This window comes from Pelodiscus sinensis, chromosome 1, assembly GCF_049634645.1.
Source record: "Pelodiscus sinensis isolate JC-2024 chromosome 1, ASM4963464v1, whole genome shotgun sequence".
NCBI classification, from domain to species: Eukaryota; Metazoa; Chordata; order Testudines; family Trionychidae; genus Pelodiscus; species Pelodiscus sinensis.
The window spans coordinates 15,424,238-15,712,595 of record NC_134711.1 but is presented as its reverse complement, the minus strand read 5'-3'; the positions used below and the strand labels follow the sequence as shown (position 1 = coordinate 15,712,595).

The following is a 288,358-nucleotide window of genomic DNA, read 5'->3' as shown; positions in this document are numbered from 1 at the left end:
TGCACCAGCACCCCATGGAGAGGGCACCGGCTTTGAAAAGAGCGCGCCCGGGTGGAGGAAAGGGGAGGTGATCCAGATGAGAGACGGAGGCGAGATGGACAAGGAGAGGAGCAGCACTGGTGAGGAAGAGAGGAGAGGAGGACCAACGGCAGGAGAAGAGCTCCGGCGGAGGTAATGAAACCAATCAGAAGGAAGGAAGCAGCCCAGGATACGGCAGAGTTGCAGCCCGTGGGCCGGTGAGTTCTGGTACGGACCCACCAGCCGAACAGGTGGTTATAGTTCCTGTTCTTAGGGTCCTGGGCTGAGACCTGGAGTGAGAGAGGGCCCAGGTCTCCCTTCCCTCTTGGCGCACGAGTGGCCTTGAACTAGCAGAAAGGACCATGAAAGGACTGTTGTCAAGCACAGGGAGGCTAAGGGTGCACGGGTTGAAGGGCATCACCCGGTGAGGAAGCCCTCCTCCTTGGGGTAAGACGGCAACAAACCATAACAGCAAGTTTCTAAAGTATACAGTTCTGTAGTTCACTTTCTTTTTCAGTTTCTTGATGTGTTCATGAATGATGCTGTCAGTGAGTGTCGGATGTACCGGATGTTTATTGTTCTCAATAGTTGTGTCTGGAGTTTCTGCTTGTCTTGATGGTGTTTCAGGTGGAATGTGAATGCCTGTATCCTACTAGGGTTGACACTTAGGAGCCATGTGTGATAGTGTTTTCCAAATACACTCAGGGAACCAGTTTAAGGGTGCATCTACACTGCACCGTAGCTCAAAATAAGATACGCAATTATGTACTGCAAATTGCGTATCTTATTTCGATCTTATTTTGAAATAACCTGCTATTCTGAAATGTCCCTTTCTCCTCGTGGAATGATATTTACAGGAATGTTGGAATAGTGAGCCTGTTATATTTCAAAATAACGGGCTTGCTGTGAAGATACGGGATAGCTATTTTGGGATATTCCAGTATTCTGAAATAGTGTTTCAGTGTAGACGTAGCCTGAACGAGCTCAGTTCCCTTTAAATCTTTTCAACTGTGTGGTGATGCAAAGAACATCTGCATAAATACATCTTTGGATTCTGGAAATTTCTGTTTGGTCATTAGTGTAACAAACACTAAACATCAAGGATGATGGCACTGAAATTTGGGGCAATATTGAGTATGCTATCAACTTTTCTGACCGTCTCGACAAAGAACTATTTTCAAGCAAGGAGGAGATACCTGTTTCATCTTGCTATTTCTAAAAATTCTTACCAGTTTCATTAGAAATGCACAATACTTCACAGTGTCCTAAGCAGCTGACAAGTCAATAATCACGACTTCTGTAATCTTGCATATTTTGAAGCCATCGTCAATGTACCAAGCTAGGTTTACAACTTGGCCACAGCATGAATATCCTGGTTTAAAACTGCCTTGGTCATAAGTCAACTGCCCTTGCACTGTTGGTACTATGCCTTCCATTACCATATGTCACGTGGAAGTCATATGTGGGTCCTGAAGCTTAGCAGGCCTAGGATGGAAGTTTCCATCCCTGCTGTACCCAGCTTAGCATAGCCTGGGACCCTGCAAACCCAAACAGCAGCTGGGCTTTATCAGCTCTAACCCATGCCTGGAGCTGGGAAACTTCTGAGCGGTAAACAAGTTTGACCTTGGTCTCAGCCCATAAGAGTGATAAGATTGGCGTTGAGCCAGGTATGTGCACACCCAGTAAACAACTGTAGTATAAGCTCACTGGGAGTCCCGCCCCTCTATGAGTCTCATCAGGGACCTAGAGCTTGAAGGGTGTCCTGAAACCCCCTAGCTGGAGCCACGTCCACTGCGGCCAGATGCGAGATGACCGGAACGGGACTTCCACAGACTAAACAGGCATAAGCATTTGCCTATGCTTATTTGTATTACTTTGCAGTAGCTGTGTAACCATCTGGCAGTATTAAGCCTGTGGGTATGTCTACACTACCCCCCTAGTTCGAACTAGGGGGGTAATGTATGCATACCGAACTTGCTAATGAAGCCCGGGATTTGAATTTCCCGGGCTTCATTAGCATAAAGCCGGCGCCGCCATTTTTAAAAGCCGGCTAGTGCGAACCCCGTGCCGCGCGGCTACACGCGGCACGGACAAGATAGTTCGGATTAGTTTTCCTAATCCGAACTATCTGTACGCCTCGTTAGCAAGTTCGGTATGCATACATTACCCCCCTAGTTCGAACTAGGGGGGTAGTGTAGACATACCCTGAAATAGTAGTGACATAGGGTATGTCTACACTGCAGAGTTAGTTCGAACTAACTTAGTTCGAATTAGTTAATTCGAACTAAGCTAATTCGAACTAACGCGTCTAAAACTAAAAACTAGTTCGAATTAGCGTTTTGCTAATTCGAACTAGCATGTCCACATTGAGTGGACCCTGAACAGGGCTTAAGGATGGCCAGAAGCAGTGCCGGCAGGGCATCAGAGGAGGACTTAGAGCGTGGAGATGCTGTCTCAGGCTAGCCGAGGGCTGCGCTTAAAGGGACCCGACCCCCACCCCGGACAGACAGTTCTCAGGGGTGCCCTGCTTGAAAACCAGTCCTGGCTTGGAGTGCCCGGAGTGCCCACACTGGGCACATCACAGCACTCGGCCATCAGCCCGGCTGCACTTGCCGCAGGCTGCCATCTGGGGAGAGGGGGCAATTGGGGGGCTGCAGGAGAGCTTCCACCCCCAGAAGCCCGCAGAGCCAGCTCAGTCCTCCCCATCGGGGGCTCGACCCCATTCCTCCCTCACCCCCTTCCACTTACCCCTCCCTAGCCCCCCTTCCTGATGTACAAAATAAAGATAACGTTTCTTCCAACATTGACTCTGTCTTTATTGAACAAAACTGGGGGAGACTGGGAAAAGGAGGTGGGAGAGGGGAAGAGAAAGGCTGGGAGAGGGGAGGGCAACTAACATGATCAGGGGTTGGGAACAGGTCCCAGATGAAGAGAGGCTACAGAGACTGGGACTGTTCAGCTTAGAAAAGAGGAGATGGAGCGGGGACAGGATAGAGGTCTCTAAAAGCAGGGGTTGGATGGAGAGGGTGCATTCATAAAAGTTCTTCATGAGTTCCCATAAAGAAGGACTAGAGGACACCAAAGGAAAGGAATGGGTAGCAGGCTTGAAACTAGTAAGAGAAAGTTGTTCTTGACAAAGCAAATAGTTAACCTGTGGAACTCCTTGCTGCAGGAGGCTGTAAAGGCTAGAACTAGAACAGAGTTTAAAGGGAAGTGAGATCAAGTCATGGAGGTTGGGTCCATGGAGTCGTCTTAGCCAGGGGGTAGGAGTGGTGTCCCTGCCCAAGGTTTGTGGAAGGCTGGAGAGGGATGGCACGAGACAAATGGCTTGGTCACTGTCTTTGGTCCATCCCCTCCAGGGTCCCTAGGTTTGGCCACTGTCGGCAGACAGGCTACTTGGCTAGATGGACCTTTGGTCTGACCCAGGACGGCCATTGTAAGCTCAGGGTCGGGGGTCTCAGTGGACCCCCTTGATTTTCATGCACACCTGCTCCTGGGTGGCCAGGCTGGCAGCTCTCCTGCCCTAGCCGGCCACTTTCCTGTGCCTAGTGCGGAGATCGTGGACGAGGTCCACGATGTCCGCACTAGCCCAGGAAGGTGCCCGCCTCTTGCGGTCCCGGGCAAGCTCCTGGGAGCCGCCAGCCTGGTCCCGGGAAGAGGGGGTGGGTTGGGGGACATCGGGTGGGTGGCTCTGTGCCGTGCCAGGTGCAGGGTCTGCTGACTGGGTGCTGGCAGGTTTGCACCTGGCACAGGCACCGTAGCCAGCCCGTGCCCCTTTAAGGGGTCCGGGGCCGGGAGGGGGGCATAGAGTTTCCCTGGTGTTGGCCAGAGTGGCCACCAGGGAAACCTGGGGAGGGCTGGCCTCCCACTAGCTCGAATTAAGGGGCTACACACCCCTTAATTCGAACTAGTAAGTTCGAACTAGGCTTAATCCTCGTAAAATGAGGTTTTCCTAGTTCGAACTAAGCGCTCCGCTAGTTCGATTCAAATTCGAACTAGCGGAGCGCTAGTGTAGCGCCTATGAATGTTAGTTCGAACTAATGTCCGTTAGTTCGAGCTAACATTGTAGTGTAGACATACCCATAGTGAGATTAATAAAAGCAACTATCTATTCCTAATCGACTCTTGTCTTGAAGCAAATCCATAACCCTGTTGGGCTCTGGCCCTGTGCCTTGACACCATATAGCTCATATAGCTTGTAAACAGAGCACTATAAGGATAGTAGGTGGTTACCCTTTGCAGGTTTTGTCTTTATGCAGTTTGAATAGTGCAATCACATTGGCCTTGCTCCATAGCATGGATATTTGCAGATTATTCAGGAAGGTGATTCATCATCTTTCCAGTCACTCTAATACAGAAATAATTATCCAAAACTTCTTACATTATCCAGAAACTACATAATTTATACACACTCTAATCGCTTCTATAATTGTATCACCAATATAATTCTGCTTCACAAGTTTCAATTAGAATATGCAAAATACCAATGCATTTTAAAAAAGCACTTCCATCCCTTTGTTAATCTTTGGGAGTTTTCAGATGAACACTTAGCAAGTGAGTGCTGCCACTTCTCGTTTAATAATTACTGCCTTTTATAACATTCGCCTTTCTTGCACTGCATCCTTCCCCTGTAATTTCTTCCATTTGCTAATAACAGGAGGGACAGGATGGTTTGGGGTATTATCAATGAGTTAGGAAGCCTTTCACTTCCAAGTAACTATTTAGAATTTGACCCAGGCTAGTAAAGATGGAAAATTGTTATTACCATCTGATGGCTGTTGAATACCCTGTGGCTGTGTCTAGACTGAATCCCTTTTCCGTAAAAGGGATGCAAATTAGACACATCGCAATTGCAAATGAAGTGGGAATTTAAATCTCCCCCGCTTCATTTGCATAAACATGGCTGCTGCTTTTTTCCGGCTTGGAGCTTTGCCGGAAAAAAGCGCCAGTCTAGATGGGGATCTTTCGGAAAATAAAGCCTTGTCCGAAAGATCCCTTATTCCTTTTTTTAAGAGGCTTCATTTTCCGAAAGAGCCCCATCTAGACTGGCGCTTTTTTCCGGCAAAGCTCTGAGCCGGAAAAAAGCGGCAGCCATGTTTATGCAAATGAAGCGTGGGGGGATTTAAATCTCCGCTTCATTTGCAATTGCGATGTGTCTAATTTGCATCCCTTTTACGGAAAAGGGATTCAGTCTAGACACAGCCAGGGTGAAAAATTGGTTATTTCAGTCTGTTTGCAACTGAAGAAGAAGAGATATTTACAAATGAGTAGATTTTGGCACAAAGAGATAAAAGCCAATATTTTCAGACTCAATTCAGTGAACTCCTGAAAAATCAGATCTTTTTTCGGATGGCTAAGTATGCCTCTCTGTGTCTGTCAAGGGGCACCTTGTATTTGACCCCTTATTCTTGGGGTAGTGTGGCTTAAAAATGAGGGTTAAGGGTTATTTTGAAAGAAGGTTTTTTTTTTTTCAAAATAATCCCATCTAGACTACTTTTTTTCTTTCAAAATAGGGTGTTTCAAAAAAGCACCTGGACACGATTATGTAAATGAAGCACGGGAAATTCAAATCTGTGCTTCATTTGCAGTTTCGCTCAGCTACATTTGCATTCCTCTCTCGAAAGAGGAATGCAGGGTAGACATACTCCCAGAGTCTAGTGCTATGCCTCACTCTTTCAGGGTAGTGTGGCCTAACAACCAGAGTCCAAGCTTCCCCCACCTCTCAGGGTTGCATGGCTTAACAGCCGAAGTCCAAGGCTATACCCCTCACTCTCAGGACAATGAGGCCTAATGGCCACAAAGTCAATGCAAGTCTCCCTGTGGTCAGGGAGTCAATATAATTCCCGCTGTGGTCTGGGATGTACAGTCTAGTGACAAAGATCCAATATACTTCCTCCTATGGTCAAGATAGTTCAGCCTAGTAGCTAGTGGCAGAACAATAGGCATAGATCCCCGTACGGGGTTGGTAAGGAGGGACTTCCTGGGAGGCTACAGTTCCCCTCACTGGGCTGTTTCCTGCCCGTCTCCTGGGGGTAGCTCTCTCTGTCCCTTCGCTCTTCTCCAGGGGCTTCCTCTACAGTCCCCTGCAGACTAGCTGTTGTGGCTTGGTCAGTCAGTGCTTCCTCACCTGGAGCTCCTGCAGCATGTCCTTCCCCTGCAACAGCCAGCCCTGACTGAGCAGCTCACAGGCCTTTATAGCTGGCCTCCAGCTGAAGCATGCCCAGCAGGGCTGTAGGGGCGGAGCTTCCTCAGCCAGGTAAGTCAGGTTCACCCCTTCAGGCCATCATAGTGCTAGTCTTTAGAAATCCAAGTTTGAAAATGTTGGCTAAGCAATTTACTCAAAGTCTCACATCAAGTCATTTGTACAGAAGGAAATAGCAACTGGGAATCCTGACTTCAAGTCCCTTTTTTCTAGTCCCTAGGCAGCGTACATAGCTCACAAATCATACCATGTAGTAAGAGAATTCTCAATATTTAAAGCATTGTTAAAGTCAGGAATACCATTATAAATCTTTTTGTTTGGTCAATTTTAACTTGCTGTTAGCTCTAGGGCTGTTGACAAGAATTCTTCCTATAGGAAGCCTTCAGCTGCATTGTAGTGAATATCGACTGTATAATCACTGTCTGGGGATTTTTATGTCTTAATTGCCATCTGTGGGGCATATCCTGATATCCTTATCTGGGTTGAATAATACCTCACTGCACAAAAGGCCCCATGGGACACTGCTTATTACACATCATTTATAATGCCAGATATCTTGTTAGCACCCAGCAGTTCAACAACTATGAATAACAGCATCTTACTATCTTCTATCTTTTCTAGAGTGCTATTTAGCAGTTTATTTAAGCTAATATATTACTTTATGGTCAGTGTCCTCCTTTTTGTCTTTAGGGGTATGGCTCCTTGATTCTCTTATGAGGACACCCTGATGTCACCACCCAAGGAAATCTATCCTAAGTCAGAGATCATAAAGGTCAAGTCCATTGGGAAAATAGCCCCTCCCCAGTCTCATACAGAGGAGTGTCACTCAGAGCACACAAAAATAAAATATTAGTTCCCAAAGCAGTGAAACAGTAGGTGGGATTTTATTAGGTATGGAAAACTCAGAAAAAGAGATAATGGAAAAAGAGATCTGGATAATAAAAGATAAAAACAACAGTACTCTAATCTACCCCTCCAAGCATTTATAGCCAATATAAACCACCTTTTGTTACCTCCCAGCTAACGACTAGGCAAATAGTGAGTTTAATCTCAGTCTTTTATGGGTGGTGCAATGCTGAAGTTGGTGGCCAGCTTAAAACACAGTATCAAACTAAAAAAATGGAGGTATTCTTGCAAAGTATCCACACCAAGGATACAAGAGGGTCTCCTGTTGTCTTTCCTTACATTTCTCGGGGAGGCAGAGTACACAACTTTATGGGAGAGTACTGTCCCTTCAATTTACCATGTCTTCATCAGACCTACTAAATCAATACTCGCTGCATCAATTGCAACAGTGCCAATCTACTGGCAAGTGAAGATAAACCTTCAGTGTAATATTTCAGGAATATTCCCCACCATCCTAGCCTAGAGGTAACATTATATATTCCAATATAAAAAAATTAAAAGAGAAAGTGAAACAAATGCTTCAACCAACCTGAAACATTTCAGCCAGTCAGTCATTTTGTTAGTATTTACTCTCTCAGAGAATTCATTGCAAAATGGAATCTCCAGCCTTCAGATGGCTCCAATTGTAAGTGACTTGCTTAAGCTTAAGTGGCGGCCCGTCAATACAGGTGACCTAGGCGGTCACCTAGGGCACCAAGATAAATGGCTGTTGAGGGCTTTGAAGGCGGGGGGTGCCGATCACGCGCCAATCGCAAGTTTCGCCTAGGGCGCCAGTTGCTGGCAGCTCGTCTAGGGCCGCTCCTGCTTAAGCTCATTCACACAGATTGTGACAAAGGTAGAAATAGAACTCAGATCATATCCTGTGCATTAACCACATAGTACCTCTGGCTTGGCTATCATTGGAAGCCATGACAAAATTCCCAGTGGTTAGAGGCTAAACCCCACAGGATGAAGTGTAGAGTAATCCTCTGAAAAACTAAAGGCTTTCAGTTAACAAGGGATTTGTAGTCATTAATTTTGAGTCATGCAGGTTTGTACTGCCTAGATTCATGTATGAAACCACACTCTTAACCCAGTTTGTGTCCTTTAACAAGCTCCAATTATGTACCAATTTGTCACCTTTTCCTGCTTCTCTCCTTTTACTCTCTCCACTCTCATTTTCATGGATAGCTCTGACATGTTCTTCCATGGTTATCTCTTTTTGTTGTACTGCTTTGCCAACAGCTGCTTTTCCAGCTGTCTTAACGGGTTGCATTGAAGAGTGTGCTGTACAATTTGACTGTTCAGCAGGAGGCTGTTGACATGTTACATAGGTGACTGCACAGCACAGAGGGAATTTACATGGAGGAGATAAATTCTTGATGGGACTGGAAATGTTCCAGCTACTCAGGTCTGCTGGCAGTTTGCACTTTATAGCCTTTCAGCAACAAAAAACTCAGAGGAACATATGATTAGGCCTTTCTAGCAGAAGTCATGTATTTCTCGGAAGCAGGAAAGGCTCACAAGAGGAGGCCGAGTCCAGGGATATCAGTCATCAAAGGCAGGGATGGATGGCAGCTTAGGGCCTGATCCAAAGCCCACTGAAGTCAGCAAAGAACCTCCTATTGACCTTAACAGGTTTTGGATCAAACTCTTAGTCAGAAAAAAAGCAGATGTTTTCATTGCTCACATTTGTGAACACAGTTCCTGAGAGTTCTAATTCCAAGCAAGATTGTGATGCATCCTGTATATCTATAGAGAGATGCAGCGGGACCAACAGCCATGTCAGGCCCGTGAGCAAGCTGAGGGGTCCCTGTTCTGCACCCCCAGAATGGATGGGCCCTCAGGAGAAAGAAGCAGGACTGAAGCAGCCAGCTTTCAGCACCACTTAGACTGCAGAACGCCATCCTCCCCCTACACCTCCCCAGCCCTCAGTGCTGCCCAGAATACACCACACAGCATTCCAGAAGCAATTTAAAGGGCCAGTGGCTCCAGCTGCCGCTGCTGAGAGAAGCAGCAGCGGCCAAGAGCTCTGGGTCCTTTGTATCACCAGGCACCGAGGCAATTGCCCTCTTTAACCTGCCTCTGGCCCATCAGTGGGCCTCGAAGAGTGTAAGACTTCTCCTTAGAAACCTGTAGGCTGCCAGCACTGTGTGTTGAAGGGCGAAAGCCTCAGAAGGGTGATGAGTGGGAAAACAGGGACTAGTGAGTGGACCTTAATTCTTCCCTCCCAATACTCCAAAGGCTGTGTCTAGACTGGCAAGTTTTTCCGCAAAAGCAACTGCTTTTGCGGAAAAACTTGCCAGCTGTCTACACTGGCCGCTTGAATTTCCACAAGAACACTGACTTCCTACTGTCTGAAATCAGTGCTTCTTGCGGAAATACTATGCTGCTCCCGTTCGGGCAAAAGTCCCTTTTGCGCAAAGCTTTTGCACAAAAAGGGCCAGTGTAGACAGCTCAGATTTGTTTTGCACAAAAAAGCCCTGAGTGTGAAAATGGTGATCAGGGCTTTTTTGCGGAAAAGTGCGTCTAGATTGGCACGGATGCTTTTCTGCAAAAAGTGCTTTTGCGGAAAAGCATCCGTGCCAATCTAGACGCTCTTTTCCGCAAATGCTTTTAATGGGAAACTTTTCCGTTAAAAGCATTTGCGGAAAATCATGCCAGTCTAGACGTAGCCCAGACAGTACAACCAGTAGTTAGTTATCTGTTCAGATAAAGGACTGGCAGATTGCTTCCCTTAGAACAACAGGGGTACCAGAAACTGAACTGTAGCTGTGAATGGCAATTTCATCTACATTCTGCTCCTGGGGTAGCACAGCTATACACTACCACTTACTCCTCAGATTTAGTGGTCAGCCCAGCCATCTAACCCTGAACAGTAATATTGTTTTGTCTGTTTGTTTACTCCTTCCCAACAGCCATTTTTGAGAAGAAACGGAATGTCCTTGGCTGCTTCCCACACAGAAGTAGAAAGTAGAAGTAAAAAGGTGGCACAAATGTGTTCCTCTGTTCTCCTAAAGAGTACATGAAAACTACAAACTACAGTATAAATGCTACATAATTCATAACTCACTTTTTGCTGCAAATAATACACACCACAAAATCTTATGCATGTGGTCTTCATAACCTTCACCCACAACCTTTTTTTTTTTATTTGTTTACTTAATTACACTGGGGAGTTATTTTAATTTATTTTATTTGTTGTGGAGGAAAATGCCTGCATAAAATATTTACATTACTTAGACATGAATATTGTCATGAATATTTAGTGTCAAACTTGTAAGATCTGCTCAAAAATATAGGAAAAAGCAGTGACAAAAAATAGGTTTGCTTTCCAGATTATCAAATTATTCTTAAGGGTTAATAAACAGCTCTCATGACAAGTGCATCCAATTTCATAATGTAGATAAATTTTTAAAACTAGCATTTTCAGCTGGGATCAGAAATTTCAAGTTCTAATTCATCAACTGTGACAACATGATAAATCCTTGCACATGAATTGCCTGCTCTTTAGAAGAGAAGATATTAAATACATCTGGTGGCAGTATAAATATAGACACAGTCTCTAACAATCCAGTCACTAAAGAAATAAATCAATTAGAATAGTTTGCTAATAGAACTGCATGGGACTCCATATTTTCTGTTTCATTTGTGGCCATATGGTGAAGGATTAATTCTGCTCTGCCGTCAGGAAATTTTTACAGAAGAAAAATTGGACTGACCTTTTACTTTTACACCAACTAATTTTGCCTGTAGGATAATTATTTATTAAATATGAAGTGTGATTAGATGTATTAAATTAGAAGAGGTTACCAAAGAAAGGATGAATTAGCTATTTTTAACATGGGTATTTAAAAACTATGTGGAGATAATTCTAGCATAGGAGTTGTTTTGCCATTGAAATTATGCAACATAGTATGGGAGTCAGGATGCTAATGCATGTGGTAAAATACTGAGCATTCCCACCAGAACCTAAATATTTCCAGAAGTCTTAGCAGAGTCAGACTGAGCTGAATTTTGTAGAGTGAAATTCTGATCCAAATCTTTGGTCCTTAATAAGGAATCTTAAGCCTCCCATCCTTATTAGTGACTTCCTCTACGTGCATTCTTGTCAGCACTGTTGCAATGTCCATGTAGCATGACCCCTCTTAGCACATCTTTTGTTTTGCAGCTTGTTGAAGAAATACCACCCAAAGCAGCAGAAAATCTGGTTTGTAGACATCATCTGAGGTGCATTAAATCATGTGTTCTTCTTTGCCGGTAGAGCAGGTCTTTCTTTATATGCCTCTATGATGGACAACATTATTGTCCCAAGAAGACTGGGAAACTCATAAAGATCTTATGGGTTTATACCAGTGGTTCTCATAGTGTGGTGCATGGACCACTAATGATTCACAACTGTTTTTTAGGTGGTAAATGAAGAACTAGACTGTCATTAATATCACTCTAATCTGTGCTGAGTAGGCCTCAGATGAAGTATTGTGTCTAGTTCCACTCCCTCTTCTTTCCCTGCCAGCTGGGGGAATTTCAACACAGGAAATTGCTCACCTGGAGGCTTTCCCCGCTGCTCCCATTGTCCAGAATGATTGCCAATGGTTGCAGAGGGGGGTTGTGCCGGAGAGCAGCGGGAGGCATGGAGCCATGTAAACATCTCCCTCATGCCCAGACCCTGCACCACCCTGCCTATGTCGCCTCCCACAGACACCGTGCCCAGGACATTGGGAGGATCCACGGTTCCTCACAGCTGCCCACACGTCTCTTATACTGACCCAACTCCTAACGTCCAACCTAAACTGCCCTTGCTGCAATTTAAGTCCATTGTCTCTTGTCTTATCTTCAGAGGCTAATGAGAACAGCTTTTCTTCTTTGTCCTTGTAACAACCTTATGCTCTTGAAAACTGCTATCATGTCCTTCTTCAGTCTTCTCCAGACCAAGCAAACCATTTTTTTTCAGTTTTCCCAAATATCTCCTGTTTTCTAGAACTTCAATAATTTGTATTGCTCTTCTCTGGACTTTCTCCAGTCTGTGCACATCTTTCCTGAAACATTGTACCCAGAACTAGACACAATACTTCATCTGAGGCCTACTCAGCACAGATTAGAGTGATATTAACGACAGCCTAGTTCTTCATTTACCAAAGCTGAGCAATGTTGCAGGCTTAATTCAGTGAGAAAAGCAAAGACATTTCTGAAAGAAAATGAGGGCCTGTATGAGATCTTGTCTGAAAACTGTGATTCTGTTGAAGTTGTTCTCTGTGAAATTCCTGCTACAACATGCACTGCTGAAGAAGCATTCAGCTGGCTTCATAGACTAAACAATTATTTATGAGCCACTGGGAACCAATAACATTTCCATCATTTGGCTGTTCTGCATCTTCACCAGAATGTTACTGATGAAATAGACATTCAGAATCTACTTACCAATTCATTTTGCGGACTGAGCAGTGACAAAGTGTATTTGCTCTTGACTAAGCTGTAAGTAAGTCATCTATGCACTAATCAGTAATTACTGCTATCTTTGTGTAAACATAAATTAACTATTATAAATGCTTGATTACACACCAATTTTGTAATTATTATTTTCTCCTAGCACAATGGCTTCATTAATGTGGTGCAGAAGTTCAGCGATATACCCCGTGCCTTTATGGCAGACACAATAACAACAGGATATGAAGCAGATGTGTTTCTAAAGTGTTTTCTCATACAACCAGTATACTCAACTGCAGAGGGTCAAAGAAAAGTAATATCTACTGTAGACACAAAAATGAAACATGGCAAGTACACAATGATAATAATTTTACACATGGCAGAGGATTTATCCAACAGATATTGGGTTTATTGAAAATGTTACATACTAATGTTTAAAAACGAGCTTTTAAATAAAATACTTTCAATTTTTTCTTCTACCGGGAAGGCTTCACTGCCCTGTCCCTGACACCCAAGTATAGAGGGCTCTGTCCTTTGCATACCTTCTGATCCTTGGGCCCCACCAAACATTTAACAAACCTGGTACCTATGACAATAACACAGCATGAGCACCAATAGAGCCACTATGAGCAGAATCATTTCTCACTAGCATCATCAAATGTGTATAGCACTTGCCTGAAGTTGCAACATAATGAGCATGGAGTGATTCTGTAGGTTAAGTAGCAGAGGGGTAGCCATGTTAGTCTGAATCTGCAAAAGCGACGAGGAGTCCTGTGGCACCTTATAGACTAACTGAAGTGTAGGAGCATAAGCTTTCGTGGGCAAAGACCCACTTCGTCAGATGCATGTCATCTGATGAAGTGGGTCTTTGCCCACGAAAGCTTATGCTCCTACACTTCAGTTAGTCTATAAGGTGCCACAGGACTCCTCATCGCTTCTGTGGGTTGAGAAAATGAGCTTGACATATCTTGGATTAAAATGGACAATAATTGGCCACCGTTCCGATTTTCAGCCCCTATTGATGCTGTTGAAATTGAGTGCGCTCAAATAATCTGAAAAATCAGACTTTTTACATGATTTTGAACCGTATTTTGAAATCTATTGTCCAATTTCTGTGTTGTGTTATGTTATTTCACAGTTAACTGTATTAAGGCCCCAGTTCAGCACAATGCTTGCAATTTAATATTTGGGACATGATTATGCTCAGATTTTGAATAAATCTTTGAGCAAGCCCAGGATAGAGACGTGCTGGCTGGGCAGCATGAAGGAAACTTGAACTCCTGCTATATTTTTTTTTTCAGGATAAATCAAAGACTTCAGTCTCCTTGCCTCTTTTCAAAATTCATTTATTTTAAACAAAATAAAGTAAATAAGAGATAAAGAAATGACCTTTCCTTATTTTACATGAATCTGTTTTGCTCCAGAACAAAAGGAATGTGAAAAAGGCAATGACCATGCTAGTAGGGTAACAAAAAGATCCCCACTTTGATTCAAATTGTGTTGGGAGTGGGGAATGTGGCGAGATTTCATGACGCCGCCTGGCACTAACTGGCAGAAGAATAAATGAAAACACTGCTTTAAGAACAGTGCTTTATTTACAGACAATCGCAAAGTGAACAAAACTGGAAGAAATTCAAGAGCACTGACTGGCTGATTGTCACGGCTGATTGTTTCCAACATCCCGATGCCCTAAACATCAGTCTGCGCAACCTGCAAAGCCACAGGCTATATCCGTCAGGGAGAGAAGGATCTGAAAAAGAACCATGCAGCCAGTGTTGTCGCTATGTGTAGCAATGAGGGCAGGTGTTTTTATCTAATATAAATTATTTTCCATAGCTGCTATTCTTCTATGCAGGTTTGCCAACTGACAAATAAAATTTTATTGTGCAATATACGCAGACAGTGCTAAATAACTGCTTTAATCAGTTATGCCAATAAATGTCACTGGAGGTTTGATGGGCACCAGTGGAACATGAAATCAGGGTTTGAGAACATGCTCCAAGGGGAGGCTCAGAAGGTAGCTTTAGTAATGAAGGAACATCTTGAAAGAATACTTATAAATCATCCAGTCCCTGCTAGCAATAGCACAAAGATGCCTGGAGTGGTGACAAGTTCAGGTTAACCTCTTTCACAAGTGGACATTAGGGGGGAGGGATAGCTCAGTGGTTTGAGCATTGGCCTGCTAAATCTAAGGTTATGAGTTCAATCCTTGTGGAGGCCATTTGGGGCAAAACATTTGTCAGGGGATGGTACTTGGTCCTGCTGTGAAGGCAGGGGACTGGACTTGATGACCTTTCAAGGCCCCTTCCAGTTCCAGGAGATAGGCAATCTCCATTATTAAAAAATTAACTGAGCCAAAGTCTGCCCTTAATTACACTAGTGTAAAGACTTAATTCCACTACTGACATCAGTGAGTTTCTCCAACCGTACACTGGTGTAACAGAGTGCCAAGTTTGGCCCTTTGTGTGCAAACATAGTTCTGCAGGCCCATGTTGAGGCCTCCTTTATAATTAGAGCTTAGGGCAATATTTTCAAAAAGTGATCAGCGTTTCTGAGTGCCTCAATTTTTGGACACCCACATGGAGATGCATTTCAGTGGTGTGATTTTCAGAGAGAAGAGGCTCATTCCTTTGTCTTAGAAATTTTTGAAACACCACATTTTTAAATAACTTTCTCTGAAAAACACCTGCTATATGCCAGCCAGCTCCAACTTTTTATGAAGCTTCACTCTGTGGGGCTTGGCAATTAGAAAAAAAATGTGTTTGCAAGTGCAATATGCAACACAGAACCCCTTTTAAATCTGCCCTTTCGTCCTATTTTCCTGGTGAAGAGAGCACCAATACAAATGCATCACAAAATGAAGCGATGCAATGCCTTTAGACAAACATGTCTCTGACATTAAGGCTATGGCTGCTCTAGAGAATGCAGCAGCTGCACCAGTGCCAAAGACAGAGCTCTCCTGTAAGATTAATTACTCCAGCCTCTACAAGAGGCAGTGACTAAATTGGTGGGAGAAGCAAGGGATGATGCAGCACCCCAAGACTCCTGGCCTAGGTGCCTGGGGTCCCTACCATCAGACTCACACACTGAGTTTTCAGCTGCAGCTCTGTGCGCCAGGGGCTCTCCTGCCCCCCAGCATGCAGGGTGGCAGCTGAGAACCCAGGGTCCTAGCTGCAGGTCCCATATTCTAGGGCTTTGCTCTCGGCCTCAACTGGGGGTGAGGGTGGACAGGGCAAGGAAGCCCAGCATCCCCACTTTTCAAAATCTTTCCACACCATTGATTGGCTCTTAGGTCACTGTAACTTGTGTCACTCAGTGGGGTGAACTTATTTACACCCCTGCATGACATAAGTGAAACAGGCATAAGTGGTGGTGTACATATAGTCTGAGTGTGATGTGTCATCACTGGTCACCACACCCATCTATGATCTCTTCATACAGATGCTGCAGTTTCACCATCCAGTTCGGGGAGGCTTTTATACAGAGAAACCGTTTGTCTAGTCAGACTTTTTTCATATATGTATTCGTCTGTTGACTGCATATGACTAGTAAGTAGACCCAACTCAGCAGCACAAATGCTGAACAATTAATTCATTCTAATGGCTGTAGTCACTGATGAGATGAAACTACTCTGGATGAATAAAATAGTCTGTGGTTTTCTACATTTCTGAGAGAATCATTGTGGGAGGAGGAGGAAAGCATTTTGGGTACGTTAGCTATCTATTTACCTACCTTCAAATTCAGCCTTAACAGTTAATTTCATGGTTTTAGTAACTATTTTAAAATATGACTACAAGGTTCTTGTAACAGTGTTTGCCCTAAAGCACCTGCTCTGTTCTCTCAAACTTAACTTCACCTTAAAATATTTTGTCTGGTTCTTCTTCCTTCCGGGAAAAATATTCTACATAAATATTCCCTTTCCTAATTTCATTCCTTGCCCCTACTTATAATTCATGTAACATCCTAAATAACTCTGTCCAGTCTCTGCCTTTGCAGCCTTCGGATATTTAAAGTCTGTGGTTACACAGTGAGCCAAGCTGTATACTGTACATATTTTGCTCTTTCAATCCCGGGCCAGCCTTAGCATGGGAAACTGCCTAAGATGCCATGGTCCAGGGGGCCCTGAGGTCAAGAGGCAAGCAGTGGAGCAGGGCTGAGGAGCGAGATCATTAATGAGAGCTTGGGGCAATGGGGTGGGAAACAGTAGGACAGAGTTAATGTGGGAAGCCCTGGGAGGCAGCAGAGGCCAGTGTGGGGGATAGAGGTGGCAAGGGAGGCCAGGCACAATGGAGGGAGATGGGGGTGACAACAGGGGTCAAAGGCAATGGGGGATGGGTGGAGAGCCCGGGGAGGCAGCAGGGATCAAAGGGTTGGGGGACAGATGAGGTGGTGGCCAGAGCCGGGCCAATGGGGGGATGGATGCATAACCAAGGAGCTGGGTTTTGACCAGAACACCAGAACAAAGGGGATCCTGACAGCTCCAGTCAGCACCACTGACCAGGCCATTAAAAGTCTGGTCAGCAGCACAGCAAGAGTCTGGGGTTAAGACAGGCTGATGCTCCCTACCTGCCCTAGCTCCGCGCATCTCCTAGGAAGCAGCTAGGCATAGCAGGGGGATAGTGGCTGTGCCTGCTGACCCTGCCCCAAGCACCAGCTCTATAACTCCCATTGGCCAGAACCCATTTCCCCCCTTGCCCTTATGTAGGAGCTGCAAGGACTTGCTGCCATTTCCTTAGGTGAGCACTAAATCCCTTCCCATGTCCCAACCCTTCTGTCCCAACTCTGAGTCCTTCCTGTACCCTAGAGCCCCTTCTGCACACTAAACCCCTGCCCCAGCCCTGAGCCCCCTCCTGCATCCCAAACCTCTCATTCCTGGCTCCTCTACAGAGCCCGCACACCCTGGTGTAGCCCTCCCCACCTCTCACACCCCAGCCCCCTGTGCCAGTCTGTGGAAAATGAGGGAGTGAGATGGGGGCCATAGAATGAGCAAGCAAGGCCTCATGAAAGGGGTGGGCAAGGGGACAAAGGTGTTTAGTTTTATGCAATTAGGAAGTTGGCAATTCTGCGCAGCCACAATTTCACCCAGGATGCCATTTTCCCTAAAGCCTTCTCGGTTTTACTCTGTCAAGGTATTTCAATCCTATGATTTTCTCTGCTCTTCTTAGAATTCCTGCCAATTTTTCAATATCTGTCTAGTTACGCAATACCCAGAAATTAATGTCATGTTGTGTCCAGAGTACAATATTCCAGGAGTGCCTGTGCCAGGATAGCACTCACCTACATTGCCTTGAGTGGCGTTTGTCTATCACAGACTCATGTCCAATACGCCATCTTGTCCATGGGTCTCTTTCAATCAAAGTGCTTCCCAGACTTCTTGCATCCCTTGAATACATGTCTTAGATGTTTTTCCCCTGGGCTGCACCACTGTCACCACTCCTTGCTTCCTATTATCTCTTCTGCACATTCTTCCCAATCTGTTGAGAAATCATTCCGTCTTTGCTTATCTCTGATGGTGCCTCAGTTTAGGTCTTGCCTTCAATTACAACACGTTTCTAATAAATCCCCCAGACTGAAACCTGTTCACCAGGATAATCTTGTTCAAAATTTTTGACGATCAAAGCCAAGGAAATACTCATCCTAGATATGTTCAATCCAGACCTCCTCTTGTAAATATATATATTGAGAGTAACCCACGTGCCTCGAAATTCTATCTAGACGGCTAGCACTATCTAGTAATGCCTAAATCTCCTCTCTATTTAAGAGGGAAAAAATGGCTAGGAGTAATCTAGATCAGCAAGATAAAAATTCATAGTGTCACTTAGGAACCAGTCGACTTCACTGATGAAGAGCATAGGTAACAAATGCCTCAGAATGTATTCATTAGCAGGTCTGCCTTTCACATTATTGCATCGAGGCAATTCTAAGTGACAATATAAAAACATTTAGAAAAGTAGATTCTTACCAAGATTTTCAAGCTTCGAGGAGACTTGAGCAGAGGCAGCATGTTTGTGCATGTTTGTATAATTTCTGGTAGTGCCCAGAGCAGGTCAAAGTTCTGCTCCCCTCACTCACCTGCCTTGTAAGATTGTGGGGGGTCTCTGGCTCTGCGGTGGGGTGGGGATGAGGGGTTTGGGGCGTGGGAGGGGCTCATGGATGGGGCAGAGGGTGGGGTGCAAGCTCTAGGTACAGATGAGGGATTTGGGGTGGGGTAATAGGTCAGGGCTGGGGCAGAAAGGTGAGTGTTGGCTTTGGGGTACAGATGATGGGGACTAATTTAGCTACAACTATTCAATAGAGAGATCTTGGAGTCATTGAGGATAGTTCTCTGAAAACATCCACTCAGTGTGCAGCAGCAGTCAAAAAAGCAAACATATTGTTAGGAATCATTAAAAAGGGTTAGAGAATAAGAAGCCTCTATATAAAACCATGGTAGGACACATCTTGAATACTGCATATAGACGTAGTCGCCTCATCTCAAAAAAGATATATTGGCATTGGAAAAGGTTCAGAGAAGGGCAACAAAATGATTAGGGGTTTGGAACGAGTCCCATATGAAGACAGATTAAAAAGACTTGGACTTTTCAGCTTAGAAAAGAGGAAACTAAGGAGGGGATATGATAGAGGTCTATAAAATCATGACTGATGTGGAAAAAGTGAATAAGAAAAAGTTATGTACTTGTTCCCATAATATAAGAAGTAGAGGTCACCAAATGAAATTAATGGGCAGCAGGTTTAAAACAAATAAAAGGAAGTTTTTTCATGCAGCGCACAGTCAACCTGTGGAACTCCTTGCCAGAGGATGTTGTGAAGACTAGGACTTTAACAGGGTTCAAAAAAGAGCTAGATAAATTCATGGAGGTTAGGTCTATCAATGGCTATTAGCCAGGATGCACAGGGAATGGTGTCCTTAGCCTCTGTTTGTCTCGAAATGGATGACAGGAGAGGGATCACTCAATGATTACCTGTTGTGTTCACTCCCTCTGGGGCATCTGGCATTGTCCACTGTCAGCAGACAGGATGCTAGGCTAGATGAACATTTGGTCTGACTCAATATGGCCGTTCTTATCTTCTTATGATGGGTTTGGAGTTGTGAGAGGGGCTCAGGGCTGGGGCACAGGTTTGGGGTGAAGGCTCTAGGTTAGGGATGATGGGTTTGGGGAGTTGGAGGGGTTCAGGGTTGGGGCAGAGGGTTGGGGTGCTGTCTTTAGGTTGAGGATGAGGGGTTTGAGGGATGGGAGGAGATGGGGCTAGAGCCAGTATCCACCCTTCCTCTTCTCCTCCCACTCTCTTCCCTGCCTCTTCTCCCCGCCCTTCTGTCACCACACACTGACACAAGCTCCAGGCAGGAAGGACTCCACTCAGAGCTGCCTGGAAGTGAGTGGAGGAATGAATGTGCCTCCTCCCCAATTCCTGTGGGAGACACGGCAGTCAGCTTGCTGTCAGGGCGTAGGTCAGGTTTCTGAGGGCAGGCAGCCAGCAGGGACACTTAGGGTGTGTCTAGACTACCTAGTTTTGTCGACAAAAGTCCACTTTTGTCGACAAAACTATACCAGCGTCTACACTACCGCTGAGTTCTGTCGACATAACGTCGACAGAACTCAGCAGTTTTGTCGACGCTGGTATACCTCATTTTACGAGGCATAACGTCTTTGTCGACAGAGTTCTGTCGACAAAAGGGTAGTCTGGACGCAGGGGTTTCTTTTGTCGACAGAAGGAGACCTCCAGGGAAGCCCCCTGCTGGAGAGTCCTTCTTTAGGAAAAACCTCTTCTTGGTCCTGTCTGTAGCCATGTTTTAAAGGCACAGACATCCCTGGCAGGCATTGTGGCAGGAAGCTGGCCACAGAGAGACCCTGTCAGCCCAGAGCTCTCCCAGCATCACCTGCACATAGCCATGTGCGCAGCTCCAGCGCCACGAGGCCCCCAAGGACCTTCGAGGGAGCCAGCCCTGGTGACCACAGGCGACAAAAGGAGAGCCCCAGCCTGGTCAGGGACAGAGGTCCTGACCCTGCTTGAACTGTGGGGGGAGGAAGAAGCGGTGCAGGCCCTGCACACCCGGCGCAGGAACGCCAGCATCTATGGCCGCATGGCTAAGGGGCTGGCCGATAAAGGGCACCACCCACGGACACTCCAGCAAGTCCGTGCAAAAGTTAAGGAACTTCGCCAGGGATATATGAAGGCGCGAGCGCAGAGCTCGGCATCAGGTGCAGCCCCGGTGCACTGCACCTACTTTCAAGAGCTGGACCGCATCCTGGGAGGCCAGGAACCAATGTCTGCATCGGTGCTTGTGCAGACAGGCTTGCACACACCGGTGCAGCATAGCCAGCAGGAGGTCCCCATGGAAGACGTGGAGGAGGAGGAGGAGGCACAGGATCAGACAGAGGACACCCTGACCCTGAGTCTGCAGCCTGTCCCAGATTCAGGGGAAGCCTCGCAGGCAGCGTCTGACGCAGAAGAAGGAACATCAGGTGAGTGCAGACACAGAACAGGGGAGGTGGGAGCAGAGAGGATGCAGAGCAGTGTTCACATCTTGGTCCTCCCTCCTGGACAGCTTGCATCTCTCTGTGCATGTACAAGCAGGCGGGACGGTGGTGGGTATGTGGGTGGGGGCATGGGAGACCCAAGGTGCAGCAGGCCCCTGTCCTACTGTGGCTGCACACTTATCTGGCCTGGACAGCCACAGTGGAGGGCGGGAGTTTCCAGGGGGTGGAGGTGGACATTGTCCTAGCCACAACGGGTCCCCTGTGCAGCCAAGGCGGCTGGCAAGGCCAGACGTGGCCTACCAGTAACAACATTCCCATCCCTTGTTGTATGGACTTGTGTGTGAATTGCTAACACTCATCGGTTCTCCCTCTTCTTCTCCACAGCCGGACCTGCTGCTGCTGTCCGCCGCTCAACCCCTGTGCCACCACCCACCCGGTCCCACAGCACCCGCAGGCACTGGAGGACGTACAATGACCTCCTCAAGCGGCATGTGGTGGCCATGGAAAAAATGGAAAGGACCATGGCCAACATGCAGGAAACCATGGCAGAAAGAGCAAGGGAGGAGGCTCGGTGGCATACTTCCCTGCTGCAGGACTTCCTCCCAGAGTGGCGGAGTATGTGTGCCACTGTCCGGGAGTCCTTGGCTGTGCCAGGTCCTCTCCCCCTGGGGACTCCTCCTGGCCATCCAGCTCCAGCCCCCTCTGACCCCTCGTCCTCCCTCCCTGCCCCCTCTGACCCCCCTTCTTCTCCCTCCGCCCCTGCCACCCCTTCCTCTCCCTCAGCCCCTGCCACCCCTTCCTCTCCCTCAGCCCCTGCCACCCCTCCAGCCCTGTCCCTCCCCCCCACTGCAAGGGAACAGTCATTATCAGCCCCCACTCGAGCCCGAGGACGGCTGGGTCCACGGACCAGGGGTGGCAAAGCCTTGCGACCCAGGCAAGGCCGCCATTAACCTGAAGGTGTCTGCCCTCCCTCCCTCCCTCCCTCCAGGTTGGAAATCCATCCTCCCTCTCTCCCTCCCTCCCTCACTCCAGGTTGGAAATCCATCCTCCCTCTCTCCCTCCCTCCCTCCCTCCAGGTTGGAAATCCATCCTCCCTCTCTCCCTCCCTCCCTCACTCCAGGTTGAAATCCCCCCTACTACCTCAGTAATAAACACATGGTATTAGTTAAACAAAGAACTTTATTTTTCACTGTTGTTGAAGATTTATATTTTGTATTACAGATATAATTTCTAACGTTACTTGTTTATAAACATATTTTTGAAGTTTAACATGGTGTGTGCGCCTTAACTTTTCAGAGGATGATGCAGGGATGGATTGTGGGAGGGAAGGTTTTGTGATGGGTGGGAAGGCCCACAGACCCCATTAGGGATACCTTGGGGAGTCATACGGCTCCAGGTGAGAAGTGCTCACGCAGAGCCTCCCGGATGCGAACCCCCGCCTGATGGGCTTGACGAACAGCAGCTGTCCGAGGCTGCGCAAACCGCCTGCCCTCCACTTCAGCCATTGGCCCCCAACCTGGGAGGAAGGCCTCCCCTTTGCTCTCCACCAGGTTGTGGAGGATGCAACATGCTGCCACCACCTCTGGGATATTGTGTTCCCCCATGTCAAGGCGAGTTAGCAGACACCTAAACCTTCCCTTCAAGCGGCCAAATGCGCATTCTACCTGTAAACGGGCGCATGTCAGGTGCGCATTAAACACTTCCTTGCTCAGGGTCAGATGCCCTGTGTATGGCTTCATAAGCCAGGGCATGAGGGGGTACGCCGCATCGGCCACAATGCAGACCGGCATCTCTACGTCCCCAATAGCAGAGGTTCGCTGGGGGAAGAAGGTTCCTGTCTGCAGCCTTTCGTACAGATGTGAATTGCGGAAGATCCGAGCATCATGTGCCCGGCCCGACCACCCCACACACAGGTCTGTAAATAGTCCACGGTGGTCAACCAGGGCCTGCAGCACAATGGAAAAGTACCCTTTCCTGTTGATAAACCGGGCGGCTTGATGGGGTGGTGCACGGATGGGAATGTGGGTTCCATCAAGCGCTCCTCCGCAGTTTGGGAATCCCAGCCCTGCAAAACCAGCCATGATCGTGTCTAGGTCTCCGAGGCAGACAATCCGATTCAGCAGCTCTGAGTTGATGGCCCTCACCACCTGCAAAAATAGACACATACAAACAAACACAGAGTATGAAGTAAGAGGGGTTGCCTAAGTCCTTTGCCGACCTCCCCCACCCCCAGTGATTGCTCCTAGTACTATGATGGTGTAAGGCACAGGAGCCCTCCACCACCTCCCCTCCATTGCCCCCCACCCACCCTTTTTTGGTTACAGTCCCCTTACGGACTGCCCTCCCCCCATCCCCAAGGGACTTACCTCCATCAACACAGCACCAACAGTTGATCTCCCCACACCAAACTGGTGTCCCACTGACCGGTAGCTATCAGGAGTGGCCAGCTTCCAGAGGGCAATAGCTACCCTCTTCTCCAGCGGGATGGCAGGGCGCAGGTGGGTGTCCTCTCGTTGCAGCGTGGGGGCAAGCCAGTTGCAAAGCTCCAGGAAGGTGGACTTCCGCATCCTAAAGTTTTGGAGCCAAGCCTGATCATCCCACTGCTCCATTACGAGCCGGTCCCACCAGTCCGTACTTGTTTCCCTCCTCCAACATCGCCTGTCCGGGAAAAAGTTCGGAGGCAGGAACAGTGCTGCTGCATCCTGAAGGAGCGGCTCCAGTCTGGGCTCAGGTTCCGGACCAGGCATTAACAGCATGATCATCTCATGCAGTTGCAGCAGCATTTGAAGCACCGTGGAGTGGGGCCAGCGCCTGGCCAGGGGAAGCTCTCGATCCATGGTAAAGGAAGCTTAGGAAAAACCTTCCAACAAAAAACACACACTGCTGTGCTGTGCCAGGAAGCAGGGCACTCCACACAGGCACTGCAGAACCTTTGCTATCCCTGCAGGCAGCTGCAGCAGCAGAGCAATGGCTAGTCGGGGGGGGTGCCCCTTTTAGCATGCGTCTCTGCAAAGTGCAGGCAGCTGCACCAGGAAATACATGCTGCCCCTGTGACCTGGCAAAGGAGTTCCGGGTACATTCTTCTGTCGACAGAGCGTCCTGCAGTCTGGACGCTCTCTGTCGACAAAGCAAAAACTTTTGTCTATAGTTTTATCTATAGCTTCCGTAGTCTGGACGCTCTTTGTCGACAGAAGTTTTGTCGACAGTATCTGTCGACAAAACTTCTGTCGACAAAGCGCGGTAGTCTAGACGTACCCTTAGGTGGAGGTGTGGGGGGTTGGCAGGCAGGGCCAGGCTCCCAGACTCCTCACACTGGGTGGAGCCCGGGACCCCACAGGTCCATACAACTCCCCACCTATGCACTTTGAATCTAATTCTAGCTCACAATAAGGCTGCTTTATGTCACTCCAGCAAATATGTCTTAGAATGAGGGTAACTAATTTAAGTCCAAATTCCGGTCCCTTTACATTGCCAGAGCAATGTAAAGAGGCCCTAGGGTACAACTACACTTCAAGTCGGAAGGTGTAGTTTCTAGCTTGAGGAAACCTATCTTCGCCAGCACACTAAAAATAGAAGTGTAGCTTTGGCAGCAAAACCTATGGGATGAATTTGTTGCTCTGCATATGATCCCATCAAAATGCTAGGAATGTATTTGGGTGGCCATTCCCTCTCACTGCCCATGCCACTGCAGCTACCCTTCTATTTGTAGAGTGCTAGCTCCATCAGAGATAATAGTTATGTGTCCTCCATCCAGAAATTACATTTCCCATGCAAAGCATAGACTCTCCTTTAGTGCAAAATGAGCATCCACACACACATTCAAGTGGAATTTGTCTACAAGTATAAACAATGTCTTAAAAACCACCTATAATTCCATAACTAAAAATCTTTTGATTTAACTTTAAGAGATGAATATTTAGAATAGTTATTGTTTATAGAGCACGCAAAAATTCCCACTGGACACTTCATAGAGCAAATAAAAATGTAAGGTAAAGTTTTGAAAAGCATCTAAGCAATGCAGGAGCCTACAGGTTTGTCAATGTGACTCAACTGCAGAACTACATCCAGGCAAAAAAAAAAGAGCCTTTTAGTTCATACCAGTGGGGTCTACCAGGGGAGTTAAAGTGCAACATGATAGATACTCTACAATTCACACACCATAGTCCAGACAGGAAAGTCATGTAGACAAGCCTTCAGTCCTATTTTAAGAGACTATGACAGGGCGCTTGCCCTGCACTGGCACTTTAAGGGCAAAATGCCAGCCCTGAGTGAGGGCTGAGGGGGAAGCCACAGCTGAGGCAGTTTTGGCTAATGAGAGCCCAGCTGAGGGCTATATAAAGAAGGACTCCTAGAGGGAGACGGGGAAGTTCACTCTTGCTCTGGTTAGAGAGTTGGAGGGACCTGGATGCCTGGGAAGCAGGAAGCTTCCTGGAAGTAAAGGAGCTCTGGCCAAGCCAGCTCCCAGACTGCAGGGCCTGAAGCAAGGCCTAAAGTTACTGGGGCTGTGACGGGCAGCCATGGCAGGCAGGGGCAGCAGGTCCACACTCCTCTGCTGGTGATGAGTGGCCGTTACAGACTGCAGTTTGCCCCTGAGCCAGGGGCTAGATGAAGACTGACAGTGGGTCACTGACGCAAAGTGGGTACAGAGGAACTGGGTGTTCCCTGGGGGGAGAACAGGGTGCCCCAAGCAAGGCTGGTTCTAACCAACTGATGGTTCCAGACAGCTGCTGAGGAAAACTTGTTGAGCAAAAAAAAATAAAATAAAAAGGTCAAGGGTCGGGCCAAAATGCGATCACAGCCCCTTTGATTGCCGCGTGGCTCAAGCAGGCTTCTGTCAGCGGCCCCTCGCAAAAGGCGGCCCTGGGCGACTGCCCGCTCTGGCTCCGGGGAGGTGAGGCCCCTGGAGTGCAAGCAAGATAAACACCAACCCCCAAAAGGGGGGCCTCAGACACTGGAGTGGGGACTGCCGGAGGGCAGTGTCCTGAAGAGGATTCCGTGGTCAAAGAGAACACCGGGAAAAAGCAGCTAGAGGGAGGCAGCCAGAAAGTCAACAAGTTAATTCCCAGAGCAACCAGCTGGAGGCACCCTCGTGATAAATCTGCCCCCTGACAGAGACTTAGCCAATTTGGAGCCTAAGACTCATTGACTTAAAATTATATTTAAGCTCCTAAGACATTTAGGTGACTAACTCCCAATCTGAAAATGCTTAGGCAGGTGCTTACATTTACACATGTGAGTAGTCCCATTGTCTTCTATGGAAGTCATTGGGATGTAAGCACATACTTAAGCAAGGGACTGAATTGGGGCCTTAGCAGCACAATCTCAATATAGCTTGAAGGCATTTGGTTCTATAACTACATTGGTAGAGCTAAACAAAAAATACTGTCTTGGTTTAGTTCAAAGAGAATGAGCATTTTATTTATATGTCATGAAAGATTTAGTGGCAAATAAAGACAATTTAATACTGCACTGCAGGATTTTCTGATTACGTGGTCCAGCAACAGAGACAAGGCTTTGGTTTTGTTTTTTTAAAAGTCAGTCACTCATCCAAACAGAAATCCAGAGGAGGGTTGGGTCTGAATCCCCAAGCCTGAGGGGCCATGAAGTTTATGGTTAATGGTTCCTATATTGTCCTATCTCTGTCCTCCATAGAGAAGATGGCCTCTTACCCATCTTGGCCCTAATCTTGAAATTAATATCTCAGAGAGGCAGCTGAGTTAGTTTGTAATTTTCATAGAATCATAGACTAATAGGACTGGAGGGGACCTCAAGATGTCATCGAGTCCAGCCCCCCACCCTCAAGGCAGGACCAAGCTCCGTCTACACCATCCCTGACAGATGTCTATCTAACCTGTTCTTAAATATCTCCAGAGAGGGAGATTCCACCACCTCCCTTGGCAATTTATTCCAATATTTGACCACCCTGACAGTTAGGAATTTTTTCCTAATGTCCAATCTAAACCTCCCCTGCTGTACTTTAAGCCCATTACTCCTTGTCCTGTCCTCAGAAACCAAGAGGAACAAATCTTCTCCTTCCTCCTTGTGACACCCTTTTAGATATTTGAAAATCGCTATCATGTCCCCCCTTAATCTTCTTTTTTCCAAACTAAACAAGCCCAGTTCATGAAGCCTGGCTTCATAGGTCATGTTCTCTAAACCTTTAATCATTCTTGTCGCTCTTCTCTGTACCCTTTCCAATTCTCCAAATCTTTCTTGAAATGTGGCGCCCAGAACTGGACACAGTACTCCAGCTGAGGCCTAACTAGTGCAGAGTAGAGCGGCAGAATGACTTCACGAGTTTTGCTTACAACACACCTGTTGATACAACCTAGAATCATATTTGCTTTTTTTGCAACAGCATCACACTGTTGACTCATATTCAACTTGTGGTCCACTATGACCCCTAGATCCCTTTCCGCCATGCTCCTTCCTAGACAGTCGCTTCCCATCTTGTATGTATGGAACTGATTGTTCCTTCCAAAGTGGAGCACTTTGCATTTCTCTTTATTAAACCTCATCCTGTTTACCTCTGACCATTTCTCTAACTTGCTAAGGTCATTTTGAATTATGTCCCTATCCTCCAAAGAAGTTGCAACCCCACCCAGTTTGGTATCATCTGCAAACTTAATAAGCGTACTCTCTATCCCAATATCTACATCATTGATGAAGATATTGAACAGTACGGGTCCCAAAACAGACCCTTGCGGAACTCCACTTGTTAACCCTTTCCAGCAGGATTTAGCACCATTAACAACAACTCTCTGACTATGGTTATCCAGCCAATTATGCACCCACCTTATCATGGCCCTATCTAAGTTATATTTGCCTAGTTTATCAATAAGAATATCATGCGAGACCATATCAAATGCCTTACTAAAGTCTAGGTATATGACATCCACCGCTTCTCCCTTAACCAAAAGGCTCGTTATCCTATCAAAGAAAGCTATCAGATTAGTTTGGCATGACTTGTTCTTCACAAACCCATGCTGGCTATTCCCTATCACTTTATTACCTTCCAAGTGTTTGCATATGATTTCCTTAATTACCTGCTCCATTATCTTCCCTGGGACAGACGTTAAACTGACCGGGCTGTAGTTTCCTGGGTTGTTCTTATTCCCCTTTTTATAGATGGGCACAATACAACCCTTTTCCAGTCTTCTGGAATCTCCCCTGTCTGCCATGATTTTTCAAAGATCATAGCTAAAGGCTCAGATACCTCCTCTATCAGCTCCTTGAGTATCCTGGGATGCATTTCATCAGGACCTGGTGACTTGCTGACATCTAACTTTCCTAAGTGATTTTTAACTTGTTCTTTGTGTATCCTATCTTCTAAACTTACCCTCTCTCTGCTTGTATTCACTACGTTAGGCACACCTCCAGACTTCTCGGTGAAGACCGAAACAAAGAAGTCATTGAGCATCTCCGCCATTTCCAAGTTTCCTGTTACTGCTTCTCCCTCCTCACTAACCAGTGGGCCTACCCTGTCCTTGGTCTTCCTCTTGCTTCTAATGTATTTATAAAAGGTCTTCTTGTTTCCCTTTATGCCTGTAGCTAGTTTGATCTCATTTTGTGCCTTTGCCTTTCTAATCTTGCCCCTGCATTCCCGTGTTGCTTGCCTATATTCATCCTTTGTTATTTGTCCTAGTTTCCATTTTTTATATGACTCCTTTTTTATTTTGAGATCATGCAAGATCTCCTTGTTAAGCCAAGCTGGTCTTTTGCCATATTTTCTATCTTTCCTACACAGCGGAATTGTTTGCTTTTGGGCCCTTAACAACGTCCCTTTGAAATACTTCCAACTCTCCTCAGTTAGCTTCTAAGAGTATGTCTAGACTACATGGCTCCGTCAACAGAGCCATGTAGATGAATTTACTCGGCAAAGGGAAATGCTTCATTTACATCAAAATGGCCGCCACAGCTGTTTGTCAGCACAGCGCGGCAGTCTAGATGGGGATCTGCCAACCCCAGAACCCTTTGTCAGCAGATCCTTTATGCCTTGTGAAATATGCCTTACAATTATTTAAATCGCTGCTTCATTTCCCTTTGCTGAGTAAACTCATCTACATGGCTCTGTCAATGGACCCATGTAGTCTAGACACACCCTAAGGTGCTACATCACCACTTTTTGCTTTTTAAGCTTTTTCTTGAAATTAATGGAATTTTTAGCTAGTCTATAGTATACAGCCTAATATGAGCTCTAAGTCACTGGCACAAGAGGGGACAGAAGAAGTTCAGGCTGGAGTTTATGGCCAATGTTTTCAATAGGCTAATGATATTGGATGACTCCACTTTTGTGTGTCCAAGCTTAGGGTACGTCTACACTTGCTCCCTACTTCGAGCTAGGGATGCAAATGTAGGCGACTGAAATTGCTAATGAAGCGGGGATTTTTTGAGGAGTAATGTTAGTTTGAACAAAGGGGTTTGGTTCAAACTAACGCGTCCCAGCATGCACTTCCTGGTTCGAATCAGCTGTTGAGTGGAGTAACGTGCTGGCGATATCATGCTAATAAAGCGCAGGATATTTAAATCCCCTCTTCATTAGCAATTTCAGTCACCTACATTTGCATCCCTAGTTCGAACTAGGAAGCAAGTGTAGACGTACCCTTAGATATTAAAGGATTTTTTTTCTGGAAAGGATGCCCAGAGTTTTCTGAAAATCAAATGCCTTTAATATCTGTCTAAACCAGTAGACACTTTGAAAACCTTTGCCAGACTCCATGTCTAAATCCGTGTCTAATTCTTTCACTGAATTGTGTGTCTTTTGTCTGGTTAAGCCAGACGTTTCTCATTAACATCCATCCTGCATGTGCAGATTTTCTAGGAAGTCGTTGAACAGAAAATCTCCCCAGCCTCTTCAGAAAGTTTAGCTGAGATGGAGAAAGGGCCACATGTGAGTTTTTTACATCAAGAGTGATAAAACATATGTAACCCTTCTGCCGGGTAGGCCTGGCAGTAACCATGGCTGGGTTCCACATCTTGGGGTCCATCTCACACAGAACCGACTCGAGCCCCCACCCAGTAATCTGGGATATTCACACACTCCTGGGTGCCTCTGAGAGGCAATGCTTCCCCACTCGCAAGCACTGAGTCTGAGTGTAGGAAAGAAACATTTAATGAGACAGAGAGAGAAGTCATACGGCATTAACTTGCAGAAAACACCACAGAGTTCATAACACAAACATGAGCTAAGCCCCCCACCCCAGCCAAGAATCACCTGAAGTCCAGAGTCCGACATCCCAAAAGTCTCTGTCCCTGGTCCGTGCCATGCAGAGTCCCAAAGTTCACCCTCAGGGTTTCACCTCACAACCTGGGTAGAAATGGGGGTGGGAAGATAGATAGGGGGCATCTTACGGCGCTCCGCCAACTGCCTCGTCCCATGCCACCAGATGCTCCGCTGGTTGCCTGCCTCCACTCCGTGCCACGCCACTGGTCACCACACCGCACCACACTGCTGGTCGCCACCCCTCACCTGCTGCCGCTCCACGCCACACCACTGGTCGTCGCTCCTCACCTGCCACCACTCCATGCCACGCCACTAGCCGCTGCTCCTCACTTGCCGCCGCTTCACTGGCTGCAATGGGTCTGGCTCTCAGCCAAACCAGTGATTTCAGCTCTCAGTGATTTCAACTCTTTAGCCACCAGCTGGACTGGCAAAGGAATCCAGCTTCCACTAGACTAGCAAAAGAAAAGACTCCTCAGGGACTGTATCTAGACTGGCCAGTTTTTCTGGAAAATCAGACGCTTTTCCGGAAAAACTTGCCAGCTGTCTACACTGGCCACTTGAATTTCCGCAAAAGCACTGACTTCCTACTGTAAGAAATCAGTGCTTCTTGTGGAAATACTATTCTGCTCTCGTTCAGGCAAAAGTCCCTTTTGCGCAAAGCTTTTCCGCAAAAGGGCCAGTGTAGACAGCTCAGATTTGTTTTCTGTAAAAAAGCCCCGATCGCAAAAATGGCGATCGGGGCTTTTTTGCGGAAAAGCGTGTCTAGATTGGCACGGACGCTTTTCCGCAAAAAGTGCTTTTGCGAAAAAGCATCCATGCCAATCTAGACGCTCTGTTCCAAAAATGCTTTTAACGGAAAACTTTTCCATTGAAAGCATTTCTGGAAAATCATGCCAATCTAGATGCAGCCAGGGAGTCTGCTTTAGGTCTGTCCTTAAAACAAAGAGGGAGAAAAGGGTAGGTTGGGCCATTCTTACAGGTGCAGGCTGACTCAAGCCCTTTGACCTTTTCTCCAAGCTCTGTTCACTCAACTCTGGAAGGGGGGAGGCTTGTTCCTCCGAGATCTCTTACCATGTTGGTGGTGTCTCTCCTGCAAGCACTGGTGGCATGTTTTACAGTTCCCATATATAGGGGTAGCATGATTAGTGACCCCCCACAACAGTCCCAAATTATTTACAATTCTCCACATTCCATTCCAACACTGACCCTCCATCAGCCCTGGCTGAATGGGATTTACATAGCCACACCTCGTATTCTCTCCTGAGCTGTATTTACATATCAACGGTTAATTACCTTGCAAAGCTAAACTATTGTAGCAGGCACACCCACCCCTCCTTTTAGCTGGCTGATAGCAAGCAGCAGTTCAGCCCCTGCTTATACACAAAAAGGTTAATCTTGCCTCCATAGTGCCTGTACAATGACTTCAAAAGCCTAAAATAAATAAATAAGCAAGACGCAAACACAGTTCCAGCCTGGATGACACAAAGAGGAATTGCCCGTTTAAAAATTCAGCAGACACTTTCTGAGTCTTGGTTGCAGTTTTCTAGAAACTCTTTGATCAAGTCACATCCACTTGAAGCACATGATGACACAGATGGAGATACCAGAGCACAGTTTCTGCATTTGAAATTTCCCCATCTTCAAAGTGTTTTTCAGTTTTATCATCAGTCTAGAGAAAACCCTGTGGCATGTGAACATTTTTTTAAAATTCATTATTGTTATTTTATATATTTTTTTCTTAGGCTTTCAGCGAGGATACTAATATATTCATAGCTTCCAAGATACATTTCTAGCACTTTGCAGACAATATCTGGTATTGCCTCTGGTTAAGCCATCATTAAAAAAGAAAAAGCTTATTTTTCAGTAGGAGGGAAAATGCATGTAAATACTGTAACAAAAGACCTCTGCACAGCTGTCTTCAACCTGCATGTACCTGCACAACTCATACAGAGAACTGAGAGTTGAATTAGCATCATATTAAGCCACCCCCATCGAGGCCTGTCAGGTCAGAATATAATTCACTTTCCGCTGCTCATTATTCTAAACAGATAATTATGGAGAGAGGAGAAAGGGTGAATGGACAGTACTAGAGCTTTGTGTGAGAACACAAGGGCTTCTCTGGAAAGCTGAATGATTAGTGGCGAGAGATTGCCGTGTATAAGGGATGCAGAGAACACTGCAAGAAAGTAGGTGGGACAAATTTATCTCTACTGTATCTCTGGAGAAATCAGTGGAATTATGTCATGACTATATTTGACCCCTCATCATTAGAAGTATGGTATTTCTGATCCCTTCATGTATCTGATCTCTTATTCCCAGTATCAGGCGAATTAGAATTGTATGTTCCAGGACCTGGAAAGTGAAAAGAGTTGAAAAATATTTTCTACACTATCTAGTACTCTCTGTTAACATACAATGAAGTACTGTGTTCAGTCTATGAGGGTGCATTTGCAGTAATATGTAAGGGTACATCTACACTAGCTCCCTAGTTCAAACTAGGGAGGCGAATGAGGGCGACCGAAATTGCAAATGAAGCACGGGATTTAAATATCCTGCACTTCATTAGCATGTTCCCGGCCAGTCGCCATTTTGGAAACTGACTAGCCCGGAATAATTGCCCATGTCTACACGCGGCAGAGAAGTGCGAGTCCAAGATAAACCCCTTAGTTCGAATTAACAGTTAAACCTCATGGAATGCGCTTCATTTGACATTTTGGTCACCCTCATTAGCCTCCCTAGTTCGAACTAAGGGGCTAGTGTAGACGTACCCCAACATGTTATAGCTGGGCCAATCTAGAGCCTGACTCAGAGCCCCTTGAAGTCAATGGAAGGATTCATAAGGTCCCTGGCTTGCAGCCTTATTGAAGTCAATGGATTTGACCAGGTGTATCTGAGAGCAAAAGCTGGCCCATTATCTACTGAGTGTATTACAGAATACCAGCTGCTGCTATTTTAGCACAAGTGCTGTGTTATTTTTCTCTTAAAGCTCCATCTTTTGCAGTTATGAAAATCTCAGCTTTTTTATTTTATTTTAAGTAAGTTTCTAGCCATCACAGTCGTGAAGGAAAGCTAAAAAACATGAACCTTTCCCTTTGCATGGCCTCAGGATCAGCTCTGACAAACAGAAAATGCTGCAGCAGAAATTCTACTGGCTTGGCTTCCTTTGTGTTGCAGAACAGCCAGACAAACAGTGACAGTTTGCTTGTCTAGCCCCTTGAACAATGGGGGGGCAGAGCATGCTCAACATGGTTCAAATAGAAGGAGGCCATCAGATGGTGAAGGGAAGACTTTGAGCTGGGAATAGGCTTTGCCCAGACTCATTCAGAGAACCAACAATCTGGCTGACGTTTGAACGTGACTTTATGGGAACAATAAGCTCAAATTGGATTGCACATTAGCATATGCTTTGTAGATGAGCTAATGGTTCCCAGTGGCATGATAATAGTGGATGGAAATAGATTTCATTTGGTAGGAAGATGCCAAAAAAGCAATTTCACAGCCAGCCCCAGAACGTGACTGCCAGCTCTGTCTGTTAATACTGTCTGGCTGTCTCTGAGCACACCCTCTCACAAACACAGTGGTTGCTGCAAGGGGACCACCCATCCTCCATCATCTAGCAGTGCCTTTAGGAGCATAATGGGGTGCACTACATACTCCCCTAAGTCAACCCTTCCATCCTGCTGTTAGGGAAAAAGAAGGACCTAGGTTCCCTCACCATCCACCAGGGAAGGTGAGGTATAGCTGCTGATATGGGGGAGTAAGGACTTTTGAGATTCCTGAAGAAAGAGGATCAGGACCATGGGACCCAGAGTTGGGAGCTAAAGGCCTGATGTAGGGTCTTTGGTTGTTAGACACAACGTGACCCTGGAAGTTGGGCGTCGTTAGGGAGGACTATTAAGTGGTCTGAGTGAATGGCTGAATCGCACAAAGAGGCAGACCACTTATGCACTGCAGCAGATGAGGAAAGCCCACTATGCCATGCCCAGCCACAAGGAGGCATGCCAGTGGTGAGAGCACTTTTCTACACCAGCCCTGGCCCACGTACTCCACAGCCTCTCCCTGCATTCACCAGCTAGGGGAGATCTGCCCACCTCAAGAACCAAAAGAGACATATGCCGTAAATGGGCCCCAGGAAGGGAGCTATCCCACTGCACAGCCAGAGACCATGGTACAGGCCATCCACTACAGTACACTGCCAGTAGTGTCTGCGAAACAGACAACCTGCCACAAGTGCAGTTTGGAGATCTCCAACAAGCAAGAGTTTTTCTGAATGGTAACAAGCAGCTACCAGACACCCACGGCTGCTAGCTCCGACTGCTCCGCTTCCCACACCCTCCACACAGGCTCCCACTCCATCCCACACCATCCAGCTCCACTTACTGCCTCCCCATTGGCTGACTGTTTAGGAGCTGAGAGCCAACCACCTATGGGGAGGCAGTCATCAGAGCTGGGTGGTGTAGCAGAGAAGCCCCTTACTCTGTTGCCATGGTGCAGGGTTGGGTAGGCCAAATTTGAGCCTCACTGCAACCGGTCTCATGGGCTGTTGCTGGTAGACCCAGGCTCTGCTCCCTGAGATTTCAAAAGGTAAATGTGAGTATGTGGGGCAGGGTTCCAATGCACATTCTCACAACTCAGACATGAGACTTGAAGTGTCTGGCTGCTGCTGGATGAGAACAGTTACCAGACAGGGAGGCCAAGAGCTGCACAAAGAAGTCTCATGAAGAAACACTAGGGAGGGAGTGCTATGATGTATTGGGTGGGTGGGCAGGGGAGATGAAGAGTAATGGATTTGTGGGGGGCATAGTATTTTACAGGTCACTGATTGAGACAGAAAAATTTGGAGGGAGCTCCTTATTGGCAAAACTTTGGTGACTAAACCTCTGGGCTATGTCTACACTCGCGGCTTCTTGCATGAGAAATATGCAAAAAAGGCTAAGCATGGAATATCGCCAAGCCTCATTTGCATACCTAATGAGCTGCCATTTTTGCAAAGGAGGCTCTTGCGCCAGAAGGAGCTGTCTACACTGCCTCTTCTTGCACAAGAAAACCCCTCTTGTGCAATGCCATTATTCCTGAAAATAATCGGCATAGCGGCATTGAGCAAGCGGGTTTTTCTTGCACAAGAAGGGGCAGTGTAGACAGCTCCTTCTGGCACAAGAGCCTCTTTTGAAAAAATGGCAGCTCATTAGGTATGGAAATGAGGCTCAGTGATATTCCACTCTTAGCCTCATTTGCATATTTCTCACGCAAGAAGCCGTGAATGTAGACATAGCCCTGGGGTCCCATTCTTACAGTTCTCACACGGACATGATTCCCACCAAGGGTGTGTCTAGACTACATGCCTCCTTCGACGGAGGCATGTAGATTAGCCAGATCGGAAGAGGGAAATGAAGCCGCGATTAAAATAATCGCGGCTTCATTTAAATTTAAATGGCTGCCCCGATCTGCCGATCAGCTGTTTGTCGGCAGATCGGGGCAGTCTGGACGCGACGCGCCGACAAAGAAGCCTTTCTTCATCGGCACAGGTAAGCCTCGTGAAACCAGGTTTACCTGTGTCGATCAAGAAAGGCTTCTTTGTCGGCGCATCGCGTCCAGACTGCCCCGATCTGCCGACAAACAGCTGATCGGCAGATCGGGGCAGCCATTTAAATTTAAATGAAGCCGCGATTATTTTAATCGCGGCTTCATTTCCCTCTTCCGATCTGGCTAATCTACATGCCTCCGTTGAAGGAGGCATGTAGTCTAGACACACCCCAAAATCGGTCAGAGTTTTGCCTGTAGGACTAAAGCAGGATCAGGCTCCATAATGTTTCTGAACAATTAATAGATGTGTCATTAAAAATCAATCGCTAGCTTCTAAATTAAATCCTCCCCCGAGACACTTCACTTCAAGCATAACAAAATGATTTCTACAGCATGGCTCATCATAGAGTGTAAAGTGCGCAGCAGGTGATCAGGCAAACTAGAGATTTTGTGCTTGCTTGCCTGAGGAGTACGTTAATGATTAATGTCATACATCCAAAGTGCCCTAATCGTGGATCAGGATCTAATTGTGCTAGGTGCTGTACAAACAGAACACAAAAAGAAAGTGCCTGGCTGGTAGCATAAAGCACAAGACAACAGATGGGTACAAACACACATGCATAAAATGTCCAAAAGAGCTACTGGATGATCTAGTCTATTCCTTGGCAGATCAGGATAGTTCTCTTCCGCATGTTTTCCAGTGCTTTGTTCACTTCAGATTTTGTCGGATGAGATGAGCAAACACCTGTGATAACTCTACTGTGAAATTTGCTGTGCACGGTGGCATGTGGCAGACCTCCAAGTAATTAATATCACAGTGCTGCAGAACAATCATCCAATCTGCTGAAACTACACCCCTGGCATGAGGAGGTATTCCATACCCACTGCGATGGTCTGAGCTGGGCTACATGGCCACTCTGTACAGCCCAGAGAGAAGAGGAGCTTGGAAAGAGGGAGGGCCACTGGAGAAACTTACAATTGCGCAGATCTAGCAGCCACAAGCTCCTTCCTAGTGTGTGTGCAGGAATCAAAGCTCTGAAACTGCAGCATTAGTTCACTTTGGCTTCCTCCCATGGCTACTACTAGGAGACCCTGACATTTCACAAAAACTCAGTTTCTACACAGGAACTGAGAGGTTCAGTGCCTTGCGTCCCATAAATTCCTCAAGGCCCACAACTATCCACACTAAGGAAAATTTCAGAGTTCCCTGCTCCCTGCCTATGGGTTTCTTCCTTGGACAGGGAGACCTGATGTTTGCTGTTAATTAGACTGAAGGGAATTCAGTGGTATTTGTAGACCAGACACTGGGCCAAATTCTGCCATAATTACACCTCTGGGGAAACTGCTGACCTACATGGAGTGAGGATGTAAGCAATAAATTGGACAGGAAAATATGGAACAAAATCAGTCAAAATTCTTCTCTTCTTTTATGCCTTTGTATAATCCACTGAAAAGTCCATTTTTGTATGTACTGAATCCTCATCCCTACACTAATAGAGAGGAGCAAAAAAGATAGGTAAATGTTGATAATGTGGAGAATGCCTGTTTTACACACACACAGAAAATGACAGTTTCCTGGGCTCAGGACTACACATCAGGGTCAATTTCATACTTGATGCACTGAAACTAGCACAATTTGTCTTGGGCCTCATTAAAGCAAAATGCAAACTCACAGATCCATGGGAATGATGGGTCTTTCATGCTGTGCTAATTGTGAAACACTTAATAGTACACTGCTGGAAATCTATAACATCTCCTAAGAGTGAAGCCTTCCATAATGGACTGAGCCTTGCCAGTTGTATCAACTAATGAAGTGATTGAGTGAAAAGGAATGGGATAAAAGAACCGGATATTCATGTATTTGTATTCTTTGGAATTTCTATTTTCACAATTCTCTGACAAGAACCTGTTCACTTCTACTGGATGCTCAGATACAGCAGTGATGGGCAGCAGTATAAAACTCTAATAATATTGGACAATCTGGGCTAAATCCTGTATCCCCAGTCCCTTGGATGTAAATGTTAATCACAGCTACGCACTCTGACTGGGCTGCAGTAAAGGAATCCTAGAGCTAAGCTGCTCTCCCCTTGGAGACATGGTGTGTGACTCCACCTCTCCCACAGACAACTCTGAGGTCTCTGCTGGGAAGTAGGGCCATCCCAGAAAGCTGCCAATTTGGGAGATACTAATGGGAAATGTATGCCACATTGGTACTGAGAGCATTAATGGGAGCTTCAGAACTCAATTAACCTATCTGTTGGCCCCTGGAAGGGGATTAAGAAGGTCAGTTAGCAGGGCCATATGTAGTCAGGGTTCCTTAAAAGAACAGATGAAATTCAGTGAGACTGAAATTCCTGAATGCTAAGGGCTTGACTTCATGGAAAGTGCTACAGCAGTGCACTAGTGCAGCTGTGTCCCATAGCGTATTAGTGAAGATGATATTACAGAGACAAGACAGCTTCTCCCACTGGCAATCAACCTCTCCGAGAAGCGGTAGTTATGTCAATGAGGCTACACCTAGACTGCAAGCCTCTTTCGAAAAAGAGCAGCTAGACTGCAACCAGTACTTTCGAAAAAGCTAGCTGCTTTTTCGAAAGAGAGCACCCAGGCAGTCTGGATGCTCTCTTTCGAAAAAACACTGTTTGCATTACATAGCACCTTTTTTCGAAAGAGCACTTTCGAAAAAAAGGCGTTATTCCTCGTAAAATGAGGTTTTCCATGGTCAAAAAAACTGCCACATTTTTTCGATTTACTTTTGAAAGCGTGGCAGCAGTATAGACGCAGAGGAAGTTTTTTTAAAAAAAGGACACTTTTTTTCGAAAAAAAAACCCTGTAGTCTAGACACACCCTGAGAGAACTGCTCCCATCGACGTTACACTCTCTCCATAGGGGTTAAATTGGTATAACTATGTCTAGGGTATGTCTACACTACAAAGTTAGTGCGAATTAACGGAGTGCTTAGTTCGAACTAACGGAGTGCTTAGTTCGAACTAGGTAATCCTCATTCCACGAGGATTAAGCCTAGTTCGAATTTACTAGTTCGAATTAAGGGGTGTGTAGCCCCTTAATTCGAACTAGTGGGAGGCTAGCCCTCCCCAGGTTTCCCTGGTGGCCACTCTGGCCAACACCAGGGAAACTCGTCTGCCCCCCTCCCGGCCCCGGACCCCTTAAAGGGGCATGGGCTGGCTACGGTGCCCATGCCAGGTGCAAGCCTGCCGGCACCCAGCTAGCAGACCCTGCACCTGGTACGGATCGAGCCATCCACCCGATGCCCCCCAGCCCTCCCCCTCTTCCTGGGACCAGGCTGGCGGCTCCCGGGAGCTTGCCCGGGACCGCAAGAGGCGGGCACCCGCCTGGGCTAGTGCAGACATCGTGGACCTCGTCCACGATCTCCGCACTAGGCACAGTAAAGTGGCCGGCTAGGGCAGGAGAGCTGCCAGCCTGGCCACCCAGGAGCAGGTGTGCATGAAAATCAAGGGGGTCCACTGAGACCCCCGACCCTGAGCCCTGAGCTTACAATGGCCGTCCTGGGTCAGACCAAAGGTCCATCTAGCCCAGTAGCCTGTCTGCCGACAGCGGCCAACCCTAGGGACCCTGGAGGGGATGGACCGAAGACAGTGACCAAGCCATTTGTCTCGTGCCATCCCTCTCCAGACTTCCACAAACTTGGGCAGGGACACCACTCCTACCCCCTGGCTAATACCACTCCATGGACCCAACCTCCATGACTTGATCTCACTTCCCTTTAAACTCTGTTCCAGTTCTAGCCTTCACAGCCTCCTGCAGCAAGGAGTTCCACAGGTTGACTCTTTGCTTTGTGAAGAACAACTTTCTGTTACTAGTTTGAAGCCTGCTACCCATTCCTTTCCTTTGGTGTCCTCTAGTCCTTCTTCATGGGAACTAATGAAGAACTTTTCTGTATGCACCCTCTCCACCCAACTCCTGCTTTTAGAGACCTCTATCCTGTCCCCCCTCCGTCTCCTCTTTTCTAAGCTGAGAAGTCCCAGTCCCTTTAGCCTCTCTTCATATGGGACCTGTTCCCAACCCCTGATCATTTTAGTTGCCCTCCCCTCTCCCAGCCTCTCTATTCCCCTCTCCCACCTCCTTTTCCCAATCTCCCCCAGTTTTGTTCAATAAAGACAGATTCCAGATTTCCAGATTAACCCAGGAAATTATAGACCGGTCAGTTTAACGTCTGTCCCAGGGAAGATAATGGAGCAGGTAATTAAGGAAATCGTATGCAAACACTTGGAAAGTAATAAAGTGATAGGGAATAGCCAGCATGGGTTTGTGAAGAACAAGTCATGCCAAACTAATCTGATAGCTTTCTTTGATAAGATAACGAGCCTTGTGGATAAGGGAGAAGCGGTGGATGTCATATACCTAGACTTTAGTAAGGCATTTGATACGGTCTCGCATGATATTCTTATTGATAAACTAGGCAAATATAACTTAGATAGGGCCACGATAAGGTGGGTGCATAATTGGCTGGATAACCGTAGTCAGAGAGTTGTTGTTAACGATTCTAAATCCTGCTGGAAAGGGATAACAAGTGGAGTTCCTCAAGGGTCTGTTTTGGGACCCGTACTGTTCAATATCTTCATCAATGATGTAGATATTGGGATAGAGAGTACTCTTATTAAGTTTGCAGATGATACCAAACTGGGTGGGGTTGCGACTTCTTTGGAGGATAGGGACATAATTCAAAATGACCTTAGCAAGTTAGAGAAATGGTCAGAGGTAAACAGGATGAGGTTTAATAAAGAGAAATGCAAAGTGCTCCACTTAGGAAGGAACAATCAGTTCCATACATACAAGATGGGAAGCGACTGTCTAGGAAGGAGCATGGCGGAAAGGGATCTAGGGGTCATAGTGGACCACAAGTTGAATATGAGTCAACAGTGTGATGCTGTTGCAAAAAAAGCAAATATGATTCTAGGTTGTATCAACAGGTGTGTTGTAAGCAAAACTCGTGAAGTCATTCTGCCGCTCTATTCTGCACTAGTTAGGCCTCAGCTGGAGTACTGTGTCCAGTTCTGGGCGCCACATTTCAAGAAAGATGTGGAGAAATTGGAAAGGGTACAGAGAAGAGCGACAAGAATGATTAAAGGTCTAGAGAACATGACCTATGAAGCCAGGCTTCATGAACTGGGCTTGTTTAGTTTGGAAAAAAGAAGATTAAGGGGGGACATGATAGCGGTTTTCAAATATCTAAAAGGGTGTCACAAGGAGGAAGGCGAAAATTTGTTCCTCTTGGTTTCTGAGGACAGGACAAGGAGTAATGGGCTTAAAGTGCAGCAGGGGAGGTTTAGATTGGACATTAGGAAAAAATTCCTAACTGTCAGGGTGGTCAAATATTGGAATAAATTGCCAAGGGAGGTGGTGGAATCTCCCTCTCTGGAGATATTTAAGAACAGGTTAGATAGACATCTGTCAGGGATGGTGTAGACGGAGCTTGATCCTGCCTTGAGGGCGGGGGGCTGGACTCGATGACCTCTCGAGGTCCCTTCCAGTCCTATTATTCTATGATTCTATGATTCTATGATTCCATTTTTAACACAATTGTCCTTTATTTTGTACATCAAGAAAAGGGGCTAGGGAAGGGTAAGTGGAAGGAGGTGAGGGAGGAATGGGCTACGAGCCCCTGATGGGGAGGACTGGGCTGGCTCTGCGGGCTTCTGGGGGTGGAAACTCTCCTGCAGCCCCCCAATTGCCCCTTCTCCCCAGATGGCAGCCTGCGGCAAGTGCAGCCGGGCTGATGGCCGAGTGCTGTGATGTGCCCAGTGTGGGTATTCCGGGCACTCCAAGCCAGGACTGCTTTGCAAGCGGGGCACCCCTGAGAACTGTCTGTCCAGGGTGGGAGTCGGGACCCTTTAAGCACAGCCCTCGGCTAGCCTGAGACAGCATCTCCACGCTCTAAGTCCTCCTCTGATGCCCTGCCGGCACTGCTTCCGGCCATCCTTAAGCCCGGTTCAGGGTCCACTTAATGTGGACATGCTAGTTCGAATTAGCAAAACGCTAATTCAAACTAGTTTTTTAGTCTAGATCCGTTAGTTCGAATTAGGTTAGTTCGAATTAACTAATTCAAACTAAGTTAGTTCGAATTAGCGCTGTAGTGTAGACATACCCCCGGTCAGTGGAGTGAATTTTTCACACCCCTGAATACTGCTATAAGGCTGTAGTGCAGATCTGGCCTAAGTATCAGGAAAGACAATGAAAGGGTTAAAACTCAAGCCTGGGAAAGATGTAAGAGATTTAAGTTTTCACCTTTGGTTTGAGAATTGGGATTTGTTAGAGAACCCCAGGGATGAATCCTGTGAGTCATGACCCTGAAAGAGGAGTGAGTAGGAGTGTTCATTTTTAAGACCTTGTTTTACGCACAAGATCATAGAATACTAGAACTGAAAGGGCCTTGAGAGGTCATCAAGTCCAATCCCCTGCCCTTAAAGCAGGACCAGGCACCGTCTAGATCATCACTTATAGATGTCTATCTAAACTGCTATTAAATAACTCCAGGGATGGAGATTGCACAGCCTCCCTAGGCAATTTATTCCAGTGCTTAATCACCCTGACAGAAAGTTTTTCCTACTGCCAACCTAAACCTCCCTTGCTACAATTTAAGCCCATTGCTTCTTGTCCTATCATGAGAGATAAAGGAGAATAATTTTTCTCCTTCCTCCTTGTAACAGCTTTTTCAGCACTCAAAAGATGTTATCATGTCCCCTTTCAGGCTTCTCTTTTCCAAATTAAACAAACCCAATTCTTTCAGTCTTCCCTCATAGGTCATATTTTCTAGACCTTTAATCATTGTTGTTGCTCTTCCCTGGACCCTCTCCAGTTTCTCCACATCCTTCCTGAAATGTGGTGCCCAGAACTGGACACAATACTCCAGCTGAGGCCTAATCAGCTCAGAGAAGAGCAGAACAATTACTTCTTGCATGTTCCTTAAAACACTTCTGTTGATGCATCCCAAAATGATTTTTTTTTTTTTTTTTTTTTTGCAACAGGGTCGTACCGTTGACTCACATTTAGCTTGTGGTCCACTATGACCCCTAGATTCCTTTCTGCAGTACTCCTTCCTAGATAGTCTCTTCCCATTTTGTTTGTGTGAAATAGATTGTTCCTTCCTAAGGCTACGTCTACACGGCGGAGCTATTTTGGGATACCTCTGGTCTCAAAAACTGTTTGATGTCCCTGTGAACCTCATTCCATGAGGATTAAGGAATGTCTCAGAATAACACTTTACAGCCGGTCCCCGAGTTGCAAACGGGTGACTTACGACCGTTCGCAGTTATGACCAAAGCTGTCATAAATGGTGGACCCCGAGTTCTGAGTGCAATCCATGCTTACGAACAGCGCAGTCACGTGTAACTCTATGGGGTCCAAACAAACCGAGCTTGGTCCATAACTGCTTCATAAGTCAGGAAGAGGTTGTATTTTGAAAAATTGCATAGCTTATTCCATAACGCAAATTGCATAGCTTATTTCAAGTTAAGGGTGCTGTGTAGACACCTTTAAGTGAAGTAAGTGATTTACCTGATTTAACTATATATGTATAGCTGAAGTGGTACAACCTTCTTAAGGTAGATGCAAGTGTAGTGGTATAAAAGTGATTATACTGATATTGTGTATTTCTGTATTAGAAGGGGAATTTGTCATATAAGGGATACTTATACTTGTATATCTGCATCACAAGAGGCAAGTTGTATCAACAATACTCTTTCAATACTTTCACATCTTTAATAAAAATAGTTATACTGGCACAATAAGTGTGATGATATATAATGACACACAACAGGAAAGAACTAAATACCCTTCTAACCAGTTATTTAAACAGCCAATGTGTCCTCCATCCTTAGCTGTGTTTTTTCAGAAAGTAATTCTTTCTTTATTTTCCTAAGTAGTGGAAAAATAAAGTAAGAAACCCCATAGAAGCATGTAATGAGCCAGTTTCACCACTGGTGAAAGCAAGCTCAATTTCATCAAAGATAGTGATGTTGGAGGTAGGTTGGACTAGTATTTAAAGTATTTTCTCTGAATCTATGTTTTCCAGTCACTGTTCTAAGTATGGGGGAGAAAAACCCTCTGGTTCTACAAGATAGAAATTTCTGCTCTGAAGAGTTAACTCTGCTTCCATACCAGCCAATAGCTGTTTCATATACCATGTGCTGAAAATAACACGAGAACTCCATGTTTCTAAGACTAATTAGAGTGTTTATTAAGAAAACTATTTACAGAGCTTCTGAAATTGCAATAAATATCCTAGCTATGCGCACACAAACTCACTTCCTAACTATAGCTTTGTTACATAAAGCCTTTCACTAATATTTGAATTAAATTTGGTTATAAGTGTTCATTAAATCTATAGTATTTAATATTCTGGGCTTGTTAGGCGTGGGTAGTTTGCTGATTACCGGAGATTTAGCTGATATTTAGTTAGTTGGGTATTCATTGTGGTAAAATGCTATAAATTGATATTCTTTCTAGTTTTAAATAGAAATAAGGCTATGTCTACACAGCAGCGATATTTCAGAATAACTGATATTATTTCAGAATTACACAGTGGCTACGTCTAGACTGACCCCTATTACGAAATAGCCATGCTAATTTCCAACTCTGGAATAGGGAAATCCACGGGGGACTTAAATATCCCCCGCGGGATTTAAATAAATATGTCCGCCGCTTTTTTTCCAGCTTGGGGAAATGCCGGAAAAAAGAGTCTAGACTGGCTCGATCCTCCGGAATAAAGCCCTTTTCCAGGGGATCTCTTATTCCTACTTTCAAGAAGCAATGGGCTTAAACTGCAGCAAGGGAGGTTTAGGTTGGACATTAGGAAAAAGTTCCTAACTGTCAGGGTGGTCAAACACTGGAATAAATTGCCCAGCGAGGTTGTAGAATCTCCATCTCTGGAGATATTTAAGAGTAGGTTAGATAAATGTCTATCAGGGGTGGTCTAGACAGTATTTGGTCCTGCCTTGAGGGCAGGGGACTGGACTCGATGATCTCTCGAGGTCCCTTCCAGTCCCAGTATTCTATGATTCTATGATTCTATGAAAGGATTGTGTACTGCATGAAAATATATGATTTTGGTACCATAAATAAAACAGTGGGGGTGTGTCTAGACTACAGGAATTTTTTGAAAAAAGTGGCCTTTTTTGAAAAATCTTTACCTGCGTCTAAATTGCAGTTGCGTTCTTTTTAAAGTAAATCAAAAGAACGCAGCAGTTTTTTCGACTGATGAAAACCTCATTTTACGAGGAATAACATCTTTTTTCGAAAGTGCTCTTTCAAAAAAAGGTACTATTTAATGCAAACTGTGCTTTTTCAAGAGAAAGCATCCAGACTGACTGGGTACTCTCTTTCGGAAAAGTGGCTTGCTTTTTCAAAAGTACTGGTAGTAATCTAGATGCTCTTTTTCGAAGTATCTTTTGAAAAAGTCTCTTTCGAAAGAGGCTTGCAGTCTAGACGTAGCCTTTGTGTAAGGTTCCTTAAGATTTGTCACACACTTTTCATACTGCTACTTTTTGTCTTTCATTTCACAGTCCCTTATTTCCTTGAAATGTAGGCAATCATTGCCCTCAGTAGAAATGAGGATGTTTCTCTATTGTCAAGGAGCCAGACATTTCTGAAATAATCCTCTTTCACTAGAATTTTGTACCAAGATAAAAAAGGAAACTTAGGGTTGGAGAAAACATTAATAAAAAATGTTTGTTTTAACTGTGGATCCTGGTAGAAAGAAAAGATTGAAAACAAAGCAAGATCTCCATAAATCATTTCCCTCCTTCAGAAGTCACAGCTTCTATTATTTGTTAATCCAAATACAGTGAAGCAAAAAAGGGACGTAAAATTCATGAAGAAGCAATTTGACAAAGGCATTTAGACCTGTTTCATGGCCTTGACAACGAGATGGATAGAGGTATCTGCTAGATATCATGAAAGGGTTGGTTTTGGAATAGAAATCTTATTCCAGCTCAGGCTTGTTTTTAAAGCCAGTTACAAAATGTGCATTTGTAGGTAGATTTAGGCTGCTGATATGAGTCAAACCTCCCCGCAAATGTGTTCCCAAGACCTACATAACAAGAAGCCTCTGATCCTTATTTCCAGTGGGGAACCTAAAGGTTAAAAGAGGTTATTACTAATATTATTACCCAATTTTGGCCTGAATATGTACTGGACTTTCTGGATTTGGTTGTTTGCATTAGATGGAGAAATTGGTGACAAAGTCAGGACCTATTTTTTGAGTGTACAAAGAATATACAAAGTCCCGTTTCCCTGAACCTAGTAGGAATCAAACCTGAAAATGATTCCTTGAGCACAGTTTCAAGCCTCTTTCCAGCCACCATTCTGCCCAAAAAATTCTCTCTTGACTTTCTCCCAGGTCCATGCTCCTAGTACTCCTCTTGGTGTGTCCTGACATTCTGTTTCTCTCTGCCTACTTTCTGGGTGCTTCTTGCTGATACATACACACAGCTGCAATCAAATCAATTCCCAGCTCCTACATGTGCATTCAGTCTACTCTTTGGACAGCAGAAGAAACAATGGAAGCCATCACTAACCAAATGGGTATTTAATTGTTCCCTCAATCAGCCTGGGAGACTGTTAGCATGCAGTGACCTCACCTTTAATGAGGTTTGTGACTGGCCAGGGGTCAAAAGCATGCTTCTGGGAACCACTCAACTTCCAGCTTTACAGGTGTTAAAGGATAGAAGACTGGTAACAATTACTCAGTACATAGTTTCTGCTTTCATCTTCCTGGACTGAGCTCCAAGCTATGGACCCTATTTTGCTCGCACTTTTACCATTGTCACCCCACGGACTTCAGTGGAGTTACTCCAGGTTTACATTGGGATGACTGGCAGAAGAATCATACTCTGCTGTAGTGGGGCTATAACCCACTATAGTAGAGAGAGGGTAAAAAACAGACCACAGGAAGCATGCACAAACCAGGCCAAACATGGTGAGGAGCTGTCAACCAATCAGGGCCGGACCCTATAAAAGACTGCAGCACTGAGGGAAGCTCACTTGCCCTGAGCAGCAAGGGAGATGGAGCTGGGTCCAGTAGGAGAGGGAACCAACAGCCCTTGGAGAGAGCTGTGATGGACAGGCTCAGAGGAGCTGAAGAGAAGTCCAGCCTGATACTGGCCAGGCTGTAAACTTTGATAAAAGGACAAAGAAGGTGCAAGCATCACTCAAAAGTGATCCAGGGAGCATGAGCAGTAGAGGGGAGAGAAGGAAAGCAGGAGTTGGCTGCCTCCAGAGGGTTCCTGAGTTGGGGCCCAGAGTAGTAGATGGGCTGGGTCCTGCCCCCCACCCCTTGCACCACAACGGAGCATGGCTAATGTAGATTGCAGCTTGGCCCTTAAGTGAATGGTTAGACCTTTGCTACAGTCAGCTATGGAGGCAGGTGCCAGGACTGAGGAGTGCTGATACCTGGAAAGGGGGGAACAGAATGGTGGGCAATGCCTGAAGAAAACTCTGCAGTCAAGGCAGCGGCATGGGTCCAGATACTGAAGGTGGAGACAAGAGAGCGGAGTGATGACAGGTGGTGAGGCACCAACCAGAAGGCGGCTCTCTCTGTGGACAGAGCCAATTCCCAGACTGACCAGCAGGAGGCGCCACAGTGATGAATCCAACCCGATATACCCACATTTTCACTTAATTGCACAAAGCTAAAGAACTCTTCTTACGGGAGTAATTTATGTTTGATGGGCCAATTTCTGCTCTCAATTTCATCCAGGCAAACATTTGTGACTTCTTAGGGAATGCACACAGTATAGCCAAGATCAGCATTTGCCCTTCTTAATAAATGAAGCAGAATGAAGGGGTGAAGGTACGATGCTATAAGAGACTAGACTGCAGATGGAGCCATGGGATGGGCTGTGTACAGCTTTGAAAGCAAGGGCAAGAAGCTCAGACCTGATGTTTGGAGTGGAAGGAGGGACCCAACCCTCCCAAATCTTAGTGCTCTTCAGAGAGTCTGTTTCTTACTTTCCTTGACCAAATCAATTAAGGGGGCAGTAAATGTTCCTTCATCAGCACAGCAAATCATATTCACTACTGACTCTCTTTCACTGTAAGCTTTCAATCCATTGCAATGTACTGGTTGCATAGCTATCCTGCCATGGGGTTTCCTTCCATCTTAAGGGACCACATTCACTCTATCACCTCGAAAGGTCCCTTCCAAAAAACTTGCATCTTGTCCTTCTTCTCTGGGATCAAAAACAATACCAAATCACCTATATCAAAAGACATTTCTTCAGCATGCCTGTCATACCAAGCTCTTTGAGACACCTGACTCCTTTCAAGGTTCTGATGCACTAAGTCCACCATAGCTTTTGAATTCTCTTTAAAACAAATGACTTATTCCCCTCAAGGCTGTTCTTGCTCTTTTTTACTACCTTCCTACTAGACTCAGATTAAATGTAGGCATCCCTTCACCTGTGTCCTTTAAAGATCAAAAGGGGCAAATCCCGTACGTCTACACAGCAGTGTTATTTTGGAATAATTGACATTATTTCAAAATAACAAAGCGTATGTCTACACAGCAAACCATGATTTTGAAATAATGTTGAGATGGAGGACTTCTTACTCTGACTCTTTAACCCTGATTTCACGAGGAGTAAGGGAAATCAAAGGAAGAGTGTACTTGCTGCTGTGTAGACAACTCCAAAAGCCAAAATAAGCCGTTTCAACTTCAGCTACGCAATTGACGTAGCAGAAGTTGCATATCTTAATTTTACTTTTGCCCTGCTGTGTGACACAGCCTTAAGGTACAAACAAAGGAGCAACACATCCTAGTCATTCTCTCGGTTGGTAGCATAATCTCAGTATAGACTTCAATGTCCCATTGAATCTTTCTATCAGACTGTTAGTTTCAGGATGACGTAGGCCTCAATCCACACAACTCTTATAACATGTTGAAAACTACAGTCATGAAATTTTCACTAAGGTCTGGAAAGATTTCCCTGGGAAAACCTATTCTGATAAAAATGGTGATTAGGGCAGTACCCACAGGCTTAGCTTTTATATGATAAAACTGTGTCTTCGGGGTGCTCAGTGGCAGAATCCTCCAAAACCAATATATATTTCTTTCCATTCCTGGAATGTTTGCAGAGGTTCCCTACAGTATTAGACACTCTGAGAAATATTTCCTCATTGATGGGCAATGGCTGCAAAGTCAGGGTCCCTTTAATCTCTTATGCTGCTGACATAAGGCAACACTCAGTAATTTTTTACTCTCACACATTAGAAAATCTGTTTAAGCCTATCACAGCTTCCCTCCACTCCTATGTGTCCAGCAAAGGGGCAGTCATGAACCACCTGCAGCAACTCTGTTCTTTAAGTTTCAAGAACACACATCTGATGGCAAAAATTACCAGTGTACTTCTTTTTCCCCTATAGTACAACAAACCTCTTTTTAGAAAAAAAAAAAAAAAAAAAGCCCTTTCCTTCCCCAGCCGGGGTGTCATTCTGAGCCGCACTCCTCTTCTCCAGGGAAGGATCAGTCTATTAAGCCTCAGAAAATTCCTCTTGAGTTGCATTCCAGTTAAAAACAGACTCTGGAAAAAAATTCCATCTCCAAGTCACTCCTTTGAGGACTGTGATGGGGTGCAGTCACAGAAGACCCTTGGGATTGTTTCCCGGTGTGCTGATCATGCCACTGGCTCTCTGGGGCTCTCCAGCACCTTGTCTTGCTGGGCCGCATCCTCTGGTCTCTGCCCAGACAAGGCACAGAGTTGGAGTAACTGCCTCCTCCCCCTCCGCCCAGCAGAGCAATGCAAACACTGAACCACTTCAGCCCTGGGAGGATGCAGTTCTAGGCACAGAACCCAGGAAACCAATACACCAAGGCTACGTCTAGACTGGCATGAATTTCCGAAAATACTTTTAACGGAAAAGTTTTCCGTTAAAAGCATTTTTGGAAAAGCACATCTAGATTGGCAGGATGCTTTTCCGCAAAAGCACTTTTGCGGAAAAGCGTCCGTGGCCAATCTAGACGCGCTTTTCCGCAAAAAAGCCCCAATTGCCATTTTCGCAATCGGGGCTTTTTTGTGGAAAACACTACTGTGCTGTTTACACTGGCCCTTTTGGGCAAAAGTCTTTCGGAAAAAGACTTTTGCCCAAACGGGAGCAGCATAGTATTTCCAGAAAAGCACTGATGATCTTACATGAGATTGTCAGTGCTTTTGCGGAAATTCAAGCGGCTAGTGTAGACAGCTGGCAAGTTTTTCCGCAAAATCAGATGATTTTGCAGAAAAACTTGCCAGTCTAGACACAGCCCAAATGCCCAGGAAATCAAAACTCCCAATAAATCCATCTTTCTCTGTGTAAAAGTTTTGCACAAGGAAAGCTTATAAGGATGTTCACCCTCTATATCAATGAAAGAGAGAGATGCACAATGGTTGCTGCCCCCAGGTAGCAATTATTTACACTGGGCCTGATAGTAAACAGAGTGTTTTTACTAAGTACAAATAGCAGGATTTAGGTTGTTGTAAGTGAAAACAGAAAGATCAAAGTAATTTACTAAATTTAAAATGAATAGAAAATGCATAGCTAGTTCTAATCCACTAAAATTTATTGAAAGCAGATTCTTACCCTAAAGATCTGTTCTTATTTCAGACATAACCTTCAAGTCAGAGCCACACTCTTTTACTCTGACTTGGGTCTTTAGATCTCTTTATATCCTTTTAAAGCATGCCAAGCTATTTCTCAGGCCAACTGAAGACAAAGGGCTGATAGCTTCCCATAGAATAGACTTGAATAGACTTTCCCCAGGGTGGGAATCTTTTGTTTTACATCCCGCCTCCCCCCCCCCCTGCCCTCCCCCCCCCCCCCCCCCCCCCGTTTCATGGAAAAACACCAGGTTAAAAATGTATCCAAGTACTAAGTAGTATTGTCACATGCTTTCTTAGTAGCAACCACTTCCTGGATTTACTGAACAAACAAGGCTATATTTACAAGGTAAGTTGATCACCAAGTTTTTAAGGCTTTTTGAAGGGGGTAGGAAGGTGCCAGTAATGGCTCTCATTAGCACGTTTAAAACTATAAAGTCTCATATTTCAGTTTTAACTTCACATATGAGAATGATTTGTACTGAAACAGGATACACTAATCCATCGGATTGTAACATTAAAATTGGCAGGGCTGGGTTAATGATGTATTTTGTCCAAAGCATCTCTGAGATATGCATATTTAAATTCTTAAGCCAATTTTCATAAAGCACAGGGATGGGAACCATCACAACTCTCCCTTGAGATTTCTGCCATATGGTTGGACAACGTCCAGTGTGGATACAGCATGTTTCGAAGTTCATTTGGGCTTTGGTTACCCAGCCACCCAGTATCACCAAACTCTGTGTTGTCATTCATAGAAGTTTTTCCAGAGTTCTAGGTTCCTGTCCTCTGATTGCCTGAAAATATGTTGGAAAATATCAGTGCCCCTAGAATGCAGATAACAATGTCTTTTAATGTATAAGTGTTTGGTATTTAGCCAGCAATACCATGAGGTGCTGTGCCTCAGTTTCCCCTTTCACACAGCAATGAAGGTTTATTATGCCTTTGCTGCTACACCCAGCTTTAAGCCAGTGTACAGTTATTAGTTTAGAATCTGCATACTTATCGGATTCTTTGGCTTCTGTCCTCACCATGCACAAAAGCTTTTTCCAAAAATTATATGTCACACACTTTCAAGGGAGTTACCATCCATATGAGTTCCTTTGTGCTGATTCATAAGTGATGAAGAAAAAGACATACGGTTATCGGCAAACCAATGATAGAGTGGTGTTTCCAAGTATGCGTCACATGTCACGCCCTCTGTTCAAATCATTTGGGTTGGGCAGTATTTCTTCCCCATTTCAAAACCTTGGTGCACCAAAGTGTGTGTTCAGCTACAGAGTTTTCCTTTTTCATCAGTAAAGGCAGATAAAATGCTTCTTTGAGGCTTTGGGAAGGAATGGGCTTCCAATGGAAAGGTACCTCTCTCCAATGTTGAGGCATTCCCCATCTCTTCCCTCAGGTGGTCTATCAGCATACTTACATGTGCTTACACACTCTCAAGATTTCTACCTTTTTGTCTTAAAGATGACATTACCTTTGTCAGGTGCTGTCAATACAGTGTCTAACACTAATGTGTTTTGAATCAGTGGGGTTTCCACTGATCCACCAGGTTCTGCTCCCAAAAGGCTAAATACAGTCACACTCTACTGGGAGTCCATACTCATCGCTTCCCCTTGAAACTTGAGTAACAGCTGAGCAGCTTGGGTTTACAGATACAGAGCTAGTACCCATTACCCCGCTAGTTCGAACTAGGAGGGTAGTGTAGACATACCCCCAAGGTGATAATTCTGGGGCTGAAATTTCTGTAGTCCGGAGGGACATACTTAAGGAGCAAGATCTCCTCCTTGGGAACTTGACTGAATTAGAATTGGATGGTGGCCATAAAGATGTCCTTCCACCTTTGGCCAGGGTACAGGTGCAGATAGAGCATAAACAAATTGAGTTAACTGTTGCTGCTATGCCAGAGAATTTTGCACCATTTATTTTGGGAAATGACCTTTTGAAGTGGCCATATCTATCCCAGGGATTGTTAGCAGAAAGAAAAAATTAAAGCATAAGAGGAAAATAGATTTTTAATGCTCTAGATTCCTATATCTCCCTTAAAATCCTCAAATTCAGGCACCTTCACTTCTTCTTCCCAAGGTTCCTGCTCAAAACTTATGAAGAAAGTTCTCAGCTCCTGAAGTTGGGCTTTTTTTATAGGATATTCCCTCTCCAGATATAACTGTTCAGGATCTGTTCTCACAAGACCATCATGTAACTCATGATCGCTCATTGTGTCTATTCTTTAATCTTTAAAACTCTTAATATCAAGTTTAAACTTTTAACAGTGCTGAAATTATGATTTACAAACTTAATTGACCTGTTGTATGTGAATCCTGCCTTCTACACCAGCAACAAGTTGTCCTGCAGTGACTCAACAGCATGTACCAACCTCAGGACTGACTTAAGGAAACAAAGCACAAACCCCAAATAGATTAGGAGTCTATACTTAGATTTTACCAACCAATTATCAAGTGTAAACAACTTAGGCACCTATAACATCCTTGACATTGAGTCATGGGCAGTCCTCCAATCTGTCTCACCAAACAAGTAAGCTTACATTTGTGATAGATGGTCCCTTGCATCAAGAATCCCACCAATATTCTGGTTATACCCAGTCCTAAAGGACTAGTCAATTACTCCAGTTGTTAGTTAGTTGTACTTTATCTCTCACACCAAAGACGCTTGTTGTCAATCCTGTAATAAACTGTGTTGTTTTAATTGGCCTGTATTCAGGTTCAGACCTAAATTTCTTTTGGGAATAAATGGGGGGAAATTATTATATTTTGTACCAGTTTTTATAATTAAATAAAAGCAGAGTTAAGATTACAGAAGAAACCTTTAAGATTATCATATGGAATGACACTCTAGTGGGCTATACCATAAGAGCTCAATTTGCACCATCTCATTCATAGTTTGAGCTGTGTGTTAATTAATTATTCAAATGATTACAACAGCTGTGGCCTTCAGAATGCGTTGCTCAGTAGTTAACTTAAAAAGGGAAGCACAAAAGGACAGGAATATGATGCAGATGAAATAAATGCTAATATAAAAAAAAGTGGCGCGGGGGGGGGGGGGGGGGAAGAAACAGCCCTGGAATGTAGGCCTGGCTTGACGTGAGTAATTGGACCTCGATGAGGCCTCATTTCTTCGGAGACAAGATTAAAAGAGTAAATGGATCAGCAGGCTGGAAACAGAAGTCTGTACTAGCTAAGATAAGGAGGAACACCCAGGAAACCATTTACAATGGACAAGATAACAATGGATAAGACAAGCCTGGAACGTATGATGAGTTAAAGAGCAAGTCATGCATGGACAGCTCTTCACTGTACAGGGATTGGTTCTTCTAAAGTGACCAACCAGTCCCCAGATATGGGATGCAATGTGCAGTAAATGCCATGTACGGCATAAATGTATGTAAACAAGGGTATGTCTACACTACAAAGTTAATTCGAATTAACGGATGTTAGTTCGAATTAACTTTGATAGGCGCTACACTAGCGCTCCGCTAGTTCGAACTTAATTCGAACTAGCGGAGTGCTTAGTTCGAACTAGGTAAACCTCATTTCACGAGGACTAAGCCTAGTCTGAACTTACTAGTTCGAATTAAGGGGTGTGTAGCCCCTTAATTCGAACTAGTGGGAGGCTAGTCCTCCCCAGGTTTCCCTGGTGGCCACTCTGGCCAACACCAGAGAAACTCGTCTGCCCCCCTCCCGGCCCCGGACCCCTTAAAGGGGCACGGGCTGGCTACGGTGCCCGTGCCAGGTGCAAGCCTGCCAGCACCCAGCCAGCAGACCCTGCACCTGGCACGGCTCGGGCCAGCCACCCAATGCCCCCCAGCCCACCCCCTCTTCCCGGGACCAGGCTGGCGGCTCCCGGGAGCTTGCCCGGGACCGCAAGAGGCGGGCACCCGCTCGGTCCAATGCAGACATCGTGGACCTCATCCACGACCTCCGCACTAGGCACAGGAAAGCGGCCGTCTAGGGAAGGAGAGCTGCCAGCCTGGCCACCCAGGAGCAGGTTTGCATGAAAATCAAGGGAGTCCACTGAGACCCCCGACCCTAAGCCCTGAGCTTACAATGGCCATACTGGGTCAGACTAAAGGTCCATCTAGCCCAGTAGCCTGTCTGCCGACAGCGGCCAACCCTAGGGACCCTGGAGGGGATGGACCGAAGACAGTGACCAAGCCATTTGTCTCGTGCCATCCCTCTCCAGCCTTCCACAAACTTCGGGCAGGGACACCACTCCCACCCTCTGGCTAATACCACTCCATGGACCCAACCTCCATGAATTGATCTCACTTCTCTTTAAACTCTGTTCCAGTTCTAGCCTTTACAGCCTCCTGCAGCAAGGAGTTCCACAGGTTGACTATTTGCTTTGTGAAGAACAACTTTCTGTTATTAGTTTGAAGCCTGCTATCCTTTCCTTTGGTGTCCTCTAGTCCTTCTTTATGGGAACTAATGAAGAACTTTTCTGTATGCACCCTCTCCACCCCACTCGTGCTTTTATAGACCTCTATCATATCCCCACTCCATCTCCTCTTTTCTAAGCTGAAAAGTCCGGGTATGTCTACACTACCCTCCTAGTTCGAACTAGGAGGGTAATGTATGCATACCGCACTTGCTAATGAAGCCCGGGATTTGAATTTCCCGGGCTTCATTAGCATAAGCGGGGAGCCGCCATTTTTAAATCCCCGCTGCTTCGAACCCCGTGTAGCGCGGCTACACGGGGCTCGAACTAGGTAGTTCGGACTAGGGTGCCTATTCCGAACTACCTAGTTCGAGCCCCGTGTAGCCGCGCTACACGGGGTTCGAAGCAGCGGGGATTTAAAAATGGCGGCTCCCCGCTTATGCTAATGAAGCCCGGGAAATTCAAATCCCGGGCTTCATTAGCAAGTGCGGTATGCATACATTACCCCGCTAGTTCGAACTAGCGGGGTAGTGTAGACATACCCTCCCAGTCTCTTTAGCCTCTCTTCATATGGGACCTGTTCCAAACCCCTCATCATTGTAGTTGCCCTTCCCTCTCCCAGAGTGCGGTGCTCAGGATCTCCAGCAGTGATTTAAAGGGCCCGGGGCTCTGGCTGCCACAATAGCAGCAGTGGACAGGAGCCTGGGCACTTTTGAACTGCCGGGCCCCAGGGCCTTTCTCCCCCTTCGGCATGCCAGCCCAGGAGTGGGATGGAGATAATTGTGTTAATGATTGGGAGCTGCTCAGACACAATGCTGACTCGGACTATAGAAGCTCTTAAAAGATCCAGACAGATAGATGTGGAAGGTGGAGGAGAACCAGCCCTGTGAGTGGAGGACATTCAAGGTTTCACATCAGATTTAGAACATCTTTAATTCCCTTCTTACACCAACCAGCATAATTCCATGAGCTTCAGCAGAATTAGTCCTGACTGGCACTTATGCCAGGGGAGAATCATGCCCAAAGATCATCAAGGCAAGAACCTTGTCTGCCTACTTGTCCACCATGCCTGCCATACATACAAACGGGTCTACATAAGTAATCGTAAGCATTATCAAACCCTTACTCATAAGAGATGTTTGTGAGCACCAAAAGAAACCATTTCAGTGCTTTTTTATTTTCTTATTTCTTCCAAGAGACTCAGCAGGGAGCAGCATCGCAGACTGATAAAGAAGCTAGGAGAGACTGGCTGTGTAATTTCATTGCTGATAAATAAGACACCATTGGTCACTAAAACACAGCATTGATCATTAAATATCAGTATTTTGAAAACATTCTACTTTATGGTTTATGCAAGCTCCAAAAGGAACATCAACAATGATTGTTTCTCTCCTAGATTTGTTTGGCTTCAAGACTAGTTGGGGAGCTCTGATATTTTCTAGACTTACTATTTATGCTCCCACTGTTTTGAGCTACTTTTAATAAATCTCTCCCAAGGCTCACAATTTTTGAGATTTTTTTAAGACCTTCCTTGCTTGGACTAAGTCTATACTGCAAGGCTTTTCTGCAAGAGGCAATGCAAAAGTGAACGTAACATATGCAATTGAGCGCTCCATTTGCATTTCCTCTTGCAGAAAAGCCATGTAGTATAGACATAGCCTTGATGTGTGTTTTCCCCACATCAGTTTTAGTTGTAATTGAGTCTTCAAGCTCACGTTTCTTTTTTCCAGGTAAAAGGAAACAGTAAATGATGCCTCAGAGTAGCAAGGCATTGTTGACATGGAAATAAATAGCAGTGGCTTGTTAATAACAATTAATATACTAGTAGTTGTGATTTTGTATTAACTGTGAATTAAAAGCAATAATAGTGACAGGGGCCAGGGTCTCTCTCAGAATATAGCTGAACTGACTTGAGCTCCCACCCAGTAATCTAGGACAATTTAAACATTATGCCTTGGTGCATCTGGGAGGGGAGGCATTTCTTCCCCACGCACAAGCACTGAGTGTGTGTGTAGCAGAGAAAAGATAATGAAAAGAGGACAAGAACCTGGCATGAATTGGGAAAACACCAGGACTGTGAATTGTATGTGTTTGACCACGAGCAAAACTCCCACTCCAGTAGGTTAGGCAGTGTCTTGTGCCTGCATTTCTCACCTTGCAGCATGAAAATAAAAAATAAAAATAAAAGTCCCTTTAACACACCTCTCCCCTCTCCCTCCACTGCACCCCACTCACGGCTGCTGTCTTTGGTCAGTGGAGACCCAGAGTTCAGAGTCACAGACACATGCATTCACCTCCCACTTAGGTAGGGGAGAGAGGCAAAATCGAGCAATGACTTCGCTGCCGTTGCTACTGCAACTGGCTCACAGTTGCTGCCATTCACTCTGCATGTCTGGCTGCTGCTGCCACTGCACGATCACTCACTGCATTGCTGTTGTTTGTTGGGCTGCTGTTCGCGCCACTGCTCCTCCGTCATCCGCTCCATCACTGATTGCACCATCAGTGCCCCTGCGGCCACCTTCCTCTCTACTGTGACCTCTTCAGGGTCACCCGGCTCTCAGGGATTTCAGCTCTCAGAGCGCAGATGGTGTAGCCTGTTCTGCAGAAACACTGTCCCCCAGCAGATCTAAGCACTTAGCACTGGCTATCAATGAATGCAGCTCTAGTGGTCACTTAACAAAACAAAAGACTCTCCATGGAGCCTAATCAGTTCTGTCTGTAAACAGGGCAAAGGGGCAGGTCAAATGGGAACTCTTAGGCAGAGCCCCCACCACAAGCACAGAACTGACTGGTGAGGAGGGACACAGGGGAGGGAGAGACATCAGCCACATGAGTGTCCCTCCAGCCTGGGCCAGGGTGAGGACACCCCTTCAGCCCCTGGTACCGTCTCTCATAGCCCCTGCCTCTTCCCCTAAAGCCTTCCCCTGAACCATGAGGCCCAGGTGATTAGTGGGGTCAGAGGGTCAAGCATCAGCAACGGGGGATCTACCCCTCCCCTCGTCCAATCAGCAGCAGCAGCAGCAGGGGAAGCAGAGCAATGCAGACCCACTCACTCTGCTTCCCCCACTGTGTTGTGCCTCTTCCTGCCAGAGAGTACAGAGGCAGCCCTGCCTCCTTCCCTGAGCAACACACCAGGAGAGCCCAACGAACTGGGGCCCCATTGCTTCACTTCTCCTAACATTGCCCATGAGTGCAGTGGGGCTGGACCCCTGCTGCCAGCGCCAGTTCCACCTAAATGTCTGGTATTTCTTATTTCCCTGGGACAGAAGCCCAGAGGGGACAATTTTCCCCTGCCGCGTCTGGCGGTGGCAGGGGAGTGAGGAGCACGGCACAGTCTAGCGAAGGGAGGGCAAGGGGAAGTTGCTGGGCACCACACTAGGGGGCGCCGGGCTGGGGTGGGAGCAGAGCGCACACTGCTCTGGACCGCGTGACCAGCAGAGACCGGGAGCTGGCCACGTGATGCCTCCCTCCCACAATGCAAGCCGAGGCAGCCAAGCCGGGTGGCAGGAGCAGCCACTTGAAAAGTCAGATTGTTCCTCCGTGCCTGACTCTGCGGGGGGAAGGGGGAGATTTGATTGGAGTGGGGGCTCCTGACGCTGGGGATGCCTGCCTCAGGAGGAGGGAGGAGTGCACTGGGATGGGGGGACGCATGGGGGGCTGGCTCTGAGACAGGGGTGAGTGCATTAGGATGGGGGGCACTAGGGGAGCCTGAGTCTGAAGCAGGGGTGGGTGCATTGGGACAGGGAGACTGGGGAGCCTGGCTCGGGGGAAGGGTGGGTGCATTGGTGGTTAGTGTGTGGTCCCAAACTGGAGGTAGTGGTGCAACTTTTGTTTAACAACTTTGGCTCCCCCCCCCCCCCCCTTTTAACAACTGTGGTCTCTCCCTTTTTTTTTTCTCAACAGAGCTTTTTCCCGGTGCTTTTTTTTGGGGCGGCGGGGGGAGGCGGGGAGGAAGTGTTCAGTATTTTCTGTTAAACAATCTGGCAACCCTAGTTCCATCCTCTCCCCTGCATAATTCCTCCAGATGCACCTTCTGTCTATGACGTTTGGGGAGTATTTGGCCTCCTGTGCCTTTCCCCATGCGCCATCCCTGGCCAGCAGAACACCTGATCCCACCCTCTTTCTTTCCACTGGTATCAGGCATCCGACCTTCCTGCTTAGTGAGTTCATTTCAGTTGAGGGTGTCAGTTAGGATAGGCTAAGTACAGTTCTGCTGCCCTTTACTCACACAATAAGTATAACAACTTCTCATTACCCTTGCATTCAGTACGAAAGTGATTTGTAACCTAGCACAAGCCAAAATTGATCACTTTGGCAGCACAGCCCTGTACACAGAGACGGTATCTTCATGTAAATACAGTCTGATCCTGAAGCCTTTTCCTCCCACCCTGCAGCTCATCATCAGGGCTGTGTCTAGACTGGCCAGTTTTTCCGGAAAATCAGCCGCTTTTCTGGAAAAACTTGCCAGCTGTCTACACTGGCCGCTTGAATTTCCGCAAAAGCACTGACTTCCTACTGTAAGAAATCAGTGCTTCTTGTGGAAATACTATGCTGCTCCCGTTCGGGCAAAAGTCCCTTTTGCGCAAAACTTTTGCACAAAAGGGCCAGTGTAGACAGCTGAGATTTGTTTTCTGCAAAAAAGCCCCAATCGTGAAAATGGTGATCGGGGCTTTTTTGCGCAAAAATGCTTCTAGATTGGCCACGGACGCTTTTCCGCAAAAAGTGCTTTTGCGGAAAAGCGTCTGTGCCAATCTAGACACGCTTTTCTGAAAATGCTTTTAACGGAAAACTTTGCATTTCCGGAAAATCATGCCAGTCTAGACGTAGCCCAGCTGTCAGAGGGGAGCTCATTCAGACTTTGCTTACCTTGATATAGGTTTTCATGTCATAGATCACCTGGGACCAGATCCTCTGCTTATGTGACCTGATGCAGCTTTGCCAACTTCAATGGAGCTAGGCTAATCTACACCAGTCAAGAATTTGTCCCATTATCCATTGTGTGTGGCCCACATTCAGTAAGAAAAAGTTTCACAGAATGATTTAAATGTTGGGCTGGAACGAACCTCAAAAGGTCATCAGGTCCAGCCCCCTGTGCTGAGACAGGACCAGATAAACAGAGGGCATCCCCAAGGCATGGTTGTCCAACCTGTTCTTCAAAAAAAATGGTGATGGGTTTCCATAGCCTTCCTTGGAAGCCTGTTCCAGAGTTTAAGTCCCCTTAGAGTGAGACAGTTTTTCCTAATCTCTCACCTGAATCTCCCTTGCTGAAGCCCTTTACTTCTTGTCCTACCTTCAGTGGACCTGAGGAACAATTGATCACCATCCTCTTTATAATAGAACATATTTAAACATTATCAGGTCACCCCTCAATCTTCTTTTCTCAAAACTAACTTGTACGTTTTTAAACCTTTCCTCAAAGGTCAGGTTTTCTAAACCCTTTATTGTTTGTATTGCTCTTCTCTAGACTCTCTCCAATTTATCCCCATTTTTCTTAAAGTGTATCTCCCAAATCTGGACACAACACTCCAGCTGAGGCCTCACCAGTGCCCAGTAGAATTGGACAGTTACCTCCCATTAACTGCATGGAACACTCCAGTGAATACACCCCAAAATGATGCTAGTCTTTTTCACGATTGCACCACCCTGTTGACTCATATTCAATTTTGTGACCTGCTCGAGCCTCCTGACCTTTTTCTACAGTACTGCCATCTCACTGAGTAGTCCCCACTTTGTTGTGATACATTAGATTTTTCCTTCCTAAATGAAGTAGTTTGCATTTGTCATTCCTGAATTTCATCTTGTTGATTTTAGACCAGTTCTCTAATTTGTCAAGATCATTCTAATCCTGTCCTTACCAGTGCTTTCAACACCTTCCAGAATAGTCATCCACAAATTTTATAAGCATCCTTTTTACTCCATTATCCAACTTAAGATATTGAAGATATTCAAGATATTGAATAGCACTAGACATAGGACTGATCTCTGTGGGATCCTGTAGATACACCCTTTCAGTCTGACAGCAAACCATTGATATCTACTCTGTGAGTATGGTCTTCCAACTATATACCTTATACTAACATCATCTAGAACATATTTCCCTAGTGAGCTTCTGAGAATGTCATGTGGGGTGTCAAAACCTTACTAAAATCTATATATATCACATCTACAGCTTCCCTCCACCCTATCCACTAGACCAGAAACCTGTCAAATACTGAAATTTGATTTGTTTGGCAGAATTTGTTCTTGACAAATCCATGCTGGCTGTTCCTTATAACCATTTTATCTTCTAGCTGCTTATAAATTGGCGGTTTAATATTTTTTCAGCATCTTTCCAGCTATAGAAGTTAGGCTAGCCAATTGCCTGAGTCCCTTTCTGTTCCCTAATTAAAGATATGTACTATGTTTACCGTTCTCCAGTCTTCTAGGACATCACCAATCCTCCATGAGTTCTCAAAGATAATTGTAAATAGTTCAAAGATTGTTTCAGCTTGCTTCTTAAGCATTCTAAAATTAATTTCATCAAGCCACATCAACTTGAATACATCTAATTTACCCAAATATCCTTTAATTTATGCTTTCCCGATTTTGGCTTATATTTCTTACCCCTTTGTTAATAATTAATAATAGTATTGTGCATTTGGTCACTTTTTAGTGAAGAGTAAAGTAAAATAGGCATTAAATATTTTGACCTTCTTGAGATCATCATTATTAGCTCTCCTTCCCATCTTAGTAGAGGACTTATATTTTCCCTCATTTTTCTCTTGCTCTAATAATGTATTTAAAAAAAATCTTCTTAGTGCCTTTTATGTCCCTTGCTAGGAGTAACTCATTTTGTGCCTTAGCCCTTCTGATTTTTGTCCCTACATGCTTGTGCTGTTCTTGTGCACTCATCCTTAGCAATGAATCCCGGTTTCTGCTTTTTGTAGGACTCCTTTTTGATTTTTAGGTCACCATAGAACTGCTGCTGGCATGGAGCCATATTGGCCTCATAATTTAATTTCTATCTTTCCTTTCTCATCTGGATAATTTGCAGTTGTGCCTTTAATGTTGTCTCCTTGAGAAATTGCCAGCTCTCCTGAACTCCTTTATCTCTCAGATTTTCTTCCCATAGGCCCTTACTTACTCGTTATCTGAGTTTGTTGAAATCTGATTTTGTTTTGAAGTCCTTATTCTACTGCTTTCACTCCTTCCTTTCCTTAGACTCATGCTATCTACCATCACATGATCCCTTTCTCCCAAATTGCTTGCCACCTTCAGATTTGTATCAATTCCTCCAGGTTAGTCAGAATCAAGTCTAAAGGGGCTGTTTCCTTGGTTACTTCCACCACTTTCTGAAGAAGAAAAAAAACTATCCCCGATACATTCCAAGAACACATTGAATTTGTTTTTGGCCATATTATTTTTCCAACAGATTTCTGTGCAATGAAATTCTCCTATTAATGTTATTTATTATTTATTATTTTCCCATTACCATTACTGTTACACACTAACTTGGCTACCCCTCTGAAGCTATTATTTCTTGTATTTGGGATATTTCTGTATTTTGTTCTAGAAGTGCCTACTGCACCCTTTTTCCGATTTGGTAGTCTAAAGTAGACCCTTACCACTATGTCATCCTCATTTTCCCCTCTTAGCTGACTCTCACTTCCTTCTGGACCTCAAAAGAAATATGTATATTATTGATGTTTTATGCAATGCATCCTTCTTTTTTCCCCTGCTTGTCCTTCCTAAACAAGCCATGTCCTTCTTTACCAATATTCCAGTCATGACATTTATGTCTATGGTGTCCAAGTCTCAGCCATGCCAATTAAATCATCATAATTTAGCTTAAACACTCCTTCCAGGTCTTCCTCTTTATTCCCCACACTCCCTCATTTGTATTTAGACATATAAGATATTGAACAGACTTCTCATAGAATCATAGAGCTGGAAGAGACCTTAGAAGGCCATTAAGTCCAGCCCTCTGCCCAAGGTAGGACCAATCCCAATTAAATCAACCCAGCCAGGGCTTTGTCAAGCTGAGACTTAAGCACCTCTAGGGATGGAGACTCCACTACTTCCCTAGGTAACCCATTCCAGTGCTTCACCACTCTCCGAGTGAAACAGTTTTTCCTAATATCCAACCTGGACCTCTCCCACCACAACTTGAGACCATTGTTCCTTGTTCTGCCATCCATCACTTATGTGAATAGCCTTCCTCCAGCCTCTTTGGGACCTCCCTTCAGGAAGTTGAAGGCTGCTATCAAATCCCCCCTCACTCGTCTCTTCTGCAGACTAAATAGACCCAACTCCCTCAGCCTCTCCTCGTAGGTCATATGCTCCAGCCCCTTAATCATTTTGGTTGGCCTCCGCTGGACCCTCTCCAATGCATTCACATCCTTCCTGTAATTGAGGGCCCAGTACTGGACACAATACTCCAGATGTGGCCTCACCAAAGCCGAGTAAAGAGGAATAATCACATCTCTGGATCGACTGGCAATGCTCCTCTTATTGCAACCTAATATGCCATTAGCCTTCTTGGCTACAAGGGCGCACTGTTGACTCATATCCAGCTTCTCATCCACTGTAATCCCCAGATCCTTTTCTACAGAACTGATACTTAGACAGTTGGTCCCCAGCCTGTAACAATGCTTGGGATTCTTCCGTCCCAAGTGCAGGACTCTGCACTTCTCCTTGTTGAACCTCATCAGATTTCTTGTGGCCCAATCCTCCAATTTGTCTAAGTCTCTCTGGACTCTATCCCTGCCCTCCAGCATATCTACCTCTCCCAGTAGCTTAGTGTCATCCGCAAACTTACTGAGGGTGCAATCCATCCCCTCATCCAGGTCATTAATAAAGATGTTGAACAAAACCGGTCCCAGAACCGAGCCTTGGGGCACTCCACTAGAAACCAACCACCATCCTGACATCGAGCCATTGATCACTACCTTCTGGGCCCGACCTTCCAGCCAATTTTCTATCCATCTTACCATACATTTATCCAATCCACATTCCCTTAACTTGCTGGCAAGAATATTGTGGGAGACCGTATCAAAAGCCTTGCTAAAGTCAAGGTATATCACATCCACTGACTCCCCCATATCCACAGAGCCAGCTACTTCATCATAGAAGCTAATCAGATTGGTCAGGCATGACTTGCCCTTCATGAATCCATGCTGACGATTCTTGATCACCTTCCCCTCTTCCAACTGCTTCAAAATGGATTCCTCGAGGATCCCCTCCATGATTTTTCCAGGGACTGAGGTAAGACTGGCTGGCCTATAGTTCCCTGGGTCGTCCTTCTTCCCTTTCTCCATTGATTCCCTCTTGCTGCTGCCATGACCAAATTGTAATTTTCCATATCCTCCCTCTAACCTCTAGCTCACTGTTAAGGTCACCTTTTTTTATGTTTACCTTAGGTTGAAAGGAGGCAGGTAATAAAAGCGCAAATTTAAAAGCCTTCTCATTTAGTTGTGGAGTCAGTGCACAAAGATGTTTTTATCCGTCTTGGAAAGGTGGACCCCAACTCTTCCCAGCAGCCCTGTTTCCCAGAACAACGTCCCATGTCTAAGGAAACCAAAGTCCTCCCATCAATGCCATCTGAGTAGTCCCTGCCTGCTATAACTTATGTCCCCAACTGGGCCCTTACCCTCACTGGGAGGATTATCAAGGCATGTGATTTCTTTGCAACTATTCAGTAAATGCAGGCATGGATAGGTGGTGGAAACACAGTAAAATTGAATCACTGCTTCAATATAATCATATACAGCAGGGATTGCTTGGCTATAGTACAAAACCACGTATGGTAGTCGGAGAGGTGACCCAAAGAAATGCACTTGAAATGGGGAGCATAGCTTATTTGCTACAGTCTGATAGACATGTGATCACTTTGGCTTGTATTTAGCAGTACTTGAATTTGAATCTGGCTAGGTCACCAGAGTAAACATTTATCTTATGATAAAATGTTTGAGAGCATGAGTTCTCAGCCTAAGGGTGATTAGTAGCCTGTGAGAGCACACTCCCTTTCCTTTTGTCTAGATTGGAGGAGGTTCCCAACACTTTTTTTTTCTCTCTCTCATAGCGTCACCATATCGGATACTGTGAAAACCACCATTGTACGAGGGGATTTTTAATGAGCTTATCTGGGAAGGGAGGGGGCAGTTTTATATCTCCTCCTGAAAATGGAAAGAAAAAAGATAGGAACTTTATGTGAACAAAGGTTATCCTACAAGAGCCTTTTCTACTAGTTACTATTCAAATATCATAGCTCCTACAATCATTCTTGTTCATGATTTGCGTCTCTACATAAGCATGCCAAATTGTAGATAAAATGTGTATGACTGGATGTGAAATTACAGTCTTTGTGAATTTCTTTTTATTCTATTTTTCAAGACGAGTTATCTTAGGTAATTGGTAGGATGCTATGAAGGATTTTAATGCCCATAAATATAAAGCAAGCCCATTGAACAGTGATTTTTACAGGGACTGTAATACTAAGAATTCCCTAAAGTGGCTGCAATGTTATTTATGATGAAAAAAAATAATTGTTTTTGTTCCAAAAATGCATTCAACATTTGTTGGATTACATGCTCTCTCAGGTAGTGATCAGACATAAAACATGACCCTGAACAATTGCTCTAGCCTTATTTTTCAAAAGTATTATAAAGTCAAAAAGCGGTTGCCTCCAACATATGGAGAGTGTATTTACAGCAAATAGACTTTCTAGTGAATAAGATGTACAGTTATCCATAACCCCAGCTAAACACTAGGCTTCATCCAGTTATTCAAGAAAATTCACGTGTTTTTTATAACATTTTTAATTAAAATACTTAACTATCACTCAAAAGTGTCCCTTTGATTAAATGTTAAATGAAGTGTAGGAGCATAAGCTTTCGTGGGCAAAGACCCACTTCGTCAGATGCAACGAAGTGGGTCTTTGCCCACGAAAGCTTATGCTCCTACGCTTTAGTTAGTCTATAAGGGTATGTCTACACTACAGCGCTAATTTGAACTAACTTAGTTCGAATTAGTTAATTCAAACTAAGCTAATTCGAACTAACGCATCTAGAACTAAAAACTAGTTCGAATTAGCGTTTTGCTAATTTGAACTAGCGCGTCCACATTAAGTGGACCCTGAAGTGGGGTTAAGGATGGCCGGAAGCAGTGCCGGCAGGGCATCAGAGGAGGACTTAGAGCGTGGAGATGCTGTCTCAGGCTAGCCGAGGGCTGTGCTTAAAGGGTCCCGACCCCCATCCCGGACAGACAGTTCTCAGGGGTGCCCCGCTTGCAAAGCAGTCCTGGCTTGGAGTGCCCGGAGTGCCCACACTGGGCACATCACACCACTCGGCCATCAGCCCGGCTGCACTTGCCGCAGGCTGCCATCTGGTGAGAAGGGGCAATTGGGGGGCTGCAGGAGAGCTTCCACCCCCAGAAGCCCGCAGAGCCAGCCCAGTCCTCCCCATCGGGGGCTCGTGCCCCATTCCTCCCTCACCTCCTTCCACTTACCCTTCCCTAGCCCCTCTTCTTGATGTACAAAATAAAGATAACTTGTCTTCCAAAATGGAATCTGTCTTTATTGAACAAAACTGGGGGAGACTGTGAAAAGGAGGTGGGAGAGGGGAAGAGAGAGGCTGGGAGAGGGGAGGGAAACTAAAGTGATCAGGGGTTGGGAACAGGTCCCATATGAAGAGAGGCTAAAGAGACTGGGACTTTTCAGATTAGAAAAGAGGAGACGGAGGGGGGACAGGATAGAAGTCTCTAAAAGCAGGAGTTGGGTGGAGAGGGTGCATACAGAAAAGTTCTTCATTAGTTCCCATAAAGAAGGACTAGAGGACACCAAAGGAAAGGAATGGGTAGCAGGCTTCAAACTAGTAACAGAAAGTTGTTCTTCACAAAGCAAAGAGTCAACCTGTGGAACTCCTTGCTGCAGGAGGCTGTAAAGGCTAGAACTGGAACAGAGTTTGAAGGGAAGTGAGATCAAGTCATGGAGGTTGGGTCCATGCAGTGGTATTAGCCAGGGGGTAGGAGTGGTGTCCCTGCCCAAGGTTTGTGGAAGGCTGGAGAGGGATGGCATGAGACAAATGGCTTGGTCACTGTCTTCGGTCCATCCCCTCCAGGGTCCCTAGGGTTGGCCGCTGTCAGCAGACAGGCTACTGGGCTAGATGGACCTTTGGTCTGACCCAGGACGGCCATTGTAAGCTCAGGGCACAGGGTCGGGGGTCTCACTTGACCCCCTTGATTCTCTTGCACACCTGCTCCTGGGTGGCCAGGCTGGCAGCTATCCTGCCCAAGCCGGCCACTTTCCTGTGCCTAGTGCGGAGATCGTGGACGAGGTCCACGATGTCCGCACTAACCCAGGTGGGTGCCCACCTCTTGCGGTCCCGGGCAAGCTCCCGGGAGCCGCCAGCCTGGTCCCGGGAAGAGGGGGAGGGCTGGGGGGCATCAGGTGGGTGGCTCGATCCATGCCAGGTGCAGGGTCTGCTGGCTGGGTGCTGGCAGGCTTGCACCTGGCACGGGCACCGTAGCCAGCCCGTGCCCCTTTAAGGGGTCCAGGGCCGGAAGGGGGGCAGTAGAGTTTCCCTGGTGTTGGCCAGAGTAGCCACCAGGGAAACCTGGGGAGGGCTAGCCTCCCACTAGTTCGAATTAAGGGGCTACACACCCCTTAATTCGAACTAGCTAGTTCGAACTAGGCTTAATCCTCGTGGAATGAGGATTACCTAGTTCGAACTAAGTGCTCCATTAGTTCGAATTAAATTCAAACTAACGGAGCGCTAGTGTAGCGCCTATGAAAGTTAGTTCGAACTAACGTCCGTTAGTTCAAACTAACTTTGTAGTGTAGACATACCCTAAGGTGCCACAGGACTCCTCGCCGCTTTTGCAGATTCAGACTAACACAGCTACCCCTCTGATATTTGATTAAATGAAAGTTTACAGTCTGGAGGTCAATCTCTATCCACAAAGATATACATGTATGTGGTATGAACCTAAAATTAAGGTTGCTTAACACTCCCCATTAAAAGACACTTTTCTGTCCCTAAAATAACTTAAACAATTTAGTCAGAATTTTTCGAAGACGGTGTCTTCTCCAGATATTTTCTTTTATTAATTTTCCATCTCAGAGAGTTCAGCAATTTTTTAAATCAAGGGTATACAAACTTAACTTTTTTTAATGTAAAAAATTGTGGTGATTGCAAAATTTTGTATCTTATTTCAAATCTATTTTGAAACTTTGAAATAATGCACTATTTCGAGACATCCCTTAACCCTCACTGAATGAGGGTTACAGGGATGCCGAAATAACATGCCCATTATTTTGAAAATTATTTCAAAATAACGGGCGGCTTGTTAAGATGCAGGGTAGCTAATTTGGGATACTTTTGGCATTCCGAATAACTGCGCAGTGTAGACGTACCCTTAGAGATGGTCTCGTGCCCTCGTGCTTTGGATCAGGGACTTAAAATTTGACAGGGCAGTGTCCTTTGAGCCAAGCATGTGCTTTTTGCCATCACTGAAAATCTGCCTAAATGTGGCTAAGTCATAAGCCTTTGAAATATTACAAGTTTGCCCAATCTTCTTGCCCAGCCTTCCCAACTCCGTGATTTATCTCTTCTCCACCCCATACCTCTGCCTTCAGCCATCATGCCTCCTCTCATCCAGTGCTTTGTCCTTGCCTCCCTGACTCCTTATCCCAGTCGCTTTGCCCAGCCAGTGCAGTTTCTTCCCTTATAATATGTCTCCTTGTCACATCTGTCTCCTCCTCCATCCACATCTTTCCCCCGATTACAGGCCCAGTCTCCTTTACCTGCCAGTCCCAGTGTCCACCTTGCCAACTGGAACTTCTGGTGGTACTTCTCAGAGGACAGCTTCCCACAACAATCCTGGAGGGCCTTTTTTACTGCACTGTAATTCTGAGCCTGCTCTTAGCTTAGGGCCACATAGGCCATTTGGGCTTCGCCTTGCCAAACAGGGATCCAGCAGCAGGGCCCAAGTTTGCCCTATCCCATCCAGCCCCCACGACTACCCACTTGAAGGTGCAGCGAAATGGATCTGGAGCATTTGCTGGATCCATCTTACATAGTCCTATACCCAACACCCAGGTGGCATCCCTCACCATAGGACCCACCAGCCTCTGCAGGAGCTGCTGTTATACACTGCCCTGCTCCCATGTGAAGTCCTTCAGGCCTTTCTGCTGCTCAGCCTGCCAAGTAAGCAAAGCCTGACTCTCCAGTTGTTGGGATTCCTGCAAGTTCTCCATGGCCATCTGAATTTCCTTCTGTTGTTTCACCAGCCATAGCAGGGTCTCTGCCATCTTTGGGCCACCAGCCTTTGCACTGGCTTTATTTCCTGGAAGAGTCTCCAAATGTCACAGGGTGTTTCAGGTCCCTCTTTGGTCCTTCCTGTGCTCTGTTCCGAAAACCACTCAAAGACCTCTGGCTCGGGAATCACCAGTGCAGTTTGCTTACAACATCCAATCCCACTATCTTCTCACCACATACACCTTGAGGGTTTCAGCCTTAGGACTTCTCAGTCTCTGCAGCCAAGAAGGAAGAGCTACCACTCTTCTTCCATTCTCTGGCTTCCTCCAGCTTCCTCCCGCTGCGTTTGTCGATAGCTCCCACCAAATTGGGCAGGCAACAGTTTCCCCTTTGTCAATCAGATGCATGTTTCTCTAGCCAGCTCCAATTTCCTTCTTTTAAACAAAGCTGGTGTGACAGCTGGCTGGCTCGGGAATCCTGGCCCAGCACCCTGTGACAGATATAACCGCAACTTAGTATCAATTAATCCGCACACTGGAAGAATTTGGCATCATTCTACAAACACAGACCTTAGTCTAGTTTACAGCTACTTTCCATTACCAGAGCCACACCAAGTCGCTGGAGCATACCAGTGAATCTGGGCTTAGCTTTATTTTCAGACATTGGGAACCACTATACCATTCTGGTTCATCATCTGTCTAGGACTATGTGAATGGGTGTTCATATTTTGGTGGATAAAACAGATTCATGCAGCAATTTCCCTTCTAAACGAGAATTTCACTTAGGACACATTACACTGAAAGTTCTGTCTGCACACTGCCTTTTCAGATCAATATTTCCTATTGAAAATGGTCCTTTGTTATGACAATCCCTAGGAGAACTAAGCAGCAAACACAAAACAGACCAAAATGCAACTGACAGTGGAAACAATGAGGAAGTACAGTATAGAAATAATTTTGTGGGCTGAAAGATGATCTGCATCATGTAAGCATCACAAAAACTGTGGGAGCTATAACAGATATCTAAATGGAATCAATAGTGCTGTTCTTTTTGAAGTTTCCAGAGAGTTTGATGTATTGGCTAGTTGGGAGTTTTTTTAGTTGAAGAGATGCAGCCGAATAATATTGTGTATATCCTGAATGTTACTATATGATAGCATTCCTTTATATCCGCTTGCATCCTGCATTTGAACGAAGCTTCATCCAATATGTAAACTAATATCAAAATAACAAGGAACACAATCAGTAAATGCCATACAATAAAGGAAGTGAATTTGTGTCATTTCCAACATTACACCCTTTTGGAAAGGAGCTTGAAACCACAAGTCAAAGTTCTTTGATCCAGGCAAGCTGCTGCAGTTTGTGATACCACGATCCGCTGTCTCATTTATTCAAGAAGTAAAAAGATCAGATAGGAAACAGGTTTATTTAGAATTACCACTTTTTCTATTGCTCCTTTTATAATGTTGGTCTTTGCTCTTGCACAAACTCTGCTTTCAGTTCTACTGGTGTAAATCAGGACTAATCTGCTAATGTCAGGGGAGCTTCACATTGTGAAGCTGGGTAAAAAGTGAACAAAATCCAGCCTAACCTGAGTAAAGGGAATCAAGCCCTCACTAAAGAAGTGGGTCTGGTCCACGAAAGCTCATCACCTAATAAACTATCTTGTTAGTCATTAAAGTGCTACACGTTTTTTCCTTTTGAATTACTCAAAGTCACAATGTTTATAGACAAAGCAGGACATTAGGCCGGTGTCCAAACTGCAGAGTTTTTCCGGTATCCCGGAAAAACTCTGCTGCATCCAGGGAACGCGTCTGCTTTTTCGGAACAGTTTCTGAAAAACGGGCACATTCTTTTAGCATCCCCATATTCCTCTTGGGCCAAATTTCAAAAAAGCCACTTCTGGGGTGGGGAGGGGCGGAAAAAGATGTGCAAATTGTGATTCGCAATTTGAGTATCTTTTTCTGAAAAAACCCTGCAACCTAGACATAGCCATTGTGTCCCATTTCTCTCGGAATAGCTATTCCTAATATACACCCAACATATGCCATTAAATTAGGGGCTGCCTGTGTTTTTCTGGTCCCTGGGTCTTATCAGTGCAGTAGAACAATTTAGTCTGTTGTACATGAGGTGGAATATGTGAAGCACAGAGCTTATAGCTTTGTAAGTGAAACGTGTAGCAATCCCTTACAGCTTGGTCAGCAAAAAAGAACTCGGTGCACGTATCATCATATCTATATCTTCAAACTATGTCACAGTTGTTCCAGGACACATACAGTGTGTGATCAGGTATCTCATTATGGCTTAAACACCCAACTCACCAAAACATCCACAGGAAAATGCAATTCCAGTGCATCTTGCATTTCAGAAAATGCTGAACAAAATATTGCTAATTAGCTCTAAGTATCATACAGCTTCAGAGGGGTAGCCAAGTTAGTTTGCAACTGAAAAATCTTAAAAAACAACAAATAGTCAAGCAGCACCTTAAAGACTAACAACACATGGAGATGGTATCATGAGCTTTTGTGGGCGCAACCCACTTCTTCAGATGACTGGAGTTATTAAAGGTCCAGTTCCAAAATAAATAGGAGATGGGGGGGGAGGGAAGAAGGAAAAAGAAGGGAAAAGGGAGAGAAAAGTCAATTAGAATGTTTATGCTATGTGAAGCTGATAGAAAAGGTGCAAATTGTTGTTAAGTACCCATTGTTCCTTTTTTAAAGTCATTAGGATGTGAAACAAAAAACAGGACTATGTAGCACTTTAAAGACTAACAAGATGGTTTATTAGGTGATGAGCTTTCGTGGGCCAGACCCACTTCCTCAGATTAAATAGTGGAAGAAAATTGTCACAACCATATATACCAAAGGATACAATTAAAAAAATGAACACATATGAAAAAAAAATTGTAATTGTATCCTTTGGTATATATGGTTGTGACAATTTTCTTCCACTATTTAATCTGAGGAAGTGGGTCTGGCCCACGAAAGCTCATCATCTAATAAACCATCTTGTTAGTCTTTAAAGTGCTACCTATTCCTGTTTTTTATTTCAGCTACACCAGACTAACTCGGCTACATTTCTATCACTATTCTAGGATGTGAAAGATAGTGTGCTAGCCAGGTAATGTCTTTATTTATACCTTCGTAATGGGTCCCAAACTTGTAAATGAAGTTAAGTTCCAAGGTTTCCCTGTGTATTTGGTTAGTGGAATTAGCCTGAAACAACACACTGAGTTCCACTAATGAGTGCCTCAGCAGGTTAAAATGTTCTCCAACAGGTTTCTGAGAGTTGCCTTTTCGGGTATCTGATTTGTGTCCATTAATTCTTTCCTGTAGATACTGGTCAGTGCATATTCATGGCAAAGGGGTATTGCTGGCATTTGATGGCATAGATCACATTAGTGGATGTGAAGTTAAATGAGCCTATGAGGTGGTGGCTGATTTATTTGGGTCCAACGATAAAATTGCTTGTGTAGATGTGTGGACAGAGTTGGCACCAGGGCTGATTGCAGGGGTGAGTGGATTATTATGAGGGAGGAGTGCTGTGTGGTTACTGGAAATAATTTGTTTGAGGTTTGTTTATGGCTGACCTTGAACAATATTTCCTCAGCTCTTGCCCTCTAGCACCCTTATTCTGTTTACGCTACATTGATGACATCATCATATTCCTACTTTCAAGGAGGAATAAGGGATCTTCCGGAAAAGGGTTTATTTTCCGCAAGATCCCGTCTAGACTGGCGCTTTTCTCCGGCAAAACCCTGAGCCGGAAAAAAGCGGCAGCCATGTTCATGCAAATGCCGCGGGGGATATTTAAATCCCCCACGGCATTTGCAATTCCGAAGTGTCTCATTAGCATCCTTTTTCCGGAAAGGGGTGCCAATGTAGACACAGCCTTAAAGTGTTATCTGTTAACCCCCTATCCCTTCCCTGAGTGAGTGCAGAAGAATGTTTGAGGTGGACACCAGAGGCGGGAAAACTCTGAGGTAAACAGCAGCAGTAAACAACAGTGCACACAGCCCAGCAGGGAGTGCACATGGCCCCAACAGGCCCAGAGAATCAGAAGCTGCACATGGCTTATCCTTAAAGAAGAGAGGGACAGAGACACAGTTGGTTGACCATCATGTAGAGCCTTCCAGAATACCCTCTGCTCGGATCGCCTGGCCAGCGGACCAGCTTAGGAGTCAACACGGGAAGATCAGACACCATGAACTGCCTTCTGCTCACCTTATCATCCTGCCTGGGACTGTAAGGGTATGTCTAGATTACATGCCTCTGGCGACAGAGGCATGTAGATTAGGCTACCCGGCATAGGAAAATGAAGTGGCAATTAAATAATTGCCGCTTCATTTAAATTTAAATGGCTGCAGTGCTGTGCCGATCAGCTGTTTGGCAGCACAGCGCACTAGTCTGGATGCTCCGCGATCGGCATCAAAGGCATTTGTCGACCGCCCCGGTAAACCTCATCCCACAAGGCATAATGGGACGGTCGACAAATGCCTTTGATGTCGACCGTGGAGTGTCCAGACTAGCGCACTGTGCTGACAAACAGCTGATCGGTACAGTGTGGCAGCCATTTAAATTTAAATGAAGTGGAGATTATTTAAATCGTCGCTTCGTTTTCCTATGCTGGGTAGCCTAATCTACATGCCTCTGTCACCAGAGGCATGTAGTCTAGACAAACCCTAAGCATGGTTGAGTGTATGAGTGAGATTCCCCTCCCTTCCCAGTTTTAACTGAATAAACAAACCCTTTACACTCCTCTGTGGTGATCCCCTCTCCTTAGTGTTCAAAGCAGTTGCAATCCACATCCCCTTGCAACACATTGAAGTGTTGTAGGAGCCTAACGTCCCATAGGAAAAGTGGCTTTCAGGTACATGGGAATCTGGGGGAACATCTAATTGCATCTGAGTGTGATTTTCCACTCCAGTGGATGTACCACTTGGTAGCTTAGATTGAGCTAGCATGCCAAAACCAGCAGGGTAGCTGTGGCAGCTCATGTCGCAGGACAGGCTAGCCAGTAAAGCACAATTCCCTCTGTGCCTCTAGATAAACACTTGGGCGTCTGGCCACCCAGGCCACAGTGATACAGCTATTTTTAGCATGCTTGTTCAGTCTAAACTAGTGCGCGTATGTCTGCCCAGCCCAACCTGGAAATAAGTGTCCATCTCCACAGTAGACATATCATGGAGTTTCTTCTAAAAGATGTAATGAATCTCATCTTGGCAGCTGAATTGTGAACCATCGGTGAACCTATTCCTGCAGGAATCATTTGGATTCAGAGCAGACCAAGAAGGGGTCATTGTGAATTCAAGACTTATGCTTGCGGTTTCACAGCTATAAAATAAAAGCTGATACCAACAAGCCTTTAAAGAGAACCCTTCGAATATTTATTTTCTTAAAGGCTAGATATTTCCACATGCCGTCTCCTAAAACTAGGATCAGATTTAATCATCATAAGCAGCAACAGCCTAATAAAACACTTCATGGCTCTTAGATGAGTGAGTCAAGGTTATTGTAACAGAGGTGTTGAAAGGTCGTAAATACAAACAGTGATCATGAAACAGAACCGTCAGGAAATGCTTTCTGGTGTGTTTCCTTTTCACTATCATAACAACCAGTTTCTTCCCCAGAAGACTTTGCTTAGCTTTGTTTTTTTATCCTGGGACTAACATTTTCTAACCCCACCCTCATCATGTGGCACCCCTGGTGTGTAATGCTCTAATCCAATCTGTTTTCTTTTATTTTAACTACATGGGAAGTCTAGAATTCCTTCATCTAATTACTTTGTTGATGTTGCAGTCTTAGAATGATGGGCCATTATTGACATGGGCTGAGAAGAACATTCTGGCTTAATCAAACACTTTAGGTCTGATTCTCCGCTCACTTACATCAGTTTTGCAGCAGTGTAACACCACTGGACCTGATCCCACCCTTTTGGACAGAGACAAATCAAGAGTAATTACACTGAAGTCAGAGAGCAAGGTGAAGTGGGCTCAGGGAGATCAGTGGAGTTATTCCTAATTAATAATCATGTGAAGGGAAAATCAGGTTCCCTCTGGCTTTATCATACCCAATGATTTCATTTGCATCCATGAATAAAAAGCATTTCAGCCACTGATCCTCAGCTGGCATAACTCAAATGAACACAGACAGTTTACACCAGCTGAGTTTTGGGCCCTAAAACTTAAAATAAGCAGACATCAGTGGACATGACCTTGGTTTTTTTGGGGGGGATTTTCACTCGTATTGATTCCAGTTTATGATCTGATATTCAGCTACCCCCACATCATTCTCTGGTCTCCAGCTTCAGCTTTGATTCTATTGTCACGGAAACATTGAGTCCTACTGCATTTGGCCTTGAGGATAATGTTTCCAACATTCTAGCTCTGGGACTGGGACTACCTGACTTCTTACATTCCTGGCTATTCTCTTTCATTAGCAGCATTTCACACATTCTAATAAGCCAGCATGTTATTTCACTGCCTTTCTAGTACTGTTTTAATGGTTCTCCCTGAAACCATTAGGCATGAGTGTGAAACCTTAAGGCAGAGTTCTGAAGATTAAGGTTGTTTCTTTGTAAGTGGTGATTTTGCTTTAATATTATTAGATAATCCATCCATATAAATGATCTACACTATTGCACTGATTCAAAAGCCACATTTGTTTATTACAAAACTTCTTTGTGTAGATATGATAGTATAGAAAGGGGAGTGCCAATTTAAATGGACAAGTTAAAGGACACAGACCAAGTTAATTCAGTTTCACTCCCCTGGTGAGGAACTCAAAAGACAGATTCTCTTCTGCAGCCAAGTTCTGTTCAGTGCTGGAGAGTGGTAAAGTCATCTGGGTGACTATTGTGGTTTGCTAACTCTGTGGCCTGGCTTGAGATAGGGCAGCAAGGTCCGAGGGGTGATAAAGTAGCAAGGAGTTGGTGGAGGCCTGCCCTGTGCCATGTCTTTTCTTCACTCTGGGGCAAGATGAACTAGTTGGCACAGGAGTCCGCTCAATGCTCAGGAAAATTTAAGATCAGCTTCTTGCTTCTTTGTAGGGATGCATGTTAAAGAGGAAAGGGCAGAGACTAGACTGGGCAGCAGGAAAATATCTGGTCAGCAGGGACTGCATTCCATCAAGTACTAGGTAAAAAAGGGAGGAATCTTTACTTGCCTGGAGGCCGCTGTTCAGCTGAGTTAGAATCATAGAATCACAGAGCAGTAGAACTGGAAGGGACCTTGAGAGATCACCAATTCCAGTCCCCTGCCCTCAAGGCATGACCCAGTACTGTCTCCAGAAGTCTGTCTGGCAGATGTCTGACAGATGTCTGTCTAACCTGCTCTTGCATATCTCCAGCGATGGAGATTCCACAACCTCCGTAGGCTATTTATTCCAGGGTTTAACCACACTGACAGGTACGAAGTTTTTCCTAATGTCCAACCTAAACCTCCCTTGCTGCAATTTAACCCCATTGCTTCTTGTCCTATCCTCAGAGGCCAAGTAGAACAATTTCCCCTCTCCTTCCTGTGACACTCTTTAAACACCTGAAAACCTCTATCATGTCCCCTCTCAATCTTCTCTTTTCCAAACTAAACAAGCCCAGTTCCTTCAGCTTTGCCTCGTAGTTCATGTTTTCTAGACCTTTAATCATTTTTGTTGCTCTTCTCTGGATCCTCTCCGATTTCTCCACATCTTTCTTGAAATGTGGTGCCCAAAACTGGACACAATACTCCAATCAAGGCCTAATCAGCACAGAGTTAAACAAGAGCATAATCTAGTTCAGGGGTGGACAATAATTTTTGAAGCGAGGAGCACTTCACAAATTTCAGAAGTTGTTGCGGGCCACCCCAGAAGGGGTGGGGTCTCTGGCAGGAGGGGTGGGGCCAGTAGAGTTCCCATGCTCTCCTCTCACAGACCCTGATTGACCTGGGGGTGGGAGAGAGTGTGAAGTCTTTGTTCCCTACTCTCACCCTGCCAGGAGTGCACAGCACCTGAGAGAATAGCCATCTGTTTTGAACATCTGACAGTTCCCTCTAGGCACCACACACCCGGGGCAGAGGGAGAAGACTTTGCATACTCCCCCGTCTACAGGTCTCTTTTGGCCTGGGGGTGGGAGAGTGTCAGGGCAGCCACAGGCCGGATCAACTGGCTTGGCAGGCTGGATCCAGTCCACGGATGCTGTCCTGCCTACCTCGATCTAGTCCTTAGTAATATTAATGCTTGTTAAGGAGATTCCTTGGGGGTAGAGACAAAGGTGAGACTGAACTCAGAGGTGAGACTGCAGCATGTGGAGACATACCCGAGCTAGCATTGTTCTAACTCACAGAACTCACTATTCCAGGAAAGCCAAGGCAGCACAAGCTGTAAAAGACCCTGCCCCTCCCCCTGGGACCCAGGGAAGGTGCTCAAGGCTAGCTTGTGCTGCAGCTTTCTGCAGCCTCACTGCCGTTGTTACTCCAGCTAGCCAAGATCAATGCCACTTGGTAATGCCTATCCACTCAGCATTTGCCCCTCTGATTGCAGTGTAGATCTACCCAACAGAGACTTGATTCTGACCTCAGCCTAGTTCTACATGAGTCTAATTCAATTGCCTGGGAGACTGTCATCTTGCCTGCCTATGGGAACTTGTCTAGGTCATTAAGGGTAGGACAATTGACCTCTGAGAAAGGACTGGAGTAGCAAGTTCCCCTAAAGCCTTCCCCCGAGAACTGGAGTAGCAAGTTCTGACTTCACAGAGGGAGAAGAGGCCACATTTGTTCTCTTCTCTATTATAGCTTGTGTAATAACAATCACCCCCGTTGTTTTGTACTCCAGAAGCAATAAACAGCTTTTGCAATAGGTTAGTGCCTCAACTTGGCTTCTGCATTTGATCAGCTAGCACAGCTGTTTGTTATTTTGTATATTACAAGGCAGCAGTGATGATCACTTAAAGAGGCATTAAAACTTGGGGAGGAAGTCACGTCAGCTGTTGAAAGCCATTTGCTCGCTCTCATAAAATACTGCACAAAGTACAAATGTTTCTTTTGTAAACGTGGCTTTGACAAGCTGCTCTATCACCGTCTGGACTAACATAAAAGCATCAGCTACCACCTTACTCTTGCATGCTCTGAAAGGTCTTGGGGGTAGTAAAGAGAACCCAAGACATTCTTGCAGCATCTCATACAGGGCTATGGTACCAGTACTGAAAAGTTTCCATTGGCACTGAACTGGAACTACAAAGATCTATCTCCACTGCCCTGGACTTTGGACTGCAAGTGTATGAATAGCAGTGCACACCAAAGTGCTGTACTGTAATTTCACTCCACTCCCAATGGATGCTGCTAGTACAAACTAAAGGGTTCCTTCCTAGTTTGTACAGATGCAAATTAGGAACCTTTCAGTTCATGCCTAGAACATGATCACTGGGGATTTAGAATTCAGCACTTTGGTGCACAGTGCTATTTGCATGCCCACTGTACAAACTGTGGGGCAGTGTAGACAAGCCTCTAGATTCTATTCCTGTCTCTGCTACAAATTCCCTGTGTGACCTCAGATGAGTCACTTAATCTTTCAGTGCCTGAGTTTTCCATCTGTAAAATGGGAACAAAAGTAATCTTTTATGAGACTGCAGCATTTGGGGCTACCAGATCTGTATTTTTTCCTGGGTGAAATTCTACCTCCTGTGTTATACAGAGGGCCAGACTAGATGGTTGTAATGATCCCTTCTGGCCACACAATCTATTAACTTAATACCTGATTGCCTTCACTTTCAAGTGCTTGAGATGCAATTCTTGCATAGCTGGAGAAAAGTGAAGAGAAGACCAATGAACACTGACAAAGAAAACACTGGTACACGACAAAACTGGGTAGTAAAAGAAAAGCTCTGATTTACAAATAGGACAGTTGAAAAGGTCTGAGACTGGTTCACTACGGTTCAATGTATTCCTTGCTCACAAGTGTTCACGTCAGAGCTGGCTATGTTTGCAAATCCTGAAAATTGGAATGACAAATGAAAATGTGCCCCAAAGTTTATGATGAAAGTTGATTATTAGTTGTAAATCACATTCATGTTTTAAATTTTTTCAGTCATCCAAACACAGACTAGAAACAATTTATAATTATTTGTCATACTGTAGCATTTTATGATAATAAGGCACTATTGTGGCAGGTGATGTGGTAGTTTATAAAGAAAGACACAATCCCTTAAATGGTTTGGGTAACTTCTAAATAGGCATGACAACATAATAATATAAGAATGGCAATACTGAGTTAGACCAAAGGTCCATCTAGCACAGTATCTTTTCTTCCAACACCAGCCCATGCCATGTGCCCCAAGGGGAATGAACAGAACAGGTAATCATCAAGTGATCCATCCCATCACCCATTGCTAGCTTCTGACAAAAAGAGGCTAGGGACACTATTTCTACCCATCCTGGCTAATACGCACTGATGGGCCTATTCTCCATGAATTCATCTAGTTCTTTTTTGAATACTGTTAAAGCCCTGGTCTTCACATCCTCTGGCAAAAAGTTCCACTAAGTGAGTGTGTCTAGACTACAGGGCTTTGTCGACAAAAGTGGACTTTTGTCGACAAAACTATACCTGCGTCCACACTGCCTTTGAGTTATGTCGACATAACGTCGACAAAACTCAGCAGTTTTGTCGACGTATGTAAACCTCATTCTACGAGGAATAACGCCTTTTATCGACAGAACTCTGTCGATAGAAAGCATTATTGTATCTACACTGTCCTTTGCGTCCACACTGTTATGTCGATAAAGCGGCTTGCTTTGTTGACAGAACTGGATGTAGTCTAGACGCTCTTTGTCGACAGAAGCTTTGTCGACAGTATCTGTCGACAAAACTTCTGTCGACAAAACCCTGTAGTGTAGACATACCCAGTGTGACTAAGTACTTCCTTTTGTTTATTTTAAAACTGCTACCTATTAATTTCATTTGATGACTCCTAGTTCTTGTGTTATGGGAACAAGTAAATAACTTTTCCTTTTTTATTTTCCCCAAACCAGTCATGCTTTTATAGTCCTCTATGATATCCTCCCTTAATCCCCTCTTCTCTAAAATGGAAAGTCCAAGTCTTTTTAATCTCTCCTCATATGGAAGCTGTTCCAAACTCATAACCATTTAGTTGCTCTTTCCTGAATTTTTTCCAATGCCAAGATACCTTTTTTGAGATTAGGTGACCAAATCTGCATACAGAATTCAAGACTGTGGATTTATATAGAGGCAATAATATATTCTTTGTGTTATTCTCTATCCTTTTTTAAATTATCCCTCACATTCTATTTGCTTTTTTGACTGCTGCTGAACATTGAGTGGATGTTTTCAGAGAACTATGCATAACAGGAAGTGCTATTGTCTCCATTTTACAGACAGGGAACTGAGTTATTGACCAGTTAAGAGCCAGATGTTCAAAGGTAATTTGATAACTAAAACATAGGCAAGTGTGTAGTGCGATTTTCAAGTACATGTGAGCTGGTTAGACACTTAAACCCCATTCAAATCAATGGGGGTTAAGCATTTAACCTGGTGGGTACTTTTGAAAACTCTCCTATAAGCACCTTTGAAAACCTGCTCCTAAGTGACTTGTCCACAGTCACACAGGGAGTCTGGGGCAAAATCAGGAATTGAATCCAAATCTACAGACTCCCAGTCATCTGCCTTAACCACAAAACTATAGATTAACATTTGTGAGGAGCTCAAATAGTTTAGTAATGGGGTCTAGAGAAGAACCATAGACAAAAGATAAGGCTACATCTACATTGAGCTCTCTTTCACAAGAACATATGCAAATGAGACACAACAATGAATATTGCCATGCCTCATTTGCATACTTAATGAGCAGCCATTTCTGCGCAAGAGGCTTTTGCACAAGAGCCGTTCTGCCTGAAAATAAGCAGCAGAACGGCTCTTGCACAAAAGCCCCTTTTGCAAAAATGGCTGCTCATTAAGTATGCAAATGAGATGTAGTGATATTCATCATCACGTCTAACTTGCATGTGTTCTTGTGCAAGAGAGCGCAATGTAGATGTAGCCTAAAAGTAAAGCTCCCATGATAAGTCCACTCAAGTCCCTTTCCTCAGGGTTCACTTTACTAACATAGAAGGGATGCAATGAAGAGTAAAGCTACTCAAAACACATGGGACTGTGTCTAGACTGGCAAGTTTTTTCCATAAAAGCAGCTGCTTTTGCGGAAAAACTTGCCAACTGTCTACACTGGCCGCTTGAATTTCCGCAAGAACACTGACTTCCTACTGTCTGAAATCAGTGCTTCGTGCGGAAATACTATGCTGCTCCCATTCGGGCAAAAGTCCTTTTGCACAAAGCTTTCGCACAAAAGGGCCAGTGTAGACAGCTCAGATTTGTTTTGCGCAAAAAAGCCCTGATCGCAAAAATGACGATCGGGACTTTTTTGAGGAAAAGTGCGTCTAGATTGGCACGGACGCTTTTCCGCAAAAAGTGCTTTTGCGGAAAAGCGTCCGTGCCAATCTAGACGCTTTTTTCTGCAATGCTTTTAACGGAAAACTTTTCCGTTAAAAGCATTTGCGGAAAATCATGCCAGTCTAGACGTAGCCATGTCTACGCTGCTGGCAAAAACAAGCAGTGTGAATGAGGTTTTTTGTACAAAAACCCCGTTTTGCGCAAGATCCTTATGCCTTTCCCGGAGAGGCAAAAACCCCTTGCACAAAAATGGCTTGAATAAATTATGCAAATGACTCTTGGGAATATGCTAATCTGCGCTTCATTTGCATAGGCTCTTGCAGCACAAGCTGCAGTATAGACAAAATGGCCACAAGCCCCAGAGGCTTTCTGGCTTTCAGCCAACTGGGAGGCATGAAGACTTGCACTCCCCATTTGATAGCCTCCCTTGCAACAGTTTCCTTGTTTCCTTTTTGTAGCCCTGCTAGTTGTCTGGCATGGGATAGGTGGGGAAAACAATAACCCATTCCACACCAAGATATAAAGAGTGCCTTTTCACCTTGACTCTCTTTTCTTTTATTCTCTTCCCCATTTTTCTTACCTTTCTTGTGTTACATAATAAGTGAAGGGTTATTTTTTCAATAATGAGTCCTATGTATGCACCACATATTTGTCAGATCACCACAAAGTTCCAACTAAATTATGGTTCTGTCATAATCCATATTAAAAGTCAAAGGGAGCATCATCGTATGGGACATCATAAATTAGACTGGGGAATTCACTGGTTGAAGGAATGGCCTACATGACCTAGTAATATCTTTTCCCTGTATCATTCTTACAAGTCTGTGGAGCAAACATATACCCTTACTCCTATCTCCACATAAGATACTGGGATCTATTATTGAACATACAGAATTTTTGTAAATGACTGTGGGGTTTTTATATATGAAGGCTACGTCTACACTGGCACCCTTTTCTGGAAATGCTTAAATCGGAACAGTTTTCCGTTATAAGTATTTCCGGAAAAAGCACGTCTACATTGGCAGGATGCTTTTCTGGTTTTCCAGAAAAGCGTCCGTGGCCAATGTAGACGCACTTTTCCGGAAAAAAGCCCCGATCATCATTTTCGTGATCGGGGCTTTTTTCCGGAAAAGACTATTGTGCTGTCTACACTGGCCCTTTTCTGGAACCGTTTTTCCAGAAAAGGACTTTTGCCCGAACGGAAGCAGCATAGTTTTTCCGGAAAAACACTGACAATTTTACAGTAGATCGTCATTGCTTTTCCGAAAAAGCAAGCGGCCAGTGTAGACAGCTGGCAAGTTATTCTGGAAAAGCGGCTGCTTTTCCGGAATAAGTGGCCCAGTGTAGACACAGCCGAAGGGTCAAAGTAAATGCGGACAAAGTAAATTATAAATCTCCCAGGACCACCAGTGCTTCTCTTAAGCCACCAATATAACTCGGAGCAGATTTCCTGATGCAGTTCCTGTCACCGTCATTTATTTTACATTCCACCAACAGAATGCATCTCTCCCTTTACTTAATTCTGTGGGTATGTCTACACTACAAAGTTTTGTTGGAAAAATGGCCAATTTCCGACAAAATCTGAGTTACACTGCAATCGCATTCTTCTAAAAGTAAATTGAAAGAACAGTGGGTTTTTTCTGGCGTTGGTAATCCTCTTTCTACAAGAAAGAAGCCTCCTTCCGAAAAAGCTCTTTCAGAAAAAGGGGTGTGAGGACGGGAAAGAGGGAGTTCTTTCGAAAGAAGAGGAAAGAGAAAAAAGCACAGGTGCCCTGGTGGCCACTCTGTCCATAATAATCATAGCTTAAATGCAAGAGAGCATCCAGATAGCTTTTTCAATGCACTTTTGTGTGTGGACATTCTCTTTCAGAAGAAGTTTTTTTGGAAGATCTCTTCCAAAAAAAAAGGTTCTTCCGAAAGAAGCCTGCAGTCTAGACCAGGGGTGTCCAAACTTTTTTCAAAGAGGGACAGATTTGAAAAAGTGAACATGCGTGAGGGCCGTCCCCGCACTCTCAGCCCCTAGGCGGAGGGCCCGCAGGGTCGGAGGCGAGCGGAGAGCGCAGGGCACGCCGGCCTCATGGCGGCCCGGGGGCAGGGTGAACCCGCAGCCGAGCGGGGGAGCGGGACTGCGGACGTGCCCTACAGGGCAGGCTCTAGGACCGCGGAGGCCATGGGCGGCGTCGGTGGCGGCGCGGCCGGAAGCGGCGCACTAGGCGCGCTAGTTCAAAAGAGCGCCGGGGAGCCAGGAGAGGGGGAGGAAGCAGGGGCTGTATTAAATTGGAACACGGGCTGCAATTGGCCCGCGGGCCGGACTTTGGACATGCCTGGTCTAGACATAGCCCATATCTTCAGCGCACATCACAAAGCCCAGGACCATTCTAACATTCAAGTCAATCACAGACAAGTCAAAGCCAAGCAGACTGGTTAGTTAGTTAGGGTATGTCTACACTGCATCCCTAGTTCGAACTAGGGATGCAAATGGAGACAATCGAAGTAGTTAATGAAGCGGGGATTTAAATATCCTGCGCTCCATTAACATCAACTCGCCGGCGAGCTAGTTCGAATCACAGCTGATTCGAACCAGGAAGTGCGCGCCGGGACGCGTTAGTTTGGACTAAAGCCCTTAGTCCGAACTAATGTTACTCCTCATTTTTTGAGGAGTAACATTAGTTCGGACTAAGGGCTTTAGTCCGAACTAACGCGTCCCGGCGCGCACTTCCTGGTTCGAATCAGCTGTGATTCGAACTAGCTCGCCGGCGAGATCATGTTAATGGAGCGCGGGATATTTAAATCCCCGCTTCATTAACTACTTTGATTGTCTCCATTTGCATCCCTAGTTCGAACTAGGGATGCAGTGTAGACATACCCTTAGTTAGGCTACGTGTACACTGCAGTGATATTTCGGGATACCAGAGGTATCCTGAAATAGCTATCCCATGTCTTAACAGCACACCCTTTATTTAAAAATATAACTGGCTCACTATTCCAGCATCCCTGTAAACCTCATTCCACAAGGAGGAAGGGACATTTCAGAATGTGTAGACAGCGCCGAATTATGAGATAGGCTATTTCGAAATTGACTTGAAATAAGCTATGAATTTTTGTAGCTCAAATTGTGTAATTTATTTCAAGCTACAGGTGCAGTGTAGACACACTGTGGCTACGTCTACACTGGCCCCTTTTCCGGAAGGGGCATGTTAATTTCAGCTATCGTAATAGGGAAATCCGCGGGGGATTTAAATATCCCCCGCGGCATTTAAATAAAAATGTCCGCCGCTTTTTTCCGGCTTTTAGAAAAGCCGGAAAAGAGCGTCTACACTGGCCCCGATCCTCCGGAAAAAGCGCCCTTTTCCGGAGGATCTTATTCCTACTTTGAAGTAGGAATAAGATCATCCGGAAAAGGGCACTTTTTCCGGAGGATCGGGGCCAGTGTAGACGCTCTTTTCCGGCTTTTCTAAAAGCCGGAAAAAAGCGGCGGACATTTTTATTTAAATGCCGCGGGGGATATTTAAATCCCCCGCGGATTTCCCTATTACGGCTTCTGAAATTAACATGCCCCTTCCGGAAAAGGGGCCAGTGTAGACGTAGCCCATTAGTCAATCAGGGTATGTCTACACTACCCTCCTACTTCGAACTAGCGGGGTAGTGTAGGCATACCGCACTTGCAAATGAAGCCCGGGATTTGAATTTCCCGGGCTTCATTTGCATAAACTGGGCACCACCATTTTTAAATCCCTGCTCGTTCGAACCCCGTGCCGCGCAGCTACACGCGGCACGAACTAGGTAGTTCGAGGAGTAACGGTAGTTCGGACTAGCAAGCCTAGTCCAAACTACCTAGTTCGTGCCGCGTGTAGCCGCGCAGCACGGGGTTCTAACGAGCAGGGATTTAAAAATGGCGGTGCCCAGTTTATGCAAATGAAGCCCGGGAAATTCAAATCCCGGGCTTCATTTGCAAGTGCGGTATGCCTTCATTACCCCGCTAGTTCAAACTAGCGGGGTAGTGTAGACATACCCTCTGTCAGTCAGTTAGTTAGTTAAGCACAGTTTGAAGTTCCAGTTCTGGATCATTTTGAAGTCTTTGCATTAGCTTTATCTGGTAGAATTGTAAGTTTGCAGGAAGGTGCTAGTGGCTATGCTATATTTAAATAACATTTCTTCAGCTCAGCAGCTGACAGGAAATGGAATGGTTTTCCCCTGGATTTCTTATTTTTTAATAACAAACATTAATTTGGGGCACCATATCTGAATAATCCTTGGTGCGCAGGATGCTAATTTTAAAATATCACGTATTAAACTTTTTTCCCCATTTATTGCTTGGCTTGTTACATCAACAGGAAAAGATAAAGTTTAATTACTTTTATGAAAATGAACTAAAACTCTGATTATTTTACTAAAGTACTAATGGCAGTGCCACTTAAAACTAAACCACCAAAGCATACCAAGCACTCAGTGAATCATTGGATGGGTACATAGAAAGAGGATTCTTATTTATTACGACAACATTAGCATTTTATGGTACAGAGATTGATTACCCAACCCTGATTTGTTTGTTTCCTTCATGCTCTATGGTGTTATCTTGTATAATTCTCTAATTTATTTCCCACTGGCAATACGATAGTGATTGTTTGATTAGATGATAGATTATGTACCCTGAAATGTAATCAAATAAGAGATGATAAAGACTGATAGCAATTACACTTTGAATCCAACAGCTTTTTAAAAGGTATTTTACCTGTTACATTTAAATCTTCATAGATTAAGCGTAAATGTTTCTCCCCCAGGAAATTAAAAAAAAAAATAGCCAGTACAATATTAAGGTTGCGTGTGAGTTATCAGCCCAAAAACCTCAATTGGTGTGAATCAGCATAACTTCATTGACTTAAATGGAGCTATGCAGATTGGCACCAGCTGAGGAGTTTGCCCATGATGTACATTGTTTCTTATAACAGGAACAAATTCTGTCCGGGGCTTTCCTCAGGTCAGTTTCCTTTTGAAACCACTGGGGCTTATTCTACATTGGTGTAACTCCATTCACTACATTAACATTGCTCCTGCTTCACACCGGTGTAAGTTAGGGTATGTCTACACAGCAAAGATATTTTGAAATAGCAGCCCTTATTTCGAAATAATTTTCCTAGCATCTACACAGCCAAAACACTATTTTGAAATAAATTCGAAATAGCAGAGCACTTATTTCGAATTTGGTAAACCTCATTCTACGAGGAATAACACCAAATTCAAAATAGCTATTTCGAAATAAGTGCTGTAGACACTTATTTCAAAATAGGGGGCCCAGCCTTTCCAGGGTGCCCTGGTGACCATTCCAGCCGCAACCAAGAACACTTCTCTCCCTCGTCTGCCCTCCCCGGAGCCCTTAAAGGGGTAGACTATGGCCACAGTGCCTGTGCAAGCTCCAAGCCTGCCAGCCCAGAGCCAACAATCACTGCCCCTTACCCAGTGGCCCCAAAACATGAGCCAGCAAGCCACTGGCAGCCAGCCCTCCACCACTCCCCAGGAACAGTCTTCCAGCTCCCAGGAGCCTGCCAGGGCCCAGAGAAGGCGGGCGCCTTCCTGGTCCAGGGTGGAGATCATGGACCTTATTCAGGTTTGGGGGAGATGCCCCCAAAGTCCACGATCTCAGCACTAGATGGAGGAACACAGCCATCTATGGCAGGATAGTTGCCAGCCTGCCCACCAAAGGCCACATGCAAACCCAGGAGCAGGTTTGCATGACAATCAAATTGGTCCGGGGAGACCCCCCCAATCCTGAGTCCTGAGCTTCCTTTCCCCATTTTTCCCCTTGCTTCCCCCTTCCAGCTCCCTCCTCTCAGGTTTCCCCCTCCCCTCTCCTACCCTCTCTTCTCCCCTCTCCTGCCTCCTTTCCCCAGTCTCACCAGAGTTTCATTTCCTCCCCCCTCCCCATTTTGTTAAATAAAGAAAGTTTGTGTTCATGAAAATACGTGTATTTTATTTGACATCAGGAAGGGGGGTAAGGGAGGGGTAAGTGGAAGGATGTGAGGGAGGAATGAGGCACAAGCCCCCAGTGGGGCACACCAGGGAGTCTCTTAGTGCTTCTCAGGGTAGAAGCTCTCCCACATGGCCTCCTGGATACTGACAGCCTCCCCGATGGACCTACCGGATGGCAGCCTGCAGAAAGTGCAGCCAGGCTCGCAGCAACGTGTCCAAAAGAAGCAACAGAGTACCAAGGGGCAGCTCTTGCTCCATGTTGCAGAGTGCTGTGATGTCCCGAGTGAGGGCAACCAAAGCACGCAGAAACAAAATGCTTTGCTGTCCCTCATTGAGGTGGACAAGCAAGCAGGGAAACCTCAGAACTGGCTGTCCAGGGGGGTCCCTTTAAGCACAGACCTCAGATAGCTTCAGGCAGCAGCCCCACACAGTAAGTCCTGACCTGGTGCCCTGCCAGAACTTGTTCCGGCCGGCCTTAAATGCGATTCAGAGTCCACTCAGTGCTATTCAAAATGCTATTTTGAAATGCATTTTGTGTGGAGGCGCGTTATTTCAAAATAATCTATTTCAAAATAACACTGTAATGTAGACATACCCTCTGAGAAGAATCAGGGCCATACAATGTGCGCAGGACTTGTCTCTCAGTCCCGCTGCTCACTGAGATCTCCCATTGATTTCCACAAAGGATAATGAGCAAATATATGCAAAGCCACCTGTTGGAGCATCAGATATGTTTTGGGATGGCTTGGTGTTTTGACAACCGTTCTGGTATGGGAGGTGGGGCTATGTCTCTGAACGTATCCATCCCAAATCCAAGACCTTTTTCACCAGAAGCAGCTGTAGTTTAGATATGCATTCTGCCATGCTGCTCCCCCTCCCCCATGCCTGGGAGGCCCTCTCCATAAACATGCCCAACACCACCTCACAGTTCTCCTTCAAATCCCTCCTCCAAAATCCCCATTGCCAGGCTGCCTATAACACACTTGCCAAAGGTTAAGCTAATGGTGTACTACCACAGCCTATTATGTTGGCTGAGATTGTCTCCTTTAGTTGTCCTTTCCCATTGGTCTGTGTATCCCTCTACTGTTTTGTATCTTAGGGTATGTCTACACTACCCCGCTAGTTCGAACTAGCGGGGTAATGTATGCATACCGCACTTGCTAATGAAGCCCAGGATTTGAATTTCCTGGGCTTCATTAGCATAAGCGGGGAGCCGCCATTTTTAAATCCCCGCTGCTTCAAACCCCGTGCAGCGCGGCTACACGGGGCTCGAACTAGGTAGTTCGGACTAGGGTGCCTATTCCGAACTACCGGTCCACCTCGTTTCACGAGGAGTAACGGTAGTTCGGAATAGGAACCTAGTCCGAACTACCTAGTTCGAGCCCCGTGTAGCCGCGCTGCACGGGGTTTGAAGCAGCGGGGATTTAAAAATGGCGGCTCCCCGCTTATGCTAATGAAGCCCGGGAAATTCAAATCCCGGGCTTCATTAGCAAGTGCGGTATGCATACATTACCCCGCTAGTTCGAACTAGCGGGGTAGTGTAGATATACCCTTAGGGTATGTCTACACTGCATCCCTAGTTTGGACTAGGGATGCAAATGGAGACGACCAAAGTAGTTAATGAAGCAGGGATTTAAATATCCCGTGCTTCATTAACATGATCTCGCCGGTGTGCTAGTTCTAATCACAGCTGATTCGAACCAGGAAGTGCACACCGGGACGCGTTAGTTTGGACTAAAGCCCTTAGTCCGAACTAACATTACAAAAATGAGGAGTAACGTTAGTTCGGACTAAGGGCTTTAGTCTGAACTAACGCATCCCTGCGCACACTTCCTGGTTCGAATCAGCTGTGATTCAAACTAGCGCACCGGCGACATCATGTTAACAAAGCGCGGGATATTTAAATCCCCGCTTCATTAACTACTTCGGTTGTCTCCATTTGCATCCCTAGTCCGAACTAGGGACGCAGTGTAGACGTACCCTTAGATTGTATGCTCTTTGGGGCGGGAACTGTTCTCATTCTATATTTGTACAGCACCATCCACGACTCGGGCTCTGAGGTAGTACAACAATACAAATCATGCATTCACAGTAATAATATATGTAACCGTACATGGAGTGTTTTGTCCGTTTGTAGAGCTTAATGAGCATTTGGGGACATTAGGAGGAAGGTGATGTACAAATGCGACTCCTGTGGTTTTTTTTTTTAATGACCTGTCTGAGCTTTGGGCCAGATCCTCAACTGATGTAAATCAGCAAAGCTTCCAGCTGAAGATCAGGCTTTACTCTGTCAAGTCTATCAACTCAAAAGGTCTGTTGTGGCTGCCCGGATCCAGTACACATCCTCCAGCAGGACAGTATCTTTTTTTCACTGGAGCACCATGAAGCCGTTGGCCTGATTCTCCACTAGCCATTTATACCTGTGCAAAATGAGTGCCTGGTGAAACATCACCCCATCAGAATGACACCCACTTTACCCAGATTTGGGCTTTGACCTTCTAAATGATAATGCTGCTCTCACAAGGAGTCCTGTTGAAAGAATGGTTCTCCATGTAGATATAGCAGTCTGCCCACACATTATTTGCTGCAGAATGAGAGAATGGGGAAGGGGGGCACTATACAATAGCCAAAGTGCAAGGTAGTGGAGGCGCAAGTCCATTGAATAGCCCAAAGACTTGCACTACCCGGGATGTAGCAATATTTGACATTATCATACGGTTCCAATCTTGCATAACCCCATACATCCAGATCACCCTACTCAGGCGAACACAAGTCTGGGATGTGCCCAATGTCCCATTCCATGAATTGGCTTATAGCTGTAATAAAGAAGTCTCACTTATACTTCAGGCTGCTTTTAGAGATTTCAGGCTTTCCAGCAGCAGCTGTCTGACATCATCCCGGCTGGGACTGTTCAGTAACAGACCAGACGCACACTCACTGGCAAATAGACTGCACTGGCAGGGAGACAAGATGACATGGCAGATCTTTTCTAGATGTTGCCTAGGATTTTATGAGCATCATTTCAGATAGGAAGTGCAAAGGCATCCCCCGGGAAGTCGATACTAGCCTGTATAAGTCGATTGTTGTAAATATTTACCTCAGAGCCCCTACTCCACAGACACATACTGCTCAGCATAATGCTTATTGCTGGGAGCAGTTACTCCCATTTCTGTCAATGGCAGTAACCAGAACAGTGAGCACTAAACTCAGCAGGAAGTTTTTGGATCAAACCCTTAAATTATATAGCAAGAAACAGTGATTTTGTGGTTTAAACCATGGACTGGAACTTAACAGACTGGGTCCAGTTCCTGGTTCTGTCATAGACAGCCTGTGCGCAGGCCTGCCAAGCAGGGGGAGGGGCAAAGAGGGCAATTGCCCCAGGGCCTGGCAATTCAAAGGGGGCTGGGGCTTCCGGCCACCATCACCACTATTGTGGCAGTGATGGTGGCTAGAGCCCTGAGCCCTTTACATTGCCACCAGAGCCCGATATGGCGAGCTGCAGAGCCCCAGATGATGCGCTCCAGAAGGCACAGAGAAGGAGGTGGCAAGATCTGGGCGGCACTGAGGGCCAGCTGCCCTGACCCACCTTTTCTGCTGGAGACCCCGCCCCTTTCAGGAGTGCAGCATCCACTCCCCCCCCCCCACACACACACACCTTGCCCAAGTGCCCAGCGAGACTGTCAGCTTGCCTACCTACGTGAACTTGTGTAAGTCATTAAGGGTAGGACAACACTCTGAACTGGGAGAGGGATTTCCTGATAGCTGTTACCCCATACCTCTCATTGAGCTAATGTGCCAAAACTAGCATGTAGCTGCAGCAACATGAGGTGCGGGACTAAGGCAAGCTGTCACAAGTAGGTACCCATCCAAGACCCTAGACTGCAGAAACCTGGATACATTTCTTTCAGCCTCTTGGCTCTGTTCAGAAGGCATCGTCTGGTTGTTTTACATTTTACAAGATCAGATAAAAGGCTGTACATAGGAAGTGAGAAAAGGAAAAATAACATTTCCCCGCTAAGGTCCTGTTTCCCATTAGGGGGTGTGAAAAAAATCTTTCTCCCCTTACACACTTATGAAAGAAACAAGCTGTATATAACAGCAAATATTGTGAAGCAAAACATTGGTTGTTTGGAGGTAGATGAATTATACCAGGCGTCTTATTGAGAACATTAGGTGTCACCTGCACACACCCCCACCTGTGGAACTACTGTTCACATTGATTAACAGTAGAAAGCACCTGAGTGACAAATTTTAAGGATGGAATTTTCCAAAGCACTTCAAAAACCCTAGTCCTATGGATTGAAGTTATTAATGAGGTAGGATGAGGCCCAAGGACTAAGCCCCTCTCACCAGTAAAAATTGCACAGAACTGAATCCCAGAGTAAAAACAGTGCTGCTGGGTTCCTCCAAAGACTTGGATTCTGCCAGCTCCCTTCATCTCTAGGGCAGAAGTGTCCCAGATCAGGACAGCAGAGCTCAGAGGGAGCTTTGTCAGAGGAGAGTGCTACCAAATCAGTCCCTGTAAAGGAAGAGACTCTGAGAAGCCAAAGCAGGAAGGAGGACAAGAATAAAGAAGGACTGCAGTAAGGTTAAATGGGGACTAGAGATTTTGAGCAAAGGTAAGAGGGAGCATTCAAAAATCACAAGTCAGACCCCTCCCCCAAATTGTGAGAGTGTCTTACAATCATGATAGAATAAAATACAAAATGTTGGATTCTTTTCATTTGCCTTCTAGTGTTGGAATATTTAGTGTTCACATTCTCAAGGTTTGCTGTACAACCATAAGCACTAGAAATACACTTAAAAATAAATCTGTAACTCTCAAATAATAAACTGATCCCAAAAGCAAGAGCTCGGGTTGCAACTGTGAAAGTTGCCAGCTCTATGGCTATGTCTAGACTGCAAGCCTCTTTCGAAAGAGAGCGTCTAGACTGCACGGAGAAATTTCGAAAAAGCGGCTTGCTTTTTCGAAAGAAAGCATCCAGTGAGTCTGGATGCTCTCTTTCGAAGAAGCCCTATTTACATTGAAGAACGCCTTCTTTCGAAAGAGGAACTTTCGAAAGAAGGCGTTCTTCCTCGTAAATTGAGGTTTACCGCCATCGAAAGAAAAGCCGCGTTCTTTCGAATTAATTTCGAAAGAACGCGGCTTGAGTCTGGACGCAGGGGAAGTTTTTTCGGGAAAAGACTACTTTTCCCGAAAAAAAACCCTGAGTCTGGACACAGCCTATGGTATAGGGATATTCTTTTTCTTACACGTTTATACAGAGTCTCACAGAATGGGTCCCTGATCCAGGCTGGGGCTCTTAGACACTAACTCAATACAATTAATAATGGGAGCAAAAGCAAACAAATGAACATACTAGAAAGAACACCAATCAGCTAAACTGTAAGAGGTTCATACTAGAAAGAAAACCAATCAGCTAAACTAAGAGGTAGATTCAGGAGAAAATAAAAATGCATGGGAGAGATGAAAGGAGAATCTTTAGAGCCACTGAATTAAAAATCCATTGAATATCATAGAAGTTAGTTGGAGGGAACACATGGAACCTGGCAGATAACATGAAAGGCAGGTCTAGGTGAGAGAACAGACTGAGGAAAGGAGACAGAGAAAGCAAAACGAACAAGGCAAAATGTAGTGAGTTCCTTTTCAAATATATTTGATAAAATCATTTCACAGCCTGCAGGACTTGAAATTCGCTGCACAAATTCTCTGTTTGCCGATTGAACAAACTGTATCACCAAAAAATTAATTCATTGCTGATCATTTCTAGCAATGGAAAGCCACAGCAGTTTGCCTGTAGAATGTGGAGATAATTTATCCTTTGGACCCTTTGCACTAATAAGCACTGAAATAAATGACAGCTTGGAAAGCCATGTACCCTACAGCTAATGCTGCTAATGCTTATGCATATGAGTGACCTTACACATGTCAGTAGCCCCATTTGATTCATTTTTAGGTGCTGTGGGATCATTTACATACATAAAGTGACTTGTGCAGGACTGGCTTTAGTTACCATAAGTCCTGCTGTTAAGGGCCCACTGGGAACCATAACAACCTCCAAAAAATGACCTAAAATGATGTACTGAAAATGTCAAGACATTAACGTTGGATATCTCAGGTCCAGGGCACCAATTCTGATATTTCTTGCAGGGTGGGGGGAAAGGATTCCAGTCCCTGCCCTATCTCGCTCCTCAGCAAGGACCTACCTCCAGTTCCCACTCATAGCCCCCTACCAGGGACCTCTGGTCTCCCTCAGCCAGGGAGACTCCCCTATCTCTTACCCACATAGTCCATCAGCTGATGTCAAGAGTCCATTTCTTGGCAGATTCCTCTATGCTCTGCCAGACAGGAACAGACCCCTCCCCATGCACCCATCCATTTTGTTGGATGGATAGGAGGACTGGCTAAATTTCAGTGATTCTATGACCCCATCTGCCAGGTCTCGAGGCCACTTACTGAACTTTGACCTGGCTGCTGCTACATCTGGACAGGGGCCAGCTGAGTGAAATTTCACTCTGGCAGCAGCTGTACTGATTTAATTAATGGGGGAATACTGCTTAAAAATGGCTCCCAGATCCATCTCTACAGCCTCAGGAACTTTGAGCAGATGCAAAAACCATTGAGGGGGAAGGATCATTCACCACTCCCCAACCCCCCCTAAATGATCTCTTCCAAAAAAGCTTCTTCTGAAAGAAGCATGCAGTCTAGACATAGCCCCAGAGAGATGGCCTAGTGGGCAGTATGTAGGTAAGACAGTCAGAAGCTCATAATAAATCATGGCTCGGTAATTCACCACATAGCTATCATCTCCCATGACAGGAGTGTCACTCATTGGCATAACTACAGTACTCCATCTCTCTTGATATGTGGCAGTTATGTCAATGTGATAAGGTCTCCCACTGACATAATGCTGTCTACATTTGGTATTAATTCACTATAACGGCAACTCCTGAGCAATGAGGTTATATGAACATAAGTTGGTAGGGTAGACAAAGTCTAAGTCTTGTCCAAAAGAAAAACTGTTAGCATAATTATAGTAACATTTGAAATATTTATGTATGACGTTCATAGCAAAACTGATATCTGCTTCTTTTTTTAAACATTTTTGTTTTGTTTGTGCAAAAGCCAAAGTGACACAGAAATGCAAACTAAAGCCAGGGCATATGTTGTTTTTCATTTCTCTGTGGCTGTTGTGTTATTCTGCATATTTATTGAAGGGGTGCCACCAACTCAAATTTACACCAAGTTCTGATCTTGTAAGTGTGAGGTTTTAAAATCTGAAGATGGACAGGAATTTTTTCTTTTAATTTTTAAAAGTTCCACTGCAATTTTTCCTTGTAAATGTAATTATTCCCCCAAATTATTTGCAGTCCGGACAATTTAGTGCAATGCCACTGCAATAAAACCTGAACGTGTGCAACTGACTAGGGAAATCTCTATACAAACTTAAGTGACTGACCTGTCTATCATCATTGTCCTGTGCTGACAAAAAATAAACAAACAGCCTCACTAGTGGAAAGTAAATGGGATTTTTAAAGTCTCTTGTGTTCCAATAAGTGAGAGTGGTAGTAGCATATTGGAAGGGTCAGGTGGTTTAGATAATGGACGAGGGCAAGATTTCTGGCTCTGCCACAAACTCAGGGAAAATGTTTCTTTATCTGTCTTGGCAATTGATTTGCTATCTCTTTAGGGCAGGGACTTGTCTCTCATTGGGGGGTTTGCCTTCCCTGCAGAGTTCATGACACTCAAGTTTCTCTTCCAAAGTCAGCCTAGCTCCAGTGACAGCAGCCACACTGTGAAATAACACTGTGTCCCTTCAGGCTCTGCACTCATTCAGGTGTGGTGCTAAGACGTTAGTGGCCACATCCCATGGTTCTTAGCCATGCAGTTAGCTGAGCTTCTCTATGAATACTTTCCCAGTGAATGGTAGGAAAACTTGTCTGGCCTTTCTGGGCACATGGGCTATGTATACACTACAAGGTTTTTGTGCAAAATTGGCCATTTTTGCACAAAAACCTGCAGAGTGTCCACACCTGAAGCGCGTTTTTGCCCTAGAAAATCTACAATCGACAGAACAGAGGGCTTTTTGTGGTGTAGGTATACCTCCCCCTCCAAGGCATATCTCCTTTTTGTGCTACAGCTCTTGTGCAAAAAGGCATGTGTGGAAGTTCCGCAGGGGTTTTTTGTGCAAAAAGAGCCTATCAGAAAAAGCACAAGTGCCTATCAGAGCTTTCTTGCGCAAGAGCGTCCATGCAACGTGGACGCTTTCTTGCACAAAAGCCCATTGCTTTTGCAATGTGCTTTTGAGGTGTGAACGCGCTTTTGCACAAGAAGTCTTTGCTGAAGATCTCTTCTGCAAAAAGCTTCTTGCGCAAAAACCCTGCAGTGTAGACAAAGCCATGGTGTGTAAGGAGGAATTGTGGGAAGACATTGGAAGACTACCATCACTAAATTGTGTCCACGGTTCAAAGTAATCATGTTAGTGTTCTAAGTAGAGCTCACTCAAGCTTTAGCCTAGCCCCCCCTCACCAGCCAATGAGTTCAAGTTAAAAGCAGTACAACACTCAAGTTAAGGGTGTTAATGAGTGGATGGGCCTGTAATGAGGGACAACACTTGTGTTAACTTTGCAGCAAAGATAAAAAAAAACGAGTGTACACCCAGCACCTAACCCAAAGGGACTATGCCTCAGTTAAGGTATTTTGGTGAACACAGGGCTACCTCAAGCCTTTACATGTGTATATACACATTGGGATGATCCTACTTTAGCATTATTCTGGGTCAAATTTTACCTGGCCCTTTCTGGATGCATGGTGGATGCTTCTGTCTCCCTTCTCCCTCCACATCTACTCTTCCCACTTCAGCAGCCCATGTAAGATCCAGATAGAAGGGGCACCCCATGACCAGTGCTTATGAGAATGCAAGTGCTTATTACATCAAAGTCCCTTGGGTCAGATCATGGCTTTCCATTCTTCTGTGCCAATCTATGGGACCAGCAAGCAAGAAGCAATAAGTTGCACCCCTTACGGGATGTAGTGGCAGATGCATTTCCCCTATACACTGGAGAGTTCTAGGGGGCACTTTGGATCTCATCATCCCAGGCCTTCCTTGTGATCTGCCCCCAAAACTAGGCTTATTATTGGGGCTGACTCTACAATCTTTGTACATGCAAAATGGTCACTGAAGTGCAGGGATGTCCTTAGGCATACTCAGAGTATGCTCTTGCGTAGGGCACCACAGTAATTCTGGGGCACCACTCTGCCAGGAGAAACAGGAAGCAGTGAGCAGCCAACAGCAGGGCTGCTGGGTCCTAGAGAGAGCCCAATGCGCTGCCTGCAGGGAGGGAAGGAATTGGCTGCTGGGGTCTCTGGGACTGGGAGGGTGTGGAGGAAGGAACTTACCTGTGTGACTCTCTCCCCTAGCGTAAGGTGAGGCAGGCTGGCTGGGCGGCTCTGTGGCAGTACCCTTTCTTCTCCCCTCCCCCCACGGAGCACCCCTCTCTCCCCCCTTCCCTCCAGCAGGGCTGGGTTGGGTGAAGTGCTAGGGGGAGGGAGGTTGGGTCAGGTGCTAGAGGGGAGGGGAGGGGCTGGTTACATGCTGACTGGGGCAGGGGCGGACTGATATGCGGGGTGCCAGCACGCCACATACTGAGTCTTGCACCAGCACTTTAAATTTCCCGATGCCACCCAGGGCACTGTGTGGGGCCAAGGGAGCACCTGCGTAATGTGTTTAAATGCTGTGGAACAGCTGAGAGGGGAGAAGCCCCAGCGTCTTCCCTCTCAGCTGGTTTGAGCTGTTCACATAGATGCTGCTGCCGGTAGGGTTACCAAGTAGACCCACCCCCCAAAAAACCGGACACACTTGATCATGGGTGGGCGGGAAGCAAAGCTGGGAGGCCATGAGGCAGACGGGGGCGGTGCAGCGGTGCTGGCTGGGGGAGATCAGGAAGAGGAACGGGCCGGCGGAAAGCAGAGTTGGAGGTGGTGAAGGGGGGCTGGCTGGGGAAGATCAGGAGGGGAAAAGGGAAGAACTGGGCAGCCAGCCGGGAAGGCAGGAGGTAGGGGGCTATGGGCACAGGGTTTGGTGTGGGGCGTTAGGGTTGGAGTATAAGGTTGCAGGGCTGGAGTCAGGGCAAAGATATGGGGGACTCTTGGTAAGGGGTAGGGGTTACGATGTGTGGGCATGGGCTGGAAGGTTTGTGAAGGCAGCTCAGGGCAGAAGGTGATAGAGTGAGGGCAGGAGGGGTGGATTCAGGGCATAGAGTCTGATGGGGGGCTCAGGGTAGGAAGGTGGGGGAGCAGGAGTCAGGGCAGGAGGTAGAGGGTGCAGAACTCAGGAGGGAGCTGGAAGAGATTACGGGGCTTACAAGAGTGACAATGCTGTGCTGACAACTCCTCCCGGGGGGACAGAGCTTCACTTTCCCGGGACTCCCTCCTCCTCGCAGGATGGCATCGCGGAGGTAAGTTGCTGGGGTGCAACAGCCCCTGCTGCTCAGGCAGCTCGCATGCCAGATGTTTGGGGAGGGGAAGTGAAGTTGCACACTTCCCAGAGGTGCTGCAGGATTGCCAGCTACCAGTCTCAGCTACCCCTGTCCCCTGCCCAGACCCCCCACAAGTACCCTGTCCCCTGCCCTCACCAACACTGTCACCAGCATCCAGCACCACCCTGTCCCTGTACCCAGCACCCTGCCACCCACCATAGCACCCAGCACCACCCTGTCCCTGGACCCTGCCACCCACCACAGTACCCAGCACCACCCTGTCCCTGGACCCAGCACCTTGTCAGCTGTGCCAGCATCCTTGGGACCGCATTAGTAGTCTTGGGGGTTTGGGGTTTTTTTTTTTGGTATCTCACTTGTGTGGCCCCAACTGACTTTCTGTGGGTCAATGACCCTTGACTCAAAACAGGTTCCCTGCCCCTCTCCTATATAAAGACAATGCTAAAACCTTTTGACTGTGTCTAGACTGGCCAGTTTTTCCAGAAAATCAGCCACTTTTCCGGAAAAACTTGCCAGCTGTCTACACTGGCCACTTGAATTTCTGCAAAAGCACTGACTTCCTACTGTAAGAAATCAGTGCTTTTTGTGGAAATACTATGCTGCTCCCGTTCGGGCAAAAGTCCCTTTTGCGCAAAACTTTTGCACAAAAGGGCCAGTGTAGACAGCTCAGATTTGTTTTCCGCAAAAAAGCCCTGACCGTGAAAATGGCGATCGGGGCTTTTTTGCGGAAAAGCGCATCTAGATTGGCCACGGACGCTTTTCCGCAAAAAGTGCTTTTGCGGAAAAGCATCCGTGCCAATCTAAATGCTCTGTTCCGAAAATGCTTTTAACGGAAAACTTTTCCGTTAAAAGCATTTCCGGAAAATCATGCCAATCTAGACATAGCCTTTGAGGTTGACATAATATTTTATTTAAAAATGAAGCCTGACCAACATACCCCCAATTGGGGCCAAATCCCCATCTCACTGCAGCATCATAACACTCCTGCACCACCTGACCCCAAATCTGAGCCTGTCATACACTGGAACCCCCTGTCCTGAGCCTCTTACATCCTCAAACTCCTGCATCCCCACATCCTCAGTCTTCTGCCACCACACTCCTGTGCCATCCACACATGGCAAATGTGTGTCCTGAGCCCATCATACTTACAACCTCCTTGCCCTGAGCCCTACACATATCCAACACAAACTCCTGCACCCTCACATCCACAAGCCTGTGGCTTGCTCAGCACCCCAACCTTCCACCTGAGCCCAACACTCCCCAGCCTGGAGCCCCCTCCCTGAGCCAGCATCCCCTTCTCCTGCATCCAAATTCCCTTCCAGAGCTTGTACTTCTCAGCCCTTGCCACACCCAAATCCCTCATTCCCATCCCAGAGCCTGCATCTCCTCTCTCAACCAAGTGAGAGCATATAATGGCTGGGATAGCAAGTGATGGAGAGGAGGGGAACAGAGAGGATGCGGCCTCAAAGGGGTGAGGTCTTGGGGAGGAACGTGATTTTAATGTATTCGTATTTTTTTTTTTTTTTGCTCGACAAACCTAGGCATAGGGGCACCAGTTTAATAATCCTGCGTAGGGCACCAAAAATCCTAAGGACGGCCCTGCTGAAGTGTATGGGAGACAGGGAGGGGAGGACTGTGAAGAGGAGTGCTACTGTTTCAACAGGACTGTAAGTGAACACAGTTGTGAATGCTCAGTGAAGTCTATAGGATATGCAAATTTAACTGGACCCTTCCCCAAGGACCTTACAGCATCACAGTGCGCTCTGTACAACTCAAGAGTGTGCTCATTGTGAGCTACACGCTGCTAGATTCTGAGCTCTCTGGCCCTGCAGCAGCAAAGCACGTGTTTGACATGTACTTTGGACTACTGCACATGCTTACAGTTAAGAATATACTTTAGTGCTAAATCAGGGTGAGAGTGCTTAGCGCACTGCATGGCAAAGGGGAATTAATTAAATTCTGTGTTCATATTCATGATGTGTTTCCAGAGCTCTATGCACTTCCCACAGTCTACAATATCCAATCAGAAAATCTAAATACTTTTCAATACTAGGGGCCATATTCACTCACCACAGTTGGTGATTTTGTACTGCTCCAGCAACACAATGTGGCCATAATCCCAGCCTAATTGGCCACTTAATCCTAGTCTACAGCTGTTATCTATTACAGAGTAGGGCAAAGCAGCCAGAGTGTGTTTCTGGATCTAGCCTAACATTCTAAGTCATTTTGCCAATCCCTAATTTCCAGTGAATAGACTCTCTCACAAATATCACCCAAAATATCATAACCATGGGGCTACTCAGGGAGAAAAACTAATTATCAACTACGAGAAAGTGTTGAGAAAACCCCACTCTGCATAATCCTGTATTGTATCTGCCTTGAGAGAGATAAGAGCATTTCAAATATAGGATTGACACCCAGAAGCTCCTGGGTTTTAATCCCTGGCCTGCCAGTGATTCCCCCAGTCAGCATGAATGGTTCACTTAGAGCTTCATTTTGCAACCCTTATTTATGTTGGCCCTGACTGTGATGTCACAACAGTCTGACACTGGGCTAAAACCATTAACTTTATTGAAATTACTTCTGATTTACATCAGTGAGAACAAAAGGAGAATCCAATGTACTGAGCAACGCTCACTCAAAGTCAATGGAACTATTCTCACGAGTGCTGTTTAATGGGAGTAAAATTTGCATCATAGGGCCATTAATCTCTCTTCACCAGTTTCCTCAATCTATAAAATAATTCCACAGCCATGTGTTCTGAAGATTAATTAAGGCTGTAATGGTGAAAACTGGAAGCACTGAGTATTATTATTATTGCCTCTCACATGGTCACTGAAACGTTCAGGATTAAATTGTAATGGACAGAAAGCTACAAAAAATGAAAAGCTCAGCATTTTCAGGAAACATCTCATCAAATCGCATGAAATGTTGAAAGCATCTAATTCCTTATCAGGTGGTACAGGGGAAAAAAAATATTTTTCTCAAAACCAGGGCTTCTCTAACTCTGACTTTAGGGGGACCCACACAGTGCTTTTTGTCTAAGGTCTTGATCCAAAGCCCAGCAAATTGCACAGAAAGTTCCCCTGCCTTTAGTGATCAGGTGGACATTTGTTAATTGGTCTTTCCAACAAACACTGCTTCCTAACGACAAACATGAGAAATAGCTCATGGATTTCACTATTGGCAAGGCTGGTAGGATCCCCTATTATTAAGGTTTCCTGACATTTCTCATAATAAATCTGTTTTCTGCTGCTTAGAGCTTTGCCAAAACTTTATTATTTGTGTGGGCTTTCTGCACCAGGTGTCTGCCTCAGGCGGAATATTTCTGTATTATTATTTGGGGGGGAGAGGGATCGGATTTGCAGAAGTGTCACAGCTGCAGCTGAAGTCAATAAGATCTGTGCCTTGAACACATAATGTGCTAATGCAAAATGCTCTGACAAATCAGGTCCTTCATGTTGCAAACTAGGAACTCAAAATTGGTGGATACCTCTGACCTCAATCTCACTTTGCTATCTGTAACATGAGGATACCATGGCTGCATCTCATGGAGGGGCTGTGAAGTACATGCAGGCTGCATCTAGATTGGCATGATTTTCCGGAAATGCTTTTAACGGAAGTTTTCCATTAAAAGCATTTTTGGAACAGAGCGTCTAGATTGGCACGGACACTTTTCCGCAAAAGCACTTTTTGCGGAAAAGCGTCCGTGCCAATCTAGATGTGCTTTTCTGCAAAAAAAGCCCCGATCGCCATTTTCACGATCGGGGCTTTTTTGCGGAAAACAAATCTGAGCTGTCTATACTGGCCCTTTTGCACAAAAGCTTTGCACAAAAGGGACTTTTGCTTGAACGGGAGCAGAATAGTATTTCCGTAAGAAGCACTGATTTCTTACAGTAAAAAGTCAGTGCTTTTGCAGAAATTCAAGCGGCCAGTGTAGACAGCTGGCAAGTTTTTCCGGAAAAGCGGCTGATTTTCCGGAAAAACTGGCCAGTCTAGACACAGCCGCACAGTATAATTATGAGCTCCATAAAGGAGATCATTAGGAAATTAATAATTCTGTCTTCAGGGCAGGGTTTGAAGAATGTGCAGTAAATAAGGACTACATATAGAAGAAGGGAGGCTAAAAAATGAATAGCTCTTCAACCAGTCTGCTCACTGAATGAGGCAGAGTCCTATGAACAATAATAATATCTGTTCATGTAATCAAAGATGTATCATAATGCATATGCACAAGGGAGCCTTATTAAGGGGACTTTTAGCTATTAAGGTTATACAATCAACCATCATTCTGACACATCCCAATTTTTGAGTGCTTGATTTTACAATCCTAATCATGTTCTTTGAACATTATTTCTTGTGTGCATTATACATATCATTTATGAAAGAAAACTGTAACCTTCTTTCAATTCTCTTGTAGTTACAATGAGTTACTTCTATTTTCTTTAAATTAGGGGAAACATCTTTATTCTGCAGAAGATTATGGATGTTTTAAAACAGTTGAAAAATATTTTAGTTGCCTTTTGCCCTGTCATGTTTTAATCTGTGTTTTTATCAATAACATGGACATACAAATGCTTTTCTTTTGGAAAAATATTTTACTTTTGTTAAAATATGGGCCAGATCCTCAGGTAGTGACCTTTAGCTCTTACTAATTTTATTTCCGTGGAGCTTTGCTCATTTGCACCAGACTTTTAGCTATGTCATCCTACTTATATTAAAAAAGAACAGTTATTATGGACAAAAAAAATAACAGGACAAAATCTTAACCCAAGATGTTTAAAATGTCCTAATATCATTGATCAGAAGAACATAACAAACTTCCTACTTACAAATTTAGCTTTTCATTTTCAATGCAAATTCTCAGCAGGAAATTCAGACAGTGATATGGCCAGATGGATTCTCAGTGTGAGGGGAATCTGAAATACACTCACTGACATGATAAAAATAGGCTAAAGTGGAGTTTTCAGCCTTGCAAAGCTGGTGCCTATGGGCTGTGAGTGTATTTATTTCACAGGAAGCCCTTATCTGGAGTTAATGGGAAAATGTAGATCTTTTGCCTCGCTCTGTAGGGGGTAGGTCATAGATATGATAGGATTATAAAGGAAACGGATCCATGTGTCACTGTCCCTGACAGCACTGTGCTGAACTCTTTGGCAAAGATGCTATATTAGAGTCACAAACAATCCTTTATATCAAGCCAGTCAATGCTTAAGTGGCTCACATCTTGACAATGTTGCATACAGCCCCCACCCCATGAGCAAAGCCGGCTTGTCCATAATTCGCAAGCACTTTCCAGAAAATATGCATTTGCAGTAACTCCTATGGAGAGGGAAAAGAAAATATTTTAAAAGACTGATTACATGTAAAGGAAACAAAATTGATAACAACTTGAATACTAATAAATGTGATATAATAAAAGCTGATTTAAGTCAATAGCCTGTGCTTCATTTGCATAATCATGTAATGGCACTCTTTCGAAAAAGCGCTATTTCAAATTGAAACGGCAGTCTAGATGCAGTTCTTTCAAAAAAATGGGGTGCTTTTTCAAAAGATCCTGTAAACCTCATTTTTACACCTCATTTTAAACCTCAAGTTTACAGGATCTTTCGAAAAAGTGCCCTATTTTCGAAAGAACCGCATCTAAACTGTGGTTTCAATTTCGAAATAGCGCTTTTTCAAAAGAGCGCCATTACTTGATTATGCAAATGAAGCACGGGACATTTAAATCCTAGCTTCATTTGCACTTTCGAAGTACTTCATTTACATCCCTCTGCCGACAGAATGATGTAGTCTAGACGTAGCCTTTAAAGTGTCAGTGTAGACATGGTGTTGCTTATCTCAACTGTAATTGAGTTTCAGGAGATTTCCCACAATGCTCCACACATCAGTGCAATTGATACACACATGCCTGGTAAGTAGGTGCACTACCCACACAAGGAGCAAAGGGTAGACACACCCAAGCGATGTAATTACTGTAGTGGCTTTTGTACTGCAAACATGGCCTAAGGGAATGTCTACACACTAGAAACATTACAGCTGCACCACTGTAGTGTAGATGCTTACTATGGCAAGAGAAGGTCCTTTCCATCATTGTAGTAACTCCACTTCTATGAGGCTTGGTAGTTAGGGTCAGCAGAAGAATTCTTCCACCTTCATAGTGGGGTCTGCATAAGGGCTTAGGTCAGTTAATTACATTGTTCAAGGGTGATATTTTTCACAGTCCTGAGCAATGTAGCTAAGCCAATCTCACTTTGTAGTGTAGACCAGCCCAAAGTCCTTGTATCAGACCTTTGCACAATGTACATCCACATTTGGTGTGGTACGTCACAGCCCCCTCTAACATCCCGCGGAATGCCTAAGGGAATGTCTGGGAAGAGGAACTGTACTCTGCAATTGATCTAGGAGTCACTGCAGGGGAGTGAAAGAACACCTTATGTCCTGAGCCCAGTTGCAAGACAAACTGTGATCCAGACCCAGATTAGCAGAATTGGATTACTTTGTCCTCCACCTGATTCACAGGCTGCGAGGGAGAATTGCTTCCACCCATCCCAATAATGTTACTCAGGCTCAAGGCTGGGGAAAAGATTTGCCCCTAAAAATAAAATGTGGACCTACCTAGAGTTAATATCCTATCATGAATGCAGGAGGTAATGTTGTCTAGTGGCTAGAGCATTGGTCGGGGACTCAGGAATCCTTTGTTCCATGCCTGGCTTTGCCCTCCGACCTGCTGAGTGACCTTGGGCAAGTCATGTCACTGCTCTGTGCCTCTGTAAAATGGAGGCAATGGTAGTAACCTCCTTTGTAAAGCCCTTTTGGTATGTCAACACTGCATTTAAAACCTGCATCAGCAAGTCTCAGGCTGGGGTCTAAGGACAGGCTCATCGGGCACATGCTACAGAACTAACAACAGCTGGGTATACATTCAAACCTGGAGGTGATGAATTGCACAGCCCCAACCCCAATCTGCACCCACCATACATCTACACAGCAGTCTTGAGCAACATAGCGTGAGCTCCAGCTGCAGACCTGGGCTCTGAGACTCACCACGCAGATTTAAGCAGCAATGTAAAAACATTCTTTGAGATCTACAGGGTAAGAGTGTTATTAGAATAATTGTCCCATATAGTGGTCACATGTACACCAACTATTTTTCTTGGGCAATGTCACCATTCAGCAAAGCACTTGCCTATAGCAAGTATGGGAAACACTGCATTTATGCTAGTTACCAGAACTAGTTATTTAAGGTCATATTAACAAATTTTCAAGTGTGACCACTCTATGGGTGCATTTACACTGCACTGTTTTGCCCGAATAACGGCCATTATTCTGGAAAAATACTAGCGTCCACACTGCAATTGTGTTATTTCGACAGAAAGTTAAAATAACGGCCGGCTTTCTTTATGGCAGTAAACCTCATTCCACAAGGAATAAGCCCTTTTCCAAAAAGCTGTTTCAGAAGAGGGTATGTATAGCTGCTCCACTACTGCTATGTTGAAACAGCTCCTCACCGGGACCATTCTAAAGTTATTCCTCCCCAGTGCCTCCTGGGGCTCTAAGTTGAGATAAAGCATCCACATTAGGGGAAACTGCCTTAGACTAATTTTGAGGCTTCCCTATATAGTGTGAAGGCTCTATTTTGAAATAAGCTTTTCCAGAAGATATCTTCCGGAAAAGCTTATTCCGAAAGAAGCTTGCAAGTGTAGATGTACCCATATGGTATGAAAGCTGATCCTAAAAGCCAGTTAAAATAAGAAACTGTATCCCTTTGTTTTTATTTCTGGGCCTGCATGAAGTTGTTAATCAAATTTATGAGTTTCTGTGAAACAATTTCCTCTGTTCATTAGAGGTTACTATGAAAATGTTATCTGGGAGCTCAACTGACAATTTGAAACTAATCTGGCTTTTAATCAACAGCACTAAAAGCCATTATTTCAGTAGTGGGTAGTTCATGAAGGCAAATCACTCCCATCAAAAAACACTTTTAATTTCCCCTTGACTTATACCTTCCTGACTAAGATAGGAAAATAAATTTTCAGATTGAAATTTCTTCCTCCAGATGCAGCATTAAGGCATTGAGGGCTTTTAAAGTAATAATATTATGCACTTAGAGCAGGCCTGGGTAAAATACGGCCTACGGGCTGGATCTGGCTCGCCAAGCCACCGGATCCGGCCCACGGACACAGCAGGGAGCCCCAGGCAGGCTCACTTGCCTTGCCCCACAGGCATCCACTCAGAAACGTGGCTGTGGGTCATTTTTTCTTTGCTCCCACCCCCAGCACAATCCCATTGGCCGGTTTCTGGACAGAAACTGGCCAATGGGAGCTGCCTGTTTCAATAACGGGCAGCCACGAAGCACAAGGAGCTCCAGAGCACATGGCTGCAGCCTGTGCAGGGGTGGGGCAGGCAGGGAGACTGATTGAGGAACAGCTGCTGGCTGGTAGTCTCCTGGCAAGATCCTGCCTCTCACACTCCAGTCCCTCCTCTTCCCAAACCTCTGCCCTCCACACCTGCCCTCTACGCCACATACCCAAATCCTCTGCCCCCTCCTGAACCCATATCCCCTCCCAGATCCAACACCCCAATCCCCTGCCCCAGAGCACAGTCCCCTCCTGCCTTAGCTCACAATCCAAATCCCTGCATCCCCTCCTGTACCCCAATTCCCTGCCTCAATCCTCTCCACCCCAGTCCAGTGCCACAGGTCACAACTGCCTTCTTCACCCAAACACCTTCCCTTACCCCGAGCTCCCTTCTGCACCCTACCTCCATCCCAAACCCCACACCTCCTCCATTAATATCATGGAAGAGTGCAGCCCTCAACCACTTCCACATCACAAATTATTGCCCACCCCTGACTTAGAGGCATCATCCTGTATGCATGTTCTGTTTAATGAGGTACTTACATGACCCTTATCACCAGAGTATCTGACTCCACCTTCCCTTCACAATTATTAATGGATTTTATCTAGAAATGGTTGACATTTTTCTGGCAGAACAGTTTTCTACAGGAAAATGATCCGATGGAATCAAAATATTCATCAGGAATGTGTCAATGATGAATTTGTCAGCAGGAATTTGTCAACTTTTGACTGAAACCACGCAGGCAAATTGGCCGCCTTCCTTACTTGCCAGTTCATTCACCTCTCCATGCTGCTAAGGAGTGTAGCTATGGTTCCCTGGGTCTCCAGGTTCCTAGCACCTTGGTAGTCCACATGCCAGAAGGATGCTTAGGACCCCATAGACCTGGGAGCAGATTTTGTTTTTAAATCCATTTGGGTTCTTCTGAGATGGAATTTTTCAAAATGTCTCTGGTATGTAACATTTCCCATCTCTGGCTTTTCTTTCTGATTGAGAATGAGGAGAAAAAAATAAAAAAAAATCCTTGGGCAGAAATCCTGATTCCTGCACAGCTCTAATTTTATCCTCACAGCCATGATCCCTACTTTCCTGAGAGAGGGAACTCCGGTACAGAGAGATTAGACACTTTGCTCTGCAGCACACAAGCAATCTCTTCTAAAGACACACATTAAGGTCACAGTAATCCCCCAGTCAGTGCCCCCTCCTGGAGACCATCCTACCTGGAGCAACTGATGCTCCCAGCAATGTCAATGAGTTTGGCTGTGCAGACAATGTGGGACTGAGCCCAAGGATCTGAAAGCACTATGGAGAAATTAATTGAACCTTGCAACACTGTTGTGGGGCACAGAGCCAACCTGCTACCTTGTGGCTAGAGGCCAGTATTATCATCAATAAGTGACCTCTTTAGGCCTGTAGAGTCAGTAAAAAGGGCTTGTGGGTGAAAAGTGGGATTGAACCCTTGTGTCATTATTTACACACGTCATTATTTACACACATTCAGAACATGTACACTTGTTTCCTGTTGGCTGTAAATCAGGTGTGAAGCCCCTATGAGGTACTGTACTGGTGCCTTTCCACCAGAGCCAGAGTTTGCAAAGATGCAGTTGCTTCTATTGGGCATGACAAGGATTTTCCATTACAGCCAGAGGCAGGGCTGCCCTGAGGCATTTTGGCACCTCTGGCCCCAGGCATGTGGTGCTGCCCCCGGGGCACATTGCCCTGCCTCTGGATGCATGATGCATGCACGGGCCCACCCCTGGACGTACGACGTATGCACGGGCCCGCCTCCGAGAAGCGCGGCCCCACCTCCGGGTGCACGGCACACGCGCTGTCAAGTCGGCCTGGCCACCACCGATAGCGCGCAGCCTGGGGCCACCTGGGGCGGGCTGCACCTGGCCATGCAGGGCCCTGCAGCAGTATGAGACAGGGCGCTGCTGCCCGGTGCTGTGGGGGTTAACATGGCCCCCACCCCAGGCAGCCACTGCAGCCTGCCGGGAGCTGGGCACCCCCATAGGTTGGCGCCCTGGGCAGCTGCTTGACTAGCCCACCCCTTAGTCCGGCCCTGGCCAGAGGACAGGAGGTATGGCCAGGACATCTTTATGCTCCACCAATTCACCACTGTGGCAAGCCCTATAGTATCTCTAAACCCTGTTTAGTCCCTCCATCCCTGTGCTGGCTAATCCCACAGAGTGAGTTTAAAATGCTACCAAATCCAAATGGTAATATTCACACTCACTCTGAACACTGACCACTCAAAGTGCGAGTCAGTGCAGAATGGTATCCTCCCTATTCCTAGCTGACAGCCAGACTTCCCTGGCACGAGCAAGATGAACACGGCTTGGTTCTCTATTTTACAATGTTATGATTTAAAGTACTGGGGAGCTGATTTCCTCTCCCCTGTTTCAGTTTGGTGGAAGTGCCTTTACTCCCCCGGAGCTACACCTAAAGTACAGCAGTGTAAGCCAGAGGAGAACAGTAGGGATTAAAATACTGCAAGCAGAGGTTTGCTCTTTGCTTCACTGATGGCTGCAATGAAATAATTCCACAGGCACATCTCAGCAAACACCACTGGCACCCAAGAACAGAATTCCTGTAAAAACTGGCCAAGCAGACTAAACACAGGGCCTGAATCACAAAAGTAAGCCAATAGTCAGTAACCTTAAATATTAAAGACCAGGAATAGGGTTATTTCTTAAATTGACTTTAACTGGTCATGGGAATCATGGCAGCTTTGAGCAACATAAGGGCTCACTGCCCAGTCCCTTTTTTGAGGCTTATGACCATGATGCTCCAGTGTCTTCCTTCACCTTCTCCAGACTCCTACATCACACATGCTGAGGGGAGGATAGGACAGGCCTGACTTAAACTGGAGGAGGGAATAAATAATGTATGCTGTGTTTGTGAGGTTAGTTAAGGGAATTAATGGCCAGAAGTTTCCTGTTAACCAGGAGTGCTGGAGGAACCACTTTTATAGTGGGGTGCTGAGTGCCAATGAGCCAAAGTGGAAAGCTTGTGTGCAATGGAAGCCAGAGGGGGTGCTTCAGTACCCCCCACATCTCTAGTTGCAGCACCTATGCCGTGAACAAGGAGGAACTAGAAAACTTACAAAATAACTCAGCCAGACTTATGATGGAGATGTCCGGAGTTGTTATTTCAGCCAGCTTTTACTCAATGACAGCACCGGGCAATGGAGCAGGAGCAGTAAATCACACTGCCATCCTCCATACAGCTGCTTGGCAGCCTTGTTGCAACTCATCCCAGCAGGAGTCGATGGATTTGCACCCATTAACCCTTATGGTTCATTCATCCCAAGATGTTTAATTGTTTCCCTTTAAAGCCATTGCCTGGTTTTAGCTGCCCTCTGATGTTTGGGGGTGTGGAGGGGCTGGTAATCATATCAAGCCACATTTTGCAAAGCTTTAAACTGGATTATTTGAAAATACAGCTTTACAAATTCTAAATTATTTCTTTATTTTGCCTTCCTGGCTTCAGGTCTTTGCTGCATTCTGGCTTGTTTTCCCGGCGTCTGTTTTTCCTCTTTGCTGCTGTATGAGAGAGTTGGAGGGTTGGGGTGGTGTTTTTCTTCAGAGAGAGCACAAAAGGAGATTTTTCGAAGTAGCTGTGAGAGAGAAAGCAGCAGACAAGGAGCAGAGGCGACCAAGCAGACTGACCTGGCTCTGCATTCTAGCCCTTCTTGGAATCTCTCCACCTGCATCTCTCCTGAATTGGTGAGGAGGCAAAAAAAAAAAAAAATGCACAAAGACAGAGGCAGCATCCAGCGCATCCTCGAAGGGGCGTGGCTCCCCTCCTCCCTCCTCCAATCAGAACTTTTTAGGAGGGGGCCTCCCAGGAAGATTGATGGGGGTTGCTAAGCGATAGCAGCGTCTCCTGTTCTTGCCCGGGCTGCGAGTGCAGGTAAAAAGCGGTGGGGAGACCAGCCGCGAATCGCAGTGCTCAGCGCGCGGCTCCTGCAGGCACCTAGCGGCATGGGAGCGCGGGAGGCTCCTGCTGGCGAGGACTGGCCAGTCCCAGCCCCAGGCCGTGCCGACAGCAAGAGCCAGCTTCAAAGTTAGCCCTACAGAAATACCGCCCCCCCCCCCTTACACACACACACACGCGCCCGGACAGCGGATCTGTCGCGTGCTGCGACCAGGCAGCCTGCAGAATCTGCCCCCCTCGCCTGCCTTCTCTTGACAGCCCCAGCCCGGCTGGCAATTTAAGGCTCTGCACCAAACTCCCCCCAGCAGAGCGGCTGGAAGGAGGGGGACGAAGATGATGCGGCTCCGCGGCAGGGATCCCCCGCTGCCCGCTGCCTGGCCAAGGCGAGCCCAAGTTGGGCCGGTGCACGGGAAGCGAGCTCAGGAGAAGTGAGGGGAAGGGAAGCGGGAGTTAACTGGTGGACGCAGCTCTCCCCACCCCTCCCGCCGCACAAGAGGCCTTGATGCACTGCCAGCGGGACTCGCTCCAGGCTCGCCTCTCCCCGCACAAGTTCGGACCTTGCGGGGGGCGCGAACTCCCTCGTGGATCTGAAAGGGCAAATGAGAGGGAGCGATCCAGAGCCGGAGCCCAGGAGCAGCCCCGCGCCGGACTGCCAGCCCCGCACGGTAAGGCGCCCGCGGCAAGTTTGCAACTGGGGGCGGGGGGGGATCGCTGTATATTTGCCTTAGAGAGGCCAGGGTGGGCCGGCGGGCGGGTTTTGCAGGGTTGCAATGCCCCCCTCTGCTGCAAAGGACCGGTGGGTGCGGGGTCCCCCCTCCCCGCGAGCTCCCGCACCCTGGGGCTTTCTCGCCCCCCTCCCCGCTTTGCAAACCCATCGCCACTCACCGCGCCGCCGCACGGTGCCTCTGTGGGACCCGGCGGCGGGAAGCGAAACCGGCTCCTGGGCTCACCTCGTGCGAAGCGGCGGCAGCCAGATGTGCCCAGAGGTGCGCGGGGGGAGGGGTCCTTTGGGTTCTCAAGCGCGGCAGGTTAGTGACAAGGTGGCCTGAGAGCTGTTAGCCGGCCCCTAGCTCGCCGCATGCTCCTCTCCGGCGGGCACAGATTTGGGCGGCGCAGCTCATTGCTAGGGCTTCACTGCTCCATGTCTGCGGGGATCTGTCTCTTCCCAAGACCCTAAGCTTGCAGGTGCCTATATCCAGCCATGAGTGCACAGATCTCTGTGTGTGAGTAAATGTGTCTTAGCTGTGTGTGTGTGTGTGTGTGTGTGTGTGTGTGTGTGTGTGTGTCCATAGGTGTTTGTGTCTTTACCCACGTGTGCTTGTGTCCATATATGTGCCTCTCCATATGTGTATATATCTATCCAGGGGTGTGTATATAAGTATTTTTACAACTAGCTGAATAGGAATGTTTTTATGCATATACATATATATGTATATGTATATGTGTAAAAGCCAGAGACAGTGTATGTCTTTATGAGTCTGAAAGATTTTTCCAGGTTATCCTAAAGCTTTAATTACATAATTTTTTTAAAAAACCTCCAAATTGTTTACTTTTTAAAAAATCTCCAAATTTCATTTTGATTCCAGCAAAATACAAAAATGCAGTATTCACTCTTGACTCTCCTCTGGTCTGAGTTAAGGATAAACTGCTGGTTTTAACTTTTCGCTGCTACTTCACAGTTTATGTCACTGTGCAGAAGATGATGTAAAAAGTATTATAAATAATTAGTTCATTTTTAAAAATCACCCTGGGAAGGTTGTGAAACCAAATCGCTTAAGATACAGACTAGCAAATATTTAAGTTTGTGTCCATACATGTCTCAGGTTCATTAAATCTGATTGAAAACAATTTGAAACATGTATATTCTACCTGATAAAATACATATTTTAGATCAATGACTATACATTTCTGGACACGTTTGCCTTATGCTTCCAAGCCAAGTCTATTTAACTATATATTTTGATGCATTCAATCATTTGAAAAGCTAATGTACACTAAAAAGGGTTGCAATTGTGAAAATACAAATTAAAGCATTTTTTTTCCAAATTGGGGACAGTAATCTTACTTTTATATAGTGCCTTTTATCTTACAAGATAGATCAATGATCCACGTGAATCTCTCTTAATGAATTGATTACTGAGAATATTAATATAAATAGTTATGGTCCACTGTGAAATAACACATTGTCCCTCTCCCTCCAAAACATACCTATTAGTAGCATCCAAAAACCTAATTGTTTCTATGATTAACTGATTGTAAAAGAATGACAATCAACATTAAGTAAATAATACTCACCAATACCCACAGCCCTACTGTGTACTTAAAAATAACCAAAATCACTATTTTATTGAATACATTAAAATATAAATCTTGTTCCTGTGTGGAGAGACTGTTTTTAATTGCTTTTTGTTTTGTCTAAGTAGTTTTTATTGATGGCTTAGTTATACTCCTCTGTAAATAATGATTTTTTAAGTAAATGTTGCCATAAATGTAACAGAACTCTACCATTCAAAGAGTGAATCTGTGGCAAGGTGCAGGGATCAAGTTTTTCTCTGGACCTTTTTTGAGTCTTTATACTTAGATAATATGTGCTGGAGCAAGTTCTGAAAGTAAGCTGGAACACCAAAGCAAAAGAAACATACTCAGCCATACAATGGTCTGTTCTGGTTAAGTGGAATTTAATTTAGAAGGGAAGATGCAGTCTTACATCTTGGTATTGAAGGGAAAATTTGTACAGATATTCTGTAAAACCAATATAGGCCCAGGGGAAAAGTCTATAGATTTAATATCATTGCAACTAATAATGTGCTGTACAAATTACTCTAAGACCCTATGGATCTTAATTCTGATCTGATTTGCACTGATGTAAATAAGGAATAATTTGTTTGACATCAATGGGCCAGAGCCTCAGCTGGTGTGATTGAGTTCAGTTGAACCACACCAATTTACACCAACTCAGCACATGCTTTATGTGAGTTTAGAATCAAGCCTGTAGCTTCTAGCAGAGCAGGAGATTGTTGCTGTACATTTGTTGAATATTTTATATATTGTTGCTGTACATTTGTTGAATATTCTGTTGCAGGAAGGATCATTCTCTATTACATTCTATGGGATGGTTCAGAAAACCCATAGAAAGGGTACTGTATTACTGTCTATGAAATCTTCATTAAAGAACAGAATTTCAATGCCTTGTCTCTCCTTACAGTAAAATAATAATTAATAATTTTCTTTATAAAGCACCTATCCACTGACAAGCTTAAGAAGCTGCACAGCAATTTATTGATACTGCATGGCACCGCACAGGATAATAGAATGCTACTGTTTGTGTATAAACATATATAATGAGAACTGCACTGAGGTGTTCACACCCATGGGCTGCGTCTAGACTGGCATGATTTTGCGGAAATACTTTTAACGGAAAAGTTTTTCCGTTAAAAGTATTTCCGCAAAAGCGCGTCTAGATTGGCACGGATGCTTTTGCGCAAAAGCATCCGTGGCCAGTCTAGACGCGATTTTGCGCAAGAAAGCCCCAATCGCCATTTTAGCCATCGGGGATTTTTTGCGCAAAACAGTTCTTCCCTGTCTACACTGGCCCTCTTGTGCAAGTATTCTTGCGCAAGAGGGATTTTTCCCGAGCGGGAGCGTGAAAGTATTTGTGCAAGAAGCACTGATTTTGTGCATTACAAAGTCAGTGCTCTTGCACAAATTCAAGTGGCCAGTGTAGACAGCTGGCAAGTTTTTGCGCAAGAGCAAGTGCTTTTGCGCAAAATCTTGCCAGTCTAGACGCACCCATGTAGTATTAACTGGTTTCTCTTTCTGAGCAGTGATGGCTTTAGCCAGATGATTACCATGAAGTGATCCAGACCCATTCTTGTTCAGACATTAAGGGTAAAATTGTCCCTTGCCATATGCAGGGAAATATGGAAGCATAAGGTGCTCCTCTGAATGGGCTGCACATGCAGCCTCTCCATGACTACTATTCAGGAATGGGCTGGGCTTTGTCTCCATTCATCCCACCAGTGTATCCAGAGTACAGAGGAGGAAGTAATCTATAACTTCTCTGTACCCATTTCCCCCTTGGAACAAATTGGGAGCCAGGGAGATTGTGTGACACTCTGAGGCTCTTTCCTGCCCTGCTCCTGGGATAGTGCTACCCCTTATACAGGGAAGATTGCAGCGTGATGCTCTAGCCCAATCATGGACAACCTGCGGCTCACGGGCCACATTTGGGTTCATTGGGGTTCTGTGTGTGGCCCACGAGAGATTTTGTTTACTGTTGCTCATGACAGATTCTGCTGGTTTCCATCCATGTATTTTTTTTTTCCTACCGGTACTACTGAAGTGACACGCACATGAAGCAAGGTCATGCGAAGTGAGGTACGTGCTGATTGCATACAACATTGACTGTAAGAGCCGTGCACTCCCTTCACATCCAAGGGCTGCTACAGTTCAATTGGAACCCCCCACAAATTCTAGGTTCGCAAGCAATTAGCAAAACTGTCCTATCCCAGGAGACCATCTTGGTTACCACAGTTTTGCGATCCACTGAGATGAAGGAGGGCCACTCATGCAGCCCACTCACTAGCCTATGTTATCCATCTGTGCTTAGCCCTAAACCGGTGGAAAGGAATGGGGCCCAGCAACCGAAGGTCTGGTGTAAAACACATCTTTTCATTTCATACCGTTTCTTTATTTGAATAGTTGAGCTGGCAGGACAAAAGGCAAGATTTTCTCACAAGCTCTGTAATACCCAGCTCTAGGTTGGGAACAACTTTAGTGCAAGTGTGTAGGAGCTATTTCCATTGATACGGACAAAAAAGCAATTACCCACAGAAGTGTTTCAGCTTCTGCCACCTCAGAGGCAAGGCTACTGCTGCCTCCTTTGGTATGCTTAGAATCCAATGGACAACATCTTAAAGCTGTTGCCAGGGATATTTTATGCAGGGGTTTTCAGTATTTCAATGTAGGAATTTTCAGTGTTCCACAAATGCTACAAGGAAGATAATCTGTAGTTCCAAGCTGTGTGTGACCTCAGTGGACCAACTCATCCATCGGTATAATTCAGTACAGATCCACTGAAATCAGAGGCATTAAAGTCAATGGAGCTACATCAGTTTATACCAGCTGAGGATCTGTCCTAGTGGTAGGAAACCTGTGTCACACAGAGCTACATGCAGGGCTCTATGTGTGGCCCGTGAGATATTTTGTTTACTGTTGCCCATGCACAGGACTGCCAGATTCTGCTGGTATCCATCCGAGTAGGTTTTTCCCTATCAGTATTACTAAAGTGACACGCATGTAAAGTAAGGGACAATAAGTGAGGTGTGTGCTGACTGTACACCACATTGACTGTAAGAACCATGCACTCCCTCTGCATCCATAGTGAGGGCCACTCATATGACCTACTCACTACCCTATGTTGCCTATCACTGATCTATCCCAATATTCCTTTTATCTTCATAATTGCCACTGTGAAACTAAAATGATATAACTGAAACCATGCTTTTACCATTATGCATTAAGCTATAATTATGCCTGCCGATGTGGGAGCTAAAGGGACAGCTGCCCCGGCCTGGCTATTCAAAAAGGCTCAGAGCACCCAGACCTTTAAACTGCTGCCAAAGTTCCAAGGCTAAGAGGGAGGGGTCATGGCATGATGCACTTGGGACAGCTCTGCTGCCCCCTCCCATCCCTGCCCTTTCCACCTGAGCCCCTCCCCCCCTTTCCAGGAGCTCAGAGTCAAAAACCCCTCAGCCTTACCCGGGGGCCCAGCAAGGCTGTTGATCCCCCTAGTTACAATGGCACTAAATGGAAATTTAGGTAGTAGTCTTCATACTGTATTGATATAGAACCATGTTATCAACTGGTGTAAATCAGCATAACTCCATGGAAATTAATGGAGATACACAAATTTATACCAGCTGAAGATCTGGCCCCAAAACCTGTAGAATAAAATGGTATAAAAGCTCAACAGTGAAAGGATAATTAAACAGATCATTCTATGTTACAGTCGGTTCTTAGTTGCAGATCCCAGTATCATTATGATGTTCATTATTGTACCATAACAAGTACACAGCAATGGCTAGTAGTATTCTAGTGCCATGCCATTAACAAGTACTCACAATGAAGAACTTATAATCTAAATCCCTGATTCAACCAAGTACTTGTACTTAGCTTCAAGCACAAAAGTAAGCCCATTGATTTCATTGGGACCGCTCACATGCTTAAAGTTTGGCATGTGCTTAAGTACCTTGCTGAATGGGGTCTATGAATCTGATCTACCACCGTACAGTCAATGGGAGTTTTGCCACTTATTCTGCTGGGCATAGGCTCCATGAACAAGTGAACATGGTGAGAAACAAGACGGAATATGCATTGAGTAGGGAATGCACAGCACAGCTTGAACACTTCACAGATAAAGTTTTTTGCCAAGGTTTCTTGGAGGGGACTGAATGACCAACAAGTCTAGAAATGGGGCGGTTATTTCAGGTACAAATGGGTGGCAAGGGAATAGGCATGAAAGTCCGAAATGGATGAAGAGGACAGTAGGGTAAAGAGTGACAAAGCCTGAGAGGAAACACAAAGAGTGTCAGGCAGTGGAGTAAGATGTGAGGAGAAGGCCAAGCTTGACATGGAGTAAGCATAAGAGCAATGAGAAGATGCAAGGATGGCTGAAACATGGTCAGAGCAGCAGGAAAAGGAAGATGGACTTGGTAGCTATATTTTGAATTGATGGAAGTGGAAAGAGATAAGAATCAAGGAGGAGAAGGTGCAGTAATTGAAACACAAAATTGCACTGGCACAGAAGACCTGAATTTTGGAGGTGGTATAGATGTAGCAAATTTGACAAGAAGAGGGGGAAAGATGACATCAAACTTACCATCTTATTCAGTGAAAAGGATGATGGTGACAGAAATCGGGGGAAGGGAGACATTTGTGGAAGAAATTTCTGGGTGTTGATTTTCACCTCTCTAAGTTTCAAGGGGTGTGAGCCACATGAAAGGAGATCGTGCAGAGATATGCAAATGGAAAAAATTGAAAGTTCATGGGTGCATAGGAATTTTTACAAAAAAGCCCAGAAAAGCTGATTTGGCTAAACCTGTGTGAGCCAATTACATTACTCAGGAGGAGTGTAGGGGAAGAAAAGGAGAGAGCCTTGGATAGAGTCTAAAAACAAAAAAACAAAGGGGAAAAGGAATGTGATAGAGACCCTTAAGGAGATAATGAGAAAGTAGCCAGAGATGTCAGAGAAGAATCAAGCAAACCCAAATCCTGGGGAAGGTAAGAGAATAACCACCAATGTCAAAGGCAGCTGATAGATCCAGGGGATAAAGCACACAGAAGTGACCTGTAGACTTGTTCATTAGAAACTTGGGTGAGAAAAACATTGGTGGCATGAAGACAATGAAAGCAAGACTGCAGTGCCGCAAAGGAAGAAAGCTTAAAGAAAAGGTTTAATGGGAGAAAAAATGGATCTCCTGTTGAAAGCATCTGTTCAAGCAGTTCAGAAGCAGAGCTGCGGAGGCAGATAGGATAACAGTTAGAGAAGCAGGCAGATTTTTCAGGATAAGAGAAACCATATTATTTTGCGTAAATATGGACTGTACCTGAAGAGAAAGTAAAGACAGAGAATGATAGAAGGAGCAAGTGAATGAAGGAATTTTCAGGGCAAGAAATGAAGGAGGAAATAAGTGAGGAAAGGACTAAAGACTGAAAGGAAGGAAAGGAGAGAGAGAGAGGGAGGAGAGAGAGGAGTAAAGGGAAGACAAGGGGTGGAAGAAATTGCTGTATCAGGCAACCCTGTCAGATATATCAGAACCATATCACGCTCCACCTTAAAAATCTATCTAGCTTGTTTTCCCCCACTACTTCTATTGGATGAATGTTGTATTCCTGAAGATTCCATGTGAGAGGGAGGCAGGGGCTTGGGTAGAGGGCATGAAGAGAGAGGCGAAGGGAATAAGAGACCTGAGACTCACTGAAGGAGGAGTAAAAATGCCTTGCCAGTGAGATAACTACCTCAGGGGAAGAAAGAGGGTCCTGGAAGTACAGGAAATGTTAGTAAGTGGTTGTACCTTTAGCTGACCAGCGTAGTAGAAGCTTTATATTATAAGGTTCTGTTTTTCCATAGGATTCTCCAATTGTCAGCAATTTCACACTCAAATGATGGACCAATACAGGCAGGCGAGATACAGTTCATGGGCTGGATCCAACCTGCCAACTCTTTCGATCCGACCCACGGCCTGCCACGCTGGCACCCTCAGACATGGAGCAGCCCTACACTGCACAATGTGGCTGGCTGTTCCAGGTGCCTTCGCGCCCCATGCAGGAGGAGGGAAGAGGCTTCGCATGCTGCCCCTGTCCCCGGCACAATCTCATAGCTCGTACTGGCATGGCGCAGAGAGGCACATGACCCCAGCAGCCAGCTGGTTTGAGTGATCTGGGGCTGTGGAAGGTAAGGAACCTACCTGAGGGTCCCGCTGGGCTGCTGGTCAGGAGCCACTTAGAGGCAGGCTCTGCCTGGGAGGAGCTTACCTAATACCCCAGCTTCTCCTGCACTCCAACTACCTTCCCCAGGTTGCCACCATCCTGCCCCACATCATCATCCAAACCCTCTGCATTCCCCCTCACACCAGGTCACAGCTTTCTCCCAGACCCTACACCCACGCCCTACCACCATACTCCTCCACCAGGCCATAATCCTCTCCTGCACTGATACCCTTTCCCGGACTCTGCACCCCAATCCCCTGCCCCAGGTCACAGCCCCCTCCTTAACCCAAACTCCCTCTCAGACTCCACACCTTCTCCTGCACCTCAGTCCCCTGCTCCGAGCTCCCTTCTGCACCCATCCTCCGTCCCAGACCTTGTTCCCCCTCCATAGAAATGTGCGGCCCTTTACCACTTCCCAAAATCTGGGAGTGCCCCCACAGCAAAAATTATTGCCCACCTTTGGACCAATATGTTACATATAGTATTTCATTTAGACCTGAAACTTTGGTCAGGCCAACTACATCACACAGAGGCAAGATCAACAGAATTGTTCCATTGACTTAGCTACCACCACTTGAGGAGGTGGATTTACTACAGCAATGGCAGAACACTGTCTGTTGCTGGAGTGTCTGCACTACAGTTCTCCAGCATTGCTGCAGCTCTTTTTCTGTGGCATTTCTAGGGTAGACAAGCCCTAAGATGTGGAATGTCCAGACTGCTGATCTGACAATCTTCATCATGTGCATTTCTGAAAACCATCAACTTCTGTGCATTTGTGATGGCCTGTCCTCAAAAAGGCATGTGGCATTAGGCTACACCAAAAGTTACTCTGCCATCTGAAAGGAATGGTTTTACAGGCAATTTACTGAGTCTGAGTTCGGGCTGTGCTGAACCTTCCTTACAAGAAGTGTTGTATAAAAAAACAGCTTAGATGTGTTGTCCACGGAGAGCTGACTGACTGCACCATGTGAGCTTTTTTATACATCTTTCAGCCGAATCAAAGATCCAAATGTAGCATTCAGGGACATCACTGATCTGTGACAAACACTGAAGGACTTTGTGCTTGTAAACCAACAAGAGGATTGCATTGATCCATAGAGCATGGATATGGCAGATTTTTAAGAGTTCAGCATCCACCAGTCTCCACTTATGGCCCAGTTCTGCTCAAGTGCCTACATGAAACCACCAGATTTTCAGATGCTGATTTCTGTGCAGTTTTAAAATCCGGTCCTCAACAGTTTATCATCAGAGACAGATGAAATAAAGAGAATATTCTTCATTTTACATATTCATGACAAAGCACTATGTGCCGCAGAATATGATAGAATGGAAATGGCTTATGAAACGTTATCTGTTGAAATTCAATATGCTATACAATACTCTATATTGTAGTGATGATTAGGGACCCATTAAAACTAAAAGAGCATTGCCACTGACTTCACTGGGTGTTGGTCAGTCCCCAGGGTTGCAGATTTGCAGTTGCATATATTTGTGTATGTGTCTGAACAAGGGCACAAGTTTTTATTTCTGCATTCTTTAGCTACAGTGTTTGGGTCTTGTCATCTTTGCCAGGGAATTGTTCACTATCTATCATTATTAATTTATTAGCAGTAATTGTAATTGCAATAGTGTGAATATTGACCAGTGAAGAAATTAGGATGGTAGCCAGAATAGACCAGGTTAAGGTATAAGAAAAACCCATTTAGAGCCATAGAGAGAGTTAAAGACACAGTGATGTTTAGTACAGTGTGGGCCTCCTGCAGTCAAAACCACACAAACATCTGTGGAAAATCAAGGGGTAGCATATGGGAACATGTCTCCATGCCCTTATAACATAGGGATATGGTGGGGGGAAAAATTCAGCCAGGCTTCATTTTTCATACCGTTTGATAGATACCCAGTATTAGGACAAACAGGGACCAATCCTGCAATCCTTTCTCTTAAAAAGTCCATAGTCTTATTGACTGGCATTACTCTCATGGGTAAGCACTGTAGAATAGAGTCCCTCTCTTAAACTGTAAAAATTATGATTGGTATTTTACTTCTAATAAAAAATTGTCTCTGCCAAGCAAAAGACAGTTTTTGGAGGAGGTGAATGAGCATGAATCCGATTATATATTCATCTGAGTTTTAGCTCAATGGAAATTCAATTGCTCAGATATTGAGCTGGAGTCTCTGCTAGTTTAAATTGGCATAGCTCTGTTGATGTCAATGGTGCTACATCAATTTATACCAGCTAGCCCATAAACTCCTGAATTTTTAATGGATCCTTCACTAAAATGGGAGTCAGTCCAACATCCTGTGCAATCAATGGGAACTTTGCCATCCACTTCAGTAGACAATGGATCAGGGTTCTGTCTCTGCTCTAAAAGATTTTTTCTAGATCTTTGTATACACAACAAATCAAGATCTTAGCAATTATGTTTTATCACTGTTCTAGACCTCTGTCTTGTAAAAAAAACATGATCACAATCAGTCTAGTAATCTGACCACAAAGTAATCGATCAGCATTTAGTAGAGTTCAGTACAAGAGGACTTCATACATTGTTAATTTGTACCCTGCGTTCTTTGAACACACAGATACGAGTGTCTGTTTCCTTATTTCCCAGAAAGTTTTGACATCAAAGAGCAACAGTGAAGTTTCATATTACTAGACTATTTACAAAATGTACAATAATATTACTATTCTGAGTTATTTCTAAAGCATTATAAAAGTCAATAGAATTAAACTACACTTGCTAAATATATGGATAATATCCATATTTGTGTCGAAATTCTTCTAAATTGGACTTGTTCACTTTCTCACTAATTTGCAACCCATAGTAATTTATGGTGGGTCCTCCACTGTATTTTGAACTGGACAGATATTGCCCTTGTTACTTGCCCTATTCCCAAAAGCTTAGGAAGAGGAGTTCTTTAAATGAAATGAAAGATCAACATTAAGGTCAACCCCAGACATCTTCTGGGCCATCTTGTTAGCAACCACATTTCTGATAAAGGAAAATCTACATCTTCTCCTTGATATTGAAAGAGATATTTGCCTTCTCTTTTGAAGCCAACATGCCAATTCAGTCTTAGGATCTTCAATGTAGAACAAACACAATTAGACTGTGTCTACATTGGCACCCTTTTCCAGAAAAGGGATGCTAACGAGACAAGTCAGAATTGCAAATGCCGTGGGGGATTTAAATATCCCCCGCAGCATTTGCATTGCTGCCGCTTTTTTCCGGCTTGGGGCTTTGCTGGAGAAAAGCGCCAGTCTAGACGGGATCTTTCAGAAAATAAAGCCTTTTCCGGAAAATCCCTTATTCCTCTTAAAATCAGGAATAAGGGATCTTCCGGAAAAGGCTTTATTTTCCGAAAGATCCCGTCTAGACTGGCGCTTTTCTCCGGCAAAGCCCCAAGCCGGAAAAAAGCGGCAGCCATGTTCATGCAAATGCCGCGGGGGATATTTAAATCCCCTGCAGCATTTGCAATTCCAACTTGTCTCATTAGCATCCCTTTTCCGGAAAAGGGTGCCAATGTAGACACAGCCTTACTGTATTACCAAGAGTAACATGCAACCATTGTCCTTTTTCCATCCATTTGTCTCTCTAGTATGCTGTTAATAAGGCTATGCTTACATGTGGGTAATCCTGAGATTGATTTATTAAAATTAGTTTAGGAGTTAAACGGGAAGAGGATTTAATGGGACAGGGAATACAAATCAGGTGAGATGACTTTTAGAGAATAGTAATTTGGCTTCCGGAAACTGACTTAATCTCCAGGAAGAGAACTACTCAGCTTAAAGGAACCTCTTCTTGTTTCACTCAGAAGTGATCTCGAATTAATTGTACAGTTTAGCTGTTCTTGGCTTTCCTTAGTATCCTAGGAGAAAAGCTCTAAGAGACTGGGAATTTTAACTTGTTTGTAATGTAAACTCAATATATTGGCGGCCCTTTTTAACACTCCAGAAGCAGGCTGAAGGGAAAAAATAGGCTTGATTCTCTAAGCAAACAAAATGGGAAAATGGTGACAAGAATAAGCCTCCCTGAAAAGCAGATGATGAAAATGTGGGAAAAGCTCTTTCTTTTAACAATTGCCTTTCCAAGGCCACTTAAAATGATATTTACAATGTCAGGCTCTTGATTATTGTTAGACTTCTTCAAAAATGGGGGAAGAGGAGGGAAAATTTGCCCGGTTTTTATTGTATTTAGTTATTTATTTGCTTTTATCAACATTTCTCAACAGCTTTTGTACATTGCCGTGCAGTTCATTTTATTCAAACTTCCTCCCAGAAGCAGGTATCTAGAGCTTTTTGCAGGTGTTGAGGGTGCGATTTTCATACCCTGGGGGCTGGGCTCCAATACTTTTATACACACTGGTACTACTCAGTACAGTATAAGGAAGGGGGTATTAATGTGGTCCGAGTGCAGCACCCAGATTCTAAGGCTTGACTGCCATGTTAGCTGTAGCCCTGAGCCACAAGTAAAGCATACACTGCACCACCCTGGAAGAGTTCCAGGGGCATAGCTGTGAGCCACAGGTGGAGCATAAGCTGTACCTTCCTGGAATATGCTCAAAAAGCATTGCCACTCAGAGACACCCTTATAAGTCACAATTCCTACTCTTTTTCCTCCTTATTACCATGCACTATTACTCCCTAAATCTTTGCTGGATCTGGTGCTCTGGACAATGAGTAGCAGCTGGAGCCAGGGCATTACCCATTCACTGCCCCTTCCTGCTGATTCCCCACTCCCACATGTGCTCCAAGGGAGAACTAGGCAGGCAGATAGCCCCGCCCACTTGTTCCTGCATGCCATAATCCAAGGTGTAAGGATCTCACTTCCTCTGACTCTCTTCTAAGGCGCGCAGCCAGAGCAAGAATCTAACCCTGAATGAGGCTGCTCTTTGATTTGGCCTCTCCAGATGAAACGGCTCTTGCAGCACCTTTTACCTAATGAACCATGAGGCCCACAATGATCCACCGTTTGTGAATTTTAAAACAAAGGCACATCTCTCCCATTGGTGCCCCAGGAGAATTCCAGCAAATGAATTTACTTGCAGGAATGTCCCTGAAACAGGGACACATTTGTCTTATCAGGGAACTGGCTCTGAATTGCAGCCCTTGAGGGCGACGGTGTGTGAAGAAGAAAATGTGTGTTTGCTTGTGAACTGAATGGGCATTTGTTCCCTGAGATGCGCCCTGTGATTTTTAAACTGATGTGTTTGAATCAGCGCTGTCACTAGGCAATAGGAGGCATCCCACCTTTTCCCCTGAAGCCCCTGCAGCAGCTCTGAAAAGAGCAGGACATGCTGTTCTCCATCCGCTCCCCCTCTGGCTGCCTATTGCATCACAGCAAAGGGAGAACTGTTCCATTAACAGCATCCTTTCCAGGCTACGGGAATCACACAGAGAGCAGGAGAGAAGCTCTGCCCAAGCTTAAAAGTGTGCCCAGCAAAGGAATGCCCTTTCCCCAAGCATACACACAGGGCGGGGGAGGGGAGAGGGGAAGGGTAGGAGATAAGAACTAAGCTAGTTACAGCTCCCTAATTCTCTACCCCAGAGCGGGTGAGAGCACCTAGTGGGCTGCTCTAACTTGTGCCAGCTCCCAACGGTCCCCGACAGACTATTCAGCATCTTGGCAGCATGCACCAGCCACTCCTTTCCCTGACGTTGGCTTGCTCTGTGCATGCCCACATACCTCCTGCACCGCAGGCTTTGTGAAAGGAAGCCTAGGAACCAAATATCCTGGGGCTCTACTCGCTGCAAAATGTGGCTGGTTTCCACTTCCTTTGCAGCACAGCAGTGGTACAAATGGAGTGGTGAAAGTCAGAGAACATTTCCCAAAGTATCAACTGTGGCCGCTTGACTCTTGTGAAATAAGATAGGTGGCCCCCATTGGACTCACAGAACTAAGCGGTACATGATGTAAGGAAGGCAAAATAAAACAGAGGGAGGTGAAACTGCAGACACAGAAACACAGCAAAGTGGCATGTACAGCTCAGTAAGTGCCCCTATCTTCAGTGACTTGTGCGACTGCCCGTACATCAAAGTAAACACCCTAACCTACAGCAAAACAGCATGGAATCAGTTGCAGTGGAGTAGGGGAACTCATTCACTCGGGGCCTCTGCACTGTGGGCCCTCTATGTATTGGGAGGCAGGGGATGCATCTGCCAGATTCGGGTATGACAATGTGAAGGGGAGCATTGGATTTGGGCCAAGGATTGGGACGCTGATCCAGCAGCCTGGTACTGAAGTATTTGGGCCACGGAAGGGCACTAGCTGTTACTGCAGCCTACAAACTGGAATAGTGACTATAAATAAAATGGTACTGGGTTACTCAGAGTATTATGGGTTGAAGTTGTGCTCCCTTACTTCCAGTTTAGTAAGAACAGTGGGAGTTTTCTCCCCTGCCCTGTTGTGATATTGTTAAATAGAATCATAGAATCATAGGACTGGAAGGGACCTCGAGAGGTCATCGAGTCCAGCCCCCCGCCCTCAAGGCAGGACCAAGCTCCGTCTACACCATCCATGACAGATGTCTATCTAACCTGTTCTTAAATATCTCCAGAGTGGGAGATTCCACCACCTCCCTTGGCTATTTATTCCAATATTTGACCACCCTGACAATTAGGAATTTTTTCCTAATGTCCAATCTAAACCTCCCCTACTGCACTTTAAGCCCATTACTCCTTGTCCTGTCCTCAGAAACCAAGAAGAACAAATTTTCTCCTTCCTCCTTGTGACACCCTTTTAGATATTTGAAAACTGCTATCATGTCCCCCCTTAATCTTCTTTTTTCCAAACTAAACAAGCCCAGTTCATGAAGCCTGGCTTCATAGGTCATGTTCTCTAGATCTTTAATCATTCTTGTCTCTCTTCTCTGTACCCTTTCCAATTTCTCCACATCTTTCTTGAAATGTGGCGCCCAGAACTGGACACAGTACTCCAGCTGAGGCCTAACTAGTGCAGAGTAGAGCGGCAGAATGACTTCACGAGTTTTGCTTACAACACACCTGTTGATACAACCTAGAATCATATTTGCTTTGTTTGCAACAGCATCACACTGTTGACTCATATTCAACTTGTGGTCCACTATGACCCCTAGATCCCTTTCCGCCATGCTCCTTCCTAGACAGTCGCTTCCCATCTTGTATGTATGGAACTGATTGTTCCTTCCTAAGTGGAGCACTTTGCATTTCTCTTTATTAAACTTCATCCTGTTTACCTCTGACCATTTCTCTAACTTGCTAAGGTCATTTTGAATTATGTCCCTATCCTCCAAAGAAGTTGCAACCCCACCCAGTTTGGTATCATCTGCAAACTTAATAAGCGTACTCTCTATCCCAATATCTACATCATTGATGAAGATATTGAACAGTATGGGTCCCAAAACAGACCCTTGCGGAACTCCACTTGTTATCCCTTTCCAGCAGGATTTAGCACTGTTAACAACAACTCTCTGATTACGGTTATCCAGCCAATTATGCACCCACCTTATCGTGGCCCTATCTAAGTTATATTTGCCTAGTTTATCAATAAGAATATCATGCGAGACCGTATCAAAAGTCTAGGTATATGACATCCACTGCTTCTCCCTTATCCACAAGGCTCGTTATCCTATCAAAGAAAGCTATCAGATTAGTTTGGCATGAGTTGTTCTTCACAAACCCATGCTGGCTATTCCCTATCACTTTATTACCTTCCGAGTGTTTGCATATGATTTCCTTAATTACCTGCTCCATTATCTTCCCTGGGACAGACGTTAAACTGACCGGTCTGTAGTTTCCTGGGTTGTTCTTATTCCCCTTTTTATAGATGGGCACAATATTTGCCCTTTTCTAGTCTTCTGGAATCTCCCCTGTCTTCCATGATTTTTCAAAGATCATAGCTAAAGGCTCAGATACCTCCTCTATCAGCTCCTTGAGTATCCTGGGATGCATTTCATCAGGACCTGGTGACTTGCTGACATCTAACTTTCCTAAGTGATTTTTAACTTGTTCTTTGTGTATCCTCTTCTAAACTTACCCTCTCTCTGCTTGTATTCACTACGTTAGGCACACCTCCTAGTTAGTTCCCAGCTGCTGTCCTTTGAGTACACTAATTGTTATTCCACCACACAGTCCCATTACAAAAGTAACCTTGAAAGGATGTGTATAGGAGTCCCCAGTGACAGTGTCCTCTGAACATCCCCTCAGAGTGCATCGGCTTTAAGCCTAGCTGCTGTGGCTTTTAGTGAGATTCAAGAATCTCACCTCCCAGCAAAATTCTGTTTCAAGCAACATTTAAAATGTTATTTATCTCCATTGTTTATTTCTTCTCTTGTTGTTAAGACACAAGCTCTTTTTGATTAGAATGGAACACTTCCAATTCAGGATTGGAAAAGAGAACATTCTGCAGGTACCAGAGGAGTTCTCACCCGTCTTTCCCAAAAACCTCCTCTGTGCCCTGTGCACAGCTTACACATCTCTAGCATCAAGGAATTGAAACACGTAAGTAGTAAAAACTCCATTTGAGCCTCCACATTACTTCACAGAGCACCCATAATGTTGGGGGGAGGGGAAGCACCCCCTGGCCTCTTCACTAATCAACATATTTATCTCAGGAAACTAAAACACATTCAGACAAACTGTTAACTTCCTGAAACAAAATACAGGACTATGTAGCACTTTAAAGACTAACAAGATGGTTTATTAGATGATGAGCTTTTGTGGGCCAGACCCACTTCCTCAGATCAAATAGTGGAAGAAAATAGTCACAACCATATATACCAAAGGATACAATTAACAAAAAATGAACACATATGAAAAGGACAAATCACATTTCAGAACAGAAGGGGGATGCGGGGGGGGGGGAGAGGAAGGTGAATGCCTGTGAGTTAATGATATTAGAGGTGGGGAAGGGTAGATGTCTGTGAGTTAATGGTATTAGAGGTGATAATTGGGGAAGCTATCTTTGTAATGGGTAAGGTAGTTGGGGTCTTTGTTCAGCCCCCTGTGGAGAGTGTCGAATTTTAGCATGAATGCCAGCTCAGAGGATTCCCTTTCAAGTGCAGATTTGAAAGTCTTCTGAAGACTTCTGTTCTGAAATGTGATTTGTCCTTTTCATATGTGTTCATTTTTTTAAATTGTATCCTTTGGTATATATGGTTGTGACTATTTTCTTCCACTATTTGATCTGAGGAAGTGGGTCTGGCCCACAAAAGCTCATCATCTAATAAACCATCTTGTTAGTCTTTAAAGTGCTACATAGTCCTGTATTTTGTTTCAGCTACACCAGACTAACACGGCTACATTTCTATCACTGTTAACTTCCTGATCTTCTCCATATGAGCTCTCATTATACAGGTGAGCTAGTTCTTTGCAGCCATTCTGGCCATAGCCCAGAATAATGTCACCAGACACCCAGTCTACCTGAAGGCAGCGGTAAGAGTCCCTTAACCCTTTTGCTTCCATGTAGGCATGATGTGCCCCATTGCATTCCTAGAGCACAAGGATAGAGAGTGTCAATGAAACCCATGAGATTGTCTTGGATGGAGTCACAGTCACAGCTCTGTGCTGATGGAGGGCTCCACAAAAGTGTACACTACACCTTTTCCAAAGGTGAATCAGCAATGAGAATGATGCTCCTGCCATGTCTCTGAAGGCATCGCACTTCCTACAGCTCTCTGCTGACAAAACATCCCCATCCGCCTCCCTTGAGTCATATACCATCTCACGACCTCACAATCTTGGCTTTGTTATTAGCTTCACTGAGCCCTTAATTAGTGACTTCCGTTTTTCTTTGGTTCCTGGCCATCACCAGGGCTGCAAAAATCAGCTCTAGCCAAAGAAAAACAAAATGAATGGCACTGGGTTTTCTTAGACTAGCTATAATTTGGAAAATAGGCATCTGGGCATCAGTGCTCCCAGTGCAACCGAAGAGTCCAGTCCCACTCCAGGTTTCACAGGTACAGCTCTCCTTGACTTCAGTGGCAAACCCATGCACACCCCCAGTTCAGAATTTCCCCCACACTACATGTTCCCTGACTGTGGAGCTGCCTTAAGTTTCTCTCATAAAACTTATACTACTCTATTGAGGGCTGACACTGCCTCACTTTGGGGGAGCCACTGAACTGTGGTCCTGAGCCCCACATTGCCCCTCCTCTCCATGGCCCCATCTACCCATACCACCTCTTAACCTGAGCCTCTGCTTTTGTGCTGCCCCTTCCCCCTAAGATCCTGTTCTGGTGCTACCTCTTCGCCCTAAGAGCTCACTCTCACTCACTCCTGCTTCTCCCTCTATCTCCTGTTGGTCACCCATGCAGCCAGTAAAAACTCATGGGGCCATGGCCCTAAGGGCCTCCCCCTTTCTGGCACCCTGACTCTATTTTGCATCTAATCTAAGAGATTGTCTTCACTTACCGCAAGATTGACGCTCCAGAGATCGATCTCCTCGGCTTTGATTTAGCTGGTTTAGAAAGGACCTACTAAATCGACTGCTGATGACACCTCCATCAACCCCTATTCTCCACTGGGTTGCGAGGAGTAAGGGAAGTCAATGGGAGAGTCAATGGAAGTCAATAGCTAGAATTGCGTATTTTAGGTCAACTTTCTCCCGTAGTGTAGACCTGGCCTAATATTTCTATTAAGGTTTTGATACTGTAGCATATGGGTGCTTGACAGACGGAGAGAAACATACCTGCTTTTCCTCCACATATCTGACTTTGCGCCTGCAGTAGGGACTTTGGGTGATGCTTGGGAGAGGGGGAGTTCTCTTATTTTTGCCTGTGGTGCTTGTTGTCAAGGAGGTGATTGTTTGCATTTCACTCTGAAGGTGTTGAGCATCAGAGACAGCCCGATCTCTCGCTGGAGCACATTCCAGATTTGCAGGTAGCTCTTCCCAGCAAAAGCACCAACCTCTGCACTCATGAGCAAAGCTGAGCAAGACATGTATTTCCCCGCCCTGCCCCGCTCTGCAAGAAAAAAAAAGTAAATTCAAATTTTTAAAAGATTTTGGTTTTGCCTAATTTGATCTTGTCCAAAAAAAAGGGGGGGGTGGAATTCAGACAAAAACCTGGAAAATTATTAGGGTTTTATTTTTTCCCCATAAGCATAGAAAAGGCTGTGGAAATTAGCCATTTCCCACAACAATTTCCATTTTGAGTAGGCAGCTATTTTCCACTGACAATCATTTTGAACAGCTCCCCTTGCCATACATGCGAGAATGCCACTTCCATTCCTCCAGTGGCATGTTGCTGACATGGGAGGTGACAACCACACATTGCCCTTCGCAGAATTTGGGCCATTCTCACAGAGGTCTTTGATGATAACGACCTTAAATTCAGCTTCGAACTCAGTGGGGAACCAATGACAAGAATGGAGCAAAAGGATGATACGTTCTTGGGAGTTAGTTGCTGGCCTCTACATAATCAACCATCTGTAGGTTTTTAAGCTCAGCTGCTTCGGTCCTATTTTCAGGGCACTGAAACAGTCAAGCTGTTTTGTCATTTTTGAAGCACCACTAGGATTTGAAAACTCAACTAGTAGTTGCTCTATTTTTTTATTATTAATTCACATTTTAATGCTGCTATCTCACCAAACACTCTCACATAACATGGATTCAAGTATCCTGAAAGACAAAAGCCTACTTGGAATCAGACATATTTATAATAACTACAGAAAGGAGTGGATCAAGGGGCATTAAATGCAAGGCTAATCATTCATTAGACAGCCTAATACTGATTAAATGCATTAATCCATTTCATTTTTCATCTATTCAGTCCATTGTCACCCCTGCCTGTGCTCTGTTGTATATATTACTTAACCCAAATTGGTTTGCTAATGAAAGAATTTGCATGCAACTCAAGTCTCAACTCATGCAGTCCTTACTCAGTCTCGCTGATGGCAGTGGCATAAGGATTTCAAGATCTGACCCACATTCTCTGCTCTGCATTGTGCCCTGGAAAAAACAGTAACATGTAACTCTTTTTATATCTCTATGAAAATTAATGCACACTCCAGGAGCCTTGATTCTAGATAGCTCTTCCACACAGTCATGTTAAATTAACATAGGTTTGTTTGCAATATGTTTTCCGTGTTTCCTTCTATGAAAAAGGACCTGATCCTACAACCCTTACTCATGTGAATAAGTCTCAAGTGGATTGTCATTGTTTATTATTTGTGCATTGCCTGGAAGTGCTCTAAGCTTTATGCTTTACAGACAGGCAAAGAACAAGGCCCTTAATTACGGAGCTTACAAGGTTACACTTGACATTGCTTGAGCTTGTTGCCAGGCATAGATCTCACTTTCAGCCAACCTAAAGGCCTTGTTCCAGCTACTCTCATCATGGTTTGCAGTATTGGGGAAGGGGATGCAGCAATCAACAAGCTGCCACTTCCCCTCCCATGCAGAGTGGGCAGGTGGGCACAAAGAATGGATAGAGACAAGTCTCCAGCTCTGCCACACAAAAGTTAGCATAGATGAGATGGTGCAGAGGAAGAAGTGAGCTAAGCCAGGAAAACAGCAGATGCAACTTACTTCCCCAGGAGCAAACAGGGACTGAATTATGACTCTTCATCCAGACCTTGCTCTACTCTTGGCATAGTGTAGCAGTAACGCTGGCAGGCAGAATTGAACCTGAGACCTCTCGAGCTTAGTGCATGAGCCTCTACAGCTTGAGTTAAAAGCCACCTACCTAGTAGCAAAGGCTGTAGAGCAGGATCATGATTTTCTCTGTAAGTGGTTTTGGTGCATGTAGGTGTGTGGGTTACACAGCTACATACTACCCCTTTTTCAGGACACAGGACAAGATGCCAGCCAGTCAAACCTATAGCGGGCAAGACAATCACATTGGCTTTGAAGTGACTGGTCTTGATAGCAAGCAGTTCACACAGCCACAAGGATAACAATTTAACAATTAAAAAGAGGATTAGGAAGAACGACAGCAAAGGTTACTCTATCCATGTTAATCTATATGCTGTGTTCTCATTCATCTCAAGACTCATGGGTAGGCTTTAATTCAGGGGTTGGTAACCTAAGACCCAGGGGCTGGAAGTGGCCCCTGCTTTGCCTAGATCCAGAGGTGTAAGCTGGAGCACACAAAATTTACTAGCCTAGGCCCTCAAGGCTGTGATGTGTGAGGGGGCCCCCAACACCAACTCTGGTATGTGTCGGAGGCCACACCAGTGAGGGGTTTTTGTTGTTGTTTGTGGGGAGGGGGGTGTTGTTTTTGTTTGTTTGCTTGCTTGTCACTTGTGTGTGGCTCCTGACTGATTTTTCTGTGGGTCAGCGGCTCCCAACCCAAAAAAAGTTTCCTCACCCCTGCTTTACGTTATCTAGGGCAGTGGCTCTCAACTATTCAATTGTTCCAGCCCCCATTAGATACTGGTTAACCAGAACTGGTAAACATCACCTGTTTAATTTGATGCTTAGGGTTTAACTGGTTAACCTTTCACATCCCTTAAAAATACACAAGTGTCACAGCACACTATTTGTGAAAAAATGCTTACTTACTTTTTTAATCATATAATTATGGAAAAAATGACTTGGGAAATAAATATTGTGCTTTTAGTGTATATACACAGAGCAATTAAACAAGTTTATTGTCTGTATGAAATTCTAGTTTGAACTGACTTAGCTAGAGCTTTTTACTGAGCCTGTTGTAAAACTAGGCAAATGCCTAGATGAGTTGATGTATCACCTGAAAGACCTCTGAATGCCCCCACAAGTACAGATACCCCTTGTTGAAAACCACTGATCTAGGGCTCTAAAATAACAAATATAAAATTTGCATTAGGAACAAATGCAGTATATCTATTGACGTCATCATGCAGAACGACAGTAACTCTAATACCTTCTATACTGCAGTGATGATTATGAAACTAGTCGGTATTTTGTATTATTAACTCAAGCCTTCAGCAGTAATAAATACTTACAAAGCCTGATGGCTAGAACATAAGCTGCAGAAATATATGAAAGGCATATGCAATATGTTTACTGTCATGCACCAGTTGTTAATACTGTTACCCACTAATTGTTTGATCACAAATATATTGTAACATGAAGTCTGAAATTACTGAGAGATTGCACTAGTTAGAAATAAGGGCCTAATGTTAATGTTAATTACTGGAGCAGGTTGGAGTATATTTTAATAAAACTCTGAGATTATATTAAAATTCAAATAACTCCTTAGGGTTTTAAGGTTCATATGATATGCAAAGGAATTCAGGATGAAAATATTTTAGAAATTAATAACTTTTTTAAAAAGACATAAAAATCATGTGTCTTGTTCTAAAAGGGCATTATGTTTTGTTGTTACTTTGTGAAAATATATTATTCATATGAGTGATAAAAAAGATGTATAAGGTAAATACACACTGTCTTTTCTGCCATTCAACTTTTTTTCCAGTCACAAACCACTGTGTCTTTCATTACTTAATAATATAGTAATATTCCTCTGCACCCTCCCACAAAGCTCACCTCCCTCAGCCAAACAGTAGAAATGTGCTCATTTGTGATTCTGCAAAATAGTTCAGGAATGAACCTGACCTAAATTCAGGACTCAGTAATGGGGCAGAACTTCAGGTAGTTTAAATTACCAACAAAGTCCATGGGTGTTACCCTAGTTTACCCCAGGAGAGGATCTGGCCGGATGGGATAGATCTATGGTACTGTTAATCTCTGAGTTTACGCAGGGTATGTCTACACTAGCCCCCTAATTCGAATTAGGGAGGCTAATGTAGGCATTTGAAGTTGCAAATGAAACCCGGGTTTTAAATATCCCGGGCTTTATTTGCATCTTCCCATCCGGGCACCATTTTTAAATCCCCTTAGTTCGAGTTAACATTTGACTGCCGCGTGTAGCTGCAGGGAGTTAGTTCGGACTAAGTCCTTAGTTCAAGTTAACTGTTACACCTCGTGGAATGAGGTGTAACAGTTAACTCGAACTAAGGACTTAGTTCAAGTTCACGTTTGACTGCTGCGTGTAGCCTCGGGCAGTTAGTTCGGACTAAGGGGATTTAAAAATGGTGCCCGGATGGGAAGATGCAAATAAAGCCCGGGATATTTAAGTCCCGGGATTAATTTGCAACTTCAAATGCCTACATTAGCCTCCCTAGTTCGAACTAGGGGGCTAGTGTAGACATACCCTCAGAGATCACTCATGAGAAAAAGAGAAGAATCAGACCGAAAATTTCCTGTTCTTAGAAGCTATTTGCATTGCAAATAAAAACCAATGATGAAAAGGAGACACACTTTGCCATCTGCATCATTGCAACATGGATGACAGGAGAGGGATCACATGAGGATTACCTGTTGTGATCCCTCCCTCTGGGACATCTTGTATTGGCCTCTATCGGCAGACAGAATACTGGTCTAGATGGATTTTTGGCCTGACCCAGTATTGCTGTTCTTATGTTCTTACATGGTATCATTGTTAAGCATGTTTAAAAAAATCACCTGGGCTGTGTCTAGACTACACCTCTCTATCGACAAAGAGATGTAGATTAGGTACGTCGAAATTGCTAATGAAGCAGGGATTTAAATATCCTGCACCTCATTAGCATAAACATTGCCACTGCTTTTTTTCAAAATGGAGCTTTTTCAAAAAAAATGGCAGTCTAGACAAGGATCTGTCGAAAAATAAACCCTTTTTCGAAAGATCCCGTAAACCACATTTTATGAGGGATAAGGGATCTTTCGAAAATGGGTTGTATTTTCGAAAGATCGGCTCCTAGACTGCTGTTTTTTTTCCCAAAAAGCTCTGTTTAAAAAAAAAGCGGCAGCTATGTTTATGCTAATAAAGCGCGAGATATTTAAATCCCCACTTCATTTGCAATTTTGACGTGCCTATTCTACATCACTCTGTCGACAGAGAGGTGTAATCTAGACGTATCCCCACTGTACTAACACTGCTCTAAGAACTTGATAAGCCCTGGGTATAAAATTGATGAGTACAGTGGTGAAACTGATGGCAAGAGAACGTAAGTTTTGGGAGTTGCTTAAATATTTTCTCTGTATTCCTCAGATTTAAATTTAAAGGTCAGATCTTTAGCAGGTGAGTTCCATTATTTCACTGCATAAGAACATAAGAACAGCCATATTGGGTCAGACCAAAGGTCCAGCTGGCCCAGTATCCTGTCTGCTGACAGTATCCAATGCTACGTGCCCCAGAATGTATGCCATCTGAGGATCTTGTCCATAACAAATCTCGGTATATTTGTGGCAGACTTTTCCCAAGCTATTGCTGATGGAAATGGAAAACCAAAAGCCCAAACTAAGAGACCCAGTCCATCTTTAAATTGTTGACCTGTTCAGACACACAGTTTTCTATTTTTTTCAGGAGCCAGGCATGCACGCTACAAGCAGTGTTGCAACAAGTTGCTTCAGGTGCTCTATTAACTATTTGTTCCACTGCAACACTGTCTTTCTGGCTTCTGAAATGTGGCTGAAATTTTGCAAGGTGTTTTTAATTTTGGAAATGCTATGTACATTTTTCACTATTCCCCCGTGCAGAGGATAGCATAATGAATTATTATTATATGATTATTAATTTGTAATTATATAGAGCATAGGAGCTCTAGTCATGTACTGAGACCCCATTATGCTAAAGGCTGTACGCAGAAGGCCCATCTATCATTTAAATCCCATTGTGAATTAAGCAGAAAGTGATAGTTGGCCTTTGTCTAGCTCTCTGTCCAGGGATGAGAATGGGTGAATGAGGTTTCAGAGATGATGTCTGCACTGCCAGAATCTTATAGGGCATGGCTCCTCAACCTTTTCCATACCACACCCCCTCCCCCATACCACAACCACCACAGACCAGCCTCCGCTTCCATCAAGCAGCATCAATCTAGGATCACTTCCCAGTTAGCCATATTTAGCAGAGACTAAAGAGGTGGAAGAGATGGGGCTTATGGCAGTTTGCCCTTAACATTGCCCAAATCGCAGCATGCCACCCCCAACCCTTAACACTGCCTAAAGCATACAGCCTGGCACTCTGGTATGATGCTCTGGTGGCAGTCTTGAATCACCAGGTCCTGGGGCAGTTGCCCCCTTTACCCTGTAGATGGAGCTGTTGATAAACTAGAACCCTGCAAATCCGCGGATGTCCACGGGTATCCGCATCTGTGGATGTGGACCAGGGATGTTAGTGTATAGTCGTTTAGATAATTAACCAATAAGCCAGGCAATCCTCCAGGCCACCCTGGGCCCCATGGCTAATATGTGAGACTGTCCCGTCCATGGGATGGTTTGGGATGACTGCCACAGGATCTGTGCTTTGAGGGGCTTGCAGCAGCTGCCCCAAACTGTCCTATGGATGAGACAACTCTACATACTTTAGTCATTAGAAATTGGGCCAATCTTTGGGGGACTTGGGGCCTGGGACAACCCCCCCAGTAACCCAGACAAGGGAGTCCAGGGCAACCTCCCTCTCCCGCAGGCCCTGCCTCTGCTCTATCCTCTACCCATCCTGCTCCACCCCTTCCACCATGCCCCGCCTCTGATCTGCTCCCGCCATTCCTCTTCTCGCCCCTGCTCTGCCCCCTTCAGCCTCCTCCAAGATAGGGGATTACCGGAGGCTGGGCAGGAGTAGATATCCCACCCCTTCACACTCACCACAGTGGTAGGAGACAAAACAGCCTGGCAGCCTCTTCCGGCCCCACCGCCCCGCCCTTCTAGCCCGCTGCGCTCCGCTTCTCTGCAACGGTGGAAGCCAGAGCGCTCTGGGGCCAGGGTATTCTGCTTCCTGTTGCCATGGAGAAGCTGAGTGCAGTGGGCCAGGAGAGGGCAGCAGGGTGGAGCATAACAGAGCAGGCTTCTGGATCCTTTTGGTTCCTGCCACCCTGATGAATTCAGGAAGGAGGGCAACCCCTGATGCTGCCCATACCAGACCCATTTATACGATGGTTGAGATGGCCGACGCGGCACCCCGCAAAGCGCAGGGCCTGGTGCGGTGACCCCAAACCATCCTATGTATGAGATGGCTCTGATTTGATCTGCAAATGAATGAGAATGGCACATTAGCCCAGAGTTAAAGGTACTGATGTGGCAACTGGGCTTATAAATGTACTCTAATCATGAGCGCTACTGCAAAAAGTGTGTGAAAGTCCATATAATGGCACAAGTTCTGTAGCTTTTTGCCTGTTTGGAAATTAATCATGAAAAGTAGGTCAAGTTATTTTCAATAAAGAATGTTATGAACCCATGCAAGAAAACCAGATAGGGAAACTGAATTAGTCCAAACAAAAGAGGGCTACCAATATAACAGAAAGATTGTGTTAAGAACATGCTTGGTAAACAAGAAAAGATGGGTTTGAAAATTAATGGACCAGAACTGGTGTGGCAGATATTAGACTTAACTACCCACTTTCCCTCGGCTTCTCCCTCCCCCCCCCCCCCCCCCGCCCCACCATTTTGGGGATTCTTTAAAGAAGATTCTGAAAAATTATCAGTTTAGCTCAGCTCAGCTAAATGCTTCACAGCCTAGCTCAGCTCATCATCATCAATCCCAACACAAAAGAAACTAAACAGACCAAAGGATTTATTGCTCAGGAAGAAGGCCATTAGGCCTTGCTCTTCTTTAAGGAACTTTGTATTTACCTGTGAGTCCTGAAAGTCACCACATCCTTATGTCATCTACTCCTCAGTATGTCAGTGAAGATATCTCATTTCAGCACTGCCAAGGTTCATAAGATCCTGTTCTGTTTGTCTCCGGTTCTGCCTTTTTTCCTTTTATCCTATCATTCACTTGGCATTTCTACGGATGCTGAAACCAACAGTGCCGCATGCATTACTACAGCGAGATGAAACAGCTTTTTTAGCCCTGCACCGTCTGAGGACAAAAGGACCCAACCAGATGACAACCTTGATCAGGATGTAAGCCAGGTCCAAGTAACAGGTGCCATGGCCAACCTGCCAGCCTAAAACATCCCTTTGTGACCTATCAGTTGTTGAGTGATCCAAGAGCATCAATAAAAACTGTTGATCTATTCTATCCTGTCTCTCCTCCACCATGTGTCTGCCTGCTAGTTAAAACAGGTGAATTCACTTCACACTTCCATCCCTCTTCTCAACCCTTTATATCATTGTTTTCATATTGGGCAATGAAAGAGTGAGTAAACACCTTTAATTCTTTTGATCCTTGAGATTAATACAACACAACTCAGCCAAGATATGGGAGACTCCAGGCCTGTTCCAATGACCTCTTAATTATTTATACATATAGTTTCAACAGAAAAGATTGAGAAAGACCCACTCCAGGAAATCCCATGATACCATCTACATGTTTTGTTAGTCTGTAAAGTGCTACCAGACCATTTGTTGTTTTTTAAATATTCACTGTTGCTGAGTGTGAGTCCCTTTTGTGGATCTCGCCATAGAAATCCTTAGTTCAAGAAAGGAGGTGAAAAATTAGAGAGAGTTCAGAGAAGAGCCATGAGAATGATCAATGGATTAGAAAACATGTCTTAGAGTGACAGATGCATGGAATTTAACTAATTTAGATTATCAAAGCAAAGTGTAAAGGATAACTTGATCACAGACTATAAGTACCTACATGAGGAACAGATAAAGGATTTTTCAGTCTAGCAGACAAAAGTAACAAGATCTAATGTCTGGAAGTTGAAGATTAACAAATTTTGGCTAGAAATATGAAATCTGTTTAATAATGAAGGTAATTTATCTTTGGAACAGTTTACCAAGTGTTGTGGCAGATTTTCTATCACAGGAAATTTTTAAGTCGTGATTAAATATTTTTCTAAAATTTGCGTTCTTGTTCACCAAAGCTATTGAACTTGAAGCAGGAGTTAATACAGAGACATCCTATGGCCTATATTAAGCAGATCAGATGAGATGATCACCATGCTTCTTTCTGGCCTTAGCTCTATGAATTAACTTACATTAATTGAACTTTCCCAATCTTCAGGGATGCAAAACAAGTCATTGGTAAGATGAAGCAAAAATGATGAGAAAAGTAGGCAAGATAGTATTCAAGTTGAATCATGTTATTCATATCAAACTTATTAATTATACATAGTGATTTCTGGGCTTCTCAGAAAACATTAAATTCTCCTGCTGCTAAGCTTATGCCAATAACAGTCCCATGCAACATTAAGATATGAAAATAAATTTCTTATTTGCATAAGTATATTATGCATGTGTGATGACATTCCCTTTGGTTGTGATGAGGGGCTGAACCGATGACCTCTACAGCTAAAAGCATAGACCTTTATAGCTGGAGTTCACAGACTACCTGCTGGAATTAAGAGATAGAGCAGGTTCATCTCCTCTGTGGACTAGGCATAGAGGGGGACCCATAATACACAAAACGAAGCAAATAATCCCCCCCCCCCCCCGCCAGATAATACCTTTTAAAATATTTTGTTAGACCAGTGGTTTTCAGCCTGTGGTCTGTGAATCCTTGGGGGTCCACAGACTATGTGTAAGATTTCCAAATGGATCCGCACCTCCTTTTGAAAATGTTTAGGTGCCCACAAATGTAAAAAGGTTGAAAAACACTGGCATAGCCTATGAAGTCTCACTGAAGTCAAGGGCATAAAGTGAGGTCCATATTAATGTGCAGTTCTCTAACTATCCTACAAAATGCTGGTTTTTCTCCCCGCATGTCAGAAGAACTAGCTGCTGTGCACCCAAACTAGTATTTCTGATTTAGTGTTTTGCTTGCTTCCCGGCCAATTCTCTGGCAAGTTCGGGATGAAGAACAAATAAAGTGTAAAGCCAGTGACTTTTTTAAAAAACAGTCCCTTGCAGGTTTTTCTGTTACAACCTGTTGTGTGGCTTCAATTCTCTGATGAAAGGACTGTAACTTTGTTTTTTTCTGCCTTCTATGGTGGGAGTTGAAGTCTTACAGTTTACCAGTGATGTGTTCTCATGATTTCTCCTGTATAGTTCTTCAAACTGATTTTCCCCTTGTCTCCTTGGATCTCTGAGTACCTCTGTACAGTACCAAAAAAATCCCAAACCCTGCATCAGTTAGTCTCAGGCCTCGGTCAAATGACTGGGGCTTGTGGGCCTGTGCTTCAGGGCTACGAATAGCAGTGTAGACACAGGCACAGGAATAAACCATCCCGATGCGCTGCAAGAAAAGCAAATATGGTAGGCAACCAGATTGGCTTACCGGGGACATCCTTGGTGAGCTTAAACACAAAAAGGAAGCTTACAAGAAGTGGAAACTTGGCCAGATGACTAGGGAGGAGTATAAATATATTGCTCGAGAATGCAGGGGAGTTATCAGGAAGGTGAAAGCGCAATTGGAATTGCAGCTAGCAAGGGATGTGAAGGATAACAAGAAAGGTTTCTACAGGCATGTTAGCAATAAGAGGGTGATCAGAGAGGGTGTGGGCCCTTACTGGATGAGGGGGGTAACCTAGTGACAGATGATATGGGAAAGGCTGAAGTACTCAATGCTTTCTTTGCCTCTGTCTTCACGGACAACGTCAAAATGCCCTAGGCAACGCAGTATGGGAAGGAGGTGGACAGCCCTTGGTGGGGAAAGAACAAGTTAGGTAATATTTAGAAAAGCTAAACATACACAAATCAATGGGCCCGAATTTAATGCATCTGAGGTACTGAGGGAGTTGGCAAGTGTCATTGTGGAGACTTTGGCCATTATCTTTGAAAACTTGTGGAGATCGGGAGAGATCCCGGATGATTAGAAAAAGTCAAATGTTGTGCCTATCTTTAAAAAAGGGAAGAAGGACAATCCAGGGAACTACAGACCAGTCAGCCTTACCTCAGTCCCCGAAAAAATCATGGAGGGGATCCTCAAGGAATCCATTTTGAAGCTCTTGGAAGAGGGGAAAGTAATCAGGAATAGTCAACATGGATTCACAAAGGGCAAGTCATGCCTGACCAATCTGATTAGCTTCTATGATGAGATAACTGGCTCTGGGAAAGTCAGTGGATGTGACATATCTTGACTTTAGCAAAGTTTTTGATACGGTCTCCCACAATATTCTTGCCAGCAAGTTAAGGGAATATGGATTGGATACATGGACTGTAAGATGGATAGAAAGCTGGCTAGACTGTCTGGCCCAACGGGTAGTGATCAACGGCTCGATGTCAGGTTGGCGGTCGGTTTCTAGCAGAGTGCCCCAAGGATCTGTTCTTGGACCGGTTTTGTTTAGCATCTGTATTAATGACCTGGATGAGGGGATGGATTGCACCCTCAGCAAGTTCGCAGATGACACTAAACTAGGGGGAGAGGTAGATACACTGGAGGGCAGGGATAGGGTCCAGAGTGAGCTGAACAGATTAGAGGATTGGTCCAAAAGAAATCTGATGAGGTTCAATAAGAACAAGTGTAGAGTCCTGCACTTGGGATGGAAGAATCCCAAGCATTGTTACAGGCTGGGGACTGAATGGCTACATAGAAGTTCTGCAGAAAAGGACCTGGGGATTACAGTGGATGAGAATCTGGATATGAGTCAACAGTGTGTCCTTGTGGCCAAGAAGGCTAATGGCATAGTGAGGTGCATTAGGAGGAGCATTGCCAGCAGATCCAGAGAAGTTATTATTCCTATTTATTCAGCTCTGGTGAGGCCACATCTGGAATATTGTGTCCAGTTCTGGGCTCCCCACTATAGAAAGGATGTGGACACATTGGAGAGGCTACCAAAATTATTAGGGGGCTGGAGACCTATGAGGAGAGACTGAAGGATTTGGGTTTGTTTAGTCTGCAGAAGAGAAGAGTGAGGGGGGATTTGATAGCAGCCTTCAACTTCCTGAAGGGAGGTTCCAAAGAGGGTGGAGAGAGGCTGTTCACAGTAGTGACGGATGGCAGAACAAGAAGCAATGGTCTCAAGTTGCAGTGGGAGAGGTCTAGGTTGGATATTAGGAAAAACTGTCACTAGGAGGGTAGGGAAGCACTGGAATGGGTTAGCTAGGGATGTGGTGGAATCTCCATCCCTAGAGGTTTTTAAGTCTCAGCTTGACAAAGCCCTGGCTGGGTTGATTTAGTTGGGATTGGTCCTGCCTTGGGCAGGGGGCTGGACTTGAGGACCTCCTGAAGTCTCTTCCAGCTCTATGATTCTATGATTCTAGGGGGATTTGATTGGGATGGGGGGTGCCCGGCATTGGGGAAGGGGAGGGGGACTGGGTTAGAGCAGGCTGTTCTTCCCTTCCCCTAAACAGCTGGCGCGCTTCCTGAAATGCCGGGTCTGTCGCACCTCTGGGGACTTTTCCCTCGGTTGCCTGCCTGCACAGGGGTGGAATGGGAGAGAATAGGAATCCTGGGACTTCATGGCAGCTCCAACTTCTCAGGAAGCATGCGGCTGACATGGGGAGCAGAGGAAGAGCATGCGCTTCCTGAGAAATTGGAGCTGGCATGCAGTCCTGGGACTCCTACACACACACACCCTGCACAGGCAGGCAGGTATCAAGGGGAAGAGAATCCCTGGTGGAGCGACAGACCGGGCATTTCAGGAAGCTCACGAGCTGTTTAGGGGAGAGGAAGAGCATCCCGTGCGCTTCCTGAGACCTGGGATCCCCAGATACTGGCCCCAGCTGTCTCTGTCCCTTCCCACTGGCCAGACCTCCTTCCCCCCCCCCCGCCCACGAATACCCTGTCTGCTGCATCCACCAGTACAGGTGGGGCCACATTAGTGAGGCTTGGGGGGTTTTGGAGCGGTTGTTTTTTTGCATTTCGCGTGTGTGGCACTGACTTTTCTGTGGGTCAGTGACCCCTGACTCAAAACAGGCTTCCCTCCCCTCTCATAAATAAAGACAATGCTGAAACATTTTGTGTTTGACATAAAATTTTATTTAAAAATGAAGCCTGGCCAACAAGCCCCCAATTGGGGCCATCTGGCCGCAGCATCATAACATTCCTGCACCTCCCAGACTCCAAACCTGAGCCTATCATACACTGGAACCCCCTGTCCTGAGCCTCTCACATCCCCAGTCTTCTGCCAAAACACTCCTGCACCGTCCACACACTGCAAATCTGTGTCCTGAACACATCATACTCCCAGCCTCCCTGCCCTGAGCCCCTCCTGCACCCCAGCCCAAACTCCTGCACCTTCAGAGCTACAAGCCTGCAGCTTGCTCAGCACCCCAACCCTCCACCTGACCCCAACACTCTCCAGCCTGGAGGCACCCCCTCCCCGAGCCAGCATCCCGTTCTCTACTTCCTCCTGCACCCAAATTCCCTCCCACAGCTTGTACCTCTCACCTCTTCCCAGTGCTTTTTTTGTGAGCCACAATAGCAGTCGAGACAGCATGAAGAGCCGGGGCAAAGTTATTGAGCCAACAAAAAAATAACAACAAAAAAAAGGGCAGAGCCACGAAAACCCAGGGAAAAGTTGTTAAAAAAAAAAAGCAGCTGGGGGATGGTGTACTAACACCTATTTTCCCCCAGCATGGCTTTTTTTGCTCAACAACTTTGCCTCCAGCTCTTCATTCTGTCTCCACTGCTATTGTGGCTCTTTGTCTGGAACAGGTTAGCCACCCTTGATCTAGACTAACACAACTGACTTTAGAGTCATATCATTGTGAGCATCCGTCCCAAGGTATCATTTTGCAGGTTTTTTTACTACTTACATCCAGCCGCATTGCCTGGCTGGCTGTTACTGAGACCTAAACATGACTCTAAATAGAACAAAAGGCCTGACAGTTCACAGATTAGCTTTTCATGTCTCATCAGGCAGTGCAGTCACTATCTGAATCAACCAAAGTACAAGTGGAACACGGAAGCCATTTCTTTAATAACTCATATCCTGCTAGGTGTCCTCATGTTCCAAAATGTCTAAATTATACCCAACATGCTCAAAAAAGAGTTACATAGTTTTTAAATAAATCCCAGCTAGCCACGGCTGACTAAATGTGTAGAACTTATGCACAGAAATTCAGAACATACCAAGGTTAAGGTCAGCAAGCAGCCAAATGACTGAAAGAACAGACTGCCTATCTGAGAAGATCAAGATTGCCAGTGAGACAAATAAACATGTTGTACATGATAAAACCAATATTAAAATAACATTAAGGATGTTTTGATAAAGGATGGTAAGAGGAGAGCAAATTAAGAGATTTAGGACTGTCCAAGTACCCAAACACAAGACAAATGGCAAAACATTGCTAAAATTATATCAATGAAATGAATGCATATGACTACATCTCAACTGGTGTAAACTGATATAGCTCAACATCAGTAGATCCCTGTCAGTTTAATCCAGCTGTGACTGATACAGTTATTCTGTCATTTTTGGTCCAGCCACTAACATTCTCACACACAGCTAAATTTTATTTGGTTTTGAGAGCGGGGGAAGGCAGCACATATTAAACAAAATAGGCTCCCTTTGCTCTCCAATCCACCTATTCTTTTCTGGATATTCAGCATCAATTCCTAGCACAGAAATCCCATGGAAACCAATAGGAGTTCAATATGCAGAGCAACTGAAGAATACAGACAATGCTGAGAAGAATGTTGCCTGTTGTTCATAGTGGAGAGACTATTTTTAGTTCACAGTTCCATGGAGTAAACACAAGTCAGATAGAAGAAAATGTACTTTGCAGCTTCATCTACATAGGGAGCTGGATCAATCATCGTTCTCTATGCCTTTAATATGTTCATATTTTTAACACGTGTGTTGTAGATCACTTATGACAAATTTCACAGATTTAAATCCCATAGATCAGTAATTCAGCTATATAATAAAATAGCCTTATGATTTATGCTGTTCTGAAATAACAGATATTGAAATAATCCTTTAAAGAAAAAGCTAACAGCATGCCAACTCCGTATTTTTGTTGTCTGTTGCATGACTATAATAAAAATTGGAATAAACATTATAGTGTACATAGTTGAATCCGTAAGGTGCCTCTGGTTTCAGTAGAGGAGTCAGTCATTCTCTAGTGAATTGCACATGAAATTAAATTTCTGGAACTTCTAAATTCTAACCTGAATGCTGCCAGATTGCTTTCATTTCTTTGTATCGTACTTTCCCCATTGGTAAAATGGGGAATAATTATGCTGACCTCTCTCAGTAGTGGCTTGTGGGGGTTAATTACTGAGTTCTTGTAAAAATCTTGGCCAAGATTTTTTTCAACATAAGCTACAACATACATGCAGTGAAATTATTATTATGCCGAGGGCTTCCCTATGCGTAAGTTGTTTTTTATACTGATTACTGCTAGCCCATCATAGTGCAGTTTTCAAAGGCACATATTATTAGCCTGTATTCATCACTTTTATCTTTCTCCTGTGGGCTATGCTAACCCATTCAGAAGAAGATACGCCCAATGCATGCACGCATCTGAGAAACTCACTGTGGCATCCGAGCAGCACCATCGTATAAGGATTGCCGTGGCAGAGGATGGATTGGCGCAGCTCATCAGACACAGCTTGCTTTGATGAGAAAGGGGGGAAAGAGGCTGGATTTGTGGGGCTTGAGGAGCATGGAAAAAATACGAGGAAATATGATTTAAAAAAAACATATGAAAACCCCAGCAGAGAACAAGAAATAAAATGGTTGAAGATCTCAGAGGAGGGATAATGTGGGGAGGGACAGAAGCAGAAAGACCGATTTGGGCCAATAAAAATGAGATTGGAATTAACAGAATAAGAGAGCGAGAAAGCGCAGAAAGGATGTTGGTGTGGTGTGAACTAATAGTCATTATTACTATTTATAGCTATGCTTGGCAGATTTCAATTTTTAAGACTTTCAATTGATAATTTTTTTGGTTTTTATTTATTTAAATAAATTCACGTTGTGTATAATTTTTATCAATTCAAATATTCACATTTATGGCAAATCCTGGGAAGAAACAATAATGGGGGTCAGACAAAAATTGTTTAGTGACAAGAGCGGTTGCAATTAGGGGTGTTAAATTTAGATTAATTAATTAATCGAATAGTCAGTAGGAATTCCATTGACTATTCGATTAGTGATTAGTCTATAAGGGTGCCTCTGCCTTTGAACTGTAGCCAGAGCCCTACTGGGCTCTGGCTACAGTTCAAAAGCAGAAGGCCCACAGGGAGCTTAGGACCATCAGGGGACTCCTGGTGGCCCTGCACTTCCTGCAGTGCCTCAGTCTTTGAAATGTACAAGAGCCCCAGAGGGACTCTTGTACATTTCAAAAGCAGACTTGCAGAAGTGGCACAAGCAGAGATCGCTTCAATCCCCGTTCATGCTGTTTCCTGCTGTATCACTACCTCCCCTGCCCCCCACGGAGAGAGTTCTGGGGGGAACTGGCTTTTAAGCTGGCTCCCCCTAGCTCCTGTTCCCCCCTCCCATCTGATAGAGACAGCAAGATGGGGGAGAAGCGACTAGTCACAACACTGCTCGATTAGTCACTTACATCTCTAGTTGCAATTCCAAAAGGTAAAGCTTTACAATCCTTAAAACCCAAATTGTCAAGATCTCATGTCCCACTGTACAAAGTAAACATTCTTAAATCAAACTCTGATAAATTCTCAGGCAGCATTTTTCTTACTATACCTCTCTGTAAATTTCAGTTATCATCGATGGAAATATTTTTTCAATAGTTTGTGAGTGTGTGTACAGTGAAATCAACGTATATCAAATTTTACCAATAAACAGGTAGTCCTTTCAAGCCTATTTATATATATAGCCCCCAACCATTGTCATGGACACTAATACAGGTTGGACCTCCCTGGTCCAGCACCCTCAGAACCTGACTGGTCCTGAATGAGGGATTTTGCCAGACTATGGGATGTCATTTCTGGCCTCCCGGCCAGGCTCCTCCTGGCAGCCACCTCTCCACCACCATCCCACAGCCTGCCATTAGCCTGCTGCCCTGCCTGGCTCCTTGCCTGCGAGCCCATCCATAACAGCCTGCAGTCCCGCCACAGGGGCTCCCAGTCCCACCAGCCCTGCTGTGGCTGACCCAAGTTCTCCTGACCCCACCAGACCTGCTAAGAAAGCCCACAGTCCTGCCATCAGGGCTCCAAGATGCATCACAGCTGACCGCTGCCTCGTCATCAGGGTTGGCAGACCACTGCCCCACCAGACCCAACTAGTGCTCTGGATGCTCTGCGGCCGGCTCAGCCAGATTCGCACATCAGGGCTCCCAGCTGCCTGTCCCCCTGCAGCCAGCCATGCTGGGCTCCTGGCCTCCGCAGGGCTCCTGCCTCTGGCCCTCCACCGGAACACCCTGGTCCAGCATATCTGTGGTCAGATATATGGTCACTCTTCCTTCAGCTTCCCTTACTCCTCGTGAAAAGAAGGTTACAGGATTTGGAGTAAGAAGTCCTCTGTCTTGGCATTATTTCAAAATAATGGCTTGCTGTGTGGACACGCGCTACATTGTTTCAAAATAATGTCAATTATTCTGAAATAACGCTGCTATGTAGACATAGCCTATGAAGAGAAGACACCTGACTAGATGACTTTGGGTCTGATGCAGTCTGGCCATTCCTATGTTCCTTAATACTTAATCAAATGCACTTGCCTTTTGCATCCATGTCTCTAGAAAGACATGCAAATAAGTAGAACCTTCTACTTTGCGACAGTGCATATTACACATTTTCTGATATTCTGGAGTTACTTTCCTTTCAGTTCCCTGTTTAAAGCACTTGTATGCTCAACAATGGTTTTAATGTGCTTAGCAAGGTCTCACTTTCACAGCTGCAACGGCTCAGTTAATTACTACAGTCACGGAGTATTGTCCATGGTGATTTTTTAAGTACGCGCCATCCTCTCAGGTGTTCATTTGTCTGATTCTTGAAATGACCACCTAATAGAAAGGAGCCAGGAAATGTGCTCCAATTACCTTGCCGATTTTAGCACCAGGTTATTTAACACTTTTTCTCTTTCAAATTGCAGGTCATTAGACCGCAGACATAAAAATAGACAATGAAAGTAGGGCTTTTGACTGAGAACTCACATCTCCCCCCACAGGAAAATGGACTGTTTCCCTTGTGCTATAAATGGAGGAAAGAGAGAGGGAAAATGTTTGTTCAGTGACATAGGGCTCAGGTTGGGGCAAGAATGGCATTGATTGGTTGTAGGGTTTTGTTTTGTTATTTAATTGAAGACTGTTTCCCTAATAATAAACTATTTGGTGCAGAGACCGTCTCTTTTATTATATGCAAAACACTGAACTTAGGGAAAATGTAAATGACTTTACCCATCACTCTTGTCCCATTTGTAATGGCACATAGCTGTTAGGGGTTATCATTTCCTGAAAGAACAACTCAGATTCTGTTCTGAAGACCTGGGCTTCAAGGCTGTACTTCCATTTGACCAAGTGAGACTATTTTTCAGATATGTTTAAGAACCAGAAATCACAGGCATTTATTGGGTCAATTCTCAACACATTCTTGAAGAGAACAGCAGGTATGCTAGTTAAAGCAGGAGAACTAGCTCAATGCAATGGGAAAAATCCTGGGCCCACTGAACTCAATGGCAAAATTTCCATTGACTTCAATAGGGGGAGGAGGGGAAGGATTTTGTCCAAAGATTCCTGGGTTCCATTCCCAGATCTTCCACTGACTAGCTGTGTGACCCCAGACAAATCTCCTAACTTCACTGTGCCTGATTCTTCCTTCCCCTGTGAAGCAGGCTAGTAATAACTATTTACCTCCCTGGCCGGGGTGAGGATTAATTCATTACTTAACTCCCAAGGGTTCCTTCAGCAACAGCAGTTCCCGCCTTCCAGTAACAAACCTCACACATGCATAACACCCACCCACTAGACTGTTCTCCACAGCCAGGCCTACCACCTCTTTGGATTCTCTTCCTAGTCTACATTATTTTAAACATTGGGCTTAATTCCAAAACAGCGTGGGAATACCAGGCAAGTAAGTGTGTGTGGATATAGATAATTTTTATAGTATTTATTGTTTTGGTGTCACTATTCCTGCCACTCAGCTGTACTGCCGGTGTTTTAATGAAAAACATGAATGACAGCAAATTTCACGTTCCCCTTAGGTTTGTAAGTGCCCTTTAACTTTAATTATGCTGCATGCCATTTATTATAATGGGCATGTTTTAAATGACAGCATCAACTTACAGTAGATACCACAGATTTCTCCTGTCAGGCATAAGTAACTCAGTACCAGCAGTTCCCCTGATCAGTAACAGACAATAACGTGAGACCAGATTCTATATGCTTTCCTTACAATGGGCCAGATCCCCAGATAGTGTAAATCAGAATAGATTTAATGTCAGTGGAACACCATTGATTTACATGAGCTGAGGACCTAGCCTTCTGAGCAATCTTTTATCCCAAGAATACCCTACTGTTTCAATAGGATTACTCCCATACCATGCACCTTCACATCAGTAGGGGTTGCAGAATGTGACCCTTTGTTTTTAATGACACATTGTTAGTGGCGTCGTTAGGGGTGCTCAGCAGAAGCAGAGAGAAAGCCAGGTCACAAAGTGGGATTGAGGAGCTGGGGAGATTTCACTTCCTGACCAAATGTTTTCCCACAAGCTGCATCTGCTATCTTTAGTCAAACAAATACTTGAATAGATCGACTTTTTCTGTTTACATGGTGGGGAGGTACCAGTTACTGGTGGTTTTTCTGTCATGGGAGCCTCAGCAGTCAGCCAGAAGAGACTGAGATTTTTTTTCTTATTGTTCCCTAATTCATAATACTGGGGTCTCAATCTACCATGTTCAATGAAGTCCTGCTTGTTGCTGATGTGCCTGGATGCAGGGAGGTGTAGACCCTGGGTTCTTTGTACTGTGTAGATCTTTGCCATCTGATCAGAGATTCAGCTAACACTGTGTTAGGAATTTTTTATAGTTGTGGTGATATGTTGCAGGATGTACTAATTATCAATTTGCAAAGGTTTCAGATGTGAGCAGAGATTAAGTTGCTGGTTGTTCTCTTTCTCACAGTAGGTGCAAATCAGGAATGACTCCATCTAAGATAATGAAAAACTTAAAAAACAACAAATAGTCTAGCAGTACCTAAGGCTGTGTCTAGACTACATGCCTCTGTCGTCAGAGGTATGTAGATTAGACACATAGGCAAAGTCAAATGAAGCCGCGATTTAAATGATCGCGGCTTCATTTAAATTTACATGGCTGCCGCGCTGAGCCGACAAACAGCTGATCGGCTGTTTGTCTGCTCAGAGCGCTAGTCTGGACGCTCCCCTGCTGACATCAAAGCCCTTTGTCGGCAGCCCCGTTATTCCTCGAGGGGTGAGGTTTACCGGGGCTGCCGACAAAGGGCTTTGATGTCGGCAGGGGAGCGTCCAGACTAGCACGCTGAGCGGACAAACAGCTGATCAGCTGTTTGTCGGCTCAGCGCGGCAGCCATGTAAATTTAAATGAAGCCGCGATCATTTAAATCGTGGCTTCATTTGACTTTGCCAAACAAACAAATCTACATGGCTCCGTCAACGGAGCCATGTAGTTTAGACGTACCCTTAAAGACTAACAAACCATGTAGATGGTATCATGAGCTTTGGTGGGCACTTAGCTAATGAAGTTATATTGATAAGGAGTTAATGTGAGTGAAATTAGAATCAGGGCTGACAGCTTTACCAATTACGTCTTCATAGGGCCTTCTGTGCACTTTCTTTCTCCCATTTTATCCTCTACTACAGGCGAGGATGGGGATTTTTAAAAATAATTTTTGTATGCAGTGTATGTGCATTGGCCTTGAGCCTGAAAACTCTCACTGTCTTCAGTGGCATGCTTAACCTGATTATAGGGTCCATGGTGAATGCTTGCTGAATCAGCTCATCATTTGTAATTAACAGCATCTGGTAGACAAGCAGGATGGTCCAGCAGTTAGAGCCACTAGAGGATGCAGGAAACCTGAATTCAATTCCATTTTCCTTGTGTAGAACCCTGGGTTATTTACTTTCTGGCCCAGATCCTCAGAGGTATTTCGGTGTCTTCCATTGAAATTGATTTCAGTGGAGGTTAGGAACCTAAATATTGATTGATTATAATCTGTATCAATAGAAGTTAGGTGCCTAAATACCTCTGGGTATGTCTACACTACAAAGTTAATTCGAACTAACGGACATTAGTTCGAATTAACTTTGATAGGCGCTACACTAGCGCTCCGTTAGTTCGAATTTAATTCGAACTAGCGGAGCGCTTAGTTCGAACTAGGTAAACCTCATTCCACGAGGAATAAGCCTAGTTCGAACTTACTAGTTCGAATTAAGGGCTGTGTAGACCCTTAATTCGAACTAGTGGGAGGCTAGCCCTTCCCAGGTTCCCCCTGGTGGCCTCTGTGGGGACAACCAGGAAACTCCTCTCCTCTCCCCCAGCTCCGGGCCCTTAAAGGGGTAGACTGTGGCCAGACGGCACTTGAGACAGCCAGCCCTGCCAGCAGTCTCTGCCCCTGACCCAGTGGCTGCATGATGAGCCAGGCATCCAGTGGCAGCGAGCCGTCCCCTGCCCAGTCCCCCAGCACCCAGGGGCCAGCCAGGGGCTGTAGACGGCACGCGGCCTCCTGGACTAGTGCGGAGGTCATGGACCTCATTGAGGTTTGGGGGCAGGCCCCCAACCTCCATGATCTCCGCACTAGGAGGAGGAACGCGGCCATCTACGGCCGCATAGCAGCCACCATGGCCCGAAAGGGCCACAGGCGCACCCAGGAGCAGGTGCGCCTGAAAATAAAGCAGCTGCGGCAGGCGTACGCCAGGGCCACCGGGGCGGCGCCGCAGCAGGGGCTGCCACCTGCCCCTACTTCCCTGCCCTCGACAGACTCTTGGGGGGCGGTCTGTGCCAGCCCGGGGGACAGCGAGCCGGGACCGGAGGGCCCTGACCCGGGCACATCAGAGGGGCCACCGCGGGATGTCCCAGCGTCCAGGGAGACCTTACCGGGTAAGTAGTTCTAATTACGTAGTTCGGGGGGGGGAGGCGGGAGGGAGACCAGAGACCACGCGCGTGGGCCATGCCTTCCACGGATCACGCAGACACCTGTGTACGTGCGAGCACGTGCCATGCCACCCTTGGTGGCTCCAGCTGTGTGACACCCAGGGGCCATGGCCCAATAGGCACATGCTTGTGCAAAGAGACCTGACATGCTCCCTACCCCGGGGCGGGACACAGCAGAATGCTTTCCCTTCACATGTCCCCTCTACTCGGAGGCAGGGGACATCTCCCTCTCCTCCTCCCCCCCCCCCCCCCCCCCGCTGCCCCGGCCACACTGTACATGGCACAGGGACATTGGTGCGGTCTTGGGGCAGCTCCCAGTCCCGGGGAGAGCCAGACATCCTGACCATGGCCTCTGTACAAGCACAGCAGCTCTGACGGTGCAGGACATGGTCACCCTCACGTTGCAGGATGGGGGAGAGAGCTGGGCATCATCTTCTGCGTCCCCAGGGAGAACTGACCACTTCTCTTCTTTCTCTACAGCTGCACCAGCTGCTCGTGCAGGGCGCACCACCCCGCCCGGGACATGCTCCCACACCCGCGGCCTGCTCCGGACCGCCAGCACAGAGCAGGAGTATTGGGACCAGCACCTGGGGTCCTTGCGAGCCATGCACCGCACACTGGAGGCCTGGATGTGGGCAGACCTGCAGCTCCGCCATGAGCTGCTGGCTGACGTCCGAGGGCTGAGCACAAACTTGCAGGTCCTGCTGCAGAGCATGGTGCCCCGTGCCAGTCCTGCGCCTGCTGCCCCCCCCAACTGCTGTCCCTCCTCCCACTCCTACCCCCCCTCCCACCTCTTCCTCCTCAACCCCCACACCCTCTTCCTCAATGTCCACACCCCCCACCTCAACCTCCGCACCCTCCACCCCATCCCCCTGGGGACGCCGAGGCCCCCTCCCTCGCCATGCTGGGAGGCGGTTGGCCCGGTGAGACCCCCACCCCCTCCTTTCCCTGGCTTCCCCCTTTCAGCTCCCTCCTCCCAGTTTTCCCCCTCTCCCATCCTCTCTCTTCCCCTCTCCCACCTCCTTTTCCCAGTCTCCCCGAGTTCTGTTCAATAAAAAGAGTTTCTATTTTTGAACACACGTGTCCTTTATTTTGTACATCAGGAAGGGGGGCTAGGGAGGGGTAAGTGGAAGGAGGTGAGGGAGGAATGGGGTACGAGCCCCCGATGGGGAGGACTGGGCTGGCTCTGCAGGCTCCTCGGGGTGGAAGCTCTCCTGCAGCCCCCCGATTGACCCCCCCCCCCCCGGATGGAAGCCTGCGGCAAGTGCAGCCGGTCTGATGGCCGAGTGCTGGGATGTGCCCAGTGTGGGCATTCAGGGCACTCCAAGACAGGGCTGCTTTGCAAGCGGGGAACCCCTGAGAAGTGTCTGTCCGGGGTGGGGGTCGGGTCCCTTTAAGCACAGCCCTCGCCTAGCCTGAGACAGCAGCTCCACACTCTAAGTCCTAATCTGATGCCCTGCCGGCACTCCTTCCGGCCATCCTTAACCCCGGTTCAGGGTCCACTTAAAGTGGACATGCTAGTTCGAATTAGCAAAACACTAATTCGAACTAGTTTTTTAGTCTAGATGCATTAGTTCGAATTAGCTTAGTTCGAATTAACTAATTCGAACTACGTTAGTTCGAATTAGCGCTGTAGTGTAGACGTACCCTCTGAGAACCTGAGTCTCGGTTCACCATTGTAAAATAGGGGAAATATCATTACCCTCCCCTATGAGGCTCTTGTGAGGGTAAATACATTAAAGACCATGAGACACTCAGATAGAAGGAGACATATGAGTACCTAAGATCGATTTTACCTGAATATCACGGGAGGACTGAACTAAGGAAGCACTTTATAATTTATTTATACATTACCCTGGCGGAGATTAAAATAGCAGTACTGTTTTTGCCTTTCACAGGATTTCTCAGAAATATGCACTAGACAGTCATGGCATTAAGGAAGAATTAAAGGTTATAGCCTCTGCTGGTATAAACTGAAGCTAATGGAACTTTGTTAATTTACAGTGCCTAAGGATCTGGCCCTGTATACAGGCAGTCCCCGGGTTACGTACAAGATAGGGACTGTAGGTTTGTTCTTAAGTTGAATTTGTATGTAAGTCGGAACTGGTACATATTGTAGGGGAAACTCTAGCCAAACATTTCTCCAGAGCTCAGTTTTATTCTCCCACACCTCACTTCCCTCAGTCCTTTATTCTCAAGCTGAGGTGTCTGCTGAGAAAAGCCGCTCCGCGTCTCCCTGGTCTGCTGCTTGGGGGGTGCTAGCTTCGCGTCTCCCTGGTCTGCTGGGGGGAAGCAGCTAGTGCGGGGTTGCCTCACCCCATTTGTAAGTAGGGATCTGATGTAAGTCGGATCCATGTAACCCGGGGATTGCCTGTACTTGCATGTGTGTTTGTGTTCATATGGATATGCAAAATAGTCCTTCCTTTTTAATTAAATAGTTCAAATGTATTGTTTTTAAAAAGTTGAAATTTTTTGAACTTTTGATGTCCACTTGCACTGAAATGAAGCAAAGGACATCAAATACATAGAACATTTACCAATACACTAAAATGAAATATGGTGATTTACTTGGCTTTAATCAGTTTAATTAATTTCATGAATTTTACACCTAACATACTCCCTTTGGTGTACCAGTTACCTGTGAATAAAACTTGCTTGTAGCAAGTGATAATTAATTCTTAAATCTTAGATGCCTTTGAGCTTCCAGGAGCCCTGAGCACATTTGTATGAAGATTAGACATTGTTTCTTTCCTTCGGTTTTCTTTGAAGTCTTTTCTTCAAAGATCCCTGTTTGCTGGTTAGACTGCATAAAGCCTCTATTGACAGAGGGTGCTTTTCTATTCATTTGCACAGGTTTTGCGTCTGACTCACCTCATTCCTGCACCAGCAAATATCAGGAGCAATTTCACTAACGTTAGTGGAGACACTTCCATCTAAAATCATAGAATACTAGAACTGGAAGGGACCTTGAGAGGTCATTGAGTCCAGTCCCCTCCCCTCACGGCAGGACCAAGCACCATCTGGATCATCCCTGACAGGTGTCTGTCTAACCTGCTCTTAAATATTTCCAGGTATGGAGATTCCACAGCCCCCCTAGACAATTTATTCCAGTGTTTAACCACCCTGACAGTTAAGAGGTTTTTCTTAATGTCCAACCTAAACCTCCCTTGCCTCAGTTTAAGCCCATTGCTTCTTGTCCTGTCATCAGAAGCCCAGGAGAACAATTTTCTCCCTCCTCTTTTTGACACCCTTTAGATACTTGAAAACCGCTATCATGTCCCCCTCTCATTCTTCTCCTTTCCAAACTAAACAACCCCAACTCTTTCAGTCTTCCCTCATAGCTCATGTTCTCTAGACTTTTAATCATTCCTGTTGCTCTTCTTTGGACCTTCTCTAATTTCTCCACATCTTTCTTGAAATGTGCCCAGAACTGGACACAATACTCCAGTGCTGGGGGCGAGAGCTGAGGAAACATTGTTCAATGTCAGCCATAAAGATGTTGGCATATTGTGGTGCCTTGCGGGTGCCCATGGCTGTGCCACTAACTTGAAGATACAAATTGTCTCCAAATCGTAAGTAGTTGTGGGTAAAGACAAAGTCGCAGAGCTCTGTAATCAGGTGTGCAGTGCTGTCATCAGGGATGGTGTTCCTGATCGCCTGTAATCCGTCTTCATGTGGAATGTTGGTGTAAAGGACTTCTACGTCCATAGTGGCCAGGATGGTCTTTTCAGGTAGATTACTGATGTTTTGAAGTTTCCTCAGGAATTCAGTGGTGTCGCAGAGGTAGCTAGGAGTGCTGGTAGCATAGGGTCTGAGGAGGGAGTCGATATAGCCAGATAATCCTGTGGTGAGTGTGCCAATGCTTGAGAGAATGGGTCGTCCGGGATTTCCAGTTTTGTGTATCTTGGGTAGCAGATAGAAAGCTCCTGGTTGGGGATTGGGGGGGAGGGGTGTTAGTGTAAATTTGATCCTGAGCAGCTGTTTCAGGGTTTTTTTGGTATTCTTTAGTGGGATCACAGGAGAGAGGCTTGTAGAATCTGGTATTGGTGAGTTGTCTGGTTACCTCCAGTTCATAATCTGTTCTGTTCATGATGACTACAGTGCCTCCTTCATCAGCCTCTTTGATTATGATATTAGGATTGGTTTTGAGGCTGTGTATAGCAATGCATTCTGCATGACTCGGGATATATGTTATATGTTGTTGTTTGCTGACAATGTCAGCTCGAGCTCGTTTGCAGAAGCAGTCAATGTAGAAATCCAGAGTCTTGTTACGACTGTTAGTGGAGGTCCACATAGAAACCTTCCTCTTGTGGGATTGGCGGAGGGGAGCAGCAAGGTCAGTGTGTTGTACATTGGAGTCTGGTGGCATTTTAAAGATTAACAAATGTATTAGTCTATTAGGGCATAAGCTTTCATAAAATACAACTCACTTCCTCAGATGCTGTAAAGAAAAGAAAACAGGAAAGGGTTACAGAGATAGCAGTGTGACATCAGTGCTAATGAAATCAGGGGATTAATGTATCAATTTATATTGATGGTGCATGTTCTAAGCTTGTTGATTTTTTTTAGAAGCTCCTCCCTCTGGTTGGACAATGTCAAGTAATACAGAACAAAGGCTGATGCTTTTCATTCATTATAACAAGATCTTAGAATAGTGCTTGCTTGATGTGGGAAGAATTTAGTGGTGGGTAGAGCAAGTCTCATTATATATTATTTTCAGAGTTAGCCAAATGCAAAATTCTCAATACATTGAGAGGTCAACATAAATTTTGGTTTGTGTCAAACAAAATGTTATTTTGATACGGAGCATTTTACTGTTAATTTTAATGAAAGGAAAATTTTAAATGAAGTCATTTTGAATCAAAACATTGTTTCGAAAATGGCAAGAACAGGTTTTTCTCATTTTGAATGATTTCTAATTAAACAATTCCACAAAAATATGCACAAGCCACAAAATGTTTCAGTGTCACTAAATCTGCATTTTTAAAAAAAAATGATTAAAATTCAGTTGAAAAATGTCACCCAGTTCTACTAATGGGACTCATGTATGACACAGGGCAGTCCTGAGCTGATAGTGATGGTGCAAGCCAGAGCTGGATTCTAATCACATTTACAGCAGTGCAAATTGCAAACAACTCCTCTACAGTAACAGCATTACTGCCAGTTTGCTCTAGGTAAATAGATAAGATCAGCATTTGGTCCCTAGAGAACACAGCAAAGCTCGTGTGATCAGACCCTAGCCTAACTTCCTGCTTTTACCTCTTTAAAACTCTCCCCCACTTCATCTTTCCCTGAAAAAAATACTTTTCAATCTTTCATTGTAATGAAAAAATAACAGTCATACAGGCAAGAAGTATGGGATTCACCAGGAGGGTTTAGGTGCTGCCACCTAGTGAAACTGACAGTCCCAAATTAGGTGCTCTGACTCTCTATACCAGCAATGGGCAACCCAGGCTAGTGAGTGGGCTGCATGAGTGGCCCTCCTTCATCGCAGTGGGCTGCAAGCTTGTCATACCCACGACAGTCTCCCAGGATACGGTAGTTTTGCTAACTGTGCTTGCATGCCTAGAGTTTGTTGATTGAACTGTAGTAGCATTTTGATTGGATGCCAAGGGAGCGCACAGCCCTCACAGCCAATGTTACATACCATCAGCATGCACCACACTTCATGTGCCCTTGCTTTATATCTGTCACTTTAGTAATAGTGGTAAGGGAAAAAAACCTACATGGATTGAAACCAGCAAAATCTGGCAACCCTGCATGTGGGCAATGGTAAATAAAATGTCTTGAGGGCTGCACATAGAGCCCCAAAGGGCTGCCTATGGCTTCGGGCTACAGGTTGCCCACCACTGCTCTATACATGCATGGGAAGATTTGGGTGGCTAAAAAGGCCACACTCACCAGCCTGCTGAGCAGGGAGCCACTCAAGCTAGCCAATCAAAATGCCAGAGAGTGTGGCCTAACGTCAAGACCTGTTGGACCAACTTTTCCTGTCCAGCAGGTCTTCTGGTTCTTAAGACTTTATGCTTTATCTGAAGAATAGCATTCTTTTTTGAAGCTCTAACACACAAGTCCCGGTGGAGAAAATGTGGTGTCATCTTTCACCAGTGTTCAAATTCTACCCCTCTTTTCCCTTTCATGTCATACATGAGCTATACCACCCCTCGTTTGCGCAATATGGAAGGCAATTAAGATTTCTGTCAAGCAGTTGCAAGTCCTCTGACAAGGAACCATAAGAAAGTTTCCTCCTAACGATCTTTACCCAAGGAAAAACAGGACAAAGAATACAAAATGTCAATTGAAGGCACATGACCTTTGATAGAATGGAGAAAGACCCCTGCTGGCTAGAAACTCAAAATTAACAACAACAGCACCAAGAAAATTAGCAAGGTTTGCCAGCTGAGCATAGGCAGCTGGCTAGTGATCAGAAAGGCTTTTCAGTCAATTAATCCACCTCCAAGCTGGATTAACACATTTAAACACGTTTCCCTTAGCTGCTTCAGACAGACCCGTTGAATGAGCTGTAAAGATGAATGGAAGTGAAGAAATTTCAGAGGAAGGAAAATGTCTCTGGAGCAGTGGGTGGGTGATTTTTACATACCATATGTGCATCAATAACTGAGCACAACACAGCAAATTAAGGGCAAAGACTAGCAACTTTGAGTCAAATATTCTTGCGCTTGAAGATCTGATGGATTTTTATATGACTATTTATCTGTGTTTCTGATGTGCCCATTACTAAAGAATCTTTAGGCAGTTCAAGTTAGAACCAGCAGACTTCTGTTTGAGGATATTCATTGCTCCATTGCAGTAAGCTGGGTACTCTTGCTTATCGCTGGGGAAGCGATTGTGGGGCTATTTTGCCATAATTTTAACTAGCAAAAGGCTGGTTCAAAGAGGTAATTCAAGGTTAAGTGTAGGAGGTATTTGAGAGTTGGTCTGAGCCTAATTTATCACTGATCAGGCAATTCACTGAAAGCCAATGGGATTAGTGATTCTTAGGTGCTTTAAAAGTGTCTTCCTTCATAGCCAAGGCCCCTCCACAGAGGATGCTGAGCCCCTAGCTCCTGAGAGTTTGGGTCTGGCCTCCATTAGCTGTAGTATCCCAGCTGATTTCAGGATCACATACAATTGTGGGGGAAAAAAGGCTCTGAGCTAAGCTGGGCTCGCTAGAGGAGATCCTTGACAATACAGCTGTTGACTGGAAGGCAGGGACGATTACAAAGTATGATTTCTCTTTCAGTCTATCAAGCAGTTATACACTCTGACCCTCCCATAGGCAGGTGGAGGTCAGTCTCTTTAGAGACAAACTACATATGAGGCCAAATTGTGACTTGGAGTATTTACCTGCACAGCTGTATAAGATGGACTAAGACACACACTCCCCCCTTACACATCAGCATACAAGGACCTTAAATCCAGCCTTGCCACATCAATACAAGTGGGCACCCAGTGATGAGGAAAAGACTGTGCTTTGGTTCTGTCCCCTCTGCCCACTGGCCTGCACAGCTGAGCCAGTCCTGAGGGAGAAGGTTGTAATTTACTGCTAGTATCAACCAGCAGCAAAATGAGTTTCCCCCGCAGAAAGGGAGGCAATCAGGCAGGGAACTGTGGCGGGGCAGATCTCTACTATGCCTTAATGTGGATAATAGCCTAGAGACACCCCTTCGCTTTCTTTGCTTTGGTTTCTGCAGTGCTGTTTTAACCCACCCACTTCCTGGGTGTGGTGCACTGTCCTGTCTAATGGCACTGAGACCACTTTTACAGAGAGACTAATGAGTCTCCTCTACAGCTTTAGCTGAGAGGCAGCGGGCTTTTAGCTCAAGCTGTAGAGGTTCATGTACTAAGCTCCTGAAGTTCCACGTTTGATTCTGCCTGTCGGAGTTACACTGTCACAGTGCTCATGCATGGCTAAAACAAAATACCGAGGAAGGGATTTTTGCTCAGCAGAAAATAAGTTTAGAAAAGTTCAACCTGCTGGAAGCAGCAGAGCAGCTAAACCAGGGCACCATCTTCTAAGAAACAAGGAGGCACAGAACAATGAAAGGCCAAAGATGTACATGTTAACAGTCAGCGTGCTCAACCTGTGAAGCAGCTGACTTAAGGATATAGTGGATTCTCTACGGCAGTGTTTCTCAACTTTTTTTTATAAAGTACTGCTTTTTCTAAATAAAATAAATTATAAGTACCCCCAGTACCTACAGTTTTCAGACACACAAATTTTTTTTCTACTGTTGCAACACATTTGTTTAAACAACTTAATCATAGCCAGGCAGGCGATGAAATGTTTGAGTGTAAAAAGTACAAAAATAATAAAATGCTATAAAACCTAAAACAAAAACTCAGTTTTCTCCAAATTTCAGTTGTGTTGACGTACCCCCCAGACTTCTCTCAAGTACCCCTAAGGGTACTCATACTACTGGTTGAGAAACATTGTTCTACTGCATGAGGATTGGATGTCCATAACAAAATGTGCTCAGCGACAGGTTGTTGGGCTTGATGCAGAACTCACAGGGTGACCATCTCCAGCAAGTGTGGTTGTGCAGGAGGTCCGGCTAGATGCTTGCTGTCTGGCCTTAAGATCTCTGAACCTTGTTTCAAATTAGACTGATTGGCTATGTCTACACTACGAGTCGGTAAACCTCCTTTTTTGGGGCATAAGGAACTTGTGGGAAAAGCGGTTTTTGCACAAAAAGAAAACGTCCACACTGATTGTTTTTGCGCAAAAACCCTAGCGATAAAACAGATCGGCAGAAAATATGCAATTGAGACCGTGACTCATGCAAATGAGTCCCTCATTAGCAGGGCTCAACAATTAACATAATCTATTCGCCCGTGGCAAGTAGATTTTAGCCCGGCACGGCCACGCAGTGCAGTTTGTGCATGCACAGCGCACGGTAGCGTGCAGCTGGCGAGCAAGACTCGCTGCCGCTTGGCGAGCCCTGCTTATTAGCATATTTTTTGCAAAGAAAACTCATAGTGTAGACGTAGCCTAAGTGCTTTGGGGCAGGAATTATCTCTTGCTGTCTGTCTGTACAGCATCTTGGGCCATGGAGCCTCAATTCTGACCAGGGCAGAATCAGCAATAAAAAATAATTGACCTCCCAAATAGGAAATTCCAGTCAATGGTGTGAGGAAGCTGAACTGCCCCCACAACATTCCTGGGGAGGCAAACGTTGCAGACATGAATGGCACTCACAAATAGGGAGGCAGCCCTTCTGAAACTGTACCGTAAAGTCCCAGCACATGGGAGCAGCCCTGAACAGCACTAACAAAGGGTTGACTTGGGAAAGTAATTACTTGCCTCCAGGAGAAAGTCGTTTTGCTGCTGGTTGATACTAGCAGTAAATTACAACCTTCTCCCTCAGGGCTGGCTCAGCTGTGCAGGCCAGTGGGCAGAGGGGACAGAACCAAGGCTCAGTCTTTTCCTCATCACTGGGTGCCCGTTTGTACTGGATCTGCTTTCCTGGATTTAAGGTCCCTGTAGAATATGCTATAAAACCTAACAGGGTAGGGGAATATTAGTTCATTTTATACCCCATGCAGGTGCATGCTTCAAGTCACAATCTGGATCCATACGTAGTTTATGTCTTCTTTAATTTTTTCGAAAGGGAATACACAAGAAATTCTGTCACTCAAGCCTATTTTGTTGACTAGCCCAGTGTTTCTCAATCTTTTTTTATAAAGTACCCCCTTTAAAAAAATTAAGTACCCCCAGTACCTACAGTTTTCAGACACACAATTTTTTTCTACCATTGTAACACATTTGTTTAAACGACGTAATTGTAGCTGGGCGGGAAATGACATTTTGGGATGTAAAAAGTACAAAAATAATGAAGCGCTATTAAACTTAAAACAAAAATTCAGTTTTCTCCAAATTTCAGTTGTGTTGACGTACCCCCCAGACTTCTCTCTAGTAATTAAGTGTACTGATACCACTGACTGAGAAACACTGGATTGGTGTTGGTGACACCAGACCATTTTCACATTAGCTTTAAACTGAGTGTGTAGCCTAACAAGTGGGTCAGCTTTTCTTTTGGAAACTGGTAAATGAGAACAGTGCACATCGGAAGGAAAGCTATCCAGCCAATAACATTATAGTCTTGGGTATGGGTTCAATTCCCGCTCTGCCACAGACTCCCTGTGTGATCCAGGGCAAATCATTTAGCAGCCTAAATACCTTTGAGGGTCATTGCCTAATTCCCACTGAAATCAATATACTAACATCCGTATTACAATCTAAATACATGGTTAGGTGTTTTATTAATCTAAGGAGCTGGGATTCCCTAGCACTTGCTCCATTTCTGATGTTCTCTGACTGTACTTTCCTTTCCCATGCAATGCGCTCTTGAATCACTGTAGCACTGTTTGTGAGAGAACGTTATGAAATATATATTGCAGTAAATGCAAAAACTGCTGGTCACCATCTGAGCCCTCATCCAATAACGGACCGAAGCGCTGTGCTCCTCCAGCCTACCTCCCAAATGCTATTGATTTTTTTGTAACTAGAGCTACAGTTATTTTCTGCTGTTGGTACATTTCATACACATCACTGGCAAGTTGTCATATGACTGTTCTGTTGATGAGCAACCCAGGCAATCCAACTGAGCAAGGGGCCATAAATTAAATTGTGTGTCTGAAAATGACAAGAGAAGAACAAGGCAGAGAAAAATGGAGGATACATTAAATCTTATTCAAATGGAAACTGCCACAATAGTTAAATTTGATTAGGCTACCTTAATAATAATATAATGGAGATTGCCTATCTCCTAGAACTGGAAGGGACCTTGAAAGGTTATTGAGTCCAGTTCCCTGCCTTCACAGCAGGACCAAGTACCATTGCTGATTTTTGCCCCAAATGGCCTCTGCAAGGATTGAACTCATAATCCTGGGTTTAGCAAGCCAATGCTCAAACCACTGAGCTATCCCTCCCCCACCTTCTCTTATTTATGCCAGTGTCAGTGTGTGGTTTTAGCAATGAAGACAATGAGGCAGAAAGAGATTAAGTGACTTGCCCACCACATAGAAAGTCGGTGGCAGAGCTAAGAATTGGATCTAGATTTCCTGAGCACTTTTCAATAAATGTTATGTGCTGGCAGCTAGTGGAGCAGCTCTGACCTTCCCCACTAGCCCTTGCTTTACTAGCCAGTAATGTCCCTGCATAGAGCCACCATAGCAGTTGTCATGCTGCACCCTTCCTGGCCACTGATGCAAGCAGAACAGCCAAGAAAAAGGGTCCCTGCTTAGAGTCTCCATGCCCCTATTTGATCTCTGGCTGCTAATGCCCCCTACTAGCCACTGCCTGCTGGCCTAGCTTTATAGCAGGCACCAGCACTGAACATACAGCCCCAAGATTAGACAGCAAGAGGCACAAAAGTGACTTAAAGCCAGGCTTGTATCAAGCTTTCCACAGCTAGACTGGAGTCCTGGAGCCTTTGAAAGGGAGAGTTGTTGTCAGAGAGATTATTATATTCTCTACCAAAATATAGAGAATGAATTGTGGGAACCAAAGGGAAGTATTAAAAGAATTCACAGACCTCCTTCCAATGAAATAAAGGCCTGATCAGAAGCCCACTGAGGTCAACAGGAAAGTCTCCCGTTGACTTCAGAGCTTTGGATCATGCCCATAGAATTTTTGAACTCTGCAAAGTCTAACGGTAAGTGTTTTTGCACTACATTCAGAATAGAAAGCTATTCCATTTGGTTTGCCCAGGAGAATTTGCCATCTGTTGTCATAGGAGACCTAACAATGAGATTTCAATTTTTTTCAATTTATTTATTTCATTACTCTTAAAATGTTCCAGCACAGATAAAATACTTAGAGAAGGAATATCGTCAAAGCAACATGCCCAATGGCTTTTACATTTCATTCCTTTCTAGTGTAAAGTAACCAAATAATTCTCTGTCCTCACATTACTCAGAAGTGTTTCTGAGTAATCACTTTTTTTTTTTACATTCATGGTAGCATTTACTACCTACACACAGACAGATAGCAGAATAATGATCAGCTAATGGTTATCATTTGATCTTGTTTTATTCCGCAGCTTGTCTGCTTTCATCCGTCTTCAGTTGTGAAGTAGCAGGTCTCCTCTGTCTCCAATGCAAATGTATGAGCCTATTATGAATGCATTGCAATGCTCTCATTTCCTATCCAAAGTAATGCCAACGATAAAAAATAAACCCCATTGATGGCTGTCATAGTTAGTGGAGTGACTCATGACAGTGAGTGGCAACCTAGGGACAGACTGTCTAGAGGCAGTGCAGAGACCCCAAACTCTTTGTAAGTTCTATCATTAGATTTCACCAGCTCAGTAATAAGTATGAATTCCTAAAACACAGTAACTGTCTTAACATAGAGTCACTGTAACATAGAGTCTACACTTCAGGGCTTAACTCAAAATAAACTACACAAATTGAGCTATGTCAATTACGTATCTTATTTTGAAATAGCTTATTTTGAAATTGGGAGTGTCTACACAGCACTTATTTCAAAATAGAGCACTCTTCTTCCCACTTCCCTTACTCCTCATACAATGAGGGTTACAGGAGCTGGAGTAAGAAGTCCATACAACAAAGAACACAAAATAGCCAGGTTGCTCCCAGTCCCAAGTAATCAGTCACCTGCCCCGTCTCAGTTTGAACTCTAGATGTCACACTAAAGACAACACTTGTAGCCAATTCTATAGTAAACTCTAACTACATTATCTAAAGCAGGCAAACATATATGAGTTATAGTCTATTGATTCAAAGATGACACAGTAGTAGTAATGTCAGCTCTGAATGTCTTTTAGGACTAACCCAGGTTGACCCTGGAACTCTCTGCTTCTGTTCTCTTGCTCTGGCCTTTTGAAAGTCCAAATATCTGGTCAAATATTTTCCTTCTTCCAGAATTCAAGTGGTTGGGATGAGCCCTTTTGCATGTAGCTTTGACTGTGCTCAGTTTCAGAGGAAACACTTTTAGAGTTACAAAGCAAAAAATTAAATATTATCTTGTAGAGGGCAGTGAAGAAATTAGAAATGAGACTAATGCATGCAGCAACTTACAAGCCTTTCACAGATTGTTTCAAGTCCAATATCCCTTTTAACCATATTAAGGCTACATCTACACTGCAGGCTTCTTGCACAAGAAGCTTTTTGCAGAAGAAATCTTCCACAAAAACTTCTTGCACAACAGCGCATCCACACTGCAAAAGCGCATCGGAAAAGCAATGCGCTTTTGCGCAAGAGCTCTCTCTCAAGAAAGCTCTGATTGCCATTAACAGAATGGCCACCAGAGCACCTATGCTTCTTTCGATAGGCTGTTTTTGTGCAAAAAAACCCATTTCCCGTCCCCACACACCTTTTTGCGCACAAGCTCTTGAGCAAAAAGGAGTTATTCCTCGTAGAAAGAGGAATACCTATACCGCAAAAACCCCTCTGTTCTGTCGACTCTCTGTAAATTTTCTTGCACAAGAACACACTTGAGGTGTGGACACTCCGTGAGTATTTGCACAAAAATGGCTGGTTTTGTGCAAAAACTCTGCAATGTAGATGTAGCCTAACACACAGGGGGAAAATATGGGTTTCCAACAATGAATTTGTGAGTGCTTGACTCAGGCCTAAAGTTTTGGCAAGAACTGACCTTGACCAGCGCCAGAGTGGTTAGTTCCAAATGTGTTTCTGTCCCTTTGTATAAATAAACTTTTGCAAGTGGCCTTCTCCTCCCTACATAGTTACAGTGGAGATCTGAACTTTATAAGTATGGGTTGAACCTCTCTAGTCTGGCACCCTTGGGACCTGACCATTGCGGAACCAGAGAATTTGCTGAACAATGAGAGGTCAATATAATCTAGCAGCATTACCAATACTTCCACTGCTTATTGGGCTCTTAGAAGACACTTAGGGGTAAATTAGGGCTAAATAACAGCACCAAACATTCAGAGTCAGAACTGGTAGCTGTAAACAAACTTTATGGGACCACGGGAAACTTGGCCACACCCATGTTAAGTGGACATCCAACTAACTAAAATCATGCTGGACCATGGATGTTACCGGACCAGAAAGTGCCAGACTAGAAAGGTTCAACCTATACATAAATGTAATGTGCATCTTTCCTCTTTCCAAAATGATAGGTGCAAAAGATGGTAACAAGGAGAGCAGCTCATTAAACATTGAAAGCGCATGTTACAATTCTGCAGTTCTTTAATTTCAGAAACTCAAAGAGAATATGAAGAATAGTAGGAAAGCCATCAAACAGGATCATGTGAATGGGGTAGTAAAACAACCCACCTACCCTTCTCATTGTCAGCTGCTTCAAGCAGAAAATATGTGATCCGCCCTACAAAAAGCCAACCCATCTCATACATAGTAAGGGTGTATTACTGGTGCACACTCCTATGCTCTAGGTATTTGAATTCCTAAGGGTTTAATGAAACTATCAAAACCTTACAAGTGTAAATTCTGTTGTGTACGTAAAATTTATGACTCCTTCACTGTTTCCCATATTTTAAGGTTTAAATGAGTCGTATTGCTAGGGGTTTTAACAAAATCTATATGTAAATCTGTCCGCATTTATATTCTCAGTACTGATTGACCTCAAGACAGTTTTTCAGACTGGCATTTATCTTGGTGTTGTAAAGCAAGTAAACTACTTTATCCAGGCATGAATCCCACATCGCAATCTGCTTTAACTAACTAGGGAATAAGGCTCAAATGGAAAGATTCAGTCAAGCAAGTAAACATTGGAAAACAAACAAGTGCATTTGCATGCAGATGTATTATATTTATTCATACTTTGACCTCTTTTTCTATGGGAGGGCACAGTACTCTGGGCATTGCTGTAATGCTTCCATTAAATAAATGTGAATTATATGAATAATTAAAATTAACACTTGCCAGTTGTGTTATCAAAAAGAAGCTTGCGTGTTAGATATAGCAACAGACTGAGAGAGCTCAAGATATTTAATTCAACAAACAGAAGGTTAAAGAGTGACCTGATCCCAGTTTATAAGCACCTACGTGGGGAACAGCCATTTGATGTTGGCTCTTCAGTCTTCTGGAAGACTAATGTAAAGTGAGATCCAGTGGCTGGAAGCTGAGGCCAGAAAAATCCAGACTAGAAATAAGGCCTAATTAACTAACCTCTGGGACAATTTACCAGTGGGCTGTGATGGATTCTCCATCATTAGCAATTTTTAAAACAAGGTTTGGAATTTTTGTTTCTAAATATCTACTCCAGTTCAAACAGAATTAATTCAAGGAAGTGCTCTGGCCTGTTATACAAGAGGTCAGACGGGATGATCACAATGACCCCTTCTGATCTTGGAATCTAGGAATTAAGTCCTCCTTCAGGAAGCCATTCCTCCTCAGGAAAACATTTAAGCATATGTTTAAATTTATGCTTCCATGCCCTCCTAAATAAGGGCCCTTAACTGCAAACTGTTTGCAGCAGAGACTCTGGGTTTAGAAGGACACCAGCATAGTTCAAGCAATGGCTCAAGCTATGGCTCTTTGGCACCATGAGATGAAGAGCAGTCCGAATTCCTCAACAACACTCTGGCTTCAATAATGACAAACCAGCAATTATGGCCCGGAGCGCATGCCAATTCAAGGGATGCACATCCCCCCTCTCTCCCCCCAACAATTCTCACCTGAGCAACATAGCAGAGGGAGGATGGGATGGGGAGTGTGTTCCAAATGTCTAACAGAAAAATGGCCTTGTAACCTGTGGGTACGCTAGAGTTTACTTCACCAGCCCACTGCTAGGGCTGAAACACACCTACAGAAAAGCACATGGGGATGCAGTATTCTGTCACTGAGGATTTTTAGCAAGGATTACACAGGGCCAACCTCCCAACAATCATGTAAAAAAGCCGGGGGAGAGGGATGAACTGAATTAAGTACCAACTTTTTTATCATGATATTATTTTAATAACATGGTAATAATAGCTTAATTCCTACTACATAACTAGGCTACGTTCTAATCCACATACATTATCTTCCCACTTATGCATAAATATAAATAAAAGAAATGCAGGTCAGTCCCCACAAAGGCACAGTGTGAAGTAACTCAGAGTTCCCAAAGCTTGGGTTAAGTTCCCCTGAGCCTCAGAGTCCTTATTCATCAAGTCCATACAGTCTGCTGAGTCAAAATCACTGCAAAACTTTCTCTTGCTTGCAGAAGTCTTCAGTTGGGACCCAGATGTTTCTCCTTCTCTTCTGGGCTCTGGGATCAGGCTATTAGCTAGTCAGCAAACTAGCCAGCTCACCAATGTCAAGTGTATAAATAAAAAACCCTGTTATAAGGAAAATACAAAGACAAGAACAGCAAACTATCAATGACTTTCCCCATTATCACACTTAAATGAGAGCCAGTAAACCAGATGGGTTAAGACAATGCAACTATGCACATTCAGCTAAAATCAAACAGCATTAAAATGAAAGAAGTTAGTTTTAGAAAGGAGAAATTTGGCAGGAAAACTAACTGTCAGGGCTTCCCTCTGTTGGGAATTTCACAGGAACATTGATCTGCTGCAAAATGCTGCAGAGTTGGGAGGAAACCAGCCTGCTGTGTGCTCCTCTGAGTGAGCTTCTTCCAACCTATAGAGGACACATCTCCTTTTGCAAAGCAGCTGCCATGACTTGCCCTCCAGGGAGTGCATGAGCCCAATTAAAGAGGATCTATTGAGCATAGCCAGAACTACCTCGCCCAATTCCAGAAACTTCTCAATGTGGAAAGCTAATGTGCAGATGCAGACTAACAAGGACACAGGCACAAAACACTCTTTTTCTGCCCCCACCTTCCAGTCTCTTAAAGAGATATCTCCTTTTTAGACACGAGTTATGTAAGTGCAACCAGAAAGCCTGTCAGTCTGAACCACAAGGCTACCCGCTGCTCTGCTTGGAGTGGTGCCAACTGAGATCCATGCGACGAGCACAACTTTTCCATAAATAACCAAACAACAATCATAAGAAAATACTGTCCTTGGGGGAAAAAACTTAAAGCCCATTCCTTGCAGGGCATCTTTTTTTAAGCATGGGTATGTCTACACTACCCTCCTAATTCGAAATAGGAGGGTAATGTAGGCATACCGAAATTGCAAATGAAGCCCAGGATTTGAATTTCCCGGGCTTCATTTGCATAAGCGGGGTGCCGCCATTTTTAAATCCCCGCTAGTTCGAAGTAGGAAGCCTAGTTCGAACTACCGTTAATCCTCATTTCACGAGGAGTAACGGTAGTTCGAACTAGGCTTCCTAGTTCGAACTAGCGGGGATTTAAAAATGGCGGCGCCCCGCTTATGCAAATGAAGCCCGGGAAATTCAAATCCCGGGCTTCATTTGCAATTTCGGTATGCCTACATTACCCTCCTATTTCGAATTAGGAGGGTAGTGTAGACATACCCCATGAGGCTAATGTAGGGTGGGCAATAAGCAGCCCATGGCCTGGATGTGGTTTGCCATGGTTAGCCCCTAGGAGGCCACCAGAAGCTTGGCTGTAATTTGCCATTCCTGGCCAATGGGAGCTGCAGGAAGCAGTGTGGACCAGGTCACCATTTCCCCCAGTTACCATTGGCCAGGAACTACAATCTACGACCAACAGGAGCGGCGAGTGGCCGTACCTGCAGATGCGCAAGTAAATAAAGCATCTGGAGGCCCATGTAACCTGGCAAACCATGTCTGGCCTGCAGGCTGCTTATTGGCCACCCCTGGTTCATGGCAGGCTGAGTGAAATCCCACCACAAAACACTGGAGGGCATGGATTTGTATTTTGCACTCTGAGCCAAATCTCTGCCCTTAGCTGGAGTGATGCCACTAGCATCAGGAAACTTATTACAGATTTACACCATCACAGGGGAGAAAATCAATGGGGAAGGTCAGTACCTTCTACCAGGACAAAAATGTCACGGGCCAGATCATCAACTGGAATAAATTGGTGTTGTTCTATTAGGGTGTGTCTAGATTACATGCCTCCGTCGATGGAGGCATGTAGATTAGACAAACAGGCAAAGGGAAATGAAGCCGCGATTTAAATAATCGCGGCTTCATTTAAATTTGCATGGCTGCCATGCTGAGCGGACAAACAGCTGATCAACTGTTTGTCGGCTCAGCGCGCTGGTCTAGACGCTCCGCACCGACCTAAAAGCCTTTTATCGACATCCCCCTTATGCCTCGTAGGTTGAGGTTTACGGGGGATTACGATAAAAGGCTTTAATTTCGACAGGGGAGTGTCCAGACTAGCGCGCTGAGCCGACAAACAGCTGATTAGCTGTTTGTCCGCTCAGCATGGCAGCCATGCAAATTTAAATGAAGCCGCAATTATTTAAATCGCGGCTTCATTTCCCTTTGTCAAATAAACAAATCTACATGGCTCCGTCGACGGAGCCATGTAGTTTAGACATACCCTTATAGTCAAAGGAGCTACATCAGTTTATACAGACTGAGAATCTTGCACCAAATATTTACAATAAGTATTCACCAACACTTGGGAGTCCTCCCAGTCCCTCAGGTGCACTTACATGTATTTTGTAAAGTTGGCTTGTACACATACACATGATTGGGGTTAATTTGGATACACAGAGTATTATGAGATGGTGATACAGACCACACCTCACCAATGTTCCCTCTAATTTTTTTCCATCCATGTGGGGAATAAATTATGTGCACCTAGGCATGTGCAGATGTGCACTACTAGTAGAAACACATGCTGCTGGCTGTGGGAGGCTGTGGCACTCTATTAATCAGTTGGGTGGTATTTCAATCTCTCCTGGGCAGCAGCCCAAGCATTTGGCTTCCAGGGAACACTGCCCCTCACTTGCTTCCTCTGTTGTGATGCAGCTGAAGAAAGTAGCAAGTTTGCAGCTTGCAGCCCTGTGAGTACTGGGATGAGGAGCCAGGGAGAGGGAAGACTATGATAAGAAGCCAGGGTGGGAGTGGTTTGGAGAAGTCTGAGATTGGATAAAGAGCCTGGGGAGTGAGAATAAGAGTAGGAAGCAGTGAGAGGAGGGGAAAATGGGGTGAGGGGAGATGACCAGAAGCCAGTGGGAGGAGAAAGACAGATCAAGTGAGGAGCCAGGAAGGGTGAACTGGGACTCACTGAGAACAAGGTGGAGAAAGCTGGGATTGGCTGTGCAAGGAACTGGAAGTAGGTATGCAGTCTTGGAGTGGGGGGTGACTAGAACTCTGACTGAGAGCCCAGAAAGGGAGAGAGACTAGGACTAGCTAAACCAGAGACTGAGATAAGGAGCCAGAGATGGAAAAGGGGATGAGATGAAGCAGGAAGTTTGACATGAATAGATAGAAGAGTCTGTGCCCAGTACAAACATACTCCCCTCCAGACCCTGGAATGAAACCCAAGATCACTAAGGGCTTGTCCAGATGAACAACTAGTGCACAGCAAGCTGGAGTGTAAATCTATAGTGCCTTAGAGTAGGAATGTGAACAACTAGTTGCTTCCCCCTCTCCTTGCTGCCTCTGTCAGAAAGAGGCAGAAAGGGGGGGAGAGAGGAAGGGGTGCTTCAGAGCAGCAGCCCCATGTGGAGCCTGGGGCCACACCCTGGGCTCCACGCGGTAGGGCTCCACGCGGTACTGCTGCTTTGAAATGCCGTGTGCAGCCTGGGCAGATGGCCTGGGTTTCACACAGCGTTTCAAAGTGACAGCCCTTCATGGAGCCCAGGGTGAGCTGGGGACTCCCATGCTGACCCTGGGTTCCATGCAACACTGCTGCTTTGAAACACAGCGTAGAGCCCGACGTCGGGCTCCCACAGAGTTTCAAAGTGGCAGTGCAGTGTGGAGCCTGGTACTCCAGGCTCCCTGTAGCGCTACCACTTTGAAACGCCATGGAAAGCACAGGGCCAGTGGGGGACTTCTTGAGTCCCCCGCTGGCCCCTTACTCCCCGCAGCGCTTTTGCCTTTGAAGTGTAGCAGCAGCCCTGGAGCTGTTGCTGCACTTCAAAGGCGGAGGTGCCCTTATCGACTATTTGAGTCAAATTGCATCAACTATTCGATTAGCCACTTAATCTAAATTTAACATCCCTACCTTAGAGTGCTGCACACTAAGGCTACATCTACACTACGCACTTTTGTAGTGCCATGTCCAGGAAACGCGTCTGCTCTTACAAAAAATGTTTCGGTGCAGCAGATTTGCTCTTTCGGAAGCACTGTAAATCTTATTTCATGAGGAAGAAGGGCTCTTCTGAAAGAGGAGGTTTTTTTCAAAATTTGGCCCAGTATAGATGGGCCAAATTTTGGAAAAGCCTCTTCTGAAAAAAGAATTGGAAAAAGGTATGCAAATTGCGGAGCGCAATATGTGTAGCTTTTTCAGAAAAAGAAGTGTAGTATAGACATAGCCTAACTGTCCATATAGGTCCTCAGGCCATGCCCTAAATCTCCATAGTGCACTTCTTCTACTGTACTTTGAGGTGACTTATTTGTTCTGTAATTTGGAAGGTGTGTACGTAATGTGGAAACGGTGAGAGATGGCAGGGCCAGACCCAACCCTAGTTAATCCTCCCCTCCTACCCCAATCATCTGAGCAGGATGAACCAGTGGACCCAGGCTATAAATGAGCTCTGGAGACAACAAAAGGAAGAGGCGCTTCTCACCTGGCCCCAAGCTGCTGTGGTGACAGAGGGCTGAGGTAATCCTCTCTCCTCAGGGTAGCCTGCATATTGAACCCTCATTCCCAGCCCCTCCCCCCGAGTAATGATTTAAATGAAGCATGTATATTTTCATTTTATTTTCCAAAGAACAAAAATTGAATTAAGGACCTGAGCAACAGAGGGATAAATCTTAGATATAGATAAGATATAGAGTTTAGAAATAAAACATCTAGCATATGAAAAACACATACACACATACATATGAAACCAAATATCCTTAAATATGAGCATCTAAACTGCTGAGAAAAACGAATCCACTTGGTCCATGCTGTACTAAGTGGGGTGTGCAGAAAATATGAGAGCATTTATCTTTCATGACTTCAAGCTTATGAACTGATAGATCAGTTGATATCTCCGACTCCATAATGGACTTGTCATTGGACCACGCAGGAGACATTAAAGACCATATTTATTGCATTATAATTTTAATGAATCTTGCATGTTCCCACAGAGCTCATTGGAACCCAGATTGTCTATAAGTGATGTTGCTATTTAACAAATTTATGGGAAACAATTTATCCAAAGAACCTGGTCACAAATAGCCTTTTCCTGTTAGCATCTATTTAGAAAGGTTTTAAGGAGAATAATCTGTCATGGTATGTATGGCCACGAGCCATAAAAAAGAGGAAAACATACTGTGGAGAACAAAACACAACCTTAGAGAACATCTGTTTCAGTTTTGATAGAGAAAACAGCCAAAAACCCAGAATGAAGCTGAGCAAAATATCAATTGCAAGAAAGTAGGTGCAGGGAGGAAGTTCTTATTGAATTGCACAGTATTGCTTTTGCTCCTGGATGGGATGGCTGTTTTCATCTTAATGACACAAATAGAAGCAGCTGTAATTGTAAGAATAACGTAAGAAGGGGGCAGATTCTCAAATGCTGTAAAATCAGTGTATCTTCATGTGTCCAGGTGCAATTGTCTTCTGGGGCACCACGCTTGTAAAAATGTGCTACAGGATTCATCAGCTATAAATTGTTTAAGACAGCGATACGGCATGGTCAGGTGTGGTAACTGTAGAACACTGCTCTTTTCTGATAGGGGAATCTTCTTGTGCCATGAGTTGTATGGACAGGCCTGCAGAACCACATCCCTCCTTTATGATTAATGTCCCAAAATTACCCTAGGATGTATCGAGACTCATTCCAGGTCAAATCAGGCATGAGGAAATCTAGGGGAGGACTTCTCAACCTTTTCTTTCTGAGCCCTCATCCCCAACATCCTATAAAAACTCCACAGCCCAGCTGTTTCCTAGCAGCTCTTTTTCTGCATATAAAAGCCAGAACCAGGGTTAAGGGTTAGCAAGTAGGGCAATTGCCTGAGTCCTCATACAAACCTAAGTTGCTTCAGGCTTTGGCTTCAGCCCCAAGTGGCAATGCTCAGAATCCCAGGCTCCAGCCCTGAATGGTGCTGCTTCATCTTTATGTCCTGGGCTCCAATGAGTCTAATGCCAGCCCTGCTTAACACACCTCCAGAACCTATTCACAGCCCCCTCCCCAATGGGGTTGTGGATTCCTGGTTGAGCACTATTGATCTAGGGAAATTCCTAGATTGAAGTCAATCTGTTGCTGACTTGAGTAAGTTCAGGATTTCATCTCTGAAATACCTCCTCCTCCTTGTAAATACTGACAGACATAGATCTTCTGTCTAATCCAAGCAAGGGAGAGTTGTCAAAGATCTTGCTTTGTCTTTGGATCAGGTTTTGTTCCCTAAGGCTGTGTCTAGACTACATGCCTCTGTCGTCAGAGGCATATAGATTAGACACATAGGCAAAGGCAAATGAAGCCGCGATTTAAATGATCGCGGCTTCATTTGAATTTACATGGCTGCCACGCTGAGCTGACAAACAGCTGATCAGCTGTTTGTCCGCTCGGCGCGCTAGTCTGGACGCTCCCCTGCCGACATCAAAGCCCTTTGTCGGCAGCCCTGTTATTCCTCGTGGGATGAGGTTTACCGGGGCTGCCGACAAAGGGCTTTGATGTCGGCAGGGGAGCATCCAGACTAGCTGTTTGTCGGCTCAGCGCGGCAGCCATGTAAATTTAAATGAAGCCGCGATCATTTAAATCGCGGCTTCATTTGCCTTTGCCAAAACTACAAATCTACATGGCTCCGTCGACGGAGCCATGTAGTTTAGACATACCCTAAGGGTATGTCTACACATACTGGATGTGTCTACATTGGCACCCCTTTCCGGAAAAGGGATGCTAATGTAGACTTCGGAATTTCAAATTCCGTGGGGGATTTAAATATCGCCTGCAGCATTTGCATTTACATGGCTGCCGCTTTTTTCCGGCTTGGGGATAAGCCAGAGAAAAGAGCTAGTCTAGACGTGATTCTCCGGAAAATAAGCCCTTTTCCAGAGGATTTCTTATTCCTACTTGAAAGTTGCCCTCACTCATGACACCACAACACTCTGCAACATGGAGCCAGAGCTGCCCCTGGGCACTCTGGTGCTTCTCTCGGACGCGTTGGTGCGAGCCTGGCCACACTTTCTGCAGGCTGTCATCCCGGAAGTCCTTTGGGGGGCTGTCAGTATCCAGGGGGCCCCGCGGGGGAGCTTACACCCTGAGGAGCACTAAGAGCCTCCGTGATGTGCCCCACTGGGGGCTTGTGCCTCATTCCTCCCTACTTCCACTTACCCCTTCCTAGCCCCCCTTCTTGATGTCAAATAAGAACACATTTCTTGCCAAAAACAAACTCTTTGTTGATTGAAACTGGGGTGGGAATGAAGGTGGGAGGGGAAAACCTGGGAGGAGGGAGCTAGAAGGGGGAGGCAAGGGGAGGAAGGGGGAGGAGAAGCTCAGAGTTGTGGGTCTTGCCAGACCAACTTGATTTTCATGCAAACCTGCTCCTTGGTTCGCATGTGGCCTTTGGGGGCCAAGCTGGCAGCTTTCCTGCCATAGACGGCTGCGTTCCTCTGTCTAGTGCGACGAAGATCATGGACGTTGGGGGCATCCCCTCCAAACCTGAGTACAGTCCACCCTGATCTCCGCCCTGGACCAGGAAGGTGCCCACCTTCTCCGGGCCCTGGCAGGCTCCTGGGAGCTGGCAGACTGCTCCTGGGGAGCGGTGGAGGGCTGGCTGCCAGTGGCTTGCTGGCTTATGTTTTGGGGCCACTGGGTCGGGGCAGTGACTGCTGGCTCTGGGCCGGAAGGCTTGGAGCTGGCACAGGCTCTGTGGCCAGAGTCTGCCTTTTTAAGGGCTCTGGGGCTGGAGGGAGGGAGAAATGTTTTCCTGGTTTGGCCCAGAGTGGCCACCAGGGGAAACTGGGAAGGCTGGAGGCCAGGTAATTCGGACTAAGCGTCTACACAGCGTTTATTCCAAATTAGCTAATTCAAGTTTGGCATTTCTCCTTGTAGAATGAGGTTTACCAAACTCGAATTTAGCACCCCACTATTTCAAATTAAATTCGAAATAGTGGTTTGCTTGTGTAGACACTATGGAAGTTAATGTAGAATAACGGCAGTTATCCGAATTAACTTTGCAGTGCAGACATATCCTAACACAATTGGCCAGCCTCAACCATCTTCTGATTTTGCATAAAATTATTGCTCGTGCATGCCAGATTGATTGACACTTTTCCCATTCAGTGTTGCAAATAAAGATGCTTAACCTTTGAAGGGAATTAGAACCCCAGCAACAATGAAAACACATGGGCCACACACAGTGTCCACTCTGTAAAACAGACAAGATGCATTGCCGTTCAGTACCTTTTGCATGCTGTGAACTTCCCATTCTAAGGAGTAATTACAACCTACTACCTATATAAGGTCAAACACTAACATCCTTATTCAGTTTTCATGCAGCCCTTTGAGAAAAGTCTCCTGATAGCTACAGTAATGTGTGGGGGGAGAGGGAGAGACAGTAAGGAGTTATCAAAAACTAGGATTTGGCCCAACTTTAATATGAGCATCTGAAAGCATATTACAGATTAAGAACCAGATTCTCAGCCAGTGTAGATGGATTTCAGATGTGCAGCAATGGTAGGAGTAGTTTGGAGTATTGCTCATGGACCAAAACCCCATTGTGCTAGGTGCTATGTAAACACAGAATAAAAATACAGCACCTGACCAAAACCTTGCAATCAAGCACATCGAAATTGTTAATGAAGCCAGGATTTAAGTATCCCCCGTGCCTCATTAGCCTAAACATGGCCGCCGCTTTTTTCAAAACAGAATTTTTTCGAAAACAAATGGCAGTCTAGACACGGATCTGTTGAAAATAAAGCCTTTCTCGACAGATCCTGTATTCCTCAAAAAATGAGGTTTACAGGATCTGTCGAAAAAGGGTTTATTTTCAACAGATCCGTGACTAGACTGTCGGGGTTTTTTGGGGGGTTTTTTAAACTCCATTTTAAAAAAAGCAGCGGCAATGCTTATGCTAATGAGGTGCACGATATTTAAATCCCTGCTTCATTAGCAATTTTGACATGCCTAATCTACATCTCTCTGTCAAGAGAGAGGTGTAGTCTAGATACACCCTAAGGCTACGTCTACACTGACACCCTTTTCCAGAAATGCTTAAAACGGAACAGTTTTCCGTTATAAGTATTTCCGGAAAAAGCGTGTCTACATTGGCAGGATGCTTTTCCGGAAAAGCACTTTTTCCCAAAAAGCGTCCGTGGCCAATGTAGACGCGCTTTTCCGGAAAAAAGCCCTGATCATCATTTTCGCGATTGGGGCTTTTTTGCAGAAAAGACTACTGTGCTGTCTAAACTGGCCCTTTTCCGGAACAGTTTTTCCGGAAAAGGACTTTTGCCCGAACGGGAGCAGCATAGTTTTTCCTGAAAAACACTGACAATTGTACAGTACATCGTCATTGCTTTTCCGGAAAAGCAAGCGGCCAGTGTAGACAGCTGGCAAGTTATTCTGGAAAAGCGTCTGCTTTTCCGGAATAAGTGGCCCAGTGTAGACACAGCCTAAGTGCTTACCTTTCTGGCACAGCATTGTCCATAGGCACAGGCATTTCCCAGTAGCTTCAGCATCCTGGTGCACCCACTGTCTGAAGGGGTAGGTCTGGGAAGTGATTTCCTTAGTGCTTGCTTTCAAGAATTAAAATGTGCATGAGAATCCTGTGGGTAAAGTGATTGCCCTTGAAAATCTTACCAAGGCTGTTACAACTTTTCTGTCACAAAGAACTAAAGAAATGGATGGTAATAGAAATTGCTTGAACACTGTGTACAGATGTGGTCTCCTCACCTCAAAAAAGATATTTTGGCCTTGGAAAGGGTTCAGAAAAGGGCAACTAAAATGATTAGGGGTTTGGAACAGATCCCCTATGAAGGGAGGTTAAAACGACTGGGACTTTTCAGTTTAGAAAAGAGGAGACTGAGGGGGGATATGATAGAGGTATATAAAATCATGAGTGGTATGGAGAGGGCAGATAAAGAAAAGTTATTTATTAGTTCCCATAATAGAAGAACTAGAGGACACCAAATGAAGTTAATGGGTAGCAGGTTTAAAACTAATAAAAGAAAGTTCTTCACACAGCGTGTAGTCAACCTGTGGAACTCCTTACCAGAGGAGGCTAGGACTATAACAGAGTTTAAAGAGAAGCTAGATAATTTCATGGAGGTTAGGGCCATAAAAGGCTATTAGCCAGGGGATAGAAATGGTGTCCCTGGCCTCTGTTTGTCAGAGGCTGGAGAAGGATGGCAGGAGACAAATAGCTTGATCGTTGTCTTCAGTCCACCCTCTCTGGGGCACCTGGTGCTGGCAACTGTCGACAGACAGGCTACTGGGCTAGATGGACCTTTGGTCTGACCCAGTACGACCGTTCTTATGTTCTTATGTCTGGCACTACAGGGGTCCCTAGTCTTGTGAAGGAGTCTATTTGGATCTGCATGGGGAGCTGTAGTCAGAGAACTGAATTATCCATTTTCTCCATACTGGAGGCACTTTAGTTTATTCATACTGAGCCAGATTCTTCTCTCACACCGGTGCAAATCTAGAACTGCACTGAATTCCATTAAGTGACTCCTCTGCTTCAGCACTGCTGTGCAATCCAGATGTCATCCTTTCCTAGAAGAGGTGTCTGTCTCAGACACATGCTCTGCGCCTTCTGAAAGTCCTGCCTCTGCTTCCTCTATGGTGATGTTGCATATATTATTCAAGAGATGCTGGATCTGATTTAGGGCCTCTCCATCCCTTACCCACTTTTATTAGCAAAGAAACCTACAACCGTTGCTGACAGACCATGAATTATACTGGTAGGGAGGACCTCAAGGATCAGAGTGTCAACCTGGGGGACTTATATCTGCAGCTGAGCTGCCACTGGCTATCATAACAGAAAAGAATAAAATGAAAACTCAAGCCAGCCCCAGCTGTTTCCTGGGTCCTGTGAAAGGAAGGAGCAAGGGGTTGAATCAAGGAGTGATCTGACACAGCTAGACTCTGGTGATTAAGGCGATGGCTTCTTCTAAGAATGTGACCTTCAGTAAAAGGCTTTTGTCCTTTTTTATTTAATTTTTACTAAGTGGTTTTGTGTAAATTTCAAGTTACAATGAGTTGTTGCCATAGTGATGATCACTGAAAGCCTAGGGAAGCTGGTGAGGGTCATAAAGGTGTGAGGTATTGGTTCCAAGAGGTGGGAACTAAGCAGACAGCTTAATCCAGGTCTGAGGAGGGACATTCCGGGAGAATGGTGGAAGGGAAGTTAGGAAACTCAGTTGACCACAAGGCGATATAAAAGGGAGAGGCTTTCTGCTGGGGGCACTAGGCCTTGTTAAAAGAGAGGCAAGAAGGGAAATCAAGCAGGGTAGCTATTCAATTGTCTGTTGTTTCATACAGATAGAAACTTTGCTTGTTTGACTTCACTGGTTTGCACAGGGCTTTCTGATTACTATACACGTGGGATGATTATTTGTGGGAAAATAACTCCTGTTCAGAAACAGGAAAACCCCTTTAAAAAAAAAGAATCAAGTCTCTAGTTCTAGAGAACAAAGCACCTTTCAGCAAACTGCTTGTAATGCTTGGTAGAGAGGCATTCACTAGCCAACATGCTTCCATCTATAGGACTGACCTTCCAGGATATGGAGCTGCCAAGGATAGACTTGTGTCAACAAGGACAAGTGCAGAGTCCTGCATTTGAGATGGAAGAATCCCAACCACTGTGACAGGCTGGGGACAACTGGCTAAGTAGCAGCCGTTCTGCAGAAAAGGACCTGGGGATTACAGTGGATGAGAAGCTGGATATGAGTTAACAGTGAGCCCTTGTAGCCAAGAAAGCTAATGACATGTTTTGATGCATTAGTAGGAGCATTGCCAGCAGATCTAGAAATGTGATTATTCCCCTTTATTTGGCAATAGTGAGGCCACATCTGGAGCATTGTGTCCAATTCTGTGGTCCCCATTACAGAAAGGATGTGGACACATTGGAGAAAGTCCAGCAGAGGGCAACAAAAATGGTTAGGGGGCTGGAGCACATGACTTATGAGTAGAGGCTGAGGGATTTGGGCTTATTTAGTCTACAGAAGAGAAGAGTGGGGGGAGGAGGGGATTTGATAGCGACCTTCAACTATCTGAAGGGGGATTCCAAAGAGGGTGACGAGAGTCTGTTCTCAGGGGTGACAGATAACAGGACAAAGAGCAATGGTCTCAAGTTGCAGTGGGGGAGGTCTAGGTTGCATATTAGGGAAAACTATTTTACTAGAAGGACAGTGGAGCACTGGAATGGGTGACCTAGGGAGGTGGTGGAATCTCCGTCCCTAGAGGTTTTTAAATCCTGGCTTGACAAAGCTGGCTGGGATAATTTAGTTGAGATTGGTCCTGCTTTTAACAGGCGGTTGGACTTGATCTCCTGAGGTCTATTCCAACCCTATGTTCTATAACCTATTCTATGATGATTCTATAACGGGATCTAGTGTAGATGAATACCTGAATTATCTTAATTTCCTGCTAATAAAAAATGTTTATATTTCTCTCATAAGGCCTCTCCTGGCCTGTCTAAGCTTGAGTCAGGCACAGATAACACCCCATAGCTTTCCTCTTCTCTTGATTGCCCTTTGGAGTGTTCTTCAGCCAATGAACCATGAGCATCCCCTCATCATACTGAAGGCCACAGTGATGTGCTGTGGTCTTCTGAGATACTGTAGTTTTGTGTAACTTTTCCCTAGAGGATCTCCAGACATTTTGGCCAATGACAGTGAATTCCCTTGAGCATTCTTTATCCTGCCTTTTTGAGGTGCTTTCCAGTTCCCATCCAACAGGATCACACTCCAAGGCTTGAACAGCTACTGTAGTTTTCTTATCTTCTTCATTTGCCAGGTCATCTTGCTGCTAGTTTGTGTTCCTTTTTTAAAGAGAGTAATAAAGTAGGCAGAGTTTTAGAGTTCTTGTAGCATTGGATGCTCCTCATTACTCCCTGTCCTCTTTAACGTAAAGCCATTACAAAGTCTCTCTCTCTCTCTTTCAAGGGACACTGGGATTTGCAGAAGTACTTAGCATTGGCTTAACTCTATGCATTTTTTAAAAACTTTGCCCTTTATGAAATCAGTGGTCTGCATAGTAGCTCTGGCACTATTCAAACTCTGGGGAAATCACAGAAATTTGAAACGGTAAAAAACTGTGAGAGAGAATAGCCTATTCCCATGCCAGTGCACTAGTGGTCCCTTTAATTTATCCTTTTGTGCTTTGTCCAGACTTCTTTCAAATGACTCCAGGTCTGGCTTTTCTGCCACTCTGGGAAGTAGAAGATATATTGCCCTTTAGGCCTCAGTATAATATCAGAAATTTAGAGGGTATATTGCTATCTAAGGTACTGACATGGCCCCAATTACCCTACGATCTAAACACCTCACAGTTTTTTGTCATGTATCCACACAACACCTCCGCAACATAGAGAATTGCTAAGATCCCCATTCTGCAGATGGGAATTTAACACATGGAGAGACTTGCCCAACATCACGCAGAAAGTCTCTGGTACAGCAGAGAATTGGAGATAGGTCTTTCAAATCTTAAATTAGCACCCTAATCCCTGGACCATCATTCAGCTGATAGGTGTTTCTGCACTAGTTATCATTTACACTTCACCAGATATCCCTCAGCAAACATCACTGTGTCAAAGTCAGACAGGACTCACAGATTTGGCAGACTGCTCTGTTTATTCTGCAAAGCTTTGCTAGAATGCATGGAGGAAATGTGAGTACCATACAAGGTTCAAACCCCTAGATTTTATACAGTCAAAAGGCCAAGTTAACAAGATCAAAGGGTGTGGCAAAACTTCACATTATTAGTGTGGTTAAGTATCTTCATTTCAATATTAAGCACACAGCAATCTCCTGGCTATATCTCCCTGATTATCTGGAATTGTTTCCTGTCTAACACTTAATGTTCCTTTTCCTGTTAAACTCAGGCCCAAATTGGCTAGCACCTTGATCTGCATACCTACAATCAACATTAACATACTTTTCTTCTTTCTCTTAAAAAGACAAACAGAATTCCTTCAACTTATTCAGTTATTACAGCACAATTCATCTTTTTCTTACAGTATAATTCTTTCTACTTTCACAATCCCTCCTTTTGGTCAAGCTTCGCCTATGACCAACAATTACTGGGTTCCTTGCATTAACCGTTCTTTGTCTCTCTGTTCATCAGTGATATTTAAAATCATCAGATTAGCACTCTGGTGAGGGGTAGCTAGCTGTGTGATATGTTTTGCACAGTTTTGGATACAACAGGAGATTAACTGAAAACATACAAAAATCATTAAGATCCCAAATAGGATAGTCAGGGCTCCCTGAAACAACCAGTTTCCTATGCCAGAGAAATTGAACAAGTTACTCAGCCATTTCCACAGGGAACTTGGTTCTTCGTGAGGAAGATATGCAATCTTCTCTAAGTAGTTAGCGCGATCTATTACATCATTGGTGTTGTCTGGTATATATACACAACATTCTTTGCCAATGAGAGCACAGGTGCCTCCTTTTGCTGCCAGCACTATATCCAATGCCTGACGGTTTTGGAGGACCACTTGTCTGATCGCTCCCGTTTCTTTGGCCAGGGCCCTTAAACTTTCTCCAGTTTCATTTGCCATGATTTCAACTACTGCTTGTAACCTCAGAAGCCTTTTTGCATGATGTATTACTCCCCCAAGTGGGATAAAGGAACCACCAATAGCCTCTTCCCAAGTTAAAGGGCTTATGTGATTCACATACCATTGGGCATCCGACAGGTCCCTTCTTTTTCGCCTAAAATTACGGAGGCGTTCTCGTGGGAAGGACTCTAACACTCGGAATTGTGGGAAGAGTTGGGCGGGATAACAGATACCTGACCAGTTAACTGGTAATGTGGTATAGGCCTTTGTCCCACAGACCCAATGATGCCCTATCAAAGCCGGGAAGGGTCGGTTGCACCCCTTTGCCATATAGGTTTCTACAAAGGAGGAGTAATATCCCCCGAAGGGCACACGGTGATTCTCCTTACGGGGAGTGGTGTTATTTGCATGGCATTGAAAGATTGTACTGTTCTCACTAGGGTGGCTGTAGCGGGAGCAGGAGAGTGATTTCCCTGTTTGATCCCAGGTTGAGAAAAAATTCATATCCCCATACCCGGTCCTCCATTTTTCAATCTTGTTTGAATAATCCCATACACCATTGGTTACAATATGCTGAAGACAACTGCTCCTCCCCAGATTCAGCCCCGTCCCATTACACACCCAACACCAGTGACCTTTTCCCTCCACCACGCTTATCCATTTAGATACATTTATTCCTACTGCTTCCCAAGTGTCATTACTGTTCCATGTCTTGTTAAACGGATGAGGTCCTCCGGTGAGGCCTGGGGAATTAAGTGGGATTGCCAAGACAGGAACACCAGCTTGTGAGTGGGCTGGGATGTGGCTGCAGACCCAGCAATTAGAGATATTAAGGGTCTGAGCGATCCATACTTGCTGGTGGATAAAAGAATTGTCATTGTCATTGTGGATTCCCCAGACCTTAAGACACCAGTAGCCGAGGAACAGGCCCCACCAGAGGCACATGCTGGAGGCAAGACCCTTTTTGGTTCTGACAACCTCAGCTGAGGGAACCGCAGTCACGGTTTTATGTCCGCCAGGCAGCAGGCGCTAGGCTCACTGCTGCTTCTTCTTGGGCCTTGCTTTTGGTTGTCGTCTGCTTCAGGCAATCCTTACGTGAACGTAGGTTGTAAGGTATTGCAGGCTGTTCCTCTACGTCTTCTTCTGGAGTCAAAATTGACTCTGCGTGGTCCTGAGGCGATGGCTGGTCTGCTGGGGGTGGTGCCTTCTTACACTGAGAAGCATGTATCCATGCTGCTATGCCGGATAGCTTAACAGCCGTCTGGGTAGTGAGCAGCACCTGATGTGGACCCTTCCACCGGGGTTCCAAGGCGTGTTTTCGTTGGTGGTGTCGTATGTAGACCCAATCACCTGTCTCGAGGGTGTGGCAGGCGTCAGAGGTGGGTTCGGTTGGCCAGGCGGCTCGAACCTGTGAATGGAAGTGACTTACAGCTTGCATTAGTCCCTTGCAGTACTGAAGGAGTATACTGTGAGTCAAGTTCAAGTCTGAGACTGGAGTAATGGTAGCCATTGTTCGCATAGGGCGCCCCATAACAATTTCAAAAGGACTTAATTTATGTCTCTGGGATGGGGTGGATCGAATTTCCATAAGGGCCAATGGTAAGGCTGCTGGCCAGCTTAACCCTGTAGAGTCACAAATTTTTGCAAGCTTATTTTTTAGCATGCCATTTCGTCTTTCAACTGCACCTGCGCTCTGTCGGTGGTAGGGACAGTGCAGCAAGTGCGTGACATGTAATACACGATCCAGGTGCTGAACAAGTTGTCCAGTAAAATGTGTACCCCGGTCACTGGACAAAGTGGCAGGAATTCCTTTGGCAGGCATAATATGATTTAACAAACATTTGGCAACAGACAGTGAATCAGCTTTGCGACAAGGAAAGGCTTCAATCCAGCCCGAAAATAAGCATACCATAACCAGAATGAATTCATAGCGTTGACACTTAGGCATTTGTACAAAATCAAGCTGCCAATGCAAGAACGGTGCCTGGGGCAGGCCTCGGAACCCTTGAGCTACCTTTACAGGTTTGCCAACATTGTAGCTTTGGCAAGTGGTACAGGCGGCACAGTGGCGAGCTGCAAAAGAGCTGAAATGGGGGGCCCACCATCCTGCCTTAGTTGCAGCAGAGATCATACCCTCCTTTCCGACATGCGAAACGCCGTGTAGCAGGGCGGCCAAAGCTGGGTAGAGCGAGAAGGGGGCCACAAAGGCACCACTAGGCGAGCGCCAAAGGGAATCAGGGTGTAGAGAGCAACCCTGGGTGACCCAGGAGTCTTTTTCTGTTTCTGGGGCTGAGTCTTGGAGCAGAGTAAGTTCAGAAAGGGATGGTACAGAAAGGGAGCCAAGAAATGCATCTGGGGAAGGTTCTATGGCAGCAGCATGTTTAGCAGCTGCATCAGCAAATGCATTACCCTTAGCAACATCAGTATCTGCTGTGGAGTGGCCCGGGCACTTAACAATAGCTAAGGCAGATGGGAGTAAAACTGCATACAGGAGAGCAGAAATGTAGGGGCCATTCTTGATAGGGGTACCAGCAGAGGTAAGGAAACCCCGAGCTTGCCAGAGGGTGCCAAAGTCATGTACAACCCCAAAAGCATATCGAGAATCAGTATAAATGGTGGCGGAGCGTCCCTCAGCCAGAAAGCAAGCGCGGGTTAGGGCAACTAGTTCCGCAACTTGTGCTGAGGTCACAGAAGGTAAAGGCGCAGCTTCTAGGGTTTCAGAGAGTGATACCACAGCGTATCCTGCAAGGAGACGACCTTGGCTATCTCTATAGCAGGAACCGTCAGTGAATAACACAAGGTCGGAGTTAGAGACAGGGACATCAGAAAGGTCGGGGCGCGGGACGGTGACAGCAGAGACAGTTGCAAGGCAGTCGTGGGGTTCACCGTCATTAGACAGAGGAAGGAGAGTGGCAGGGTTCAGCTGAGAACAGCGCTTTATGGTGATATGCGAAGCCGAAAGCAGTAAAAGTTCGTACCTAGTGAGGCGGGCAGAGGAAAGGTGAGCTGTATTACGTTGTAGCAGGAGAGTTTCTACAGAGTGAGGGACCATGAGAGAAACAGGAGAGCGGAGGACAAGGGACTCAGACATTTCAATCAGGCGTGCTGCGGCAGCCACAGCACGCAGACAGGGGGGTAGACCTTGGGCAACAGGATCCAAGGTGGCAGAGAAATAAGCTACTGGACGATTTTTGCCACCATGCTCCTGAGTAAGAACCCCAAGTGCACACCCAGATTGCTCGTGGCAGAAAAGGGTAAAGGGCTTACAATAGTCAGGTAACCCTAAGGCGGGGGCAGAAGCCAAACTCTGTTTGAGAGAAATAAAAGCAGATTCGGCCTCTGGGGGCCATGGCATAGGGTCAGGTACAGAGAACCGAGTGAGTTCTTGGAGCGGTTTAGCGAGAGAAGAATATTGGGCAACCCATTGTCTACAAAAACCCGCCATGCCCAAAAATTTTCTGACTTGGCGTGGGGAGCGAGGTCGGGGAAAGCTAAGGATGGCTTGGATGCGGGTGGGAGAAAGCGTACGGGAACCCTGGGAGAGAAGAAAGCCAAGGTATGTGACAGAGACTTGGCAGAGCTGTAGCTTAGAGCGAGAAGCCTTGTGGCCTTTGTTTGCTAGGGAAGTGAGAAGCAGTAAAGAGTCAGTTTCTGAGGCAGATAATGAAGGGGAACAGAGGAGTAGGTCATCTACATATTGGACCAGTGTGGACCCTGCTGGGAAAACCAGGTCGGCGAGGTCTCTGGCTAATGCTTGGGAAAAGTAAGACGGGCTTTCTGTATACCCCTGGGGAAGTGTGGTCCATGTGTACTGCTGCCCCTTGTAAGAAAAGGCAAAAAGATACTGGGACTTAGGGTGAACCGGGACAGAAAAGAAAGCAGAGCACAAATCCACAACAGTAAAATGAGTTGCATCTGGCGGGATAGAAGCCAGAATCGTAGCTGGGTTAGGGACTACAGGAAAGGTGGGTATGACAATGCGGTTAATGGCTCGAAGATCCTGAACAAACCGCCATGATTTACCATCAGCTTTTCGAACTGGGAGGATAGGGGTGTTACAGGGGCTGGAACAGGGGACAATAATGCCTTGTTCCTGCAGTGCGGTCATGACTGGAGCAATGCCAGCCTCTGCTTCAGGATTTAGAGGGTACTGGGACAGGCGAGGCAGGGGTTTGGAGTCATCAATGGTAATGCGAACAGGTTCAGTATTTAAATGGCCCACCTCAGATGGGTGTGATGGCCATAGAGAGGAAGGAACCTGCGAAATTAGATGTTCAAGGGACGGAACCAATGGATAACAGGGGATCGGAGTGGAAAGGGAAGTTTCAGACAGCAGGGAGGCTGCAGAATCACACAGGGAGGACTGGGGAATTTGAAGGTAGACACCATCCGGGGAGCAGTAGATGGTACAGCCAAGTTTACATAACAGATCCCGACCCAAAAGGTTTACCGGAGTGGAGTCAGAGAGAAGGAATGCATGATCTGCGGAGAGGGGACCAACTTGAACCGGTAGGGGTTTTGAAAGGGGATAAGGGGTTGAGATTCCCGTAATGCCCACAGCGGACACGGTTTTTCCAGAGCGGGGAACTGCAGGCAGGTCGGTAGTACGGACTGCAGAGAGTGAAGCTCCTGTATCAACGAGGAAAGGGAGAGAGAGATCATTGACAGTCAGGACACATTCACCAGTGGGGGAGAGAGGTAGTAAGGGAGCTAAAATTTCCTGAGGTTCCCCGGCATCCCGTCATTGTTGCGGCGCAAAGTAAGGCTGGGGATCAGCCGGCAGGGAGCCTAGCTGATTGCCTGCAAGGTTATTAGGTCGGCGCGGACACTCGTTCTTCCAGTGTCCGGGCTGCTTACAGTAATTACAGACACCTCCAAAACCTGAAAATCCAGTTCCACGGCCTCCCCCGCGACCACGCCCCCGTCCTTGGTGCCCCCCCCGTCCCCGGTACTGTCTGCCCTGCCCTGAATAATGCTGTATTTGCAGAGCCATTAACTTTTGTGAGGACTGTTCCTCTTTCCCTTTTAGAGTGCGGTGACAATGCTCTGCTACTGCTTGCAATTTGTCCATGGTTTCGGTCTCCCATCCAACACTTATTTTCTTTAACATACTACTAGTAGCTGGTAGGAGACCATCAACAAACGCATGCGCCAGGGCCCCCTGTCCATTTTCATCGGGCTGTTGTATTCCTGAATGTTGTAAGAAAATGTCTGTTAGCCGGGTCCGATAATCTCCCGGACTCTCCCCTTGCCTTTGTTTGCAACAGCGTATGGCTGCCCAGTTTGGTTTAGGGGACCACACTCGGGGAATGGCTTCGTGTAGGCGTCTCCAAATATTCCTACACTGGTCTTTATACGCGGTGTCTGGGCCAGTATTTTTCATGGTTGAATGGCGTGCCTCAGCTGGCCAATTTGCTGCAGTCAGCCACTTTTCATACTGGCTGGTAGAGACTAACAGTTTACACAGTTGGAGGAGGTCTGTCTCAGAGGGTTCATAGGTTTCACAGACCAGCAAAAATTCCTCAGCAAATTTAATAGGATTTTCCTGTGGCTTAGGAAAACCTTTAATTACTGACAGAAGTTCTGTACGAGTCCAGGGTTTATGACTCCAAGTGGAGCCACCCCCTTCCGTCTTAAGGACCCGCAAGGGTGCCAGAACAGGTTTGTCAGAGTCCCTTTCCCACCTTCCATCAGGGGTTTTTGTCCAGGAAGCAGAGGGAAGAGGGCGAGAGGGTGATGGTGAGATCATTAAATTGGGAGTATCGAAAGAGGAATCAGGGGAATCTTTGCAATTCAAACGTGGAGGGGTTCTTTTTGGGGTTGGAAGACCTTGAACACTCTGCAGGGCTGCGAGGCCAATAAGGGTATTTTCTTCATCCTCATCATCGGAAATTACCGAAGGCTTTTCTTCCTCTGTTCCCTCAGTGGGGCGGGAGTATGGAGGGGGTCGGGTTCGATCCGGATCATCACGCAGAACTGGGTAAAGGGGAGCGCTCGGGCTGGTGGTGGGAGAGGCTGCATCCAATAGGGCCTTTAATTTATCATTAGAATTTTTAAGGGAGGCGAGCTTCGATTCGGTCCATCTACGATTTGCCTCTTCCCACCACTGCATGAAGCAATCTACCTCTCCTTTAGCCAATTTAGTTTTGGGGAGGCCAAGTTTGTCTCTTAAGACGTCTACTCGGTCTTTGTCCCAGGATCCTAACAGTGGCCACTGTGATTTGGGATCCCCTAGGGTTAACCTAGACCATTTTTCCAGGAATTTACAGGAGTCTGGACCCTTCCTAAAATACATAAAATGAGCCGGGGTCCCTTTAGGGAACTGCCCTTGCTTAGACGTCTGGTTACCCATACAGGAGGACTTCACACACCAATCACACCAGGAGGAAATTCGGGTTCGTCAGAGCGGTGCCCGGTGCAACACACAAAAGAAGCCCACAGGCTACTGCCTCAATCGCCCTTGCGTTCACTCCAAGGATTTCATCCAAGGCGTGGTGCGGCTGCGATTGTGCAGATTCCAGTCACACAGACCGTGGGGACAGGAGCCCCTTGGTCGGCCAGTCTCTGGACAGGGATGGCTCCCAGACTCACTCACACCACAGGGAAGACGGATAGACACAGAGACAAGACAGTCCTCAGTCCGGACAAAATAATTACCTGACCAGAGTCCTGATGTTAGATCCCGGGATCCCTACCAGAACAGAGCAGGAACCAACAGGTTCGATGGCGTAGACTTCGCTGTGGCTGTGCACCTTTCCGTTCTGGCGGAGGACCGCTCGGGTCAAATGCCCAGGTGCCGGCTGCCACGGTAGTCCTGCAAGACGGTCAGGGATCACACAGCTTCAGCGAAGACGGTTGCCATCTCAGTAGAACCTCCAAATTGTCAAAGTCAGACAGGACTCACAGATTTGGCAGACTGCTCTGTTTATTCTGCAAAGCTTTGCTAGAATGCATGGAGGAAATGTGAGTACCATACAAGGTTCAAACCCCTAGATTTTATACAGTCAAAAGGCCAAGTTAACAAGATCAAAGGGTGTGGCAAAACTTCACATTATTAGTGTGGTTAAGTATCTTCATTTCAATATTAAGCACACAGCAATCTCCTGGCTATATCTCCCTGATTATCTGGAATTGTTTCCTGTCTAACACTTAATGTTCCTTTTCCTGTTAAACTCAGGCCCAAATTGGCTAGCACCTTGATCTGCATACCTACAATCAACATTAACATACTTTTCTTCTTTCTCTTAAAAAGACAAACAGAATTCCTTCAACTTATTCAGTTATTACAGCACAATTCATCTTTTTCTTACAGTATAATTCTTTCTACTTTCACAACTGGTATATCTTAATGTAAACCAGGTCACCTCTCAAACAGCAGAACAAGCACAATGTTCTAACACCACCATGATAAAATGGTAGTAAGATAGATTCATTCATTCCTGCACTTCATTCATTCTCTGGAGATTATCTCCCTATCCCTTAGGGTTGCCCTAGGACTGCCAGCTGCTTCCCAGTCCCAGAACAAGCAGCAGCATTTGGAAATATAGAATAGAATTTCCTGTGTACTTTGTAAATGCAGTATTGGCTTCGTGGAACAACACATTGTTAAGAAATCAGTGCAGTGTGTGGAAATGTTATTACATGGTTTTATGCCCTCTTCCATCATATCTCTATATTCCTATCAGTAGTGATTTTCTGGTTAGACTCCCAGGATCTGTTTCTCGCTTGACCACTCAGTGGGTGATTTTTGGAAAGTCACATTGGCCCATATTTTAAAATGTGGATGCCTAAAATTAGATACTTAAAATTCATGCTGAGGCACCCAAGTTTGACAATTTTAGCTTAATCTTTCTGTGTTTCAGGTAAAATCATATTAATATACATCACAGAATTGTTGCAAGGGTTTAATTAGTTAAAGTGCTATGACATGGAAGTACTCTTAATTGCTAGTCCAGTTCAGCAGTGTTGCTTGTTTCTCAGGAGATAGCCACTACTGACACCTCTGCTACATAATGCCTATTGCCTACTTCTCAGGTAAATTTAAAAAAGCATCAAGACAGGTATAAAAAATAGAGGGTCATGTTTTTAAATCAATCTCCCAGGATACACTGTTGTGCAGTAAAAAAAATAATACACATCTTCCTCAGATAAATGGGAACAATAAAACCAAAGGGCCAGATCCCCAGCTGATGTAAATCAATATAACTCCATTAGTTTCAACAAAGCAGAGAAGATTTACACCAGCTGGCCCAGTAATATGCTCTGTCATCTGTACAGTAAAAACTACTCCGTTTATAGGTGAAGGTGGCTTTTTTTCCTCCAGGAAACTTCTGTGCCATTCATGATTAAGATATAAAAGCAGCAAGCACAATTCACAATCAATTATGTTTTATTAATGTTTTTTCTAATCCACACCTCAGCCCAGCAATCACGAGGCTGTTCAAGAGAGCTGTTCTAAAGTCAGCTAATAGCAGAATGTAATTTGCATCAGCGTCTGCTCACTTACAAAACACTTGCTCTGTTAATTGTGATTTCACACTCCGCTGAATGCTGAAGCCTAGAGGTAATATTCACATGATGAAACAGTTACCAGTCTGTGGCTCGGTGAGGGAGCATTTGTATTATTTTTATTATTAATTATTATTATTATTATTTATTTTATGATAGGCTATAGCAGTTGATTGCAATGTTTAATATTAAAAACAAATCTAGGAGAGACAGGCCTCATAATCAGTTGCTGAACACTTTAATTATTTCCTTTCTCCACAAAACTGAATAGACTTAAGTATGTCTATTCTGAATAGACTAAGTATGTTCAGGTCTCTCTCACTCACTCAGCATTGTTACCAAGTGCAATCATGTATTACAACAGAGTCCCACTATGCTAAATGCTGTGCAAACACAGAAACCATCCCTGCTCTGAATCTACACAGCCAAAGTGAGCTGCTATCCCCATTTTGCAGATGGGTAATGGAGATACAGAGGAAATTAAGACCAAGACTTTCAAATGTCTTTCAATGAGCAGAAAGGATAAACTTTCTCTAGCCACTTTGGAACATCCCGGCCTATGGATCTTGCCCAAGGTCACACAGAGAGTCAGGGCCAGATTTAGGGACAGGCAACTATCAGGAGTGCTGTGCTTGGGGATGCCAGGCTCAGAGTGCTCAAAAGTTGAGGAAGTGGGGGGAGCTAAAATGCTCCTTGCCTGGGGTGCCATTTGGTCAAGGGCCAGCCCTGCAGGGAGTCTGTGGCAGTCAGGAACTGAATCCAGGTCTCCTGCACATCAAAGACACTGAGGAAAACTGCTCCCTGTTCCTCTTTACTTAGATTCTCATTTAGTAGCCCAGCCTTTCAGTGTATTGCTGACAATCCTTGCTTTCTGCATTAAACTCCTCAGTTTCCCCATATATCACCGTTCTTATTCTGATGCTTTCCAGGGTAACCTAAGCACTCTACCTGCTTAACATGAGCACTTGGTCTGTGCCCATCAGGGGAAACTCTCCCCAACTATGGGCTCTTAGAAACAAAAGTGCTCCACTTTGGACTCCACCTACCCCACTCTTTCTCAAAATACATCTCCCTTTGTTACACTCTAGTGCCCAACCCCTCATCTTCTGCGCACCCACAATGCCTCTGGGGAAGCAGTGCACCCCAGTTCACCACTCTCACAAGATACTTGCACGCCTTTTTTGTAAAATCATGCTGGAGTTTGTTTAACAAAGCTTGAGACGGAGAGTCAAAAAAAGAAGAAATAGATATTAAGGTTTGGAAACACAAGTAAAAGAAAACCATAAAATACATTATGTAGCTTATACTTATTAACAACTTACTTTCCTGTCTAATAAGGTATTTCTTACCCATGGTCAATTCTTGCAGCACTTGTCCAGTTCAGAAAGCTGGGATCCACCTTCTAAGAGATTGAGCCTCTCCTTTGCAACAGATACAATCTTGTGCTCTTGCCTCTTCTTTTATACAGTGAGGTTATGTCTACACTGCCGGCTTTGCCAGCCGCGTCTATGCAAATGAAGCATGGATTAGCATATTGCTGCATTTCATTTACATAATTTATTCAAGCAGGGTTTTGTGCAAGAAGTTTTTCCACTGATTCAGGCAGTAAACACGGGTTTGTCTATACAGGTGTTCATAGTTCTCAAAGATGATTGCGTTTGCCCCGAGACCTTGGTGGTGGCACAGGAAAGCTGGAGTGTCTAAGGGTGTGTCTAGACTACAGAGTTTTGTCGACAAAAGTGGACTTTTGTCGACAAAACTATACCTGCGTCTACACTGCCGCTGAGTTCTGTCGACATAACGTCGACAGAACTCAGCAGTTTTGTCGATGCTGGTAAACCTCATTTTACGAGGCATAACGCCTTTTGTCGACAGAGTTCTGTCAACAGAAGATGTTATTGCATGTAGGGTTGTGTCTAGACTACAGGGTTTATTGACAAAGCAGCTTGCTTTGTCGACAGAACTGAATGTGTCTAGACGCTCTTTGTCGACAGAAGTTTTGTCGACAGTATCTGTCGACAAAACTTCTGTCGACAAAGAGCGTCTAGACACATTCAGTTCTGTCGACAAAGCAAGCTGCTTTGTTGACATGGCAGTGTAGTCACAAAGGACAGTTTAGATGCACCAACGCCTTCTGTCGACAGAACTCTGTCGACAAAAGGCGTTATTCCTCGTAAAATGAGGTTTACCAGCATCGACAAAACTGCTGAGTTCTGTCAACGTTATGTTGACAGAACTCAGCGGTAGTGTAGACGCAGGTATAGTTTTGTCGACAAAAGTCCACTTTTGTCGACAAAACCCTGTAGTCTAGACACACCCTCAGGGAACTGCTTGTGTGACTTTTTGCTAGTGCTCTTTGTGACTGGTTTGGTGTGCTTTATAGTGGAGGCCCCCCAGTCTTGGGCTGTAAGTAACCCTGTCTCTGAACAATTTCACCTTGATTTGACCCTCTCAGAAGTGCCCCCAGAAACCTCCGTTATTTCAGCTTTTACCCATATCATCTAATATCTGTATCAGTGACTACTTGTGCCTTATGCATCTTCTTTCTTCCTTGCCAGAGATTTCAAACCAGAACAAAGATACATCCCCAACAGGATTGAGAGTCAATTCACCTTCTAGAATTGGCCAGAATATACACCTCTAGGCTGTGTCTACACTGGCACCCTTTTCCGTAAAAGGGATGCTAATGAGACACTTCGGAATTGCAAATTCCGCGGGGGATTTAATTATCCCCCGCGGCATTTGCATGAACATGGCTGCCGCTTTTTTTCGGCTCGGGGTTTTGCCGGAGAAAAGCGCCAGTCTAGATGGGATCTTGCGGAAAATAAGCCCTTTTCCGCAAGATCCCTTATTCCTACCTTCCTACTTGAAAGTAGGAATAAGGGATCTTCCAGAAAAGGGCTTATTTTCCGCAAGATCCCATCTAGACTGGCGCTTTTCTCCGGCAAAACCCCGAGCCGGAAAAAAGCGGCAGCCATGTTCATGCAAATGCCGCGGGGGATAATTAAATCCCCCGCGGAATTTGCAATTCCGAAGTGTCTCATTAGCATCCCTTTTACGGAAAAGGGTGCCAGTGTAGACACAGCCCTATATTTATACTGTTTGCACCAGCATTTGGCCCATTGATCACATGGTACTGAGCTGAGGACGTATATGCAACAGCTAGCCAAAATAAATGTAGTAGCATTGAATGGCATCCAGAGGTTAAAGAAGGTTATGATGGGCACCTGCTTCTCCTCATCTAATGGAACCCTATAGGTCCTCAATATTCTTCTCCTTCCGCCTGACTGATTTTCTGAGAATATTTAAAGTGCTACCAAAACACAGACTGCACTTGGTTTCATGTTGTTATCTCTACTGGTGCAGTCTCAGCTGTCACCAATGCCTGGAAGACATAAGCAGATGGATGAAGAGCAGTAGATCCCAGCTCAATTCAGGAAAGACAGAAGGGATGATGGTGGGAAGGCAGAAACTCTTTGAGGGACTTTCAAAGACTCTGACTTCACTTTACATCAAGGTCATGATACCACAAGCTATGCAGATGGCACAAAGCCCCGACTTATGCAGGGCTTCCCACTGCTACCCAAGACAGGCCGATTGCTACAGTACTGAAGAACACTATCTTCCATCTTCAGCGGGCCAGGAGACAGCACATCCTCCTTACACTGCAGCAGACAGCTATTAGTGAGCCACATGCTCACCCTGTTGCTCACTCTGCTGGGGCCAAACATAACCGCTATACCCAGGGCTCAGCTGGTACTGAATGCAGCATCTTGCTCCACAGAGTGATGCAGACCCATGCCTCCATATTGCCTCAAAGTTGCATAAACTCTACTGGCTCCCCATTTATCGGTTGAGTCCTCACCTACAGAGTACCTTCATGTCTGGGAGCTGGCTCCCTCCAACAGTGTCACGTCAAGGCTTCTATGTCTCCACTCTGTGCAAAACCACTAAGACTCTTTTTAACATACATATCAGCAAGACTTGGAGCATCGTCTCTGAGGCAAGGATTGAATTTTCATTATATGTCTGCATCATACCTAACACAAAAGGTCCCTAGTCCCTTATCTGGGCCTCAGTGTTACTATGGTGCTAATGCTAATAGACTTTATTCTGACATAACTATTTGTTTTCTCTAAAAACATAAGGTAACATTTGTGAATGCAATAACATATTTCAAGGCAGGCATCTGTACAAAAATAACTCACACTTAAGTCCACCTTCTTTGACATATTACCTCATCTTGCGTGCTTTCTTTATTTTGAAGCCTTCATAAACTTTGAGTTTTGACTGTTACTTCTGCTCTTCTATGATATGTCAACCATGTGATGAACATAGAATCATAGAATACTAGGACTGGAAGGGACCTCGAGAGATCATCAAGGCCAGTCCCCTGCCCTCATGGCAGGACCAAATACTGTCTAGACCATCCCTGATAGACATTTATCTAACCTACTCTTAAATATCTCCACAGATGGAGATTCCACAACCTCCCTGGGCAATTTATTCCAGTGTTTGACTTCCCTGACAGTTAGGAACTTTTTCCTAATGTCCAACCTAAACCTCCCTAGCTGCAGTTTAAGCCCATTGCTTCTTGTTCTATCCCCAGAGACCAAGATGAACAAGTTTTCTCCCTCCTCTTTATGACACCCTTTTAGATATCTGAAAACTGCTATCATGTCCCTCCCTCAATCTTCTCTTTTCTAAACTAAACAAACCCAATTCTTTCAGTCTTCCCTCATAGGTCATGTTCTCTAGAACTTTAATAATTCTCGTTGCTCTTCTCTGGACCCTCTCCAATTTCTCCACATCTTTCTTGAAATGTGGTGCCCAGAACTGAACACAATACTCCAATTGAGGCCTAACCAGTGCAGAGTAGAGTGGAAGAATGACTTCTCGTGTCTTGCTCACAACACACCTGTTAATGCATCCCAGAATCATGTTTGCTTTCTTTGCAACAGCATCACACTGCTGACTTATATTCAACTTGTGGTCCACTATAACCCCTAGATCCCTTTCTGCCTTACTCCTTCACAGACAGTCGCTTTCCCATTCTGTATGTATGAAACTGATTGTTCCTTCCTAAGTGGAGCACTTTGCATTTGTCTTTATTAAACTTCATCCTATTTACCTCAGACCATTTCTCCAATTTGTCCAGGTTATTTTGAATTATAACCCTATCTCCAGATTAGTCGCAATCCCTCCCAGCTTGGTATCATCTGCAAACGTAATAAGCGTACTTTCTATACCAATATCTAAATGGCTGATGAAGATATTGAACAGAGCCAGTCCCAAAAGAGACCCCTGCGGAACCCCACTTGTTATGCCTTTTCAGCAGGATTGTGAACCATTAATAACTACTCTTCATGGAGCATGCTCTTGTTACTTGGGAGCTTGGGGGGTGGGGAGAGTGGAGACCTCAGTTTCCTCCCTCCCCCCCGCCCATGCAGCAGGGAACCCAGTGCAGCTGCAGCACCAGGCCAGACTTCCCACTGGTAGGGGGGGGTTGAAACCCCAACCGTCCCCGCCAGATTAAAATCTGTCATTTCCCCAGCAGACTGGGGAGGGGCGCAGGGGAGAGAGAGCAGCAGCACACGGGGGGCAGCAGAGCCGGAGCATGCCCCAAAGGGGGGGGGGCAGCAGAGCCCAAGCACGCCCAAGGTGTGTGGGGGGGGGGGGGGAACAGAGCCTGAGCCAGGTTCCCTGCAGGCAGCAGTTTTAAAACGCTGAAGTCTGGGAGCAGCTCTTCAGCTCCAGCCACCCCTCTCCCTCCCAGCAGCAGCAGCCGCTGTAAAAGCTGCTGCCTGCACACATGGAGGAGGAGGAAGCTGAGCAGCAGCGGAGGCCCGTGGGATGGGGCCATCCTGCGGAATGGGGGGGCAGCCACAGGTGGATTTGTCTACAGGCTCTGCAGGGGATGGGAGAGCAGAATTTTTTCTGTTCTCTACGTGGCATACCACTGATTGCCTCTGTGCTGCGGAACACAGTTTAAGAAACACTGCTCTAAAATATATAGTCGATTAGATGATCAATTATTAGATTATCAATAATCAGGGCTCGACAAATCATGTAATCTACTCTCCCGTGGTGAGTAGATTACAAGCTGGCACACCCATTGCCGCGCAATCTGTGCACGCGCAGCTCGCAGAACCGTGCGGCTGACAAGCAGGGCTCACCGCTGCTTGGCGAGCCCTGTCAATAATAACAGCAATATAATATAATGTCAGAGTGCTCTAGCAAGGAGATAAAATATCTATGACCCTGTTTTACAGATGTGTAAACTGAGAGGCACAGAGGTCCAAAGTGACTTATCCAAACTTATGCGGCAGATCACTAGCAGAACCAGGACTAGAAATCCTACATCTCCTGAATTCCAGACTAGCACTCAGTCTTCAAGGCCAGAATATGTCCCCCAAACTAAACCAGCTTTCTCCTGGAGAACTAACTACCAGAGAGGAAAACTCGTAGTGTATTGGAGCCTCAGTGGGTGTAAATTGTTGTAGTTCTTTAGAAGTCAAAAATATGCTACCCTAACAAATCATATTGCCATGGTGCAAGGAAAATAAAGCACAATGAGCTGCGCCCTTAGCTGTGTAAATGACAGTGGCTTGATGGATTTCAAGTATGTTCTGCCAACACCCCGCCCCCAAATGCCCTTAAAGTTGTAACTGGATATGGAAGTTCTTCAGTACTTTTTGCCAGGACTGAACCCCAGCACCTCTAGGCTTGCCAGTCCAGTTATAAAAGTTAAAAAAAAAATTGTTTAAGCACTGGCACCTAACTGATTGAGCCTAGTCACCTCTTTCATTACAGCATGGTAGTCCTTACTTCCTAATGAATGTTGGGTAGTGCTGCTTCTGCTGCCCCTCCTCATAAGCTGCCACTTTGTGAAACCTCAAAGGTGGCTGAATTCTGGATGTTGCAGAGAGCCAAAAGAAAAGAAACATTAAAAATGCAAAGAAATCAACTAAACTGTGGACATTGTGTTTCCGTTGCATTTGTTGGGAAGACAAGGGAAGAAGAGAAGAGGAGGCACAGGGGGGAGTTGAGGGGGAATGGAATGACATTTCAAAATGTTTTAAAGATGTTTAGCAAAAAAATTAAAAATCCCCTTTCCAAATGAAAAGAACTTCCAAATGTGGAAAGTTTTTATGGAAATGTCTTTTCCTTTTTCCTCCAACGAGGTCTAATTTCTAATACACACAAATTGGTTCCAATCCAGCAAACCACTTAGAGCAATTTAGAATCTGATTTTTAAAAGAGCACAGGCCCGTATTTGCAAGTTCCCAACAGCCATAACTGGAATCAGATTTTCAGCAGAAGCCAGAAACCCAGTTTAGTGGATTCCTTTGAAAATCTGGACCCAATTGTGAATGCGGTACTCTTTTGGAAATCTGGTACTAAAATAATGGAACTTGTGCTCCTAAATTACTAAGGGCTTGCCTACATAGGGATACTCAGGCTAGTTAATTCAAATTAATCTCTGAAGCGGACTAGGGATTTTCTACACTTACAATGGTACAACAGCACAGCTGAAGCACTGTATCACCTCAGTGCAGACATGCCACCTCCCAAGTACTCTGTCAACCTAACGTTGTTTACATCCGGGATTAGGACAATTTAACTATGTCGCATAAGGGTGTGGACTACTCATAGCCCTGAATGTTGTAGCATTAGTTAAACTGCATTAAATCCCTGGGTGAATGTAATTCAGTGTACCTTAATTCACTTTGAAAGTGAATTTAGCTAAATTGATTAAGTCCATTTTAATTCTGAATAAGACTATCCATACGTGTTTAATGCCATTTACCTTATCTTCTATCAATGCACACCTTTAGATTCAGATTAACTTTCTGGAAAGACCCGATGTAAACAAACTCTTACATGCTCAAATTTAAGTACATGAGTATTTATTAAAGTCAATGGGACTATTCACATACTTATGTGTGTTGCTGGATTTTGGTGATAGACTTATTGTAATAACTGTATAAATTACCTCTCATGTGTATCCAAAGACATCAGAGGCACCAGTTCTCAATAAGGCAAACAGAACTGAAATAGAACTTTTAGCTCCACTCACTTGGAAATACTGAGTGCGTCTACACAGCAGCATTATTTTGGAATAACAGCCGTTATTCCGAAATAACAATGAGAGCATCTACACAGCAATTCTGTTATTTTGAAATAAATTTGAAATAACGGACAGCTTATTCTGACTTCTGTAAACCGCATTCCTTGAGGAGTAACACCTATTCTGAAATAGCTGTTTCAGAATAGCAGTACTGTGGACACTCCACTGCTGCTATTTCAAAATAGCTCCTCCCCAGGGCCATTCAAAGTAATTACTCGCTATTGCCTCCTGGGTCTCTAAATTGAGATAGCACATCCACATTAGGGAAGCCTGCCTTGGACTAATTTTGAGGCGTCCTTGTCATGAAGATGTGCTATTTCAATATAAACTACTTCAGAGTATTTTTTCTGGAACAGCTTATTTTGAAATAAGCATGCAGTGTAGACGTACCCACAGAATAACTGGCCAAATAAGTTAGCAAAATTTTCTACAAGTGAAAATATCTTGTATTTTGACACCTCGTATCTCATGAGTGCCTGATACCATTTACCTCCATCTTTCAAAAAAAAAAAAATCTAAGGCATTTGCTCCAGTATGTGAAATTTCTGGCAGTTTGGTTTATCTTCAGCAAAGTTATGTGTCAATGTCTGGTTTTTCATGGAAAGTTAGCTTCAGCCATAATTATGGAGAAAATAAAATTTTGTTCCCTTTACCTTGTCATCTATCTGCAGTTTTCCCTTTTCTATTCCACCCAAGTCTGAGTATCAGATTTCTGGCAGCCTCGATCAGTATGAGTAATTTGTGTACCTGGCATATATCTGTCATTCTAATGTATGTGTTCCTGTGAAAAGACTTTTACAAAAGGTGGCTGGATCTCTAATTATAACCAGTAAGGAGTCTCAGGCTTCTCCATTACTCAATTCCAGTGAAGTGAGGCATCTTATCCTACAGCAGAGTTATCACCAAGCATTAAGGTCAAGTCCTGGCAGAGCCAATATAAATGAGCGGAGAGTATTGGATTTGCAGTGCTAGTGTGTTGATAGTCCATCATTTTCAAGAAGGGTAGAGTGTAGCATTAAACCATCTCACCTCTAGTGAGTTGGTCTTTAGACACAACACATTTCAAGGAAAAATAGAATTTTGCTTCGAAATATACTTCAGTAGAAAATGGCACCTGTCTTAGGGATTGTCTACAAGGCAATTTAGAGCATGGCAAGCCAGGGAGAGAGTTAAGAAATATGCCAGACTCCACTTGGGTTTCACTGAACTGTAGCAGTGGCATGCTGATGCGCTCTAGATAAATTCCGTCTTGCTCCACAGTCAGTTGCTGCGCAGATGATCCTCTAGTTACTGTTGCCAGTAATTAATAATACCATCAAAGTCAGCAGCTGCTCTTCACCCCATGCCAAAAAGGAATCAACCACAGTGAAATCAAACACGAGTACTAACTTTCTCCATGGCAGACATCAGCTTTTCTTGTACTCTTTTTCTAAAAGTGTGGATAAAAAGACGAGTTGAACAGAGTGCCAGGAAGAACAACAAATTCAGCCTACTTCAGATCTGGGGAGGGGAGGTTGAAAAGTGGAGGTACTCTCATAGGCTGTGTCCAGACTCAGGGGTTTTTTCGGGAAAAGTAGCCTTTTTCCGAAAAAACTTCACCTGCGTCTAGACTGCAGCCGCGTTCTTTCGAAATTAAATCGAAAGAACGCGGCTTTTCTTTCGACGGCGGTAAACCTCATTTCACGAGGAAGAACGCCTTCTTTCGAAAGTGCTTCTTTTGAAAGAAGGCGTTCTTGAATGTAAATAGGGCTTCTTCGAAAGAGAGCATCCAGACTCACTGGGTGCTTTCTTTTGAAAAAGTGGCTTGCTCTTTCGAAAGTTCCGCGTGCAGTGTAGACACTCTCTTTCGAAAGAGGCTCTTTCGAAAGTATCTTTCGAAAGAGCCTCTTTCGAAAGAGGCTTGCAGTCTAGACATAGCCATAGAGAATGCCTTACCTCATGATTAATGAAAGAGAGGTAGCTGTGTTAATCTGCAACTGCAAAAACAACGAGCACTCCTGTGGCACCTGAGAGATGAACCCTTTTATTGGGTCATGAGCTTTCGTGGGTAAAACCCACTTCACTTCCACTCCCATTCATCTGGTGAAGTAGGTTTTACCCACGAAAGCTCATGGCCCAATAAATGTCTTAGTTCCTCTCTAAGGTGCCACAGGACTACTTCTTGTTTTCTCATGATTAATGGTATTGGATTCCTGTGAAACTTGGAGACCTGAGTGAGCAGCTGGCCTTGTGAGTGGGACTACCTAGCCTGTGAGCATCAAGAACCAAGCCTCACCGCCCCCTTCAATGGGTCATGTGCTGCCAACCTGCTCTTCTAGGCTATGTCTACACTGCACAGTTATTTCGGAATAAACTATTCTGGATTAGTTATTCTGAAATAGTTTATTTCGAAATAGCACATCTACACTACAGGGAAGCCTCAATTAGTCCTAGGCAGGCATCCCTAATGTAGACGTGCTATCTTGATTTAGAGCCTCGGGAAGAATAGCTTAGAATGGCCCTGGTGAGGGGCTATTTTAAAATAGCAGCAGTGGAGCATCTACACCAACTCATTTCGAATTAGTTATTTCGGAATAAGATGAATGAGGTTTACAGAAGCCAGAGTAAGCCATCTGTTATTTTGAAGCTTCAGAGTTAGTCTGTAACAGGAAAAACTTTAAAAACAATAGTCTAGTAGCACCTTAAAGACTAACAAAACATGTAAACAAAACGGAGCTTGATCCTGCCTTGAGGGCGGGGGGCTGGACTCGATGACCTCTCGAGGTCCCTTCCAGTCCTATTATTCTATGATTCTATGATTCTATGTAGATGGCATCATGAGTTTTCGTGGGCACAGCCCACTTCTTCAGATAACAGGAGTATTAGAAGTCCCTTCCTGTCATCTGAAGAAGTGAGCCGTGCCACAAAAGCTCATTATGTCTACACTACAAAGTTAATTCGCAGTGAGGAGGACCGGGGTGGCTCTGAGGGCTCCTCGGGGTGAACGCTCTCCCGCAGAGCCTCCTGGATCCTGACAGCTGTTATTTCGAATTAACTTTAATAGCGTCTATACATGCAAACCGCTATTTTGAAATTAATTCGAAATAGCGGAGCGCTTAATTAGAATTTGGTAAACCTCGTTCTATGAGGAGAAACGCCAAATTCGAAATAGCTATTTCGAATTAAGTGCTGTGTAAACACTTAATTCAAAATAGGGGGCTTCCAGCCCTTCCCAGGGAGCCCTGGTGGCCATTCTGGGCACAACCAGGAAAACTTCCTCTCCTCTCCCCGAGCCCCGGAGCCATTAAAGGGGTAGACCCTGGCCACAGTGCCTGTGCCAGCTCCAAGCCTGCCAGCCCAGAGCCAGCAGGGGCCACCGGGGCCCCTGACACAGTGGCTCCAAATCATGAGCCAGCAAGCCACTGGCAGCCAGCCCTCCACTGCTCCCCAGGAGCAGTCTGCCAGCTCCCAGGAGCCTGACAGGGGCTGGGGAAGGCGGGCGCCTTCCTGGTCCAGGGTGGAGATCATGGACCTTATTCAGGTTTGGGGGGGATGCCCCCAACGTCCATGATCTCCGCACTACATGGAAGAATGTGACCATCTATGGCAGGATAGCTTCCAGCCTGGCCACCAAAGGCCACATGCAAACCCAGGAGCAGGTTTGCATAAAAATCAAATTGGTCCAGTGAGACCCCCAACCCTGAGCTTCTCCTCCCCCTTCTTCTCCTTGCTTCCCCCTTCCAGCTCCCTCCTCCCAGGTTTCCCCTTGCCCTCTTTCTTCCCCTCTCCCACCTCCTGTTCCCAGTCTCCCCAGAGGTTCATCCCCCCAGTTTTGTTCAGTAAACCCAGTTTCTATTTTTGAACATCCGTGTCTTTTGTTTGACATCAGGAAGTGGGGCTAGGGAGGGGTAAGTGGAAGGATGTGAGGGAGGAATGGGGCACGAGGCCCCAGTGGGGAGGACCGGGGTGGCTCTGAGGGCTCCTTGGTGTGGACGCTCTCCCACAGAGCCTCCTGGATCCTGACAGCCCCCCCCCCATGGACCCCCCAGATTGCAGCCTGCAGCAAGTGCAGCCGGGCTGATGGCAATGACCCCACGAGACGCACCGGCATGCCCAGGGGCAGCTCTGGCTCCATGTGGCCGAGTGTTCTGGTGTCCCGAGTGTGGGCACTCAGGGCACTCCAAGACAGGACTGTTTTGCTGTCCCTCATCAAGGTAGACAAGCAAGCGGGGAGCCCTGAGAACTGTCTGTCCGGGCTGGGGGTAGGGTCCCTTTAAGCACGGAGCTCAGTTAGCCTCAAGCAGCAGCCCCACACACTAAACTCCTAACCTGATGCCCTGCCAGCACTGGTTCCAGCCAGCCTTAACTTCGGTTCAGAGTCCACTCAGTGTGGACGCGCTATTTCGAAACAACAAAACGCTATTTCGAAACAGGTTTTGTGTGTAGATGTGTAAATTATAATTAGCTTAATTCAAATTAACTATTTCAAATTAAGTTAACTCAAATTAACACTGGAGTGTAGATGCACCCTTATTGTTTTAAAAGTTTTTCCTGTTATTTTGAAATTATTTTGAAATAATGGAATTGCTGTGTAGACGCTTGCATAGTTATTTCAGAATAACAGCTATTCTGAAATAACTTTGCTGTGTAGGCACACCCCTTTGAGCTCCCCCATCCTTTTCTCAACAGAAGTCCATTGGACCAGGACTGTCCAACACATAGGATATGTCTACATTGGCAGCTTTTTACACAAGAACAGTCATTCTTATGCCAAAACTTGCCTGCTGTCTACACTGCACACGCATTCTTCTGCAAGTAAATTTACAGTATAGCGTTGTAAAACAGGGCTTCTTCCAGAAGAGTTATTCCTCTCCCTGCGAGGAATAAGCCCTCTTGCGCAAGAGCTCTTCCACAAGAGGACAGTGTAGACAGGCAACATAAATTTCTTGCGCAAGAAGCCCCTATGGCTAAAATGGTCATCAGAGCTTTCTTGCGCAATAGAGTGTCCACACTGCCATAGACGCTCTTGCACAAAAGCACATCTCTTGTGCAAAAGCACATGCCAGTGTAGACACACTGTTGTGGAAGACTTTTTGCACAAGAACTCTTTTGGTCAATAAAGAGAGTTTGTTTTTAGCAAGAAATTTGTTTTTATCTGACATCAGAAAGGGGGTTAGGGAGGGGTAAGTGGAAGGAGGGAGGAATGAGGGACAAGTCCCCAGTGGGGCACACCAGGGAGGCTCTTAGTGCTCCTTAGGGTGGAAGCTCTCCTGCAGGGCCTCCTGGATACTGACAGCTCCCCGATGGACCTCCGGGATGGCAGCCTGCAGAAAGTGCAGCCAGGCTCACATCAACACATCCATGAGAAGTACCAGAGTGCCCAGAGGCACCTCCGGTTCTGTGTTGCAGAGTGCTGTGGTGCCCCAAGTGAGGGCAACCAGAGCACTCAGAGACACAAATGCTTTACTGTCCCTCATCAAAACAGGCAAACAAGTAGGGACTCCTGAGAACCAGCTGCCCTGGGGGCGGAGGGGTGTCTCTTTAAGCACAGGTGTCAGATAGCCTCAGGCAGCAGCCACACACAGACACTCCTGACCTGATGCCCTGTCTGACCTAATTCCAGCTGGCCTTAAATCCGGTTCTGTGTCTAGTCAGTGTGGATGCAGTATTTTGAATTAGCAAAATGCTAATTCGAACTGCATTTTGTGTGTAGATGCATTAATTTGAATTAGCTTAATTCATATTAACTATTTTGAATTAAGATAACTCGAATTAACGCTGTAGTGTAGACATACCCTCACCCTTCCACACCCACTTCCTGATGCCCATGTGTGACGTAGTGGGGGTACCTGGCTGGTTTCTATGCTGCTGGCTTTGAGGTAACCCCCACTGGCTGCCGTGGGTACCACGACCCAGCAAAACAGGATGAGTCACTATGCAAACCAGTATGGCCAGACACCCCCCATGGAGAGGAACAAAGGAAGGTGGAATGCTGCCCTGGCTGGGGGCAGGGCTGGAAGAGAGTTAGTTAGTTGTTGGCTGGGAGCATGGAGGAGACAGCCTAGGGAAAGGGGCTGGAGTTTAGGGGCCCAGTCTCCCCCATCTCAAGGGGGCCTGAGGCATCCTAGCCCAGCTCTGTGACCAGACTACATCTGGGCTGTGCTGTAACCTGGAGAGGCAATAAACTTCCTCTATTCCACCGGCTGGTACAGTCTGTTTGTGCCATTTCGGGGTGCAGGAGACGGGGGACCCCCAACGCGCCGTCACACCATGGAAGAGGCCAACCTTTGCCATGTTTCTCACCTGAAAAAGCTGATAGCCAAAGAACTGAATGTGAATGATGAAAGGCTGGAATAAAGCTGACTCCTTTTGCAGATGAAATTAATCCCAAGACAGAAGGTCTGCCAATGTCTCTATATACCACTTCACGCAGCATTGATGCATAGTGCCTTGTGTAGGTCATCTGTGGGATTTAGAATACAGGGCTGTCTCAATACACATTTCTGAAGGGAAGTTGCTTGTTCTTGACAGCCTTTGAATGCTATTGTGACAAATTGCTTATGATATTATGTCATAAAACCCTCAAGCACAAGGAGAAGGTAGCTGTGAGAAGAAAGAATGACCTTGTGAGCAGGGAGCTGAAAAGACCTAGGTTGGATTGTAGGCTGTACCACAGATGATCTTGGTTGAATCACTTATTACAATACTGTGTATTGCACTAGGCACTATAAAAACACAGGGCAAAAAGACACTCCCTCGCAATCAAAGTATAACACAAGAGACAACAAATGGATATAGACAGATGGAGGAGTACAAGGAAACAATTGGCCTGCATGATAAACAGTGGTTTCAGTAGCTTCTCTCAGCTCTGATTTATTTACCTAAATAAGTAGCCTGATTTACAGAGGTGAGCAGTTCATTGGCTATGATACTCTTTTGAAACCTTGACCAGAAGTGTTCCTGTGGGAATTGCAAAGTGCTGAGTTCTTTTGCAAATCTGCTTTTTGTGTAGATGCTCTTTTCAAACTCTGGCCCCAGGCATAGGTAGTGAGCAACTGAAAACCTAGCCATAACCTCCGTGCCTCAATGTCCCAATCCATAAAATCGAGACAACAATCTTCATGGGTCTGCCATGGAGATAAATACATTAAATATTTGTTGAGGCCCTAAGATGCCATGGTGATAGAGGCCCTACATATGTATGGAGTCGATAATGTATAGGAAATCTCAGAGCATATTACATTCTAGAGGATAGATTGCTATGGAACTATGGAAGCTGATCTGATTGAATTATTAGCTGCCAATAATTTACCTGATGACCTTTGGGATGATTTGCAAACAAATGATTATTTGCAAACAAATATTTTTTCATTCTTTGAGCTGCGCTGAAGATGGCTGAATAATTTGTTCGACTGACTTGGATGTTGAATTATTTGTGACTACATTTATTTCGTTATTCCCACCAGCTTTCCCCAGAGTGGATATTAACCCAAGAGGTTCTTTTCCTGCATTGGCTGTTTGTTTGTAGCTGACATATCACTTACTTGCAAATGGAGAACTCTGCTGAAATAGGCTGCGGTTCAGCCAATATACACTTCAATGTGGCTATAAAGACGTGTGTTTAATTGTGTAGCTGGCTTGCTGCAGACTTATGATATAAAGATGCTGGAGTAAATATAAATACAATTCTGTCCTTTGCCAGAATCTGATAGAGCAATATAGAAACTCCTCCAGGTTAAACAGCTGCATCGGAATAAGCTTATTCATCCATCTTAAACTGTTAAATTTTAATTCTCTTCTTTAAATTTCTTAGCACTCTGTTTTAAATAATGCTAAGTGTTTCTAAATTATACATAGCCCTGCAAGCCTAATCATAATAAATTTTGCTTTAAGGAAAAGGTAAGTATGGTCATGAAATATTAAAGTGTTCTATTTAAATATTACCATATTTAATTTTTTTAAGGACTTGGAGTTCAAGGTGGCCACATTAATTCATGCTGTAGAGAGACACTATCAATGAGTCAACAGGCGCATATATATCATCATGAGACTGTTATAGCATAACATGTTCAGACCTAAAGATTTGAGTCTACTCCCTTTGGAATGGCAAAACATCTGTTGACTTCAATGGGAATAGAATTAGCCCAGATACATACATGTTTGGATATCTTTTCTATCCTTGACCCATGCACTGAACTAGGATTAGCACTAAAGAGAGTAACTCCAACCCCAGGCATTTTTGTGTCTAGGACAAACTTCAGTATGTGTTTCGTCTCTCCTCTAGCTTGTCTTCTTTGCTGTTCATGTTTTCCTTAAGTTATTGGCTGCAAGGTTTTTAAGTTTAAAGACCAATTATCAGGTGTTTATGGCACTGGATCATGATTCAGGAGATCTGGGTTCAATTTCCTGATCTGCCACAGACTCACTGAATGTCCTTGAGCAAGTTTTTTAATCTTCCTGCGCCTCAGTGGCCCTATCTGTAAAATTAGGTTGATAATATTTCCTCTCTCCCACCCTTTGCTTTTCTCGCCCAGCCCTGGAAGGGAAACAAGAGCTTCAAGAATGTCTCCATCCCCTCCCTCGAGTCAGGCAGAGAGGGGTAGGGGTCTACCTTCCTTATCCCATAAAGGGTAAAGAAGCTAGATTTCAACCTGGCATTTTGGAAGAAAATGTCTTGGGTTGAGCAGAGCAAAAATACACAGATCCAGGTGGCAGCAATGGGAGATTTCTGAAGCTGTCAGAGAGACAAATAGGATTCAGTGGGTGGAGATAGCTTTAACTTCCATGGAATTTTATGCGTAGTTGCTGTGTAAAAATTGTTTAGCTTGTGAAACAATTATGGATCCTTTGGGATGAAAGGGTCAATATACATGCAAGCTGAGCTTATTTCTCATTGCCCTAGCCTTCCATTTTCCCAACCATGTCCTCTTAACACCACTTTAAACCTTTATTGGTGAAAAGAACATAATAACTGATATCTCCTTTTGCCTTTTCTAATTCCTTTCATCTCTTTAGGGACTTGATGGAAAGTCGTGTTGGCTTGTTCTTCCCTTGCTTGTCGGACAATACTTCACACTTGGCAATGAGTCAAGAGGACTAAGGGGCACATCTACTCCTGCCTCTGTTTCCTAAAGCAGCAAGACAAGACCTGTAAAGATGTTTACCAGGCTACAGATGCTTGTCCTAGCTTTGCTCTCCAAAGGAGTTTTCCTTTCCCTTAGTGACCATAACTTTCTCAGAAAGGAAATTAAGATAGAAGGAGACTTGGTTTTAGGGGGTTTATTCCCAATTAATGAAAAAGGCACCGGGACAGAAGAATGTGGGAGAATCAATGAAGACCGAGGCATCCAGCGCTTGGAAGCTATGTTATTTGCCATTGATGAAATCAACAGAGACAGTTATTTGCTCCCAGGAATTAAGCTTGGAGTTCATATTTTGGACACATGTTCAAGGGATACATATGCGTTAGAACAGTCTCTGGAATTTGTCAGGGCATCTTTGACAAAAGTGGATGAAACAGAGTATATGTGCCCTGATGGATCTTACGCCATTCAAGAAAATATTCCATTACTCATAGCTGGTGTCATAGGTGGTTCTTATAGCAGTGTCTCCATACAGGTAAGACATTTCAAAACTTACACCCTCAGGAGAGAACCATTCTTTCTGAGCCTCCCTGACAAAAAAACCTCTCCATAATATGGTACAGATAATGTGTCCAATTTGTTCCTAGCACCAAGGATGAATCTTACGCAAAATTGACATAAAAAAGCTGGTATAGTTTTAATATGGACATTTCCTTAGAATCTGGGGGAATTTGGGGTTTTGAAAAATTAGATGTGAACTTTGGATTTCACAGGACTTTTTTGAATATCATAATTTTTTAATTTCAGTTCACACCCTTGTTTTCACATGGACATTTAAGGCAACCATATATATTTCTGAGTAAATGGAAGCTTTTGTCATGTAAACAATAAAGATGTTTTAAAAGTAATTCTTGCCCTTTGTCTAGGCCAACCAAAGAATAAAACAATTATGTGACATCCCAAAACTTGCATTACACCAGAGCCAAAGGGAACTTGAACCTCCAGACATTAGAGTTTAGTTTGATCTAAAGAACACTGAAGCCAGCAAAAGTTTTTTCCACTGACTTCAGTGCACATTGGATGAAGTCTTACATCTGAAGCCAGAAATTGAATAGACGCTAAATTTGCTCTCATTCCCTTCTTTGTTTTTATTGTTCATTTTGAGAATGTATTTAAATCTCTGCTGTGTACAGGCCCACTGATGGGGTGGGAGGGCAAAGAAGGCAGTTGCCCTTGGGTTCGGCAATTCAAAAGGGTCCACGGTTCTCAGCCACTGCTGCTGCTACCACAAAACAGTGGCAGTGGCTGGAGTGCTGGGCCCTTCAAATCTCCATGCAGCATGCTCTGGATGTTGCTGAGTACTGATGGGGGAAGGGGATGGGTACCGATGGCTGGCTGCTCCAGTCCCACTTTGCCCCTTCCACCTAATGCTCCTCTCACTTCTGAGCGCAAAGCCAGTCTCCCCCCCCCCCCCCCCCCCCCCCCCCCCCCACACACACACATTGCCCAGGGGCCTGGTGATTCTGTCAGCCCTCTGGCTAGGTATGTATGAAGAAAGTGTCTGAAGAGGTGCCTGTTAGCACTATCAGAAGTTTAGTACAGCTAATTAGGTTTTAGCTGAATTAGAAAAGACATACTCACTTTTCATTTTGTATATCAAGTGCATGCAAAGAACAAATGTTTCCCTCCATTTTCTGAAGATATTCTGCCTGCCTCTCTACCTAAATATTTCTACGACGCCCATTGACATAAGATTGGGGTTTTGAGACAGCCAAGGGTCTTCCAAAATGTTCACCACTTGCCTCAGAATGTAATACATGTGACTATAAAAATGCTCCTGCATCTTTGAGTGAGGCTGATATAGTTTTGGTTCTTTTCTCTGAACCAAAACACGCTCCCTTCATTCCCCAATGAGCAGTGACTGATTCCTTAAACAGTCCCTTCAGAAGTGCTGTTCTCCTTGGCTTCTGTGGTAAGGTGACTAACTTTCTAATGTCTGAAAACCAGACCTATACAGCCCTGCCCCTGTTCTGCCTTTTCCTCCAGACCCCATCTCTGTCTCATCTCTTTCCCAAAAGCCCTGTCCCTGCCCCTACTCACTCCTCTGCCCTCCACTCCCCGCCAGTGCTCTCTGCTCTCACTTCCAGCATGAAACAGGACTATGTAGCACTTTAAAGACTAACAAGATGGTTTATTAGGTGATGAGCTTTCGTGGGCCAGGCCCACTTCCTCAGATCAAGTAGTGGAAGAAATAGTGATCTTAGGAAGTGGGTCTGGCCCACGAAAGCTCATCACCTAATAAACCATCTTGTTAGTCTTTAAAGTGCTACACAGTCCTGTTTTTTGTTTCAGCTACACCAGCTAACACGGCTACATTTCTATCACTTTCCAGCATGAGCGGCTCCAAGAGACTTTCAAACCCAAGCTCCAGCAGACCATATGGGCAGTGGCGCTGGAACAGTTTTTGGCATTGGGGTGCTAAGCTGCACCTCTGTCTATGCCCCTCGTTGCACCCTAGAGCTGGGGCTAGGCCAGTGGCCAAGCAGAACCTGGGTCTGGCAGCAGAGTCCCTGGGCAGCAGCAAGCCTGGTGGCCAGCATCTAGGTGGCAGGGACTCGGGACCAGGATTCCCACTGCACCTGCACTTCAATGCCTATAAACCTGGGCGTGCAGGTCAGAAGAGCACTGTAGCCACAAGGGAGCAGCTAGGCAGCCCCGCTGGCAAGCTAGGATAAGGCCCTCCTGCCCAACAACCCCCTGCCTCCCTTTGTGCTGCCTACACGGCAGCCTCCTTCCCTACCCACTCGAGCCCTCCCCAAAGCTGCCTGAGAGCCTAGCCGGGGAAGCGCTGGCTGACAGGACATTTGTGCTCCTTCTCTCCTGAGGAATGTTCCATGCCTGCTGGAAGCCCCTTATCCCTGCTTGCCATGGGCACCTGCACTGCATCCTCTGCTGATGTGTAAAAGGGAAGTCAAATCCCCCAGAGCCATTGATGCCCCTATAAGAAGCACATACAACCTATATACATTGCTAATGCTTAGACATATTTGCTATTTGTATAGGAGTGCTGTAAGCAAAAACAACACCTAATAAGGAGACGTTGGTATAGTGGGAAGTGAAACCAGTCTCCTGTTAGGTAACTTGTGGCAGGCTCAAGCAAGAAAAAGGGAAGTGTAACTCGCCTATTGTTAAGCAAGTGAATAAATGTAACAGACAACTGTAACCACAAAGTCTGTAAGTAGGCACTGTATTTAACCTTATTTAGAAAATTAACCTGACCTATAAGAATGCTAAGGGTCAAAATGAAGTAACCTATCGCGCTAAGGCACATAAACCAGGAAGGATGGTAACCCTATAAAACCCCTTGCTTATGTGATGTTAGGGGTCGGCTTTGCTTTGAACGTTGAGTTCCTTAGCCGAACTTTGCTTGCAAGTAAATAAACTTGAGTTGGACCCAGCCTGAAAGTGTGACTCTCTTCTTGGGGTAAATCAGACTAGCCTCCAAGGGGACGAAACCAGCAATTTATGCAACACTGCCACTGTTCCGCAAACCTTGCTCATCAAAGCAGCCACCCATGGTCCAAGCTGGTGCATGAATACTGCCACAGAAGCTGCCGTGTCAGGGCTGGGCAACAACCTGCCAGCCTGCAATAACTGGACTGCACCCTCACAGTCTACACGGCACCCTTACCTTGAACTAAGTCATGCAATTTGTGCTATGCAGTTTGCATACCTTATTTCTAGGTACTTTCAAAATAAAGTGCTCTTCTGACAAGACCCTTAACCCTCGTGGAAGGCACCCGTTAATTCCAAATATATTTCACAATACTAGGCACGTTTAAAGAGGCGGAATAGCTGGTTTGGGATACTTCCAGTATCCCGAAATTGCGCCACTATGTAGACGTAGCCTTAGTGTTGAGTCAGAAGATCTAACTGGGCATCACCGGGTTCCCCTTTCAATCTGATTTTCTGGATGAAAACTGGACACCTCACAACCCTATTCTGTGGGAACTGTGGACATTGAGGCTTCATCTACACTATGAGTTTCCTCGGCAAAAAATATGCTAATGAGGGACTCATTTGCACGAGTCACTATCTCATTTGCATATTTTCTGTTTTGCACTAGGGATTTTCGTGCAAAAACAAGTAGTGTGGATGTTTTCTTTTTGCGCAAAACCCCCTTTTTCCACAAGATCAATATACCTCCTTTTTTGGGGCATAAGGATCTTGTGGGAAAAGGGGGTTCTACACAAAAAGAAAATGTCCACACTGCTTGTTTTTGCACAAAAACCCCTAGTGCAAAAACAGATCGACAGAAAATATACAAATGAGATTGTGACTCATGCAAATGAGTCCCTCATTAGCATATTTTTTGCCAAGAAAACTCGTAGTGTAGACGTAGCCTTAGTGCCTTGGAAAAATCAGGCTACTTTAGTTACTGTATGGGCCTCTGTGTCAGAAGTGCTGAGCACTTATAGTTCTTGTGACTTCAGTCAGAAATGGAGGTGTTTGGACTTAGAAAATCAGGCACTCCGTCTTCCGAAATATGAATTTAAGTGCCTGACTTTAAACACCCATGTTTGACCTAAGAGAATTAAGCAACTGCAGATATACACTACCGTTTCTCTGGAAAAGCCACAACATCATCTGTGAAGAGCCCTTCAGACAAATAAGCATTTCTGTCTTTTGTGTCTTGTGAATTTGCTGTTGTATTTCTGAACCCACCCCTTCACCTCCCTAGATTTCTTTCTTGGCAGCTGTCTGCCCAGTCACTTCATGGCTCTTCTACTGTCATAGAATCATAGGACTGGAAGAGACCTCAGGAAGTCATTGAGTCCAACCCCCTGCCCAAAGCAGGACCAACCCCAACTGAATCATAGAATCATAGAGCTGGAAGAGACCTCAGGAGGTCATCAAGTCCAGCTCCCTGCCCTAGGCAGGACCAATCCCAACTAAGGCAGGACCAATCACGACTAATCCCAGCCAGGGCTTTGTTAAACTGGGACTTAAAAACCTCTAGGGATGGAGATTCTACCACCTCGCTAGGTCACCCATTCCAGTGCTTCACCACCCTCCTAGTAAAATAGTTTTTCCTAATATCCAACCTAGACAGGCCCCCCACTGCAACTTGAGACCATTGCTCCTTGTTCTGCCATCTGTCACCACTGAGAACAGCCTCTCTCCATCCTCTTTGGAACCTCCCTTCAAGTAGTTAAAGACTGCTATCAAATACTTCACTCACTCTTCTCTTCTGCAGATTAAATAAGCCCAAATCCCTCTGCCTCTCCTTGTAGGTCATGCTCTCTAGCCCCCTAATCATTTTTGTTGTCCTCCACTGGACCCTCTCCAATGTGTCCACATCCGTTCTGTAATGGGGGGCCCAGAATTGGATGTAATACTTCAGATAAAATTTCAGATTTCCTCTTATTTTATTATCCTTCCACTCAGGAAAGAGAATTCTTTGGTAAGTCAGCAATAAGCATCTGTTCCACAGAGCCAACATACACAATAGTCACTTTTTGCAGACAGTAGAAATTACAGCTACATCTAGACTGCAAGCCTCTTTCAAAAGAGGCTCTTTCGAAAGAGGCTTTTTCAAAAGCCTCTTTCGAAAAAGAGTGTCTAGACTACAATCAGTACCCAGGCAGTCTGGATGCTCTCTTTCGAAAAAGCACAGTTTGCATTACATAGAGCCTTTTTTCGAAAGAGCACTTTTAAAAAAAGGCGTTATTCCTCATGAAACAAGGTTTTCCACCATCGAAAAAACTGCCGCGTTCTTTCGATTTACTTTCAAAAGAACACGGCAGCAGTTTAGACACAGGGGAAGTTTTTTCGAAAAAAAGGCCACTAATTTCTTGGTCAAACTTAATTATCATTAATGAAGACTAGAGTAATTAGTTTTCAGACCCTATGTACAAATTAGAAATCAGCCCAATCCACACACAGCCTGATCCTGGAAAGCCCTTGCCCAGGAGGTTAATATTTCATTACTTTTAAGACCAATCTCTATGGAACTGATTGTTAGACTATTTGCATGATTTAAGGCTTGAGATCAGGCCTAGAGTTTCATTTAGATTTGGAGATGGATTTTCCAAAGTTCTGGGGCATTCACATCAGAGTTTGGTTGGTTCCTATCTCTAGTTTAAATGAGACAGACATTCTGATCTCATCTAATCTACAGCAGGATTTTTGCACATACTTTTAATGTATTGATCATTCCAGAATCTATGTGAAGATCCATTTTAAGCGGGTAGGGAATGGAAAATCTAATCTCCATATATGGGCACTTTAATACTATGTTCAATGCCACGTTTAGACACTCAGGTTAGCAGTTACAGGAATTTACATGTGTAAGTGGTGATCCGTGTGTCCCAGTACTATATTGGTCCATTCAGATTCACATCCACTGTTCATAACTGGACCGATCTGCTGTCTTTAATGTTCATGTTTAACCAAGGCTGGGTTCAATATCTTGGGGTTCCTTTCTGTCAGTCCAATGCAAGACCTGCTCAAGCCCCCACCCGGTAACCTGGAAAATTCACACACAACCCCTGGGTGCCTCTGAGAGGCAAAACTTCCCCACTCACAAGCACAGAGTCTTGAGTATAGAAAAGAAAAAAATAATAAATGAAGGGAAGTAATTTGGCATTAATTTGGGAAAACACCACAAGCAGTGTTTGTAAACATCAACCATGAGTAAAAGTCCCACCCCAAGAAGGTTGGTCCATATCCTTTTCCCCACAGGTTCTTAAGTCCAGCAATCTGAAATCCCCTTTACATGCCCAATCCTTCTCTGTACCCCATTCACAGTGACTAGCAGTCCTTGGTCAGTGCAGACCCAGAGTTTAGAGGTGCATCTGCAGAGTTGACCTCCCATCCTGGGTCAGGAGGGAGGTAAAGAGGCATCTTACTTGCTCCACTGGCCACTCACCATCTGCCCTGCTGGCCTGACCGCTGCCAGCCTGCTGGCCACTCATCGTACCTCTCCGCCACTGCCCTGCTGGCAGTCAGTCACTATTCACTGCCATCCAACTCTTGTGTGTGACCTTTGAACTTCTGTCTTTAACGATTTCAGCTCCCAGTGATTTGAATTCTTAGCAGGCAGGGTTGAAGAAACACAGCTCTACCACAATTAACATACGAATGAGGCTACTAATGAAGCTTCTTTAGCCTTCTTCATTAAACAGTTCAGGGAACAGCTCAAACCAGTCTAGGCAGTACCGCTGGAGAGGGTATGTAGCTTCCTAACCAAAATAACTTACTCTTACCCACAGCAGGGCCCGAAAAAGAAGGGCCTCCGGTGGAAGAGTCAGCCAGCCCTCAATGTCCCCTGGACTGTAGCATCCACCCCCCTTCCAGCCCTCATAGCTTCACAGAGCAGCTCCCCAGCACTCTGGGAACAATTCAAAGAGGCTCAGAGCTCCAGCCACCACCACTGCTCCTGCGGCAGTGGCAGCCAGAGCCCTAGTCCCCTTCGAATCACTGGGCCTCAGGGCAACTGCTTTCTTTTCCCCCTATCCCTGTTAGCAAGCTGGATCTCTGAAAATCAAGCCCCTGCTTAGCAAGGTTCCTTTTGCTAACTGTTATCCCTTTCCTTTGGAAGAGATTAAGCACAGTCCTGCTCTTCTGTGTTCCCACAATAATTGCAAACATTGGTAACAATATTTCATCTATCCCTGCATTTAATAGAGATGTAGTTGATGTTGGGTCACAAGGTTGATTACAATGAGCAAACTATCACTCCATCTGCTAAATATCTAGCAAATCAAAGCAAAGCAGAAGCAAACTGTAATCACGTAGACACACCCAGTGTCTCTCCCTCCTTCCAACTAGCTGTCAGAGGAGCATTCCTTCAGATCCTGCTTACAGAGGAATGAGAGCCATTCACCTTATCACCAAGTTTTCTTTCTTAGGCCACGTCTATACTAGACCTGGAAGGCCAGGTTAAGGTACACAACTCCAGCTACATTGGAGTTGGTTTACCTTAAGCTGACCTTGGTGCCGTTTTCACAGAGGGAGGCCGATGAGAGCAAAAACTACTGTCAGCTTCCCTTAACTCCTCGCAACTGTGAGGAGTACCAACACTGACCAGAGCTGCCTTCTGTGTTTGATTTAGTGGGTCTGAACTAGACCCACTAAATCGAATGACAGAAGATCGATCTCTGGCATGGCAAGTGAAGATGTGGCTTTCGGAATATAATGACATTGATTTAGGTGGACTATCGGCTGTGCATTTCCACGTCATAAAGTAGTTATTTCCACAATGATATAGAGTTCAGTCCTGCCAGGAAATGTCTCCGCACTACAGATCCATAACATTCCCTGGACTACAACCCAGAAAGTTATTTCTGAATTAAGCCCTTCCTTAGTGGCTGAACAATGTGAGGACAATCTCTCTATTCTGCCTTCTTCTCAGGCTGCAGAACTTTTTGCTAGACCCAGTGCAAGTGCCACATGTAGCAACCAAGTTTTAGGAAACAATTACGGGCATATCATTGTGACAGTTAAGGGACCCCACATTCATACCTAGGGTTGGGGTCTTCCCATGCTGAATAAATGGCTTTTATGATTCTAGACAGGAAACTCCGAGACAGAGTGAGATGATAAGGTCGTGTTCTCTCCTTGACAGACAGATCTCTTCAGACACCCAGAGACAGTGGGAAAAGTGGTTGTATAGCTTGAAAACTTATTTCCTCCACACATACACACACATACACACACACACACACACACAACACCCTACAGCCATCCAGTAATAAAGAATATATGACCTGTGTAACCAGTCAACGCAGCATGCATTACAGATTATCAATAGTTACAAAGACCCATTAATAAAAAATCCCATAGGGTTCTCTTCTACTTAGCACTCAGCCTAGAAGGGTCAGAGACAAAAACAATTGCTTTTTTTACCTCCCCTTCACTAGGAAGCTCACTTGATTCTTCCCAGATCTGAATCTAGAGTTTTCACCACCTCCTGGCTGGGTCACTAGCTGGTTCTAAAGATGGCAGCCTGCAGAGACTGCAGCTCATGGCAGCCCACATCAGCAATGGGTACAGCCACTGTGAGCAGTTCAGGCTGGAAGCAAAGGAAGATTATTGTTATCCACTGGAAACTAAGCAGGATGTAATTAGAAGAGATAGACAGATGATAAGTATTACAGAACTGCAATTTAGCCAGGATAAGGAAATTAACCACATACCAAAAAGCACCATCAAGCTTTAATGACTACATGTGATCTCAGTTCTGTGGATCATCCATCACTACCTTCCACAGTGTGGTATTGGGGAGTGTAGCTTTAAGAGCTGAGCTTCCCAGACAGAGACTCTAGGCCAGTGTTTCTTAAACTTTTGAAGACCGAGAAGCACCAAACAATATTTTTTTATGAGGAACACCAAGGATTTTTTGTTGACCGAATTTAAAAAAAAAGGGTCAGGGGAAAGGGGGAGTTATTGAGGGGGAAAAAAAAAGGTCACTTGGCCCTTTAAGGGTGGCCATTTTGAACTCTGTTGTTCTCCGTGGCACGCAGTTTAAGAAACACTGATCTAGGCAGAGTGCTATGAAGGTATTGTTGTTATGTTCAGCCACTTGGAATCAGATAGAGAATAAAACAGTGAACAATTCCCCGAATACCACAAACAGCACATTACCTATTGCACCAACCTACTGCTTTCACGTGTAGCTATCATGGTTATGGGAGCATTAATGTGCATGGATCAGTTCCCCAAACTGTGGCCTACACACAGCTCGACTAGACACCTGGTGCTGGTTCCTTCTCCTTGTTTCTAAATTATTTTTTAAGGTAAAAATGTGAGGATTTCCTAAGGGAGTTGGACCCCCAGCAGGTTTGTTTAACTGCCTTTGGAAAAGCACTGCTTAGAAATCTTTTAGGCTTTGATTTGCAAAGGAGCCAAAGAAGCATTTGCTTCAGTTGTCACGGGAATTATATGACTGTGAATAGGAAAAGAGGTAGCGTATGTAGTTATGAATAGGCAGAAAGATGATCAACAGTGCCATGAATGAGGAGAGGAATCAAGAGACAATCAATCTATTAAGATTTGTCCTTCACTTTGAATGGACTTGAAAAGATTCCATTTTTATTGGTAAATGTCAATCAAAGTCAATTGCACTGTACAAACACAAACTGAGGGAAAAATATGTCCATCAATACTAATAGAAACACACAGATAAGCACAAGAGTCGAATGTAAGGCTATTGTCTTTGCATATTGTGACAGATGATGTTGACAGTTTGTGTCCTAATGGTTATAAAGCCTTAACTTTTTGAAACTCGGGCTACATCTTCACTATGGTAGTTTTGCGGAAGAGAAAATGCAAATGAAGCAGTCATTTGCAAATCTCGCACTCATTTGCATATACTCTTCCGATCCTTTTTGCAGAAGAGGTTTTTGTGAAAAAAAACTGCAGTGTAGACAGGGCCATTTTTCTGAAAAAAAAAAGCCCTTTTGCTCAAGATCCCTTATTCCTGAATAAAATGAGGTTTACAGGATCTTGTGCAAAAGCATTTTTTTCCCCAAAAAATGGCCCCATCTAAACTGCGTTTTTTTTCGCAAAAACCTCTTCCACAAAAAGGCTCAGAAGTGAATATGCAAATGAGAGTGCGAGATTTGCAAATGAGCACTTCATTTGCATTTCCTCTTCCGCAAAACTGCCATAGTGTAGACGTAGCCTCAGTAGGTACTGTCAATGACTAATTATTGTCTCATCCACCCCAATTTCTGACCCACTCCAAATTTCCTACACCTGGGAAAATTTAAGTAGATAAAAAATGCTTAAAACCCATAATTTGGTCAATTGTTAACATTTAGATACATAAAAATTTAAAATAAACACCAGTATTATCTGCTGACATTATAAAAGAATAAAAATCTAATTCTGCCAAGCCTAATATGAACAAGATAGGGATACCCCAGCATAACTCACATTCTCAGGGTGGGATGCAGGGCCCCTGTAATGCTGCTTGACCCACAGATAGAGATCAATGAGCCTGATTCACCCCTGGCTAGCAAAAGTGATGCTTTTAGCTCATACTTTCAGATCCAGAAGTCCTAGGATCACTCCTGGGGCTGCCGACAACTCACAGAGGAACATCATGCCCCAGATGTAGTACAAATTATGCACAGGCAGACTGCTGACTCCAGGAGAAGGGTCTCCCCTGCTGAATTGCTCACACAAACATCTAGGTTTTTCCTTGAAGGTCTCTCTTTAATGTGCTGACAGCTTACAAGAGCTGACACCATCACTGGCTGAGGTTGAACGGCTGCAGGGTGCTTATGCAAAGACTCACTGTCTTATCACAGGGACAAGAAATTCTGGTTAGAGACAATTCTGCCCCTCCATTAAATCATTTTCTCTCTGCTCCCTCCTTTTTATTTCATTGTATTAAATATAGGGATATTTGTATATAAACACATTCTCTGGGCCTGATTCATCTCTCAGTGACACCTGTATCTCCATCGAAGGCAATAGCAAAAAACGGGAAAATGAGACCAAAATCAGGATGTGTGTTCTGAAAGGACCCTTGATTCCTGGTGTACATTTCTTAGGTGATGTCATAATGATGTTTAAGACATTGCCTATCTAGAGGCTATAATGGCTCCTAGTGATTATGTAGCTAGATTTTTACAGCTTAATTTCTAAGGCTTCTGTTAGAAGAAAACACAAAAAAGGGCATTTTTTCTTTGTTTCTGGGGTTGCTTTTTCTTAATTATTCCCTTTTGGCAGGAATGTTGTTAGATTGCACACATTAATGGGAAACAATAAGCAACTGAAACAATGTTATCGAGATTTAGTTACAGCTGATTGCTTCTTCATTCCTACGAGCAGTCCATATGTTGTATGTGAGGATGGCAGGGCTGGGACTGGAAGCAACTTAACAGCTTCAGTCTCTGAATGTGTGATACTGACGTTATAATTTAATGTTTAAATTGGAACAGCAACACAAGTGCATTGCAGTAACGCTGTGAGGACCAGACTCTCTAGACCAGGTGAGCTGCACTCAGCACAGGACCCAAAGCAGTGAGAAAAGATAACCCTAAGCCACCTTTCTATCATAGGTACTTATAGGGCCCCCATTACTGTGGATCTCAGTGTTTCACAGTCTTTAATGTATGCACCTATTTTCCCTATGCTATTGATGGGGAACTGACACACACCTCAGACTGCACTGCAGATAGGCCACTATGGCTATGTCTACACTCGCGGCTTCTTGCGCGAGTAATATGCAAATGAGGATAAGCCGAGCCTCATTTGCATACCTAGTGAGCCACGATTTTTTGCAGAAGAGGCTCTTGTGCAAGAAGGAGCGTCTACACTGCCCCTTCTTGTGCAAGAAAAACCCTCTTGCGCAATGCCGTTCTTACTGAAAAGTAATAGGTGTAATGGCATTGCGCAAGAGGGTTTTTCTTGTGCAAGAAGGGGCAGTGTAGATGATCCTTCTTGTGCAAGAGCCTCTTCTGAAAAAAATTGTGGCTCATTAGGTATGCAAATAAGGCTCGGCGATATTCCACAGTCGGTGATATTCTTGCATATTACTCGCACAAGAAGCCACGAGTATAGACATAGCCTATGTGTTTTCCAGTTTGAGGAGATAGTTCTACACTAACTCCGCTCCACCTGGAAGTGCAGGTACAGCAGCCTTACGTATGATCCCATCTGAACCCCTGGGTACGTACTCAGGTGGCTAGCTTCTCTCACTGCTTGTGCCACTGTGGCTACCCTTCTGGTCTTTAGCATATTGGCTTGATCAGATACGTCCACATGAGTGGAAATTAAATTACATCTCCCAGCTGTTACCTAGTGTACTGCTGCCTGAGATGGGATATAGATAAGAGCACCGATTTCAGGCAAGACTGAATAAAAATAGGGCATGTACCCCAGACTGGTAGAACATTCAGCAAGCCAGTAACAAAATGAGCTCTTGTATCACTGCACTTGATCACAGATTGATTCACAACGGACCCCAGCCCCTTGTTACTGCCCAGACAAATGGATTTAGTGATGAAAGGTTATTAAATCCAAAATTCTCCACATGTTAGATTCTTCTGATCGCAAACGATCACACACTCACGTTCTGCCAACATGTACTTATAGCAGGGCTACTCAATATGCCGCCTGTGGGCCGCATGTGGCCCACGACCCGTTTGCATGCGGCCCACGGGTGCGGCTTGAATTTACAAGGATCTTGCAGGGCTGCAGGGCGAGGTCTCCACCCCCTGAGCCTCTCCCAGTGTACCTTGAGATGCTTCCTGGGCCACTTGCCCACAGCGTCGCTGTGGCCTCCAGCGGCAGCGCCTCCCCACAAGCAGAGCCGGGCTGGCTCTGACCATGAATCACCACATTGAGCTGGGCCGCCAGTCGGCACATGTGCAAAAGCCGATGGCCAGCAAGGGGGCAGCAAGAGGAAGCGGCAGAGCCAGGCAGTGAGACAAAAGACGGCAGCTGAGCCAGGCAGCAAGGCAAGAGGAGAGGTGGCGGTGGAGCCAGGCAGCAAGGCAAGAGGCAGCATTGGAGCTGGGCAGCGAGGCCAGGGTGAGAAAGGTCTGAGTTGAAGCTCAGGCTGTATCGGGGTCCTGAGGTCTGTTAGGGCTGGGTCCCTCCACAGCCTGGTGTTAGGAGGGGGAGGGGAACACATTGTCAGGCCAGGCTGGGCCAAGGACCCAGTGTCCATTTTACCCAAGGAGAACCATGCAGTGGCGGGAGCCTGCTCCATTGTGCCCCCCTGGCCTATCCCAGGCTGCTGTGCTCTACTCCACTATTACTGTGGAGTGGAGTCAGCTCCTGCCAGCACAGTGAGTGGAGAGGGCTAATTCCTGTTGCCCTCCCCCCCCCCCGATCCTCCCGCCAGCTCCCTGGTAATCCCTCAGGCTGCCCTGGGCCCTGTGGGTCCCTTCCAAAAATCGTTTGAGGCAGCCACCCTGTACTCTTGTGTCCACAGATTGGAGCACTCCGGCTTGGAAACTTTTTCTGAGTAAATCATTCCAAAAAACGCACAACCTTTTTTTTTGCACTCAGCACACAATCAACCTGTAGAACTCCTTGCCAGATGATGTGATTGTAATAGGGTACAGTCACAGACGACCCTTTGGAGGTGCCTCCCAGGTGCTGACACGGTCACTGACACTCTCCTTCCCACTCTCTGAGGCTCTTCACCAACCAATCCTGCTGGGCCAGCTCCACTGGTCTCCCTCAGCCAAGACCCTGAGCTGAGGTCCCTGCCCCCACCAGACACTGAACCTCTGTGCAAACTCTTTGAACTCACCCTAAAACCTCTATTCCAACTGCCACTCCAAACCAGGGCTCTCTTCCCCACTCTGGGGTCTTCTGCTCCTTCCTTCAGGTGCAGCCCAGCCAAAAGATCCAGGCATCTGCTTTCCTATTCTTTTTGTTAAGGAGTTGAGGCCACTCCCTACCAACCACTGCTTAGACTTGAAGACAAAAGATTGTTTAACAGTGGCTCATCAAGAAGTTGCGGGTAACACCTTCCATGTCTCCCATTCACACATTTGAAACTCACAGGCTGTGTCTAGACTGGCCACTTTTTCTGGAAAAGCAGTTGCTTTTGTGGAAAAACTTTCCAGCTGTCTACACTGGCCGCTTGAATTTCCGCAAAAGCACTGACGATCTCATGTAAGATTGTCAGTGCTTTTGCGGAAATACTATGCTGCTCCCGTTCGGGCAAAAGTCTTTTTCCGAAAAACTTTTGCACAAAAGGGCCAGTGTAGACAGCAGAGATTTGTTTTCTGCAAAAAAAGCCCCGATCACAAAAATGGCAATGGGGGTTTTTTGCGGAAAAGCGTCCGTGGCCAATCTAGACGCGCTTTTCCAAAAATGCTTTTAACGGAAAACTTTTCTGTTAAAAGCATTTCCGGAAAATCATGCCAGTGTAGACGTAACCACAAAATATTCCCCACTCCACGTGTCTAATTTTACACACACACGTGATCCATACATTAGAGTAAGATAAACAGAACCAGTCGATCATGACATGAAGACTGATGGGTTACATGAAATAATTCTCTCAAAGTACCTTTGAGTTATATAAATTCATGTCCATAAGTCCATTTCATAAAGCATGGGGGGTCAGTCCGTCACAGTGATGAAGACTAGGACTTTAACAGGGGTCAAAAAAGGGCTAGATAGATTCATAGAGGTTAGGTCCACCATTGGCTATTAGCCAGGATGGGTAGGAATGATGTCCCTAGCCTCTATCTGTCTGCAGATGGATGACAGGAGAGGGATCAGGCAATGATTTACTGTTGTGTTCCCTCCTTCTGAGGCATCTGGTATTGGCCATTGTCAGCAGACAGGATATTGAGCTAGATGGGCCTTCAGTCTCACCCAGTATGGCCGTTCTTATGTTAACCTGAAGCTTCAAGCCAAACACCCAAAACACTAGTATACAATTTTTAATAAGAAGCATTAAAAAAAGGCAAGAAAGAAGAGATGCTTGTTGGATGAACACAGGGTTTTCAACCCTGTTTGGGAGATGGAATTCACTTTTGCAGAGATAAATAGAAAACCAATGTGTCTTCTTTGTCAAAAGACTATTGCTGTGTAAAAGAAAACAAACCTCAACGGCACCATGAATCTTGTCACCAAGACAAGACAGCAATTTAAGAAAAACTAAGATATGTTCCTTACTGGAAGGTTACCATACTCAACAAGATATTTTCTGTTCACAAGTTAAAGACAGCAATGCCGTTACAGAAGCCTCCTTCAAAATGGCTTGGCACATAGCTAAATCAAAAATACATTTTACCAAAGGTGAATTGATGAAGCAGTGCTTCTTGGATTGCAGCAAATCACTTTTTGCAGAATTTAAAAACAAAGAGGATATAGTTAAACATCAAAACTGCAGTTGTCTGATTCAACTGTAGTAAGATTAATTGAAAGCATTTCAGGTGATCTGTTTTCTAAATTGCTAAAAAAACATTGAAAGCACTGAGTATTTCAGTCTGGCAATGGACCAATCTACTGATCATTCAGACACATCTCAGCTCATAATCTGGGTGGGTGTATTTTTTCAATGGCAAAAAGTATGTTGAAGAAATGCTTACTCTGTTACCTTTGACGGGTCAAACTAGGGGAGAGGACATTTATTCTGTGCTGATGGCATTTTTTGAAGGACCAGGAAAATGCATTGATTTTAAGAAGCTTACTTCAACAACAACAGATGGTGCTTCCTCCATGGTTGGAAAAGAGAAAGGGCTAATTTCTTTGCTGAAGAAAAATCCACAGTTTCCAGATTTTTTTTCAGACCATTGCATTCTGCACCTCGAACAGTTATGCAGCAAAATGAAGAGAGGATTTCTCAAGAGCACAATGGATAGGGTCACAAAAATCGTCAACTTCATTGTTGCAAGTGCCTTGAAACAGAGACAATTTCAAGCTTTAGTTCAGTATGAAACACAGTATGGTGACTTGGCAATGCTTGCGGAACTTAGATGGCTGAGTTGAGGCAAAATGTTAGGTCAGTTTATGGATCTACTGCCTGCTGTACGAGTGTTTTTGGAGGCAATGGATCACCAGGATTTACTGGCGTGTTTAGACAAAGAGACATTCCTGCTAAATGTGGCTTTTCTTACTGATATGACACACCACTTAAATGCACTCAATTTAAAACTTCAAGGCAAAGAAAAAAACCCGCCTTCTCTGATGTGCGATGTTTCTGCATTTGAAACAAAACTGGCCCTTTTTACAGATCAACTTCATGAGAAAGACTTAACTCACTTTCCCATCCTCAACTCAAAAGTGACCCAGATGAGTGAACATGCATCTTTTTTGCCTGATTTTTTACAGAGTACATCTCAGAACTGAAAACCAAATTTTCTTCTCATTTTCTAGATGTCAAATCCCTGCAAACAGTTTTTGAATTTACTGAAAATCCATTTTCAGTTGAGGTAAAGGCAGTCTCACCTTCAGCAGTGAGGTTTGGTGTTGAGAGGGCCACATTTGAAGAAGAGATGTTAGAACTGCAAAACAATAGTATTCTAAAAGCTAGGCATAAGGAAGAGGACACTGAAACATTTTGGATGACCTCTGTATAGGAACAAAAAACAGGACTATGTAGCACTTTAAAGACTAACAAGATGGTTTATATTAGGTGATGAGCTTTCGTGGGCCAGACCCACTTCCAAGTTAAACCTCATTGCAGGAGGAATAACAGGTAGTTCGAAATAGGGCTTTATTTCAAATGCCCATTTCCCTGCCACATGTAGATGCAGGCAGTTAGTCCAGGCTTGTAAATTTCAAAAATGGTGCCCGGCTGGGAAGATGCAAATCAAGCACAGGATATTTAAATCCCAGGCTTGATTTGCAATTCCGAATGCCTACATTTGCAGTCCTAGTTCGAATTAGGCTGCAAGTGTAAACATACCCTGGTATATTAACAGGGTCTGCACCAGTTTTGTTCCCATTATTAAATTTGTCACAAAGCAGAGTTACTGAGCCCCTCACTTTCACAAGCACTTCATTTACTCCCAAGTGTTGTGAAGAAAAAGCAGCCTTCGTATACGGAACAGCTGCTTCAACTTTCTCATGAATATCGGTCCTTTGCAAATCATTTTCCCCTATTATTTACTACTTTAAATGACCCTCTATGTGCTTTTTATTTAAAAACATATTTTTGGATTAAGGAAAATAACATGAAAAGGCCAAACAAGAAAAACACCAGGACACCTGTGGCACCATAAAGACCAGATTTATTCCAGCATAAACTTTTATGGCTCAAAACCACTTTGTCAGATGCATGGAGTCTGATGAAGTAACGCAAGAAAAGTAATTGAAGGTGTTGTCAGTTCATACTGGGATAAATGTGTTTGATGACCACAGTGTAACCTACTTTTTCCCGTGAAAACACTGCAAACAAAACAATTTACAAGCTACTTAGCAGGTATTTTGGCAGCGGTGCATGTTTCTTAGAAAATGTGGGTCCCTCGCTCTGCCATTGACTCCCTGTGAGATTTTGGACAAAGTACTTACCATCCTAAAAATGTAAATTCTGGTGTTTACCTGTCTTTCCAGGAGCACTGTGAGGCTAAGTTCATTAAGTTTTGCAAAGTGCTATGAGATTTTCAGTGGAAGAACAAAATGGTGTGATCCAACCAGGTGTCTCGTATGTTAATTGAATGTGACGTCACATGGCACATGATGAACAGTTCTTTTTAATAACACTATTGCAGCATCTTTCATACCAAAATATCATGTATTTGTAATTCTGAACTGGGACCTCTTGATCTTAGCATGTGGGTTTGAGTTATATAGCTTGAGTTATAATGCCAACTGGCTCTCAGCTAAGGCTGTAGAGCAAAGGAAGAGAACCTGAGACCTGGAGGCCGGATGCCACCCTCAGCTTGCTAGGATCTGGCCCTGAGGGCACATCTAGACTATCCTTGGCTTCCAAAAGAAGATATGCAAATTTGCACACATTTGCATATCTTTTTCTGATCCCTTTTTCGGAAGAGGTATTTTTTGGAAAAAAAAAGCAGTCTAGATGGGAGTTTTCATGCAAAAGCCCCCCTTTTTTGAAAGAACCCTGTAAACCTCTTTTTTTTTTTTTTGAGGAATAAGGGTTCTTTCGAAAAAAGAAGTGGTTGCTTGAAAAACCCTGTCTAGACTGCTTTTTTTTTCTGAAAAACCTCTTCTGAAAAAGGGATCGGAAGAAGAAAAGCAAATTTGCACCAAATTTGCATATCTTCTTTTGGAAGCTGAGGGTAGTCTAGACATGCCCTGAGGCTCAGGGACCCCCAGCATTGGGAAGCCTGCACTGGTGCTCCAGTACCCCTGTTACCCTATCGCAGGACGGAAGCACACACCTCGTGCACCCTGGCTCCAGCTGGCGTAAAGCAGCAGCCACAAAAGGTAAGGCTGCCCCATTCTGGTAAGGCTGCCCCAGCTGGAATGGGCCTTGTGCAGCTGCCACTTTACTCCAGCTGGAGCCAGGGCCGCCCACAGTGCTATTTTTAGTACCGAGGTCCCGCAAACTGGGACCATGGTACTAAAAATAGCACTGCAGACGGCCTCTGCTCCAGTCCCAGCATGTGGTTCTGCTCCAGGACCAGCTGGGACTGGGGCTGCAGGGGCTTCTAGGGCCAGGACTGTGGTAGTAAAAATAGCACCATGGCCCTAGTTACAGCCCCCACAAACTGCTTTCCATGTCGAAGGTAGAAAGTTAGGGAAGGGGAAGAACTAAGGGAAAGTGGGGTGAGGAAAGGAAGGGGCTTGTGCTGAGGGAAGAAGGGAGGGCCAGGGCAGGAGAAGAAAGGGGTAGGCACCAAGGGGCAGGGTGAAGGAGAGACAAATGCCAGGGGGCCAAGAGGAGACAATGGAAAAGGGCAGGAGGGGATATGGGAGGGAAGGTGTCAATGGGGGTGTGAGAAGGAAGGGCATAGGATGATGCTGGGAGCAGAAAGGGCCGGGACAATGGGCGCAAGAGGGAGGAAGATAAGAGGGGAGGAGTGGGTGGCAGGAGAAGAGAGGTTGAAAGGAGGGGTGGGTATGAGGAAGGCAGGGCATGGAGCAAGTCATGCGTGAGGGCACAGAAGTGCATGACGGGAACTGGGGCAGATGGTGGTGAGGGGGTGGGCACCAGGGAGAAAGAGGACAAGGAGGGCAGGGGCAGTGAGGGAAGGGGGAGGCACCAGGAAGGTGCAGGGGTAAGGGAAGGTGCAGGTACCAGGGAATTGTGGGAGTGAAGCAGAAGGACAGACACATGGAGGGGAGGGACAGGCACCAGAGAGAGGCAAGGCAGTTGGGTAGAGAGAGGTGTTAGGAGAGAGGATAGGGAGAGGTAGCTAGAGATGATCATAGTGTGGCTAGAGGAGGAGTAGGCACAGGGGGAAGAGAAGGGTGGTTGAGCACCAGGGGAGCAGATGGGGTAGGGAGAGGGTGGGAGACATGGCAGCAGATGGAAAAGGGAGAGGTTTATAAGATATTTATTAATAACTTGTGTGCCACAATAGCACACATCCGAAAAAGCGCACCTGAACTCAATGCTGGAGCACAAGACAAAACTCACTCTGCTCATGGGTGGAAAATCTTAGAGGGAACGCTGCCCATCAGATGTGTAGGTTACATATTTACATACAACTGAGCAGTGCACAGCAGGTTGGTGATAAGAAAAAGGGGAATTTTTGAACAAAGAACTTGGAGACAACCTCTTCACTAGACAAAAGTGCCATAGTGTATTCAGTATCCCTACAAGACAGACAAAATATTATATGTTCAGATTTCATTGGGACTCAGGAAATCTAGCTCCAGGTGTAAAAGGAAGAGTTGAACCTGAAGTTTCTGAAAAGCTTAAGCGTTGTAAACCTGAAATATAAACTGTCCAGCATCTAGATTAATAAATGATAAGGAAATAAGTGGGAAAACAAAATTATATGTTCAATAGCAGTACCTATATCACTGTTCCCAGAGGTACCATTTTTAAAGGATGATTTTTCTTGTTAATACCTGGCTTGAGAATTACAGACAAGGAGCTCCTACCAGCTCCTTCACTGCACCTGTGGTGTGTAATGGCCCCTGTCTCGGAGTGAAAGAGTGGGAACGATGACTTTAAAACAAGCAGTTTTTGCCAAGCATATGCAGTTCAAGGCAAGGCACTTATGGAAATAGCTCAAAGACTCTGAAAGGGCCTGGATTCTTGGTTCATTAGATTGATGGATGACAGGCTTCCATTTGCACAAGGCAAGCAGGGAACGTGCAGCTAGACCAGCTTTTTCAAACCCAAAGCAAAGTTCCCAAATCCATATTGTGACATAGTTTGGGAGTTAACCCAGGAATCTGGGATCAATACTACCCATTGCATACAGTGGGAGGGTTCCCTGTCTGTATCCCACTAGGGAAAATTTTCCCCAGCCACTGGCTTCTGCCAGCACAGGCGCTCTGCTCCCAACTTCATAAGCCCCGTTCTTTTCCTTTGTAAACTAGCAATCAACACTCCCCACTTTGTTACACTTAAGTGGTAACCATGTCTTTGTGGGTCTCAGCTGAGAATACCAAATTCAGGACAAACTGCTGAGAAATAACACAGGTATGCCCCCAAATATTGGCAGTTATTTTTCCACAGGATAGACCAAACCAGCAACAAAACTAAACTTCTCTTTCACCACAGAGGCTCACAAGAACTCAAGAGCTTCAGAGGAGTAGCCAAGTTAGTCTGTAACTGGATATACTTCACAACATCTGAAGAAGTGGAACCACGAAACCACATGATACCATCTACATGTTTTATTAGTATCTAAGGTGCTATAAGACTCTTCATTGTTTCTTAAGTTTTTCCAGTTACAGACTAACCTGGCTACCCTTCTGAAGAAGTCAGGAGTTCCTCAGGTGTTCCATTCCTTGTAACACCAACACAAGCACTGAACTGAGGCCAGGTGTACACTGGCAGAGAAAATTGATGCAAGATATGCAACTCCCACTATGTGAATTGCATAGCTGGAGTTGGCGGAACTTACATAGATTTTTCTGGGGTGGCCACAGAGTGAGAGGGCATACTCCCTTACTCCTCGCAACAGCAGTTAATGGGGATGCCCACAGCATTCAATTTAGAAGATGTTTACTAGACCCACTAAATCAAACCCCGAAAGATTGAGAAAGATTGAAAGATTACAGATAAATGAAAAACTTCAAACATAATCTGTAGCCTGTACTTATTAACAAGGTACTTCCCTGTCAAAGAAGGTATTTCTTACCCAACAGTTAGTTCTTCCAGAGCTTGTCCAGCCCACTGTTTATGAGCCAAGCACATGCACGCACACGCACTGATGCAGAGCCTCCTCTTGTAATGGACAACTACTTGGGCCAATCTTCTGCTCTTATGCAATCCAAAGATATTGTCTTTTACTGCAGCCCATCAGCACCACTATCACCACATGACCTGAACTTTTGCATCTCCATCCAGCATCTACTCCAGACAGTAAACACAGGCTGTCTCTGTGGCAGCACGTAAAATAAACCTCAGTCTACAAAGACTCACAGGACGACCTTAACCACAACACTAGCCATCATCCTTATAAACGTCCTTCCACAATATTTCTCAAAAATCCTCTGCATTTGAAATCTCTCACGTCAGATCTGTGGTCAGAAGACAACATGGTGCCAAAATCTGAAGTGGCTTGTTTAGGTCATTATTTGATTTTGATTTAATAGGCATGATTTGCCATCAGGGAAATTCTTCTTACATTTTTTTAATTGGGCCACATTCCAAGACTGTCGTCACTAGAACCTTTAATGTGTTTTTTCTTTCAAAATTATTGTCATACAATGGAAACAGGTCTACCCCTCTTAGTCACATGTAAGTCAATCGTGGGCCCAGTGCAACTGACAGCAAGACATGACCTCAAGGAAAAACATATCTTTCCTCTTCTCCTTCCAGAAACAGCCCAGAGCTGCACTGTCTCAGAGCTATCGACATGATCAGACAGATTGATAGGAACACATTTATTTGCAATACCTGCCCACTAGCAAGGGAAATGCGGTGTGTAAAAAAAAGAATACATTGCACCACGTAAATCTCCCAGCTAGTGCAATTAGGGGTTATTATCTGTATTTATTATTTGTACAGAATTGGAGGTGAACATGGCACTGTACAGTAGGAGAGCCATGCCAAATAACTCACACTTCCCTGCCCTGGGAGGGAGCACAGGCTGGAACAGCACAGAACAAAGACGCAGTACAATAAAGGAGGGGGGTAGGGGGTGAGGAGCATGAGTCACAACAGCTGGAGCATGTCACCAGCCAGGTGGGGCTTGAGGAGTTCCTTTGGAGGAGGAGGCTTTGTACACATACATGTGGAGGCTGCACTGAGTACAGGGGGATATTCAGTCAAGTGCCTAATCAGGCCCTTGAAAGGCCAAATCACACTGGACAGGAGAGGACACTGGAATCTCACCAGTATAAATGTCACGTTTGAATATGTTCCAACCAAACAGTGGTCCTGGCAGCACTAGGCCAAATTTTCTGCTGGTGTCTGTGAGCACAGCTCTACTGGAGCCAATGTATCTGGGCCCATTTGCAGCAGCAGAGAATACAGAATGTAGTGCAAATGAATGGGGCAGCTGGACTTTTCCCTCAGTGCATTTGGATAGGACAGGAATGGACTGGTAGCCTCTGCTAGACACCCTGTCTCCTCCAGGGCACCTCACTCTAGAACAGCCATTGTTTGGTGCTTTGTATACATGCTTGGTTCAAAAACATTTAAAAGTGTCTTTTCCCTCCAGGTTGCAAATTTGCTGAGGCTATTCCAGATCCCCCAGATCAGCTATGCTTCCACCAGTGCCAAACTGAGTGACAAGTCCCGCTATGATTATTTTGCAAGGACAGTCCCCCCCGACTTTTATCAAGCAAAAGCAATGGCCGAGATCTTGCGGTTCTTCAACTGGACCTACGTGTCGACGGTTGCCTCAGAAGGAGACTATGGAGAGACGGGGATCGAAGCCTTTGAGCAGGAGGCCCGTCTCCGGAATATCTGCATTGCCACCTCAGAGAAGGTTGGCAGGTCCAACATTCGGAAGTCCTACGACAGCGTGATCAGAGAGCTGCTCCAAAAACCCAACGCCAGAGTGGTCGTGCTCTTCATGAGAAGCGATGACTCTCGAGAGCTCATTGCGGCCGCCAACCGATTCAACGTTTCCTTTACGTGGGTCGCCAGTGACGGGTGGGGGGCCCAGGAGAGCGTTGTCAAGGGCAATGAGCATGTCGCTTATGGAGCAATAACCCTGGAACTTGCTTCCCATCCAGTGAAAGAGTTTGACAGGTACTTCCAAAGCCTCAGTCCTTATAATAATAATCGCAATCCCTGGTTCAGGGACTTTTGGGAGCAAAAATTCCAGTGCAGTCTCCAGAACAGAAAGGCGCACAGAAAAGCTTGTGACAAACACTTAACTATCAACAGTTCCAACTATGAGCAGGAATCCAAGATCATGTTTGTGGTGAATGCTGTGTACGCCATGGCCCATGCTTTGCACAAAATGCAACGGACATTATGTCCCAACACCACCAAACTGTGTGATGCCATGAAGCTGCTGGATGGCAAGAAGCTGTACAAAGATTACCTACTGAAAGTTAACTTCACAGGTAAAAGAGAGCTCTGGTGTGAGGCATGCGATGGGTGATTCTGGCTCAGGTTATTGGAAATGTGAAATACCTTTATTATTATTTATCACGTATAGGGTAGGGGCCAGGGGGCCCATTTGTGGCAGGTGCTAGAGTAAAGAGACCAGAGGAGACATTCTGGGCCCCTGGGCAAGGGTTGCAGGGCTGGCTCCATGCTCCCGGAGGGAGTGCATTGAATGGATGGGGCAGGATTAGGGGCAGACATCACTCAGTGCTGCCCAGAGAGTGCCACACCACCTCCCCTCTGTCCCCATCCCTTAGAGCTGCTGAGAGTGCAGTGCATAGCACTCCAGTGGTGATTTAAAGGGTCTAAGATTCTGGGCACTGCCACAATAGCAGGGGCAACAGCCAGTAGCCCCTCGTTCTTTTGAATCGCCATACCCTGGGACAGCTGCTCTCTTTGTCACCCCCTCGCCAGCAGGCCTGAGTCGCTCTTCCATTAGTCCCCCATGCAGTATGATACTTACAGACAGACAGAACACAGCCTGTGAGGAGTCCTATTGACTATGCACAATGTTAAGTACCTCAGTGAACCTAGACTCTACAGATCTCACCATTTAAAGTGCTTGTAAAATGGAAAAAGCTGGGTGAAACTAATGCATGAGGTGGCAGAAGGTGAATGATGTGATGAGGATACACACCTCTGTCTTAGTAGGAACGAGCCATGCTCACAATGAAGCTCACTACCTACCTCACCATTGTCCCTAGCGCTCCTTAGTTTTTTATTAACATATCACTGTAAGACAAAGTCATTCCGCAGGGCAAACTAAGTACAATATTATAATTCCTGGGTTTTATATGTCTGCCTCCCTCCCTAGGCACACAAATTGCATTCACATCTCTATGAATTATTAAAGTGAGTTGCTTGGATGACCTATTTGATGCAAAGGGAACACCCTGCCGGCTCTGAGAGATATTGCAAGTGCGATTCAATATGCCCTGGAGTCAAGCAGCACTTGTGGAACCTTCATTAAAATGAGCTCCCCCCTGCAAACTTGAGATTAGGGTTTGAATCGCCAAGGTTTGGGGCTGATCTTGGGTTTTGGCTCAGGCTCATCTCTAGACTCAACATCTACCGCTGGAACCAGTTTTCCAAACAAGTTCAGCAGAGGCCAGCCTTTCTCCAGTGCTCTCGACGGCGGTAGCTGGGGGCTGAGTTCTTGTAAAATTCTGTCCCTAAAAGTGTTTGCATAATGGATTGGGGTCCTGCCCTGGCTAATATCACTACATAGTCACCCTGGCTAATATCACTATACAGGCAGTCCCCGGGTTACGTACAAGATAGGGACTGTAAGTTTGTTCGTAAGTTGAATCTGTATGTAAGTTGGAACTGGCGTCCAGATTCAGCCTCTGCTGAAACTGACCAGCGCTGACTACAGGAAGCCCGAGACAGAGTTGCTCTGCCCCGGGCTTCCTGGAATCAGCCGCTGATCAGTTTCAACAGGCTGAATCTGGATGCCAGTTCCGACTTACATACAGATTCAACTTAAGAACCCCTGGCGTCCCCAAGTCAGCTGCTGCTGAAACTGATCAGCGGCTGATTCCAGGAAGCCCGGGGCAGAGCAACTGTGCCTCGGGCTTCCTGTAGTCAGTACTGGTCAGTTTCAGCAGCGGCTGACTTGCGGACGCCTGGGGCAGAGCAGCTGGGGTGCTGCTGGGTTACTCCAGTAGCGCCGAGGAGCGGTGCTACTGGACCAACCCAGCAGCACCCAAGCTGCTTTGCCCCAGGTGTCCTGATTCAGCCGCTGCTGAAACTGACCAGCAGCGGCTCAATCAGGACGCCTGGGGCAGAGCAGCTGGGGTGCTGCCGGGTTGGTCCAGTAACGCCCAGAGCGGCACTGCGGGACCAACCGGCAGCGCCCCAGCTGCTCTACCACAGGCGTCCGGAGAAAAGCCTGGTCTGCTGCGGGGAGGGGGCGCACTAGCTGCGCCCCTCCCCCCCCCCAGCAGACCAGGGAGACGTGGGCGGCGGACCGAGACGCACCGCCTGGGTCCTCTGCAGCTTTCCTCCGCGTCTCCCTGGTCTGCTGGGGGGGACTTCCAGGATGCGGGCGGCTGGACTGTGGCGCGTCTGGGCATACCGCCGCTCCCGCCCTCCGGGGCGAGAAGAACCCCGTTCGTAACTGCGGATCCAACATAAGTCGGATCCGCGTAACTCGGGGACTGCCTGTATAGTCAAATGTGTTATTCTGTCCCCTCCTGAACACATCAATACAAACCATGCACACAAGCACATGGATTATATATGTACAGAATCTCAATGTATTGTGACTACAGTTTAGTTGTTTATTACTAGCGGATTTACCCACTTGCTCAGGTCTTTAACTCAAATAAGTTTTGTTTATCTCCATTTAAATAATTGCTCCGGTGTGGGGCTGCGGATAAGGAGTTCAGGATGCAGGCTGCCTCAAGGAGAGAGGACTACCCCAGCCCTCTCTCACTAGTAGTTTGGGACCAGGTGGGAAGTGCATCTCCAGTGGGTGCAGCCTGGAGAGGAGTGCATGTCCCCTGTCTGGGGCAGGTCCAGGTTCATCTGCCCTCTGCACTCCCCAGGCAAAGTGAGGCATGCAGCAAACTATTCACTTTCCCCTCCTTCTCTGACAAAGGGGAACCTTATACTCTGGGAATTTCACATGCAGGTCAATTGCAGCAGCTTTTGAGATTACATTATTTTGTAACCCAAAATCGCTTCCAAAGGACGCATCCAAGAATGCATTGCAGTGAGGATGGTGTGGGACTTATTTAAATGGCACTTATACCAGAGACAAATCAGATTGTGAATGCTGACATTTCCTTAGCATTGTTAATAGTTTGTGACTCTCCAAAACAATCAGGAAAGTCATGTAACAAGGGTGATAATCATATTCACACGTATTCACACAAATAGTTATTGAATACAGTACTTTAGAGTTCTTAGGGAGAACACTTCCTCGCCATCTGCTGAAACCAGCAGTACAAATGGACAGGGCTTGCAGGCACAGAAGTAGGCGGCTGGTATTCATGGTTTGCCACCCTGTAAAGATCACAATATTGATTCTTATTACACACTGCCACTTGTTACAGATTTGTAAGTTGAAGCTTCATATATACCAACTAGTAGCAGTTTAACTATGAGTAACTTATATGCGAATGCAGTTCAGACTCCATGGCTGCATCTAGACTGGCAAGTTTTTCCGCAAAAGCAGTTGCTTTTGCAGAAAAACTTGGCAGCTGTCTACACTGGCCGCTTGAATTTCCGCAAGAACACTGACAATCTCCTGTAAGATTGTCAGTGTTCTTGCGGAAATGCTGTGCTGCTCCCTTTCGGGCAAAAGCCCTCTTGCACAAATGCTTTTGCGCAAGAGGGCCAGTGTAGACAACGCGATATTGATTTGCGCAAAAAAGCCCCTATCACGAAAATGGGGATCGGGGCTTTCTTGTGCAAAACCGCGTCTAGATTGGCATGGACACTTTTCCACAAAAAGTGCTTTTGCAGAAAAGCATCCGTGCCAATCTAGATGCTCTTTTCCGCAAATGCTTTTAACGGAAAAACTTTTTCCATTAAAAGCATTTGCGGAAAATCATGCCAGTCTAGACGTAGCCAGTATGAAAGAAACAGTGTATGGTATAAAGGTGCAAGGAGAGGGCTGGGCATCCAGATTTCTACATTCTGGTCCTAACTCTGTCACAGACTTATAAATCATTTCACCTCTCCAAGGCACTGCTTAGGCCAGGTCTACACTGGCAGAGAAAAATCAATGCAAGATACACCACTCCAGCTCTGTGAATTGCATAGCTAGAGTTGACGTACCTTGCAATGATTTTATTGAGTGGCCCCACAGCACAAGGTCATCAAGATAAATGTTTCAGTTGACTTCCCTTTCTCCTCGTGACAGCGAGAAGTGATGGGGGCGCCCTCAGCATTCAATTTAGTGGGTCTTTTCTAGACCTGCTAAATGGAACCCTGGAGGATTAATCACTAGAGCCTCTATCCTCCAGCAAGTGGAGATGTGTCTTTACCCATAAGAAAAAACTTCCTAACTGACAGGGTCTTACACACTGGAATAAATTGCCTAGGGAGGTTGTAGAATCTCCATCGTTGGAAATATTTAAGAGCGGGTTAGACAGGCCATCTGTCAGGGATGACCTAGAAGGTGATTGGTTCTGCTGTGAGGGCAGGGTGCTGGACTTGATGACCTTGTGAAGTCCCTTCCAGTTCTATGTTTCTATGATTCTATTAGATAACACATTTGCCTACCTCAGATGGATTTTGTGAGACTTTTTTTGTGGGACACTAATATTTTTTATGACAATCAATACTGTAACAAAGAGAAATATTTACCTTTCATCCTTACAGGATGGGGAACTCTATCATGGGAAGTAGGGGCACTGAAAAAGACTTTGAGGGCATGGCTGATAATCAGCAGAACATGAGCTCCCATTATGACACTGTAGCCAAAAGGGCTAGCCTAATTCTCAGATGTATTAACAGAGGAGTATTAACTAAGAAGAAAGAGGTCATATTATCTCTGCATTTGGCACTGATGCAAACATCCCTATAATATTGTGACCAGCATTGGTGTACACACGGCATGAAGGATATTGAAAAATTGGAGAGGGTTCCAAGAAGAGCCATGAGAATGATTAAAGGCTTAGAAAACATGTCGTACAGCAGTGTTTCTGAAAGGCTTGGGGCTCACCCCCTCTCCCCTGCGGCAGGGAACCAGCCCTGAGCCCCCTCTATAAGGTTGGAGTGCCAGCACTGGCTTCCCACTGTGGGGGGCAGGGGAGCCTTGCAGGCCAGATCCAGCTTGCAGAGGAATTAGGATTCCCAGGTGTCCAGTACTGATCCAAACAGTCCGGTATTTTTGCCTCCTGTCTGGTAAAAAAAATCAAAAAATACCGGACTCCTAAAATGTCCGATATTTTCTGTTTTTTTCCCTGCCAGGAGGCAAAAATACTGGACACCTGGCAACCCTACGACACACTCAGCAACTAGGCCCAGCCCCCAGCCACACCTCCACACCCCCCAGGGACCCCCAGACACCCGCCCCTGGACCCCCCTCCTTACCGGGTTCTGCAGGGAAGCTCCCTTCTAGCTCAACCAAGAAAACAAGATGGACTCCAGCAAAAAACCTAAAGACCTGAGTAAGGGGAAGCAATACCTTCCCTGGGTCTCTGTGCTCAACCTCTTCTCTTTCTATCCCAATTCTGACTCTGCATGCGATTAAAGGGGCCATGCTGTTTTAATGCTGTTTTATTTTATTTATTTCCTTTTTTTTTTTTGCTCAACAACTTTGGTCTCCCCGCCCTTTTCCCCCCCACTCAACAGAATTTTTCCCGAGTGTTTTTTTTGGGGGGGCGAAGAGAGGGTGTTCGGTATTTTTATTTAAACCATTTGGCAACTCTACGTGGAATAAAGTGACCCTGCATGCTATCTCTCCCTTTCCCCCCAGCTGAGAGAATGGCAGCACAGGAAACCACTCACCAGGAGGCTTTCCCTGCTGCTCCCATTGGCTGGAATCTTAGCCAATGGGTGCAGCAGAGGGTGGTGCCTTGGAACGGTGGGGTGCACAGAGCTACGTAAGCATCCTCCATCCCCCTCATGTCCAGACCCCACATCCCCATCTCCCTCAATGCACTCACCTCCCGCTGAGACCCTGCACCTTCATCCCACTCCTGCACCCTGCCTCCCACCCAGATCCTCCACCCTCAGCCCACTCCTGCACCCAACTTCCCAGCCACACCCCACAACCCCATCCTCTCCTGCTCCCATTTTGTCCTAAAGGGTGATTGGCTGGTAGTCTGCAGAAAGGTCTGAGGTGAGCAAGGTGGTTGAGAATCACTGCCTTAGAGTGATGTACTTAAGCACCTTAATCTATTTATCTTAACTCAGAGACAGTTAAGGAGTGATTTGATCACAGCTTATAATTACCTACTTGGGGAACAGAAGCCTGACAATAGCTCTTCATTCTAGCAGACAAAGGTATACAAAGAACCAATGGCTACATTCTGAAGCTAAACAAATGTAGACTAGAAATAAAAGGTGATTTTTTTTTACAGTGGGGTAATTAAATATAGGACAGTTTACGAAGGGTTGTGCTGGATTCTCCAACATGGGCAATTTGTAAAACAAGTTGAGCAGTTTTTCTAGAAGCTATGCTGTAGTTCAAGCAGAGTTTTTGGACATGAAGCAGGAATTAATACAGAGAAGATGAATGGCCTGTGTTATGCAGAAGGTCAGACAAGATGATCATTTTGGGCCTTAAATATCACTGCACATTAGCTTTTTCAGCAGCATGAGCACAGGGAGGGGATTACTCAATCTCTCATGCCATGCTTCCCCTCAGTGTGAATGGAAGGAAGCGTAATTTGTATCCAGATGCTCACCTCCCTTAGTTGGGTCAGAGAACACAAAGCCCAGCCCATATATACAGACACATACCCGTCTCCACCCCTTAGTTGGTGGTGGGGGTCTCACAAAGGCAAAGACTGACTCCACTTCTGATCTTTATAATCCACATAATCCTTCCCTGAAAACAGAAATATAATATTTAGTGTTCTGTATTGCCCAACGGATGCCAACCGAGGGTTCACTCAGTTATTTCCATTCTCTCATAGTCTTGAGTTCACCGGGCATTTCTGAGCGTGATAATCCCAGCTCTGTAATTTATCCATAAATATTTCCTGTGGTCCAAGTCAAATTTCTTTATCCTCAAGAGTTCAATAGCTGGTATTTAAGATATCCTTGGACTGTCTTGTGTTATTGTCCTTTGGGGAAGTGAAAAGAACATATGCATTATATTGAGCTAAAGGCACAGCAGAATATGCAGGCTGACTTCTGCTAAAAAAAGTGCCAAAGATGATTAACAATGATCAGTAAAAACAAAGCAAACATGGAGTACATTTTCTTCAAAAAGCCCTAAAAATATATTAAAACAAACTTCTCTAGGGCTTATGCGTGTCATTGCCCTCTATTAAAATCTGGGTGGAATTTTTTGGTTGAATTTTTTTTTCAAATGCAGATTCAGTGACATCAAACATCATGACCAGTAGGCAGCTTCACCAAATTGTTTTGTTTCTTACAAGAAAAATGTAAAAAACAATGAAAATGTTTCATTTTGAAAGTTTCAAAATGAAACATTTTGACTTTTGGGTTTAAAATAAGGCTGTCAAGTGATTAAAAAACTTAATCGCAATTAATCACTTGCGCCTCCCTTTTGAATTGCCACCGCAGCGTTTCAAAGGTGAAGCTGCCATGGAGCCCGGGGTCAGCTGGGGACTGCCCAGCAGATCCTGGGCTCTGCGCGGCAGTGCAACTCAAGATCAGCCTTACACAGACACTGAACTGCACAAACACTTGTTCCCACTGCTTCAGATCTCAAAGGATTCGTGGAGTATGTTGCCGTTGGACAACATCCATTCCTAACGAGGCTGCAGAAACCAAAAACACAGGAACAGAGCCAAAATGGTAATAGCAACACAGTTAGATGAATGAACTTTGAAGTCTCTGATACAGCAAACAGCTCTTGATCTCAGTTTCCTTCATTTGAATATTTATATTTCCTACAACTTGTTTCAGCTGAGCTGATCAAAAATACATACTGGGTATAAATATAAATATTCTCTGCCTGGTTCGTGACTTCACTTCAGTTTCCTTGGCCATATTGATAAAGTAACCTTTAGATGTTATCAACCCTAGGGCATACATTGCCCTTTCAGGAGTGTAACTGAGGGCAGAATTTGGCACTCTGTTTATTGAGCACTGCACATATGTCTGAAAAGCTGAACAATGTTTTCAGCTTTCAGATCACATATCTGAGAGCCAGAAATCTAAGTAACCTAATTTCCCTAAATCACAGGCTTGCTATGTTTTGCCTACTGCATGTTTTATAATTATTATTATTATTTCATCTTTTGTTTCAGTGGCAAATATCCTGAATTCTAAATGTCAAGACTCCACAAAAGGAGAGATTCAAACTAGCAGCTATCTAGCACTTTTCATCCTCCATTCACTAAAATCACATCTGCAACCTCTTTGGCTTCCAGAGCAGGAGCGAGAAGCATGTCAATTACATTATATTAGTTATTATCTCTGCAGTGCCATACATGTGCACTGCATTCACACACAGATAACAAGGGAGGAGGTCTGAATCCACACAAAGTGACGCCATGGAGTTTAAATGGTATAAACACAGGGGCTACGTCTACACTGGCCCCTCTTCCGGAAGGGGCATGTAAATTTCACGAGTCGTCGTAGGGAAATCCGCGGGGGATTTAAATATCCCCCGCGGCATTTAAATAAAAATGTCCGCCGCTTTTTTCCGGCTTTTAAAAAAGCCGGAAAAGAGCGTCTAGACTGGCCCCGATCCTCCGGAAAAAGTGCCCTTTTCCGGAGGCTCTTATTCTTACTTTTTTAAAAGCCGGAAAAAAGCGGCGGACATTTTTATTTAAATGCCGCGGGGGATATTTAAATCCCCCGCGGATTTCCCTACGACGACTCGTGAAATTTACATGCCCCTTCCGGAAGAGGAGCCAGTGTAGACGTAGCCAGGGTGTGAGAAGAGCCAGATGTCATGTTCTGCTCCTTAGAGTTACCAGTGTAATTTGGCATCATGAACCCAGTGAAAAGGTCCAGATGCTGCCACACTTGCTCAGTGCTTCATTCTACACATAGTCACCATGAAGTCAATGGATTTCCAGGTACAATAGGACACTATTTGATAGTTATTAGGGGGCAGAATCTGTCCCCCCAAATAACCAGACAGTGATGGGTAGGGTTAAATAAGAATGACTCCTTCCACAGCCAGAAGGAACCATTGTGATCATCTAGTCCAGGGAAAGCAATAAGCAGCCCATGGGCCGGACGCAATTCATCATGGTTTGCCCCTGACAGGCTGCCAGATGCTTTATTTACCTAAGCATCTAAAGACATAACCTCTCACAGCTCCCGTTGGCCATTGTTTGCCATTCCCAGCCAATGGGAGCTGTTGGAAGCGTTGTGGGCTGAACCACTGCTTCCGACAGTTTCCATTGGCTGGAAACGGTGAACCACAGCCACTGAGAGCTTCTATACTTGCAGATGCTCAGGTAAATGACGTGTCTGGCAGCCTGCCAGGGGCTAACCCCAGTGAACCATGTCAAGTCCATGGACTTCTTATTGCCTACCCTTGTCTAATCAGACCCCCTGTGTAACACAGGCCCTAAAACTTCTCTGAAATAATTCCTAGGTCAGATATTTAGGGAAAACATCCAATTTTGATTTACAAATTGTCAGTGCTGGATAATCCACTATGATTGTAATTAAGTTGTTCCAGTGGTTAATGGGAGGTATCACATATACACAGAGATTGGGAAGAATACACCACTGATGAAAGGCAGTTATTCCATAAGAACCTAATGAAAATCCAAAAGACTTCTCTTGATTTCAAAGGAACTTTGGATCAGACCAGAGACAATGGGGTTGTTTGAGTTAATGATGATGTATTTAGATCATCCCCCTTGAATGTGACAAGTGCTCACATTCAGCTAGCACTTCATGCCTGCACACAAAGCTGTGCCATTCATTTGGAAGAACATCACTCATTCACAAATTTGATATCCCTTCACTTGTATGGGTGGGTATTATTCACCTTCAGATGTGCAGAACCATGAAACTGAGATTAGGGGAACAAAAAACACTAAAACATTTAAAATTTCCTGCAGAATCATTTTTCTGACCCTTAACTTTGGGTCTGATCTCATATTGCATTCTGTATGTGAGTCTGGACAGGTTGAGAGGTGGTCACACATAGTTTTTTGCGTGTTGTTGATGGATATTTAGATGTTCAATTTGCGTACTTCATAAAATAGTTTTTATAGTCATTATTTTCAAGTATGCAATTATGATCTCACTAACATTGATATAAATCAGGAGTAACTCAGGTTCAAACTTCAATAAAGTTTGTTGTCTGTAAATTTTCAGATCATTTTATTTGACTCTGTGGCAGGCTATATATAATTACTTGCAAGCAGGGGCAGATATATGGCAGGGCGAGCGGGGCAGCTGCCCCGGGCCCCGCACTTCAAGAAGCCCCGCGCATGCGCCGTGGCAAAGGGGGGGCCCCGTGAAATTGTGCTGCCCTGGACCCCGCAAAATGGTCATCTGCCCCTGCTTGCAAGTGTGTTTAGTTATTCAATAGTCATTATTCATGGTGTATGACTGGTCAGTGAAGTTGCATGGCATTGTTACTACCATATTCCCTAGCTGGAAGACAACAACTTTAAAAAAATAGGAGCTGGGAAATCAAGGCAATTCTCAGTTGGCCATGCAAACATTTCCAGCACAGATTTTAGCACTACTACACATGTGCACAAAAGATTTTCACTTTCTGCAAACATTCAGGTTCATAAAATGTCACTTGTATGGAACTTTGATGAGAATGAACAAATGGATTTGGGAGTCCTATTAGTACGAATTCATCTTCATTATTCATGTGCATGTTAATGAATTCTTCCATTGGACTGTTCACAACAGCTTGCCTGGAAATGGTTTTCCCATCCCTCGAATATTTTCAAGAGTTCAAATTAGGATAAACATCTCAAATTCTCACTAATGTTTAAAATAAAAATGTTTTCATTTGATATCAATTGAGATATTTCAATCATTTCAAAACATTTCATTTCACTTTCCATATTTTTCATCCATTTTAATTAAAATTTCTAAACAAAATGTTGTTTTAATCAAGAAAGCCAGAATTTTTTGTTCCAAAAAATGTCAAAACAAAACATTTTAATAATGTTGAAACCTTTTTTTCTCAACATTTTTCAAGTGGGGAAATTCATCAAACCTAACCTTGTTTTGTTAAGTTTTAGTTTCAACAAATCAACATTTTAAAATAAAAAAAACCACACATTTTGTTGAAAAATCCTTTACTATTGCATACACTCTAGGCATGAAACAACCTTTATCTATTAAAAGCAAATTCTATAAGCCACCAGCTCTACACAGTGTCGTGGGATAAGAGGGAAGGTCCTCTCAAGGACTGATAACTGGTTAAAAGACAAGAAACAAAGGGCAGAAATAAACAGTAAGTTTTCAGAATGGAGAGAGGTAACTAGTGGGATCCCCCAAGTGTCTGTACTGGGACCAATCCTATTCAACCTATTTATAAATGATCAGGAGAAAGGGATAAACAGTGAGGTGGCAAAATTTGCAAATGATATTCAACTGCTCAAGATAGTTAAGACCGAAGCAGACTGTGAAGAGCTTCAAAAAGATCTCACCAAACAAGTGAGTGGGCAACAAAATGGCAAATGAAATTTAATGTTGATAAATGTAAAGCCACGCACTTTGGAAAAAATAATCCCAACTACACATATAATATGATAGGAACTAATTTAGCTACAACTACTCAAGAGAGAGATCTTGGCATCATTGTGGATAGTTCTCTGAAAATATTCACTCGATGTGCAGCAGCAGTCAAAAAAGCAAATAGCATTTTAGGAATAATTAAAAAAAGGATAAAGAATTATATAGAGAATATCTTATTGCTTCTATATAAAACCATGGTTCGCCCACATCTTGAATACTGCATACAGATGTGGCCACCTGATATCAAAAAATATATATTGGTATTGGAAAAGGTTCAGAAAAGGGCAAAAAAAGTTATTATGGGTTTGGAATGAGTCCCATATGAAAAGAGATTTAAAAGACTGACTTTTCAGCTTTAGAAAAGAGGAGACTAAGGGTTTGTCTACACAACAGAGTTTTGTCAGAAAAATGGCCATTTTTCTGACAAAACCTGAGTCACGTCCACACTGCAATCCTGTTCTTCCTAAATTAAATCAAAAGAACAGAGGGGGGTTTCCAGCATTAATAATCCTGTTTCTACAAGGAAGAAGCCTTTTCCCGAAAGAGCTCTTTCGGAAAAAGGCATGTGTGGACAGGAAAGAGGGTGTTCTTTCAAAAGAAGAGGAAAGAGGAAAAAGCACAGGTTCCCTGGTGGCCACTCCATCCATAGTAATCACAGCTTAAATGCGAGAGAGCATCCAATCAGTCTGGATGCTCTCTTTCAAAAAAGCAGATCACTTTTTCGATGCACTTTTGTGTGTGGACGCTCTCTTTCTGAAGAAGTTTTTTCGGAAGATCTCTTCCAAAGAAAGGTTCTTCCGAAAGAAGCCTGCAGTGTAGACATAGGCTAAGGGAGGATATGTTAAAGGTCTATAAAATCATGACTGTTGTGGAAAAAGTGAATAAGGAAAAGTTATTTACGTATTCCCACAATATAAGAACTAGAGGTCACCAAATGAAATTAAAAGATAGCATGTTTAAAACAAACAAAAGAAAGTTTTTCTTCATATAATGCAGTCAGCCTGTGGAACTCCTTGCCAGAGGAGATTGTGAAGACCAGGACATTAACAGGGTTCAAGAAAGAACTAGATAGATTCATGGAGGTTAGGTCCATCAATGGCTATTAGCCAGGATGGGTAGGAATGGTGTCCCTAACTCTGTCACAGGCTTGGAATGGATGGCGGGATAGGTATCACCTGCTGATTCCCTGTTCTGTTCACTCCCTTTGGGGCATCTGGCATTGTCCAGTATTAGCAGACAGGACACTGGGCTAGGTGGACCTTTGGTCTGACCCAGTCTGGCCATTCTTATGTTCTTATGTGGTTAGGCAGGAAGCATACCTGGGTGGTCGACAAATTCCTTTGATGTCGACACCCGCGCGTCCAGACTACCGCGCTGAGCTGACAAACAGCTGATCGGCTCAGCGCGACAGCCACGTAAATTTAAATGAAGCGGCGATTATTAAAATCGCCGCTTCATTTTCCTATGCCTGGTAGCCTCATCTACATGCCTCTGGCGACAGAGGCATGTAGTCTAGACATAGCCTAAGGCGTAAACAACCAATTCCTGAGTGCATAGCAATAATGGCACAGGGCCAAATCCAGAAGTGATACAAATGAGAGTGGAAATGGTGTAATTGACATATTGAAGGCTCTGCACCACTTGATCTTGTTCATCCTTATCTCCCTCCTGTGGGTTGTTTTTCTGGCTCTAAGACCACTCTTCCATTTGCCAACATGTAATCTAAACCACAATTATGTCACCTCTAAATTTAGCTCAGTGGCCTTTACTTATGTAGTGCCTTTTCTCCAGAAGGGTCCCAAAACCACTATAGAGTAGTTGCTAATAATTTAAAAACTGGTTCCCCATGCAGACCAGCTTCCACCTGCCGCACTGCACTGCTGCCTCTGATACAGCAGCCTCTGTCCACGGGGGACATACAAAGGCTGCTCCACCATCCCACAGAGAACCTTCCCCTGCCCCACCTCCCCCACGCTACCGCCTGCTACTGCTGTCAAAGGCAGCAAAGGGAGGGGAGGTGGCTCCACAGAGCCAGCACCATGGAGAGGCATCTTGAAAACTGATTCCCCACGCATCTCGGCTTCTGCCTGCCCCACCCTCTGCACACACTGGCAGCTGTGTGAGAGCTGATACATGTGTGGGCAGCCAGCCTGAGAGCCATCTTTCCATGTGTACCAGCTCCCATCTGCCCCCCTCACCTCCACACTGCTGCCTCTCTGGCAGAGGCAGCTGCGCAGGAGTCGGGGAGAGGGCAGGCAGCTCTGTGGGATCCATTTCTTGTGGGAAACCGGCTTAAAAGCTGGCTCCCCAGAGACACGAGATCCCACCTCTCCCCACCCCTTCCTGCCTCTAATTCAGAGACAGCAAGAGGGAGAGGTGTTGTCAGTAGGATTAATCAATAAGCCCAGGTTTATCAGTTAATTGTGTAGTCGACTACATCCTTACAGTACCCCACTCCCAGCAGGTGTGTGGGTTACATAACCACTTCTCTAGGTGAAATATGAGGCATGTTGAACAGCACACAATAACCCGGCAACAAGGTTGAAGACAAGAAATGTGTTTAATGATGTCCAATAGAACTGTACACCCTGGCCAAATTCAATAAGGCAGTGACTGGAGACGAAGAGTCCCATTGAAAGCATGAGCTCACCTGAGTCTCTACTTGGAGTCTATATGTGTTCACATTACACTCATAAGCATAGCAAACTCACCTTACCATAAGCAACTATGTACCCAAAAAAATCCTGTGAGTTGAACCCCTGCATACTGAATGGGAGATTATTATTTGATGCTGAAACTTTTCCAAGAGCATCTTTTCCTTCCACCAATATTACACCCACGGACCAGTCTCTGTAACTGATCTGCTGACCTGTACTCTTCCCCACCCTAACTTAGCATTGTCTCTCTCTTCTAACTGAAGCATATTTTGTTTCCCTTTATACCAATGACATTTTACATTTAAGCTTGATTATCATAAAGAGATTGCTCTGCTTGGAGTGTGCTATGTTTTCCTATTGGAAACGCAATTTTCTTTTGCAAACATCTTTATAATGATTCTGTTGGATAGTAACTACTGGGGAAATTTTGGTTGTTTTGTAAAAAAATAAGTAGTATTGCACTACAAATTATAAAATCTACATCTGTCAAATTTCATAGCTGCTTCATAATTAGACAATAACACACAGAAGATCTATTTCAAGGTTCATTTGGTTCCTATTTTTAAAGTCTGAATCTAGCTAATTAAAAACATTTTGAGCATTCTCTGGAAACATCGTTCTAATTCTCTAGGTTCCCCCACACATGAGAAAATGTCTTCACCGTCATCATTTCCATATCTTAATCTCCAAGTATTTTCAAAGCCTCTTCACATTTATTCAAGGAGGCACAGATTAAGAGGAACTGAATTAATGTGATGTTCGGTGCATAACCACCCCTCTTCCAGTACATGCACATGCCATCTGTGAGATGGCTTTTGAGGAAACAAAGGATGGTGAATAAACAGCCCTGAAAGGCAATGTACTTAAAGACTCAGGGGTAAGAAGGGAGTGTTGGTACATTACCACTGGCGTATACCAGCAGCACATTAGAGTGTAAGCTCCACACCAGTTCAGCTATACTAGCTAGCACATTAGAGAAGCAGAGTCAAAGTTCCACCCATCTCTTTCTCCATCAAATTCCAACCCACCTGCTCCAATGAAGGCGTAAATGGACATGTCCCTGCTTAGACCTTCATGCCTGGTCTACCGATCTGAGGAGCTTGTGAAAAGTGTTATGCAGTTTCTTGCCTCCTTGCATGAGGCCCATAGTCTAAGTCAGAATCTAGGCCTGTGTAAGCAACTTTATAATCATCTGCAGCATTTGTACAAGCAAAGTCATCAACTTGCAGATTGATTCAAGGAGTCACAATGGATTTTAAAGGCCTTCCTAGTACATAGCTTTTCCTATTCTAAGATTTCACACTGTCACCCTATAAAGATCAATAATTCTTCATAATGCGATTGGGTTCCCCTTGCTCATGTTTACAAAACAACTAGTTGGCCTGAGGGAGGAGTTAGACTCTTTAAAGTCACGCTTTAATTTCCTTTGTAATTACAAGTTGATTGCTAGTATAAATTACCTTGCATGCTTGCTGCATTTTGTGCCCGCCATTTCTGACAGTGAATAATCTTACTTAAAAGCCTGATATCAGTCCATAGGCATTGATATTGAAATCTCACAATACGTTCACATGGATTGTCAATTACCAGCTAAACAGAATTCTTTTTAAAAAAATAAAGAATTCTTTATTCTTTAAAAAAATTAGACTTGCTGATGTTTGCTTGATTTTTAAAAAATATAATATTAATGCTCTTTTATTTTTAAGGGTTCATGAGGTTTTTATCGTTTAAAAATCTCATCTTTGGCTAAAGTTTATGTGTTTCATATTTTCTGTTGCTCAATCTGAATAGTTCTTCCTACATCAGAGGTCCATCTGTAACAGCAGAGACCCCAAGTAGGTGGACAAGATAGAAAAGAAAACATAGAGCACTGTTTTCATGCAACCAGCAGAAACGGCTAGTGAGTTTTCCCTACTAAGGCAAGGTCTACATTACAAAATTCTATCTGCTTTTGCTTTTGTCTGTAAGAGCTGTCTGAGATATATATAAGCAGCAGTGTCACTCCTGCAAGCAGGCCCTACTTTGCCAGCTGACAACACTATTGAACAAACTGCTGTCATTGTGTTTGTCTGCACTGCAACAAGATGTCCATGCCAGCTCTCTTGGGTTCGTGGGGCTAGGCCTGCAGTGCTCTTTGATTGTGGTGCAAATTCTAGCCTGGGCTGCCAGCCAAGCTCTGGGACCCTCCCACCCAAGCCTGGAACTGAACAGCCCCTTAGCCCAAGTCCAGCAAGGCCAAATCAGCTGGCATGGGCCAGCTGCAAATTTTTGGTTGCAGTGTAGACCTATCCATTTTGGCCTGCAACTATTGAAGCCTAGTCCTCTATTGAAGCTAGGCACGGTATGACTATCTGGGTTTGTCTGTACTAATCCACCCCCTCAAGAGGTGTTAGGTAGATAAAAAAAAAAAAAGAATTCCTCCTCCTGCCACGCACTATCTACAAAGGGATTTATATCAGTTCAGCTATACCACTCGCGGGGTGGATTTTTCACACCCCGACAGACCTCGTCAAACTCACCTAATTTTCTAGATGACTCTGTGAGTCTGAGAAAGTGGAGTTTTGCCCACAAAATCTCATGCCCAAATAAATCTGTTAGTCTTTAAGGTGCCATAGGACTACTCGTTTTTTGTGGATACAAACTAACATCTCTAATAACCCTGGGAGGATTGGCAGTCGCATCTTCTAGCTCCCAACATCAGTCAGTTTAGATGCTGAGCTGAAATATGAGCCAGAGAGTTGAATGTAAAGTTTGATCTGTCACAGTTTATAGGAAGGTTACATTTATGAGGGTTCAGAGAGGTAGCTGTGTTAGTCTGTAACTTTAAAAACAATGAGTAGTCCTGTGGCACCTTAGGCCGTGTCCAGACTCAGGGGTTTTTTCGGGAAAAGTAGCCTTTTCCCGAAAAAACTTCCCCTGCATCCAGACTCAAGCTGCGTTCTTTCGAAATTATTTTGAAAGAACGCGGCTTTTCTTTCGATGGCGGTAAACCTCAATTTACGAGGAAGAACGCCTTCTTTCGAAAGTTCCTCTTTCGAAAGAAGGCGTTCTTCAATGTAAAGAGGCCGTCTTCGAAAGAGAGCATCCAGACTCGCTGGGTGCTCTCTTTCGAAAAAGCGGATTTCTCTTTCGAAAGATCCGCCTGCAGTCTAGACGCGATCTTTCGAAAGAGGCTCTTTCGAAAGATGCTTTCGAAAGCACCTCTTTCGAAAGAAGCCTGCAGTCTAGACATAGCCTTAGAGACTAACGAATATATATAAATACATATATTTATAAAGGGAATAAAACAAGAAGACTTTTTATAAATACATTAGAAGCAAGAGGAAGACCAAGGACAGGGTAGGCCCACTGGTCAGTGAGGAGGGAGAAACAGTAACAGGAAACTTGGAAATGGCAGCGATGCTTAATGACTTCTTTGTTTCGGTCTTCAACGAGAAGTCTGAAGGAATGCCTAACATAGTGAATGCTAGTGGGAAGGGGGTAGGTTTAGAAGATAAAATAAAAAAAGAACAAGTTAAAAGTCACCAGGGCCTGATGAAATGCATCCTAGAATACTCAAGGAGCTGATAGAGGAGGTATCTGAGCCTCTAGCTATCATCTTTGGAAAATCATGGGAGACAGGAGAGATTCCAGAAGACTGGAAATATATTTATATTTATAAATATAGTGCCCATTTATAAAAAGGGAAATAAGAACAACCCAGGAAACTACAGACCAGTTAGTTTAACTTCTGTGCCAGGGAACATAATGGAGCAAGTAATTAATTAAATCATCTCTAAACACTTGGAAGGTGGCAAGGTGATAGGGAACAGCCAGCATGGATTTGTAAAGAACAAATCATGTCAAACCAATCTGATAGCTTTCTTAAATAGGATAACGAGTCTTGTGGATAAGGGAGAAGTGGTGGATGTGGTATACCTAGACTTTAGTAAGGCGTTTGATACGATCTTGCATGATATTCTTATCAATAAACTAGGTAAATACAACTTAGATGGGGCTACTATAAGGTGGGTACATAACTGGCTGGATAACCGTACTCAGAGAGTAGTTATTAATGGTTCACAAGCCTGTAGGAAAGGTATGACAAGTGGGGTTCCTCAGGGGTCTGTTTTGGAACCGGCTCTGTTCAATATCTTCATCAACGATTTAGATATTGCTATAGAAAGTACTCTTATTAAGTTTGCAGATGATACCAAGCTGGGAGGGGTTGCGACTAATCTGGAGGATAGGGTAATAATTCAAAATTACCTGGACAAATTGGAGCAACGGTCTGAGGTAAATAGGATGAAGTTTAATATAGTCAAATGCAAAGTGCTCCACTTAGGAAGGAACAATCAGTTTCATACATACAGAATGGGAAGCGACTGTCTGGGAAGGAGTACGACAGAAAGGGATCTAGGGATTATAGTGGACCACAAGTTGAATATGAGTCAGCAGTGTGATGCTATTGCAAAGAAAGCAAACATGATTCTGGGATGCATTAACAGGTGTGTTGTGAGCAAGACACAAGAAGTCATTCTTCCGCTCTACTCTGCGCTCGATAGGCCTCAGTTGGAATATTGTGTCCAGTTCTGGGAACCGCATTTCAAGAAAGATGTGGAGAAATTGAAGAGGGTCCAGAGAAGAACAACGAGAATGATTAAAGGACTAGAGAACATGACCTATGAGGGAAGACTGAAGGAATTGGGTTTGTTTAGTTTAGAAAAGAGAAGATTGAGGGGGGACATGATAGCAGCTTTCAGATATCTAAAAGGGTGTCATAAGGAGGAGGGAGAAAACTTGTTCATCTTGGCCTCTGAGGATAGAACAAGAAGCAATGGTCTTAAACTGCAGCAAGGGAGGTTTAGGTTTGACATTAGGAAAAATTTCCTAACTATCAGGGTAGTCAGACACTGGAATAAATTGCCCAGGGAGGTGGTGGAATCTCTATCTCTGGAGATATTTAAGAGTAGGTTATATAAATGTCTATCAGGGATGGTCTAGACAGTACTTGGTCCTGCCATGAGGGCAGGGGACTGGACTCGATGACCTCTTGAGGTCTCTTCCAGTCCTAGTATTCTATGATTTCTATGATAAGTAAAGGCCACTGAGCTAAATTTAGAGGTGACATAATTGTGGTTTAGATTACATGTTTGCAAATGGAAGAGTGGTCTTAGAGCCAGAAAAACAACCCACAGGAGGGAGATAAGGATGAACAAGGTCAAGTGGGGTAGAGCCTTCAATATAGGGCAGGAGACTGGACTCGATGACCTCTCGATGTCCCTTCCAGTCCTAGTATTCTATGATTCTATGCTATATAGTATTTTGAGCTTCATCAGATGAGCTGGAGTGGCTTATATGAAGAGTTGATAAATAATAATAAATGAGAACTTGATATTATAAGCATATTATGGATGTGATACTGATAGTGTAAGCACATCAGGAGGTGTTATAGATGGTTATAAGATGTTAACAAGCAACCTCTTGGGCACTATAACACTTGTTTGTTTAAAAGAAGAAACCTATGCTTTATTTACTAACCCTTTATAAGCAATTTATAATTGGACCTTAATATAAAGTGTGGTGATTTGAGCAGCAGTGTTGAGATCACTCTGGGTCTGAGTCTTGGTGACATTAGTGTGAATCAGGAGGAACCCTGCTGAACTCCCTGGGGTGATACAGATGTCAAAACAGGTGCCAGTGAGATCTGATTCAATGCTCTGTTTTGGTTGAAATGTAATCACAGTGCAAGTAAATTGCTTCCGCTCCACCAATGTCTATGTAGCTACATCAAAGAGAAATCAAAGTTAAATTAACTCGTTGAGTCCTGCTGGATACTTCATGAGGTCAGGTGACAAGAGGAGCTCATGAGTCCCAAATATCATGTGTCTTGTTGAATTATCAAAAACCTTTCTTGTAAGGCTTTGCCAAGACAATTAATGGGCACCTGAAATGGAGGAATGGGGATTAATAGAAAGTGCAGTTTTCATATTATCTCCTTGCATAAATGTCCTCTTTTCCACACTTACATCATCTATTGATAGTTTTTCTACCGCCATCTAGTGCTACTAAAGGGGTTTTACATAACTTTCTAGGAAACGTCAACATTTCATAGGTCTAATCAGAAACCTTTTCATTTCCAGATTCACTTCATGAGGTGCCGTTTATCACTGGGTTGTGGGGTGGATAGGCTAGTGAGGAAGGTAGTTTCAGTACGCACAATATGCATTCTTACATTTGTTTCTGGCCCACGTGAAATCAAGGCTTAGGAAAGTGCGAGAGCTGAGAACACTTTTGTCAAGGCATGTTATTAATGAGCTGTCTCTGTGCTACTGAGCTATCTCTAATCTGCACCTTGTTTTGGAAGATTACATTCTGCAAGAACAGAACAGGTGTTTATTTTATTTAAGACACTGTTTTTTCTCACATTTAAGCATATCTGCTGCTATTTCCATGATTTCAGCTGCTGCAAGTGTTATTTTCTCTAAAGTGGCATTTATATGTTAAGTACTGTGCCAAACACATGCTGGGTATTCTTCAGAGTCCCTCCCTGCCCATGCATAAACCATATCTAACTGTCAAAATGAAGCTCATCTCTTTTCCCTAAGTTCACCTTTTCTGTAAGTTTCCCAGTAACTAATATATTTAAACCTCTTAGAATTATAGGGCTGGAATAGACCTCAGAAGATCATTGAGTCCAAACCCCTGCTAAAAGCAGGACCTATCTCAACTAAATCATCCCAGCCAAGAATAGTGATAGAAATGTAGCCGTGTTAGTCTGGTGTAGTTGAAACAAAATACAGGACTATGTAGCACTTAAAAGACTAACAAGATGGTTTATTAGATGATGAGCTTTCGTGGGCCAGACAGACTTCCTCAGATCAATATGTGGAAGAAAATCAGCACAACCATATATACCAAAGTGATACAATAAAAAAAAGTGAACGCATGTTCCTGGACACCACAGTACAAATCACCAATGGCAAATTAGACACCACTCTCTACAGAAAACCCACTGACTCCTACAGTTACCTATATGCCTCCAGCTCCCATCCAGAACACACCATACGATCTATCGTCTATAGCCAAGCCCTTAGATACAATCGCATCTTCTCTAATCCCACTGACAGAGACCAGAAACTTCAGGATCTCTACCAAATATTTATAAACCTCAATTACCCACCTGCCTAGAAAGGCTGTGGAGAAGCAGCCAATCAGAGCCCAGCAGGCACCGTTAAAAGGAGTTGCAGGGCCCGAGCAGATCATTTGTTGACTGGGCCCAATCTGAGTATCTTTGCACAGCCTGTGCCCCTTGTGGGAAGGGGAGGTCTCCGTGCCCTGTCCCCGCCCCCAGCATCACCCTCACAGCCTCCCATAGGCTGGAAACTGCAAGGGCAGTGCTTGCGGGCATGTGCAGCACAAGGAGACCCATGGCTCCCTCATCCCTAAGGGGTACACGGTGCAGAGACACACACGCCGGCCCCTGCAGGCGGTCGCTTTGAGCAGCGTCTGCAGCTGTAGCAGCCAGGAAGCCTGCCTGAGGGTCCCACTGGGCTGCAGCAGGCCAGATCCAAATGTCTGGTGACACGTACTGTACCCATTCGTGCTCTAAATAGATTGAATTCAAGTCGATCACTTGAACTGCAAGACAGATTGGCTTTACAAGCTTAGACCCTTATCCCACAAACCCTTTTTGCGCCTGCTTCACTGCAGTCAACCACTTGAATGCTTAACGTTAAGCACACATGTAACTGTGCTTACGGGGCCTGACTTTCTGTAGCTCTTTGCCACCAGTGTGCAGGGCTGTCTAGGACCATGCCCGATTGCCAATATTTGTAGACATATGGAAAAGGTATTTTTTTAGTACTGATAATCCTTTCTGGTAACCATGTTGCAATAGTGGGGTTACTACTACAAGATGTAAGAACTCTGGCCCTCAACCAGCCAAGCACTTAAGCACCTACCTATTTGTAAGCACATGAGCAGGCCCATGAAGTCACATGCTTCAAGGGGAGCTCAAGCACGTGCCAGTTCCAGCCTCTGATTCTGAGGCTAGTTGCACCCTCTAGCTCCAGTTGCTCAGCACCTCTCAGGATTTGATCTGTTGCTGCCCCGTGACTAAACAGTCAAAATTAAGTGAGTGCTAACAGCTTCCACACTCTTCCTAAGCGTTATGAATAATGAAATGAGACTGTGGCAACGACAGCCCATTACTGAAGGGCTGTTAAGTGCTGCATTATGATTTTATATTGATGGTGCTTCCGGCTGAAAGCACAGGGAGAGGAACTGGTTTAACCTTTCCTCTCATTGTCCGGTATTGTGTGTTTGCTGCTTGTTTCGTGGGGACGTCATTTCAGGGAGGCCTGGCTGTTCTGGGGACATGTCTGCTCCACTTACTCGTGCAAGACAATGCTTTGTTCCGCCAGGAGTCTCACTGGGCTCGATTGTGCCATCCTCACAGGGGAATAAGAGCTTCCCTTACACCTAGACTACCCAGTCCTTGAGAGTCAACTCTCAAGAGAAAGCCGAGCTTTATCCCTGCTTCCTACCTTGCAGAGGCATATACAGGGGCGGCCCTAGACGAGCTGCCAGCACCTGGCACCCTAGGCGAAACGCGCAATCAGTGTGCGATCGGCGCCCCCGCCTCCAAAGCCCTCAATGGCCGATTATCTTGGCACCCTAGGCGACCATTTAGTTCGCCTGTATGGACAGGCCACCACTGGGCATACGGGTGAGAAGTGGGGAAACAGCAATGGGTGCAGCTTTTGCGCCAACCCCCCGCACAGCCAATTAATGTGCAGCTGGTATAACTCATCAGTAATACCCTCCCCCTTCCTGGAACAAGAGGAAGCGGGTACCTGTGTCATGGGACTGCTCTTGGGCAGGTGCAGTGTATGCACCATTTCTTTACTCAGTGCTTTGCCTCGTGTCACTGCCTGCTGAAGTGAAAACAATGGGAGGAGCTAGATAGATCAGCGTGTTTTAAAGTGCCCCTCCCTGGTAATGCCACTCCACAGCCACAAAGCCTTAGCTCCTGGAGCTCCCGCTGCCATCTGCTATGTCAGCCCAGAAGCAGCTGTCACATAAGGGGAGCGGAATTTGGCTGTGCATTCTTTTAAACGACACAGTCCATTTCTTTGGGATGTCTTGGGGTGAGTAGATTTTAACCTGGAGGGAGAAATTACATCTGTAACTAAAGGGCTTGGCTTATGTAAATAAGAGTTTGCCAGAATTAAAGCTATTAACCAACCATAATGTGAGACAGGGGAGGGCAGATAAAGGGAGATTTATCCCAGCAAGAGCAGTGAGACCACTTTCATCACCAGACACACTAGCAAAGGAATCTTTTATTGCCCATCAGCAGTAAATACACTTTCACTTCCTGCCAATGATGCTGTTCACCTTTTGTGTTACCGCACGATAGGTACAATAAATCACATGGTAATTGCCACTTCCTTTTACATTTTTAATAATTTTTCATTCCCTTTGTGAACCTCAGCTTGTGGAAAAAGCCAAAACCCTCCAGAGCTTTAACAGTCTGAAGTGCTACAATATTGATTCCCCACAGAAGGTCACAGTTCCAGTTCATGAGTTTTTATCCATTCCCCAAGCGAGTTGGAGGGCCGCAGCAGCACATGCCGGACAGCTTAACAAAGAAGAGCTGTAACAAAAATCAATGTGGTCAAGCAAAGTATGATGGATTCCTAATTTTTTTAGGATGCAATAAAAAGATACAGCGGCATGGCCGGAAATTCTGGAATGTCTCCTCACTTCTATAGCACCCTGTCAAGGCTGATTCCCCACTCTGGCACAAAGAATATAGAAGTAGGGGCCCGCAAAAGCAACCCAAAACCTGATCTCTACAGGCTTTGGTACAAAAACTCCCCCCAAAATCCTAATATCCAGATTTTGGGAAATCCGCTGCCACCATCAAGTGCTTTTGAACCCACAAACAGGGGTGGACACTTGAAACCAACGCCAGGGCACCCCCACGCTCTTTTCACCAAAGAGCTTGAAAAAGAGAAGAGAAAATACAAATTGCAGTCTGTGATTGCTGTCCCCTCGTTAGAGGCATGTAGATCGCACAGACTGATTTTCCAGGACACAGAAATAAACCAATACCAGGGTAATTAAAAAAAAGAAAGAATTTTTATAATTAAAACAATACTGCCATTGCAAGCATAATGACTAGATGGAAAAAGTCACCAAAATTCACCATGGGCTCAGGACTTAGTTACAAAAGAGAGGGAAACCCATTTCTAACAACACAGACATCAGATCCAAATTCCCAAAACAAAACAATAAAACCTGATGGATATATCTAGACTTTACCCTACTTACATATTATGAAGACTTTTTCTTGGAGAGAGACATGTATCTCTACCTGCATTTCTATTGGCTGACTGCTACCTGACTAGATACAGTTAGCCCATTAGTCCCCAGGCTGCTGGCCATCCCTCATGACACACCCTCTCAATCAAATCTTTCCAAAGAAATCCTCTCTTTGGCTTAATTTTATACTGCCAAGATCCAAACTACTGCTTGCAGAGAGAACCCTTTAAAATGTCCTGCAGGGTTGAATAACACTAAGCTCCTGCCAAAAATGATCCCCTTTCCTAAACCACAAGAGACTACGGGAAGGCTGCGTCTACACTGGCATTATTTTGCGCAAATACTTTTAATGGAAGAGTTTTTCCGTTAAAAGTTTGCACAAGAGAGCGTCTATACTGGCATGTGCCTTTGCGCAAAAGATTTGCTTTTGCGCAAAAGCATCCGTGCCAGTATAGACGCTGTCTTGTGCAAGAAAGCTCTGATGGCCATTTTAGCCATCGGGCTTTCTTGCGCAAGAAATTGATGTTACCTGTCTACACTGGCCTCTTGCGCAAGAACACTTGCGCAAGAGGACTTATCCCTGAGTGGGAGCGTCAGAGTATTTGCACAAGAAGCACTGATTTTGTATATTACAACGTAAGTGTTCTTGCGCAAATACTCGCGGCCAGTGTAGACAGGTGGCAAGATTTTGCACAAAAGCTGCCACTTTTGAGCAAAACCTTGCCAATGTAGACACAGCCAAAGGGTTAGGATTATGCATTCAATGGAGATATCAGAGGGTTTTGCATGGTTTGGTTAAAGTTCTCTTCCCCTTCTCTCCTGACATTACAACCTTTCCAGGCATTTGCAGGGTTTAAAATTATGTGCATTTGTCTAGCAACTTCCTTTTCAGGTGCAGCAGAACTGCTAAATTTCTCATGCTAGGTGGTTGTTTTCTTACAGTCACAGGCTACAAGAGAGCTCTCCTCTTCCATCTTCCTCCAGCAAGTGTGGGATAATGCCCTTGGGTGGACGGGAAAGGATTGGCCTGCAACCGAATAGGGAAAAAGGTGGCGGCTATTATCCTAAATCTCTAAGGTCGCTAGAAAGTCATCTATGAGCATGACCTACCTCTGTGATCGTTGCACCAGGAACAAGGGTAGTTGAAGAACGTGTGATGTCCAAGCAGTTGCTGTCCATGTTCAATTCATTTTTAATTCAACTAGGTCCAAGATGAAAAATTCAGAAACTATGTAGATCAATGAAATGCGTATTTTAAAACAGGAAAGTAGCAATATACAATCTCAGACATGTACTGTAAATCGTTAGTTCATCCATGGAATAGCACATTCAGTATAAATAAGTTAAATATGAGCTTTGTCAATTGTGTTTATTCTTGTAAGTTAATATGAGCATAGCAAACTTCAAAAAAATACAGGTGAGACCTCCCTGGTCCAGCACCCTGGGGATGGGAGCAGTCCCGAACCAGGAGTTTGCCAGACCAGTGGAGGTCAAGGCTCCCCTCCTGGCTGTCAGCCCTACTCCTGGGTGCCAGTTCCTGGCCCTGACCAGTGCTGCTCTCCTCCACCACCAGCCCCGCCCCTGAACCTGTCTAGCCAGCGCTCTGTAGTCCAGCAATTTCTCTGGTCCGGCCTGGCCACAGCTGTTGCCAGACCAGAGAGTCCCAGACTTTAGAGATTCAATCTGTATTGAACCAGATGTAAACCAGAGCCAGTGTAAACTGTCATAGCTCCACTGGCTTCAATAGAGCTTTGTCCATTTTACACGAGCTGAGGATTTGAGCCATTACACATTTGGATATAACTTTTATCGAGCTCATTAGTATCTTGCTCTTAGGTCAAATATGAGATGCCTTTGTAAGTCTGGGGGAAGGGCCTTTCAAATGATAAATGCTACATTGTTCAGTCCTTACCAGCATAGGGAGTGTTCAAGTCTGACTCTGTGGATATTTAGAACGTGCGTTTGAAAGAATAGTTAGATGTGAACTGCTTCTCGTCCTCTGATTCTTGGTCCACGAGCTGCCAACGATCTACAGAGAAATTCTCAACAATCAGTAGAATGAAACATTCTGAAACCAAAACAGTGGGAAATTGAGATATTAGAAAAGGAAGAGATCCTGGAAAGGATTTTTTTCAAATGAAGTGTTCTGCCATGCATTTCATATACTTCCAGATGTGTCTAATTTTGAAATGTAGCCCATGTGCATAGCATTAGCTTGGAAAGACAGTTTTCATAGGTGACTGCCACAACAAGACATAATTTAAGAAATAATATTTAGGTCATTTAGATTTATAGTGTGTGTTCTTTGTTATTGGAAAGCTTACTTCCCTTAGAGTTGCAGTAACATCTCAGAGCTAACTTTGTTCATTTGGGCATTCATAATATAGCTGTTCCTTGAACAGGTGCTTCTACCAATATGAACATTTTGTAATTGATTTATGGGATCAAAATACTTCACTCACTTGAGAGGGTCTAAAAGACTGACAGTGTCTTCCTAGATGGATATGCGTTCCAAAAGAAAGAAAAATGCTTAGAGTTATAATGTTCATTTCTTCTCCTTCTGTTTTGACAGCTCCATTTAATCCTTCCAATGCTGCGGACAGCGTGGTCAAATTTGACACCTATGGAGATGGGATAGGCCGATACAACGTGTTCAATTTCCAGTACATTGGAGATAAATACTCCTATCTGAAGGTTGGTCACTGGGCGGAAACCTTGTCCCTGGATGTAGATTCAATTCATTGGTCCAGAAACTCCATCCCCACTTCCCAGTGTAGTGACCCCTGCGCTCCTAATGAAATGAAGAGTATGCAGCCAGGAGATGTCTGCTGTTGGATCTGCATTGCCTGTGAGCCCTTTGAATACCTGGCTGATGAATTTACTTGTGCAGACTGTGGGCCTGGGCAGTGGCCCTCTGCTGACCTGACTGGCTGTTATGACCTACCAGAAGACTACGTCAAGTGGGAAGATGCCTGGGCAATAGGCCCCGTTACTATTGCATGTCTGGGTTTTATTTGTACCTTCATGGTCGCGGCAGTCTTTATCAAGCACAACAACACTCCCTTGGTCAAAGCTTCCGGCCGTGAACTGTGTTACATATTACTCTTTGGGGTCTTCCTATCATACAGCATGACATTCTTCTTCATAGCCAAGCCTTCTCCAGCCATCTGCACCTTACGCCGCTTGGGGCTGGGCAGTTCCTTTTCAGTTTGCTACGCCGCCCTGCTGACAAAGACCAACTGCATAGCCAGAATATTTAACGGTGTGAAGAATGGGGCTCAACGGCCTAAATTCATCAGTCCCAGTTCTCAGGTCGTCATCTGCCTGAGCCTCATCTTGGTACAGATTGTGGTGGTGTCTGTGTGGCTTATACTGGAGTCCCCAGGCACCAGACGATATACTCTTCCTGAGAAAAGGGAGACTGTCATATTGAAATGCAATGTCAAGGATTCCAGTATGTTAATCTCCTTAACGTACGATGTAATCCTTGTAGTCTTATGCACTGTATATGCCTTCAAAACAAGGAAGTGCCCAGAGAACTTCAACGAAGCCAAGTTTATCGGCTTCACAATGTACACAACATGCATCATTTGGCTGGCCTTCCTCCCCATATTTTATGTGACATCTAGTGACTACAGAGTAAGTCTTTTGGACGTTTGTTTCTATAAATTGTGTGCATCACCTTAGCAGGAACCTCGCATTTGTTAAAAGCCTCTTTCACTGTTGTGCTCGCCAGTGCCCCTTGCAAACATTCCCTTTTCTTTGGTAATCCCTTGCTAAGCACTGAGACACATCAGATATTGCCTTATATGAAAATATTACTTTATTTCTAATCATATGACGGATTTGTTTTGAACTATGGTTGTTCAGAGAATGTCTTTATGCTAAGCAGTAGGTCTGGCTGATGGAGGCAGAAGCACATGGATAAACTATTCATGCACTGGTACAGTAACTGGAGAATCACAGTTACAATAGCTGAAGCCGGTTCAGAAAACAGTTACAGGCAGTCCCCGGGTTACCTGGATCCGACTTACATCAGATCCCTACTGACAAATGGGGTGAGGCAACCCCGCACTAGCTGCTTCCCCCCAGCAGACCAGGGAGACGCGAAGCTAGCGCCCCCCTCCGCCCCCCAGCAGACCAGGGAGACGCGGAGTGGCTTTTCTCAGCAGACACCTCAGCTTGAGAATAAAGGACTGAGGGAAGTGAGGTGTGGGAGAATAAAACTGAGCTCTGGAGAAATGTTTGGCTAGAGTTTCCCCTACAATATGTACCAGTTCCGACTTACATACAAATTCAACTTAAGAACAAACCTACAGTCCCTATCTTGTATGTAACCCGGGGACTGCCTGTATCTAGTAGAAGTGCAGTTTGATTAAAAGCTGAGACAAATTTTACAGGAAGCCTCAGGATTACTAAAATGAGGGTGGCCACTATGGTAAATGGTCCTTAAATCATGTTTCAATGTATTCATGTGCCTTTCTATTTTATAAGTATAATTTTACCAGATGATGTTATGAAGGCCAAGACAATAACAGGTTCAAAAAAGAACTAGAGAAGTTCATGGAAGATAGGTCCCTAAAAGGCTATTGGCCAGGGATGGATCACTTGTTGGTTACCAGTTCTGTTCATTCCCTCTGAAGCTCCTGGTATTGACCATTGTCAAAAGACAGGATACTGGGCTAGATTAACCTTATGTGTGTCCTACTATGGCCATTCTTATGTTTTAATTAAAAGACAATACTGTTATTCACAGTACAATGGAGCAAATGTTCTTTTTTTTTATTCACAAAATGAAAATTCAGGTTAAACAAAATATTTTATTTAAATTTTTTATCTACATTTTTTTTAAAGTTTTGTTACATTTTCAGATATTGGTTACCTTTTAAGTTTTTTTTTTTTAATGGATGTCATTACCTGGGTGTCATGTAAAATTTCTAAACAAAATGTCACTAGAAATGAAATGCTGAAACGTTGTTTCAGAAATAGTTACAAGGGTTAATTTGAATTTTTTAATTTTTATTCAGCCAAAGCTATTTGACAGATTCCATGCACATCCACTTATAGTTTTGGTCTCCCTGAAACTGCATTTTTTGGGCAAACAAGCTATTTGACCAAAAACTTTAGTCTAGATCTAACTGGCCATGTGGCAGAGAGATAACATTGCAAATGGGGGAGTTAATACCATCATCCTATATTAGGACTGGACAAGAAACAATTGTTTTGTTTCAAAATTTGGTTTCATTCCAACACGGAATGAAATGAAACTTTTTGACATTTTTCACATGAGAGAGACAGAAATTAAGACCACCCCCAAAAGAGCCAATAGCTTGGTGGCTAGACCATTCATCAGGAATGTTCAAGTCCTTACTTGAGGTGAGCAGACAGCCATGGTGGGACTCTGGGCAAATTGGGGAAGGGCCACTCTGTGCTCCTAGAAGGGACAGGGCCTTGAGCAAAAGGAGAAGGACCAGGAAAGCCAGCCCGCAGCACCACTCAGAGTGCGCCATGTGGTGCTCAAGTGGCAATTTAAAGGGCCCAGGGCACTCGGTGTTGCCCCAGTAGTGGCTGGGGAACTCTATACCCTTTAGAATTGCTGGGCCTCAGGGCAGTTGCCTCTTTTGCTCCCCGCCGCCATTGGCGGGCCTGCTCTTTTCCAAATCAGAGGCTGAAATCTACGTTTAACTAATAGCTTGGTACTTCAGGTACTTGTCTGGCATTATGGAAGTTTGGGGTTGGATATTTGAATCCTTCTCTGTGGACATTCCATCCTGGACCTGTATAACCTACCCATCAAAATCAACATGGGTCCGCAAAACATTTTGTTTTTGATAAAATAGCATTTTTCAACAGGAAATGTAGTAAAAAAAATTCAACTCTATTCAACCTTGGTGGGCCCAGACCTAGACCATTATGTTTAGTTCCAGCCTCCTTCACCTAGGAGCAATATGAGAATACTAGAGACAACACAAAGATGGATAACAAAAGTGGCATGGTAAGTCCCAGAGAGTGAAACTTACGAGAGCTTAATGTGTCTAGTCTAGACAAGAGAAGACTCACGTGACATGATTACAGTCTATAAACAACTTCAGGGAAACAAGAAAGGGATTGTTTAGTCTCAGATGAAGTTAGGACAAGGAGAAGTGGCATGCAGGGAATGAAGGGCATGCATTGGGGGGAAGTTCTTAACACTAAAAACAATTGGGTATTGAGCTGGACACAAAGGCTGTGTCTACACTGCAAGAGTTCTTGTGCAAAAGGACTTCCACAAGAGCACGTCCACACTGCCATGTGCTTTTGCGCAAGAGATGTACTTTTGTGCAAGAGCGTCCACGGCAGTGTGGACGCTCTCTTGCGTAAGAAAGCTCTGATGGCCATTTTAGCCATAGTGGTTTCTTGAGCAAGAAATTCATGTTGCCTGTCTACATTGCCTTCTTGTGGAAGAGCTCTTGCACAAGAGGGCTTTTTCCTTGTGGGGAGAGGAATAACTCTTCCGGAAGAAGCCCTGTTTTACAATGCTGTACTGTAAATTTACTTGCGCAAGAACGTGCATGCAGTGTAGACACCCAGCAAGTTTTTGTGCAAGAACAACTGTTCTTGCTCAAAAAGCCTGCAGTGTAGACGTAGCCACAGTGTTCAATGAGCCATCAGTGCAAGTGATTGGGGACAGATAAAATAAGACTTGAACGAATATACTAGTACAAGTGATCCTACAACGTGCTTGGGATAAAACTGGTTGACTCAAATGCTATTTTCCAACTCTGTTAATTATTGTTGGGATTTGAAAAGAATCTAGAGGACTTGGGGGTACAGAACTGCCATTGCATTTAACTAGGTTTTGGCAGTGAGATTTCCAAAGGCACTTAAGTTAGTTAGGAGCACAGGTCTCATTGACTTAAGTTCAGGAAGGGACTTAAAAGAATGGAACACATATAGGTGTTTTGGCAACACTCTGGGATCTTAACACTGCTAATCTCAATTAAATTCCAGTCTCTGATCCTTCTAAATGGCTGAATTATAATGCATAATAAGAGACTCTTTTGTTATCTATAATCAAATGGCAATCTACTCATTCCACTCTTGTGTACAATAATGCTGGTGGGGGTCTGCTATCGTCAGGGACTGTTATTTAGGAGATTGGTACAAAAAAAAAAAAAAAAAAACCAGGAGCCATAACAGTGAATAAGTGAATTGTGACTGGACTGATCCATTAATATTATATTTGAAATAGTTTTAGGCTGTATTAATAAGGATGAAAAAATGGGAAGCTACTAGGAAACATAGGAAGAATTCTGGGCACATTTAAAAATCTGGAAAAGAAATAAAATAAAATGTAGCATTCACCTAATTCATTCATACAGATATCATGGGAAGGAACAAATTGTCCTTTCCTATATTAGAGGGAAATAGGCTATTTCACACCATTGATTATTCTTACAGACTTCCACTTTGATTTCAGGGTGTAGGCCCAGTTTGGAATCAATAACACAGAAGGACCTGACGTTATTAAATAATCACTCACAAATTTGCACCACTTAGAGCAGTTAATGTATTTAGGTTTTTCAGCTGAAGATTTTCATTTTAGCCTAGCCTTAGGGGAAGCAGCTGTCAGAGAGATGTGCAGGAAGGGAAACGTCGGAGGGTTATATAGGTGCTAACACAGTCAAATGCTAAATTGTCCTACCATGCAGCTTACGGTGCTCTGATGAAAAGAGGTGTGTGGTAATTTCTCACTTAGGGTCTGATCCAAAGTGCTTCAAATGGGACTTATGCCTTTGACATTAGTGGGTTTCATGAACATGGGGTGTGGCATTCATGTTCACTGTATCCATTCAGACTCCTAAGTGAGCTGCTTTTGCAAGGGATTATATTGCATTAATTATACCAGCGGTTCTCAAACTTTTTGGGCTCCCGAGCCCTTTACATGTGTAAAAAATTATGCGGAGCCCCAGCGGTCCACTGATTGTATGTGCTGTACCTATCAGTGTTTCCAGTTTGTCAGCCTCGCGGAGCCCCTGGAGATGTATCAGGGCTCCGCGGAGCACAGTTTGAGAAACACTGAATTATACTGATCATTGCCCATCTGCTCTGTGCTCTGTGAATACCTATAATTACTAAGAAGGCGACAAGGAAAGGGAAAGAGAGAGGAAGAAGGATCCTCTGCATGGATACAAAGGGTTGCTGGTCAGGGTCCCTTAGCGGGATTGAGAAAAAGGAGCCAAAGACAGGCCCTGTCGAAGAGCTATGTGTGAGCTCCTAAACTTGTTTCTCTCACCAAGAGAAATTGGTCCAATAAAAAGATACTAATCCCCTTCCCCACCCCCTTCCCCCACCATATTGTCTCCCTAATGTCTTGGGAACCACCATGGCAACAACACTGCAGATAATGACAAAGGCCATTCCCCACTCTAGTTTTTCCCTTAGGGTAGGTCTAGAATGCATCCCTCTCTTGACAAAGGGATGCAGATTAGGCAGGTTGACATTGCAAATGAGGCAGGGATTTAAATATCCCGTGCCTAATTTGCATAAAAATGGCCACTGTGTTTTGCCAACTCAGTACTTTGTCGGCAAAAAGTGGCAGTCTAGAGGGGGATCTGCTGAGAAAGAAAGACTTTTTCGACAGATCCTGTACACCTCCTTGCAGGAGGCATAAAGGATCTGTGGGAAAAGGCTTTCTTTCTTAACAGATCCCCCCTAGACTGCTGCTTTTTGCCGACAAAGTGCTGAGTAGACAAAACGTGGTGGCCATTTTTATGCAAATTAGGCAGGGATATTTAAATCCCTGCCTCATTTGCAATGTTGACCTGCCTAATCTGCATCCCTCTGCTGACAGGGGGATGCAGTCTAGACATACCCTTACAAAGCTTATTTCTGAGAACTGAGCCCCAGAGGAGTGTAAATTTGTAGGACTCGCATGAATGAAAAGGAATGCAGAACTCACCCTAACCTGTGTCATAATCCAGATTCCATAATGGAGTTTGAGAAAGTGTAAGTCAACTGAGGACTCTGCTCTGAGGGAGAGAGTCCAAACTGAAACTGGGGCAGTGAAGTGGCAGCCTGTTAACATGATGATGAGTGCGATTAGATAGGTAAGAGTACATGATGGCTCTAGTAAAGCCGCACTGACATGGGCAGTGGGTGAAGGTAGGGCTAGGGGAGGCAAGCCACCAGCCTCAGCCCCACCCCTTCTGCCAACATCCCGCCCCCCCACAGGAGCAAGGATGCCTCACCGATTCCCCACCGGGAGGAGGGGCAGCGTGACCCCAGCCTCCCCAACCAAAGCACAGGGAGGGCATGTGGCTCCAGCTGCCCCAGAGGATGGGGGAGGGCGCACTTCGGGGGTAGTAGCACTGCACCCCTAGTAGGCCTGCACTCTGGGGCAGAGTGTGGGCAGAACCAGTCTGGTGGTTGGGGAAGGCCGTGCTTTCCCCCACCTAGCATACCAGACAAGCTTGGGCACACTGGCTGCTGCCCCCAGAGGCTTCTGTCCACCCACAAAGGGATTTCACAGCACAGAGTAACTGTGCCTATTTTAATACAGATTTAAGACCCTGCCTCACAAACTGACCTGGTAGGCCCTTATGCTTGCTCCAAATCTCCCTGAAGTCAGTGGCCTTCTGCATGAATGCAAGGGTTGCTTAGCAGGATTGAGGCCTTTGACTCAACCTTTGAGTGGACTCACTGCATAGCACAGCCATCTTCTAGGGCCTAGTCTGGTCCCAAAGAACCAGCCTTTTGCCCACACGTAGATCCCAGTCTTTATGAAAGTGCTCTGCTTTGTCCAGGAATGTGGCAAGGATGCAGTGTTGCAGCATGTCTGACTAGCTTCCTTGTAACTTGTACATTAAAGCAGGCAGCCCTTTACATGCAGATCAGCAGTGTGCCATGTAGGCCAGAGGTTTTCAGGCCAGGGTCTGTGGGCCCCCACTGGTCCACAAGCTCTCTTCAGGTGGTCCACAGATAGTTTCCTAATCTAAGGTGAGCACCTGGGTGGCCGCACATGAGAAAATGAAGGGCTGTCCTCCTAATTAGTGGCTTACAGATGTAGCTCCACTAATTAGGTTCCTGGACCATCACACGTACGTGAGGTGGTGGGTTTGGGGGGCATAGAAGAAGGTGGGAGGGGACAGTGGGGGGAAGAAGAGGTAGGTGGAGGGCAGTAGGGTGAGAAGAGGGGGTGGGGGAATTTGAGGCATGCAGGATTGTAGACATGCAGAAAGAGATGAATTTCCCTAGCTGCAGAGCTGTGGCTGCCGAGGAGAGACAGTCTCCCTTCCTATCCTCAGCTCAGTGACTGTTGTGGCAGGAAAGATATAGTAAAATAGGAGTTGGGCACTTTTATCTGTAGCACAGAAAAACATTTATAATTAAGGGTTTTAAAAAATATACACTTTTATCCAAAGCACTTTACAATAGTTAGATAATGCTACAAACAACACTTGGAAAAATCAGTAAGTGGTCCACCGAGGCCCCCACCAATTTTCAGTGGTTTGTGAAAAAAGAAAAAGGTTGAAAACCCCTGATCTAAGCCTTAGATAAATCATTGGGAAGCACAGGGCATGGGAGTCAGACATGGAACAGGTCACTAGACTGCCCAGGGCAGGCCTCTGGGGATGCAACACTGAGCTATGTTTCCTCCCATTGCTGTGTTACGGCCTCTGTCATATTTTGCATTTCTGTCTTTCTGTGTTATGCAGCTCAGAGTTTAACATGCTGAAATGTAGAAACAAGGTGCATTACAGTTTGCTGTCACTGCACCAGACAGGGTGTGCTACCTGCTATTCTGAACTGCAGAAAGCATTGGGAGAGCTGATTCTTTTAAAGAGGGGTTTCATTAGTACCTGCAAGCCGCAGTCACTTTCTATAGAAATGATAAACAGCCAATAGCAAGTTGCTCCCATCCTGAATATCCTGTCCACACTGGCTTGTAATGCGTTCTGCCTCTCTTCCCAGCACTGACTTTGCCATAACTCTCTCCTAGGTGCAGACCACGACAATGTGCATCTCTGTTAGTCTGAGTGGCTTTGTTGTGCTGGGCTGTTTGTTCGCGCCCAAAGTGCACATCATCCTCTTCCAGCCACAGAAGAACGTGGTCACTCACAGACTCCATCTCAACAGGTTCAGTGTCAGTGGGACAGGAACCACTTACTCCCAGTGTAAGTAAAGGATCTGTGGCCTATTCATGGCATGCCAGGTGTGGTAAGTATGGGAAAGGAAAGCTATAGAGTTTGTCCTTTTAATAGAATCCACAATCGTTAAGACTGGCAGGACATTTTTGCTTTTCCCTGTGTGTCGGATTGACTGCTGAGAGCCCCCACGAAAATATCACTCAAGTCTGGTGAGAGCAAAACAACCCTTACACACAGTACAGGTTGAACCATTCTAGTCCAGCACTCTCTGGTCCAGCAACGTCCATGGTCCAACACGATTTTAGTTAGCTGGATGTCCACTTATCATGGGTGTGGCCAAGTTTCCCGCAGTCCCATAAAGTTTGTTCACAGCCACCAGTCCTGGCTCTCCATGTTCTGTGCTGTTATTTATCTCTAATTTACCCCTAAATGTCTTCTGAGAGCCCAGCAAACAGTGGAAGTGCTGGTAGTGCTGCTTGACAATATTGACCTCCCATGGATCAACAAATTCTCTGGTTCAGCACAGGTCAGGTCTGGCCTTAGTGTGCCAGACTAGAGAATTTCAACCTGTACCTACGTTCTGCTGACAGCTTCAGAGTTGGCCTGATCCAAAGCCCATGGGAGACAATGAAAAGACTCCCACTGAGAACAGGAAGGATCAGATCAGGCCCATAACTGCACAGTTCCTGTCTCGCTCATAACAAAAGACAGAGCTGGTTGCCCTGGAGTCAGAACAATGTTTCAGCAAGACTTGGTCCATTCTCAATGGATGTTATTACCTGGGTGTCATGTAAAGCCTTTGAATCAAACCACTACAGCTAATCCTGCTATAGTTCAGAAAAGTTGCCTCTGTATATACAGTCTGAGTCCTACCCTTCACAAGTGTCATAACCTGGGATATCAACTGACACATCGGTGCAAGAACATTTCATCCCCTTTTCCTATGTCAGTGTCTTATTCCCAGACAGATTCACATATTTGGGATTTTATCTGATGCTGTTTTCGACAAGATAAAATAGGTCAGTTTTATTTTTGCTTTTACCCTGTCAAGCTTAACTAGTCAAGGATGCAAACAAATGGTACCTCATTCACAGAGTAATGCAGACAGACTGTCTGCCCTGGAAAACTAACTGAAGGAGCACACCACCTCAGAGGGGACGGAGAGTTGTAGAGGAAAAAGTGGAAGGTTGTAAAGATATTAACTAGGAACTGGCCACTCTGTGATGGGGACACTCACAAAGATCCCCTTGAGACTGTCACTTGGGCTATGTCTACACTGCAGCGCTATTTCAGGATACCGGAGGTATCCCGAAAGAGCTATTCCGCATCTTTTGAATGTGCTCGTTATTTCAAACTATAACAGGCTTGCTATTCCGATGTCCCTGCAAACCTCATTCCATGAAAGGGATGTTTCGGAATAATGATTTATGTTGAAATAAATGCTGTGTAGACAGCGCCAGATTTCAAAATAAGCTATTTTGAAATTAACTAGAAATAAGCTACGCAATATGCATAGCTTAAATTGCATAGCTTGTTTCAAGCTCTGAGTGCAGTGTAGACACACCCTTGATGTGCTTATAAACCACTGAGCCTGCCTGCCTGCCTGCTCTTTGGGGTGCCTCATTACCCTGTTATGCTGGGCCAGAATCCCTGATCTCCTCCAGCACTGGCACAGAATTGGAATCACAGCCCACAGCAGAGCAAAACAAACACTGAAATGAGCTCAGCTCTGGGAAAGCTCAGTCAAAGGGATTTCACACAGCACCCATGTGCAACACCCCACAGGGACCAGAACCCCAGAAAAAAACCCCATCTTAATCTGCATAAAGTTTATACAGAGCAAGCTCATACATTGTTCTCCTCCTTTATCAGTGAATGAGAGATATGCACAGCTGCTGTTATTCCCCACCCTGGTAACAATTACTTACATTGGGAATTTAAGAAACAAAAGTGACTTTATCAAGTAGGATTTAAGAGGTTGCAAATAACAACAGACAGATCAAAGTTACCATGCAAAATAAAACACAACGTGCCAGCTGAGCCTAATACCCTAAGAAACTTGTTACATGTAATTTCATACCCGACAGTAGTTCTAATAATATTTTCTCACCAACTGAGGAACCTTCCAATGTGGTCCTGATCCTTCTCCGTGTTCAGTTCCAGCTGTTTGCAGCAGACATCTTAGGTAGTAAGTAGGGGGGGGTCTCCCAGCATCTGGCAGATGCCTTTAATATTTGGTTTCCCTCTTTTATATCTCTTTTGCCAAAGGCGTGAATAATTTATGTTCCATTTAAACTTTTTTCACTTTCATTGGAAAGGTGCAGCATCCAAAATGGATTCCAGTATCAGATGACCTGGCCTCGTGTCTTGGCAGAACCAACCATAGTCCAGATTTATAAGAAAAACAAGGCTATTTACAGCTCATTGACCTGAGTACCAGGTCATTCAGTTCCTTGAGCACTACTCATGGCCATCTCTTAATCATAGAATCATAGAATACTAGGACTGGAAGGGACCGCGAGAGGTCATCGAGTCCAGTCCCCTGCCACCGTGGCAGGACCATCCCTGATAGACATTTATCTAACCTACTCTTAAATATCTCCAGAGATGAAGATTCCACCACCTCCCTGGGCAATTTATTCCAGTGTTTGACTTCCCTGACAGTTAGGAACTTTTTCCTAATGTCCAACCTAAACCTCCCTTGCTGCAGTTTAAGCCCATTGCTTCTTGTTCTATCCTCAGAGGCCAAAATGAACAAGTTTTCTCCCTTCTCCTTATGACACCCTTTTAGATACCTGAAAATGGCTCTCATGTCCCCCCTCAATCTTCTCTTTTCTAAACTAAACAAACCCAGTTCTTTCAGCCTTCCTTCATAGTTTATGTTCTCTCAACCTTTAATCATTCTTGTTGCTCTTCTTTGGACCCTCTCCAATTTCTCCACATCTTTCTTGAAATGTGGTGCCCAGAACTGGACACAATACTCCAACTGAGGCCTAACCAGCTTTGAGTAGAACAGAAGAATGACTTCTTGTGTCTTGCTCACAACACACCTATTAATGCATCCCAGAATCATGTTTGCTTTTTTTGCAACAGCATCACACTGTTGACTCATATTCAGCTTGTGGTCCACTAGATCCCTTTCTGCCGTACTCCTTTCTAGACAGTCACTTCCCATTCTTTATGTGTGAAACTGATTGTTCCTTCCTAAGTGGAGCGCTTTACATTTGTCTTTATTAAACTTCATCCTGTTTACCTCAGACCATTTCTCCAATTTGTCCAGATCATTTTGAATTATGACCCTATCCTCCAAAGCAATCACAACCCCTCCCAGCTTGGTATCATCTGCAATCTTAATAAGTGTACTTTCTATGCCAATATCAAATCGTTGATGAAGATATTGAACAGAGCCGGTCCCAAAACAGACCCCTGCGGAACCCCACTTGTTATATCTGTCCAGCAGGATTGTGAACCATTAATAACTACTCTCTGAGTATGGTTATCCAGCCAGTTACGTATCCACTTTATAGTAGCCCCATCTAAGTTGTATTTGCCTAGTTTATTGATAAGAATATCATGTGAGACCGTATCAAACACCTTACTAAAGTCTAAGTATACCACATCCACCGCTTCTCCCTTATCCACAAGACTCGTTATCCTATCAAAGTCCTATCCTATCTTAGCAAGAGTACATTAATAAACAGAGTTATACTTCATAGTTCAAATGTCAAATATAGGAATGATACATGCACACAAATGGAATAAACACATTAATCATTAGAAAAGTTAAAATCTGTTATGCTACAAGATGCATTTTGCATAAAGCATCTTCCATTTACGCATATTCATAACCACATTTCCAGACAGACTATGGGGTGCAACATCATACACTAGGCTTTATAATATGATCTAAGTTTTCAGAAGGGATTAGTGATTTTAAGTACTGCAGTTTTGTGATGGCCACCTTATTTATTTTTAGGTTGTGGAATAAACGATAGCCAGTGTCTGGGACTGGCGTTTTCATGTGGGCTTCTGAAGCTCATCTGCTTACTATACCTTTATATAACACAAAGACCTGTCAGTGCTCAACTGGAAAAGAGTATCCTGAATTTTCCGAACCATCTCTAACCACATGAAGGAACGCACATTCTAAAATATTTTAGTCCCAAAGGTCAACTGCAATATCAAACCAAAAATGTCACTCTTATTTCTTTCTTGCTCCCTTCTGAATTGGAAAGATGACCTCCAAAGAAGGGGTGTTTTCTTTTCCTGTTTATGATAAAACTAGAATAGCATGTGTGCCCTTTGCCAAAGTCCTTGATGCAGGCAAACCATGGAAGGACCTGGACAGTGATGTCACATGTGGTTTGAGCCACAACTTATTCAACTCAGTTAGGAAAGCCCCAGTCATAGTAGTTGTCATGTCTTCAGGCCCATAATGCTCTATGCCATCAGTACAGGTCCTCCATCCCTCATCCTGGGCAGGATTTCTCAGAGAAAAGTGAGGACCTGATATTTCCAATACAAATAAATAAATAAACTAATAGAAAACAGTGAGGGTCCCTACCCCAAATAGTATTGAGATATTTCTGCACATCATAAAGAGAAATATATTTTTCCGTTCACCTGTAAGTATTTTTTGGTGAATGGATTATTTGTAGACATTTATTTTTCTTTGAACTGCACAACATTCGTTCATAAAATGCCAATCACTTGTCATCTAAATTGATCCTAGCCAGTGTCATGGTCTTTTCTGTGTCTGCTCAAATTCTGCTTCAGTCCACATCCAATTCATCACTGGGATGATTCTCTCCAGAGCTGTATTAAAGCATGAGGACACCAAGAGAAATTCAATAAGCCTCTGACATCTTTTAAAGAATGACCCCCTAGAAATGCCCCATCCATCCTGGGCTGACAGCTTGTTTTCTTATCAGTCTTGATGGCGCTTTGCATCAGTCACAAATAGCTTAACATATGTCTGATCAATATTATTCATCCAGCTGCATGTTTTTCTTTCAATGTAGTCATCTGGAAGCTTAGATGGATGCAACTCCTGCTCACAACCAGGGGCTCTGTCCTGCTCCTAGTCTAAGAGACTGGGCACTGGAACTGCTCAGTTCTACTCCCACCTCTGCCACTCACTTGCTGGGTGACAATAGATGGGCAACATAACTTCTCTAGGAGGCCATTTGCTGCTCTAGAAATGGAGTCTAATAACTTGTGTGTAAGGACAGGTCTACACTGAGGGAAAAAGTCGACTTAAGAAACATAACTCCAGCAACGAGAATAGCATAGTTGAATTTCTGTGGTGGCTCCATTGTGGGAGGTTGATGGGAGAAACTCTTGTGTCAACTTCCCATAGTCCTTGTAACCCTCAAGGTGGATGGGGGCACAATCAGCAGTCAATTTAGCAGGTCTTTACTAGGGATGTAAGAGTTTATCTGTTTAAATGGGGTTAACCAATAAGCATCAGCTTATCATTTTCCATTATGGTTAAACTATTTGCCAGTGCGCACAAGCTCCAGCTGTCAGTCCCGCTCCCAGGGAGCTGGCTGTACTGTGGACTCTCCAGTATAAGCTTTATACAGTAGAGCCCACAGCATGTGTAACTGTAGATTTTTAACAGTTACAAGGTTACTTTTTTAAACCATTTTTTAACATCTCTAGTCATTACTAGACCCACTAAATCAAACCCCGGAAGATGGATCTCCAGAGCATCGATCTTAGGGTAAGTGTAGACCTGGCTTCAGACACAAGGGTGCCATTTTGGGAGGGTAAGGGGCAGCAGCCATGCGCTCTGGGATGCAGCTTGCTTTTCATCCCGTTCCCCAGACTATCAGGGAGTGAAGGGAAAGTGCTTGCATTCCGTGCATGCCTTTCACACCTGGCTGGTGAGTTCCAGGCACTGCATAAGTCCACCCAAATGGATATTCTTCTCTCAGCTATTCAACTGATCCACCCCATCATTTGGTCTTCTTTCTCTCTGTGTAGTTGTTTGCTGTGTTTTCCCCCCAAAAGAGGACTGTATGTGAGCTGTTCTTAGGTTGGTGCCCTTAAAAGGACCAAGTGGGACTCTTCATTATTCAGGACAGAAAGGACTAGGGCAACCTACCATCACAGGCCTCCTCCGAGGCTACATCTAGTCTGTAGGGAGAGGGAGTTCCGCTTTTTTTCAGAAGAGGCTTTTCTGAAATTTGGCCTATATACACGGGGCCAAATTTAAGGAAAACATCCTCTTTCGGAACAGCCCTTATTCCTCCCTCCGAGAGGAATACAGGGATGCCAAAAGAATGCACCCACTTTTTGAGAAACTGTTCTGAAAAAGTGGATGCATTCCCTAGACGCGGCAGAGTTTTTCCAGGACACCTCCGGCCCAGACATAGCCTGAGATGCAAAGCGACAAGAAGAGTTGAAGCACTGTTTGGAAGAACAGAAAGGCTGGCTATCTTGAGACTGTGGTAGAAGCCATGCAGCAAGGAACAGCAGCTGCCTTTCTCCTCTGCAATCTGGAATATGTATGGAAAGCAAGTGCCTCTTCCTGTACCCCCCAGAACTGCATATCCACCCTTTATTTACTTCTCATGCTGCTGCAGCCAAGGTGCCTCCATTGTAGAGCTCCTAAGCACCTGTTCATCCCTAGTGGGATGATATTCCTCTGCTCCAATGGCATGTCCATCTAAGGGGAAAGAAAGATAGTTGAAAAAAATATAATCAGGGGCCAACAACCTTGCTGAGCTCCCTTACTAGGTCCAGGCTCCTGCCACCTCTGCTCCTGTGGTAGCAGCAGTGGTGACTATGAACTCCAGGCCTTTTTGAATCACCAGGCCCCAGGGCAATTGCCCCTATTTTTCCCTCGTCCCCCATCAGCAGGCCTGCATCTCCACTATATTTCAAATGGAGTTTGCAATATGAAATACTGCAAACAATACAGAGCAAATATCTCCTAACGTCTCCATGTGACTTTGCAAACCCTGAAAGATCTCAACAGCCAACCAGTGGCCTGTCCGTGCTTAGTCATTGCTTCATCAGAACAATCAGTGGCCTTTCTAGTTATGTATGTAGAGAGAGGGAGCAAAGCTAAGGATGCATGCCTATGTAGATTTAGATATTCACACTCACAAATATGAAATTGACTTAGCTGCTGGCAACCAGTTCTTGGACGCCAGAGGAAAAGGACATCGATTTAGCAAAAATAAAAGAGCTTGTACAAATATTAGAATTGTTACATATATATGTATACATCATTTGCACAGCGCTCTACGTCTTTCCTCCTCAGAACAGCTCCACAAAGTATTCCTATTCTCATTTTATACATGGGAAAAGCAAGATACAGAGGTTAAGAGACTCTTTGCTGCAGACTCCTTTCTTCCAGCATTGGGCAAGATTGCTACAGGGCAGTTGTTCAAAAGGACTCAGCTCTTATTTGAGACCTAAATAAATCTGCTAGCTTTTTCACTATTCAGCACTTAGCCGCTCCCATTGTTCTTTCGTGGGTGCCAGTCCTACACTACTTTTTTCTCTTGATGTGTACAGAGCCCCAACTATGGAGAGAAAGAGCGTCCTTCAGAAATTCATTTCACAACACTCATTTCTGTGTCCGTTAGGAGCTTTGAGATCCCAGTGGGGTCAAAAACACTTACACAAACTATCTTCTCCTTGCTGACCCAAAAAACACTGTACATAAGCAGCAGGCAGGAGTATCTATAGTGCTGTGGCAAAGGAAATCAAGGAGAACACAGACCCCAGAATACACCACATGAAGGAAGCAAGCAAAAAACAATGCAGGGAGGTTTGATGTGACATGATATCACAGGGCGCTGCCCTCCAGCACTCCCCTGAGTAGCCCCTCTTGGCCCTGCAGGAAGTGCTCTTCAAGTTCTCTCAGTCAATTACTCAGACGTAGGTGGTTTCAAAGCATGTGCTCCTTTTGTGAGGGATGGCTTATTAAGTCACTCTACAGAGTGTGACTCATTTTGTTAGTCACCCAAAGTCACTCGTCTCTGGGTCCACATGAGTCCTGGTCATCTCTCAGCCCTTTTCAGGCGATGTCCTCCTAGCATGCCATGCCTCAGATGGTCACTGCCTCAAAACAGGAACCCCCAGCTCTCCCCCTGGGCTGCAATTGAGTCAGCTGGAGGGCCCTAGCCCCATGTCTCCTTCGCTGGCCTCTTTTTCCTCAGTTACCCTTCAGCAGATCAGTAGGCCAGACTTCTCCTGATGGTGTGTGTCCCGCCTGGGGAGACAAGGCAGTATTTACAAAGACCTCCTCTCCCAGCTTCTCCACAGTTGGCTGGAGGAGAGGTGAGACTTGCCTGGCTGTCTGTGCAAGTTCCTGGTTTCAGGGCCTTAGAGAAGAAGGATTACTAAGAAAAAGGGGTGCTTAGGTATCTATCCCATTATTGTCATTGTCAATATCTCTTCAACCCTTGTACACAGATCAGACCTTCCAAAATCTTAAAGGGACACACCACGTGTCAGCGATGGGCTCACCACTAAGCACTACTGGTTTTTAAAGAGGCAGACTGTTCTATCACACAAGGCAGTAACTCCAAATACTGTCAAAGCGAATGGATGCTGAGCCGGTGGTCCGCAAGGAGAAAGGAAGTGAAACAAGCACCATGAAACAAAACAGGATACCAGGGGTATCCTGAGGTATTCTAAACATGGTACTTAATACAGATAGGCTGTGTCTAGACTGGCCAGTTTTTCCGGAAAATCAGCCGCTTTTCAGAAAAACTTGCCAGCTGTCTACACTGGCCGCTTGAATTTCCGCAAAAGCACTGACTTCCTACTGTAAGAAATCAGTGCTTTTTGCAGAAATACTATGCTGATCCCGTTAGGAGCACAAAAGGGCCAGTGTAGACAGCTGAGATTTGTTTTGCGCAAAAAAGCCCCGATCGCGAAAATGTCGATCGGGGCTTTTTTGCGCAAAAGCGCGTCTAGATTGGCCACGGACGCTTTTCCGCAAAAAGTGCTTTTGCGGAAAAGCGTTCGTGCCAATCTAGACACTCTTTTCTGAAAATGCTTTTAACGGAAAACTTTTCCGTTAAAAGCATTTCTGGAAAATCATGCCAGCCTAGACGTAGCCAGCCACTTTCATGATAATGTAGGAACCCAGTTGGTTGCTGCTATAAAAACTAACGTGACAGCGCAGTGGAGCAGATATTAACAGCACTTACGATCAGCTTTGCTCCCAGTTCTAAAGGAGATGTGCGTATTATAAATGTCCAACAGCTGAGTTTAGAAGCACGGTATCTTGTTCTTTGCCCTATTCCACATTTATCTGTCTCTTGCAGAGACACACTTATATGGCCCCCAATTACTGTAGCATCTGATCTTCTCATAATCTTTAAAGCATTTCTTGTCACAACACTTCTGTGGGATAGGTCAATGTGCTTGTCTCCCATTTTACAGAATTGCTACTAAGGTAGAGACTGTGACTAAATGAGGTGCTCAAGGTGAAGCAGGAAATCCGCAGCAGAACAGGGAATTAAATCCATGTATTCAAAGCCCTAAACTACATCCTAACCAGAGGACCCTCCTGCCTTTCGTTTGCTAGAGCGTATAATTTGATTTAATAAAGATTTAGTGAAGTGCTGTTTTGTCCGCATTTAAAAAGGCCCCATCTTTACTGAATTGATCTGAAACTAAGAGTGTCCATCATCAGTTCTGGATGACTAAACATGCCTTTGTCAGCAACATTAATTGTGTTTTACACTGGATGATCAAGTTTAAAGTCAATGCTTGATGTGTGTTTTTCCTTTAAATGCTTTGATCAAGGCATCAGGTTTCTCTGGGTCACTGTTATTGTTAACCTAATGTATCTTGGCAAACACAGCTTTGCCTTCTTGTGAACTGGGACGTCAGAGAAATTAAATGCTAACACATTCTTGATATCCAATGGATAATTGTAACTGGGATGGACATGACTGCTCTAAAAGCAAAATCTCTTGGGCTTTTACAAGATAACCCTCTATCCCATTGCCAAAACACAGAAGCATTTAGGGCCAATTCTGACACCCATCTTCACGTGGAGTTTACCTTATGCCAAGAGTGACTCCACTATAGCCAATGGAACGACTTGTCAAAAGAAGTACTTTTTAGTGGGAGAAGAGGTGTCCAGGTCAAAGGGCCAGATTCAGATACATTTTACATACTGAGATCCTGATCTTGCATTCATGCAAGTCAGTGGGATCCAGGCTAGAATGTTATCCAACAGGTGGTAAATGTGTTGGCAAACTCATGCAATTGTTAAGAACAAAAGATTATCCCTATTCCTTCCCACATATAGAACAACCCATTTTCCTTACATTCAAAGGCAGGTTGACATGCATTCCCTGATGCAAAGATGGACTGGTTAAAGGAAATGCAAGCTAATGCATTACTCCCATAAGGTCCAGAGCACCTTCTCTCTCATTGAAATTAGTGAGGTTGGAGAGCATTTAACACTTCGCTGAATCAGCCCCTAAAATAAGATACATGAATAATCCAAGGACCTGATTTTTATTTACACTGGGGCTACTTCATAACACACTGAATAAATTAGAGTCATATCCACTTTATGGCTCCTTTACACTTCCAGAGAGATGTAAAGTGACCTGAATGTAAATTAGAATCAGGTCCCCCAGTGTTTTTTTTTTTCCTAGGTGGCTAATGAAGGGCTTTTTCTCCATTCTCTTCCAGCATCTGCTAGTGTGTACGTTCCAACAGTCTGCAATGGAAGGGAAGTCCTAGATTCTACCACTTCGTCCCTGTGATTGTGACCTGCAATTCAGTTCTCAAATTTTTAGACTGTTAGAAAAAAATTGCACATGTTGTGCATTCCAGACAAACAAAAAAACAAGACTAGTACCTTTTTTTAGAAACAGTATAATAAATTATTTTTGAGGACTGTACAGTATATAGTGACATTCTAGAACTTTTTAGACTGATTTTAGCACCTCTGTTATTAACTGTTCTAAGGTACATGTAAATAACCATGGTTTACAGTGCACATATTTCTGCAGCATTAACTCAGAAGTGGGGGGAATGATTTGTTGCAAGCACAGTCGCAATGTTGGGTGACTTTCTATCCTATGAAATTTTTTGTAGCTCCTTGTTGTAATTTACTTAGACTGCATTTCTATGTTATATATAACAGTTACATTATGTGTAACAGACTGTTTTCTCAGCACAAAACAGCAGTATTAATGTAAAGATGTCAATAATAAAACCATAAACATTTGTCACCATGGTCTTCTTCCCTTCATGGTAATTATGGCCTGGTCTACACTAGGACCGTAGTCCAAAATTAGCCCCCCAAGGTCGATTATCTAAGGAATGCGTCCACACTACCAAGTCCATTATTCCGGAAAAAGGGGCTGCAGAATTCAAACTGTGTAGTCCTGCTTTTCATGGGGAATAACGCTATTCCCGAATTTGTAAGTCCAACATAATGTTAGTGTAGACATGCCGGTGCTGCTAATTCAAACTAATTGGCCTCCCACAAATCCCCAGAGTGCCCTGAGCCCACATCAGATTCTGTTCATATGTACACGCTACTTTGGACTACATTCAATTCTTCCCCATAGTGAGGACACAGACTTTCACATTTGCAAAATTAGGTGCCCAGAAGTCAAACTTAGTAAATTTGAAATAATCACAGAGGGTGTGTCTAGACTACATGCCTCCTTCGACGGAGGCATGTAGATTAGCCAGATCGGAAGAGGGAAATGAAGCCGCGATTAAAATAATCGCGGCTTCATTTAAATTTAAATGGCTGCCCCGATCTGCCGATCAGCTGTTTGTCGGCAGATCGGGGGAGTCTGGACGCGATGCCCCGACAAAGAAGCCTTTCTTCATCGACACAGGTAAGCCTCGTGAAACCAGGCTTACCTGTGTCGATGAAGAAAGGCTTCTTTGTCGGGGCATCGCGTCCAGACTCCCCCGATCTGCCGACAAACAGCTGATCGGCAGATCGGGGCAGCCATTTAAATTTAAATGAAGCCGCGATTATTTTAATCGCGGCTTCATTTCCCTCTTCCGATCTGGCTAATCTACATGCCTCCGTCGAAGGAGGCATGTAGTCTAGACACACCCCTAGTGTAGACTGGGTCTAAGATTCAGAGACCACGGGCTAGATCCTCAGCTGATATAAACTTGCACTGTTTCACTGTTTGGCTCTGACTTTAATTAGAGAGTAAATTCCTCTCAATGAAAAAATTCAGATAAGCGCATTGCTGAAAAATGGCTTGTTTTTCAAAAGCAAAACATGTTTGCGAAAATTCTTGATGTTTGTGAAAGTTTGCTACGTTTCTAAATAAAACTTTTAAAGAAATTATACTGAAGCCATTAACAAAATAGTTATTGACAATTTTATTTGGCAGATCATTCTTTAAGCTAGATCTATTGTTATAAAGCACTCCAGATCCCTTGATGCAGTATAAAAATCTGGACAGATTAAAGAGATAAAAAGATAAAAGACAAAGCAAGGCTACATATAACAGGGGTGGCCAAACTGTGGCTTGTGATCCACAGGCAGCTCTTTCCCTGTTAAAATGCAGCTTGTGAAGCCCCCCACCCTTCACCCATTTTCTGCCAGCCAGACGGGGGCAGAGGGAACTCGGAGTTTCCACACTGCAGTGGTTGGTGGGGCTAAGGGCTTTTGCCAGAGATGACTGGGTAAAGTCTTCTTCTGAGGCTGATTCTCATTGACCCTTTCACATTACCAGAGTGGTTAGCTTCTTATCGTCCCCTTTGCGTCATACTTCTTTAAATTGTCTAGCACATTTGCTGGTGCTATGTGCATTTAATAATAATGAATAAGGAGGACACACTAGCTCAGAAAACCTGGTGTCTGGCTTGTGACTTGTAATTACTTCTCTCCCCTCTCCAGTGAAATGAAATGGCATTAAGTAAGCAGGATTCAATTTAGTAATGGAATCAATAGTACTTGCTAGAGCAGAGTTAAGAGGCGGTGTCCTGACAGTGCACAGAGCTGACACTAGAGCTGCCTGGGTACTTTCTCTGAATTAGCAATCTGGCCAGTATCATGTACCAAATACATTTGATTGAAGTCAGCAAAATTAGCACTTTCTCCCTGAGCATGACACTTTAAAGTTTAAAAAAAACCAGCACATGAACTATCAAGAACGAGCGGAGTTTTTCCAAACAGTAAAATCTATCTTGAGTGTTCTGCAACAGGGCAATATCAAAAGCTATTGATTGAACCGTAATAGCAGGCTAGAGTCAAAAGCCCATTTTGAAGTCTAGTTTGAATCATGCTCCACAGAGTCTCATGCAATGCCACTGCAGTGCCTGCAAAGGTACTAACACACTTTGATATTTTCCTTTTTTTTTTTTTTTTTTTTGGCCACTGGCTTATTCCAAACAGCAGCAAGCTTCACAGTCTGCACTCCCTGGAAATCCAAAGGAAAACAACAAAGAGCACTCAAGACACACCCAGGAAAAATACATGAACACTAAGAAAAATGGGTTTCAGAACACAGCACAATTTTAATGTCAGCCAGGACAACTTTACATGTGACTGAGCCAGCAGCAAGCACCAATGGCTTCCAACCCTTCTGCCTACCCAGAGCAAATGTTTAGAGGAGACACTTGGGGTCATTTCCTTAACAAGTGAAAATAAAGCTAATGGAGACAACGAGATCCTCGGCTGGGGTAAACTGACTTATCTGCACTGGCTTCAAAGAAATCAGCTGTGGCACTAGATCTGTCAGACCTTATACGGAAAGGGCATGGGATGGGGGGGGGGGGGTGAAAGGACTCCATTTCTCTTTGGAACAGTGAATCTCTGCACCTTGTACACTGATGGGTTTCACTAATTCGGGTCAGGTTCTGGTGTACTATTCCATGTGAAATAGGCTCTTACTCCACAAGCGATTCCATTGATTTTGAATCTAGCCCAGTGATTCTGAGCACCTAACTTGGACTGTCTCAGAGGCAGCAGCTTTGGGTGCCAGGAGGGAGCTGGTCGGTGAGAGGAACCGGTTTAAAACCCAGCTCCCCTCACAGACCGGCTGCCTGTTGTCCCATGCTGCTGACTCTGATACAGGGGTGGCAGCAGCCCATCGGGGGGTGGGGTAGAGGGGGAGAGCTCCTGGACCCGGCGTGAGCCAGAACTGAGCCAGGCTGCCTACCCACCTACCTTCTAATAACATTTTAAATGCACAGCCCCAGCGGGAGTAAGTCCCAGACCTGCTGCAAGCCAGGCCTGAGACAGACCGCTGGCCGGTCTGCTAAAAAATTGACTAGTGGGGGGAGAGGGAAGGAGGAATACGTGTAGTCTATAGCATTAACCTGTAAGCTTTTGCTTATAGGTTAATTGGCTACACAGTTACATCCCTAAAACAGAGTGGTGGTCGTGCACCTGGGTTGCGATGAAGCAGTTGGTTCCCATTTTCACAAAAGTCAGGGGAATTCAGCATTCCTCCACCACTGATTTAGGAGGTCACAGTTCTAAGTGTGCGCCTTGTTGTGACCAGGGACTAGACTGCTTGGGAAGGCATCCGGAGCTCTGGATCCCAGACTGTTTTAAGTCTCTAGGGACTGAATAGAGCCCAGCCACTCACCCAGTCCTGAATGTCAAGCCACACTGCCATGGCACAAGTCCTCTGTCTAGTAACCTGCTGTTGTGCTGCCTAGCCCCTGGGCTCAGTGCTGACCTTTCAGACTTTCTGGGAGCCTAACACACCCTCTCTTAGAACTCCACACAAAGTTGTGAGCCTCTGAGTTACCACTTACCACAAGCCACTTGAAAAAGTTAAGAGCAATGCCGATGACACACAACACCCATCTGCCCGGAGTCTTGCACAAGTGGTCTTTTACAGATGAGATAAAGCAAGAAATCACAGGTCATTTAGACACCACCACACAGTGGTCCTCAGTAGCTCAACCTTCTCTTAGGAGCCCTGGGGCACCAACTGCCTTCCTGAAGGTAGGCAGGAAGGGACCCCACATGCTGGGTTTCTTCTCCCTCCTCTTGCGCCAAAGAGAAAATGGACCATCAGTTACATAGCGCCTGCCTTGTACAACTTTTGGCCCTCTCTGTCAGGTGACCTTCCTCAGAGGAGCAGCCATTCCTGACAAGTGATGACTGAAGGTGACCTCTCCCCTGACAAACCAGTTCCACTTGGTGGGAGCCATTTATTGTCTATGGGAGCCCACTCCAGCCTTAACCATTTAATCTCTTGTCAGCCCTGTAGCACTCCCCTGATGGAATTTAGGTCCTACATGGAGGAGAAAGAACAAAAAGCTGCCTGTTCAAAATTGAGTTTGCAGCTTGGTAAAGATACGTGCAGCAAGTTCATCATCTCCCTTAGAATTCCTAAATCGTAAAGACGGATTGCTCAAATCCTCGCAGGTCGTCGCTTCACATATCTGGCTCCATTTGCCCAGCTGTAATATGAGGATGAAAATGTTAACTTTTCTCCCTCCCAGGCGTGTTTAATTAGTAAATGTCCATGCAATGCTTTGAACATGGGAAGTGCTTCAGATAAATGCTGGGCGTTATCATTCTTATTGACAGGGTCACGAGCACTGAAATCTGCGCAGCAAGGAAGGGTCTCCTGGGTTTGGGTTAGTAGCTGCACCTCAGGGAGTGAGATTTGTTCAGATTGCTAAGCACTGCGAAGCTCTCAGCAGCACACACAAGCATTCAATTTGCTGTGAATTTCTCTCTGTACAAGTCAAGAGCCCTCGGGACAAAAAGCATTATGTCTGTGCAACAATTCCCTGCCTGAGTTTGAACTCAGGAGCAGATGGGAGTTAGCTCATCCGAAGGTCACAGCAGCACTAGCCTCTTACCATCTCATATGGACCAACCACTTGAGGGCGCAATAACACACACCTTACCAATGTGTTACATATGCACCAACATTCATTATGAACTCACACAATAGAAGAACAGGGCTTGATTCTCCATCCTCTTGCCCTTGTGTAAATCAGGTTCGAGTCGATGCAATTAGGCTGAATAAGTGAGAAAAGAAGCAGTTTCATAGTTTCTTACCCAATGTGAACACAGATGGACTTTCATGGCACCATCATCCAATGTCTAATGGTGGCTGTCTTCAAAATGAAGGATCAGCGGCAGTGTTCCCAGTAAGCTGTGCACTCGTGTGGCTCTTCAGATGATTAGCAAAGCACCCACACCTAGTTTTTTCTTATTTCTACTAGTGGTGCACAACCACCCATGACTCAGTGCATATAAAATTTATTCCACACATTGTTGGAAAAAAATTCATCCATGGACAGAATAGATTAGAGGGAACATTGGCCAGAAATGGTTATTCCCTATCCCCACTTACTGCGGCAGGATACTAGTTTTGATCCAAAACTTATTGACATTGATGGGATTCTTTCCTTTGGTCGCAATGAATTCTGCAACATGTCCATAAAGACAGCATGCTATTTTTGCCCCAGGGCTTTAACCAATGGATGCCAAGTATACAGCAGTTTCAAATCTATTCCTGAGGAAGAAGCAACATTAATAAAGCCCGTTCCCTTCTCCCAATTGCAGGTGTCAAATCCTAGTAAAGATTTTAGAAATCTAATACTATGTGATGAGCTGGAAAACACTGTGGCAGCTTTCAAGATCAATTGCAGTCTGTGGTGCAGCCGGACCTGCTGATTTCACAATGGTGTATCAGGTATGGTTCAAATTCTCAAGCTATCTACTTGCTAAAAGCCCCATAGACAATTCAAGCAACATCCTCTTATCTGCAGGCGTCTACTGCTACAGTACAACTCTTCCCAGACCTGCACTCTCTCTGTAAATGTCACCTTAGGATAGTGGGTGTGGGGAGAAGCCACTTTTTGTGGGGTGACTTTGGTGCAAGGACTGGCACAGCTCGAGCTGGCACTTTTATGCATCTGACAGACTTTTTTAGTCAAAATAAATGGGCTTAAACAAAACTCCAAACATACTAAAACAGCAGCAGATCACTGCCGTATTGCAACAAAGACTCCAAATGCACTTTCAAATTCTCCATGACCTGGGAATGACTCAGGCTGAGTTTTTGCAGAAACTTTGAGAGGAAGTGTCTTTTTGGTGGGGAACTCTAGTGCATATGTGTGGGGAGGGAGAGGGATACATAAAACCAAATCTCCCAGAATTCTCTCTTTCACAACCTTTTATTTCTTCAGAAAACCAGAGAGAATGTGCACACACATCCCTCCTTGCTTTGGCTTCACAGTCCCTGCAGTGGACCACGAGTCTGAATCAAAATGTCTTCCTGTGGCAACAGGTGGGCTTCTGCGGTTTGCTTCTTTGTCAGTTGCAACTTCATGAGCCAGGAAGTGTGTACAAACCATGGCACTCACTGCAGCTCCTCCCCATTCTCTGCTGTTTCAGCAATACCACGCCCATGGTGATCCCCCTCCATACCATATCACCCACCCCGCATATTCCTGGAGCAGCTGCGGCATTCACATGGGCCACCAAATAAAACTGATTTCTTCTGCACCTACATACTTACTCCTCAAAAGGACCCTGTTTTCCTCGTTCTGTGAAGGAAGACGTTAAAGGAGGCCACGTTGGTCAATGGTTACAGATAAGGAGAAAGCTGCAAGAGACAAAACCTCCAGAATTAAGCAATACCCCCTGCCTTGTGATATCCTTGTGGCAAAGGGCTTGGTAGGATTAGACATTTCATGAAACCACTCACAGTTATACTAGCTAGGACCCAACAGTTTAAAAGTGATTGGTGCCTCAGGCAGGAGCGTACTGGCAAGCAAAATAGGCCCAGGAAATGGTTTGAGAATGGCCCTCCCCATGATGTCACCTCTGCATGCCCCTCAAGTCCTGCCCCCCGCGTTATGTCCAGCACACGGCGCAGGCAGCGGGTCGGGCTCTGCGTGTTGCATACAGTGCGGACGCAGAGCCGTTTGGAGTGAGGGGCAATGGTGTGCGGACACGATGGCCCACCAGGAAATTCCCGGTATCCCACCAGGCCAGTCCGCCCCTGCCCTCAAGCTAAACCAAAAACTAACATTCTGGGGTTAAAGAGAAACTTCATCCATTTTGGGAGTTTTATATCTTACTCTGAAGCATCTTTTTATGGCACTAATTAGAAATGGAGAGGGCTACTGTATGACAATGTCTGTTGCAATCCTTCCAGCCATCCCCACCCCTCTGGTTACTACCAGCGCCTTTTGGACAGGAAAGCCAAGAATTCTCACACCCACCTTGACAAAATGACAATCTCAGAGTTTCCTTTTAAACAATAAATAAGAGAGCCCCTTCTTTTAATTAGAAGCGTTAACAGCTGCCTACAACTACCTAATAGCTTCCAGTTATGGCCCTGAAAGATCTATTTTTTTCTAGGCTTGGACTCCATATCAACCATATGGCATGCTGCAAACACCAAGTAAAAATAAGCAGAATCAAGGTGGAGAGGTTGCATTCTGATTTAAACTTGGAGGCTAGATCCTCTACTGGTGAAAACCAGAGACTTCCCACAGAATTCAGTGATGCTACCCCAGCTTGTACCAGCTTTGGGTGTGGCCCAGTATACTTAAATCTGACTGCAGATATATTCTCTGCATACTTTTGTTTTTCTGGGAAACCAGTATCACAGCAGCCTCCATCACATCCCTACTTACTTTGCCAATAATTCATACAGCAAAGCCACTTAAATGTGTTTAATCCCTGAAAAGATTCAGCTGCTTGGATCCAAAATTAGAAGAAAAGCAGGCAAAGCAGTGAGAAAAATGTATCCCATTTAATCAACTGAACACATAACAGAGCGTTTTGCATTGGTTTATGGTCTTAAATAACAGATTCATACATAACTTAGCTGATGAGATGGTTGCTCTGAGTACATTTTGGCAGAATACTGGATGTCACAGGCAACAGTTTGCTTAATGAAGTGTTTCAAGACTTCAAAACTGTGCCTCTTATGGGAACATGAACACAGCCTTTATTTGTCTATTTGTAGGGAAAGAAAAAGAGAAACAGCAAAAACTCATCTAGAAGGTATCAGAACAAACTTGTTTATGGCTGGAAAATTCCATTACAATTCTTTAAGCTATACTTAAATCAGTCCTATAGGCTTAGTTGGGTTTCTGCTTCTCATAGTGCTCAGTCAGATGTACTTTAGGGTGTCTGGAAGAATTTCTTCTAATAATATGACAGATCATTGGGAACCCCATAAAAGAAGCGTCATATACCACAGCCTGCAGGAGCGGACAAAATGCTATTTTATATCTAATTTGAAAAATTCATTGGATGGGGGGGAAATAACCAAACAAACAAAACCCCTCCTTTGTATTAATAAAACTGAGAGTTTGTTAAAATTTAAGGCATTTGAACGTGTCAGGGATAGGAGTCCAGAGGCAGAAGAAAAAATGTTCCTGGGAATGAATCCCAATTATATCTCTATGGCTTGGGAAAAGGGCGCAGATAAGTGCAAACAATGGAAACAGTGGTGACAGGTGTAATTCTGTGCAAGGTGGGAAGTTCCATGCCTCCATCCATCACTGAAGAACACTTCCAAATTGAGTGAAGGCTGAGGTTCTTCCAAGGATCCCAAATTCAGTTTCAAATAGATGTCCATTTCACTGTACAAATGCTGGTTGGATGAAAATCTTTGACGTGACAGCACCCTATCGGAATAGAATCCAGTGACATCCAAAGAATCCTCTTCATAAAAGATCAGCAAAGAACTGAAATCCCAAAATGTCAATTGGCATTTGCTAAGGGAGCCCATTACCATTGCTGACCACATGTAAACGAGAGGATAACGACAAATATAATGCAAGATAATAAATCTGCAATAAAAGTACCAAATATACAAAAAAAGAAACTTGTATTTAATATACATTCAACAACAATGAAAAATGGTTCCATACCTCACAAAAATCCCTTCTTTATAGGAAATGCTGTTTCAAGAACAAAATGAAATGTACACAACCCCGAATGTAACCCCAAAGTAACTCCATTCAGAAGAATAGATCCCAGTTTCTGTAACTGGATATACAAAATAATTTAAATAAATTTGCCTAAACAGCAAAAAAGCTCGAATCTTCATAAAATCTTCTTCTGCATCTCATAATATAATAATAATTTTCATCTGAGCTTTAATTTAATGTAGAAGTGGGCGCTTCTCAAACTGGTTGATGCAACAAAAGCTCAAATCTATATATTCTTCATAGTAAAAACATCATTTTTTGCCTTTGTCTTTTCCAAAGTTTTAAAGGCAGTTCAGAATTCAGACATTTTATTGTGATGAAGATCTAGGTCTGATTAGAGGGACAAGATTGGATCCTCATTTCTTCCTAGCTTTACACAACTCTTTCCTTCATAATTTTCAAGGGTGATTTTATATCCACATTTTAGTAGATCATCTTCAGTTCAACTTTCACTGGAATTTCAGAAAATTACAGTTTTTCATAGACTGAATATTAGGAAGATCACATACTTTTAACATGATTGATAAATCAGAAATTTTTAGGCCCTGAACAAGGATCTCAGGTCCACCTTCAAGATTCAAAGCACCTTTTTCTGCCTTCATTTAAATGTACAATTACTTGCCTCCACAGTAGGACACATATGTATGCTAAGATACACAATGGTGTAACCAATATTAATACCTTCAGGAGGGCCCACATGCCGGATAAAGAGACTGATGCTCCCTCCAAACCGCAAATTGGCTCAGCTAGCTTAAGCACTAGACACTTGTGCTTTCCCTCCACTCCCAGAGTGTCCAGGATTCATTCCCCCCAGATGCTCATCCCAGGGGATTGTGACATAAATGACAGTTTATACAAAGTACTGAACTGCTGTCAACCTTGGATGCTTAGGATAAGCTTCCCCAGGCAGGGAGAAACATAATTCACAGTATGGAACTTTGCTCCCCTCTAGTGTCTAGGCCTCGTAACAAGATTTATGAGTCTGCTGCTGCTTTTCAACAGATGGATCTGATCTTTCAACTCGGGCAGTGGCAGTGCACA

General features: G+C 44.9%; 1 protein-coding gene across 5 annotated transcripts; it reads left to right on the top strand.

The window, feature by feature from the left end:
• Window positions 1-109,961: 109,961 nt before the first annotated feature.
• GRM3 (glutamate metabotropic receptor 3) lies at window positions 109,962-281,041 on the top strand. 5 transcript variants are annotated; one of them, XM_025181676.2, is made up of 6 exons: window positions 110,714-110,852; window positions 207,778-208,380; window positions 231,089-231,944; window positions 258,856-259,922; window positions 267,265-267,439; window positions 280,782-281,040. In XM_025181676.2, the coding sequence occupies exons 2-6, from the start codon at window positions 207,919-207,921 to the stop codon at window positions 280,871-280,873; spliced, it is 2,652 nt and encodes an 883-aa protein (XP_025037461.2). In that variant the 5' UTR covers window positions 110,714-110,852; window positions 207,778-207,918; the 3' UTR covers window positions 280,874-281,040. The 5 variants fall into 5 exon arrangements, with proteins under 5 accessions (XP_075782315.1, XP_025037461.2, XP_014425974.1 ...); XM_014570488.3 differs by lacking the exon at window positions 280,782-281,040 and adding an exon at window positions 278,093-278,633; XM_075926193.1 differs by lacking the exon at window positions 280,782-281,040 and adding an exon at window positions 278,093-278,633 and having other exon boundaries at window positions 267,265-267,482.
• The last annotated feature ends 7,317 nt before the right edge of the window (window positions 281,042-288,358 follow it).

Coding starts and splice junctions, on each gene's coding strand:
- GRM3 (XM_025181676.2), top strand. CDS start 207,919: ATGTTTACCAGGCTACAGATGCTTGTCCTAGCTTTGCTCTCCAAAGGA. Junction 259,923..267,264: donor TGACATCTAGTGACTACAGA/GTAAGTCTTTTG, acceptor ACTCTCTCCTAG/GTGCAGACCACGACAATGTG. Junction 267,440..280,781: donor AGGAACCACTTACTCCCAGT/GTAAGTAAAGGA, acceptor TATTCCAAACAG/CAGCAAGCTTCACAGTCTGC.